Raw genomic sequence first — 287,391 nt, forward strand, 5'->3', positions numbered from 1 at the left:
CTTGTCTTTTCAGAGCAGCGAGTCCTTCAATGAGGGCTTCACTCAGATCTTTAGACACACACAGTGACTCAAGGCCTAAATTCTCCCACAGGAGATAACCTGTGAACATGGGCAGAGATTAGAGAACCGCCACCTCATCCTCATACCGTTACTTGTAACCCACCGAGCGCTCGGCCCCTGGCGTGAAGGCTGACCCACTGCAGCTGTGACCCCAGGCTGAGCTTCAGTTGCTCCAGAGCCTCGTCCATCCATTGCGCCTGGAGGCACCAGCCACGCAGCACGCCATCAGACACGTAGTGCAGTGCGGGAGCTGCTGGGGACTGTGCCGAGAGTTTGGTGTGTAGACATCCATCCGACCACTCGCTAAGGACTGGGAGGGATCGAGTAGTTGTAGAGTGAAAAAAACGACTAAAAACCAGCAGAACACACTGAAGTCAAAGCAATACTTTGACTCACTGTTCTGGAAACTTCCAGTGGCCAGACCCATGGGTGCTCTGACCTCCAGCCCAGTGAGGGTTGACAGAGAGCGGATGAGAGCGCCTCCTGAAGCTGCAGACGAGGGTGACACACAAAGAAGGGTTGGGGTCAATTACATTTTGAAATTACAATTACATCTTCAATTCAACATTATTTATATAGCGCCAATTACAACAAAAGTCATCTCAAAGCACTTTCAAAATATAAAATTCATAATAAAAAGAGAAAAAAACAAATCCACATGTTCAATTACAATAACTTTGACGAGCATTTTTTCCCCTAACAATCAAAATAACAATTATTTTCCCCTTGAAAGTCAATTACGAATATGTTCTATAATACAATTAAATCACAGTTTGATCCTTTAATAAAAAAGCCCATAAAACGTATCCTTCCTCTTGTGTTAGCATCTTTTATGATAACAGGTCAGTTTTGACACGTCTTTAATCAGCCATGAATTACATAAAAAAACATTATCTATCATATAATTTGTTTTTCATCTCTTGGTACCATTGCTTCCTCATCCATGAAAATATTGATATTAATATTTTTGGTGGGTGTCTGAGCCTTTTTTCTGTCCGTTTACTTCTCAATTTAAAAAATTTTTTATGGTAAAATGATCCTCAAGAGAACTGACAGGTGAACTTGATATGGAACATATTTAAATAATTGTTGACTCCGTAGGCCTATGGGTAAGCAATAAAACTAGGTAACACTTTATATTAAGGTGCTTGTAATAAGCTGTAATTAATAGGTAATAAGTCACTTTTAAGATAATAACACTAATAAGACTGTTAGTGTTAATAGAGGCACAATAAATACCTTTATGTCTCATAAGGCACTTATAGGCTCTTATTAGAAACTTATTAACAGTTTATATACATCCATAAATATTAATATAATGTTGAACAAATATTATATTGTGCACGTATGAAGCACTAATGAAGCTTATTTGCAGGTACTGGATCCAAAGTAGAGCAAATGATGCGTATAATCAATCATTTATCCGTGATTAATACATTATGTGAAAAATACACATTGCGTATACACAGGATTTAGAGGTAAGCTAATAAAAACAGCTCAAAAAACAAATCTTTCTTTTAACAAGCCTTTGCAAACAATTCAATCAGCATTCAATCATATTAAACATTTGTAGAAACGTAGTCGAAAATCTGAACAATGTATCAAAATGAACTTATAAAATAACAACTACAACTTAAAATTGCATATAATATGCAAAAAATGACCCCTTCCCAGAGGCAGAACCAGAGCAGCAGAAGCGGATGAGTTGTGTGTGTGTGTGTGTGTACTGTGAGGGGCTCTCCACGGCTTAGCCTTTAGCCTAGCTGATAGTCCACTGTGGCAGCCACGCTTCTGCCGCGCCGCCTCAGTCTGGCTAGAGTGGTGGTGAGTGCTGGCAGGCAAACCCGCTGCTTCGTGGGCCGATGGGTCGTCTCGGCTGCAGGCAGCATTAGTTGGCGTAGTGACTTGCGATCATAAATGATCTTACAGCTAAAATGTTGCAAGTTAATATGGTAAAATGGGTAAATCAACAATTAGCCTTGTTGTCACGAGCCAGTGCAGCAGCCATCAGAAGCTCAGCTCACTAATTCTCCTTTTGCCCAATTTTTCATTGTTAAGTTAGGTTTGATATGCTTGATTTGAATATTTGTATCATTTAGTTTTTTGTTAATATAAAAAGGTTATTTGCACTGTATGTTTTATAGTTTTATTTGTACATTTACAGTGTTTTATTTAAAACTATTTATTTTGCGTTTTCATTTATTTTGGGTGCCACATTGGTAAAAATGTTCAAAAATAAACAGATTGATGTTCATCATTTGGGTTTTTGTTTTGTTCCCTTTGATTTAAAAAAAAAAAAAAAGAGGAAGGTATCGATAAAGTACCAGATCGATAAGGAGTATCAATAAGAGTAGTAGTACCGATAAATCCTTAACGATACACATCCCTACTTATGAGTAGTGTGCCCACTTTAGATCCAGTACTTGCAAAAAAGCTTTATTAGTGCATAATATATATGTATTAATATTTGTAAGGCAATATAAATGGCTTATAAAGTGTAATTAATGTTAATGAACATCTTATTAATATTTATGGATGTATATACAGTAAATTATTAAGTTTCTAGAGCCTATAAATGCCCTATAAGACATAATAAAGGTATTAATTATGCCTCTATTAAGACTAACATAATTTTATTAGTGTTAATAAGAATCATAAGGTCCAATAACATCTCATAAGTGACTTATTACCTATTAATTACAGCTTATTACACACACCTTAATATAAAGTGTTACCATTGAACTATAAAGCCGTTCCTGAGTTTAGCATTTAATTACATTGTATATATAGTTTTTATAGAATCGCCATGCCAATTACAATTACAATCAATTATCTGAACTCAACTACAACAGCAATTTAATTCAACTATTTATATAGCTCAAATTACAACAATAGTCATCTCAAAGCTCTATCAAAATATGAAATTCTTAAGAAAAAAAAAACAAAAACAATACCAACAAATTTTTCAATTAAAATCATGACTATAATTGCGTCATTATCAATTACACAATTACAAGTATAATTGACGGCCAACCCTGACACAAAGAGTTAATGAATGGGTGTGTAGTGAGGTTTCATCTGCGTGTTCTTCACCTGACGCAGCCAGTGGGCAGAAGACGTCGATCCCTCCTCCGTCCTCGGTCGGAGACACCCATCCACAGACGTTCTCCCAGAAGTCTCGATGATCAGGTGTCATTAGAGTGGTTTCTGATAGGCTGCAGGCTGACGGGTCAAAAGCACTTAAAGGTGAATGTACATCAGCTGCATTAGCAGAAATAAAAGATCCATTTAGTGCTGTTTTTTAAGTAGAGAGTGAAATTTCTAAGGTCTAGAGCAGTGTTTTTCAATGGGGGTACGCAATGGCACTACAGGGGGAACTTGAGAGTGGAAAATGAACAAATGTGAGCAAGAAAAATATAGATTTTAGAATGTTTACTTTTAGTTTAAAATTATACTCATAATAATTATGATGGAAATGAGACTGATTAGAACATGAAATGAAAATACAAGTGTCAGTCTGGGCCCCACACCAGGCACGAGATGACCGTAAAATATAAAAACTGAAGAAATAAATCTATTTTGGAGGCAATAAATCAGTGTTTTTCAATCTTGGGGGTCGTGATCCCATCTGGGGTTGTCTGGAATTTAAATGGGGTTGCCTGAAATGACTAGTAATTGAGTAAAAATAAATAATTACTGATTAAAAATATATTAAAACAACACAATCGTAACTGTATTCTATACTTTCACTTTTTCAAAAATAAGTTTTTACAATAAAATGCACTACAAACGTATCTGAGCTGGCACAACTTGTCACTAATCCAGGCTATACTCTATAATTGTAACAGTAAAACAAACACCATCAAAAACTAATTCTAAAAGAAAAAAGTGTCTTTGGGGCCACCTGAAAATTGGCAACCACTGTGCTAAACACTGTTTAGCTCCACTTATTTACAAAATGATAATATTGAAAAATGTAATTAAATTCACTGGTATTCTGAAGAAAATGTTGTAGTTAGACAAAGGGGGGTACTTGGATTCAGAAATAAGAGAAAAGGGGGTACTTGAGCCAAAAATGTTTGAGAACAACTGGTCTAGAGTTCAAACGTGATAGCCCGGGTCCGGACGGCTTTCCGTCAGAGTTTTATAGAACATTTTGGAAGCAGTTAGCCCCTCATTTGTTAGAAATGTTTATTGAGGCTTCTGTTTTGGGTGAGCTCCCTCAAACTTTAAATCAGGCATCTATTTCGCTGCTTTTGAAGAGAGGCAAAGATCCACTACTTTGCAGCTCTTATCGTCCTATCAGCTTGCTAAATGTGGACTTTAAACTGCTCGCTAAACTTTTAGCCCTTCGTTTGGAGGGTGTCCTACCATCAATCATTTCTCAAGACCAAACAGGATTCATTCGTAACAGACACTCCCTTTTTAACCTTAGAAGGGTTTTTAATGTAGTATATAACCCTCCTTCAGAAACTGTCCCTGAAGCCTTGTTGGCACTTGATGCTGAGAAGGCTTTTGATAGAGTGGAGTGGGACTACTTGTTTTCTGTTTTGGGAAAATTTGGATTTGGGGCAAAATTTATTTCTTGGGTAAAGTTATTGTATTCATCTCCACAAGCCTCTGTTAGAACAAATAGTACAAACTCAGAATACTTCCGGTTATTTCGCTCCACCAGACAAGGTTGTCCACTAAGCCCTCTTCTGTTTGCCATGGTTATGGAGACTTTGTCAGCCACTCTAAAGTCCCATCCTGATCTCGAAGGTATAACAAGAAACGGGGTGGAGCTGAAGGTCGCCCTTTATGCAGATGACCTGTTACTGTTCTTGTCTGACTTGTCTCGCTCCATTCCCGCCGCTCTTTCAGTCCTCAAAACTTTTAGTGAGATTTCAGGATATAAACTAAATTTGGAGAAGAGTGAAATTTTTCCTGTGAATACATTAGCCAAGGATTATCCACTGGGAAAGTTTCCATTTAAGACATCAAAATCAGGGTTTACTTATCTAGGAGTATATGTGGCTGACACTTTGATTAATCTTCGCAAGAGGAACTTTGACGCCCTACTTGAACAAATTGAGCTAGATTTTGAAAAATGGTCCTTCAGCTTTCCATAGCTGCTAAAATTAATTCCATTAAGATGAATATTCTTCCAACTACTGGCTTTGTTTTGATAATATTGAGAACCCTCCATTATGGCTGGCTATCGAAGCAAATTCCGCACTTCCGGTGACATTGAAATCCTTACTTTACACTCTTATCTTCCACTTCCCCTTATTCAAAAAATGTCATCGTTGCCTCGTGCCTCAAGATTTGGAACCAATTTAGGCGCTTCTTTGGGATGCAAACCTTTTCTGTCCGTGCTCCAATCTCAGCAAACCCTGCCTTTCCCCCGTCCCTGTTAGACGGTGCGTTTTCATTGTGGGGTAGGCTCGGCATTAAAACTTTTAGGGATCTTTATATAGACTCGACGTTTGCCTCTTTTCATCAGTTGATTGAAAAATTTTCTTTACCTCAAAGTCACTTTTTCAGGTACCTTCAGGTTCGTCATTTTGTTCGTAACTTGGGTCTGAATTTTCCTATCCTCCCCTCATCATCAAATTTGGAGATTTTCTTGGTGCCTCTTCCCTCATTGAAAGGTGGAATATCTGTCATATATGCTAATATTCATAAACTCTGCTCAAATTCTTCTTTGAATACTCTTAAAACTGTCTGGGAGACTGATTTGGGACATAATATTTTGGATGGGACCTGGGAAAAATTTTTGCAGAGGGTTCACAATTCCTCAATTTGTGCTAAGCATAGCTTCACTCAGTGTAGGATTTTACATCGAGCCCACTACACTAAAGTGAGGCTGTCCAAAATATATAATACAGTTTCTTCTCTTTGTGATAGGTGCAAACATGCTCCAGCTGATTATATACATACATTCTGGCACTGCCCCTCTCTGAGTATGTACTGGTCTGAAATTTTTGATGTGTTATCCAGGGTCACTGGGAAAATTATAGTTCCAAATGCTTTAACTGCTCTTTTTGGTGTGTTGCCACCTGCACTTTGCCTTTCCTCTAACCAAAAGGACTTGGTAGCATTCTCATCCTTTTTGGCGAGGAGGGCGATTCTTCTGATGTGGAAATCGTCAGCTCCACCTACAAGTGTATATTGGATTAAAGAGGTGCTCTACTTCCTTAAATTGGAAAAAATCAGGCTGACCCTCTCTGGATCTGAGAAGTCCTTTGGAAAAACTTGGAATCCTTTCTTTTCATATATCAAAAGTACAGAATGCCATCTTGATGTTGACTGAGAACCTGTTTTAAATATTCTGTCAATTTTTTATTATATTCAATCTAGTTTTTTTTTTTTTTCCCTTTAAGAGGTGTGCTCGGGGAATGTTAGGGTAAGGATGTGGGGGTTTGAGTTTGTATATGTATGTCTTGTCCTTGTATGTCGTTTAAAAAAAAAAAAAAAAGAAGAATTTTGTATATAAAAAAAGGAAAAAAAAAAAAAAAAAATAGAGTTCAAACGTGATCATCTGAACAGTAATAACACTGTGGTGCTCTCTCACTGTAAAGTAGATTAATCTCTTCTGTTCCTCCAGGACAAAGCAGACCAAGCCTTTGTGCTGAGTGTCCACACAGAGCTCTGTCCACTAGGGCAGAGAGAGCTGAGAGCGTCCCTCTGTGGTCATAGACAACCACAGCCACTCCAGCCTTCATGCCACTCAACACCATCTGAAACAAGAGGAGAAAGTAATAATAAAGTTAGCGACCCAGATAATAGGTTGCTTTCACGTGACGTCACATTGCTGCATCACGAGAGCGTGAGATTCAGATGGAGGGCAGGAAGTGAAGTAGCTTTAGTATCTGCCGTCTGAAATAATCAAAATGCCCATGTTTTGTGTAGTTGACGGCTACTCCAATCGTTCTAACTGAGAAAATGAAAACAGATTTTATAAAGTACCGAAGATTGTCCTTCACAAAGATGAGAAATGTAAAAAGCTCACAGAACACTGCCTAAAAAACCTACGTCTGCGGTCAGGAGGAGCAGAGTCTGCTAAAGTCCGTATCTGCTGCAACCACTTCATCCGAGTTATGTTAGCGATCTCACTTTGTTTTTGTGGCTGTGTTTATTTAGGGCTATTTGCCATTTATTAGGGATGTAACGATTCACTCAACTCCCGATATGATTCGATTCACGATACGATTCTCTCACGATTTATTTTACAAAATGGGACTGTACATAAATGACTGAAAAATATATTTTTTATTTTTTTTGGGAAAATACTGCACTATTTTCCTTTTATTTGTCATTGTCAAAAGAATCCCTTGATAAACTATTAAAACAATGCAATTTAACTAAAAAATAAATCTTGAATGAAATAAATAAAGAAATAATACAAATGACAACGAAGCCTAATCATTTAAATTCTGGTTCTATAGTAAACAATACAAAACTGCATAACAGCAACTGAAAATGTATTTTGTGCCTTAACAATTGGACTTAAAAAAACAAACCAGTCATTGCATTGTATTTGCGTCAGATATTTGTTTGGCCCAGCAGAGGGCACTGGTAACCCAGTGGTCGGTTGGCATGCAGATATTATAGAAGTGAAGAGGAGATGCAACGCTAGCAGACAGAGCTAATAGAAAAACGTGACTTTTACAGATATTCACGTAATATTACAGATATTCTTTCAGTGCCAAAGGGGTAAAGAATCATTTATGAACATGTTTAAGACTATAAGGCGGCCAGAAAGAAAGTATTAGCAGATTCTGCCCGCCGCCAACACTTCTGGAAAAAAGTACTGCGATTCAATTTTCACAGCAACGATGTAAACCGTGATATTAATGAATCAATTTTTAACTGCCTTACAATTAATCGTTATATCCCTACCATTTATTCATTAAATTTTCACCCCTGCACACTGTTGTGCACAGTAAAAGCTGAACACCCAGATGCTATTTCACGACATGTCAAAGTACTATTCAATAGTAGCAGTATATATGTATGTGACAAACAGACCTCTTGTATCCTTGACTGTAAGGCTAACGCCGTCGTTAAGATGTTTGTTTACCTTATCGCCATTACTGCTAGCATCTTACATAAAATAATATAAGAACAAACACTCACCCTGGCGAGGACCAAATGATAATCATCGTGGAGCCATTTGGTACCGAGGTTATGGATCCACCCACTCACAAAAAAGTGATATGCCTCCATACTTTTATAGGCTTTCATCTGCTGTTTGCAGTAGGATGTCTGAAGGACCAAATAGTTTGCAATATCAACAGCCTCGATGGTCGGCAAATCTTATGAAGATGAGTGAGTTTTAGACAGAATCCTGAGATACGGTTCACACCCAACATATTTGTTAATTAATTCTTTGTATTTTTGTCTTGAAACTACATCTAAATCAGTACAATACGGACAGTCAGTAAATCTTTCCTTCATAAGTGTATTCTCCATTTTTACTTCCTGCCCTCCATCTGAAATCTCACCCCCTATGCGCGTCACGTGACTGAAACCCAGCTATTTTATTTCAATAAACTTTTACCTCATAAGCAGGAACTCTGTTGGATATGAGCAGTAGAGCAGAATGATGGCTTTGATATCCAGGACAGGTTTGTAATGACTGTAAAGGTCTGTGGGTGAAGGAGGTCAGCTCTCCTTTGGCTGTGGCTGATTTTTCCCTGGAAGGAGAAATAAATGTCATGATCCGGTGTGGGTGTGGACCCAAATGCAAGGAGAGAAGGAGGCAGGATAGAGGAGTAGCGTTCTTGGAACCAGTCCATGTTTAATCATCCAAAAAAATCCCAAAATCAAAACTTAAATCCAGAACAGGGGAGCAAGACCAGACACAAGGAAGGCACCAACAAACCTGATATCACACACACACACACACACACACAATCATCCCGCAGCCATACTGTGTCCAAACACTCAGCTAAATAGTGGAGGAGGCCTGATTGGGAATGGGCCACACCTGGGTGAAAACACGAGGGAGCTAATCATTCACCAGCCAAGCACACAGACATCACTGAGGGGTGGAGCCACAAACAGGAATCCCTGAAACACAGACGAGAATTAACACAAACCAAATAAACAAAGACACAACAAAAAGAGGACCCAAGGGTTAAAATAAACAGAACCTAACAATAAACCCATGTTTATAGTCTTATTTTTTTCTTTCACAACCTACAAGTTGTTAAATATGTATACAGCTACAGTATAAAACAGGGTTCCTACTTCTTCAGTCAAACTAAATTCAAGACTTTTATTGCCATTTGAAATTACATTTAAGACCAACTTCACAGTAAATACAATTGGGGGAAAAAAAAGCCACATCAATTACACAGGGTTAGGTTAGTGCAGAAGTGGAACTGGTGGCCCCCAAAGTCAACATTGACAGTAAAATACACAAAAAAAAACACACTAAAATAATCAAAATCACACCAAAAACAGACAAGATGACTAGAAAAATAGCCAGAAATCTACCAAACAAAAGCAAAAAATAAAAACCATTAAAGGTAGGGTTAGCAATTTTCAAAAGCTAGCATGATTCTGAATGTAGCCTCTCTGTTGGCTCCGCCTCTATCCCCCTCCCCCTCCCCTCTGTGCTCCATCACTCACATGCATGTGCACAGCTGCTGCAGAACAGGAGCTCAGCTCATCGCTTGTATTGTGTAGAAATGTAGTTGTCTCATTCAGCAGTAAGTAAACAATAAACTTTACCATTAAATATGTTAAAAAACATGACAAAAAACTCTATTTTAACTCTGCAGCGGTGACGAGCTTTCAGTGTGAGCTTGTGCATGCAAGTGATGTGAGAACAAGCAGGGAGACGTGATTGGTTTTGGTTTTTTCCATTGGTCGAAGTTACTACAGGTTTACAACTGCTACAGATAATAGAAATTAAGATCTTATGCGCTCTGAAAAAGGAATGAAGAAAATCTGTCAGGACATAGACAATTTTAACCAAAATATTAAAAAGTGTATCCGCAGAAAATCGCCTACCCTAGCTTTAAGAAAAATCTTTGTTGAAAAGGTTATTTTCTTTAAATTTACATTTCCCCATGTTGTTGAAAGTTGCTACAAGCATGAGTTCCGCTACAATCACGTCACTGTTTTGTAGTTGGTTCCGCTGTTGTAATTGCATGATGTTACGATAATTTCTTTTTTTCTAAATGAACGTTACCATTTATTTTGAAATGTGAGACGAATCTCAATCATAAAATCACACTGTGTTAAAATGTCAGACTTTTAAAACATTGATTCAAGAAATTTTAATGATAATTAATGTCTTATTTTTAGACAATTAATGTAATGCTTTTTAAGGATCAGCGGGAACGCTGACATATATGCATGCATAGGGCCCCCTCCACAGATCTCCTCCATACCTCCTCTCCCTTTGCCTCTGTTTTGAAGTTTTATTTATTTATATATATTTTTTCCTTCCTTTTTAGTTCTTAAGTAACACATGACTATTTATAACAACTTTTAGCCTCAAAGAAATAAAATATCCCATTACATAATGTGGATATTGCCATTTTGGATATTCAACCAATCAGCAGTCACATGGGTGGAGTCCACCTGCCACTGACGGCACGCAAAGACAGGTTGTGTTTGTATATGATTTACCTGCATTGATCAGAGGTTATAGGTCGCCCCCTGTCCTGGCTGAGAGAAGAAAAACTGGAGGAGTCAAAGGTCTGTGAATACCATGAAGGGAGGGAAGCACGTTCTGTCCCAGGGCTGAGGGTCCATGACTTGACTCCTCCCCCCCTGAGTCCCTCAGGCATTGAGCGGCTGCCCCAGGCTCTCCTTGATCTCAGAGACATTCCTGAAAATGCAGCATAAAAACAAAACTGCAACTAGAAAACATTGTAGTTTATCTCCAGTGTCCAACATCTGTATCTTCCGTGTCACTCACTCTTCTCCTCCTGCAGCTTTTCCTTGATTCTTTCCCGGGTTATTCGCTCTTTTCTCCTCTGTTCCTGCTTCTCTTCCGTCCCCACAGATGACTGGATGAGGGTGCCGTACATCTTAGCTGCTTCCCTTGGTGTGAGATAGTCCAGAGTGGACACGCAGGAGACATAGTGGTTCTTCCACGCGCCAAACTCTTTCTCTGCAGGAGAGTATGGAAGAAACCAGCCTCTTTTGATGCAGCGGCTGGCCCAGATACAATCCTAAACCCAAATAAATAAAGACGGGGGAGAAGAAATGTTCAAACTTTTCTTGTATACAATCAAACGCTCACAAACAAATCCCCCTCACCTGCTCAGAAAGGACTCTCCAGTTCCAGCTGACCTGGGCGGCACGGCTAAGGTCACGAGGAGACAGAAATGACATCACATACAGGGAGAGAAAGCGAGGCAACACTGCTGTGAAGTCCAACCGAGACACTGGAACCGTATCCATCAGCAAATCTCTGCAGAACCTGCTCACAATGTTTCGGAAAGGTCATGTGTTGTGAGTGTGTTTTTTTAACATGGTATAAACACAGAAAAACACAAACACACTAGCTTACTTTAGCTGTGGCCTGGAGCAGCGTGAGAGTAAAGAGTGAAGCAGATGTTTCCTTTGCTGATCGGTCCACAGATCAAACCAGTGCAGCACAAGGTTAACTCTCTCCTCAAACAACTGGAAGAGAACAGAGCGACGACACCAACACGTCATGTAAAAGTTACTAAGCTTTTACAATCCAAAACACACAAAAAACTGCAAAAATATACAAATCTGCTCCAAAAACAAAAAAATAAACAGAATTACATTAAGAAAAAAAAAATACACAAAAAGACTTTAGAAACAACATGACAACAAAAATGAACAAAAATATTCACAAAACACACTAAAAAAAAAGACTAAAAAAAATTACACAGACTGACAAAAACATACAAAGCAAAAACAAAAATACACAAATTGACTTTAAAGCCAACAAATTGACAAGTGATAACTAGAATATACAAAAAAGACTCCAAAAAACTTACTTAAACTAAATGTGTTTAGATTTTTATTCTTTTGCCTAACCGTTAAAAACAAATTTATAACATGGTATTGAAGAACAAAATTAAAAATGAATGAAATGTGTACAGTAGAATCCGGGATGTGAAGTCTGTGGTTAATTAAAGCAAAGTTACTGTTCTCCACAATAAGAATATTAAAAATTATTTCCATAACATAATTCCCAACTAAACTAAATAAAACTGCACTTTCAGCAGGTTTAGTTATTTCACTTTTAGTTTGATAATAAAATTCACATTTCATATACACATAAACACACAACAATCATGTAAAACTTACTTAGAGTGCAGAGAGAGCACAAAGTAGAAAAAACTAACCTGATTTTGACAAAATGTTTGATTGCTTTGTGCACGGCGGAGGGATCTGCACACCAGGTGGTGCCAACTTAGTTAATGAGCCGAATAACTACAATCCCCACGCCCCACGAGCAAACCTTATCAAAACAATTCATACCTCGTTTAATTTACACAATATTTGTTTTCAAGAGACTCTGGAGTATTTTTGTTTGTAAGTTTTTCTAAATAGACTTGTTTATTTTATTTAAAAAGAAACAAAAAATAGGCTGAGAAAGTAGATCCCTGGACTCCAAACGTCATTAGGCACCAGTTCTTGGTCAGGAATACCGTATCACGTAAATTAAAACAGTAGTGGAGTTAAGTAATGACTTTTAAACTTGTTGGTGTTATTATTAGATGTGTTACTTGTCCTTTTTTTATTACCTGCAGGTTGGCGGTGGTGTTGTGTAGAGGAGTCCAGCTGCTGAAGCGGAGGCCGTGCAACACCTGCTGTGGCTCGTAGTCTGTCCCGTTGAGTTGCCACCGCTTCACAGAGTGAGGTCTAGGTCGCACTGTGGGCTCCATTACACACAGGTTTAGGTTAAAAAAAAAAAAAAACACACAACAACAAAACACTTTAAAGTCCTGTTTCAGAGAGCAGGTTTGATGACTGCGCAGACGGACTGATCTGCTGTGAGGCGTCACCATGGAGACCCATCAACCAATGGACATTCCTTCACACGGCTAAGCCCCGCCCAAGGTTGCTTTCACGTCATCAGGGGGAATGGGGCATGTAAAGGTAAATTATTTTCTTTTTTTAATTAGGAAAAAAAGTCAATATTAAAAATTTAAAAAAAAAAGATTGAGGTCAAATATTGTACTAGTGGAACCGGCATTATTATTAAATATTACAAAATATGATCGATCTACGCAAACCTTAGTGCTGCAGAGAACGTTCATGTTTTTAAGTCACATGTTATATGTGAAGATCCTTCTTTCTTTTACAAACAAACATATTTTAACCTTTTAAATGATACAGAGGTGTTTCATTAATGCAATAAAATCATGTCAGTATGTTGTTTAGCCAGTAGAGGGTGTTGTTTACAAAAATGCCCATTACTCTAATACTGTATACCGTACATGAATTCTGTTCCTACAAACCAGAGATAATCAGAGAAACATGTGAAACACATCGATTAAACACATTAAATCAATTCAAACCTGTTGGTTAATCAATAACTTCAAAACAATTTACATAATTAATATTCATGAATTAACTGATTACGCTCCTCAATGCTATATTTGCAGGCTATGCAGATGCTGGATGCCACACTGAGCTATCGATGGATGACGTTCCGAGACAGAACACAACAGAGCTGGGAGATCTTCAGACACACAGTTCAACCAGGAGCCCTTTGAAAAAAAATAAAATAAACAAAGACAACATTCGACACAGTGCCCCAGAACTTCTTAGTTTCTTAGTTCAGATTACACATCAGTCCGACTCAAATCAAATCCATGACCAAAAGTTGACACAAACATATTTATTGATCAAATAAAAATACAATCACATATTTCAATCCCCATCCCATCAACAGTTTTCCACAAGCAGTGACAAAGTTAAAGATGATTTACAATCAAAACAGCATAAAATATATCTTCAAATCCTGTTAAAGTGACAAAAAGTTAAGTCAGATGTGGTTAAAAAAAATAATTCTACCGTATAAAAATTAAGGCATGATTGTGATGTCTATTATAGGTGTGAACACACTGATGAGAAAGTGCAGCATTTGCATGATTATGTGCAAATAATTAAATAGATTGATGTGTGAACATACAGCAATGGTTCTCTTATTAATAAAGACATTATGTTGTTATATATACAGATTATTTAGTGAACTAATTTGCCTTACTTTGACAAACTGATACAGATTTTTAATCCCACTTTATGGCAGCATGCACAATAGAAATACCTAGAATATGTAGCCTAAAGTTTAATACATTTGTCAAATTGCAATGCCTTTTCTATTAAGGGTGTTCTGATTTAATATTGACATGGGATAATGGTCCGATAGTAGCAAAAATAAATAAATAAAATGATTTATTGAGGTTATTTCCAGTGTCTTTTTATTTAAATTATAGAATATTTTTATATTTAAAGGTTAAAGGGGAACTGTATAGAAGAAGCGTAAACCAGGTGGGCGGTGCGTTCAAGGCAACTCAGAAATCTGGATTGTCCAACCTCCTACTTTAAAAAGTGCATTGAAAGGCCACAAATCACAAACAATGTGTTTATTGTAAACACTATCTCGGTCAGCCATATTTTGAGATATTTTGACACTTTGAAGATGTAGATTTGGAATTTTTTAACATGGAAATGCACATTTCCGAGTTGTTTGAATGCAACATTAGCCTGTACTGGCCAATTGTTGACATCCATCGAGGGGATTGCAAGTTGCGTCTTTAGATGGCGCAAATCTGCTCGGAACGCCATAAAATGTAAATAATCCACTGGTTAAAAATAATAAATGGCTCAGTTTTCCTCATACATATTTTTGCTGATCATTGTTCTCTGAGTAATATGACTCAATCAAGCCTTTTCTAACATTCCACACAACAAAAAAAAGCAATAAAAGTAGGTACGAGTCATGTTGATATATTAAATCAATAGCAGTATCGGACAATAGGCAAGGTTGCAATCAGGGTTGGGGTCAATTATAATTGTAAATACTAATTTATTTCAATCATAATTGTAATTGGCATTAAAATTCTATAAAAACTACTGTCATTTACAATTTAATTAATACTATAAACTTGTTTTATGTACTGTTCCCGGGTCACACTTGTAAAAGAGATCATTAATCTCAATGTTATTCTCCTGACTAAATAAAGGCTAATTAAATTATTTTACCTTTTTTTTATTATTATTATTTAAATTGAGGGGTATACTGACAGAAAAAAGGCTCAGAAGCCCACACCAGAAGTATTAAAACTATATTTTAATTGATAAATAAGTTTAACAAGGTAACCAAGAGATAAAAATAAATTTGATGATAGATAATATTTTTTTGTGTATTTTACAGCTGATTTAAGACATGGGTCAAAATTCGGCTGTTATCATAAGAGATGCTAACAGAAAACTAACACAAGAGGAAGGTTACATTTTATGGGCTTATTTATTTCAGGCTTGGAAATTGTGAATAATTAATTTTGAACTTATGTAATTGAGAATGTAATTGTAAATGACTTTCAGGGGAAAAGTTATAATTGTAATTTCAATTGGAATAAATGCCCATCATATTGCTAATGAGGGTGTAATTTAACATGGATAATAGAAGACGTAGTTGGAATTGACCACAACCCTGGTTGCAATATGGGTATCGTATCGGAAGTGAATACCCTTATTTTGAAAGCCTAAACGTCCATGAATAACAAACACCTCATGTTGTCTGAGATTCTGATAAAAGGTAGCAGCATTTCTAACTCTTTAGTATAATTTAGCCATTGGCCGTGCATACCTAGAATTACCTCCGACCCAAAAAGAAAGGCTGGTGAAGAGCTACAGTTCCCATTTTATTCTTGTTGAAAGGATAGCCACTGACTTTGTTGTTTCAGCTCCATCTCGTTCATTTCAGCTCTCACACATGGAGTTGTGATCACACGCTACTGGTCTTGGGGATCTCTTGAGTGTCGGCAAGATTCAGTTTCTGACTATGAGAGATTTGTCAAGAATAAATACCAATGATTTCATGATTCAAATATCAGGTTGTTTGTACTGTAGGTGTGCAGGTTCTTTTTCTGGATTTGATCGATCAAAAGGATACATCGAAGAACTGAGCTCTTCAAGCTGTGGATGGGAAAAAAATATGAGAGATTTTCTTGCATCACAGTTTGTGTGGTTTTATTGAGGATTATTTAAAAAAATAGGAATTTCAACAAGCTGACTAATCTGTGACTACGGTAAATCCTCTGTGGTTACATCATATGCATGAAAAGCTTGACCTGGGTTAGCATGCTACATGGAGCACCAACACAGCGTTTACGTTGATAATATCTTACATTTAAAAGCAGCTTATCCATGTTGGTGTCGCTGGCTGTCTTCTTTTGGTCCTCGGGCATTTCATCTACCTCACTGTAGAGGTCAAAGTGCAAACGGGCCAGCTTCTCCTGCATCTCCCTCACATGCTCCATCTGACCAATAGAGCGTTCATTTCCTGACAATAACAAAGCTGAGTTATAACCTCCAGCTTCACAGCATATGTCACATGTTAACACAGGAATGCCCTGATATCTCAGTCTTACCAAAAGCCTCCAGTTTCCCTGAGTGGAAGTCATTGAGAAGGCTGAGAAGGCCGTTCTCCATCTCCTGCACATCGGATACATCTGTCAGAAAAGAGTGCTGGATGGGGGCAGCCTGGCCCTGTTTCTGACTGGCTCTGCCCGGCTGAAACCTGGGTTTTACGGCCCTGGAACAAAAAAAGCAGATTTTTACAAAGTAGAATATAAACCATGACTGGTCGCAGTGATGATAGGAAGTGAAATAAATTAGTGTTTTTGGGATAAAATAAAATAGGTAATACCTTCTGGTTTTGCTCTTCTGGCTAGAGCGTGTCCCCATGTCGTGGCTGTAGCCGACGTTTCGTGCCCCGGAGGGAGCGCTGTTTTTCCGGATAGAGCTGCTGGACGGAGCCGCTGTGTTGGCGGAGGTGGTCCTGATACTCTTTCTCTTTAGCTTGCGTTCCTCCATAACTTCATGTTAAGTCTCTGTCTGAATTTTACGTATAACTACTACATAAGACACACATTAGACTGAAAACTACCGCACAGTCCCACATACACCACCAGCGTACAGAACTGTCACAAGAGTGTCAAGACCTCGGGCTAACGTTAGCTCAACTATGTTACGATTAAACGTCTGATAAAACAAGACCGTTTTAAATCACACACATTAGCCGTAAGATTAGCCTACTTACAGATGCAACGAGAATAACTTTAGTTTACCTATAGCGTAATTATAATATCCACCAAACTAAAATATGTGCCAAATAATGGCTACTTCCGTAAGAACTCCGTCGGCTAACCAACTAGCCTGCGAGTACAAACTCTGAACAGTGTTGCCAGATAGAGCCGAATACATCCCGCTATAAAGAGCCAAAAACCCACATCATTGTCCTCTTTAACACGCTGTATAGGTTTAAGACAACGTTCAAAACGAGTTTTTACCTAACATTGTTATTTTTTTCTCAGAAAGGTGTGTTTACTGCTCAGGTCGTCTCCCAAATGACATGCGTAGTGACGGCACTTTAAACAGCACAAATGACGGAAAACACACCAACTTGGCAACGCAGTCTGAACACTTCCTGCTTTAAATTGTACGAAACTTGACCTTTTCAAACTTTTATTTCCTGTCAGACAACATAGAAAAACGGTATTTTAAGCAGCTTAAGGGCCCAGAATTACTTAGAAATACTTAATTTTACTAAAATAACTGATATTATTAAAAAATATATTATAAAACACACGGTCAAAATTACATTTGTTGTGTATTCCTAGAGAGGAAAGATGCTTTATTTTGTGTGCGAAGGCAAATATTACAACTAAAATTACAATGTATCATCCTTGCACATTCGTTGCATGAAAATCCACTTCGTATGTTTGTATACGTCTGTAAAAATGCAGAATAAATTGAAAAATACATGAATCACATAATACGTTGCAGACAGAGGCACTTTAACACTGACTTAAGGACATTATTAAAAGTAAAAATTACATTCATTATAATGTAGGGGCATAGAGTACATTATCTATCACTATATGCATTCAGATTGTAGAGACTCGAACACAGAAGTAGCTTGTTCTAAAAGTGCATATGTTTGTTTAATACTGATTGACAAGTACTGTAAATAATAATTAATATTAGTTATGAATTAGTCACAAGTTAGCAAGACTTTTATAAAATCAATCAATTGAGTTTTAGTGGGTTTTTAAAATTGTATTTAAATTAAACCTTTTAATAATAAAATAAGTAAACAATCTAAATAGTCTAGTAAGGAAAATATAAATAAAGAATAAATGTGCCTCTAATTTAATTTCTAGTTTCAGAAATGAGTTAATTAAATATATACATATAATGTGATTGAATAATGCTTTTTTACTGAATCAGATGAATGTTTTTTTTTTAATTATTTTTATTTAGACTACATTTTATAATGTCAATACATATTCTGTTAAATCCTCAGTGACTATTACAGTGACTGACCACAAGGGGGCGCAAATGGCCAACAAACACTGCCCCCCCGTTTATTTCGCTTCTAATGCGCCACACACACACACACGCACACACGCACGCACGCACACGCACGCACGATTGCTTTGATTAATATAAACTCTATTAACTGACAAGCTGAATTGCAGGGAATTGTCCAGAATCTAACCTTTGAAGATTAACTCACCTGCCTTTGACTTGTTGCTGTCAACACCTTATTCACTACATTTTCATTTCTGAAATAAAAAAAATTAAAAAAAATACATTATTCATTCTCAATTTGGATAGAAATTCATAATTTAATTAATTAGTCTTTGACATATTTTTTTAATCTGTTGTCCTAAGATTTAATTCACATGAGGGAATTATAAATTATCCAAAACATAATGTCGCTTTATTACATATAAGATAACTATGTCAACTAATAATGTGTAAAAATTTGTGAATTTGAGATATAATTATTGGGATCAGAAAAACTCAAATTCAAATTCAAATTTCTTCCTAAAAATGAACTACTTATTTAACTATTTCCATATAATTCTGTTCAAAATTAAATTATTTAAAAACATTTCATCACATATTTCTGTATTAATTTTTAATTATCCTATATTTAGTCATTCTTAATTAGTCACTATTTAAAAGTAAATTAGTCTAAATAATGTGAAAAATAAATGAACAAAAACATGTTTGTTTGTGGGCCGTGTAAAAGTTTGAGTTAATTTGTTCTAATTTTCCAACTGTATAGTGAGTGTAGCGCGTACACTTCGCTGGTACTTTGGACGCTGATTCATTTCCATCCTCACTCATGAGTGCATCACTGTGTGAGCTGAACCACGATAACATGTTACAGATGAAAACATTTACAGCGTCGCTCCCAATGCAGTCATTAACTTAGTGGATCCAGGCACACGTGTGCTTATCTCTCATCAGTAATTGCAGTGTTGGTGCTGTTTGCAGAGGTAACCACGAGTTACGCTCAGTTCATCACTCTCCTCTCCTCTCCTATCCTCTCCTGGTGTGCACGGCGGCTTGAAATACGCATCACAGCGTCACTTACTGCCACTATTTCCATCGTTTTATGCCGCCTGCACTTGAAGTGGCAATAGTACGGCATTTTAACAGATATGGTGCTGCTAATGATGAATTCCTAATTTCAGATCGGTTAAAAAAACCTACATATACCTCTTCAGGGAGAGACACACCTTCTGTTGGAGGAAATGTGGATCAGATATTTAAGGCTGGGCACCATCACATTTTACATACTGTACTTTATATATCATATACTTAAGGTAGAGAGCAGCTCAGATCAGGGGAAATGTGAATAAATATTTGTGCATAATCATTTTTTGATTGATTACTAGAAAATAGCTTTGTGACAACATTCCCACTATGGATGACTGGATTTGTATTGTCCAGAATATACATGTCATGGAAACAAACTTACATATGCTGTAAGATTAGAACATGTCCGTTTTAAGATGCGACTGCACCGACGTATCCCTAAACAACTGAAAAATTGGAACAAGGTTGTTAATTTCTTGTTTGATTATTTACTTTATTATTAGAAGCAATATGGTGGAAAATGTATGCTTAATAAGTCTCTCTTCTTCCCACTCCCTTTTCAGCAGACATATTACTGCAATTATAAGTGTACATGGATTTTATCTATTATTTAAACATCTTTGATGGAGTTTCCTTCCACACAAAAATAGTTTTGTGTCCCTTTTGTTTTCTTGTCCCTGCTCAAAAAAAAAAAACAAATAAATGAAAATGAAAATTATACATATATTGTATGTTGTTTTGTACACATATTTAAAAATACATTTGAAACACATCGAATCTAGCAAAATGACTTGGCCGCCTTATTTATACAAACAAGGCCGTGAACATTCAGTTAGACATAACCAGCATCAACACAACTAGCTGATTTTAATAGCATCATAAATCCATCGTAATTTACTCGTCTTGCAAAACACCCGAAGTGCGTAAAACTCACATAGGGCAAGAGCTATCATACAAGCATTTTAAGCATCTCATACACACTGAGGTCTTGACCCCATGTTGAGCAGAAACGTGGAATTTGGATGCACCGAGGACACTCAATTGTCTCCATTCATGTGTGAGCACTGTTTACCTCTGTTACATTCTGTAAATCACCCCCCCATATGACCAGACACTCAGGAGACTTTCATAGAAGACATTGTTCACGTGTGTGTGTGTGTGTGTGGGAGCTTCTATTGGGAATTGAAGTTAAGCACAGCGTTACAAGTGCATGTTCATTTCAGCAGCTGTGACCCAGAATAAGATACATTTACACTGCCTTTATATTTCTTCATCTATACACACACACACACTTGAAGCAAGCGTTTAGTGACTTACAATGAAGAGCTCCGTGTGCCTTTCTGTAGTTCACCAATGAATGTTGTCTGTGAAGGAGCTAGAAGATCTTGTCCTTGTCTTGTATTTGTTGTCTGTGTACAAGGACAGGGATGAGGGGACGCTGTGTAAACACTCAGAGGCAGACGGAGGTATAGGTTTCAAGAAAAGCGGCAAACACTCACCGTATGTGGGAACACAAATGATTTAAACGATGGGTTTGAATGTCGTGGAAATGTATAGAACGTAGAATGTGTTTAATGTATGAAAAAAAACAAAATATGTGCACATTTAATGTATTTTTTGAACGGTTTTAAAGCTAAAACGTATCCGGATGTGATGCCAAGTCATTGATTTCATTGATTTCTACCCAAAGTTTCCTCTTTATTTAGATTTTTGTATTCCTTTTCCTCACATATTCATTAACATTGTTTCATTTATTGCTACAGACAACACAAGGATGTGTGTTGGAGCTACTTCTGATGTGTCTGAAGCTGTTATTGTGAGTTTTTGCTGGACATTGGAGCAGCCACAGCCGGCAGTCGGCTGCCTGATTTTATAAAAAATTGCGTGTGTAAAAACGTGTTATCATATGCACTAACAGCCAAGTGAGTAGGACAGGAAGTGGACTTACCGGAGGACGAGTCTGGGAGGATATTGAAGCCAATCAAAGGAGGAAAATCCACTGGAGACGGAGCCACCAGTAGCGCTAACGCAACATCGATACCTGTGTCTATGAAAAGACTTTTAAATAAAATAACACAACTAAATATCTTGTATATGATGTATTGATAGAGCTTACAGGTAACTTTAAAAATATAAAAAATAATCTCGCAACAAAGCAGAGCAAATAAAAACGTAAGAAAGAGTATTTTAACAAACTATTTCAGGACTGTTAAGTTTGCATTTCTGATAATCATCATTTTTAGGATTTTTCACTTTCTAATACAACAAGAAATATTATAAGTAAGATTTCAAAAGCATAAGAAACATGTGCAAAGCCAGGCTAATAATCCAGGTTATGGGTTGAAGTTCCTGTGTGATAAATAGATGAAATATAAATGATGAAATACACTATATTTATTAAAAAAAACACACACACACACACAAACGCACCGCTTGCCTTTCTTTTAAAAGTTGCACACAAAGGACACCAGGCTAAACTGTAATTATTGACCTCCAGTTGACGTGGGAAAAAGTTCATTTCCTTCTTTAAGAAACTGTTTATGTTGCCTTTTGATCAAAATAGAAAACAGACAAAAAAAATATTTTATATTATTGTTTAATTCAAGAATATTTCACTAACCGGAGCATATTTGAAGCATTAATGAAACATTAAAGGGAAAACAAGGAAAATTACTAATTAACAAGTTTACGTTCTCCATTGTTTTTTGTGTACTGAAAGGAAAGGCATTACCCTGGTTAATCTTGTTGAATCCCCACCCATCCCACCTCCTCACCCCACCCCCTCTTGTCCTCCACTCACCACTCTGTAGAGGGTCCAAATGACATTTGGCTGCCCCCTGCCTCGAGGGGCTCCAGGAGATGCAGACGTTTTTGGCAGGCGGGCACAGGGAAGCCTTGACGTCCTGACGGGGACTCCTGGACCAAGAAGAGAACAACAAAAAAACAACTCATACACACCGGGGCAAATGTGCATCAGCAAACAAACGCACAAACAGAAGAGCTTTAACAGACAGTGACACATTAAGACTCGAGTACTCACCAGTTAAACCAGTCACTGTGGGACGGGAAGCTGCGTCTGGAAAACTTTAGAAGACAGGAATAAATTCAAACATCCGTGTTTCACTTTAACTGTCAAGGTTTCTATGCATATAACTTACATATTTTGCACCAGAAACCATAAACTATTGTATTTGTTAACTAATACAACTAGTGCATTCAGAATCTCACTAGTAGACTGGTTTTGGTTTTCCATATGGGCTCAGTTGACCTTCCTACACAGAGTGTATCTCACTTTGCTAGTGTGGGTTTCATTTGGGTGCTTGGAAAGTCCAAAATATGTTTGTTTTGAAGTTAATAATTTGTAACAGTGAATAATGTATGTGTATGTGTGTGTGTCTGTAAGAACTGTCCCAGTGATGGACCGGTGTCAGGTCAAGGGTGTGAAACTGAATAAATAAATAATTGTTAGTTTTAATACAGTTTGATATAATGTATGTTGACTTAAAAAAAGGGGAGGGCTGTAATAATATGATTCCCACTCCTCACACTACATTTAATATTGTAAAAAAAAAAAAAATGATATTTATATTATATTAGTCCAGGGTATAACTGGCCGTTTTTGACTACTTTTGATTTTACTTTTATATCTCACCATAAAAATGGTTTAGCTTGCCTTGTTTGGTATCATTTTTTTCAGCACAACTTCAGCTATATGAATTTACATACTCAATGGACTTAAAATCACTCAAAACACCAAATTCCAGTAGAAAAATGAGTCTTTTTCCTGTGAAAACCACAACTATGCTTATCAAACTGATTTGATGAATGGGAATGCAAATATAAAGAGTAATTATCAATACCCTGTGTACAAGTTTACAAAAAAAAAACAAGTTATACTGTATGCAACAAATTACATTTAAAAAAAGCAGGAGATGCCTCTTTTTTTTTTTTTTTTTTTTTACAAATAATCTAAAACAACTGTTTACAAAACATCACAATCAGATGCTACATATTATTTATGCCACTAAAACAAACTAAGACAGAGAAACGCATCACAGGCCTGACCTAACTAGATAGAACAACTAAACAAACTTCCACCAAAGACATTCTCTGCTTGTCTCTCATTAATGTTTGCTATGATAACATCCAGTGTAGTGTGTCCGTGCACGTACATTCTGAGAAAAAGTCTCACTAAAAACTTTCCATTTAAGGTCTGAATAGAATTACACCCGACTTGTTCAAATGGCCAGTTTTTGGGTTGCATTATCCTCTTCCTTTGCCACCACTCATGTTGCTCCGAGACCACTCATCTGACTATTTTCTCTTCACTTTTTTCCGTCTCCTCTGACAGATAATACGCTGGTCATCAGGGGGGCCACAGAGTGAAGGGAGATGGAAATGCAGGGGCTAATTGCGGGGGTTTGGAGCTCGCCGGGATCGGCACTGCCCACTGTTTTGGCTCGGCTGTAATTACCTGCTAGCCACAGATGTTTCACACCATTGTTGTCCACCCAGACAGAGAGGAAGAGATGGAAGGAAGGATGGAGAGGTGGGAGGAAGAGGGCGTCAGGTTGTGACAGCCAGCTGCAAACTTCTACGTGAAAGAAACTGGAACTAGAGACGCTCGCTCGCCATTAATTCATGCATTTTTTTTTTTATTCATCTCTTTCAATCCATTATCAAAGCACCCCTTTTATATTTGCACCTTGAGTGTTGATGTCTGATGATAATTCTGTGCGTGTGTGTGCGTGTGCCTTCCCACTGAGGCAGAACAAAGTAGCGTAATAACTCAGACACTGAGCTGACCCTCTCTGCTGCTCTCAAGTATACTTAATGGAGGTGTGTGTGTGTGTGTGTGTACATGCATGTATACCGTGTGTGTCTCAGTCCGTTCACATAATCTGTGCATGTATACACGCGTGCGTGTGTGTAGGGTGAATTGTTATGGATGCTGTTCTGTTGAAATTACTGTTATTTGTTTCTCTTAAAACAAGCTAATTGCACCCTAGTTGATAATTGAGAGTGTGTTTGTTGTGCATGTGTGCATCAATTTGTTAAGGCTTCTTGTTTATTGTTTGTTTGTGTCGCATTGCAAAGCCGTACGGTTTCTTTACCAGGAACGCATTTTCGCTCCGGAGTCGAACCTCATGTGGCTGCAGCTGCTCCAATTAGACTTGTTGAATGCACTCAACAACAAAAAAGCATTAAAAAAAACTATTGAAATCAAATTCTGCATCGTTTTTATTTTATTTTTATTTTTTTAACATTATTACAGTTTCAACTACTATCAAAAATGTTCAAACTAACAAACTCAGGCTAATATCAGCTTTCATAACAGTCTTTATCAAAGACCTCAGCGACTGTAGCAACTCCTTTATCCAGTTTTTTCCACTACTTCCTGAACGTGGACGCAACTTCCTGTTTGATAGCTCAACTCCTGAAAACAAACCATCCCTAATAAATTGTATCAAATCTAAACTCCAACAAAGAAAACAAAAGAAAGGCTCATGTCAGAACTTAGAATACGCTTTGTCTCTGACTTTATTCTAAAGTTATTATATTGATGCTTACACCTCAGAATACTCTCCATTCTTTAGCTAATACATCTGACCTTCATTCCCTTTATAACAACTGATGAGTCCGTCAATAGAATGTTCTACTACTGCAGTTCTAACAGTTTTTAATTGTTATATTGACCATTCTATACAAATGTTTGGGCTGCTGATCTCTTTGACTGTCACTTTTTATAACTCATTGACATTTTTCCAAACCAAAGTGGTAAAAACACCAGCTGTGATATTAAAAATATACTAATCAGTAGTGGTGTAATGTTCAAGACCAGTCTTCACATTTTGACTCTTGATCTTGTCTCTGTCTTGGATTTTTCGTCAAGGCCAGTTCTGATCTATGATATTATTTAAAATAATCCTGGACTTATTAGTGGCTTCGAAATTCATACAAAAATAATTCATCATTTGCAAGAAATTGGTTTATCTAATTGGGCCAAGATTTGAGATTTTTGTCCATCAAATGTATTTAAAACTAAACTACAACTAAAGAAAGATGGTCTTAAACTGTTATTCTTTTCATGGTTTTAGTCTTGACTCGGTCTCGACTCCCAAAAGTTTTGGTCTCGTCTTGGTCTCGGTGAATTCTGGTCTCGTATAGTTTGGTCTTGAGAATGACATGACTAATCAGACACCGATTAGCCATCCCTCTGTCTACACAACGTGATAGAAATACACATCAGAAGTTAGAAAGTACCTTTTCATCAAAGGTAGAGTGTTAAAAGGAAGGAAAATAGGAGAATGTATGGATTCAATTCAATGTGACAATAACCAAACAGTGTTGGATGGATGCCCTGGGTCGAAACAAAAGTTAGTCTGTAAGACTCCAGAAGAAAAGTTGCTGAAGATCGAACTGCTGAGAAAATAAGTGGCAGTTCTGATTTAATAGATTATGTGTGTTAAAACGTGGAAAAAATCCCATAGAGAAATGAAAAAAGTGAGTTTTTGTGAGTACTAAATGGGTTAAGTGTGTGTGTGTGACAGTGTTAAGTGGGACATCTCAGATGGGTTTCTTTTTTTCTAACAGCTCATCGTCTCTGCCAAGCAGGTGAGCCAGTGTCTATTTTACTGTCTTTCACACACACACACCTCTGCCAGCTTCTTCACGCCCCCCTGTGCCAGGTACGTCTACGTCCCGTCTTTGTGTGCGAATGAAAGCGTGGCAGATCTGACGAGGAAGAAAACACACACACATTCTCACGGGGCGGAAAAGAAAGGGACGAGAAGAGGAGAGGGAGAAGAAGAGGCAGCCTCGCCTTTCCTCTCATCCATCAATCCAACACTTCTCCTCCTTTCGTTTGGTTCCATTCGTTCGTCAGTTCTTTCCGTTTCGAGCCTTTCCATGTGCTGCTGCTCTGTAGGTTTGTCTCGGCGCCGCTCTTCCCCTGTCCTCTCTTTCTTTGCGCTCCATCCTTTTTCTCCCCCATCGCATTGCTCCCTTTCTTTCCCATCCATCCTCTCTTTCTCCTCACCTCGTTCCAGTTTCCAAGTGCTTGGATGAGGGCTTACTGCTCCGGTCACTGCTCGGGGAGCTCGGTGAGCTAAAGTAGGCTCAGTGTAGAAGAACATCACACACAAGCACACACTTGAACAGACAGGCTTTTTTCTTTCGCTCCAATTTCAATTGTGTCTTGTTTGCTACCTGCGTACGTCTCTACCTTCTCCAGATCCCAAAAGCTTATCTGTGCTCACAGCCTAGAAAGCATTTCGAGGACTGGTCTGACATCATACGTATCCAAACACCAAGCGCTCAGAGATAAGCCTCACTGCTCATATCTCAATTGCTAGCGCTGCTACGCAGGCCAAGTTCAGCAAGTTCAGCAAAACAGAGCTGCACAGAAGTTCAGACCAACCCAGGAGAAGCACTTCTAATATTCAAATTCAACTTTTTTTCCAAAAGTTACACCAGATGGAACAAGAACTTCTGCTAGTTAGGATATTATCCAGCACGTTGGAGATGCTGAGCTCTTACCACAGCTTGTAAAGTGGAAGATTGAATTTAATTACTACAGAAACTTCATCCAAAAATCACAAGTCAATAACAGCATTCGTCAATATCAAGAAAAAAAAGAGGAATGTATTACACACTAAACATTCACAAATAGGAAGAAGTTAATTATTTAAATTTGTGTTTTTATCCCAATTATGTAATTGCCACCTTTTAATATTTCACCTACCATTATAGAGGAGGAGGATCTTGTTTTTTTAGTGTCCATATTTCTAAAGAATGACTTTCTTAAAACTCTTGTGAAAATCACTTTGTCCTACATTTTAAACTTATAAAAACTGTTATGTACAGTATATATCAAAAAAACTACTTTATAGATTGGTTGATCATATGCCACATTGTCTTGTTCGTTACCTGTACTTCACTTTCCTGAATAAATAATTTACAAATTATATAGTTATTCTATTAAATGTAGCACTTATCTGGATTCACCTGGTCTGATCGTCTGAAGCAAAAGGAAGTTGCTAGAGGCATAGTTTTTTTTTCTTTTCTTTTCAAAGTAAAAGCCCATTGACAAAGAAATACCCTAATCCTTGCATATTTGATGTGGTTTGGCCTCCACTGATTTGTAGCATGTTACTGGGCTGCAGCCGCACATTGTTCTTTCTATACTTATAATAAAGAGTTGAATATAATGTAAGGTATAGACATGGAAATAAGGTACTTTGGGCGCAAGATGTTACTACGCTAGGCTAAATGTATGTATTTTTCCTGTTTTACAAAAGTTAAACACTCAGCATGTCTGGAAAAATAGTTTTTGATCTCAAAATGTGGAACAAAAGTTAAAAAAAGAAAGTTTTTTGTTTAGTCTCATTTTTTGATAAAAAATGTCAAGTTTTTGTCAAAACGTTGTCATCAAAATTATTTTTAAGGGTAAACTAAATATAAAATAAATAAATAAGTAATTTGCTATTTACAGAAACGTGGCCCTTGTTGCAAAAGTTCTTTGCTTTCTTAGTTTTTGGCTGGTAAAAAAAACCCTTTATATTATGCTTTTCTTTGACATGACGTCTTTATTTCTTTGTACTTTAAATTCGCTTTTCTCTATTTTCATCTTCATCATCACCTTCATCACTGTGTATTGATTCGCTGTAGCTCTCCAGGTGTGTGTGCTGACCTTTTTATTGGAGCTACTTGTTCTTTAAGACTTCAAGAGGTGAAGATGATTGATGTCTAATCTTTGAAACCCTCTGAAGATGTGTGTGTGGGTGTGCCTACGTGTGTGTGTGTGTGTGTGTGTGTGTGTGTGTGTGTGTGTCAGTTGCTTAGGACCTCCTATTGCTAAGGAACTAAAGGTCCTCAGGGTATTAAAGCTGGAGATCAGGGTGTCACCATACACGCGCACACACACACCACACACACACAGTTGTGTGCACATTGTCGCGTCTTAGCGACCTCGTGGGGAGTTCAGTGGCAAGGCGTGGTGGGAGGAGCTGTTTGAACTTACAGATCACATGCACACAAACATAAAGCAATTTCCACTATGGGCGCTATCGGCCCTCGTGCCTTGCATTTGACGATTGATACTGTGCAATCCATGCAGTAAGAAAATAAGGCAACGATTATTAAGTAATGCAACAAAGAGATGCAAAAGATGAAGAAAAAGGAGGGGTGTTGGAGTCAGAAGAGGGCGAGAGAGAGGCAGAGAGAGGGCGGGAGATGAAGGAGAAGAGAGGAGTCTTTAATGTGCGCGGGTCTTGTAAGGTCAGACAGGGGCTGGGGAGGTGGGGGAAAGGTTACAGGAAAGGTTACCATGATTTATTTAATCACTGATCCATCAGAAGTAGCATCACAAACAAAAACTGCCTCACGCACACACACGCACGCGCGCGCGCACGCACACCATTATCTTTTTAAACACACTTGTCACCATTTAATCTTCTGTAAGCAGCAGAAAACAAAAGGTGGAGAGAGGCTGAAGACAAAATAGAATGAACTGGAATCAAATCAGTTGCTTGTGGTTGGTATTTAAGTTTGTTGTCTTCAGTCCAAGCTTTAAATTTACATTTCCTGGTGGGGAAAAATACATTTTTACTTGATTGCTTATTTAGGCATGAACACATGTTTAAAACTGCTTGGAATAATAATTGTTTTCCTGTGTAGGCTTCAAAGATCAATTTGTTAAAAAAAAAAAAAAAAAAACACATCCAAAAGGTTGAAATTGCCGCTCAAAAGTTAATTTTGATCTCTCCACTGTAAAAACACTGTTTATTGATATGGTTGGAAAAATGTGTGCATTGCATTGTGGGATGTGGAGTCCCATAGACAGATGCATGGAGGTGATTTTCCTTCTTTCTTATTGTTATTACTTGTGTTGCATCCGTCCATCCATCTATGGGACTCCACATCCCACAATGCAATGCGAGAAACACATCTGATAAAAAAAAAAGTTATTGTCCCAAGCAGTGTTAAATTTAGTTTTAATTTTAAATTAATTATGAGAATTATGAGAATAGAACTTCAAAAGAAGTGGATTGGAGATTAAAACAACAGAAATATATATATATATATATATATATGTAAAATTAATATACATCAAAACCAATTAGAAATAGTAATTGACTATTGCTGTCTTTGGCTAATGTTTAATGGACATTTTGTTTTTGTGCTCCCTCCAGCCAAAAGCAGCAGCTGCCTTTGTTGTCCACAAACTGGCATATTGAGGGAATAAAAGTAATCACCATCCAAAATAAATCCAATAACATTAATCTCACAAAAAACAATAGCATAGCATTATTTGCGTACTTTTGTGGCATTTAGACTCTGTACTAATCCTTCAGATGTCCACCAAACTAAAACTTGCTTTGACTTGAACTTAGTTTGACAATCACACAAAGTGCCACGAACTCCTACTGGGACGACAATGGCACATTGTCAGCCATCCAAGGTGTTTTTGGACTAATTCCCAGTTGGATTTCCAGCGCGATGGTACTGACATGAGCCCTGGGTTTCCTGGAATGAGTAAAGAGGCCCCAGAAGACTAAAGAGAATAGGAGGGTGGCACACGCAAAAAAACACTCATAAAATATGAACGACTTTGGAATCGTCAGAGTAATTAATGTTAGCGTTGAAACAAAACGCCCACCGCTGCTGTCACATTGGTTGTTTTGGACGTGCACACACACACACACACACACACACACACACACACACACACACACACACAGAAACAACAGAGGGTCGTGCGGATGGGTGGTAAAGATGAAAGTGCCCTGCTCGTTTTTTTTTTCCTCCTGTCTTTTGTGGCAGAGGATGCCCCGAGGCAAGATTTACCAGCGGGAAGAGATAGACAGAGGAAATGAAAGATAGAAAAAAAAGAGGCTTTAAAAAAAAAAAAAGGCGTGTCAGTGACAATGCCAACCACCACCGACACTGCCTCCATGCCTTCCTCTCTGTGCTCAGTTTTTAACTGCCTTGCTTGAGGCCTCGGTAGCCCTTTGCAGGGTATGACCTTGGTGGTCACTGAGCTGGTGGGACCGTACAAGAAACGAGCCATATGGGTGAGGCAGAGCGGCTAATGGATGTGGAGATTCTAGGAGAGAAGAATCTAATCCTTGATTTGTCTCCACGTCTCCTCGCTCCCCCGCTCAAGCTACTCGCCGTCTGTCCTGCATATGTGCGCTTTCACCCCTACCTCTTGGCCAGGGCCAGGGCCAGTGGTCCTGCCACCTTACCCAGGGCAAGGGCTGCATATGTTGGGAAGGTGGGCACAGCAGTGGGGGGGCGGGTGCACTGGTTGGTGTAGCAGATGGTTGAGCCCTAAGGCCTCCGCTGGTGTGGCCGGTGGCGAGAGCGTACGCGTGTGGTGGCGGCGTGGGTTGGGAGGGGGTCAGTTAGGAGTTTGGTGCTTGTGTGTTGGAGGTGTGTAATGGTAGGTGGGATGAAACAGTGTGTGTGTGTGTGTGTGTGTGTGTGTGTGTGTGTGTGTGTGTGTGTGTGTGTGTGTGTGTGTAGAGGTTTTCTGCTTGGAAGGATGGATGGAGGGGCACCAGTGCAGAAGAACTTCTTCTGGTCATGGTGAGCAGAGGGAAGAGCGCAGGAGAAATAAATGGTGAAGGATGGGAAACAACATGGAGACAATAATCCAACACCATCTCTCATAAAACAATGTAACAATATATGATTACGAATATTAATATCAATATCTTTGTCTTGATTAGGGATGTAACGATATTTAAATCTCACTATTTGGTATAATCACGGTACTAACCTCACGGTACAATAATTATTGCGATATTGTAGGAAAGCTCTCGGAATTACAAAAAGGAACAGTTTGCAATAACAAAAATGATGACCATTGAGAAATTGTCTGTTCACTATATTGACAGTATTTATTGTCATACTTTTAGATTTATAAGAATAAAAACTGAAACCACTATTATAGCTAAAGTGCAATAATTCTAATCAAGTCAGGAACACAGGTATAGAAACAGTCTCGTAACAATACATCAAATGATCATAATAAAAAATCATAGAAATGAAATCAAAGTAGTGCAAACTGCCTTGTTCTGTGTTTAGAGTAATTTTAGTTTCTTTTTTTTTTACATGCAAGACTTTTTTCTCATCCATCACCAAAAGGTTCAAGTTCAATTGTAAAACAAGCAAAATATCACAAATAAATGAATAAAAAGGCCCAAATTCAAGGTTAATGTTGGACGAGACACAGGAAAGAGTTTAGACGAGCTTGCAGACACAAATAAATAATGTACAACATGAGCTAAAGGGTATATGCGATAAGAAATAGAGGCTAAGGGGTACATGGGGCAAAAAAGTTTGGGAAACACTGCTTTAAAGTATAGAATAACCTTTTAAAACCCTCGTTGTCAACAACAGAAAACGGCTGTACCTGCAACGGCTTATTATTTTATACCGTGACATAACCACAATGATATCAAGGCACTTGTAATACTGCAGGATAGTGATATCGCCAATACAATGACATTCCTAGCTCTAATAGAATAAGGAAATGACTCAGTGATCCATGTGTGTGTCCGTGCTAGAAATGCCCTTCACATGTTTTGTCTGACTTCATGCATGTGTGTGAGTGTGTGAGTGTGTGTGTGTGTGTGTAGTTTGTGTGTATAGCCTCCGGCACCTTGTCTCCTCTCTGCCCTCTAAGGCGGCGGCAGAAACCAAAAGGAACAGAGGATATCAGTCTTGCTCTCCTTCTGCACCATTACAGATGAGAGCAAGTGTCCTGAAGATGCTCGCAGGTATGACACAGCTGTCACGCTCTGACACGCACACACACACACACAGACACGCACACGCACATGCACACACACACACACTGACGCACGCAGACACCTTGCAGGTATGGGCTTCTTGCCATGTTCAGGCTGCTGAGGGTGAAGCTCGTTAGCCGACCACAGCTGACATGCCAGGAAAGTCTGCGTATGTGGTGACAACTCAATCCAATCCACCTCTTCACCTTCCCTCTGTCTATGACTTGGATTTATTCATGTTTCCCGTCTCTTTCTCTCTCTTTCTGCATCGTGGGCCTGCTGCCACTCCAGGTATTTCCATTAAAGGCGGGCATATACGTGTCGTATACATGGGATCACGAGAAGCGATTAACACCTCACGACCAGCTCCCGATCAGCAGTCGTATGGTCGCAAGAAAATCAAACATGCTTGAAATCCTGGTCGCCCCTCGTGAGGGTATCACTGTTGAAGCAGTGCCACGAACCGGCTGACTTCAAACACTCAAAGTGCACATTCTCAAACACCGTAGGACCGCTGTAGAATTGACAGACCGCACTGTTCACGTCTGCCCAGCCAGTTCCTGGTCCACACACGTCAGCGCCTTTACTTTTCTGAAGAATGGCACAAATTTACCAAGGCAGCGCGTTTGTTTTTGCTTAGCATCACAAGTGTCTTCTATACCCTTCCAAGTTCTTCTTCTGTTTTAATGGCAACGAGTTCTTCTTCTTCTTTAAATTTTTACAGCGCATTTCCGGATACGAGACTCTGACGTGCCGTGTATGAACGTACAGTGTGAGCAGTCAGTGTCGGTCCGTAAAGTGTGAGAAGTTGAATCGTGAGCTGCGAACATTCAGATTCTGCAATTGAGTCACACAATTTGAGCAGGAGCTGAGTATGCCTGCCTTAAAACAGTCATAAAAATCTGCATCTGTTTGATAGGAAGGCAAAGTTTTTCATACGTGTGTGCTGGGACACACCCCTACGGACTCCCAGAAGGTCATCCTCTCTGAGACTGTCTGGTTTGAAGTGAACTCCTGCTTCGCTCACAGCTCTGTATTCTCATGTCCATTTACGCACCAGATTATTAATATGTGTGAATAATAATTTACAGGCTTGTGTAAATGCTATAATGTGTATTTATTGTTTCATTAGACTTCATAAGCTCAGTTTAAGCCCCACAGGATGTGGTGTGTTCATGCCTCCTGGTAATGGATACTAATGGCCCTGGGCAGGCGTCCATGGTGCACCAGGGGTAGGTTTGCGTCTTTGACCCCATCTTGCTGTCCTCTCTCTGGGAGGGGAGGGCCTAAGGGGTGGGAGCCCCTGTGGGTGTCTGGGTCACCATCAGAATGCATAATACTCAACAGACACACATGTACACACAGAGTAGGCATGTACAATCACATCACAACAGATCCTTCCTTAGGAAAGAGAGATTCATAACATCAACACAGGGGCATTTATAAATTCCCCAGAAACACATTAAAAGATAATTAAAATAAAAAAAAACGACTCTAAGACACATAAAACAAAAGCACTCGGAGAGCACAAACCTCCGCCAAGCACCAAATATCCTCTTTGCCAGATATTAGCAGTTATCTGGATCAGTGATCGTTCACAATACATTTCTATCTCCAATAATAATGATACAGTAGATCCAAATGTATGGGCAACTCCCCTTTTTCCCCCCCAGAAAATTGCACATTTCCACTCTGATCCGGATGACACTTGGTGAAGTAATTGAGAAACCAACTTGACACCACTGAGTCAAATTTCATAAACCTCATCAACCCCCAGACCTCTCCATGCGCCCTTCATTTTGCAACCACAAACAATCTCTAAGCCCAAAAACCAAGCTCTGCATTATGGGTAATCACGTGTTTTGCTCTGCAGCTCAGAGGCTGTAGGGTTAGGGTAAGGGTCACTGGTTTGAATCCAACCTGGGCCGTCATTGTGGGATGTTGAGCAAGTCCCTTAACCCTAAATGCTTGTACGTCGCTTTGGATAAATAAAATCGTAATCGTAATTGCTAAATATCTTCAATAGGTTCTTTTTTATACATTTTTTATTGTCAATAAAAAATTAAAAGTGTTGTTGCCTTTTATTATTATTATTATTATTATTATTATTATTATTATTATTATTATTATTAATAATAAGATTGATCAATTACAAACCGAGAAACTACGTTGATCCGGTTTCCCTCCAAATTTTAATGGAATTTTCCATGGCATAAGGTCTATCCTGGTTATCTCCTGGTTAACAAAAAAATAAAAATCTATTAAGTACTTTTGAGCTCATCCTGCTAACAAACAACAAAATAAATAAAAGCCAGTGAAAATATTACTTCCTCGGGGGAGGTGATGATTCCAAATCAGCCAAGAAAAATACACCAAATGAGCACAAAAACACAGAAAAAACACACCCTTTGTGCTTTCCTGCATTAATTCTCAGAATGGTCATTAATCTAAATGCTGACATGAATATTAATAATAATAAAGTCCTTTGATCTCTCTGCCCTAAAGTTTTCTAGAACTTTTATTAGTCCCTGTAGAAAACAATCCACTAAATTAATTGTTTAAAACATTTTTTAATTATTTAGATGTGTTAAAGTTAGAATTAGCATTAACATGGATTTAAGTGTTTGGTATCAAAGTGACATTTCTATCCTTGCCTGCTTTTGAAGGTTTTATAGCGAAGGTCCCTGGAGCCAAAAATGGTCTAAATTTGTTCTCTCTTTTTTCCTTCTTCTTTCTCCAAGTAGCTGAATGTCAATCGAGGGGAGCAGTTCAGGTAAACAGAGCTCTCAGGGGAAAGATGACCTTTGGGTTCACAGTCAGGGGCAGGAAAGGAAAGGAACAGGAGAGGACAAGTGGAGAAAACAAGGCTGGGAGCAGAGCGTAGATACAACATGCTACAATGATCTTAGGAAACTATCACATAGGGAAAGAAATAAAGGTTGCACTGACTTTGTTTAACACCTGCAGTGGTTGCCCATTTGTATTTGCTCCCAGTGGGAAATACAAGTGTAAACCAGTTGGTGATAGAACTCACATGACCTGTTCTTGTAACCAAGAACTAATCATTTTGGTTTGCTTGTTTAGCATATTAAAATGAGTGTAGTCGGGAATTATTTGTTTGTGTGTATTCCTTTTCTTTTCTCTTCATTAATGATGGTTTTTCATACCTTTTTTGTGACTCAATGTGGTTTTTTGTGGGGTTTGCGTCTTGCTCACCTATTCTTTGGCGCTCTGGGGAAGTTTTCTTCCTCCGTCTTTCACTTCTTCCTCCTGCCCTCTTTGCCTCTGCACCCCTGCGTCTCCCAGCGTGGCGGGCAGACATCAGTAGCCCTGGGGAAGTGCTTCGCAGTGGGAAGGAACCTTGGCTTTAAGTGGCTCTAAGTGGCTCTCGCTGATTGTCTCTTTAGTTGTTTATTTTCTCCTTCGCTCTCCCCAGCCTGGAAGGAGAGAGGGACACTTAGTGTGGAGGAAACCACAGCGTGGCCAGGCAGGGAGGTTTAATATCGCGTAGCAGCCTGCAGAGCATGCATGCGAGGGAGCCACGCACACACACACACGCACACACACACACACACACAAAGTGCAAGTTTATTCCTGTATGTCAGTTTATCATGAGAATGATTTCAAGCCGTTTGTGTGTGCCATTCCCATGTTGTTGTAATAATGTCATGTGTGTGGCTGTGTGTGTGTGGGTGTGTGTGTGTGTGTGTTTATATTGACAAAGCCAAAAGGTCCGGCTATGACCTTCTAAGGTGACATTATTTGCAATTGATTTGCCTGTATTTTCTATTTTGTCTCACTGGGACTACTGTACCAACAATTGTTCGCTATTGTTCTGGCTTTAAAGACAAACAGCTGCACTGCCTGGGAACAACTGTGCTTTTAGTCAGTGATGAAAATTAATAAATGAGTCATGTTTCTGTGCAAATTCAAACTCAAATAAAGACCAGTGCCATGGGTTTTTGACACTGGTTTCCCAAAGCAGGGTACGAGTACCCCCAGGAGATCGCAAATTGTCACAGAGGGTATGTGAATAGAAATTAAAAAGAGCGTGACAACATTGGAAACTAGAATATAAATACAGCAGTAGTCAGAAGCCTCCATGCATTGCCACAAATTACACATTAGGCTCCAGTGGGGACAGTGAAACAATCTTATATAAAAAGCGCAATATATGAGCTTGACCTTTGCCCCCATGTAGGCCCCTACCTGTGTGAAACTGGAGAGAAAAACAGAAAAAGACTTTGTGTGGAGAATGATTAAAAACTCAGACTCAACAAATGTTTGGTAGATTTCTTCCCACTAAAAATGCTAGTAGGCAAATTTATTAAATAAATGAAGTAAAAATTCTGAATAAGATGATTTCTTGTGTCCATACAGATTTTTTTGAATTAATATTATTATATATTATTCTTTCACATGATAGGTAAAATTCAGAGACAAATTTCACTGTAGGGCTACATTGTGTATGACATTACAATATTATGTTTTTTACAGACAGAAAAAAGGATCTACGTCCACACCAAAAATGTTAAAACCAATATTTTAATTGATTAGGAAGCCTAACAAGGTAACCAAGAGATGAGAAACAAATTAGATGAAAGGTATTCATATTTTTTAGGTGTATTTTACACTTGATTTAAGACATGGGTCAAAACTGACCCGTTATCATAAGAGATGCTAACAGAAAGCTAACACAAGAGGAAGACTACATTTTATGGGTTTATTTATCAAAGGCTCAGTAATTGTGATTATTTGTAATTTGAACTTTAGTAATTGAGAATGTAATTGTAAATGACAGTCAAGGGGAAAAAAGTAATTGTAATTTTTAATTGAAATTTTGGAAAATGCCAGTCAATGTAATCGTAGTTGAGTTGTATTTGAACATGGCAGCCAGCTATCTGACATAACGTTTACGGACTAAAACATGACAGGTATTTGTCAGTTTCTCTGTGTTACGTCATTTCACTTTCTACAACAGGAACACAGTGTGTGACGGACTGTCAGTATTGCACTCTGTCAGGAATGAGGCTCACACCTGTGACACAATACAGCAGTGGTTGTCAACCAAAGGCCAACGGGTCACATCTGGCCTGCAGGCAGCGGCCCCCACAGACGCATCGCTTCTTTGGATAAACAGGAAAGTGTCCCATGTGCAGCTGATCTGAGCACAGGTAATATGAAGTGAATAAGAATCCTGTTAGTGGTAAACCACAGGAAGTCGTATGTCACAAATCATTTCCTCTTTTCTTTGTCAACGCAACCAATCAACACCAAAAATCTTCAAATCGATAAACCTTTCAACTGGTGAATTAAAGTCATATATTAAATAAACAACTTGTACAAAATGGTTTTGGGTTTATTGATATTTTTAGAGTTTGAGTGTAAAATTCAAATCCATATTCATGTGTACAGGGCGGAGCATGAATAAATGATGAAAAAGGACTGTATGAAATACCAAAAATGAAATGGGAAGCAAAAAATATAAATAATAATATATATCAGCTAAAGGTGGGACAATAAATCATGCAACAATATATTGCAATAATATTTGCTATATATTTGTCCCACTGCTGCCAGAAAATGTAGGCATGCTAATATTGGTTAAAAATAACAAAATCTGTTGACGGTTCGAGTTTGAAAAAAAAAAACTTTTTACATATTTTTATTGTATTTATTCTATTTTAATAAAATTCCTATTGAGTTGAATAATCATACACAATAAGTATGTCCAGAGTCAAAGTTAAAATAGAACATGGTTATTTTCCAAACTGTATTTTTTTTCTTTTGTCGCTTTAAAAAAAAAAAATATTGTATCATATTAAGCTCAAATTATTGCCTATCGTATCAACCTGCCCCCCTACTAATAATCATTAAAACAATAATCTATATAAATTACATACATTATAAATATCATGGCAGCTGTGAAAGGAAACCTGGGATCTGTCCAGGGTGCTGAACTCTAAATGTTGACTTTAACTGAAGCAAAGGCAGAAATTTCTCTGATTAAACTCTTCTTTTATTCTGACCTGAATAAAACTTGTGCTGATTTAGTTTTTTTTCCTCAGATGTAGAAAAACATGAGCAGTGAATTCATGCACAATGCCAGAGAGCATGTGTTTACAAGTGTGTGTGTGTGTGTGTGTGTGTGTGTGTTCCCAAGAACTTGAGCGAGTGCATCTTAGTGTGTAATGCGTGTAAAGGTTGGGCAGATGTATGAGAAAATCACTTAAATACTCACCTCACCTCACACACACGCACACACACACACACACACACTTGGGCCTCATAATGAGGATTACCTGCATGAATTCACAGTGCAACACTCGCCCCTTTGCTAACAAGCACAAACACACACTTTGCTCATCCACCCTCCCCCAACACTCTTTCTTGTTCCTATCATTCTTTTTTCCACCTATGATAGACACACACACACACACACACACACACACACACACACACACACACACACACACCTCCAGTGTCCTCACTGTCTCAACTTGAGCAGCAAATGAACACAATTAGCCACGGCTGCACAAACACACACTGGGGTATTGTTCTGCTCACACTCATTCAGACCTTAATCTGGAGCTCCGGAGGGACCTTGTGTGTGACGATGTTTGCAAGTAAGTGTGTGTGTGTGCGTGTGTGTGTGTGTAAGGCAGTGAAGAGGAAGTGTGGCAGAGCCCAGCTGACAGAAGGGGCTTCCAGGCTTTTTTTTCCCCACAGAGGTTTTCCACGACGATGATCAACTCCTCGCGCCTTAGTCCTTGCTGCGCTCGCCTCAGTAAACACACACACACACACATGCATAAATGCACACACACACGCTATTAGCAATAGCCCTTCAGCTCGACTGCCTTTAAAACACACACACAGCCACAGCCTTGAGTCAGAGCCAGATGTTTCGAGGTGAACAAAGGCATTGAGTCACAAGTTTCTGTTCTCGACAGCAGGTTGAGCCTCAGGTCATTATTAGCACACACACACACACACACACACACACACACACACACACACACACACACACTGAGTGAAAGACCCATTCAATGCGATGCACATCCACCGACTGCGTCTCATTTCTTCCCCTTGGACAAGCCTGCGTATTGCCCAGCTAATTACATGGCAGGTATCTGCCTGACAAGATTTCTTGCAAGAACACCTACATGAGCGGCTGCCTAATGAGTGCACTTTAAGATGCCTTCAGGCCTCCACACAGGGAACGCTGGCCGTCCCAGCTACTGCTCATCTCATTGGCTCCAGGCCAGTCGACACAGCAGCACCAGCACCAGCAGCCTGTGGTGGACGGTGTTCTGCTAAGCTAAACGATACGTTAAATCTACTGATTTGATCATGGAAGGAAAATATTTATTAACTGACACCAAAAAGATGTTGAGTGCATGTTTCGCTGTCTTTGGCATAGTTTCATTTAAAATTCTTCAAGTTGCTCTAATACAGGGGTTCTCACCCTTGGGGTCAGGAATCAGGACCCCATTGACAGTGGGAGGGAGTCACCACATGCTTTCAAGAAACTAGGAATATTTTCTGAACAATTTGAAACTATTTTTTTTGCTAATTTTTACCTTTTTTCTGCAACTACACCAAACTTGCCATATTTAAACCTATTTTAATCACTTTTTCTTTGCTCCTTTTTATGCATTTTTGCTACATTACTCAAATTCCTGCTACTTTTCTGCACATTGTTTCCACTTTTGAGACATTTTTGGCACTTATAAAGCCTTTCCACCACTTTTTCCACCTAATGTGTTGATCCATTATTGTTACTTTTAACCTCTTTTCACCATATTTAAAGCTTGGTTTTGCCAATTAAACCACACTCACGATTTGCCATGCTCATTATTTGCCAGTTTAAACTTTTTGGCCAAATTTGATATATTGGTATATTTTATGTGACCAAAAACTCTTTCTTTTTTCTTTCTTTTTGAGGAGGAGTTCTGTGTAATTATCGTTATTGGTTGATATCAGAAATCGAAAATTTAGCTTACACGGAACATCCCTGAAATGGATCAAATTTAGCAATTTTTTTTCCAAAAAAATCTCAATGCGACTTCTGAAGAAAATAATTTTGTACATTCATAAATAGTAATTTGGTACATGAACAGGACAAAATGTGGTGTGATGTATACAGATTTGATACAGGAACATACACTTTTAATTTTGTTCTTGGTCCTTGTGTAACTTTCCACATTCCCACTGACTTTGTTGGGAACGTAAACCTGGAGGGAGAGTTCATGGTGTTTTTCTGAATTTTGTGACCAGCAGACCTCTCGTAGCCATTAGAGAAGGTGATGGTGCTGGTGTGTGTGTGTGTGTGTGTGTGTGTGTGTGTGTGTGTGTGTGTGTGTGGTGGTGGTGGTGGTGGTGGTGGGGGGTTGTTTGTAGGGAGGTGTAGCTGGTCTTCCAATTTGACTCGACTATGTTTACTATGACCTTCCCGTTGGTGTGAGATTCGGTTTGAGTGCCTCTGTCACCATGACAACTGGATATTTTTTAGAGGCCACTTCAGCTTCTGTCTGCATATCATTAGTGTTTTCGGATGTTCAGTTCAACACTCACGGACAAAGCTTTGCAGCAAAGTGACGATTAGGGGCTGATATTTGGAGTCCTTAACGTGTAAATCACTATTATGCACATCATTACTTGGCGTTAACAAGACTAATGTCCAATACTTAGTGGTATTACCCCCGTAAAAACAACCTTTATTCAGATAATACTTGAACATATAACAGTAGAAACATTAAAGCATGACAAAACTAAAGCAAAAACATCAATTTATAAAACAAAAATCTAACGCAGAGGGATTTTCATGTGAAAAAGAAGATCAGATGTTTTTGGAGGCGTGTAACTGAAAATGTAAAAATGTCAAAATATAAAATGTCTAAATGGCTCCTCTCCACTGAGTGAAAATAAGAGGCACGGCACCATGTGAAGCACCGCAGTGGCATTTGGAGTGGACTCACAAACCATCGCACACAAAGGCACGCTGTCATTAGCATAGTCGCGTCGAGCCAGCGCTGCCATCTCAAAGTGCACCAGATGTGTTCGAATTATTCCAGCAAAGACACTGGCTCGCGTGCATTTCTGTTTGTGTGTGCACATACGGTCTTGTTGGACATGTAAATGTCTTCCGTTTGAGCTGCTGGCTGACCTTCTAACTCTCGCTTTTTCGTGTTTAGCCTTTCTCTGCATTCTCACCTTTTCTTGCCAAGTCAACTGTCATTCCAACTTTTCTTTCCCTCTTTCTCTCCTCCTAGTTTCTCTGTGTGTTTGTCCGTAATCATCCGTTTGCTGGCTCTCCTAACTCTTGGCACGTTGCTATTTTTGATTAAGGTGGTCAGCAAAATTGTTAATTGAGACAAATGTAACCTTTCAAAGTCTAGGGGCGTTATCTGGTTAGGTCCCATACAGTTTGAACACTGCATACATGAGAAAAGTTATTCGATTTTCATTTTAATTTATTTTATTTGGTTTGGCTTTAAACAAAAAAGGAAGCTTGCCGTCTTCGGCTGTGTTCGAAATTGCCCACTCCGTACTATGCACTACAAACTCAATGGGTAAATACGGTTTACTACAATGGGAGAAAATACGTTTTCCCACTTCCAAAGACTGGAGAGATCAGTCATTTTCATCATAGGTACACTTTATAGCATTCGTTTTTTGTTTTTTTTTAAACCCTCCTATTCTCCATTCATTACACGTATTAACTGCACCTTTTTGAACTTGTTACCTGTATAAAAGACACATGTCCACTAATAATAAAAGTATGGTTAGGATGAGTAGGATGATGAGCGTTCCCACTGAAGTATACTTCCAAGTTTCCCAAGAAAACTGAATCACACTGAGGCTAAATATCTCTGTTGATTCTCCACCTTTGAAAGTTCTGAAAACATTTTACCAAGTAGAACATCAACATGTGCTCATTTCATCCATAGAACTCACAGAAACACGTCATTCACTTATTTCACACATTTTCAGACCCTCCATTGCGCTACTGACTAAACTTATATATATATATTCATAAAAGCTTTAAGAAAAACCAATGGAAAAAAAAGAAGAGATGCTTTTATTTTGGAAAGGTGATGTTTGATTTTTAGCTTGAAGGCGATCCCAGGGCGATTTTACGTTCCGCTCGCAATGCATCATGGGTTGGTTTGAGTGTGACTAGTGTGCCCACCGTGCATACTTAAAAAAACATCCCAATATACTATACATCTGGGTATTTCTTGCGTACTCAATCTTTGCATACTATCTAATGTGAACGCACTACATACTCATTTTGACGTCAGTATGACTTGTACGTTTATTCGATTTTGAACACTGCCATAATCTCACTTGTATCTGTTTTTTCCCCAAAAAACACAAAATAAGCAGGCAAAGGCACTTTTAGCTCATGCTACAGATTTCCCAGGATGCACACAACACAGAGGAAATATACTTTTCATACAATAACACTTCTAATATATACATATATTTTTATTTTATCACATGACCTCTCTGAGTCACTGTGATGCATCATTCACACATAAAACACGTGCAGAGATATACATGTGATTCATTGGCGGAACTGAAAACACTACTTGCCAAACTTTGCCTAAATTGCAGTTTTCAGAGTTTTCGACACCTTCTCGTTCCCCTTCCTCCGCCTGGTGCCAGCTTTGTTTTGGTAAATTGCTGCAGTAATTTTCATTTGTCTGTTCTGGGCCTGCAACTTCATGTTGTTTCTGATTTTTAAAAAAAAAAGATAATTTATTTGTCTGAGGCAGATGTGTGCATGTGTGTGTGTGTGTGTGTGTGAATGTGGTGTGTTCCTGTCATGTGGCAGGCCTGGTAATAACAGCCCAGGGTGAAGGGACAGAGGTGAGAGCATGTGTCGAATTAAAACTACCTGCTGCAATTAAGTACATTTGCATTTGTGTGAGCTAACGTGTTGCCCACGAGAGCCAATGCTCTCTGGGTATCGAGATGGACTGCCCGTATTAACTGAGCTATAGTGGCTCAGCTCCTCTTCGTGATGATGTACTGTGTCAAACTCGAGGACCGGGGGCCAAATCCGGCCCTTTGGAGCATCGAATTGAAGTAATTTCAAGTAGAAATGACACAAAACATTAATCACTGTGTAAATTAGCAAATATTTCAGTTGTAGACAATCAACCCTCTCCAAATTCACCAAAACTCCACAATATTTTTTGTGGCTCTCAATTTCCCCATGCCTATATCACACAACTGTGGTCATACACCAATACTTGACTGGTATTTCCCCGTAAAAATACATTTTATTTAGATAATACTTGAACATATGACAGTAGAAACATTAAAGCATAACAAAACTAAAGCTAAAACATAAATTCATCTCCTATTACACGATGACGGCCATTTTTAATCGCAAATTGTGGAAATAACTAAAATACTGCAATTTCTCCCAAATGTAACCACAAAATTATGCAAAAAATTGAGGATTGATATCTGTCAATTATTGCTTGGATATGGACAACGGATTTGCTATTTTTCTCAACCTTAAATCTGCAAATCAAATCAAACTGCTCCATTTTTGGCTGTGGAGCGAAAATCAGTTCAACGCCCCTGGTGTAGAGAGAGAATGGGTTTCAATCCACACAATGTGAACAATTGAAGCTTTTGCCAGATGTAACTACAGATGAGGAGTGATGAGAAGATGAGTTTTCTCCTCTCCTATGAAAAAAGTGATTTTATGTCATTTGTTGTGCGTGGGAACACAATTTACGCACGTTTTTCGTGCTGCATGACACGAATGTGCCTCGCAAACCGATGTATGTCAGTGGCATTTATCACCCTAACCCTGATTAAATGAGTTCAACACCCCTGGTGGAGAGAGAGAACGGATTTCAATCCACACACTGACAATTGAAGCTTTTGTCAGATGTAGATGAGGAGTGATTAGAAAGTGAGTTTTCTCCTCTCTTACCTCACACACACACACACACACCAAACAAGCCTAAAGTTTTACTGCAGCACACCACATGAACACCAAAGTGGGCACCAGTACAAGTAAGCATAATGGATATATGCACGTATAAATTAGTGCATGTTTGTGTGTGCATGTGCTTGTGTTGAGATCTCTTTGTTGATGTTCGCTCTGATTCTGTGCCAGCCTCACATCCATCTGTCAGAACAACAATGACACACACACACACACACACACACACTTGCATATACATAAAAAGAAGTTTGCAGGTTTCTGTCCATGTGCACAGTTCAACAGCAAGTGCAATAACGATATGAGGGCTTAAAGCAGTGTCCCTGCTGCTAAATAAACTTTTAAACTTTCGTTCTATAAGGTAAATAATAATCAAACACTTTAACACACTTTCAATTTAAATAATTTAAATAAAGACTTTTTTCCCTAGGATTGGTGGAGCCTGATGTCATCAAAACTGTGGTTTTTAATGTTGAATTCCACTTAGAAATGATTTGGTTTAAATTATTGAAATATTTTAAAAGTATTAAATTCTTTATTCAGGCACTAATTAATTGATGTTAACATTTGGCCTTCACTTCAGAGCTCTGAAAAAAGTTCACAGTCTATTGTATTCTTTACTTATCGCCAACAGGTGGCGACATAAACACTACACTTACATCCAGCATTGCTTTAAAATAGAAACAACAATTTTATTTGACCTTTTGATGCGTTTGAAAATATTAGAGAGGCATTTTTCAAACATAACAAAATAGAAAAAGCTATAGTATACTATGCAAAGAGCTCAGTTTAATTATCGTATTTATTTATTTAGTGACCTGCTATATTAGGAGATTGTGGAGTTAGGGAGATTTTTTAACAGTGTTTATTTGGTGCTCCCATACACTGTCTGCGTGACTACAGTGTGGTGCATTCATGACAGTCTCAGTGCTATTGTGACACACATACATTTTGTGTTTCCAATTCTTGTAAAAGCTGCCCTAAATTCATTCTGCATGCCTAGAAAATAAATGCTTACATAAATAAGCACCCTGGAGTCCAATTTTAAAGACACCATAAAAGAAAACACAACAGTCTTTCAAGATGATCTTATTATTTATGCAACATGAAGAAAAATAAACAGGTTTGAGAATTTAGGGCAGCTTTGCATTATCTCGACACACAAAGACTCAGCATATACCACAAAAGTAGTACCAAATAAAGACTTAAGAACTTTCTCATCTGAGATTAAAAAATGTTTCACTACAAACACTTCTCTTTAAAGCCATGGATCCTCAGTCTAATGTTGTGTGACCCCTAGACAAATAAACATATGGGCTCAAATAACACACAAAATTACAGAAAATGAGAACAAAAACACACAAAATTGTCTCAAAAAACACAAAAAAAGAGTCCAAAAACACACAAAATTATTCTTAAATACACATAAATGACATAAATGAACACAATCTGACATAAAATACACAAAAATGACTTTAAAAACACACAAAATGACTCCATAATAGACAGAAAATACATAAAACCACAACAAATACACAAAAATGACTTAAAAGCCACAACAAACAACACAATTATAACATAAAAATGTCCCTAACGAAAGAAAAACCAACAAAAACCTTTGTTAATTTTCCTTTAGATCAGACAGTCACATTATTGTGGCATGCACTGAGATAAAGTTTGCCCACCTCTGATCTAGAACCAATTATCCCAAAAATTTCAGAGATCATTTATTTTAAATAACTTTATTAAAAAGCTCTAAACTGATGTAAAATGGAGAAGTGCATATGTGTTCTTGTTATTTTGTTCAGTTTTTGGTCATTAGCATAAGTAGCTAAGTAGCAGTCATGTAACAGACAATGTTATTGTGGCGTTTACTTTTCTGTCCATCTCTCACGCCGTTTTAAAATCATCCGTCGAGTGTATACTATCATTATTTCTCTCTTTTCTCTAATGAAGGATTATTTAATTCTCACTTGTCCTGCGGCTAAGCCGAGCTCGCCCAAGGCTCTCCTGGGGTACATTTTATCCGTCCTGCCTGAGAGAGCTTATCCGATGGCATCTCTCCCTTTCTGTGTGAGCAACGTGTGTGTGTGTGTGTGTGAGGAGCGTGTGTGTGTGTGTGTGTGTGTGCGTTAGTTGGTCCTCTTTTGTTCATTCCAGTAACAGTGTGTGAGTGTGTGTTGACCTGATAATCTGTGTGCTTTATAGAGTGCTGTTCACACATCAGTCTCCACTCTGATCCCAAACCCAAACACTGCCCCCCACCACCACCACCACCACCACCACCACCCAACTCATCCTTTATCAACCCTGACACCCACACAGACATCATATGCCTCCGTCCTGTGATTATCAAACCACGTACACACACACACACACAGTTTTTTGAGTGTTTGAATGAATTCAAATCTTTTTACAATGAAATATAATACAAACAAATAGTAAATATTTTCATTTAACTTGAAAATACCTTTAGTTTTGTAATATATTTCAGCCATGTAATAATATTTCTATGTTCCTCTCCAAGGCCTCACACATCGGTTTCCCAGCGGGTCTTTGAGCCAATCGTACACCGATGCACAGATCTTTAACTCAAACACCGACTCTTTATCAGGGTGCACACTCCCTCATAATCGGCAGATGAGCACATCTGTGTCTGATTATATGAGCGGGTAACTGCAGTCAGTGTGGGACTGTTTGTAATCAAAAGGAGGGTAATGCTGAAATCACAAGATTACGTCGCATTAATGTCCGATAGCTACAATGCTAGGTGCGCTGATAGGTGTTTTAACGTGGGAAAATAATATGGAAATGTGTGATATGGTCCCAAAACATGTAAGTGAAGGTTTATTCCATTTCATATAGCTATTTTGATTTCTATTTTCTTGAGATTTTGAGCAAAATTTGACATATTTCCCCATTTTTTACACTTGCTAGACATTCCGTTACATGCTTTCCAAGGAAAAAATAGCATGTAATTACGTGACATTGATTTTTTTTTAAATTCAAACAAGGTGCAGGTTTTGGAACGTGAATTCCATGTTTTCTATAGGGATTCAATTGGAGTTCATGCTGCCTTCAAAACTAATTCTGCTATTTTACAAAAATAGCGGTCTGTTCATTACAGATGTTCGGCTCTATCCATAACTCTTATTTTTTAAAGCTAGAAGCAGAAAGCAAGGTAGATACTAATGCTAAGATTCCAGAATCTTTTAAAATCAACAGCCCCTGTCTCACGGAATTAGCAAAACTGTCACGTAAATGATTTCATGTAATTTTTTGTGCGTGGCAATACAATTTACGCATGTTTTTCGTGCTGCAGGGAATGACTTGTTTCGCAAACCAATGTATGTCAGTCTGATTTATCACTGCAGGAAATAACTTCCAATGGAAACACAAGTTTAAAAGTTGTGTCACACAGTACATAAAAAAATTAGGAGATCGTGTTGGCACAGACGAAAATAAAAATATTCCTCCTTTTTATGACGGTTTCCCCATGAGTTGGTATTGAAAATAAAGGTCCAAAATGCCATTTTCTGCCTGTAAAGTTGTAAACTATGGAAGAAGAGCACCCCAGCATTAGTTTTACTCCCACCACATGTCTAATGGCTAAATGGGTCACACTGTGTTTCCCTGTTGATGTCAATTACGTCTTTAATTAGTGCATGTGTAATGTAAATAGAGTCTGTTTTGATTGGTCCTGAGCCTCCTGTTCCACAGTAAAACAGATTTTCTCCCTCATTAGACAGTTACTTCTTCAAGTGTCTCCAAGCCTCCAGGTTGAGAGAAGACTAATAGAGAAACACACGCTGCTGCAAGTTTGGGCAAAAACAAGGGGCAGAACGAGAGGGGAGTGATGCCATGTGTTGCACACCTGAGCCCTGAGAAAAGGAGGGAGGGGGTCAGGAATTAGTGGAGGAGGAGGAGGAGGAAATGATGAGAGAGAATCAGTTCCACTACACGCTCATTAACACCTATTCATCTGGAAGACATCTCTGCACAGATCCACTGTGGCTCACTTTCCCCGTGTGTTTGTCCACTAAGTGCTAACAGTTGTGTATGAGTGCCCCTGTGTAAGGTTGCGTTAATGAAAATCTATCCACACATGTCCCATCACCAAACATAATGGGATAAATGGCAGAACAATGACCCATATTTACATTTAACCTCCCTGCTCTTTTCAAGTCTTCCTACAAGCTGCATGACTTCCTTTGTGCTACTATGAAGGTAGCCACTGCAATTAGAGCCCTTCAGCATAGGAAGCAAAAGTGTTTATATTTTGGTAGCATAATGGAAGTGGATGTACTCACATTTTATCACAAGGTCCCTCAACCGGCCCACTTGTGCCTTAAAAGCGGGAATGAATGCAGTTTTTTTAGGAACAACACGCCACTCAAGGGTACAAATGGTCAAGGCCAACTAAGGAAGGCTGAGTGATATTATGTACAGACTGGATGCTATAGGAAGATGTTCATATGGCAGCGCAGGCCTTTAGAGCTTACTGTGAGGGATGACTGTACGGCGCAGAAGAACAAAAAAATAAATAAGAGCACTGAGAGCACAAACCTCCACCAAGTCACAAGAAGCCTCCTCTTTGTCAGATATTGGCATTTATCAGTGATCCTGATCATGGAACCGTTATCATAAACACTTTAAAGGCTTGTATGGGCACTTGTAATTCAGATCCGATCTGAATGAAACTTGGTGGAATAATTGAGAAACCAAGCCAACACAACTGAGTGAAATTTCACAAAAATCTGTGATTTAGGAACTGAGGTATCAATTTCAAATTTTGCCAACAATGAGATAGAGGGATTTTCTGATTTTTTAAACAGGTCAAGAATCAATATATTGATCCGGATCCCTTCTCAAATTCAGTGGAACCATAAGTTCTATCTTTGGTCGAAAAAAAAAAATGTAAATCCTTCAAGAATTTCTGATATAAACGGATAAATAAATAAATGCCAGTGAAAATATGACCTCCATGGTGTAGATAACAAACTCTATATTGTAAAAGAAGGGGAAATCAGGGATAAACACTTCTGCGTTTAATTACAAATCTTAAAAAATAAATAAATAATGGTGGGCCAAAAATCACAACATAGTGAATTTGCCAAGCAACAAAAATTGTTTTTATTTCATGTTAAAAGATATTTCTTCCCTGCAAGACGACTGTAAGTTACAGTAAGTCCTTCAGTGTAGAATCACACTATCCTAGAATATGTTTGATTTTAGATGATCTGAAGATGATTCATTTAGGGCATTTTTACGTGTGTGCCTCTGTGAATCTGCAGCTGTTCAGTGCTCTCAGTGTTATGTATGTTGCTGATAGCATTAGTCAAAGCATAGTGAATCCTCCTCAGGCAGAGGCCTTGGTGAGTGCTATCAGTGTACGATGGTATCTGACCTGCTTAGGGGAGTCTGACCAGAACTGAGCAGGAGAAAGTTCTGTAATTTCAAATCCATCGACATTTCATAGAAGCCAGAATGGTACAGGTGTGTCCTTCTGCTGTGCAAAACACTCCTCTATCACTGACCACCACAACAATACGTGTACCGTAGTTAACAGGACACAATATGAAGGCAGCAATATCTTAAGGCTCCTTCCATTAATGTGTCCCAAAGATAAGCTTCAATAAAACAGTTTGATACCCATTTGGTTCACTTATTATTAGTCTATTTTTGTTAACAACACCTTCACTGCATCTGCGTCTTAGCAGAGGCTGATGTTTATTCTGCTTGTAAAACTTAATTATATCGCTGACAGTCCAACTCATTCAAGTATAATCTATCATGTTTAAAGCCCGCTATAACCAATAATCTGGTTTCATCCACAACAAAACATATAAAGTTTAGGAATATCATCCATCAAACATTAGTTGCTCAGGTAAATCACTTCTAAAGTATGCAGGACTGCCTCTGAATTTGTTTGTGGGTTCACACATTTGTGTGTATAATCCACCATAGGCACCTTGTATATATGTGTGTGTGTGTGTGTGTGTGTGTGTGTGTGTGTGTGTGTGTGTGTGTGTGTGTGTGTGTGTGTGTGTGTTGCAGCTGGCAGCCTTGCAGACAGGTGGGCAGGCATCACTTCAGTTCCAAAGAGTCGTAGCCTCACAAATGTTCCCTCGCGCTCCCGTCTTTCCCCCCGCGCTGCCCTCCTTCTCCTCTCATTAGCGGCTGTTTTTACGGCGCCGTCCCAATCTGGAGGCCCATATGTGGACGCACATTTCCCCCCTTCGCCCGGGCTCCTTAGAAACTCTCTCCGCATAAATATCGCAAATTGGTGAGACAAATGGCTTTTTATAAATTCTTCTGACACCCCAACAACTTCCCTTGGCAGCCTTTATTTTCTCTCTGACGTGCATCTGTTAAAGGAAATAAACAAGTCAATAACAACAACAGATTTCCACACAGGAGGACATGTTGCTTTTCAAGGGGGAAGAACCTGAACGACCTCAGTGCAGTTTAAAAAAATCCAAAATTTGTCACTTTGATGCAAAAGTCAATCCTGTTAAAAACATATGGAATCCCTGGGATTCTCTTCTCTGGATCTCCTTCAGAAACAGAGTGATTGTGTAGGATCAAGATGCACACAATGTCACCCTGCCAGCATGTGTGTGTGTGTGTGTGTGTGTGTGTGGTGTGTGTGTGTGTGTGTGTGTGTGTGCGTGCGTGCGTGCGTGCGTGCGTGCGTGCGTGTGTGCGTGCGTGCGTGTGTGTGTGTGTGTGTTGCAGAGTAATGTGCCAGAGCCCTCTGCCCCTCACTCCATCTGCTGAAGCCCCCCAGGCTGGACCAAGGTCACTACTCTCCTCTCTTTTAGCATTAGTGTGTGTGTGCGTACTGTATCAGCATGTGTGAGTCTGTTTGTGCATGTGTGTGTGTGTGTGTGTGTGTGTGTGTGTGTGTAGAACATAAAAGATGGAAAGGTATGGTCGTAATGAAGCAAAGGAAAAAGGAAGGACACATATATAGACACTACAATAAAGTTTTTGTCACCTTTATGTTCACTAACTACTGCAAACTATGTAAACTTACAAGCATTTTGTGCACATTGAAACACAAATGTAACGATGACACTAAGTTTTCAGCACATTTTCTTATTTGATTAAACAGATACAAACACAGGCAGTAATGTACTATAGCTGGGGGTGTCAAACTAAGGCCCATGGGTCGAATCTGGCCCGTCAAAGCCTCCACTGCGGCCCACGGAACAATTTTTGTCAGTTTTTTCATAAATGATGTATTTAAAAATCCAAGAAAAACATGAATAATTATGTAAAGTTTAGTTCCAGATTGCTCAGTTCCTTCAAATTGAAAAATAAAAAGTCACTCAACAATAAATACCAGAACTTGTCATTTCTCTGTTATTTTTGCTAAAATGTTTGTTTAAAAAAAAGTTATAGCAAAAAAAAAGAAAAAAAAACACCTGCAATTTATTCATTAAATTACAATAAAAAACAATGGTAAAATATTGCCTACAAATTTTGGGACTTCTGGGGTACAAGATCCTCAGTGACTTCATGTTTTGCACCTGGACTCCATATTCTAAGGGAATTTCAAGTACAGAAAAATATGAATTGCCCTTTTAGCTTTTTCCAAAAATCTGTATGAGATAAAACTAGGTTATGTGACCCTGGAAATAAAGTGAGTTTGACATCCCTGTACTACAGCTGTCTAATAAGTGTGCGTTTATTGGTGTTTTGCATTTAACTGAATATGCTGGCAACTGTTTTAGAGTAATGATGAATGTTTCAAAATTGTGAAACTGAAACACAGTGAAACTGATACACGTTTAATCAAAGAAACACATGTAACCCTCAGGAAAACAATTAGAGCGCCACATGTATTCAAATAGACACACACACACACTCAGACAGAAATAAACCAAACATTGACAGAAAGCTGCTCCTTCTCTCCATCTTAAGATGTGCTTGTTTCTGTCCAGAGGGAACTGACTGGGCACGCTGCCAGCCACGAGTCCACTTAGAAGCTAATAGCTAGCATAATCACCACACGCGCACGCACACACACACGCACACACACAAGCTCGAAAGGTTTAACAGTGCCCACTACAGACGAATACATATGTATAATCATTATTAGGGATGTAACGATTAATCGTAAGGCAGTTAAAAATCGATTCATAGGTATCACGATTGACATCGATACTTTGAAAATTGAATCGCAATACTTTTTTTTATATATTTATCCCTTCTCTTGTCCAGCAGTGTACCGGCGGGCGGAATCTGCTACTATTTTCTTTCTGGCCGCCTTCTACTCTTACATGTTAATGTTACATGTTAATAAATGATTCTTTACCCCTTTAGCATCGAAATAATATTTGTAATATTACGTGAATATCTGTAAAAGTCACGTTTTTCTATTAGCTCTGTCTGCTAGCATAGCATCTCTTCTTCACTGCTAGATTAGCTGCATGCCAACCGACCACTGGGTTACCAGCGCTCCCTGCTGGTCCAAACAAATATCTGACGTAAATCAGTGCAATGACTTTTTTTTTTTTTTTTTTTAAGTCCATCTGTTAAGGCACAAAATACATTTTCAGTTGCACTTTTAAAAAGAAAAAGAACTATTAGGCAGTTTTGCATTGTTTACTATAGAACCAGAATTTAAATTAATAAGCTTCTTCTTCATTTGTATTATTCCTTTATTTATTTCATTCAAGATTTATTTTTAGTTAAATTGCATTGTTTTGAATAGTTTATCAAGGGATTCTTTTGACAATTAAAAATAAAAGGAAAATAATACAGTATTTTCTAGTTTTTTTCCCAAAAAAATAAAGGAATATTTTTCAGTCATCATTTGACTACAGTCCCATTTTGTAAAATAAATCATGAGAGAATCGTATCGTGAACCCAGTATCGTAAATCGTATCGTATCGGGAGTTGAGTGAATCATTACATCCCTAATCATTATAGAAAAATAAATTCAATAAAACAGGTAAACTGAAGAGAATGTTTAAGCTGCTCTGAACAATTGAGTGTTGTTTTGTTATTTTTTGTAAATTGGCTGGTTTCAAAATGTCAAAACATCAGAGAGGGATATGATGCAAAGTTTTTATATTGGGAGTAAAAGAAGCAAAGACGACTGTTGCACCGTCAATGTGCTGAATTTCGTTCACAACTATGCATTTTTCAGACATATATATATATATATATATATATTTCCAAACTTTTTTCTTTATTAAAAAGACAAAAATTGTGTAACTATGAGCCGAAAGAAATAACAAGTCCCCGTATATATTTGTTAAGTAACAATAATTCTTTGAGATTAAAGGGAATGAGAAATCTAGAACTAAACCCTACGGTGAATTACATCATAATTCAACATAATGTATGAAAAGACTAACAAAAATTGTACCGCAGGCCAAAGTTGAGGCTCTGACGGGCTGAATTCGGCCCATGAGCCTTGAGTTTGACACTCTTGGTGCAATGCAAACTGACCATAATCAAAACCTTCAATGGAAGTTATTATGAAATTTAAAACATAAAATAAACAAACCACACACACCATCTATTCCCCACAGTGTCTCACTGAGGGTATTTGAATTGGTCGACCACTGACGTATTATGGTCCCTTTAATATTGTTTGGACCCTATTCAATGTCTTTTCAGAATTGTCATGAAAAACTTGAAACTTTCTACTGTGCACTTGTAATTATTACATATTGAAATAGTGAACCTGCATGCATGAACATAAACAAAGCACCGGGCACTGAGAAATGTCACCTCACTCTTGCAAGCTGTTGGCCAACCACTTCCATGCCAAACCACATTGGCCCACTGGAACATGGTGAGAAGGAGATGGTGTGTGTGTGTGTGTGTGTGTGTGTGTGTGTGTGTGTGTGTGTGTGTGTGTGTGTGTGTGTGTGTGTGTGTGTGTGTGTGTGTGTGTGTGTGTGTGTGTGTGTGTGTGTGTGTCTTTTGGACAGCTCTTTAAAGTAGCAAGTTGCCCGAGGCGGAGTGGGTTGAGCAGACGAAGACAGGCAGATAATAGAGGGGCATCTGTGTGCCAAGGACTGCACCTCAAAGTCATGCACACACACTAACGCTTGTGTGCACACACACCAAAGACACGTTACATACAAACAAGTGCACGCGCAACACGTAAAGCCCACAGTTTTGCCACACCGGATCCCTTTTTTCGTCCTTGTGTGTTTCAATTTACCAAATCTACATTTATCTGAAAGCTTTTCCAAGATGTCTCTTCCTCTCCGTCCATTTCGTCTCTCTGCCTCTTTTCCTCTTCGCCTGTTTGTTCTGATGCTTTCTGTATCCGGTTCTGTTGTTTTCATCCCAGCCTCCCACTCCCCACTCATGTCCTATCTCCCTTCAATTTCACATATCTTGAATTAGCTGCAGATAGCCTTAAGTACCCTGCAGTCCACTTCAGATAGGCCCTTATTCACCGATGGACTGATACAGTGTGTATGTAGGGTGAAGAGGGCGGTCCATTGAACGCATTGCACTCTAAAATGGCCTAATGTGGACATTAATGTGTAAAAACAAAATGGAAAGATTATGGCCACTCCAGTTTATCGCAATATCACTTTTACAGTTCATAACTACCTTTTTTTCTTCCATTGTCAGTCATTTCAAGTTTACCGTGTGCTACACACTGACTGATGACCTTGATGTGATGTTGTCGAATGTGGAAGTACGCTAGTCAGACCAAAGCTTCTCGTGCTCTACAACCTTAAAAATTTAAATCATAAAGGAGTTTATTACCCCTTTTTTCTTTTTACACTTGACATCTCCAAATATCTAAACAAGCAACTGGATGACCCTCTTTAATAAGACAACGTTTTGATTGAATTACTGTTATTCAGGCAATAAAGTGAGATTAAACCTGTCATTTATATATTCAGCATATATACATTAATTTTCATGGAGAGCTGTATGACAGTATTAAAAATGTTAGTTATCGTACCAAGCTGCTTTAAGTGTTGTGTGTTTCTATTCATTAGATTCACACATACTGTTTATATAAAGTAAATATAATAAGCTCAGTTTGTACACGCTATGACAAATTACTTGCATGTAATCTTTAATGCTAATAAATTATACAAAGTTTGTAAGAATGAAATGTCTTCTTCCCCATCCTGTCATCCAGTAGCTACCACAGATCCAAAAGTGTTGCCCACTCTTCCCAGCATGCATCATTCAGCAGACCACAGCCCACACTGTGCTGTGACAGGTGATCGCCTCAAGTCACATTAAAGAGTAAGCGTGATGACAGCATACATGCGGCTTCCGCAGGGAGCACCAAAGCTAATATTCACAGACGAGATCTTAGACATGAATGCAAAACTTATTTGTTCATTTCATCCATTAGCCTTGTGGTTTGTGGTTTGCTTTATGTTTTCAATCCTCCTTTTTCAGTTGGAAAAGATACTGCGCTCACCTCTGGCCTTGGTGCGCGTCTGCATGTGTGAACGCAGGTTTCTCTTTGTCTTTGCTAAAAAAGAACGCGCTACGTAAATTAACGACTGTTTCATGTTTGTTGCGATAGGAGTCTCTTTTATTCTTGTTGGCCATGACGGACTAATATCTGCCTGTCAAACAACTTCTATTCACTTGGCTAACACTCTGGAGAGGGATACTTAAGACACACACCTTGATTAATGGAGTGCATGTTAATGGGCGGTGAAGTATTGTGCTGTTCTTGCTACAATCAATTACATTCCATTTATTCCACAGGAGTGACCGGGATTAATACCAGTGCACCCTTCACAGTTGATTCACGTCTTTTTCAACAAAACTTCATCCAGTTTGGTTCTCCGCCCACCTCTGTCCCTTAATCACTCAATCATAGCTCCCACCGTCCACCTCCGTGCCCTCCTTTTTGTTTGAACCTTCAAGTTTCACTGATGCTACTTCCTTCTTAATCCTCCCCTCTCATCATTTGATCCAGACACCTTTTTTGCCTCCTTTTAATGAGCAATCCTATTTTCGGTTCTTTTGTGTTTTTGTGTTGGTTTGCCTACAAAAGCAACACTTTGTACATTCAAAATAAAGTGCCAGTATGTGTTTGTACGGTCATACACAAACAGAGTTTTACTACAGAGTTAAATGGTAGCCAAAATAAGTTTGAGCTTTTTTATTTGCCGTCACTGATATAAGCTTTAACAACTTAACAAATGACCTCCAAGGACTTTCTTTATCATCACAAGACTGTTTTAATACAGTTAATCATGCTACTCAGGTCATTTTAAAGCTTGTTAAATATGAACAATAAAATAAACACGGTTCAGGACATCTGAGACAAGGAGAACAAGATGCCACTACATTGAAGGATTTAGTAACTTTAGTAACTTATCTTCAAGCTAAGCCAGTAAGCTACTCATTGTACTTTAAAGACTGTTCCATGGATGGACTTGACAAAGACATTTTTTAGTAGCAGTTACGATGTGTGAACAGGATCAGAAGCAAAGCCATTTCCTATACCAACCTATATTCAAGCACAACTTGAGTTCATTTGTGCAATCAGAAGTAGGAGATGTGCAGTTTTTCTATAAAATAATCTGCATGAGACAATGCACTAATATAAATGAACATATGAAATCAATTCTAAAAAGTGAATTATGTGATTCCTTCCTGTGTCTTCTTCGATAGTCACAAGTTTACCCTAATTGAGAATCTCTCTCTTAGTGTTTCCACAACGATTTTTCTCCTTCATACATTATCTTCAAGGTTTTGTCAGCTCAAAGCTGCTTTTAATCAAAACTCGGTCTTTATAAAGTGTTGAACATTTCTCTTTATGCGGCGACCTTCCTGTCTCTGTTTCTTAGTGGCCACAGAAGACAGCCTCCCCTCTGTCTCGTGTTTACCTCTCCTCTCTCTTCCCCTCTCTGCTCCCTCTCATTGTAAGAACCAACAAGTCTGTCAAACAGAAGGAGGTCAGACTCCTTATCCCGGCTTCATAATGGTTTGTGAAAAGCGGAGCACTGTGCATTGCAATAATTAGCCAACCATCGGACAATGGGCGCTGCATAATCAGTATGGAGATGTACGCTGTCTGCCTTTCTGTCTGTGCCTTTGCCGAACAAAACTGAACACTCGCCGTATTTCTGCTTCCTTGGAGAGTGTATTCATCAGTGGGGCTTTTCATTCTCTCTGTGTGTCTTGTGTTATTCTGCACTTTTGTCCTCCTCTGCGGAACCTTGTTGTCCCCGTTCTCCTCAGCCTCTCTTTCTTGCGTCCTTCGACTTTCTTATATTTCCAAACCAACCGTGATGTCTTCAAATTGACAAAAGTCCTTCTGCCTTTTTGACTCTCCCAATTACAGATTGAAAAACTAAGCAATGGTAGCAATGTACATTTCTACTGGATGCTAGGTAAAGTCTATAGGTTCATGACGTACAGGAAGTCCTCACCGAGTCGGTCCATAGAAAGCAGAACAGACTCGGCTATGATTAATGCTTTTCTTCCAGATTTACCCTTCAGAGCTCGTTTTCATAAATAAAGTCTTTTTAAAACCTGCATAAAAGAAAAACGCTTATTTGCAAAATCTTAAAACTCTGAACTCTAAAAGGACTACTTGAACATGCAATTTTATAAATATAAGGGGAAAAACCCAGATTTATTTAGATTTATCCTCTGTGGTTCAGTGTTTGGAAGAGAGACATACTTTCCCTGTCTCTTATGATACCACAGAACCGTTGGATAAAAGATAACCTCCATAATCAAAGCGCAATTAAGAATTTGTAAAGAAAGAAATAAATAAATAAAAAAAAAAAAAAAAAGAAATATTAAAAAATGTCACATGTAGCCTTATTAAAAGGTGGACATCTTGCTTTAATTGAATCAGCAGTGAGGATAAAAAAGTTAATTAGGTTTTTTTTTTCCTCCTTCAATTGGTGACCCTTTACTAGACAGAGACAATTGGCATAAAAGCACAACTATGTCTCTTAGGACCAAACTAAGGTCAGCACCTTGCTTTTATTACAGTATTGAAATTTTTTTTGTAGTTATTCACTGTTGGGGGTTTTTTAGGCAGTGAACTTGAAGTTTCCTTGAATATGTAATCATCAGAGAAAGAAGAAAGTTTGTTCATGGATGGCAGAGGCATAAAATGAAGACGTTATCAAATAGTATGACACACACACAGACACACACACACACACAGTTGTGATTATATATAATCGTGTACAATCTTCAGCATATGCTTTAGCAAGCTTTCTCTCATCATTACCCTTTTTCGATTTGCATATTTGGTCATTAATTTTCTCAAAAAAACGTGTACTTAATGAGTGGATGGCTGGGAAGCTAAACGGGATGCAAATACTAACACGTGGAAATGCACAGCCACAAAAGAAAGGGAGAGGCTTCCCATTCACCGAGACGGGACTTGAGGTAAATATGGGCAGTAATTATATATCGGTGCACTTTAATTATGAGGCAAAGCAGGGAGTGAAAGAGAAAGACAGATGAACAGAAACACTCAGATTGACCCTTGCATCATAGAAAGCCAACATGTGAAATAAAGACACACTGATGCAGAGAAACACTAATGCAGGAATAAGTAGCAAAATGACAATCATTACATACGCTTATTGTGAACGTCAACACAAAGGTACACATGCATGCGGATCCTCAAGTGTGTGTTATTTATGTGGATATTCACTTGAGAAACCAGGTTGGTAACTAAATAAACTCTCCAGTAAAAGGCTCTTAGAGAACAAGAACCTTTAGTGAAGCACTGATCAATACCTTTGTGTAACTGCTCTTAAGTTTTTTTTACACACTTGCTGCACACAGCTTGACGAGTATGGGATAAAAACTGATCCATTTTGAAGAATTAAGAGCCCTCAGAGACCGCAAACCTCAAATATCCTCTTTGCCAGTTATTGTCAGTTATCTGGATCAGTAATTCTGATCATGGTACCATGATTCTTGACACTTTAAAGACTTAAGACAATTATTTTCCCAATATTAACAATACAGTAGGTCCAAATGTATGGGGAACCACCCTTTTTTTTAAAAATTGCGATGAAATGCACAATCCGTATCCAATCTGGGTGAATCTTAGTGGATAACGAAGGAACCAACCTTACAAAACTAAGTCAAATTTCAAAAAGTCTGGTTAATTACGAACCGAGATATGAATGATGAGAGACGGAGATTTTTATTGATCCAGAATCAGTATATTGATCTGGATCCCCTCCCAGAGTAAGGTCAATCTTTGGATAAACTATTGTCAAAGTCCATTAAGCACTTTTGCCGTAATCATACAAAAAGACAAACAAACATAAATATATGCCGGTGAAATCTTAATGCTTTACAATGCACAAACCACAGATACAGATACAGTATTTCATGGTAGTATAGACACATTTGCTACTGCTTAGAATTGAAATCCCTTTGTAGGGCATAGATCCCATCCAAAGGAATAAAGGAGAGGAAAAGAAACCTAAAAAAATGATAAAAACACGCATCGTTTAACTATAGACGCGTTTAAAACTCAGATTTTGAGAACGAAAAGCAGCTCTTCAGAAGGGGGATGAAAAGAGTGGAGAGTGGACAGATGTGCGCTAATGTCTTCTGGCTTGTTGCATGTACAGAAAAAAACTAAATGCGCACACACACACACACACCACACACACACACACACACAGTGAGGGAGAGATCCATCCTTGTACTCATCAGGAAATGCTTTATATTTACAAAATGTTCTGTTTTGAAAGTGTACATTTTAACGCAATCAGAGTTGTTAATGTGTTGTGCGTTCATACAAGTATATAAGTGCACACGCTTTGTGTTCACATGGAAAAACAGCTAATGTGTCAGCCAGCCACCTAGTGCATCCACAACTGCTGATTTCATCCAATCACACAATTAGAGAGCTGATGACCCATCTGTCCACATGATTGGCTGATGCCCGAGTGTGTGTGTGTATTTGTGTGCACATCTCAGTGTGAAAGAGTCTGACGAGCCCCCGAACGCATCTATCCAGTGACAATTTTCGTTTGTTTCCCGCGACTAGCAACATTTTCAGCGACAGACAGGGAGCTAATGCATGCCCGTGAACAACTTAATAGCACTTGAACCAGTTTGCCAACTTGGAGAAATGATTTCATTCAATTAGATAATTCTCCCCCTCTCCCTCTCTTGGTCTTTCTCTTGTTCTCTGAAATGAGTAATTTGTGATATAATAGCCACATAATGGCTTGAAAGTGGGTTCCACAGGAAAAAGACAGATGTAGGGTAAAGCAAAAGTCGAATGGGGTGGAAGCTCAGGAGTACACACTCTCTCAAACTTGTATGCATGTGTGTGTGTGTGTGTGTGTGCGTGTGTACAGAAAAGGTTGAAAAACATGCACACACACACACACCCTTCGCTCTATTTGCTGTCTATTAACAGTGTGTGGCACTGAGCGATAGGAGGACCGATAACATCTTCTCTGATGTTATCTGTTATCGAAGTACACGCGTCCTTCAGGCGTCCATCGTGCGTCCATCGTGCTATCGCTCCTCTCATCGCCTCCCTATCTCCCTTGCCATCCGTCTCCCTCGCCTCCTCTTGCCTCACCTTGCCTGTCACCCTGGGACTGTGAATTTAACTTCTTGCATGTCATCTGTTTGTTGCTTCCGTGTTCTCCAACACCGTTCTTATTCTGACTGACGTCAAACTTTGAAATATTATTTGTTCCCTTTTCTCGCCTCACTTTGCAGATAAAGATCTAGACATAAGCCCAACATGGTCAACATATTGAAATATAAAGTAGGAAGCCTCCTGACATACCAAAGATAAATAAACAATCAGACATGTGAACCTCTCAACAAGTTAAACAGAAGCCTAAACAAATACTTCACAGCTAAACTATTTTTACTTGGGGGAAAAAAAAAGACATAAATGGTTGAAATGACAAGGACAAATGCGCAGAAGCGTTTTAACTTTATTCTTACCATAATTTATTGTGTTTGTCACCAAAAATTTGCCGAAGTGACTTTCCAACACTTTTCCGGTGTTTTCATGGACTCAAAATTGCGGCAAAACCATGGCAGAAATTTAATTTGGGGCTTACAGGGAAAGCTCTGGCCGAAATTGAATGTCTAGCAGGGAATACCGAGAAAAATTAGGACAGAAATTGAGTCAAGCGAATCACATTCTTCCTTGTTTGGGGAAGAAACACAAGAAATCACAGCAAAATTGAAAAAAAAAACACTTCTAGGCATCCGTCTAAGGGACTCCACGTCCCACAATGCAATGCACAAAACTTTTCTGACAATATCAATAAACGGGTTTAAAGTGGAGATAAAAAAAACAACTTATGAGCTTAACATGTTCCAGTTTAAGACTGTAGTTTGATAAAGATATTAAAAAATATACCAAAAATAAAAGATAATTTTTCTTGACACACTTGTCAAACACGTGATCTTCTCCTCTCCTGACTTTCCAGAGAGCTCACACATTGATACTAAATTCAATTTCTAATCAATTCTGGCATTTTGCTTCAGCTGCTCTCTTCAGGTGGGAAGACCCCGATCACAGCCGCCAACGACTTCTGCTGAGCACTCGACTCGAGGGAGGACGACAAGTGGGCGAACGTGATAGAAGAAAACTTCTCTCTACCTCTCGTCTCTTTTTGTCATTCTCCCCTTCTTCCTCACCTTTGCCCTCACCCACACACAAACACACACACACACACACACATGCATAGCTACACTAATACACAACCACTCCTTCAGGAGGCAATCAAGCTCTTGTACGTAGGTTTGAGTAGTTCACTGCAAACGTGGCCTCTCTGAGAGGTTACTTAAGTCAAGAGGTCATGTCTTAGCTACTACTTCCAGCTTGCCCCTAATCATCCTCCATTACATTATATGAGTGTGTGTGTGTGTGTGTGTGTGTGTGTGTGTGTGTGTGTGTGTGTGTGTGTGTGTGTGTGTGTGTGTGTGTGTGTGTGTGTGAGGCTTCCTCCTACATGTGGTTGGATGTTGTCGTGCAAACAAAAGCTTTATATGTGTTCCCATACGTTTTTCTCATTTATGCGTTCACGTCCTGTGAATAATGTGTGTTTGCATATGAATGCTGCAGGTGCACACGCAAACGTTAGCACATGCGTGTGCCAGTGTGTTTGAATGTGTGTGTCACAAGAGCATCCTTAGAAAGCCGGCGGGGTCACACGGGTGATGGAGAAAATGAGGGGAGAGATTAAGAAGGTGATGGGTGAGGTGGCTGATGAAAAGGAAGGAGCGAGGCGAGCCGGAGAGCAAGGACAGGAGGAGAGCAGGGGTGAGGGAGGGGCGTGGAGGGCGATGGAGAGAGTGAGGAGGAAAGAGCTCTTGAGAGGAGGAGGCTGATAATTACTTTATCTCCTTCTCTTTGTACTTTGAATGAGTTTTCTGAGTCTAGGAGCAATGTTCATAAGCTCTTGTAATATGTAATATCATACATTTCTTTAATTTAAGAATATCCATCACGGAAAAGAAGCCTCTTGAGGTCTCCTTCTTTTAAACCAATGAACACACAAGAATAAACGTTTGTCTTCTGTGGAAAATAAAGGATTATTTTTTTGTTCTTTTTCAGTTTTTCCGCCTTTTTGTAACACGGTGCAACTTTCAAGTCGAGTGCTTTAGGTGCTTCTATGTGCGTCAAGTGTCAGAAATGTAAAGGTCTTAATAAAACATAATGATGTAAACCAAAGCATCATTTACAATTTTCCGATTCATGAGTCAAGAAAAGAAAAAAAATAGTCTGGTAAAAAAGGAGAGAGAATATCCATCGATCCATTCATCCATTTTCTGATGTGCTTGTTCCCTTTTTTCAGGGTGGGGGTCTGCTGGTGCCCATCTCCAGCTCTCATTAAGTGTGGAGTACACCTTGATCAGGGTGCCAGTCAGACAAAATATATTGTGCTTTTATTTTGAAGGGTATTGATAGGGTATTGAATCTTGATTCATGCAGAACAGTATATTATTTTCACAATTTAAACTAAACCGCTACCTCCTTGTATTTTGATCACAGCTCATTCAAGTAAATACACATTCTTCATGATTTGGGGCTCAACTTGTTTTTAATAAAGTGTGCTGGGCTACTTTGTAGCCAGTGTCCTGTCCTTGTCATGTGAAAAAAAACATCCACTGGACATACTGATGGATGGAGGAATGGGTAGAAAAGATGAAGACAAAAGAAAGAAGAGGATGGAGTGATGGATGGGAGCAGTGTGATGGATGATCAGATGAAACCATGTAGAAGACCAAGGATGCAGTGTGTGAACAACGTTATGAATAAAGGACAGACAAACGTTTTGCTGTGCGTTTAAGGGCCATGAATGCAAAGAAATGTTTTTTTTTTATCAGTGATTAATGGCTCTCTGATTCTCAACAGGAGGGAGAAAAACTGCTCTCATCCATCTTTCTGTTTCCTTTCTATGATCCGTTACACGGCAGGTTCCTGTTCTGTCACTACAGGCTAAAAAATGGAGTCAAAAGGTGGCACAGCCTCCAACTGGAGCAGCATCTTGCAGGATGGCAGGGAATGGCTGGCTTTTTATTCTCGTGGCCTTTGCAAAAGAGGCTAATAAAGCTACATTACAGTGCTATCAGGGTGTAGCATATGAACGCAAATCAATCGACTGCTGCTCAGTGTTCATTTTGTTGACCAAAAATACGGTTCATGTGGCATTGATCACTTTATTAATACCATCACATATCAGGTTGACCAATGGTTATTGAATCTTTAAAAAACTGCTTCAACTCTTAAACTGCTTTATCTTAGTCGACGACTACCGTACATACATACTGTGTCAGATTTAATCAACTAACGACCATGATGACACTGCTGTGTCGATGTGCATCTAACTCCGCTATGATATTAAATGCAAATAAAAACATTTGGAGGAATCAATTAGCTTGAATCAATGTTTGTATGAGCCAGTATTCTTGAGAAACGCAGACTCTGTTTCTGTTCCGTTGGCCTCCTAAGGCATCCTCCAGGCTGAGAGTCGTCTCCAAGACACACACTCCATCCTGAGGGCCCCCTCCATACACGTCTTCATCGCTCTCTTGTCTCGCATTCGTCCTTCTTCCCATTGGCCTCTTGCGGTTTCTCCGTAACCTCTTCATAAACTCGTCCCTCAGCCCTTGTTGCGTGCTTAGCATTTCATTTCAGCCCCTGTGCTTGTGTTTGCTCTGTAGGGACATCCTTTGCAGCGTCAAGAGTGTCACCTTTTAAGGAGAACGGTAATCAAACAGCGTTCCTGCCTTCTTTTCCACTCATCTCTCTCTCTTTTTCATCTCCTCTTTCCAGAGGATTAACCTGTGTATTTGTGCGTTGTGTCCTCTGGGATGTGTGCTTGTTCCCTCAGCTTTCATCATTGTTTCTGTGTCCTCTCATGCTTCCATCTTGGTGCATCATTTTATGCATTGTTGTGAGGAAAAAGTGGGTAAAATTGCATTTTGCTCACAACTTAAAATCTGAGGGGTTTTTTGGTTTTGGTTTTTACTAAATATGGACCTAAACATAATTTTTAAGCAATACCTGCCTTATTTTAACAACAAAAGCAAACGCACATGGAGGAGGGCCAATGTTGTGAGACAGAACGAAAAAATAAGATCTCCAACTCCCCATGAGGACTTTTAAAACAATACTCATTCCACCATATCCCATCCAATCCACCATCAAACAATGAGTAAAGAAACTCTCTTTTCCTTAGAAAGCCTTTTCTATTTCACTCTCCAAGTCTCTTGGAAGGTAGCTTCCCCCCCCGCCCCAACTCCAATTCCCACTGAGACGCATATTGTTCCAGCAAGTAAAAATAGAAATCAAGAACAAGTAAGTTAGACACAAACTTGTTATTTCTTTCCTTTAAAGTGAATCCATTTTTTTAAAAAAACGTCTTCGTCCATAGAGTCCAAAAAACGATGAGCCGGGGAATAAACTTCCACTAATGCGCTTCCATGTTTTCCTTCAAACGATTCTTCAGTCGCAGTAAAAAGGACTGCTGTCTTGGCTGCCACGATGCCGTATAGACAGACGGTATGGTACTAGAAAGAGTTGTGTCAGAAACCATATGCTCACTTGAAAACAATGGCCGTCACATATTCGCTCCTATCCTCAAGACGGCACCAGCAGTCACACACAGGTGAACGCAACCAAAGCACACAGTCAGAGAAGAACTTCTACAATAAGCCTGTACAAAATCTATCCACTATCTTTTCCCATTTTAATTAATTTGATTTGATTAGATTTTATTCAGTGGTACCATGTCGACCTCACCCTCCCTTCTTTCTTTCAGCTTCTTTCCCCATCTCGCCTGTTTGTCTCCTTTTCCTCTGTTTCTGTGCCATGAAGTAAAAACAGGACGCATGTGATAGACCAGGAGGCTCCTCGCCGTCCCCAGGCACCACCGGCGCGTCCGTCCGTGTGTGCGCACGTGTGCTTTTTTTGGCCATCCTCTTCGCGATAGATGGACGCAGCTGTCGCCCTGACACTTCCTGTAGCCCCTCTGTGAACCGGGTTCTAACCTGGAAGTATTTCTCAACACCACGGCTCAAGTCTTCCTGTTTGAAGCTGCTCCAGAGTTTAGCAGCTCATTACACACACGGTCACACACACGCATGTACGTGCACAAACAAAAGTGGGGATGCATTTGTCTGCAGATCCTTAGAGAAAAGGCAAAAAAAGAACAATAAGTGCATCAGAGACACGCGCCTGAATCGTACTAAAACCACCTGACCGAAGTCAAGGGCATATCTGGAACATCCCAAAAAAAGATGCAGAAACCCCTTATCTTCGCCTGTAAATTAATTAAAAAAGCAACAATAAATGAATAAGTAGCTGCAATAAAAAAAAAAAAAAGGAGTCGTGACCAGTTGTGAAGCGCTCTCTGGATATTGACAAAGTGTGCGGCATGCATACAGTATGTGAGATGGCTTTTCATACGTGTCTGTGTGTGTGTGGGGGAGAGGAAGGTAAAGTGCAGAACTCTACACCTGAGGCCTTGTTGGGCTTTGAGGCCCTGGGCTGGCCTGAAGGCACAGCCCGTCTGGAGGAGCCCTCGGTCGGGCTGCGGCTAAATAAAAGATGGGAGGAAGGCGTCGGTGTAGGAGGCCAGGAGCAGGGGGACGAGCATCGTCAAACTGATGCCAGCAAACAGATGTTGACAAAACAGGCATGAAGAAGAAAAGGCTTTACAGGCAATGATGAAAGAATGTTCCGATATTGTTCGGGAGTAAATCCTGTATCCTTGACATTACACTCAGAGAAGGAAAGATGGACAACTTTCTAATAGTTAAGGGATCTGGTTTCAGGTGGGGTTTATTTCAACAGTTTTTATGACTAATGTGGATAAAATTATGTAATTGCGTAAGAACTAAGGGTGTAAATCACTACTTTTCAATTTGATTCAGGGCCTTTGATCGATTTAAGATAATATATATATATATATAGAAAACAAATACCATGCAACTTTGAAATTTTCACAGATAAAAATCATTATTTTTAACAAAAAGAAAAATACCTGTGCTGTGTTTTACTAACAATGTTGATTGATGGTTTGAGTTTTATCGAGTTGATTGGATCGTTGCTTAACCGGATATATTTTTAGTTATTATTCTATATCTTCCCCAGCTCAAAATTTGACTTAAAAACAACAACTCAATAATGTCATATATAATAGTAAATACGCTTATTTGAATTGCTTCCGAGCTATGAATGCCATTTAATTTTACACATAAACACTAAATGGTCCCACAGCTGGACAGTCTTGGTGTTTCCTGTAAAACACAGCTGTGAGAATATGTGTGCGCTAACGACTAGTATACAGTATGTGAGCCTGGATTGTCGTGTATGTGTGTTTATCTATGTGTGTTTACTGTTTAGCATTTGAATTGAAGCTGAAGTATCTGATGTGTCTTGTTCTGCACAAACACAGCAAGTGTTACACAGACACTATCCACACCTCAAGTGTGCTCGTGTTTCTTTTACTGTAGAGGTTTACTCGAGGAAGAAGCAGGAACATTTTTTACCTGGATCTATGGTTTCTCTCCACTTTCACTGTGTACAAATTGAAAATAAGAACCTAAACCCACATAAATACAAGCACGACAGCCATTTTTCTGGGGTGCAACTTCCTCTATGATAACTTCATTAATATTAAACAAAAGGCTTTGTTGTTTTATTATGTTTTCTTTATTACCGCAAACACAGAACCCCAAATGCGGTTCAACTGTTTTGAAATTAAAGACCTGAATATAGACAAAACACCGATTATTATACCACTATAGGTCTTCTCCTAGTGGTCCAGCTTAACATATCCCATCACTGATATGTCAATATGTCATCACAGATGAAACCATTAACACTCAGCAGCTAAGAATGTTAAATTTATAATTACAGCTAGAAAAACGTAACCGCCCACCTCATAGGTCATTAAATCAAAGATATTTCTTCCAAAAAAACAAGACAGTTTACTCACAAAGGTTAAAATTGCCACTCGCAAGTCTGTTTTTGAAGTTTGGTTTTAGTTTGTTGACAAATGACCATGTGACGTGAATTTCAGAAAGATTTCTCGCATTGTATTGTGGGATTTCTTAAGGAAGTGATTTTATGTTATTCTTTCCGTTATTTCTTGTATTTTTTTGCCAGATAAATAAGACAACAATTCAATGTCATTTTTGTTCTAGTTTGGTTATCGTTTATCATCTTTTTTTAGTATGACTTCACCTCAATTTTGTTTTGCCTTATTTGGGTCGTTTTCGTGAAAAAAGATGAATATCAACATCCGCCATTGTTTTGTTTTCATTTTCAATCCCTGGGAACACCAGAAATGTCACTTTGTCAGTGTTGTTAGGTCACACATGGACATCAGTAGTGGATGTGAAGAACTTTTTAAGGAAATACAGATACAGTTTAGAAATAAATGTTAGTTATCGTCCTCGGCGGCTTTCAATATTAAACCCAACGGACACAACTAACAGGGCTCCAACACACATATAAGCATCATTAACAACCTAATATCTTCCTGTCCATTTGATGCACTGTATGTATATTCCCACTATGTAGCAGACAGTGAATGCACCACGCTATATCTGCCTCATTAAACCCCCCATTGTTACATTATGTTTCCATGCTCACAAGTTAAATCTGTAAACATTTTGGTGTCTCATGGCAATCTTACTTTAACAACAAAAGTTAGTGTTTCCAAACACTGCTACTATTATTACAACACAGTTATTGAAAATACACATTAGCAGCTGAAAAAAACAGTGTCGTTGAAGCAGAACAAGCAAGAGAAGTGACTTATTCACCACTAAATATTCAAATTCTAATTCTGAATACGTCCACTGTCAGAACAACATGAAAAACCTGTCATATTGGACTAGTCAGCATAAAAGACACACAAAAATCTATTGGAAATGTTAACCCATCATGGCCTTTGAAGTGAAATTTTGACATCTATTCACTTAATTGGATTAAAGGAACATAAGGATAATGAAGCTTTGGGAAATAGTGACAAAAACAGACAGAAAGCATCAGGGAGAGCGTTTGCTGTGTTGGTTATCTCGGCTCCTCAGTGTTAGCTGATAGAATTGAAGAGTTTAGCATGTTAATCATTCACACATGCAGGGGATTATGAGGGACTCCTGCCAAAAGTGACCCCCCCCCACCACCACCACCAGCAGCATACATCCCCTCATATCGCCTACTTTACTCTTCATATTTTCACTAATCACAAAGTAGATCCCTCGTACTTTTTAAATTCTCTTTCCTTTTTTTTTTTTCCTGCCTCCCTTTTTTTCATCGATGCGCACACTGGAGACGTGCTGTTCTGCAAGTCGAATCCCATTGACGCACATACAGCGATCAGCTCAGTGTGGCCTAATAAAAGCAAATGGCGACGTCCATTTAAACACATATCCTGGGCAAAGTTCTTCATAAGGTAAAGGATATCGAAAGGTTTTTATGAGATGATCTAAATGGGAGCTAATTCAGATATTGAAACACACAACTCAACCTGCATGGGAAGGAGGGTGTGAAGGGGGTGAAGGGAGAGAAGGGGAATTCTTAAACCCTGGCATAGAGAAGAAGAAAGCAGGCAGGAGGAATATGGAGGAATACATTTTTGTACATAAATAAATTGCAGTTAATCATGCTTTATGTGACTTTAACTCTGGACATGCTTTTTGTGGGTATGATCCTTTTTCTCCTTAATAGGAATATAAAAAAATATAATGAAAACAAAATAGTACGTTTTGATATTGCGAAATCTTGCCTTTACGTGTTAGAAAAACAACAGAGCTGAAAAGGGAGAAAAAATCTGTATTTTTCTTTGCTTTGTTTGATGGACCTGATAGATATTTCTTTGGTTTATGTACTTTTTAATGCTTTGGTTTCAACACACAACTGTGTACTGAGCTAGACTGCCCTGCGATATATGACTAAATCACATTTGTACCAGACTCTGCATTGTACGAAAGAGCCCAGAAGATAACTGTGCTTATTATTTTTGTTTTACTTCTTCCGTATCATAAATACCCTCTCCATAATTGTATACTTTTTCACAGCGTGCTCTCCTAAACTCCTACCTGTGTCTCAAACATTGGTTTCCTAAGGCTTAATTTAAAAATTGAAAATGATGAGTGCATATTAAAGTGGAAATTCTATGGTTTTAAAATACCATGCAACTTTTATGTGAATGCTTCAATAATAAACACATTTGGTCTCCTTTGTAAAAATGTAGCTAATTATTGTCTCCTATTGTCAGAAGTGTGATAAAATGGCTTCTACAGCATAAAATAACCCTGTGTCAATAAATTACAAGAAAATATAGTGCTCCTGTACTACTGTTTGAAATAGTATTACATTTGTCATCTGTCCTCTGAGCTGTTATATTAAAAGAACCGGGAAAAAGGTAGAAGAAAAACCTTACAAACAGTAGATTGTACTCTTCGCATATACTTGTCAATTCACCCCTACCTAAAATATTGTAGCATCTCTACATTTAAGTGAAAGCATGTTCAGTTCACACACTCAGATTAAATTCAAGTACATTGTTATAAATGTATAATTTGATGTATATTTACGCCAGCGTGAGTAAAGCGCAGCAGACAGCTCTGCTTTCCTCAGTCACAACACGGAATAATGGTATAGAGACAAACATGTAGGAGGACATTAAGAGAGTTTATGAATATATATGGAACTGAGAATGATGAACATGACTTTTGATTGTGAGGAATGCGCAAGTATTAGCTCAACAGCCACACACACACACACACACAGAGAGAGAGCGAGAGAGAGAGAGTAAATTTTGCTTATTATATTTCAGCCGCCTTCAGGCTATGTGCGTCTTCAGCCAGAGCGTTTCCTCAGATGTCAGCTGTAATGGCTTTAAATGATGTTCAAGCACACATGAAAACAAACCTTGACCCATTAGTGTCCGTCCACATTAAAACGGGTTCTTCCTTTGGCCGCTGATGTGCCTTTTCTCAAGGCTTTCTCACACGCAATCGTAAAAGGAGGTCGACGTGTGCTGACATACGCCGTCCACATCCAGCATCAGTGTGTAGTAAAACACTCAAAACTCACTGAGCAGGTGAATAACAACATTGCGTCGAGGGGTACATGTTTATAAAGGGAAGCTAGATTAGCACCATTGGACAGCGCTCATTAAGTAAAGCTTCACTGAGTCTTTAATAAATAACAGTATAAAGGTTTACCTTCTTGTGTTAGCCTTCTGTTAGCATCTCTAATGAAAACGGGTCCTAAATCAGCTGTAAAATATACAAAAAACTAGTATTTATCATGTAATTTATTTCCTATCTATTGGTTACCTTGTTAAGCTTCCTAATCAATGAAAATATAGGTTTTAATATTTTTGGTGTGGGCGTCTGAGCCTTTTTTTTTGTCCGTATACCCCTCGAATTCAGTCTTTTTTAATGGTAAAATGTGGGAAAGCTTCATTAATAATCGTTAACTACATACGTATAGAACTGTACATAGAACTGTAACATGGTTCCCCAGTTTTGATAAAATTAGAAATGAAGATATTTATAGAATTTTCTGTCTTATCAGTTGGTAAATACAGAAAAACTCTTAATGGGAGAACTGGGGATGTTTTTTTCTCTTGATAAGAGCCTCAAAGTGTGGCGTAATACTATTGGCCAAACCACATCAAAAGTAGGGCTGCACGATTATGGCCAAAATGATTATTTGGATAAACATTTTAATCATGATTATTCATCATGTTAAGAAAAACATCAGTATTTTATTCAACTACTTTTTAACAAACAACAGATCAATAGTTTAGAGTGCAAAAGAAAAAAATAATGATAAATACTACAAAATTTAGCCCAAAAAAGTGTAGGTGTTGGATTAGGGAAGTGTTAAAGATTGTACTCAAAACTATCAAATCTGATGAGAATAAGTTATCAAATATACATAAATAAATAGAGCACTTTAGACAAACAATAGAAAAATCTATATCATTGAATATTCTCCACTGGAATCATCATGCATTTGTAGCATGTTTTTTTTTTTTGCTTTCCTGCTTTGGTAAACATGAACATGAACATGCCACAGCGACGACCCGTGAAGCACAGACCCCGTCTCTATGTGCAGCCTCTCCACATTCAACTCTCTGCAGTTATTTCCGCAGAGAAGCGAGTGTGTGCTGGCATCCCTCGTTCACCCACCACCACATTTCATTTCTCCCTCTCAGATTCCCAGCGCAAGTCTCTGAGCCTCCTTGTGGATAGTGGCAGACCGCAGCGGGGTCCTGGTGTGAGGTCACCAACAGCCTTCTTGTGGCATATGGACACGTTTCCTTCCAAGAAGAGCCAAGCCAGATGAAGCCACACACACAAATCTCACACACACACGTCGCCCGCTGATGAAGAGAAAAAAAAAAAAAGAAAAACAAGAATTGAAGGTTCGCAGTGCAGACTTACACTCACGCTGGCGGTCTAAGTGTGTTAGATTAAAGAAAAGCAGAAGCTATCTGATCTTTACACTGACCCCAGGCTCAATCCACTGCACTTCAAGTAATCTTGGTGTTAACGTACACACACACACAAACACATACACACACACTCTCTCAGAGTTCCCCGTGTCAACACATATGACAAATAGAGAGTCGTCAGCAGAGCCGTGTAATCTTAAACATGAGTCTCAAACACAAAGCAGTTCAGCGATACCGACTAATCTCAGCGCAAGATCATGGAAATGCACACACTTGAGCATATGCAGGAGTGTACACACGCACGCGCGCACACACACACACACACACACACACACACACACGCACACGCACACACACACACTCCTGGTAATCTTCCAGTCAGCTAAAGTGTAATCAAGAAGGACACAGCCATATGTCTATGGGTGTGAAGCCTTGGTCACACACTCTTACAGTACTTCTTCTTTTAATGACAGTATTTTTTTCAATCATTTCATCATTTGGTTTTATTTTTAAAAAGTAAGACTCGACTGAATGAAAAAAAACAATTGTAATACAGTAAATAAATGTATTTGAAAATATCAAACATTCTTCCTGGTCGCTCATTTTGACTATATTTTGGAATTGTAGACAAAATATTTACTTTCGCAATTTTTGCATGTTTGTATATCTGTTTTATGTGTGTGTGTGTGTTGGGGGGGGGCAGCTGGTGAGGCACTGACCCCAGCTACAATAAAGCCCCATGCCTCCATCTGTATCCCTTCCGCCCTTTGGGTCCGCAAGGAATGCCAGAAGCAGAAATACTCTTTTTGTTGATGAATTATCAGCAACTATTCCCTGATTATTTGATTGTTGAGGTTTAGTCGTGTTTCATAGAAGCCCAGGCCTAAAATGATGAGTTCCTCTCTCCTCCTCTTCCAATCCCTGCTTCCATCTCCGTATCTTTCCTTTTTTTTTCTCCTCCCAATACTCACTCCATCTTTTCTTAATCCTCCCTGCGTCCGCTCGCCCAGTCTGATGAAATGACCATGTCTAATCCTTTGGTCCCCTTGGGAGAGATGTAACTGTATTAAGACAGCAAATCCATGTCCTTACAACTGCTACAGATGTCTTTCTTTATTATCCCCGCTTTCTGTTTCTATCACTTGTTTCTCCTGTCTGTCCCATCACATCTTGCTCTTAAATCTTTTCAATCTGCTCTTTATAATCTTCCAGCCTCCCGACTCCATCTGAGCTCCAAAAATGGTATTCAAATAATCCCAAGTTATGGTTTTGTGGATTTACAGTCTAGATTCCTCACGGTAACTCCCTCCACTGTGTTACACACACGGTTTTGGGCCAAATGAGGAAACCTTTTGCTGATTTCAACACCATTCAGAGAGTTTCTCAAATATGTGTATTCATTCAATGTTACTGTTTTCTTATTGCAGTGAAAATGACTCCCGGAACTCCCCAAAATAGTCAAAAATCTCTGCATTAATGATTGAAATAAGATTGTTTCTGAAGTTTCTCACCGATAATCCCAAAGAATTCCTGTGAATTTATAGAAACTTTGGCCATAAATTCCAGGAATTTGAATTTATTGCTTAACATTTAGGGTGCTGTGAGTGACACATAGGTGAAAACTAGTGCACAATAATAAGGTTAAAACTGCTCTTTTCTTTCTGGCTTTTCTGGTTCTAACGCGTCGTGAGACAGGTTAGTTGTACCCTACTGATGATGTGTTGTTGCAATAGTAATCCTGCTCACTTAAGCACGATAATTATTTTATTTAATAAAATTATTGCGTACGCCTCATAGATCAATGAATAGAAAAGTCACAATTGCTGCTTGAAAGTTTATTATCATCTCCACGGTAAACACTCCGTTTGTTGACGTTTTCGTGCATCGTATTGTGGAATGTGGAGTCCCGTTAAGGTGTTTTTACTTCCTTCTTACAGTGGTTTTGCATGTTTTCTTCTGTTTGATGAGAAGTTGTGCCTGTTCGTAACTCAATAAGTGTCTCTAGTTAAACAATATGTCAGTATATATATTGTAAGTGAAATTTACAGCACATTTGTTCATGCAAAAAAGAGGGAAAAAAAGAGAGAACTCAATCTAAAGGCAGGCGAGACCACCCAATATTTGTTTTTTAACATTGAGCTAAATTAATTTGATTAGATTTTTGAGCTAAGATAGGTCTAAATGCTTCTCTTGAGTTCATGATGAGGAGTAGATGGTGGCTTAATGTGTCCAGCATCCTCTACATCTGCATCAACCTGCATCGCTCCTTTTTTTCTCTCTGAGCAGATGTGTCTTTTCTTCTTCATTACACATCAGCCACTCATGCTGGTGGACACTGAGTGAGTGTGAGCGCTTCTCCTTTGGAGTCCTTCCAGGTGTCTCTGTGCCACCCCGCTGGTCAGACAAGCAGAAGAAAAGCTCAGTGTTTTTCTGCTTCGTCTGCTTCACTTATGGAAGCAGGTGACGACGGAGAATCTGGATGCAGCAAGTAATACTCGTCAGGCTCATTTCACCTGAGATTGAATCGGTCCTTATGAGCGTGTTGAGATACCAAGGATATCCTCATGGAAATGTGCCCACTTTAAATGAGGAATAGTGAACTGTGTGTGTCCATCTTATCCTGCTGGCTGGCCTGAAGCCTTTGAAAACACGCACACACACGTTTACAGGGGCGACAGAGGTTGGAGAAGAAGGAGACCAGCTGCTAGCTCTCTAAATTCTAACAGAGAAACAAAAGAATATGAGTTTATTCTTAGCAAATAAAATCAAAAGAGCAGAAATGGAAGAAGCAAAGGAACACGTTACATAAATTGAGTCAAGCATTGTTGGAAACAACAAGCGCAGAATGACTATTTTTTAAATAAAATGCTCCAATCCACACAAATCTCTATTCAGAGTGCCCAAAAAAACACCCTCACCATTTAAGTTGTTAAAACTCCAGCTCCTATTTAACAGATAAGCTACAAACACAAACAAGCATTTGTTCCTCCTGGTTGTTTCTGATGTGCAGGTACGGTAATCAGGCCTTTTCAATCAACTTAGCATGTCCTAATTCACAATGAACACAATAATCCTGTGTTCAACAGAAAGTAGAACAGACAACAAAAAGAAATCAACTCAACTCAATTCAAGGCATGGATAAGAAGGAAAGCAGGTAAATACAATAAAATCTTAAAACTTGATGTTTATGACCTTATTATTTAAAGTGATATTTTGGATTTAAGGGAAATCTTTAAGAAAAAAGTAAGTCGGACTTCTTGCTTTTTTTGAGAGTTGATGAATATATGTGCCCCTGCTAAATACAGTAAAATTTAACTGAACGACCAATTTTCAGCTTAAAAATGGACCAATTCCGTTTTAATTCACCCATTTCCATTTTTTTCAGCTTTCCCAAATAAGGTGTAATTACTTGATGTTAACTTCCAAAAACATGCTTATTACAGTAGACTGACGTAGCTATTGGTATCAATTTTATATTTCTATGCTGTAAAAATGTATCAAAACTAGACGCTGATATCACGCAAGATTATGTGTGTGTATGTATGTACACTAACATGTAGCTGATAGTCCAGATCATATAACTATAGCCATTTCCAGATTTGAAGTCCATCATATCAATATATTTTGTAGCAAGCTTTTGTGTGAAATTTGGGATTTCCGGTTCTTGCTCACCACTTTACAGAAACAAATTGCAAGTAAATGTGCAACATTGTCTCAAAGACATGCATGTGACGGTGTATTCTGTGTCATTTGGGAATTTTTAGTTTGTTAAACAAACAAAAAAGTTTTTAGTTTTGTTCATTTTTCAAGATCACGGAAAATCAGGGGCTGGACTTGTTCTCATGAATGTGTACCAGAGACAGAATAAAATATATTTTGCAAATAAAAATAAAACCAAACTGGTTTTTTGGTGTTTTGATGCCCCATCGTTAGAAAACAATGTGAACTGACACTAGTTTGGGTTAGTCAAACACTAATACTTTCTATTAAAATCTACTGCTGCTTTAAGATCTTACACCCAGACATCAAGGTGTGTCACTGCCTTCTTTTATTTTACATCTTGTGCGTCAATGCTTGATGAAGCAGGAAACTCCTGGTCAGATGCCATTCATTAGATTTTGATCCAATGCCACCATTGTTGAAGAACAAACGGTTCGTTTAGATCATATTTTTGGGTTGAACTCCAAAATGCATCAAGGTGTATTAAATATTCTTCTTTCTACATAAGAAAATGTCCTTTTGGACAGCTAACAACACTCAAGCAGCTGATTGGTGATTTCCTCACACAGAATGAGCATAATGGGTGATGTCAGATTTACTCTTCCTGGTGAACCGCAGAACAAAAGGATGCACACGCCTCGCACAATACGTGGGTGCTCACACGATCGTGCCAAACTCTACGAGTACACTTACAAGCAATGAGTCAATCGTCATGGTTTCAGCACAGGAAGCACAGGGGGGCGTCTGAGCATGTGTGGAAAGGTTGATGACCCCCATGAGTGGCATATAGCAGTGGTTTGAACAGAGCTGTTCTGTTTTTGAACGGGTCACACAAAGTTCAGAACACGCGTAGGATAAGTGTGTGTGCTCTCCTGTGACCGATGACTGATGGACGCAAAAGGAAGTGGTTTAAAGTTTACAAGAAAAAAATTACAGCCATTTTTCCACAAAAATCCGACTTTTAAAAATTCTAGCATCAAATCAAATTTTCAAACTAGAGACAACATTAATTTAATGTATAAATGTGATCACCACACTGGTAACTGGTTTATATTTTCAGATAAGATGACAGAAAAATACACGCTTCATCCACACGTGCAAGCACACATTGATTGAGGGAACTCGATATGCTCACAGACGGTGCCGAAACAGGACAGAGCCTGTGGCAAGGTGATCGAGACATCCCTGCAAGTGTGTGTGTGTGTGTGTAACACCTTTGTCTTGCTACAGGTATTGGCTATTTACCATCCATCCATTCACCCATTGATCCTTTACTGTGACTATTATTACCCCATTGTTTCTTTCTCTCTCCGATATGTCAGCGTCTTCAGCACCGCCCGCTCTTTGGGGGTTAAACACAGAAAGTAAAAATGAAATGATCAGAAAATAGAACGAAAAGGCAGCGGGGATGAAGATAGATACTGTAGGTGGGAGGGGATGGACATCGGGGAAGGAAAATATCACAGGATCTCTGACAGCAGGAAAGTAGGGCCTTGTAATTTCCACGTTAACATAATCACGGACGGAATCCCGGAATGGACCAATGAAAACGGAATTTACTGTTGAACAGAATGTGGATGAAAACACCGTCAACGTGAGGAAAAGAACATTAGGGGAAATGTTTCCATGGTTACATTGATTAATGCGTAAATTGTGCATAAACATCAAAGAAAACATTCAAAAAATGCTTAATGAAATTATGAGAGGTAATAGTGTTTGTGTCAGTGCAGCCATTTTCAAGGAACAGAACCATTCTTCAGGGGCCTCATATATATATATATATATAAAGAAGAAAAAAAAAGAGTACGCCATTTATAAGCAACTTTTAGGACTTATAGAAAAAACTGGCGAAATAATGTGCGCACCTCCACGACAGCTCTGACCCAGCCATACGCACAAAATCGTGAGAAACGGGAAACTCCATTCCCAACAGGAGAAGGATGAAATTAATGACAGCTCTGAAACAAAACTGACTTCAGTAAAAGTAAAATTACAGATTTTAGAAACTACTCAAAAAAGTAGAAGTACACAAAAAAGCTACTCAATTACAGTAACGAGAATAAATGTAATTTGTTACTTTCCACCAATGCCCTAAACACCCTCGAAACTGCCAAAAAAGACACAACTCATCACTCACACCTAAACAGAGCGACCAGTTCCTGCTTAACTTTATTGCGTCCATGACGATCCTTTAAATTAGGTTAATTTCAATCAAGTTGATCAAAACTTAATCAATAAACCTGCTCAGATTCAGTAAACCATTGATCCCTGAGGGGAAATATGGTGACATTAAAGCTGCTCTCATACATCTTTATATGACTTATAAATAACTGAAAAGGAGCAGTCAGAATAATCCATGTCAGTACAACTTTTATCTACCTTTTAATTAGCTGAGATTATTTTATACATTTTTGACTAATTATGGTTTTTAGTATTTTAGTAATATTATTATTTTTTTTTTCCACACAGGGATTAAAAACGAATATTTCCTGATAAAATTGATAAATATTTCTAAAAAAAAACAGAATTTTTAAAAATAAATGTGGAAAACATCTCAACATCTCAATAGAAATACAAAGGAACAATGACAGTTACAAGATCTCACTGATTTAAAGGATATGGGTGTAACTTGTGAAGGGAAATCTAAACTAATCGAGTGCAAAGGGCCGAGGAAAACGATGCAACATGTTCTTTAAAGGAGTTCAAGGCACGATCAATAAATAAGACTCAATATAGTGACATGAAAAAGAACATTCAGACCACAAATTGCAGTAAATAATGCAGCACACAGCCTGTTCAAGGCAATAGGGAGATTATGTGTTTTTGGTTTTCATCACCCATTAGCATTAAAAGTCTTAAAATGAATGTTTATTTTAAACACTATGCTATTTTAATTATTATTTCCAGCAAGTTCATTTTGTCTTCTTTTTAAATAATATGTTAAGGTTAAGGCAGTTGACATGTTTCGACTGTCAACTACCAGTCTTCTCCTTCTTCTTCTTCTTCTTCTTCTTCTTCTTCTTCTTCTTCTTCTTCTTCTTCTTCTTCTTAATTAGAACCTTAACACAATATTCTTTAACTTTTATTTAATCTGTAAATATGATCACAATAGCTTTCATACTTCCATCAATGAGCGTGCAGCTGATCGTTTTTAGTGTATGATCAAAGTCAAGACGCTGTAGTTGTGAGAGGTTTTGTGTGTGTGTGTGTGTGTGTGTGTGTGTGTGTGTGTGTGTGTGTGTGTGTGCGTGCGTGCGCCCCGCTGGAGTCACGGCCACAGCAAAGCTTTGGGCAAAGGGAAATGAAGGGCACTGCTCGCTAAAGGCAAGGCCCAGTAGGAAGCGCCGCCGCCGCCACCGAGTGATTGTTGTAACATTAACCTTCAAATTACTGGAGAAAACCGCAGCGACAAAAATACGATAATAAATATAATAAAATATGACACCTGACACGTAGATGAGTGCCATTAAAGTTCATTGAGTGTCATTTCAGGGAACTTTTTGTCTCTTAGTTACTGTGTATACACAAGTCGTGATTTAAGAAACAGCAGTGGGCGACATCCACTTTTGAAGTGTAAAAGCGTAAAGAACTATAAGAAAAAATAAATTAATGTCTGCAACTGAGTGACTGGATGATGATTAAATGAGGCTGATTACTTTTGTTTGTTCTGGTCACTCATTTTTATGTAGTCCTATTGTCAGTTACTTATTTGTTTTGCAGTTTAGCGAATCCCAAAGTCACCAACACAATCTCACGGAGGTCGTTAAACTGCTATGTTATTTAATCTATAGTTTTCTGCTTGCCAACATGATATCGTCAAGATTTTATTTAATTTTTAAACATTAAATAAATATTCACTGCTAGCGATAAAACTTCTATTTGAAATATCGTTTCAATTTTGTTTCAGTTTTGAAAGCACGAAACAATGAATAGATTAATTTCCTTTTCTTTCCACCATGTCTACATATGTCCTTAAAGGTTAACACTGGGGCAACCACTCGGTTCTGGGATAAAACGCTGTTGTTTGACTTTTAAAGTTAAAAACTCTGATACTTTCGGTCACACACACAAACCACAGAATAAATGGAAAGCAACGCTTTATAATATCTTACAATACATTCAAAAATTTAGCTTTAAACCTGAGGTTTTGACTGACGTGCGTCTAGGATGGAAATGTAAAAAATGCCTTGATTATGAGCAGAACTCCATGAGCAGTTTAGACACGCCCAGTCTGTACTGTAGAAACTCTAAAGAACAACCTATGCTATGCTCACCGTACCTCTCTATTTATAATTAACTCAACCTACTCACCACAGATTGTGGAGTCCACAGGTGCTAGTTGTTATTGGAGGGGCGGGGCCAATAGTGGTGGTTTGTGAGGTAGGAAGCCACAAAAATGTCACAAACCACCATTCTCAGCCAATAGCAAAATTCAATTGTAATAGCAGAGTTCCAACCCATAGAAGGCAGTCACTCTCTATACTTTGACTAAAATGACAAAAGTTGGACCAAAACCAATCAACAACACTACGTCATATCAAAACATTTGTTTACAGCAGAAAAGTGGATTTGGAGTTTAGTTACTATTTAAAGGTAACTGTTAAAAATTATTTTCCTATGTAAATAATCAACACACTTGACAATAATGCGATAAGTTAGCAATGCCACATTTTGGATTCTATAGGCTTTAATGAGATTGGTTTCATACAATAAGTTTTCTCTTTATTTTGGAAAGAAAGGCATTAAAATGAAAAAAAATACAAAGTCAAATTTAGTGGTTTGGAATTTAACACTTTATTTTGGGTGAGTAAACTTCAAGGAGAAGCTTAAAAACACTTAAAATCTTCTAAACTGCTACAAATACATACTTATTCATATTCATTACTATCTGAAAAATCCAAAACATACATTTCTAATTTTTAAATTAAAAAGTGTAATATTTTCTTATTAGGTCCTTCTTGAAAAATACACTTGCTTGTTTGAATTTTACGATGAATTAAAATGAAACCTTTTAACCTCACCTTTTAAACTGCTTTTTTTTAGTGTGTTTCTGGTCATTATTGTCATTTCATGTGTTGAATCTGCTTTTCCATGCTGGCTGATAAGGGAGATAATTATGCTAATGCTAACAGCGCTGCTAGTCCTCCCCGGTTCACGATGTCACGGTTTCTCATGTGAACCGAGACACTCTGCAAAATGTCAGCCTCCGCCTCGTGTGTGCGTGTCTGGACGTGTGTTAAAGAGAGAGATGGCTTGAGATAAAGGAGAGTTGGCCACAAGTACACACACAAACACACACACACACACACACGGAGACACTTGTGTTTGCTCATTTGCATGTTTTAGCACACACACGCACACATACACACACTTGGCTCAGGTATTAATTAAAGTTCATTGCTTCTGTAATTAGCAGGGCAGGATAATACCAATATGTGACTTATTGCCCGCCCCAGGTTTAGCTCCCCCTCGAACTTTAATTGAATGAGCGACATTAAAAAACTTCAGAGGCCATTTGGCAAGGTTGACTAAACAGTCGTAAACAACAAAAGAAACACTTCAAGCACGGGAGCAGCGGCTTCTCCAAAACCATAAATCGTGTCGACTTCCTTTAGCTCCAGGTAAGCCATCAGACTAATCTTTATAACTCCAGACCAACACTCATAAACCGTCAACAACATCGTAGTTGATTAGTCACTTTGATATTAACTTGGTGAATAGTAAGAATATTCCAGACACATGTAAAATGCTCTAAATCCAAAGGAACATAAGTTTAACTGTACAAGGGAATGTGGGAAAATATAAATATTTTGGTAAAAGGTTAAAATTATCATTGAGCAGATCATTTCCAAGCAGATAAAAATTAAACCCAAATAGTTTCTGTGAGCAATATATTCCAAAAAAAAACACTGTTACGTTAATAAAGAATGCAAATTTGTTGACCATAGTCTGCAAAGAAAATAAAAATATTGCACAAATTTGGAAAGATATTAAGAGACCTAGTGCCACCCATTGTATATATAAGATGTTAACTCTACTATATAAAAAATAACACGCATATTTATAACACATCCAGCGAGTCAAAAAACAAGTATTTGAAAACACCAAACCCAACATTGCAGTCCCAAAATCCCATGTGGAAAAACAAAACTTTCTCATTTTGTTTTAATATACGCCAAAATCTATTTTTTTTTTTCATTATATTCATTAGTTTATCTTATCTAAACATAATGTTATTTAACCTTTTGTTAAACCCTGAGATACAGTCATGCAATCTTGAAAATGAAACACGATTTGTGATAATGCTGTATTTTTTTAAGCTACAAAATTCAACAAAAATAATACTATATAAATATAATGTATTTTTAAAAAAAGATGGCTGATAGTGGCATCCAAAATGGTGCCCTCACCTCCATTTTACATGTCATCCAGTTACTACGGTGTTATGACGTTATTCCTAGGCACTAAAATGTAAGGAGAGCGGTGTACAAGGATTTTCTAAATCTGAAGGCGTAATGCTGCGTTTGAAGCAAATCTACTTCTAAAAGTGACTTGGAACGCCACCTGAAGTCAGAGCTCCTGCTCATAAAAGTCAGAAAAAAACATCTAATATTATAGCGGTCAGCCATGTTTGAGATTATTCAACTCAAATCAGAATCTTAAACTCGGAAATGACGATTTCGGAGCTGTCTTGAACACAACATTACGTGTTTCTCAGTAAGCTCGCTTCTTCTACATTCTGTTCTAGGTCACAAATCCTGGGGTCATGAGTCGAGAATCATCGTCTTTCCTTAAACACACACACAAGGAGTTTTAGTCGTGAATAATGAACACGTTTAATATGTGCGATAATTGGCCCTCGACACGTTTTGTAGTTAATTTTTGGGACAAATTCACTCTTAATACACTTCAGACCACAGGATAATCTTATAAGATCATTTTAAAACACACAAGATAATCTGGCGTTTGCCATCCTTGGTCACAAAGGGGAAAACTGGGATAAATAAAAGGAAAAATAAGGAAATAAGTCGGAGTAGTAATGTTGTAACGAGAACATGCTTTACGAATACTGATTGGCTGAAATCTCTAAAATGGCTATGCCCACATATAAAGGGATATTACATGTTTTTGACAGATAAAAATCGACTCTAAAGATATTTCTTACACAAATTAATAAAGTTATATTATTCAGCTTTATTGGTCTAAAGTGCATTGATGTGATTGATTGTGTATCCCATTAATTTGTTTGGTTTACATTATTTGTACACACTCCAAACACAACCTTTACAATCACTTCTTTATCACCACCCACCCCCTTTTGTGGCTTCACTATCTTGTCGTCAAATCGTACACACACCCTCATGTACACACACACACACACACCCGTTTTTATCACACCGTGAGGACCAATGACAGAATGGTGTCTTATGGGATCCACCCTTTCTGAAGGTCATACAGATCTGATTTTAACTTCTAAAATCAGGAAAAATTTAAGGGAACACACAAATCACTTGAAACCTTAATTTTCCCCATGCCACGGGGAAAATTAAGGTTTCAAGTGATTTTCAAGTGAAAATCGGTCCCCACGGCGTGAGTGATATTTCAGGAGGTGGACCCCACCAGGGTAGAAAAACCAACACACACACACACACACACACACACGCACACACACACACGCGCACACACACACACACGCACACACACACACACACACACACACACGGTTTCTGCTGTGCTTTTGTGCTCTTTTAACCTTGAGGTCTGTGAGCGTCCAACAGTGATAATCTCTCAGACTGCCTTCATTACTCTTATAGGACACACACACGTGCAAAACTCACACACATACACATGTGAACACATGCAGAGATGAGCATGAAGAAACCCCCCCCGAACACACACATGCAGGTAGGAGGTGCAACATTTTGGGTCTTTTTTTTTGTCCTCACTATTGACTTGAATCAGCATTAGGCTCATCGGATAGTCAGGAAAGTGCAGTGTGAGCATATGTGTGTGTGTGTGTGTGTGTGTGTTATTGGCTGTCCTCCGTCTAACTGGCTAGACGGACACAGCCTCCAGGAATGTCAAACCTCCAACCTGAATTTTGATGTGGGCACCTGCACCTGGATGTGGTCGCCCACCATGCCTTCTTGCTTGTGTGTGTGTGTGTGTAACTGTGCATGTGTGTGTGTGTGTGTGTGTGTGTGTGTGTGTGTGTGTGATTTACTCATCTGTTACATACAGTTGTCACACTGTTTTGGATAGCTACGTAAACCATGTGTGCTAAGTGTGTTTTCAAGCAGTGCACCATTAATATAAAGTCAAGGTAAAGCATGTGTAAATTTCTACGTTTTTCTTTGTCCCTCCTTTAGCAATAGCGTTAAATATATGGCATATATTCAACAGAAGCACCACTATTGATATTTTGTGAGCGAGTGCATGTCCACGTCTGCTCTTTTAGTGTCGCTGACAGCAGCTTGGCATGCGATCTGCCCTTGCCGCTCTGTCACCCTGCCGCTCTCATCTTCTCTTTCATTTACTCTTTTCCTCTCCTTTCATCCCCTCGCTCCCTCTGTGGCACAGCCTGTGGTTTTTCAGAAAGTTCTGAATGACTGATCTTTTCATCTTCATACCTGTGTGTGTTTGTGTGTGTGCCAATTGTCAATGTGTCTTGTTGCAATGTATTTCCAAACAGCAAGAAAGAATACATTTGAATGACTTTCATTGTTAAAGTTAGAAGCTATTGGACACAAGGGGAAAACGCGAACTTGTCAGTCTACTACAATTAATAGTGACTTTATGCAAATATTTGAACAACTTATTACATGCTTCACATATGAAACTTAAAGCTGCTGGAGACATTTTTTTAATCAAATAAATTCATAGTAAAGCCCTCATATGGATGAATAAATAAAAAAAGATGTAAAAGGTTGAAATTGCAGCTCCAAAGGTTTTCATCTTTAGCGTAAAAACTCTTTTACTGGTACTTTTCATACATTTTTTGTGCAGTGCATAGTGGGATGTGGATTCTCATAAACAGTGTTTTCACTTCCTTCTTCCAGTGATTTCTTGTATTTCACTCTGCCAACGTGACTTCCCCAACACATTTCTAACAAGGTCAATTAGAGTCCCTACAGTGTAGAGTGGTTATTTTGTGTGTTTTTTCTGTTGTTTTGTGTAGTTATATGTCATTTCGTGTCTTGTTTGGTGTTGTTTTGTATATTTTTCCCGCATTTTGTATGGATTTTTGTTGTTTTCTGGGGGTTTTGTGTATTTTGCAAGTAGCTTAGTGAAATTTTTCTTTCATTTTATGTTTTTGGAGTCACTTTTATTCATTTTTATTGTCATTTTGTGCATCTTTCCTGTTGTTTTCTAAATGTTTTGGTCCTTTTGTGATCTTCTAGAGTCATTTTTGCATTTACTCTAGTGGCTACACAAAATTAGACAGAGGAACATAGAACATTATACTAACAATGTAATATTGTTGATTTAAGAGAAGAATCCAAGAGTTTTCCCTTCACATAATACACACCAAGGTCTTTTGGCTTTTCAGCATGAATTAATGGAAAACAGTGGAGTCATGGAAATGTCCAAAGTATATGATATTAGAAAATAAACCTCTCTAATGGTTGGGAGCATTTTACTGCTTACATCCAAATGGGTTTGGATTCAGTCATGGAAAATTCTCCTGCTGGTTCTTTCCTGACAGTAACTCTGATGGCTAATGAAAACTCAATGTTGCACACTTGTTTTCTCAGCTTTACTGTATCTTTATAAACTCAATCAATGTAAGAGGAACAAAAAAGGTCTAATCATATTTCAATGCAAGATTTAAATAAATAATTAAAAAAAAGGTAATGGCCACGGGAATGGTATCAGGACTTGTGAAAAAGGCTCGATAGAAATAATTAAGTTTACTAATGAATTATTTTCATTTAGGTTTGGTTTTTCTTTGATGGGGACTGAGAAAACATTTAATTTCTTCAAGCTTAAAAAAAAATAAAAAATAAAACCTAATCAAGTAATTAAAAAATAAATACATCTAGTTGCTATGGCTTCTAAGTGTGTGTGTGCTCCTACAGTTAAAGCAGAATCTAAAGCATATGAATCAATCCGGCATAAACAAAAACATGTAAGAATGGAGGCTGAGTGAATCGAGCTTGTAGAGCTTACATGCATTTGGACACAAAACGCAAATCTTTTCTCAATGCCCCGACAGAATCCTTGGAGAGATTTAATTTTCCCTCAAGTGCCTCCAGTCTCTTGGAAAAGTATGTTGACGCATCTCCACAAGGTTCCTCCACTCGCAGCGTGCGACTCTCTTCAGTTTGAGTTCAAGTGTCTAATCTTCTGTGTCTCAAGGTCAGCATTTGTGTGCACTCGTAAGGGTCTTGATTCAAATAAATAAGAGAAGAAGTTTAATCGGAGGCAATGTATAAATTGTTGAGTGTCTATGTGTGTGCGAGTGAGTGAGTAAGTGTGTGTGTGTGTGTGTGTGTGTGTGTGTGTTGGCACAAATGCAAGTTGTGGCAGTTTTATCTGACTAAAGTCAGCAGAGGAAGAGCTCAGCTGCTCCAGTTCTGGCCCCGATGGGAATAAGTGACGGATAAAAAGAAAGATAAAGGAGAGGGGGATAAAAAAAAAAAAAACAGAGGGAATACCCCTCCCTGTGTAAAGAGATTCATTGTTCTATTGACCACAGTCAGAGGCAGTGGCTGACATACACTGACTTCCCTGTACTTTTACTTTTATTCCATTTAATCCTGCTATTGCAAGAAGATATTCTTGCAATATATTGTTTTTTCAGTGAAATTCAATGAGTTTGTCGATTGTGCTCTAATTCATTCCATATGTTTAAAAAAATAGAATAGCAAGAAAATCAAGACTTTTTATCATCAGGTCAAATTTGGTTTTTTTTTTACATTTATTTATGTATTTTTGGGTGGTGGACTCTGTTTTATTAAATAAAAATAACCTTGATGAGTGATTTTATCTTTATATGAAGTTTAAGGGTTGTACCCTCCAAGTACAAATCTGAAAGAAAACGTTGATGGCTAAGAGTATTACAAAATAGTTTAAAAAGTGAAGTGCCATGAGAAAAACCATGAACAATTTGAGTTATTTACAGATTCTCAAACTGTGATTTCTAAGCTTTCCAATGATGTCACACACAAAGAAATCAAATAATATTTGAAGAAGTTATGGACATATTAATGTTGACAGTCTCCAAAGAACACAAAGGAGAAAACAGTCAAACAGAAAATAAAGAAAAAAATAAATAACAATAAAAGTAAAAGAAAGGTTAAGGAAAAGCAAGTTTGAAAAGGTGGGTTTTAAGGAGTGTTTTATAGTTCTGTAATGAATGTTATTTTTCTCTCATGACGACTTGTTCCTGGTTTTGTCATTGCATGTGTCACAAATATGGTCAAAATTTCTATTACTTCTAATAACTATGTCTTAATATGTGTGTTTCTAATTTTCCACAAGTCATAAATCCAAGTATAGATAAATCTTTAAAAAGTGTTAGTTTTTAAAGGTTTTAAATGACTAACTATGACTAAAACGCCTGACTAGATAAAAATGATCTGAGTTCATGTTGTTTAATCAGTGGTTATATGTTTTGAAGCAGGGGAAAGTTTGTGTAAAGTGGTGTCCAATACACTAAGAACAAAATACCTAGGTATGGTCATTTTTTGTCATTTTGGGTTAGGGTTAGCACACAAAAACACAACAAAGAAGAAAAAAAATTGTTGCATTTTTGTATCTAACATGAGATAGGAATAAAATCTCAAAATGACCAAAAAAAACTATGTACAGTTCTGTTGTCAAGGTGACGACACTGACATATTTTAGTTGACTGTATAGGACTGAGTTGGCACAAATATTTTAAAGTATGTTGACTAAAATGAGACTAAATCTAAAATAAAATGAATTGGCTATCTGTTTGAACACAGCATTTCATTTTTACTGTATACATGAAAATCAGTGTTAAACACTAATTAAATCTTTTTTAACCATGTTCAAAATTGCATGTTTGAAAAGCATGGTTTTGCAGAGGAACAACATAATTACAAATTCTGCTTTTAGTGACATATGTAAATATAGTTTATCCATAAAAGTCCCTTGTTGTCCCTTTGTTTTCAACACTTTTTATTCTACATTTGTTTCTCTTATATGTCCAATAATGTTGCTTCAAGTGTGTATGACGTTTATTAAGTTGCTGATAATTTGACATAAGCTCATAAGTTCCTCATAGGATCGTCCTTAATAACAGGAAAGTCAGATAACTACAGAATGGAGTAGTTAAAAGAGAACAGGAGGGGCACATTTTATCCATCCATCCATCACTCCTCCCTCACATCTATTATTCACTGCATTTGGCAGCCAGGTTCGCTCCAAAATAAACCTCCAGCCAAGTTGTCTCTTCATCCCTTCATCATGCCCACCTTTTATCAACTCCACCACTCCCTCCTCCTACAGTACTAACCCTGCAGAAAAACATACAGCAGGCACAACATTTGAAAAGTGTGAGAGGAAGTGTGGAAAAACAAGGGACTCAACATGTGCAATGGCCTCGACCAGATGTTTTTAACTTGTTGGTTTATGGTCAAATGTTTCTTTTTCGGGGGATTTCTAACAACATGTTGCAAATGACATAAAAACCACAATGTTTATCATTACTAATTCTAATTAAGGTAACCTGAAGAAAAGTTAGTTTGGATTGGAACTCATGTTTTTAGCAGAAAAAAGCTCAAATTTTACAAATTGTTTATTTAATTGAGTTTCAAAGGGAATATATCTCTTACTTGTATATTTTATTTCCCGCCCCATTTTAATCTTTTGACCAAAATGCAAAATCCCTCCAAAAATGTCACCTATTCTAGGTTCAGCATAAGTTTGCGGCTCCTGTTCTGAAGCCCGACCAGTTGAGAACCATTGAGACAATGTGATTGTACTGATTATAATCAACCATGAGAAAAAACTTCAGAGGAAATAGTGTGTTTTTTATTTTATCATCTTTACTTCTTTATGTTTGAACCATTCAATCATAAATATCAACACACTTCCACAAATGTATGAATACCGTGAGGAAACGTTTTTCAGTGTAAATTTGAACCAGAATTTGCAGCTTTTCACACATATATTCCATTTTATGCAAATACGGGCAAAAAAAGAAGCTCTTTGTATGTGGCCTTTCTTGTTGATTGCTATACTAATGCAAAGTGAGACATAAAAGATATGCACGAAAACATAAAAGAACTAAATTATCATCAGTAAATTATTTGTGGTGTCTCTCGCAGCTGCTCCACTGCACTCAGTTGGAGTTGGGGCTGAAAATCACCTGTGACGGCCTTCGTTAGAAATGTGTGGGCATGTAACAGGTTTTCCCACATGTGCCGACTCCAGATGGCCTCAAAGAGACAGCGGGTGCTGCCAACATCACACGCACACTCCCACTTAGGTGTGCACAAACACTAACAAAGTGGTGACCCACCCCTGAGAACCCTCTAACCAGGTTTCATGCTGGGATCAAAAACAGAGTAGAAAAGAAGGAGGCTGAATCAAAAAAAATAAAAGAAGAGTGGATTGCAGTGAGGGCTCGGTGCGAGCGCAGGAAATGACTTTCCTCACAATAAGAGGGAAAACTGAGCAATCTGTGATGGCATCAAAGCAATGCCAGAGGTGCTGCATGTACACACAAACACACAGTACAAAGATAATACACTTAATAATAATCAACCAATCAGGAGAATTAGAAAGACATACTTTTGAAGCATAATTTAGGATAGTTGTAGGTAATGCTAAAGCTGTTCTGGATACTGATATGTAAATGTTTCCGCAAAAAACATTTTTCTAATTTGTTTTAATTGGATGGATGGATAACTGAGTACCGCATAAAGCACAGACATAATATGAGCACTTGAAATGGCTCAAATTTCTCTGATCAAACACTAAACATATGATCATGCAAGATGTTGGTGTTTGGTTGAAAATGTAGAATAAATAAAGACCTACTGTAGTTTACTGATGTAGCTACAGAAACATTAATTCACTCGATTTCATGCTAAACGTGAGAGTAAGTTCCCGGTTGATGGCAAATGAAGGTTTCACAAATAATGTTTTCGAATCATATCACGCATTTCCATGGTATTTTTCTAATAAACATGTGACTGAGGGTAGAAAGTAATAACGGTAATGTTGTGTGATTTTAGCGCAACCCTCCCATTTCTGTAAGTCTTCTGAAACATATTAAATGTTAAAGTAATAACAGTAGTTGACTGTTTTACCCCATTTAGCATGTTTGGTATGGTTTTGGAAAACTTAAAGTCATGAGTGAAAATCAGGGGCTCTAATAATGTCAATATCAGAAGTAGCAGTAAATATAGCAACTACTTTAAGGACCTGTATTTAATGTGCTCAATTGTTCTGCATTACTGTCTTGAGGAACCATTTTTGAGTACTTTGGGGAGACTATAGAGGAAGTATCTTCTGTTTAGCAGGAACACACTGACCTTTCTGGGCTGGAACGGCGAGCAGATGCTAAATGGCCGAGCTAATTGTTTCACCTCAGACTCCATTCAATCTCTCAATCCTCTTCACTGCCTTCCATCATTTCTTCTCATTTCTCTCCAATATTGTGTTATAGTGTTTGAGCGACCTTTCTGAACTGTACTGCCATTTATGGAGATTTGATGAAGTCGCCTCTTGCCGGACTCATTAACAGACATTAACTCAAGTACGACAATGACACACACATATGCAGACGTGCTTGTGCATGTATACCATCTTAAATCAGCCGTATAGGATCAAATTAGAGGTAAAAGCGCTCAGGAGTTTCTTCTTTTGAGAGACGTCTGTTTTTATTTTAAAACAAGCCATGTTCAGCATCCTGATTCAGCGCTCTAATGGATTTTTGATTTGCCCCCGCATGCAACACAATTAGCTTGTCTTTCTTTCTTATTAATGACACATTTACTATTTTCTTTCCGCTCCCAGTTGTTTATTCTTGTGGTAAATGAGGGAGCAGAGAGGTCTTGAAAGCAGAGTGACACGGTGAGCAATTTTGACCCTTAGTTTAGTTTCTACTTTTATTGGAGTGAAACGTATAAATGATTTAGTGGCTAAGTAAATATTTTTTACTAAAAGCCATAAATGGAACAAAATGGAGGAAATTTCTCTCTGAGCTCTTCACTTATGACCAAGTATTAATTTAACTTCTTTGACACTATGTGGGGACACATCTGCATCTGTTTTGAATTTGGTCTTATTTTGATATTCTAATTGGAGCAAAACACAAAGAGTTTTGTGTAAAATGAAGGGATTTGTGTTTGCTCTATCAGGAAATAGCACAATTTAATATCTCCCAAAAAATATTATTATATACAGCAATGTCCAGCGGGAAAAAAAGTAGAAAGCTTAAAAAAAAAAGTTGAAGGCTAAAAATGAACAACGTCATCGACTAAAAGTGCCGCTGACGCGCGACACGTAGATGGGTCAAGGGGGCATGCCCCCACTGGAAAATTTTGCAAAAATTATGCTACTGTATATGGTGGCTTTTAGTGCATTATATTAGTTTAATTGTGGCTGTTCTTCAATCTATTTTATAGCACTTTTCTTAGCATGATGTATTTTCTCACCTAGTTTTTGTTTGCATGAGGCATTTTACAAGTTGAAATCTGGTATTCATGATAATTATGACAAAGAATTGAGCATCATTATCATTTTACCTCTTTCCAGTTGAAAATGTACCAACTTATAGTATACCAATAGTATGGAGGCTTGGTCTTTTAGTAGTCCTCTGTAGAATGTTGTCTGGCACTGTAATCTGCATGATTAACATCCTTTTCGCACATTAATATTAATAATATACACAAGCACATTTATATTCATAATATATAATATCTTACATATACCTTTTACATTTGTGATTTTTGTAACCCAGTACCCTGGACGAACAACTTTTAATTAATGATTCATGATGATACTGATCATAAATGTTTTTAAAAAAAATACATATTCAATTCCATAGAAAAGAATTAAAAACCCCTTCAAAATCTACTTTTTTCAAATTTGGTCTGTGAATTATTCTTACCAGCAACTCTTTATTGAATCTTTCTTAAAGATATTGTTTATTTAATTTAGTTGATATCAGTAATGTTGTGAATGTTAAGATTTATTATTTATTTGGGGAAATGTTTAGCGAGAAAGATTGTTTTCCTTCAGTTGCAGCCGCTAGATATTAGTTTGGACCAGCAGAGGACGCTGGTAACCCAGTGTTCGGTTGGGATGTAGCTATTCTGCGCAGTTAAGAAGAGATGCTATGCACTAGCAGACAGAGATAATATAAAAACCTGACTTTTACAGATAATCACGTAATATTACAGATGTTCTTTCAGTGCTAAAGCTGTAAGGAATCATTTATGAACATGTTTAAGAGTGGAAGGCAGCCAGAAAGATAGTAGTAGGCTATTCCGCTCGCCGCCTACGCTTCTGGACAATTCCTGATTATATACAATTATAAAAAAGAAAACAGCAGAATGTAAAGAAAAGATTGATTTAGAAGCAGAAATTATAGCAATAGTACCTAATATATAATAACGTTTCTCAAAGAATTATATTCGGTACAACCAATGTTGAATTCCAAATTTTGCTGAAGATTCTTACTCAACAAGTGTTCAGGGACAGAAATAGGAGGAGGTTCATCATTGTTAATTGCAAGACATTTGTTGTGTTCAAGAAAGGGTTGCCAAGGTGTTTTTCTTAAATGTTCTTTGGGACCCTTTATACAAGAAAAGATGTCAAGTATCCATTTGTTGTGGGTAGGGAGAGCAGGAAGAATCAACTTGAGATTAAATTGCCTCCTAGCAAGTCAGGTTGGCAAGGCAAATACTCTCCTAAAATCATTGGAGATATTCGTAGCACTAAATAGAATGGGCAGGTTGGGGATTGAGGGTCAAGTGCGACAACCAAAGCTTCTCCTGATTAGAACATGTGTGAGCATCGCTGCCTCTCAGTGTGCAGCGATCATGGAAAAAGCAAGTATTGACAAAATGAGAACATGTGCAGGCGGTCTGCTGTCGACTGCACCTGGTACATGAGTCAAATCAGCATGAATAAATCCTGGCCAATTACGCATTGGTAAAGGGAACCCTACGTAAGGTTTTGCACTGCATGAGACCCAAGTCCAAGCATGTTTGTTCGTCATATGCTATGTCAATCCGGAAATCCCGGCCCTAAGAGGAAGACTAAATCTTTGACAAAAATGCGTGACATTTTTCTCAATTATAAAAACACTAACTAAAGAACTAAGATTAATCAAAACTAAATCCTGGGATACGGACAATTAATGCAGGATTGTTATACAAATGTGAATAACCACACGTAAACTCTGGGTAAGAAGTCCATTGAAGCTGTGAATAACCCCAGGTACATTTCTGTGTGTAAACAAGATTTAAAATGTTTTATTTTGGTGCTCATCACTATGTCTTACAAACAGTTGTAGTTAACTTCCGGTTAAATGTTTGATGCTTTTATTTTGGCGGCATCACTTCCTGTTTGGCGCTTGAGCTAACTTGATGTTGATGGAAACACACGGAGAAGTACAAGAAATCGATATGAAGCGGCTTTAAAAGTGTTTTATGTTTAGCTGCTCCCTTGAAGAGGCACAAGGTACATTTAAAATGTTTGGGAATACTGCATGAATGTTTGGTGTGGCCAGAGTTGTATGTTTGTTGGGTTTTATAATGTTTTTCTGAACTTATGCACATGTTTAGCATTTTATGCAAGGATGTAAGAGCTTAGCATTTAGCTCATACCTGTCAAGTATCCCGTTTTGGCAGGGAAACTCCCTTATTTTACCCCTCTTTCCTGCCATCTTCCCGTATTATTATTTTCCCGTAAATATCCCGTATTTTAATAATAATTCAAAGATGCCTTACTGAACTGAACGGCGTCACTAGCCTCGCGAGAACTTCCACCTGAAATGACCTGGCTTGGTTGCAGCTCTCGCGAGATTAGTGCTGACAGCGGCAAAAAACCCAGAAACAACTCAGAAGAGAGATGAATGAATGAAGACGTTCCGGCGAAAAAAACAAAGAACTGGTGTAAATACGTTGTAAAATGAGACAGAGTTTATGTTCCTAAAGAGCAGCAGGATGAGACACAGTTTCACGTTCTGTTATATTAATAACTGAGATTTTAATGTCTCCCACGGGGGAAGGAATGACGTAAGTCAGCATGAAAAATCAGCCAATCACACGCTCCACAAATATACACCGCTTTAAAAAAGTGTTAGTGTAATTTTAATGAAAAGACAACAACTAAATTAAATAAGACAAAAACTCCTATACTTGATTATGACAGTGTTGTAGGTGTTTGGTGTTTCTTAATGGAAATTCAAAAGTTATTCTACGCACTGGTTGATTTGCTTCCATCTGCACATAGCTTTTCTCAGTCTTTATCTATTTCTATTTATTTATTTTTTTACTTTAGAGCCACAATTAGGTCTCTCATTATATTCTGCAGAACGAGTAATCATTTGTTTTATTTTGTTTTGTTTTTTTGTTCAATGGGTACACCTTACTGGGGCCATGTGTGCTATAAAAATTATAGCTTCAAATCTGCATCTTTAGAGGAAACTCTGCTTACCCAATGTGTTGCTGAGCTTCACTTTGCACTGACTGTGGTTTAATACAACTGTTATACAAACTTAAGTAGTGACTTTAGAGCTCAGCAGTTTTTCCACCTGCTTGACATTTGGCTCTCGAACACAAAGCAACACTTAGCCTTCAGGTTTCCAAAGGTTCTCTTTCTGTGTAGATTTAGAATTCACCTAATCCTCCAACCAAGCCTCGCGGTAGCTTCTTTTCTCACCTCTGCCATTATTCCCAGTTTGGTTTGCACCTTTTGTCTCTTGTCCTTCAAAGTGAATCCTTTAACCAGCAGTAACACCTCTCTTGTTGTCGCTGTAAGACTGTCGAGCAGTGTAACAGAAGTCTTCAGTCAGACTCCCACTGACATGCAGACACTAAAATGAAATCAAACAGAGCCTCCCTCTGGGTTCAAGTCCTACTCCTTCAACAGGCTGTGCTTGACTATACTGCCATACTGCCGCCATGCGAGTGATGGACTTCTGGCCAAGCGGCAGACTCATCGCCTCTCTCAAGGAGCAGATGCTTGCTTCCTCCTGACATATGCCCCTGAGATGGAGGAGGGCGAATCATGGAGGCAAAGGCAGTAAAGGTAGAAGAGAAATTTATCTCGAGAAACAAGAGGGGATCGGAGATGGCAGGTCATGTTGCTTTCAAAAACGTTGACTTTCTAATAAACGGAAGCCAAGAAGGGCAGAGATCCAGGTCACAGTGTCAGAGAACGGAGGAGTGTGAGCTCCTTCTTGGCTAACGATGGACAGATGGTGAAGCAAGACATGTGATGGGAACAGTGGGATGAGCGGATTTTGGCAAATGAACAACTTACCACATTTGTATCCATTTCATGTTACCAGATCCTCTTTTTCTCTCTTTAAACATTCTCAACAGGGTCACCAAACTCACATTCTTGTGTGAATCAAGAATAGGCCACCATTTTTCTTAATACTTTTGAGGTTTTCTGGCCTGCGATGTGAAATGGATGATAAGCTATGCTGGATTTGTACATTTCTCAGATAAGATTTTTAATAGGCGAGAGATGTACAAGAAATCAGGGGTTATGATCTGTATTCACAGCCAGAATGTTTTATCAGCAGCTCTTTTCACCAGACTTCTCTCCAGCACGGAAGCTTCCATCTTGAGAAAAGAAAAAGACTGCTTTAAAAACTAAATTCATACAAGTCATGTCAGAAAGTCTGGGTCATGGTAAGTAATACATTGATTTTACTAAAATTCCTATTAAAACCAACAGATGCCATTAATTTGAGGTTATGGATGGAAACTATTATGTTGTCCTTCAATCTAAGTAAACATTAGAAATCAACATTAACCCAAAGCACATGTTTATGCATCTTAAAGACTATATTCATGTAAAAAGTCTTGTTAAATACTTTACTTTTAACTCAAGTCGACTGGTAAAATTCACGTGACATGAAAACAACACGTTTCTCTACTTGCTCACCTCTGCTCTGATGTTTTCTTCCACTAGACAAATTTGTCTCCCTCTTTAAGGCGCTTCACGCCACAACACACACACACACACACACACACACACACACACACACACACACACACACACACACACACACACACACACACACACACACACACACACACACACACACACACACACACACACACACACACACACAGGCCCGGCATCTTGCAAGGTGAATAATTTTCATTAAAGACAACAAACAAGCATAGAACCCGCACACTTGCCGAGCTTCATAAACAGCAAGTCTTTCATTAACACATACAAGAATTTAATTAGCAGCTATTGATAAGCTTTGCCTGTCTTAATGACGTGTTTGTTTGTGAACGTGTAGCCGTGTGTGTGTGCGCGCGTATGTGTATCTTAAGGACAGGCTCGTTACGCAGTCATTATACAGTTATCTTCTTGATTTGTGAAGCATGAAGAAAAGCACACATAAACACTCCGTCGGCAGAGGCTTTATGCGCGATGTGTTGACGGATTAGATGGGAGTTTTTAATCATACTAATTAAGCCTAATTGTTATTGGTTGAATATGTGGCATTTATGAAGTTCACCAGGATATAAAAACAGATTGAGTGCTAATTAAAATAAAAGACGGGAGTTTTATAACAAGAATCTGCAAGAACCAGAAGGGGTGCAGTGCCACTTTGATCCAAATTCGACAAGGACACGATGACGCGTGAACAGTTATAGCCTCGAAAATCATCCACCAACCTTCAGGTTAGAAGATGACTTCTCAACCATCCGAGCTAAAACCTCATAGCAGAAACATCACAACTACAAATAACTATAAAGACAGATCCTGAAGCAAAAACATACAAAATAACACAATCTCATGTTTCCTTGTGCATTTTTTGCATTGTTTTTGTGCTGTGGGACACAACTTTCCAACTCTTGTGTTTCGATTGGAAGGTATTTTGAGTAATTGCATCTTATTAGAACATTTAATTCAGGATTTTGGATTCTGGTTCAGGTGATGAATCCAATTGACATACATCAGTTTGAAATTCATTCCAGGCTATAAATGAAAACATTTCATGCCAAGCAGCATTAAAGAAAGTCGTTCCTCGTGACACAAAAAATAATTCCATGACAGATTCATGAGATCTGTAAGACTGGGCTGAAAATATTTACAACCGTTAAAAGAAAGTGTAAAACAATTACCAAAAAGTGAATTCAAGATGCTTGAAGCAAAAGCCAATACAACAACCCCATCCCATCGACCTCCAGAGAAGATGGAGGAACAAAACAACAAAAATGACCACAAAAATGACACAAAATGACAACAAAGTACAACAAAGAGTGAAATAAACAAAATGAAAACAAAAATTACAACAAAAACCCAAAATAAAAACACACAAAACAGAAAAAACATACAATTATTGTTACTAAATGACAAAAAACTACGAAATTCTCAAAACAAAAATCCCTTCATGCTTTTCTGTATTAATGTTCAGATTGTTCATTATTCTAAATGCTGTGATGACTGTTGGTAACGTGGCACTCGACTCAGACAAAACACATTTGTGTTGCCCCCACTGTGATAAAAGTTACCCATCTCTCTCAGTTTGTTGCCTCTTCATTTGAATCCAAAAAACAACTCTTCAAATGATGACAAAAATCAAAGGTAAAGACAATTTCCCCCTAAATGTATACGTACACGAACTGAATTGTCTGATCAGCACTTAACACAGTGACTGTAGCGCGTGTCACACATAAACACATGCCAAACAGATGTGAGGGGGATCAGGGAGGTGGGCAGGTGTGAAGAAACACACACAACAGATGACGGGAGCTGTGAGGCCATATGCAGTGCAACTGTCTCAAGAAGTAAGACGCAGCCTCATAAATTATTTACACAAACACACACATATTTAGCAGGTTGCCACCTTGCCCAGGTGGTGCGCGCACACACATTTGGCACGTTTAGCGCCTTTTAGAAAAGCCCAGAAGTAACTGAGAAGAAATCCCAGGTGGTTCAAAGATGGAGGAGGAAAAGGAGGAGGAGATGACACACCTGTTATTAGCTTTTCTCCAGGTGCTCCATCAGATGCGGTGACGGAAGAACCATGAGAAGAAAAAGGGTGGGACAGCGAGCCAGATCCTGGGAGCAAAAGAGAGACATTGTAAAGCATTAATAATGGACGACAGATCCTTAGAGACCATGTTCAGACATTAATAATTGAAAAGTCTCAGCTGGACGGGCTTAGGGAACGCCTCAGCAAAAGGTACCTGAGGAAAAAGGAGCAGCGAGAAAAGATGTGCTTCATGCTAAGCTAAGCATTTGCAACACTCTTAGTGTTGACAGCATTTTAATATAGTTTTAGTCATAGTCTTTTGACTAAAATGCAACTTAGTTTTAGTCCAAATTTAGTGATCAGGACTATTTAAGTTACACACAAATCACATATCAGTCTTGTTTTAGTCACTTACCGGCTAGTAGTTACCAAGTTATTAAGTCATTTTGAGAAACTTGGTTCTGATTGGATTTCATCCCATGTGAACATCATTGTTTAGTTATTAGTTGATGAAAATATGGATTTTTTTAAATTTAGTTTCTTTTAAATTAGTCATTGTCTCATTGTCAGTTTAAAAAATTTACTCCAGAAAAATCATCACAAACATTTTTAGTTATAATGCTGAATCAGAGATCATAAAAACAAATGTAAAAGCTCCCAACATTACTATGTTTAGCTCTTAAATAACATGTTTAAACCAATATGATACTGAGGAGTGCATGCTCTCACACACACACACACACACACACACACACACACACACACACACACACACACACACACAAAATGTACAAAAAGCAGACATACACAGCACAAAACACTTCATTTCGGGTGTTGCCAGGAGGCCTGGGTGATGTATTGAGATTCAAGATATATCAAAATTTCTAAGTTGGTGATATAGAAAATTACAGTATCGCCTATAACAATATATTTTTTATTTTACAGCTTATTTTGCAATAAAATACCATTTTAGGAGTTGCTGCTTTCAGTACTTGTCAGAACAGCATGAAAAGCTGACCATCCCTTAAACATGCCATACTACAGAACTCACTCACACGTGCTGTCCCTTTATACGAGACAAAGTCCAAAGTGGCACATATTGTGCAGCTGTTTGTGAATTGTGTTTCTGGTGAAACCTTGAGTTAAAAATGTTGAGATTTATATAGTATAGTACCATTTTGAGAAAAATATGGAGATATGGGTTTTGGTCAGAGGTGTAAAGAGTACTGATATATCTACTCAAGTAGAAGTACTGTTACTTGATTGAAATTGTGCTCAAGTACAAGTATGTCTGACACTTTTTCTTAATGCACACATACACACACTTACGTACACGTACACACAGGCAAATGAGCACCACACTTAGACTAAATGAGCGTCCTGATAGTCTCCGTCATTTAACAACAAAGCCCACAGCCTCATGTCCCTCCATCTCTCTCTGTCCTCCCTCCTCTGCCCTTTCTGCTCAATATGTATAATTGTCTTACACGGACACACAAAAACACGAACACAAATTGCCACACAAACGCCAGTGTTGAACATCCTTGTCCACTCTCAGGAACATGCATGCTGCGTGCACGCTGTATGGGTGTATAATTACAGTGAGTGAAGCGGCACTGAGGAATAATTACAGAGGCTGGTCGTTGTTGTTGTTGTTTCCAACAAATAAACCAGTATACACACATGATGGAAGGGTGGGCAGTGGGTCAGGCTTTCTCTGGGACGATGCTGTAATCAAACGCAATTTACCAAATCCAAATAGGCTTTCGTTACCCTTTTTATTGGACAAAAGTATGTGGACAAGTTAGAATTAAGAGTAAAGAGACTTGGTTTGGTAGACTTTCCACTTGTGTCCACATACTTTTAGCTTTAATTCTTTGATTCTCTTCCTTTTTCTCTGTATATCTTTTTTTTCTCAAAGTTTGAGGGTTGTTACACATACACAAACACGCACCCGGTCACCTGCACTGAAGGTAAATGGAGTGTGAGGTTTTACTAGTGCTGTGATTGCAGGGTTTGTCTCTGGAGGAAACAAGCGTTTACGCACTTTGTTTACATGCCATCAGGCAGCAGGTGGCGGGATCAGCGCGGCAACCTTTGACCGACGCCGGGTGCTGAGTCCAGGGTGGCACATTCCAAACACAAATGTGCTTTTTTTTCCCCCTCCTCACTCAAACATGTTCTTAAAATCTTTAGAAAAAAACCCCCAAAACAACAACTAGTCATGCTGATATTGTGTGTCCATTTGCATGAGTGTCTGCCCACCATGTATCTGGCACAGGCTGCATGCATGTGTGTGTGTTACATGTGAACATGTGAGTCAGTAGGGGAGGTGCGAGGTTGTGAGTGTGAGGGATGTCCCACTGTGTCAGAGGGAAAGAGGGCGTGCGTGCATGTAATAGAAATATGTAGAGATGAGAAATCAAAGATAAACGGTGGCTTTTGTTCTAATGATGGATGGAATTTTCATTGATTTAAACACTGAGTATATTCTATATTTTCCCTCAGATGTAAGAGAAACAGTGCAAAAAAAATCTAAATATTTGCGGTATATACACCGTTTTTATTTGTTTTTATCGAAGCATTTCACAAAACTAGTTTGAAATTCAGATTGACAAATTTCATTATTAAGAATCACCCATAATAATTAAACAAGCAAGGATTTAAAAACGATGAAGGGCTGAGTCTATGAGTTTTAAAAAAAAAATAAAAAATGTAAGGCCATTTTGCAAAAATTGTTTGGCCGTGGATCAGTGGTATAGTGGGTCGCCCAATACCCAAAGGGTTGAAGGTTTGATTCCTGCTCTAGGCAAGGCAAGGCAAATGTATTTGTATTGTGCATTTCATACACAAGGCAACTCAATGTGCTTTACATGACCAACAGAAAACATTTAACAGCTTAAAAACAAATAAAAACATTAAAATCAGCAGTAAAAACATTTAAAATCAGCAACATACCCATTACATCAACAGCAATACGACCAAAAATCTCCCTCTCAATCATAATATTCAGTCTATCCAAGTTATTGTCATTGTGTCCTTGGGCAAGGCACTTTACCCACATTGCCTCGTATAAATTGTGCATGAATGTTGGTGGTGGTGGTGGTCGGAGGGGCTAAAGGTAGGCACAAAATGGCAGCCACACTTCTGTATCACCACTGGTATGACTGAATAATGGTTTCTGTAACGCATTTGAGTCTCCTCCAAAAAAACGCTATATAAGTTATTACCATCTCTGATGTCAAAATCCAACAGTTTATAAACAGGTCCCTCCAAGCAGAGATTTCACTCATCTCCAAACACGCATCTGACCAGTTTTGCCAAAAACTAAATACACTCCCTTGCAAAAAAAAAAAACGAATTGTGATGTTGGTGTAATTCATCAATAAGGACATCATTGCACACAGCAGCCAACTGATTAAACACGGTAGGTCAGACAGGTCTAAGCACTGACCTGGTAAGCGGTCACAGGATTGGGAAACCCAACTGTGTCTTTGACCAACATACTTCCTTTCCGGCACGGGGAGGAGGTTTATTTACCATCTGTGTAATTTGAGATCTTACTTTAGTAGTTTTTCTATGACTGAACAGACAGTAAATTACAGTGAAGTGGAAATAGCAATGCAACACAGAATATGTGCAGGTTTTAAGACAGTGGCTCCCAAACTGTTTCTGAAGTGCCTCCTTTGAAAAATGAAATATTCTAACATAAACATAAAATGTGCAATCATAACTTTTAGAAAGTCAATCGTAAACTTGTTTGGGTCAAAGAAATAAAAATATTGTTGTTTTTTTCATGCTCAATGCTTAGTAAGGCCGTTCTGTCTATGGTTTTATGCATAGCAGAAACCGAAATGTAGACTAGCATGGAAAATCTTAATACGAACAGTCTTCCCATCATAAAAAGGAAATAGCTATGTGACATGGTCTAAACAATAATCTAGCTTATTTTAGTTCAGTGACCAAATACTAACCTATTTGATATCAAGTTGGTCACAAATTTTAGGTGAAAAAACAAGTAATTTTAACAGTACTCTGCCCTAGTTTGAACTTCCACGTATAAATTATATACAAAGTATCTAAAGCACCGACAATATCCAAGCAATAAATGACAAATATTAGTGCCTCCAGGATTGTCACATCAAAATTCTATCATTTTGTGACCTATTTTTTTTAAAAATAAGGCCAATTTTGTGGGATTGTTTGTAAAAAAAAAAAAATACAGGATTTTAGAAGAATAGAGCGTTGTTTCGACAATTGTGATTAAAAATGACGACAGTAATGTGATAAAAGCACAGGAAAAATGTGAACCTCCTTCAATTATTGTGTGACTAAACTAAATTATTTGGTAACCTCGAGTTTGACAATATTTCTGCACGTAAAATGAGTGGCTGCATGTCTAGCGAGTGAAACAAACAGATGATGGTGAATCTACAGAGTCTTGCACTGTCATTTCGATGCATGATTTCAGCACACATCTGAAGAATATAAATATAAATCCCAAAACAATAAGTAACTCAATTAACTGTATAAAGCAGATATCAGGAAGTTTAATAGCTCGATATGAGTTGTAATTCAAAAAAGCTAATGGAACAGAAATGAAATGGATTAAGTAAACTTATGCGGAAATTACATTTTAGGAAACAAATTTTAAATTTTAAATGGTAAATCAGAGGCTGTACTTTAGGGTATGCGCTTCATAAAATTGTTCATGAAGAACAAAGACACTAAAGAAAAGTACAGTGACTGAATGAGACTCAAACTGCTTAAAAATACATTAAGTTAATTTCATGCATTTAATCCCAAAGTTTCAAAGAGTAATTTATAAGAAAAAGTTAAAAAAAAAACAAAAAAACAATGTAATTAAATGCGAACTCCCAAAAGTACTTTCACTGTCCTCGCTGTCAATGATATCAGCAGACCAACATTAAGATTGATTTAACAAACTCTGTACACTTTTACACGTTTACTTCTGCTACGCTAAGCTTTGTCCTTTCATTAGCTCGTTAGCGAAACCCTGTGTGTGGATATGAGGAGGTTTTGCTGAGTGGGTTGAATACCCTAACAACCTTATTACTTGTTTTTTTTTTTAGACTACACTTGTTCCCGGGGCGTTTCCTTACGTGCTCTCAGGAGGCAACTCCGTGTAATTCAATTTTAATTAAAGAAGAGAAGAGGAGGCTTGGATTGATTGTCATTATGGGGACTCTGTGTGTGTGTTTGTGTGTGTGTGTGTGTGTGTGTGTCCTGAACTGACTGCTCACACACAAACATACAGATGTCCTACTTTCTGTTTGCTTGATTACATTTGTTTCCTTTAAATACATCATCTCCAATGACAACAGCCTCCTTTCTATAATGTGGATAACCTGGAATGAAGGGGAACAATTTAACTATAATTATCGCTTTTAAAAATATGATTAAAACCAAATCAAGCTGCTTGAGCTACTTTGTCTAAAGTGCCAGAGGCTATCATTACAATAACCCTTCCAAAAATGATGGCATGGTTTGATCCCCAAAGTGATGGCTACTCAAAAACTTTGTGAAAGTTGCTCCCTAACAATGCCCGCTCTCCACATTGTGTACATAACTGACACGGGTCAATGAGTAGATGGCAAAACACAAATAAAATCTCATTTTCTAAGTGTGTTTATGCTCTTTTTTTTTCATCCTTTGTTTGATTGCAGTATTTGTTATAGGATTTTGGTTGAGGTTTTTTTTTTTTTTTTTGGTCTTTCAGTCCCTAATGGTATTTTTATTTCTGGCTTGGCTTTGCACAATGTTAATGAAAAAGCATTATGAGTAAACATGTGGACTTTTGTTTCCATGGGGATGAAAAAAGGCCCAACAAAGTCACAAAGGCTCAGGCCAACAGACTATGGTAAACATACTTTAACTGACATTGTCTGTCACTGTTCCCAAGCTTCTCTTCAACATTTTTCTTATCGATCCCTTTTTTTTTTTTTTTTTACCTCGTCCAATTTTTTTTCAGTACCCCTTCTCTGCCACTTTTCTCTTCCACGTCGGGCCCTCTCTATTCTGCTCGCTCCCTTTTTTTCCTTTTGTTGTTGTCTATGTGTGAAGAGCTGTGATAAATAAAGCCAAACACAGCGGTCGTACGTGTGTGTGTGTGTGTGTGTGGATTAGAGAGCCTGATGCCAGCTCTCTGATAGCATTGTTAACCTATCCACCTCTCCTCACTCCACTGCACACGCAGCTACAGGCTGTCTTTCCCCTCTTCATCCCTCTCTCCAGCCGGGCCTCGAGCCAGGAGGGTGGCTTTGGGTACCGAGTCAGGACAGGAAGCGGGGCTCATTGTGGGGGAGTGGGGGGGGGGGGTGCTCATCGTTGGGGATGGAGGATGCAGACCGGAGATCCAGGCCAAGCCTCAGACCTAAGACCTTGGGCTATGGCTTGCCAGGAAACCAACAAAAGGCCCCTTGGGTGGTTTAGGCACAACATGAGGGCAGGAGGGGAGGTGGAGGCAGGAGGTCTCAGCAGCGGTAATGGCAGTGGTTAGATTAAGACCTCTTAAAATTAGCACAATGGAGTGGCTCTACAATAAAGCTTTGCACATTCATACATAAATATACAGATGTACACATGGCCTTCATTCAGCTCCATCCAGGCTGCCCATTAGAGAGGGGACAGCATGAATAAATACATGACGAGTGCAAGGCTCCATAGGACTGATAATCATAATAATAAAAAGAAAACACAAAACACACATACATAAATTACAGGAAACGAAAGACAGGATTGTACTTTGGAAAAAAAAGGAAAAGATGAATAATTTGGATGGTTTTATAAGACACTGATTGTGATGGTGGAAAAGGAAAAGGACTGAGGATGATGAATGATCATAGTCCTAAATTTCCCTGAGCTCAGACAATAGATTCGTTCTGAAAAGCAAGAAGAGCCAAATTTGAAAATGAATTGCAAAAGCAAACTTCTAAAGGATTCAGGGTTTTCGTGGTGGCATTATGGGCTTATCAAGCATCAGCTTACAGGTCTGTGATATAACAGGAAGTGCCCTGAGCTATGATGCTAAACAACTAGCACAGCTGCATAAAATCAACATCATATTTTAATATTGGAGACTGTGTTTTACTAGTAGCTTCTTTTCAAATATTTAGCCATAGCTACAATTTTCCGTACCGTCTGACCAAAGACGGGAAAAAACTGAATTTATGAGAAAACAATCTAACCCTTTCATTTTTATAGCTCTTTATTTAAAAATATTACCCATTTAGACATTATGTTTCACCGGAAAATGAGTGACTGAATGTCTAACAAATCTGACAAACAGACAAATATGTCCAATTCTGCCCATAATCCTGTTCAATAATGAGTTAGGATTCCAGTAGTTTAGCTGTTGGTGTATTAGCTGAACTGGTGATCATTTTACCTGGTGACACGTCACTGCAGAAGTATCTACAATCACAAGGCTGTGCATGATTTTGTGCAAAACGTGCAATGTGTGATTCGCTGGTCGGCAGTAATGAAAGGTTTCACAAATAATATTTTCAGACCATATCACAAATTTCTATGGTATTTCGCGCGTGATTTCAGCGTAGCTATCACATTTTTGTATTTCTTCTAACACACATAAAATGTAAAATAATTACCGTATTTGACTCTATTAACCCTATTTAGCATGTTTGGTACGATTTTGGGAAGTTTAATAACCAGTAAAGTAATTTAAACAGGGATAAATGTAACGCGATGCGGAATGGGTACACTGAAATAGGATTTTGGAAATTTTGAAAAAAAGGATAATCGGAAGCCCTACATTGTCCAGTTTAACTACTTTCAAAACAACATTCCCTTAGATTTAGTCTAATCTAGTCTAAGATTGCCATTTAATCAATAAAAATGTAGCGAGATCTATGATATGTGCCAATTAAACCCCACGTGCACATGCTAGCACTTTGGTTTCCTTCATCACTATCGAACCTAAACACAACAATATTTGTATGGATTTTAAATCTTTCATAATCAATCAATCCTTGTTTTAGACGCATTTTAGTAATATAAAAAAAAAACACACACAATTTTACTCTTTTAAATTCCAACACCTAAAGAGCAGATACAAGATTATACAAACACAGACAGAAATTTACTGATGTGGAACGCATGTGTTTGTAAATCATTATTCAGTTTAACACTTATCGCTCTCTCTCTGCAAAAGCTGGTGTTTGGTGACCTCCCAGTTTGGCTGTTTTGCAGCACAAGTTGAAATCAGTTTAGAGATGTGTTTTTTTCTCTTTGGTTTACATTTTAGTATAACACGGCGATTCTTCTTCACACCATCTTAAACATCTCTCCAAGTTCTTAATCTCGTGCTTTTTTCTCCTTTCACTCCACGTCTGTACGCAAATTCACTGAGGAAGCAGGTAAAGTAGCCGTGATGACTCTGCCAAGGGAAACGTTCGCAAGCATCAAAGTTCATATATGTGTAACTATTGATAAAACACTGCAGCCTACACTGTTTCACAGTTCTTGAGGAGGGTGTCTTTTTTTTTTCTTCTTTGTGCAAGCTAATGTCCATGTTTTTGGTCACAGAGGAGCCTACCTGGTAATGTCTGCAATAAGACCTTTTTACCACCTCTTACCTCTTCACCTCTACCATATGCTACTTCTGTAGTCAACAATTGTGTGTGTGTGTGTGTGTGTGTGTGTGTGTGTACGTGCATGTACGTGCGTCTCTGAGCTCTCAGAAAGGACCCTGGGACCCTCCTCGACAGTGAGAGCTTTTAGCTCTTCTTCGCTAATGCCCTGAATAATGGCATCATGATGGAGAGAAAGCAGACAAAAAAAGGGGGGGGAGGGGTGAGAGAGAAAGACAGACCATCTTTACCTCCGGACCCTCATCATCAGGGCTATCATTATTCCCCATCTCTGCTTGTCTATTTTCATTATTCCCTTTCTCAGCCTGATGATGATACAAAGTTGCAATAACACATCTTGTGCCGTGTCTGTGTGACTGCGTGCACGTAATATTTAAGGAGTCCTGACGTGACAGCAAGCCTTTCAGCAAAAGTGAACTTTTGATGACGAAAAGGCATCATTTGGAACAAAAAGGTGTTTTCAGCCACATTAAACCCATGACCTCAGCCATAGCCACTGCATTTAAAGAAAATCCTCAACTAAATCTGCAAGAAATCCTCCATCACAAATACATGCATCCATATGAAAATCATACAATGCTCACGCCAAACTTTTAAGTCACCTTTTCAAGCAGATCAAACACCTTTGATACTTGTATGAATTACCATTTGCATGGTTGAAACCAAAACGCAGAAGTGAGATCCAAGTGTTCAAGACGTGGAAGTTATCGGAACTAGTTCTGTAGTTAAAGACACACTATGCTCCAGAGGCAGAAAGATGACTGAACTGTTCAGACTTATTTACTCGTAGTGATAAAAAGCGCTTGAAATATGAACCAAAATGTGCACATAAATCTGAAATAGTTTGCAAGAATCAGGAAAACAGGACTGTTGTCAAAGAATATTGATAAACTTCTCAAAGTACTTTTATAAGGACACCTAACCCCTCCTCTCTGTAATATAGTGTTAAAAGTGACATATATGCAGCATGCTCTTTCTGTGTGCGTGTGTATAAAAAAATGAACATTGCATATTGAGCTGATCTGTTGCTGTTTTTGCTTATAAGGTCATTCGGGGATGATGGTGTGCAGCTGCTGGTCAGTGAACTGTAGGTTCAAAGGTGACTTGTTTTAACAGGTTCTACCTCATGTTTCTCAAGCTTTCTCTGTGTGCGACACACACAGAAGACACTGGTGAAGGGTCATCGCCACATCAGTCGAGTAAACACACACAGGTTCAGCGCAGGTAATCATTAATGCATTTATTTTCAGGAAGGAGTGGTGATGGAAATCTTCTTAGGAAAGACAAAATTTAAACTCAGAAATTTGAAAATAATTTCTTATATTGTGGCCTTTTACGTTTATGTTGGTGCACGCGGTGCGCACTGATAAAAGGGAAATCGTCGCGCTTTTAGAAGTTACCAAACTCCACATTGGCATCACCCACGGTACCGTGGCTAAAATAGGTCAGAGCTGTTCCCGTTTCATTGTTAGGCGGACAAAAAAAAAAAAAAAAAAAAAAAAAAAGGTTTGAGTGCCTTATTGTGGATAAGTTTTGCTGTCGTGTCTGCGCTGAATAATTGGCGAAGCGATGGTTGGGAGAGAAAGAAAAAACGGGCCCTGTGGAAGCTGCTGCATGCGAGAACATGCAAGTAGAGTAGCTACACCCCGGGGAATCATTTCAAATCAAGTCTTTATTATATTATTGAAATAACGGAAGGACACGGCATTGTCGCACGCAGTTTTCAACAACTGCATCATTTAAACGTCCATCATTTCCGTGCGTATTTTGGACACAGAGGAGCCATTGATTATTATTGGCTGACTCGTTTTATACAAAATTACTGGGATACATTAGTTAAAATGAGATCAATATATTCATGGCTTCACAGTTGATCTTAATCAACTACGTGTGTGCGTATATGACAGGACGGCCCGGTAGAACGCGCGCTGGCATTCCTCCACATTAATTCAGAGTTCTACATATGTTTACATCTTTTTCCCCGTCTATTAACACTGAAAAGTACAACACGGAATTCCAAATCAATCATTTGCTTTTTCTTCTTCTCCCACAATCTGGGTTTTAAAATAATCAATTCCTTTAATTCCCATGTAGAAAAATCGTAAATAAAACTGAAAATAATATCAGATTACACTGCTTCAAACAAACTGCATTAATCTATTCTACATTTCTAAAGTTTTTTTTTTTTGTGTGTGTGTTTTACTCATCCGATGTGTATTATTTAATATTTACAGCGTGTTGGCTTGGAATAAGTGAAGCGTGACACAACGCAGGAAAAATACGTTCATTAAAATGGTATACTGATCTAACGATCGTTAAAAAACAACAACAATTCATTCAAAAAGATAAACTGTCTTTCTGTATTTGATTGTTAATTTATTCAGTCGATTTTTATATCGAAGTAAAGAAAAAAAATATTTGGAAACATTTTGATTTTACTATAAATACGTTTAAATCACCAATAAAACAAGCTCTGCACTGCGTATAAGACACTTCCCCCTGTTTGACGCCTGATTTCTATATTAACGATGGGTATGGTGTGGTTTTTCCAACGTTGTTTTTGCAACTGAACAAGAGCCTCGCGCAGAAACGCGCGAATGTCTCCAATTACGCGCAGGAGGACTTTCAGGGCTAATAAGCATTGTTTGGGTTGAGAAAGAGTAAACAAAGCGCGTGTTTTATCATTTAATTTTAGAAATAGATGTGATCGTAAACACAATAAACAAATACAAAAACGCATGCGAACAAAATAAGTAATTTCATCCAAAAAAAAAAAAAAAAAAAAAAAAACTATTTTAGAATATTACAGCTAAATCCAAACGTTGGAGATTGAAATTCTTTAAAAAAGTGATTAGCAATAGAACACACACAGTTGTGGAAGTCCAGTGTAAGCTGCGCTACAAACTAAAAGGAGCCATACTCGGACTGATGCCCGTGCGCCTTGTGTCCTGTGTGTGAGGCTGCGCGCCGCTCGGAGCTCCTTATAAATCAAATCCTTCCCCGGCTTCTCTTCCTTATTGGTCAGGTGGAGCCGTTACCTCACTCAGGGGCCGGTGACGCGGCGTCTTCGCGTATCCTTCATGTGCGCCTCGTCTTGTGTCTTGGGGGGTGGGGATAGAGTCTTTGGACGTCGCTCAGGGAGAGGAAGAAGAAGCGAGATTCACGGTGAACCGAGAGTGACGGACGGAGCCGGTGCGCGCACGACTCTCGCCACTTCCCATCCCGGGAGCAGAGCGGCGCACAAGAGCAGCCTCTCCCTCGATTCAATGCATGTCTCTCCCTCTCTCTCCAACACACACACATACACACTTTCTCTCTCTGACTCCATCTCCCCTACACACACGCTCACGCACGCCCGCTGTGCGCACGTCTCCACTTTGCCGTAGTAAATTGCGGCATTGATCTCAGCAGCAACTGCGGATCTGTGTCTTGTGTTCGTCTTTTCTTCGACGGAGCGACTTGAAGACACGCTGGAGACAGAAGTAAGTGCAAATCCTCGGGATTCACTCTCTTATCGCCACTTTATGAGTTTGTTCTACGCGAGCAACTTCCACTACAGCTCCATCCGCGCACTTTTACGCATCCAGAAGGTGTTTAATTTAATCTTTTTGATTCAAACTTTCAAAGACCTCTGTAGCCTCGACGGCGTTAAGGTTAAAATCAAAGTCATGTTTTCAATGTCAAATGTCATTAACTTTATATAACCAGCTGATATAGGCCGAATTACGCAATTATTAGAACATTTTGTACACATGTTTTAGTCTAATCGACCGTGTGGGTTAACAACACTTGAATTTTCATTTAATTTTCATCTTCAACATGTACTTTACTGTACAAGCGGCCATGTGTTAAAAACTCATGACGCGCACAGCTCAAAGTGTGTTTTCTGTGCTAGTGCGCAAACATCCAGCAGGAATAATCCACTGCACCCTTGACCTGCACATGCTTTACATTTGCACAGAGTTTGTTTTTTAAGCTCATAATGTGACATGATGACCATTCGCTATGTTTTTATTTTATAATCTGTTTGCCCTCATTATATTGTGACTTTAAGAAAACTGTCCTAAAACTTATTATCCTGATAATGAATTAACATTTTGTTATTGCTAAATGACTTATAACCAGTTGATGAAATTAGTAAAACAGTTTTTTCGTGCTGTTCACATTCAGATAAACACAAACGAACCTCCCAACAAACACTCATCTCATCACACATTTCATCAGGTTTGCAATAGTAAAACTTCCAATTAGTTGAATTGAAGGGGTCTGAACAATAATGTGACTATACTAAAGGAGAAAATGACTGAGGATACATAAACTGTTTTATTTTCCACATTTTTCTCAAATGTGTGTGCACCATCATTTCCGTCCATGGTAACACGAACGCAAACACAGGGCAATGAAGTGTGTGTGTGTGTGTGCGTGTGTGTGTCTTTCTGGGTCAGCTCTGCCAAGGAAACTGTTTTTTGACCTCTCTTCTCCATCAGTCAGTTTTAAACTCATTTTTGTTGCTTGCTTTAGAAAAGCGTTTAATTTGCTGATATGAGAGAAGCTGCGTGTGCGTGTGTGTCTGCTGTCGCTGACTTGCTGAAAAAACACGAGATTGTGTCTTTATTCCAGCCTGAGTGACATGGGTTCCAAAGCATGCCCACTCAATAGAAAAAAACTGTTTTCACTTGTCTATGTTTAGTTTGGGACTTATTTCCATAGTTAATACCATGAACTGACTTGCAAAACAGATGCAAAAGTGCTACTTGAAAAATGCTGCCCGGCTGCAGGTCAAAGAGCAGAAATAGCACCCATTATTGTCTGAATAGAAAGGACGAGTGGATTTTCGGTGATGCTTATTCAAACGTCCAGTGTAACACATTAAAGGAAGTTATGAAATTAAATTGTTTCAATTCCTAAAGCGACATACCTGAACCTTGCACTAGTTGTTTTACAGAAATGTATACATAAGAGAGATCTAATTTTGACAAAAGACAATATTTTGAATCACTAATACCATTTTCAAAACCCAAAATACAAAAATTTACATAATGACAATTAGAAAATGTCTTGTACTTAGGGTGGAATAAGGAAAGCAACCTTCAGAGCTGATACACAAGAGCTTGCTGTGATGTAGATAAAGTTAAGAACTCAGGGGACGAGGAGGAAATGGGAACATTTTTTTAGTTCACACAGGCAGGTGTTACTTCTCTCTATGATTATCTCCTTGAACTATTTTTAAAGTGTGCTGGTCCTCACTCTGCTCCCTTTGGCTTTCAGTCAACAGTTGGACGATGAGCTCCCTTTGTGTGTTTGTGAGTTCTGGGAGTGATTGCTGCCGACCGGAGTGGTCAGAGGAATTTTAAAATGTCTCAAGTTATCTGAATTTCACTAATTGGGGGTGATTTCCCATTCTGTTTGATACTTCAAACAAAGAGCAAAAACAAAGGCTTCTGCTCTAACTGTGCTTTAAATCAGATATGAAAATGTCAGCTTTCAGGTAGTATTTAAATGTGTTCAACAATGCACGACCAGGATCTTTTCAGTCCAAAGAGTTCAGTTGAAAACCTTGTCTAAGTTTATCTTTCATCATGTCTAAAATATATATAAAATATGTTTTTTCTTTTTTTTTGCACAGGTAACACTAGTCATCCCGTGTCTCTTTAAGGAGCACTGCCACAGGTCATGTCTATGTAGCTGCCCTGCGTGATGCCTGATCATGACAGCACCACACTCCTAACTAGACAGACCAAACGCCGGCGTGTTGATATTGGAGTGAAAAGGACTGTGGGAAGCGCGATATTCACTCGCGCTAGGGAGAGCCTGCTCGACAGAATGAACCAATCCCATGGCCCCGATCACGATGGTGACTTCCCACTGGTCAGTCATGGACGTGGGGTGGCCAATGGCAACGGAGAGAAGTCCAATGTTCTGAGGAAGTTGCTGAAGCGGGCCAACTCGTACGAAGACACTATGATGCCTTTCCCTGGTGCTACAATCATCTCACAGCTATTAAAAAACAATATGGCAAAGAATGGAGGGAATGACTCAAGTTTTCAGGTACACAGCAACATGACACTACTGTTACTAAGAAAACATACTGTAGACATGAATCTTCCAAGATTACTGAAATTAACAGTGTGCTGAGTGAAGTGTATTAATCCAGGGTTTTATGCTGTGTAACAGGGGAATGGTGCTCTTTCCATTGAGGGCTCAGAGATCCAGGCTGAAGACATCTGCAGCACCTCCTCCCGAGATCGAGACAGTCCTTCTGACTGCCTCTCCCCTGGCCCTCCTCTCCCTCCTCCACCTTCATCCTCCTCCTTTGGCCGACCGCAACCTCCATCCAGCCTCAACTCCCAGCCGTTCCCCCTGTCCTCATTTGACTTGGACAGACTGTCAGACGAGCACCTTCGCGCAAAGCGGGCCCGTGTAGAAAACATCATCCGTGGTATGAGCCACTCTCCCCTGGTGCGCTCCAACACAAGCAACCCCATCCAAGAAAACAACCGCGACAACGAGAACGAGAGTCACAATAACGGCAACGACCACAGAAGGGACAGCACTGGCCACAGCCGGAGTGACTGCACCTCCTCCCTGCTGAGCTCTCCAGGTTCACGGGGTGGCATGTCGGGGGCTGGTGAGGTTTACAGGGAGAATAAAAGAAAGCAACGCCTGCCACAGCAGCAACACAACTTCACACAGTTGGTGTGTTCCAGACAGGAGCAAAGACAAGAAGAGAGGCGGCAGCTCAAGCTCCAGCTGGAGGATATGCAGGTTGGTAGCTGCTAGAATGGTAAATGGTAAATGGACTTGATTTATATAGCGCTTTATCCCCACACTGAAGCAGTCTCAAAGCGCTTTACATATCAGCTCATTCACCCAATCACTCTCACATTCACACACCAGTGGGACAGAACTGCCATGCAAGGCGCTAGTCGACCACTGGGAGCAACTTAGGGTTCAGTGTCTTGCCCAAGGACACTTCGACACATAGTCAGGTACTGGGATCGAACCCCCAACCTCTCGATCAGAAGACGACCCTCTACCACCTGAGCCACGGTCGCCTCACACATACTGTACATCTGCTATCCTAGATGACGCAGGTTTTGCAAGTTTTCCTGGTTCCTGATTATTCATTTAGTGTTGTTTGTTTTTTCAGAAACAGCTACGTCAACTTCAGGAGAAGTTTTACCAAATTTATGACTCAGAGACTGAGGAAGATGAAGAAAATGGGGAGAATGGCGAGGGAGATCGAGGAGGGGAGCGAGAGGAGGATGGAAACCTCTCAGAGGACAGCATTCGCTCTGACGGCTTGGAGGAAAGGCACCGAGAGCGAGGGCGGCACAGCCACGAAGACCTGTCTGAATTAGATCCAGGTTTGTTTTTGGACCGGGCCCGAGCTCTTCTCCGAGAACAGGCCCTGATAGATGGAGAGATGGAGGAGGATGTTGACAGTCGGGAAGAGGAAGACAGGCGTAGAGAGCAAGTGCTGAAGAGGAGAAGTGCAGCAGGAGGCGGGAGGCATCTCGCAGAGACTTTGAAGCAGGAGCTGAACTGTGCCGTATCGCAGGTTGTCGACACAGTAGTGAAGGGCTTCTCCTCGCCTAAGCAGGCCGTCACTCACCATCACGGCTGCCACAGCAGCACGCCAGCTGCACCTTCATCCTCATCTAACTCCTCATCCTCGTGTCCTCCACCTTTTGGTCCCCTTCCCGCTCTGACCCCAGAGTCTCGTTTCGGTGGAGGGGCTTTGGCCTTAAGTCTGAACAGCGATGGCAGCCCAACACCCAACTACCATTCCTCCAGTCAGAGGCTGCACTGTTTCGGGGACGTCATAGTCCCGAGTCCACTGGACTCCTTTGCTGGTCTGAGTGGCCGACTAAGCACTGTACCAACTCCTAACGACCAAACTGAAGCATTGCCGCTAGTAGTCCGAAAGAGTGGTGGAGGAAGTGGAAGAGAAAGCTCCAACTCATCCCTTCCACCACCGCCTCCTCCCCATCATCCCTCCCTCCACCCCTCTCCACTCACAGCTTCACTCGGGTTCAGTCCTCCTTCGTTTCGTCACCCATTCCCTCTTCCTCTCATGGGTTACCCTTTCCAGAGCACTCTGGGATCACAGGGGGGTGGAGTTGGCTACCATACAGGGTCAAAAGATCACCACCGGTCCTCCCCGGATGCAATTGACATAGCCCGAGAAACTGTCAGCCTCAGAACTAAAATGGCATCCCTTGGAGGAGGCCATCATCACCACCACAGGCAGAGTTCGCCAAACCAGCATGGTCCGGAAGGGCTGTCGTTGTCCCTCATCAAGTCTGAGTGTGGAGACCTGCAAGACATGGCTGACATATCGCCTTACTCAGGCAGCACTGTATCCTTCATCTCCTTACTCTTTTTGGCTTGTTTCAGCTTATTTCATAATACTTTTTTGAGCATTATGTTTAAGTGTGGTATAGGCTAACACTCACAATGATTCAAGGCACATAAGATACCTCAAAGAATGAAAAGTTATTTGGTGTGTACCTGAAATAAGCAGTGGGCCACAAAGGTGATGAACTGATTGTATTGGGAAAGATTTGGAGTGCCGTCTTCAATCAAAGGGGAATTCACAATATAATATTCTTTGTACGGATCTTACTTCTCTGTACCTAAGAATCCCATTCAACACATCTAAGACAGAGATGTCAGCCATATGCAGTCGGCAAAATCAATTAACTTCATTAATCGGTTCCTGGTCGGGCCCTCTTGTTTCCTCACGAGAGCTGAAGATGAAACAGGCGTGAGGTCTTGCTAGAGAGGGAAGATTAAACGGGTTTGCTCGCCTCTCTCTCAAGTTCTTTTAAGTCTGTGCAGCAGGTTGTGCCGTTTAAAGGGACTGAGAAAGGCAGAGCTCCTCTTCATCACACACGCATGCACACACACACACACACACGGGCGCAGTGTGTTCCAACAGTCTGAGACACTTTTGTGCTGTTAGCTTCTCTTTCATCACAAAGACTTTGTACATAAATGCTCAAAGCAAATGATATTTCACTATGTGCGTGCGTGCATGTGTCTAAGACCTTGTACATAGGAGCTCAAAGCTAATGATGTTTCAAAGAACAGAAGACAGGAACAGGTGAATGTTTGTCTTTATTCTCCTTTAACTTTGTTGGTCCATCTAAATAGAAATGTTGCACGTTTTCCTCCACTTCTCTTGCGTTTAGGATACTTTCATCAGTTGACATGTGCAGATGCGCTAGGCATGCACGTGTGCAGGTGTTTTGCAGGTAGCTTCTGGTCCCTGACCTTTTATATGGAGAGGGCCGGTTCGTGCGTGCGCACAAACAGCAAACAAGCATGTGCACAACCTTTGCATGTTTAAAGAACAAAATGAAAAGAGATTCAAGACTTTGAAGCGCACAAATGGGAACTCCTTGCAGCTGGAGTGAGGATTGGATCACAGCATCATCTTCAAAGCTAATTCAGAGGTTGCTTTAATGAAACAAACAGGAAAAAAAGAGAAATATTTGACAGGTCTCTTGATCCCACTGAGCCGTTTCATTCCAAAATGCTCTCCTATTCATTTGTTAAAAAATAAATAAATCTTTGAAACTGGGCATTAGTATTTCAGTGACACACCCGGGGGACCTAGCTTTTAATGTGTGTTTTTAGAAAAGATTTGATCAACATCTAGCAAACAAATACATATGTTTAGGTATTCTTTACCTCAAAATGATAATACTTTTGATTTTTTAGGCAATTTTCTTCATTCAACACGAAACTGGCATTACTCAATTAGTAAAAATCTACTAAATGTTGATAATTACAATGATTGCTTTGAGTTTTTAGCAAATAAAACAATTGTTCACCTAAAAGCATCCCCCCCCCAACACACACACAAACACAAACAAATGCACACAGGTCTGTGCATCTTTAATCCTTTGTGCAGAGAGCAGCAGATGTCCTCCATTCATTTATGAATTTAGCCCCCCCCCACCCAATCCTCTTCTCATCTACTCCCAATTCACCCCCACTGCATACACACATAGACACACACACGCACCTGGTAACAAGGTCATGTTACAGCTGATAGATGGTGCGGTGTGCGACACACACACAGATGTGTGCTGAGATGAACGTACATGCACCGCCGGGAGGAGAGCAGGAGAAAAAGAACACCACCAGTTGCATTGTATATTCACTGAGTGTCTTTAGGTACTATTACAAAGACACACGCAATTATTTGATTTTATTCATAAAGCTGTTGCCTAATGCTGTTTACTCAAAGTCGTGTGCATATGTGTGTACTTGGAAGAGACAAGCAAACGCAGAGAGTGTACACTCACAACAGGTTGGTATGAATATTAACAGAGTCATCATATGGTTGTTTGCTGACCTCTTGTACCTGGAGCATGTTTCTCAAAGTAGTTATAGTGGAAGGTCTGAGTGTGTCGGCCAGGAATGTTTAACCAAAGTGTTAGTACGGTCAGCGCATGTTTTAAAAATATTAAACTAATATCAAATATTAAAAAGTAAGTTACATTTTTACTATATTTTCATTTTAAAATTTCACCATTAAGATGGAAATTCAAGCATATTTCTTTATCGTGGTCGAGAAGGAATAAACAAAACTTGTTTCTAAAAATAAAAAATTAAATTTTAGAAGACAAGGGGGAAAAAACACATTTTTTATCATTTTCAAAGTAAGAGCGCGTATGAGGAGAGTTTTTCTGTAATGATGTCCTCTTCCCTCAGGCTAAGCCCTTTTTATTTAGAAAAACAACATTGATTCAAGTCGTCAACTTCTGTTACACAGCAGCATCAAGATTCTTCTTTCACTATTCTCAAATGCGCTCTTATTTTGAAAATAACTTCTTTTAGACATGCCGTTCACATTTTCAGTGAGTACTGTCAAACGAATCACATTTATTTGAGTTTTGATTTCCTTTGCTTCCTGACCTTTTGTACATTTTTTCAACATTGTCCTGTCCGGCTTTCCTTAATATGCTCTCCCTTTATTTTGGTCCCCTGGGGTGTGTGTGTGTGCACTAATTGACCTTGCGGGAGGTTCCATTGATTGCCTCATCTTCACTGATAGATTATAGGGTTGTTAATGTGGTGGGGAAAAGGCAGAGTGGAGGGGAACAGCTGTTGTCATGCATGTGCGCACACACACACACACACATTGGCACCCAGTGTATGGTGAGGACCTCCCTGATTATCATTTACATTGTTAGGACAGTGGGATAGCCTTCAGTGTTGTGTAGAGAGTGAGGTTAGATTGTTTACTGTGATTTTGTTGTAATACATCCCACAGATGCAGATTCTTCATTTCTTGTGAACTGACATTAGAAAACAAACAAGTAAAGCCAGGATTTAGAACCTGCGTTCAAACTGAAGTAGCTGTTGACTAAAACCTTAAAGCACCACATTACTCTGCAGTGAATGTATCGCACACAATGTTTCCTTAATGCAGTGTTCACCAGATTCAGGAAGGCTTGTCTCCAAACCACCTGAAAAAAGCCAAGCTGATGTTCTTCTACACTCGCTATCCCTCCTCCAACATGCTCAAAATGTACTTCTCCGACGTCAAGGTAAGACCCGCTCCTTTCAGTTCCACAATGTGTTCTTGCTTTTGTCTGCATGTTTCAAGAAGAAACAGATTTAAGGTTCTCTCTCTTGCGTCATGATTTATCTAAATTAAATTATAGACTCTTGAGGATTTTGACGGTTCCTCTGGATAGAAGGCAGTTAAAGCTGTTATCCTCCATTGATTTGTTTTATTTTTCATTAGATAACATCACAGTGTGTGACTCAAATATCAATGAATACAACATTATTTGCTCCAAAAAGAAAGGGAAAAAGGTTGAAATTACTACTTGAAAGTAGTTTTTTGTCTCCACACGAAATGCTCCGTTTGTTGACATTTTAACGCATTGCATTGTGGGATGTCGAATCGCGATTCATTCTGATGTCACAGAGAATACAAACAAAAACTTAAACAATCTCAAGCTAATTATTGTCCTCCAAAAAGTAATTTTGACTTTTTTCTTTGTTTTTGAAGCAGATGATTTGACTAATTAATCAAACACATTCTCTCTTATTGCAAACAATCTAAAATCATACATGTATATTGATTATTAACCATTTCAGAGCTTAGAATAGGGTTCCCACACCTTTTTTTTTACAAGGATTTTCCAAAACTTTTCCAGAATATTTAACCAAATTTCCATGACTTAATTCTGAAGCACAATCTTTTGTTTGCATTTACATTTCCTGGTTTTTAGCGTACACCAGCTGAAGTATGGAGCATTTTCACTTTGAGATAACGCTTAACATCTTTGGGGTTTAACATATTTTAAACATTAAAATAAAATAAGCTATATTTCCAACAGTTTTGAGCAGCTGATTTATGTACTATTCTCCTGAGGCAATATTTTTTAAATTGCTCGATAAACACAATTGGACAAATACTATGCTAGATCATCAATGATGCAGATAACACGTATACGTTAAGTGTTTTCTATTGCAGTTGGGCTTTTATTTCCCCTAATCAACATTGTCTATTGTGTCATTTTCCCACGTCTATATTTGTGCATTTTGCAGTCAGTTATTACTGTATGCTTGTGTGTGTGTGTGTTACCCGCTACATGTGAGACTGTGTCGTGTATGTGTGGCTAGACTCCACGGCGCAGATGGGTGCTCCAGACTGTCACGTCTTTGTGACAGAATAAGAGTTTTTGGCCTTAATCGTCCCCAGGTTGAAGGGGGGTGGGAAGGGCTGAGAAGGCCCACTTTCCCTCTCTTGCGCATACACAAACACAAACACACACACACATACATATATACTGTGCATATATATTTCCAGCACTCACGTTCACTCAGATAAGTGGAGATGTTGAACTTATCTCCTGATAACGCTGTATAAAAAGAAGTAGAAGAAGAAGACGACAACAGGACAGCAGCTTTAAAACAAAGACGCTGATTGTTTTGTGTTTACAGGCTGCTACATGTTTAGCATGAGAGCATACGGCTGCTCGACAGATTCAGGACGCTGTATTCAAATGAGCATCCACACACACACACACATGCAGGCGTACGTATGCACACACACACACACCAGCTGCCCTTTGGCTCATATCTGTGGTGATCACTTCCCTGTGGCAAAGCCACATCCTTATCCAGCGCCATGGTAACAGTGGTCACCAGGACAGTGGGTCGCTAGACAAACAAGGTTGCTAAGCCTAACTCCTCAGACGTGAGCGAGTTGGATTTTACGTTAACCCTTTCTCATTAAATGAGTTTTTTTTTTTGGCTAAATATAGAGTTTATGAAAATATATTTAAAGCTAATAAAAATAAAAGTGCCTGTGGAGTGTGAGTTCAGAGTAGTGAGTACCTTCTAAAATGTTCTGATGAGCTTAATAACATTCAGTAAAAACTGTTTAACTATTAGCCTTGTTAGCCACATTAGCCTCTGTGATTGTTAGCCTGAATGACTTTGGCACTAGCTTAATAACACAAAAGAAGTCCATCATAGCTGGTCAATGCCCGACATCAAGAGGATATATTTCCTCTACACCCGCACATTCCAGTCTTTCGTGTACCCCATGTATATAAATGTAGTTCCGCCACTGCTGAATGATCCTAAACAGAAGAGAGACAAATTCAAACTGTCGTGCACTGAGTTGACAGTGGTAATATTCTATAATCAGCTTAAACTGTCATTTCAATTATCTCAGTTAATGTGCTTAATATTTAAATCAATTCTGAGTTTTGAGTTAATTTGACAAACGATTAAATTAACACTAATGGGTTAATGCTAACACTTCATTACAATGTGCTCAGAAGTAAAGGCATTCATTGAAATTTAAACACCTACAACTTATTAGTAGTAGTTGTTTAAAGGGCCAGTGTGGCCAGGTTTATAATGATCATCATATTTGTACGATCATTTTGTCCTAAAAAAGGCTGATGTAAAATTGGAATATCAGAGAGAGAATGTAGATTATTATTTAAAGTAAATAAAATCATTTCTATAAGTCCCCCAAAAAACAGAACCTAAATTATTTTAGTTACATTATCTCATCAGGCAACATGAAGAAAAATATTGAAGTCAAAACAGCAAATGCATCGTCTAAACGGAGTAATATCAAAAACAAAAAAAACAAAAAGACGCATAAAATGTAGTTTCACATGTAGTTTTTCTGAACCTTAATATCAGAATTTGTATTTATGTTATTCATATTTTATGCAAATAATGGCTCATGGTCAAATTTGGTTTTAATTGAGCAATAATCCCAGATAATCCATTCTAATATATATCAGTGGGGGGAAATGTGCACATATTACTTTGCTGAGTAAAAAAAAAAAAAAGAATCATTGCTAATCCTATTTGTAATGAGCGAGGCTGTTCTTTTCTTTCCTGTACTTTTGTGTGTGTGCGTGCGTGTGTGTCCTTTTCCATTGTTCCGCTGCATTCATTACTTTCATCATTATCATATTTCCAAAATTCGGGTCACTGTCTCTTTCTGTTTGTTCCTCTCGCCCTTTTTCCTAATGTTCCTTCCACTCTCCCTCCGTAGCGCAACAATAAGTAGCATGTGTGAGAAGGACGGGGCCAGATTCACTGTAAGGGAATTAGGCTTCCCTTAATTGGACTTGAATGGACTTTGTCTATGGGAAACTGGTTCTTAAACATGAGCTTCTTTGGACAATGGTGGCTTCTCTCATGTGGGAAGTGGGTTGTACTGACAACTGTTTTAAGCACGGATGAACGAGCACGCACACAAACACACACACACACACACGCATACATCAGAACCTAATTGCACGTCAGCAGCACCTCTTGCCTTCTGACCAGACGATCATACATGTGAGCATGAGACGCTGGTTGATGCCGTCTCGTCTTGAGAGAGTCAGTGAGCGTAATTAAGACCTTGTTTAGGCTAGAGGAGGATTAATTAGAGACTGAAAACACACACACACGCACGCACGCACACAATCTCACTCGCTTGTATTTTCTCGGCACAGCAGCGATTTGTAACATACACTTAAATAAAAGTGACATTTATCAGCCAGAGCTCTCCAGACTCTGAATCAGTTAATATCCAGGTTTCACACCAGAATGTCACCCATATTTGCTTTATTTGTTTGTCTGTCTGTTAGCAAATGATTACGCTCTCAAAGTGATTTTATAAAAATCATTATTACAAGTATAAAAGTGTAGTTCCACCAGTGCTGAATGATCCTAAACAGAAAAGGAGACAAATTCAAACTGCTAGTAATATTCTATAATCAGCTTAAACTGTTATTTCAGTTATCTCAGTTAATAATGTGCTTAATATTTATTTGATGAAAAGGTTTGAGATTTTGTATTGGGTGCAAATTAATGTGTGCTTAACAAGTACAAATAAAAAAATTTTTTGATCTGGATCTAATTTTGTGCAAACCCCAAAGTAAAGGCAAAATATAAATCCAAAAACACACAAAATGACAACAAAAATCCACAAAGTTAGATAAAAAAAAGGCTGCAAAAAGATACAAAACAACAACAAAATTAGAAAAAAAGACTCCAAAAAACACACATTCTGGCAAGATGACAGAAAAGTACACAAAAAACAATAACAAAAATCATGAAAATGACCTCGAAAACACACAAATTGAAAACCAAAACACAAATTACGACCATAACACATAAAGTGAATCCAAAAAAAGACACATTACAGAAAAATACATCAACAAAAATTCTAAAAACTAACGAAAAACGAACACAAAAACACACAAAAACTCCTTTGAACTCTGGTCAAAAGTAGGACAGTAAGAAAGAGGCCTATTCTAAATTCAAATTATTTGCATAAATGGGAAAGGGATGCTACTAATCGATGCAGTTGTGGGTTGATCAGAAAAAAATGTACTGTCCCATTTCTACCAAGTGAACAAATTAAGTTACTTTATTATATCATATTTCTTCAATAAGGCTTGGTTTGGACTCTCACAAGTTATTGGTGAAACTACTCGACGCTAAAACTACATTTTGCAGAGTTTTTAAATCTTCTTTTCCAACATTTGACAACCTGGTTTGATTAAATGGACAGTTAAGAACGAAGGTGTTGGACTTTAAATGTGGCTTCAGGCCTTTACAGAATGTCCTCTATGAGACAAATGACCTGAAACTTCATTTTAAAAGTTACAACAGCAGCGGTTCCTCCCGGAAACCTTCAGCGGTTCAACTCCATTTCTGCCGACTGAGCACGTTACCCCGTCCGCTCTGAAATCTGCCGAGCGGTGACAAATGTGCTTGAAGTGGGCAGATTCCTTAAAGGATGTTTGTGTTTGCCCTTCCAACGTGGCCTGAGGCGAGTGACAAAACTCAGCATCAAGAGAAGAAGTGGAGGCGTCAGGCCACTCTGACACTTTCTCTGACACTCTCCCTTTGCCCGTTTTCGGAGTAAACAGAAAATGGCATTCTTCAAACTCAGCATTTGACCCCCCTCCCTCCGTCTGTCCGTCTGTCCGTCCACCCCACCTCCATTCTGTCTGTCTTTTGTCTCGTGCCTTTTGTTTTTCAGGTTTGTGCTGATTTTGATAAGTTAGACAGTAACGCGGGTGGGTGAAGGTGGTCGCACGAACGATTCATATCAAAGCGCGAAATGAAAGTTGGGATTGAGTCGTGATATTTTAAAAAAATTACTGGAGAATTCCTGTAAGGATTTGCACAAAATGTACAATGTTGATATGATGGTCAGTGTTGTTTCTATGCAAGTTAAATCCAATCCCTAATTTAGTTTTCTTTTGATTGTGAGGCAGTTTTTTTCATAACATAAGTCTGTATTTGTATTTTTAAATGTTTTATTCTACCAGTTAAAACCTTATTGTGATCTTATTTACAATGGTGACCTTGTAAATGCGCTAAAGAAAAAAGGATTTGATTTTTAGTTTTTTTTAAATGAATAAACAAATTAAAAATAGAAATAAAAATATTTAATGTATATAATCATTTTTTTAAATTACAGGATTTGAAACAAATGGGTCGTACGATTACCATTTTTTCTTCTTGTGGTGCGCAGATTTGTGTACTTAGTGATACGACGACCTAGTGATGCAAATACAGATTCCATGGTTAATATTTGCTCACATTATTCATTTTATTTCACTTCTATTGTCACTTTATCACATGCACACAGCCAACGTTGTACTTTCATGACCAAACTGCCTCATGAATAAATCAAATCAAAGTACGAGTATATGAGTACACACCTTGGTAACGGTGCCACCTTAATTATCACAGAGTCCTTTATTAGGACTGCTGATAATGCACTGCTTAGTTGTCATGTTCTTTTAGGTCAAAGCATCCCCTCCAACACTCAAAAACACATGCACACACACGCAGTTTCCCCTTCTGTCAGTGTGTTTCGGAAAACCAGCTCTCTCTCCCTTTCCTACACACACACAAACACACACACACACTAACCCCCTCAATTATGCTCCATTATGTCATCCCCTCTGACCGCTCCAGAAAAAATATCTCTTTCCCTCTGTCATCCTCTCTCGCTCCCTCTGTTCACATTCCTTTTTCCATTCTGCTTCGTTCCATTCATCTCCCCTTGTGCCCGTCTGTCTTTCTTTCCCACTATCTCTGTTGCTCATCCCTTGTTCCTGTGAGACAATGTCTTGTAACAATACAGAGCTTAATCTCCGTGTCAAAGCCGTTTTTCCTCTTCGCTGAGCGAGCGCACACAACACACTTCCACTGTACTGCCACTGAGTGTTTTTCCCAGGAAGAGATGGAAAACACCCTTACAAATAAAAAGCACACGACATACAACCACATTAACATGCTAATCAAAACTCCTACTGTGAGTTTTGGATGTGACATATTTGCTAACTCGATCACAAATTTACACATTTCACTCAAAATTAAGCCTCGCTGCCCACTGTAATCATCACTTGCATTCCTTTATTGCTTTTGTAGGGTTTTTTTCAGCATTCAAACACATTTTTCCATTAGTTTTGAGCTAAGTAAACCTATATATATATATATATATATATATATATATATATATATACACTGTATATATAAAGAAGGTTAAAGAGTTCATGCACGAACCCAGAAATATGAGGACACACACACGAGATGCAAATTTGGTCCAAAGCAAACATGAGTGACAAACTATTGTTTAAAATCCAAAAATGAATCTTGTAGCTTATTTGTATCAAATATGACGACTGCAGGTCAACACAATAATTACATGATGTTTATTTTAAATTCTTTTAACCAGAGGTGCCTTTTTGATAAAAACAATCATAAATAAATGTAAAAAAAAAAAAAAAAAAATCCAGGGCTGTAACTTGTGTTTTACATTGTAAAATTCTTTGTTTTCTATTCCAGTTTAATCGCTGCATCACCTCCCAGCTGATCAAGTGGTTCAGCAACTTTAGGGAGTTCTACTACATTCAGATGGAGAAGTTCGCTCGACAGGCCATCAACGAGGGGGTGACCACCGTCGAGGAGCTGACGGTGGGCCGCGACACTGAGCTCTTCAGGGCCCTCAACATGCACTACAACAAGGCCAATGACTTTGAGGTGAGCTGGACTAAACTCCTTAATCTGGGTTTGAAAGGACAACATGAAGCATATAAGCCGACAATGTCACGTTAGTGAATAGTTGCACAGCAGACTCCCTCGATATGGTGCACACGTAACGGCAAGGATGTCACTCAGACATGGGACACTTTTTATCACAGCAGGGGCCACAAAAACGTGATTGTTTCTGATCCGAGGGCCATTCATGTCAGCATTGATTATAATGACTAATCTGAGCATAAAGAACAAAGAGTTTGTTTTGCATATTTTCCTCTCACTTTGATACACTGTTATTGTTCTGCTTTAGTTTTTGTAGATCTTTAGGGTGTTTTTTCTGCTTTTTTGGAATCATTTTGAATATTTCTAGTCACTTTGTGTTTTTATGTTGCCATTTTCTGTGATTTTTTGCAACCTTTTGTGTGTTTTTGGAAACATTTGCTCTATTTTCTTTATTTTTCAGCCGTTTCGTGTGTTTCGGGAAAGATTTTGTGTGCAATTAGTATTTTTCTGGAGTCGTTTTGTTTATTTTTATTGTAATTTTGTGTTTTTTGTGAATTTTTCAGTCATTCTGTGTGTTTTTGGAGTAATTTTATGTATTTCTGCAATAATTTTGTGTGTTTTTGTTATCATTTTGTGTAGTTTATTTGCCATCTTGTGCGGTTTTGTGTGTTTTTGTGGCAGTTTTGTATTATTTTTTTTTAATCATTTTGTGTATTTTGTTTATTTGTTAACCATTTTGTGTATTTTTGATGTGATCTTATGTGTTTTCTAGTCATTTTGTGTGCTTGTGTTGCAATTTTTTGGCTTTTTGTTGCCGTTTGTGCGCTTTTGCAGTTTTGTTGCTAGTTTGTCTTTTTGCGAGATTTTGGAGTCCTTTTGTGCATTGCTGGAGTAGTTCTTTGTGTTTATGGAGTCATTTGTGCAATCGCTTTGGGGGCCACACAAAATCAAGTCAAACGCCGTATGTGGCCCTCGGGCTGCCAGTTGCCTATGTCTGATGTAACCCAAAACAGAATCCTTTCTTTCTGCTCACCTTTAAAACGACACATTTTGAACCCATTCCCTCACATAAATGCCCTCTACCAAGTCAGCTGTTCGGCGAGCAACAGTCACCTCCGGATTTCTGCTGAGGTGTGGATGTTGCAGAATGTGCACTTGTTTGTGCGTGTGCGTGCACGCGTGTGCGCGTGTGTTCGATGAGGCGAAAGAGGACGTTGCTCGAGGCGCGGGTGTCCTTGTCAAAGCGATTTGCAGAAGTCACATTCTCTCCCTCACTTTTTTCTCTCCCAATATTGGTCTAAGGGGACCTGAGGGCCCGAAACCATCCTGTGTATCAGCAGCATTTAGATGTCCATTAGCGCACACACACACACGAGAGAGAGATAAATGCTTGAATGCATTAAGAGAAAAATGTGCAGACAAAACACCCTGGCAGTCAGTCACATAAACTTTGAGGTCACCCATTGTCCTATTTGGAGGAGTAGATGGATCATACTTTGAATACTTTGCATAACAAGAGTCAGGTAGCTTTTCACAGGTGTGTATGTAAAGAACATGTACGGCAAACGGACACACACATGCAAATATGCCATGTGTGCTTATTTTAGCTGGTGCTCATGCTAAGTTGTGTTTAAGGCTTGAAGGGTCGGGATAAAGGTTGACAAAGGGGATTGGAGGGGAGAAGACTGTTTCCTTTTTTTTTTTTTATTTAAAGCTGTTGCCCTAAAATGATGTTTAATAAAGGCTTCAGAATACTTCACCTCAGTTCGTCACTGTGCAGTAAGCACTGTATGGAAATTAACTTGCAGACATTCGATAGCAGAAACTGAGATAGGCAAACGAGGCAAAAGGGATAAATTAATATCTTGTTTGTTTTGCACGGCTCTATATTTGCAAGGAGGAAGACGAGACATGAGATGTGTGGTCAGTGCCTCAATCTAATATGCTTTTTAACTTACGTTACACATCAAAAATCCTGAAAGACTTTCTGGGAACAATTAATGTAATATTTCTTGTCTAGCTGCTAAAAAAAAGATAAATCCTTATTAAAAGGCAGTAAATCAATTGAATAGGAATTGTGTCAAATAAACAGACAAAAGAAGGAAAGTCCAGATTAGAGTAATGGGTTGAGTTTAAATAGGGACGTGTACCTGTTCTTCCTTTACTTTGCCCCCCTCCTTCCTTCCAACTATCTGCCCTGAGGGAACAGTCCTGGCCAGGGACCATCTCTTCCTCTCCTCCTCCTCCTCTCTCCCTTTCTCCTTCTTTTCCCCTTTCTGTCAAACGCAGAGGCGTGAAACTGGAACCTCGGCCGATTCAGCAAGTCTCCTGCTGCACACGCGCGTGCACCGACGCACACACAGAAGTCTTCTCCTTTTGCCAAATTTAGCATCATCAGAGTTCCACCTTGGTTTGTCCCCATCACCTCCCTCCCCCTCCCTGTTTTTGATATTTCCTTGCTCCCTCTCTTTCTGCTGCATGTGTCCTCTATCGATATGCTCTCTCTCTCTTTGTCCTCGTTGCTTTCTCATCCTCCGTTTGCACAACCACCATCTCCCTCTTCATTAACTCGTCATCTTTACACTTAAGAAATATTCGAAGTGAAACATAACCCGACACCTGAGCATTCTTATTATTTATCTCCCAAAGTTGGCGTAAACAGGCAGTGGTAATTATTGCAGATTCATTAATTAATCTCACCCTCTCACCTTCCCTTAGCTCTCAAACTATTTGTTTCTGATTGCAGTTCTGCCCAGTAACTAATGAGGGGGCAAAGAAAGGAAGGAGGCAGGAGAAAAAAAGGCAAGTGGGGATTGTCCCATCTTCAAAAAAAAAAAAAAAAAAACAACAACAAAAAAAGTGAGGTTTCCTTTGCCAGGACACTGAGGGAAAGGTGGAAGCAAATACTTTCTGCCAAGAGCCTGAGGAACGGTTTCCCTTTCTCTCGTGTATTTCACACCCAGAACAGATTGAGGAGTCGTTGGCTATACGTCTGCCAGCAGCATTGGGCATGGAACCATTAACTTACTGTGTGTGTTTACCTTATTATGAGCACACCGACGCAACAGAGCGCGAGCACACACACTTTATCTAAATTTTACACAAGCCATGAAAAATGTGGCCTGGATGTAAATGTTTTAAAAGAAGCATGACCTATGTGTATGAGATAGAGAGATAAACTGTGTGCGTGTGGACGTACAATGAGACATTTTTATGAAGCCTTCTATAGAGGACGTTCTCATCTTTCCAGTTCAAGGATCCTCGCTGGCTCTGTCAGCACCCGAAGACACCACAGCTGCACCTCACGTGCTCATTTGTGTTGCCCAGTTTGAGCTTACTTTGAAATGTGGGTGTGGCCACCAACAAAATCTGCTCTTTGACTTTGAAACGCACGCACACACGGACAGACACACGCACACCTGGAGGCCACCGAGTGGTCACACGCTCACATTTCAGGACTATCCCGTTTCATAAGCTGCGCTGCTCATGAAAGGCTGAACTTCTCGTGTCGTTTGAGATTCTTTGTCATCCTTTCACCCTCCTTATTCATCTCTGCACTCATCCTTTCCGCTTCCTCTTCATCCGAATGAAAACGAGACCATGCTTGGCTCTCACTGGTTGATTCTCAGGGAGGGATTTCTTGAGTTGATAGATCTCTTTTTGTGTAAAGGCTCAGCTGGTTTGTCCTGTTTGAGGAATTTCCATGGAGTCCATTAATCTTCCTTGAGTGTATTAATTCTGAGTTCTCTATCTTTCAGTTGTCCTTCACATTTCTCATCCTAACCTACCCAGAAGGCACACACACATGCACTCACACACACACGCACACAGCTCTAGAAGTACCTTCCAATCGCTGGCGGATTTTTCAGACACCAAAAAAAGCATTTAAATCAAATAAAACCAACGACTGTTAGAACTTTTGAGAGACTGAAGCCTGAAGATTAAGTTTAGTAACAGGAATTTGTACTGACACAAGTAATTACTCACATTTATAAAGAAATACACACTGTAGCCTACTAGTGAAGTCACTAGTCAGAGACTTCAGATAAAGCAGTGTCTTGCACTCATTCTAATAAATGTATTTTATCTGTAAAAATGCTCATATTTATTTACAGCCACTTGCCATCACTCACTGTCCGTATGCATGTGTGCCAAGTAGCCAAGTCCTCCTCAATGCTACTGCTTAACAGAGAGCGGCAGGCTTCAGACAATGCCACCTGCCAGCTTCTGTCACTATAATTATAGATATTTGCAAGCACTGTGTGCGTGTGCGCGAGCGCGTTTGAGTGTGTGTCTTAGTATTCCAGTTGAGAAGAAGAAGGCATCATCTCTGTCACTGAGCCTGATTGGAGTCACAAGGGTGCTGGGTGTGTGTACGTGGCCTTCTGAGGAGTGTGTGTGTGTGTGTGTGTGTGTGTCTGTGTGAGATTCCCTTCCCCTGGCCCAGCTGTCTCCTTAGCTTTAACAATAGGCCTGGTAACAAAGACGTGGCCTTCAGTCTCTATCATGTGATACTAGTGGTCTGCAGCCTCTCAGTCAGATGACCCGAGCTATTGTCCTCTATGGAACACACACACGACACACTACACACACACACACACACACACAGAAGTGTGCACACACATACAAAATAACACACTCGAGCAGTGTTTCTCAAATGGGGGTATGTGTACCCCGAGGAGCAAAATTAACAAATAAAAGCATTAAAAATATGGGGTTTTATAATGTTTCTTTTTAGTTAAAAATGATAATACTAAATATTACCAGCAACTCACAAAATGACATAAATTAACCAAAAACACACACACTAAGAGAGACAAATACTCACTATTACCAGCAACACACAAAATGACAACAAAGACGCACTAAATGAGAGAAAAATACACAAGTTCACTGCAAAATACACACAAAAAAACTGAGAAACATACAAAACAACATAAGAAACGACACACAGAGAGAGAAATTAAACAATACAACAACCAATCACAAAAACACTGAAGTATATACTGAATAATAAAAAGAACAGACAAACAAAAACAAAATACAAAAAAAAAATCACAAATTGTTGATAGAAATGATTTTTGATTAGAACATGAACTGAAAATACAAGAGTCAATTTTGGGCTCACACCAGGAGGGAAATGACCAGAATTCATAAAAACCATAGAAATAAATCTATTCACGAAGCACTAAACACTATTTCATTCCACTTGTTTACAAAATGAGATTCTTTAAAATGAGTGTTATCACTCATTCATTGCATCATTATGATCGATGGGTTTTTTTTTCACAGAACTATGAGCAAATTATTCTTGTCGGACAAAGTTGGTACGTGCATTCAAAAGTGAAAGAAAGGGGGAACTTGAGTTAAAAAAGTTCGAGAACCACTGCGCGAGAGGAAACTCAAGGAAGCTCAGCACATTGGTGAACATGAAAACACGAAGACACTCACGATGGTCATACAGTGCGAGTGAGAATACACACACAGACACATACACACACACACACATATATACAGATGCAATCTCAGGACGCAGACTCTTCCTCTGGGTCACATGCAGTGCAAACAAAGACAAACTTTATTGCCATTGTTTTGGGCGACAGTGAGATCAGCGACTGATCGTCCAATGAGCAGCTGAGAAAGGAAACTGATGTCTTCACTTTTACATTCAGTCTTACATTAGAACACTTTAAAAAAACACAAGCCTGAACTGAAGGTAATCTGCAGTCGAGCTAGGTGGTTGAGCTGCTGCTGCTGCTCCAAATATGGTGCCTGCGTTAGAGCAGCTTACCAGTACCAGAGGGCTGTTATCTCTGTCGGGCTGGGAATAGGAAGACGTGTCACACACAATGTGCGAGCTGGGGGTGGGGGGGGGGTTTACACTTAGCAAATGAGAAACAGCATTAGCAAGAGATTAATTGCTGTATAGTACAAATAATAATTAGATAAAAGTGTGAGGGACATTTCATGGAGGGGAAAAATGGACAAAGCAGAAACCAGGAAGAAGCAGCATTTTCTAGTCTTGTGTGCGTTTGTGTCGCTGCCAGGGTGTGTGCGACCAACGCCAGGTCGGATAGCAGTAAAAGCTACAGAGGGGAGGAGGAAAAAGGAAGCAGATGCTTGTGTGTTGGCACAAAAATGACATGTCCACCCAGTCACCCCCCAACACACACACACACACGCACGCACGCACACACAACTCGCATAGCTTTTGCTCAGTCCACAGAAGGAGCAGCACATGAAAGTGTTCCAGTATTGTCTCAGCTAGAGGTAAATACTCAACAGACCAGCAGCAAAATGAGTCTGAATCTTAAGTCCTGCATGCAAAGAACCTCTATGTGAGGTAAACAGCACACGCACATGTCTGACAGCGACACACACTTAGAGCGACTTACATAAAACAGAAGGAACAGTGAACACACACACAGTTTTGCTCTGTTTGCACACCTTGCAAATCAGACATATGGTGTTTGCACAGTGATGTCTTAAGAGCCTGGTGTTTGAGCATGTGTGTGTGTGTGTGTTTCCCCTTTAGCACACGACACAGTGAGAGAACAGAGGAGATAGATAGGCAGAGACATATGGGAAGGTGAACAGGTAGAGTCAACTGAGGACAGGCAAACCCACCTCTGTTTATCACACAGTGATGAAGATAGTAACCCTATTGAATGTAAGGTAATGGAGACACAGGGAGGGAGAGAGAGAGAAGGATGTAGTCGTTAATATTGGAAAGAAGGGATGAAAAAGGAAAATTACATAAAGATACAAACACTGACAACTACGAACCTTTGCTAAGCTCCAAATCTCCTCTTTGCCAAATATTGGCATTTATCTGGATCAATGATCATTCGCACTTTAAAGCAGTGGTCACCAACATGGTGCCCGTGGGCACCAGGTATAGGCCGCATGGACCACAAGAGGTGCCCTCATGTCTCTTCTAACAAGAGCTCTAGTAACCAATGAGCTTTGTCTAAAATCTGATTTACTTGCTCGGCTTCAAACCCAGTAGTCAGAGCCTTAGTCAAGTATGTACTGCTTCACGTGATAAGTTTTTGTATGAAACTAACCATCTTTAAATGTTTATTTACACTGAAACATTGAGAAATGTAAGTGTTGCATATATGATTTTATTTAAGAAGTTGCAGATTTTTATAAGATATATTTTTTTAATGTAATATATATTATATAATATTATTAAATTGTTAAATTGTATAAACATTACATGTTTTACGATTAGTTAAAAAGTTGTAAGTAGGTGGCTAGTAAAATAGGGACAAAGATTTCCTATGAAATGTATTAAAAATAAACAATTTCTTGAATTAAGAAAAAAAAGTATTGTAGTGTTGTATTTAGGAAGTGTGTATCAAACTGGTAGCTCTTCGAATAATTCAGTACGTTTAAAGTAGCTCACAGTATCAAGTACTTTTCACGTAATCCTGCGAACAGACAAAAAACTATGATATTTATTACCTCCTTGGAAGAGGTAATTAACAGAATTTTATCAACTGAGAATTAAATTCATGACTACATTTAATTTTTGAGGTTTTTCCCCCAAAAAAAAAAAAACAAATTCCAAACCTAAAACAAAAATAATAAATGTAAACGCATCTAAAAAGGTTTGAGAGTTTGTCAGTAACATTGATGACCATTTTTTGATAAGCCATTTAATAAAAGCGTGGGTTGAAAGGACGAGTTAAAGAACTTTATGTAAGAGAAATTGCTGCAGGATCATAAACGTTGGCTTTTTTTTCTTACACAGTCACTTCATGTACGGTTGAAAAAGAGGAAGAGGAAGATGATGTTATTTGCATTGGTTCTGTGCTTTAAATCACGGGTAAAAGGTTTTTCAAGTAAATATGCTTGTAATTTCTTGCTTAAAAGAAGAGATTATCAGATGATGAAGATGATGGGATGATGAGAGAAAAGAATGAGCTGTGTGGGCTGAGCAGGAAGGGGGGGCGGGGGGGGTCCCTTTAGGCCCCTTTGTTGAGCAGCAATTTAGAGATTTAGTGGCTCTTGTCGTTCAGTGTGTGTGTGTGTATGAGAGAAAGTAATTGAGCCTCCCTTCATCCAATATTTACCCGCCAAACCGAAGCAATCATTCGAATTATGTTTACTGGGAAACTAGTGTCTTTCTTCCTCTTTGTTTCTCTCCGTCACTTTCTTCCTTCTTCCCTCTCTCATTCGCCTGGCAACCAGATATCATATCAAGATTTGAGCCAGGAGTGTATCACACACACCAGACCCATCTGTATTGATGATGGCCTCATTTAGATCTTTTTATTGGTCTGATTTATGATGGCCAGACAAATCTGGGCATCTGGACCCAAGTGTGTGTGTGTGTGTGTGTGTGTGTGTGTGTGTGTGTGTGTGTGTGTGTGTGTGTGTGTGTGTGTGTGTGTGTGTGTGTGTGTGTGTGTGTGTGTCCTATTGAGCCAACACACAGGCAGACACACAGTATCTTCTTCCCTGCCTCAGTTCATTATTTGTGCTCGTGCTTCCCTACCTCTCTGTCTGTCTTTGTTCATCTTAAAACATTGTTCACGGTGATGTCACAAGGAAATAAATACTGAAATCCAATTTAAAGTTAAAGTTAAAAGTGAAGCGTTATTGAAGTTGTTGATTAAGCCATGCACAGTAAGCTAAAAACACAAAGATTTAATGTGAATTACAGGAAAAAAAATCTGTCTAAACGGAGAATCCAAGTTGATTCGTCTCGTCTTTTAGCCTGAAAGCAAATGCACAACAACTGAAAGGTTGAAGGGCTGTTTTCCAGCAGCGCTAGGAGGACGCCTCAAAGGCACATTCATCTTCAAGATCAAGCTCAGGTTTCCACTTTTATTCATCCCAGTGGACACTTTCACCGCAACCATTAAACAGCATCTTGACTTTGCGGCTCTAAAAGAAAAGGGACCAGCAGCCTTTTTTTCAAAACTAAATCAATGTTTTTAGAGATCCTTGTTTCTTGTTTTATGCTCTGATTTTACAAAAACAGGAAAGCAATTGTGTTTCATAAGATATTGGCTTTGTGAACCATTAGAATTTGGAAAAATTAGTATCATATTACTAAGTTTTGTCATTGTTCTATTGTAGTAACACGATGCAAACAAAACTGGTGAGAGTGGGAACTTAGAGCAAATTGTTGCTCTAACACCTTTCAATCTCTTGCTGTATTTATTTTGAAGCTACAACCCACTATAGATTTTTACTGGATAAAATCAGTGTATGCCTCATAGATCAATGAATCAAACATAATTTACTCCAAAAAGAAAGGAAAAAGGTTGAAATTGCTGCTGGAGAGTTTGTTTTGGAAAAGTTTCCCACATTGCATTGTGGGATGTGGAGTCCCTTAATTCTTACGTGAATTCTATTATTTTTTTCATTAGACAAGGAGGAAAATTATTCACTTGACACCATTTTTATTCTAGTTTGTTCCCAGTATTCCCCCATGATATCAGAAAATAGTAAAAACACTCCTATGCATCTGTCTCCGTGACTCCACATCCCACAATGCAATGCGTAAAAATGTCAAACGGAGTGTTTTGAAAACAAACCCGGCGATTTTTAGCAAATGGTCTTCCATTTATTGCTATTGTACAGTCGTGTCTATACTGAGACTGTGGGGAGGGTCTCAGGGCACCCTAAAGAGGGAGGCTAAGTTCGGGTAGACAAACTATATGTGAGTCGAGGGGAACATTTGAGTCTGTGTGTGTGTGTGTCTGTGTGTGTGTGTGTGTGTGTGTGTGTGTGCGTGTGTGTGTGTGTGTGTGTGTGCCTGTGTGTGTGTGTGTGCGTGTGTGTGTGTGTGTGTGTGTGGGTGAATAATGTAGTCTGATGACAGCTAACCTTGGTAGGTCTGCTCACACGTAACAAGCGCACTTGGCTGTCCTTTACGTGTGTGTTTTGTTTGGTTTTTTTAACCTCAAAAGCCTCACAATGAAGGTAAATTTTGGTCTTCGGCATCAGAAAGGACTATCAGATCCTGGCAATCCCCCCTATTCATATTTGACTCCGCAAGCAAACACACAATCACACTGGCAAAGTGTGAGGTAACTGAAAAGTGCCCACCTGCCATTGTCGAGAAGCGAGTGCGTCATCTGTCATGGTCAGAAGGAGCCTCAATAGACTAAGACACACGCAGCTGGGGGCTGCTAAAGAAAGGGGAAGTCTATTTAGAGGAAGTTGTTCAGAAGCACCTGTAACGCATGACACCAGTCATATAACTGCTGACCTCAGGTTTCAGGATCCTTTTGTTGTTGTCAGGTCCTCTTATTCAAATCAATCAACTGTAAAGTATTTATTTCCTTAAAAAATAACAGTTTACTGATCCGATATCAGCAAAAACACAAGTATGGGATTATATTAGCCTGCATTTAAAATCTTATATTGTTCTTATTGAGGTTTTTTTTCAGGGTTTTCAAATGTATTTGATGTAATTGTAGAATATCTGTATGTTTGAACGTTAAATGTAAGTAATAAATGGGTCAGTTGTTCTCGTACCTATTGTTGGCTATTGTTGTCTGAGTAATATCACTTGATCAAGCCTTTTCTAACATTCCACACCACAAAATAGATATTAAAAGTGTGTATGTTGATATCCCACTGGATCGATATTGGTATTAGCTAATACTCAAGGTCGCAATATCATCATCGTATCAGAAGTGAAAGACTTGTTTCGCGACACCCCTGGTTAAAAATGTTCTGTGAAGGCTTTATTCTTTTCTTTTTGGATCAGAATAAACTCAGTATGTGAAGGTATCTGCATTAAAATACTTTTTAAAAACTACTTCAAGTTGTTAAAAGGAGAAAAACTTCAAAGTTGTCTTTTGCTAATCTTGTCCTTAATTCCTCTTCAGGTTCCTGAGCGTTTTCTAGAGGTGGCCCAGGTGACTCTCCGGGAGTTCTTCAATGCCATCGTGGCCGGAAAAGATGCAGACCCTTCCTGGAAGAAGGCCATCTATAAGGTGATCTGCAAGCTTGACGGGGACGTCCCTGAAGTTTTCAAATCCCCAAACTGTCTACAGGAGCTTCTCCATGACTGACTAAGACCATGGAGAAGGCAAGGCCAGCAGGGAAAACCTCCACAGACTGGGAAAAACCTGCTGGAAAAGGCCTTAGATGGGGACACACTCAGACCGGACTGAGGCGTTTGGTGAAATTAGGGATTTTGATGTTTACATCAGAAAGCAGAGTCTTGCAGTGGAGGCTTTTATCGTTTTTTTTTTTTTTTTGCTGTTTGCTTTAGGCCACCATCATCTCAACGTGGTTTATAAAGAAAAATAATATCCTTCTAAACTAGGCCTAGAGTTTGGACTCTAATGTTGGACTTTTATTAAAGAAAAACATAAATGAGAAACTGAATCTCCTTGCACTTATAGAAAAACTCCTTCCTCATTAAAGCTTTTCTCCTCCACCTCATTCCTACTTCCTCCTGTTCCCGTCTGGGGGAACGAACGACATGAGGACGATAAAGGACGGATCCTCATCATGTGACACGCAGTCAGGAGCAAAGTTAAAAAAAAATAAATAAAGAAGATAATATATGAAGATCTTTTTATTGTGGATGTTTTTGAAGAAAAAAAAAGTGACGTTTCTGTATTTTTTCCCCCCTTTGTATAAGCTGACACCGTCTTCTTAACTTAGCCCTCAATCTGATAAACACACACACACACACACACACAGATCTTTGCACACTTTGGATAGAAAAAGCACAGTAGCATTCCCTTGAGGTCACCCTGACTCAGACAAAAAAAAAAAAAAAAAAAAAAGTATAAACCCAAACCTACTCTAAATACCACTGTTGTTCTTTTCCACTCATTTTCCACTTTTGTACTTCACGCTTCTCTTAGTGTAATGAGACTTACTGACTGTTTGTGCTGACTGTGTGGATCATACTGACCTGTCTACATACCTGGCTGCCCCCCTCAGCTCTCATGTCATGTCAACAAAATCTAGGTTTTTCCCTTTATTGTCAAAGCAAATCATTGTTGAATAGCACAGGTTTGCCTTTGCATTGCTTCATTTTCTGAAAATTAGCATTTTACTTTTATTTTTTTCAATACAGAATTGAAGATAATATTCACATATTTCTCTGCTGGAATTGAATTGCGAAATTTTGTGTCTCTCGACAGGATCAATCACTTGCATCGTTGCATGTATAAATTTATTCCTGATTTTTATTGTGTTTGCTTCATCCCCCGAATCGTAGATGCAATATTTTGAGCCAGAATACTTTAGTGCTATTTTACTAAATGCAACAAAAACCAAGAAGGGAATTTGAAATTTGTGCACAGGAATTGACTGTGTCCCCTAAAAGCCTGTTTGTATAATCAAAAGCTCATGTCACCTACATTAGGATAAAATGGGTCAAATGTCCATTTTTCCAGATATTTCCTTTTTTGAGAATGGGGGGGGGCAGCTGCAGGCCAAGTTGAGAGCGATGGAAAAACAAAAAAATGACGGACAACAAAAATGCTGATATTTGTAGCTGTATAGATGGAACAAAGATTCTGATAACTGATATTGTTTTTATTTATAATTGAAATCGTTATTCCTGTTAATGTAATTCTGATGATGATGATTACTAATGCTTGCTACAGATTTGACCAGTGGTTTACTCATTGTTTATCTATCACACTGCTACATGAAATAAATTATTCTTGGAACAAAGCAGAGGTTGCTCGTACTTTTCTCTGGCAGAAGTGCAGAGGGCGTCGATGTTGGGATGAGCCGGCCCACACACTCAGACTCGCCATCCGCCCCAGCAGTAACTAAGCAACATGATGGCCACTTTAATGCGACCCGTGCCCTCTCTCTGTGTCTGTCCTCCCTCTGCCTCTCTCTGGATCGTGTATAGGGGACATGCGATCCCTTGTTGTTGTTGCTGATGAATTGAAAAGAGGTGCACTGTGTGATTATCGTCAGCACAAAAGCCTGAAAAAGCTGCTGACGCCTAGATTAGGCCTCACAAAAACATGGGGACGGACGCGCACAGACGCAGGTACGGACTCGCACACACGCACACACACACACAAAGGTGCAGGGATGAGGCCGGCCTGCCCTCTTTGCCCGAGCATCCTTCGTTCTCACTCGTCTCCCTGCCCCTTCATCACTGATATTACCTTCCCCCCCATCTGCCTCTCCTGCCTCCTCTTTACTTCCTATTGCTTGGATTTTATTTCATCTAGCCTCCTCGAACACCACTTACCATCCGAGCACACACGTCCACACCCCATGCCCTCTGTGTGTTGGCGCCAAACACTAACTGGCATCAATGCCGACCACCATCACCAGCATGGGATGAAGGGCCAGCACTCAAAGACTCTGCTTTTTCCACATTTCTCTCGCACACATCGCTTGTAAATAAATATTAGAAATCAGTTACAGCTTTTTAAAACACACTATGAATGAGTTTAATGCAGGAAATTAGCAAGTTTTGTCGTATTTTCTGTCAATAAATGAGTCAAAAAGGAAAAAAAATTACCAGTTTGGATGCTTTCTATGTATAGACAATAATTTAATTAGTTTTTAGCTGTAGAAAATAAAATACAGGATACTATTGCAGTTAAGACATTGCTTCAATGACGTCAAATACAGGTAATAATAATTCAAAGTAAAAAAAACTGGCACTTTTTCCAGAGTGGAACTTCACCTCGCCCCAATTGGGAGATGAAGATAGGTAAAAATATATATTTCTATAGTATTTATCATTTCTGGTCATCTCCCACTTGGTGTGGGACCAAGACTGACTATACTAGATAATGTTCAAATCAACATCATTTTCATCATTATTATTATTATGATTATTATTTTTAGCCAAAAATACACAATTTAAAATCCCTATATTTATCAGGCTTTTATTTGCACCCCCCATGGTGCCATCACGTACCCCTAGGGGTACATGCACTCCAATTTGAGAAACACTGGTCTATACAGTGTGTTATTATTGTACTGGGAATTTTATGAATTTCAATCAAACATTATCAGCGATTTGGAGCAATTTCAAGACTTTTACTTTGAAAAATAAATTATTCCTGAAGTTAAAGGAAGGAGCCAGCTCTTAGGGTTTATTCATATACTTATTAATACTAATAATATATACTTAAAAAAAGACAACATTGTTCTTGTTCTTCAGAGACAAAGACTGATTTGCTCACAATAGAAATAAAGTACACCTTATATATAACTATTATATATAATAGTTTCATTTGAAACTATGTTACAGTCATAAGTACCGTCAACAACAGCTCAATGTGATCAAGGTTTCATCGACGTTTTGGTTACAAAAATAAAGAAATATAATAAATGCAGAGATATATATGGAGGCTACAGTAGAATGAAGGGTATCTTATGCATTAGTTGATGCTGCCAAAACTATTCATTAGAAAAGGAGGGACCAAACAGGAGGTGGGGCCATTCTGTGTGCAGGCACTCACACATTTGCTGCCTGTGAAAGCACATCTGAGCAATGCAACAATAAAACAGCTGTGTTTGTGTTGGCCTGATGATTGCTTCATTGTCAATGAGCCTGTCATACGCACAAGCGCACTTGCAATGAGACAAACAGGCTTACTGCCAACAGAGCTGATATGACGGTAATGCATCTTCTGTAATAGCTACTGTTATGTAGAAGGGGCGACTTTATGATGGAGGAAATCTCCCCTCGCTGTTTTCTAATAGCTTTAAGTGTCTCATCTGTGTTTACGGCTACTGAAGTTGACAGTCGTGAGTGTAGAAGTGAGAGTATTCACACCTACCGCTTGGAGATGGGTTCAATGACAGGGGAGGGAAATTACAACTTCAGCAATTTGTCACGTAAACAAACTTCTTACTGTACTGTTTGTTACCTCATACACAAATGAATGACGTAAAGGAATGCGTATTAAATCATGCACTAAATATATAATTTGTGTGTTGCAGCGTTAACCTACAGATAAACCTACAGGACAAGTAGACGATTGACAAATTGCACAAATTGGAGTAATTTATATGAACTTTTAGCTCCAAACACACAAATTATCCAATTTGGAAATTACAGCCAATCAGAAACCACATCATGATAATTACTACTACTTATTTCCAGTCCATTACTTAATAATACTTCTTCAGTGAAATAACATTTCAGTCCTATGTTTAAGCACTTAGTTAGGTGTCACCCAGTTCCTTGGCCGTTATGACGTTATTTCCAAGAAGACAAGGAACGTTACGGGAACAGGGGGACGTTGCACTTACGAGAAAACGAGAAGCGTTGAGGAAGTTTATCTTAGCTAATAGCTGACAACAAAACAACCTCCAGAGCTTCCTTCATGTAAAATGGGATTTATTCTTTATAACACAACGATGTGTAACATAGAAAGCAGCGTAAACAATTACTCCTTGATGTAACTTTCTTGCGTAGCCTCAACCTGACCTGTTGCAAAGCTAAACCCCGGCTCAAACATTCTCTTTTGTCAAACTGGTGCTGGTTCCAACTCTTAGCGTTTTTAATCAGCCAGCTCAGCAGGCTTATTTGCATCAGTTCTTTAAGATGGCACCCAGGTGAATGAAGCCAATTGTTGTTTATGAGTGCGTCTGCTCACGTCTCCCAAAGCATTGTCCTTTGGTTTTTCCACATCAGATTGCCCTACCTTTAAACCCAAAAATCAGTCTTTAGTCTTGTGTGTAATGTTTTGGCAATTACATCAACTGTCAATTGCGTTAATGGTTTTGTTGAAACATCACTGACTTGCTGACAGTGGATTCTTTTACGAGGTAATCACAACTCTTGAAGAAACTGTCCAATCATCCATCCACACGTTCCCTTTTTACCTTCCCCTCATAACAGAAGAACATTTTCCCCTCTTTCATTTGTCCCTCCATCCTTCCTTCCATCAGCGGTCTGTTCGCTAATCAAACACCATCTGTCCTTCCATCCCCAACCTGTCAGGAACAGCTGCCAGCCGATCTCCTAACAACACTTTGAATGGCTCTGCGAATCTTCCACGGCCCGTCGCCCGACGCCTCCGCCGGGCGTCCACCGCCGATCAGGGCCACCTCCTACTTTGCGGCTACGCTCAACACAAGAGACGCATACGAGATAAGTGCCATACAGAAGCCAGCATGTGTAGTCATTGCGGTGATGAGGGGGAGAGCATGGGCGTGGGAGGCAAAGAAGTTGTAACAAATTAAATTTCGTCAGATGAAATAAATGGCGGCGTTAATCATAACAGGTAAAACGCCAGTTTACCTTTTTTTAAACTTACACAAAAGTATGAAGAAATGACATCATTCCGGGAAGAGAAAACTAATGGATAAAACAAAGGAGGGATGGCGTTCTGTAAACAAGTGCAAGTCTAAATCGCAATCAAGGGAAGAATCATCCTCCTGCGCAAAATAACTGTTTTTGCAATAATGGTAAGAAGTAAAAGCTCCCAACACTTGCACACAAGAGAACCATTTTATTCTCCATCACACACGCACAAACACATCAGCATTGTCGCACAAGCAAAAGAACACAAACTAAACTCGGTTACTGCATCACAGATATGATTACTACTATTAAAATACAAGTATGTGTGCCTCCTCGCACACACACACACACACACACACACACAATGCACAAACAGCACTGCTGTTGTCGCGAACATGCCAAGACATTTTCAAGTGTTATATCCTGAGGAACTTCCCAAACCAATCAATGGCAGATAGGCCAGATGTTCGCTGGTGCTTCAATGCAATGTTCTCCTGGCACGTACACATGCACAGTGGCTGGCATCTTTGCCTCTCCCGCTTCACACATAAAAGAAGTGTTTGATGATATTAAACTAAAAAGCCGAGACAGCACTTTTTCATCACAAAATAAAAGGGCAGAGAAAGGTTAGAATGGTTCGAGTGATTTAAATGGTGGAGATCACACAAATCATGTTGTTTCAACATAAGGCGTAGGTGCATGTGTCTTTTATTTTGTAAAATATGTGTTCCTGTCAATGTTTCATTTTGAGTATATTGGTCATTCTCTTAGTTTTTTGGAGTTTGATTTTTAAAGCGCCTCATAGGTCAATAAATCAAAGATTATTTGCTTAAAGATAAGATGTGAAAGGTTGAAATTGCCTCTCAAAAGTTTGTTTTCCCCTGTAAACACTCTCTAATTGACTGCATTGCATTGTGGGATGTGGAGTCCTGTGGACGTATACATGGATGTGTTAAGGATGTTTTATTCCTTCATTCACTTACAGGGATTTCTTGTGTTTCTTCACAGTGATTAACTTGACACAATTTCTGTTCTAGTTTGTTTCTGGTATTTCTTGTGATATAACCTCACTCCGCCATTTTCAATATAGCCATATTCTGATCTTTCTGTGTAAACCCTAAATAAACATCCGCCATTGTTTTGTCCAACTTACAGTCTGTGAAAACACCAGAAATTAATTGTGGAAAAACTTGGCAAACTTGACACTTTGGCAAATATGTAAATGCATCAGGAGTGAAAGCAAATGTAGTCTGCAAAAACATGATGAGTGGAGGTCAACTTTCTAGTTTGCAAAATGATAAAAGGCACTGAAATCAAAGCTTTTAAATGAAAAAGTTTGTTGAAAAATGTCATCAGACATCCTGGGGGCAGACAGTTCACACCCTAGGATGGAAAAATTCATCCCAACAGAGCAGAGACATCTGGGGTGGAGATCAATACTGTAGTTCTCACAGTGAGGACACCAGGCCCCACACACATACAAGCTCACTCAAACTTAAATCCAATCATTGACTTGGATACACATCCCCATGAGGGAGTGTGTCAACCACGAGTTTCATGTCCAATATGAGCATTAAGTCCGTCGATAGGAACCTTTCAAAAATACCAGGGGTTCTGTCAGCTGACACATCCACACTCATGCAGGAATGTGTGTCTAAATGTAGCTCATTGTGATTCATGGCCGAACAACATATCTCACTAAAGATTTTCACCTGCAATAAAACAGAACTTGTCAGAAAAGAAGCTGATTTGAGGCAAATGTTTTATGAAGACAAAGGATTTTTTGTCTTCTTAACGACACCGTAGGGCTGAGCAATATATCGAGATACAAGATATATCGAGTTTTCTATTTCTATATTGCGATATACCTTCTTTTTTAACTTGTTTTTATTTACACAATCACGGAGTACAAATATCACCCAATTTTTCCACATTTCTGAGATATATATTTCACAGCTTATTTTGTATTAAAATAGTCGTTTTAGGAGTCGCTGCTTTCATTACTGGTCAAAACAGCATGAAAAGCTCAGATAGATTTCTAAATTATTTGAAATCAATTTGGACAAGGCCTGAGCAATATATATAGAAAATGACAAGATCTTCTATATCAATCTATCTTAAATTTTCAGCTTATTTTTTATTAAAAGACTTGTGTTAGGAGTCGCTGTGTTCACTACTTGTCAGAACAGCATTATAATCACAGTTAGATGTAGTGCGTCCTAACCGAGACCTTCCCCTAAACAAGCCACACTACAGAACTCACTCACATGTGCTGTCTCTTAGAGTAGAAAAAGCCAAAAGTGGCACATATTGTGAAGCTGTTATTTATAAATGAGCCTGAGTAGCATTTTCCATCAGCAAAGTTAACCCTGAATTGTTTTTTTCTGGTAAGAATTTATTGAGTTAAAAATATTGAGATTAATATCATATATCGTCATTTTGAGGAAAAAACATGAACCACTTCAAACGATGGACAGGTCCAGCCATGGAACTCACAACCTCTCTATCAGACACAACTGCTCTACCACCCCATCATCATCCTGCTAGAATAAAATCTGAACTTCTTTGCTGGTAGCACAAATTAATGCAATTTCAGTAGAAAAGCTACTTGGTAATCTCTCTATTAAAGCAAGGAATCTCTGTCTGTGTGCTTGTGTGTGTGCGTGTTCCTCAAATATCTCTGCGGATCAGGATCAGACTGACCTGAGAGTTTCAACATGGCTGCTGCTTGGTTCAAGGGTGTGGGACATTGGATTTGTTTGGACTGCAATGATACCGTTAATATATTCATTCATAAATAATGATGATGTCATTAGTCCTACCTCTACAGTGAAGATGTCATCGGCATAGATGGGGTTCAACTCCCTACAGTGTCCTTGCTGGAAACCAACATATGTGAAAGCACAACAGTTTTCACTCTACACATTTCACAACAAACCTAAATGTCCCTGACGTCCCACCTTCAGACACAACCTAATTTAGCTACTGAACCTCCCACTTTTCTATAGCATTATATACTTCCTATGAGCACTGCACTATTATTCAAAAATTTTAAAAAAAGGAAGAAAAATATCCAGCAAGAAGTAAGTTTTCTTTCAATGAATTGTCTAAAAAATCTAGAAAAATAAAGTGCTATTTTGTTCTTAAAGCTGCTGGGGACCATCTTTAACATTTCTAAACTGTACCTTTACTTTGTCCAAAAGTTATTCTCATTCCCTATTAAACCAATGTCTTTGTATTTCTGTTGGATTATCTTGTTCTTGACTTTGTCCTTCGATTTTTGGTTTGTTTTTGTTGCAGGTCAAGAACTGAAACCCAAAAACAGAAACCTTGTCTTTAAATATAAATTACTCCACGCTATCATTTTTACTACATCGACCTTGAGCTGAGTAAATCTCTTCAGACTCCGTGTGAGTGTGAATGAAGACGATACATATTGTGAGTCTCTTAAGCTCTGTGTCTGCGATATGCCTCCACTAAGACCCCTCAGTGGGCCAAGGAATTTCATTTATCAAGAAACGGATAGGGCTCCTGGAAGAGCCCTCTTCAGAAACACACTCAGAGGTTATAAATACCTAGTGGCAAACTGGTCATTGTCACAGAGCAAACTCCAAAGACACCAGGGAGTGACAATCTCTCATGAACAAACTGCACGTGGATTGAAAAAAGTGATCAAATCTATCAGTGAAAAGTAACTGACTGATAATACAGTTAGATGACAGCGGGGAAGAATCTCGGGCCTCCCGTGCTCGTTCGTCCACGCACACCGACTACAAATAGGCGTGTGCGGCTCCTTTGAACATGCAGCAGTCAAGGTTCACTGGCAGGTCAGCTCAGCTCTGGGTGAACGGAGCACGGAAAATAACACACACATACAAAGACACTTGTGGACAGCTGTCAATTGGCAGCTGAGCAAGTCTAAGGTGAAACCATCGGGGCTAAAGGGGAATAGCAAACAGTCTTATTGGGTTAAAACAAGGTTAAGCTCTCACGTTTGCAAGTGTCGAGTAAATCAGGATGTGCTATGGTAAGACAACTTCGCTAAACCCTCTGGGCCCAGTTCATATTACTGTTTTTATCATAAGGTGTTCCTCATCTACAACACACACGGCCGACTGAAGGCTTTAAAAAGAAATCAGGTTACGATACACACCTGGATTCTTCTCCTTATCACAGATTTCTCTTTTTCTGGCTTTTGATCAGAGATTTACAAACTCCAATGACATTTTTCCCAACGGGTTTGACGGACTTCCTACATAATGCCCAGCGCTTTTAAGTGGTTTTCCTTCACTCCACAACTCGTTCATCTCCTTCTTAGCCGAGGGAATTAGCGGACATTAACAGAATTGCGGACGGAATCACAGAATTTAGATAAAACGCCGTCACCGTGAGGCAACAAAAGTTTTTTTTATGGGGAAATGTTTCCGTGGACCGATGATTAGGTGCACCGCCAAACACTGTCTAAATTAAATTAGGTTAATCTAAATTAAGCTGATCCAAACTTAATCAATAAACCTGCTCAGATTCAGTAAACCATTGATCACAGAGGGGGGAACTGGGTGACATTAATGCTGCTCTCATACACCTTTATATGACATACAGATAATTAAAAAGGAGCAGTCAGAATAATCCATGTCAGTACAACTTATATATACCTTTTAATTATTATTGTATTATTTTTGACATACATTTTTGTTTAATTATGGTTTTCTTTTTTATTAGTATTTATTTTGTTTCCTCACAGGAGTTAAAAACTACTATTTTCTAAAGAAATGTGGAAAACATGGGGAAAAAAGGATTTTAAAGGGCCCTCGGGAATACAGTGAGTTATTTTAAAATTTAGAGAGTACTCGACAAAAGAGGATAAAGGCAACTGAAATACATTTTTAAAATGTCAGCAACTACGGGAAAAAATTTCTGTTTTGGTCTTTATTTATTTATTTATTATTATCATTATGATCATTTTTTAATAACATTTTTAAGTTCTATTTTTTCAAAATCTTGTTTTTTTTTTTTTTTTAATTTATTTTGTATTTTTTTTTTTTTTTTTTTTGTTTAGATTTTTGTTTTTTAGTCTCGTTTATTTTTGCCTGCTAGCTCCTCCCACACTGGCTACAGGTGGAGGCATGCATTGTTCTGATTGCGCCTGGAAGAAGAAGCTGCTTTAATCTACAAACATAATACACATAATACACAATCATATAGAGTAGATGAATCTGGAAACTGTCATTTACACAAAAGCTAAAAATGTGGTCATTTTTAGCTTCTTTTGTCCTTCCTGCATCCATCTGTAGCCAGTGTGGGAGGAGTGTAACATAATAGTAACAGAATTATTTATTTAGTTATGTTTTTTAAAAAAACACAATAAACAAGAATAAAATGTGAAAATTGTGAGAAACAAAACTAAAACTAAACCCAAAAATAAAAACTGCTACAAAATAATATTTCTCCCCCTAGTGGCTCAGATTTCTATTTATTTTTTCTCAGCCTTATGACACTAATTGATACTAATACGAATAGTATCTTGCACCGTTTACGAGAGCTGCTATTTTTAAAAATGTTGTGCTCTTCTTGTACAATGACAAATGAAATTATTCTGATTCCAATGGATAATATGGTAAATAATAGATAATAGACACATGAAAGCATATTTAGTTAGAGTGTATTTAGTTGTAATTTTTCTTGAAGATAATAGTAAATGTACAATAGCCCAATTTAATGATAAAATCCTACAAACGGCAAAAAAAAAAAATAAAAATAAAAATAAAGTTAATGTGAACCACTTATTGATAATATCAAATAGACAGAAAGCAAATGTTTGGACTTTATAGTCTATGATCTAAAAGTGTCCAATTATCATGTTCAGAAGTGACAATGAACCCATTTTCTTTCTGGTGATGTATAAAGTTAAATTAAATTGTTCAGCACACTTTACTGCCCCCTGCCTATTCTACACAAAAGACATTGTTTCTGACCTTTTGATAAGGATAATAGAGGCAAATACAAGATGATAATAAAATGTAACAAATATTCCATTATAATGTTGCAGAAAAAAAGCTGCGCGTGATGGGCGAGGCTTTTAAACATAAACTAAACTTTCCAGCTTTGCTGTATATCAGAGGAAAACAAGGGAAATGGTATTATTTTCATGTTCTGAGACTGATAAGATGTAGACGGGGGACTCCACTTAAAGTAAGAACACATGGCAGGAATTACTGAAAGATGTTTTTTATGAATATAATCTGAGTTTAAGCATTCGCTGACCTAAAGGCATAATCTCCATAAAGTCTCACATTCTTCCTCTGGTGACCCCACCCTCTCTAGTCCTGACTCCTCCCCCTGTATCTGAGCACATATTCAGGCCACAAGCTTGATCTTACATGCACACACGAGATATGAGCACAAAGTCACTTTATTATTCTAATTTAATATTTACAGCAAAAATATGAGTAAAAATATATTGAAATATTGATATTTTACTAATCCTACTGTGACCAGCAATAGACGAACAAATGAAATGTATTTAAAGATGCTATCTATGATAAGCTTTATTAGATAAAATAATAATGTAGGCCTCATTGATCAATAAATTTACCTAAACATAGATTAGAAGTTTTCATTATATTTCTGTATTTTTTTTTTTTTTTTTTAATGTTTTAATGCCCTTTCTGTCATAAAAACAACTTTTTTTCAATGAGAAAAACACAAAATATGCATTTAAAAAAAAAAAAAGGTGCAAAATGGAACATTTGATATGAACTTATTATGGCCTTAAGTATAGGTCAATAATTGATACAAACATTGATTTTTATTTTATAAGTACTTATAGAGCTATGAGCATTTAAGCTCAGGTACCAAAACGGTACCTTTCATAAAAGTATCTTCAAAGTGTCATTTATTGTTATTTTTTAATACTTTTTTCACATCAGATATTTTCAAAACCTTCAGACTGAGACATAAATAAATTTCCCAATGGGAAAAACTCATATTTGGCTGAGCTACTTTTCCTTGTAGGAGCATTTATACTTTGACTCAAATAATAAGGTTGAGTACTATGTCCACCTCTGACTGTGACCCACAGGAAACCTTCATCTACTTTTACCCATGATGCACTTGCACTGAGGGTTGCACATAATCAACACTTTTAAGGTTTAATTTTTACATTTTAAATCGATTTTCTGTCGTTTGCAACGTTGAAGAAAAGATGTGCAGCCTTTCATTGAAAACAAATACATTTTCTGTGAGAAACTACAAGTAAAAACACATGCAGGTGAAGCTCCTTGTTCTTTGAAATGGTTAAAGGAGGAGAACGATAACCCAAAGTGACAAATAAAAAGGCAGCTGCAGGTCTGCGTTAAGCTCGCCTGCTCTTTACCAGCCAGAGGTTTTAAGGCCAATATTCAGTGATTGAATGAGGCCCTGCTACCCCCACCTCCCCACCCCCCCACCCCTCCACTCCTGTCATTATAAAACAGTTTCTCCTTGAGAACTAAATCTACTTATGATTGTTTTTAGATTTCTTTTTCATGCGCTCCTTATCATTTTCTTTAATTCAAAATGACAATCTGGACGCTGTAATCCATCATGGATTTAGCGATTTCCCCATACACTCTTGTTGCTCCAGCTGCAGCCAAACAATCGGAGTGATTTAGGACTGTAAGTCTGACTCAAGGGGGATGGAACAAGAGTAAGGAAAATGAAAAAGACTTGCAGAGAAGACAGAAAAAAAAAGGCAAAATGGCAAAAGAACGGATAAAGTTCCCTGTTTTGAAGCACAAGTAAAACAAGGCTTTGGATACAACCTTTGTATGTTCATACATGATGCACATGTGTACAAACTGTTCCCCGTCCCTCCCCGTCTCTCTTCAGCCTTGATAGTATTAAAAAATGAAAACAAAATCTTTAGATTAGAACGATTGGAACAATTGAATTACAAGAGCCGCTCAGGGGCCGAGTGGATGAGCCTAAGCCAAATCTTCATCTCACACAAAGCAGGAAAGGTGGTGGTGGGGGGGGAGGTGATCATGAAAAATGAAATGTGCTATTGTAGGAGGATGAGGGCAGTGAATGTGGGGGGGGGATAAGAAGTCAGGGTCATCGCCTGCTAGGTTTGCTTCACTTTTCTTTCAATCTCAAATCCAGCAATCAGTTTAAGCTCAGGGTGGGAACGCAGCGTGTCCTGGCCTTATTTCACCTGATGACCACTGACCACACCCACAATGACGACATTTAGCAGCTGCTCGTTGCGCTACTGCAGCCTCAGAAATGTATCAACAGTTTTAAAGCATATATTTCAAGATTTATCATCATATCAAGCATTTTATCAAACTTATGAAACAAAAACAAAAAATGTGGTTTTGATATTACATTTAAAAAGGTGATTTACTATCATTTATTTATTTTTATTAACTAACACCCAAAAACATTTATAACAAGGTATAATTTCCATTGAATAGAAAAATACTGTCGTTTATTAAGTTGAGGGTCAATCTTATTTTGAGAGTTGTGGCACCATCTGGTGGCCAAAATGAGACAATGCACCACGAGCCACACAGCAGGAATACAGTATTGTACATTTGTAATGCATTCACAGCATTTAAAAAAGCATGACGTCACACTTCATTCATCTAATGCACTGATTCTCAACCAGGATTACTTAAACACAAGCACAGCAGCCAGTTGTTTTCAAGTTTATTTTTAAACTTCCTGAAGGTTATGTTGAAAAAAACACCAAAAAAAAAAAAACATTTCCTACACTAAGCCAGACAAGTGAATGGGCATTAAAACATAAGAGAATACATTAGAGAATTCATTTAGATTACTACTGGCATAATTTGGAGGTCTGAACTTGAAGATGTTTTCTCTGATTAGTTTGAGACCTTTGTGATGTCATTTTCACAGCAGACTCAGTCCTTTGACATAATTAGGTCAGCTTTTTACTGTAAAACAAACTTATTTTAGTTTAGGGGCCAAATACGGACCAGACTGATCTCAAATGGGCCCAATTTAAAGGCTGGAAAATTAATGTACCCCAGTGTGCACTTCCATGTATAAATGATGTATAAAGTATGTAAGGCACTGACGATATTCAAGCAATAAATGCCAGATTTTTTTATTTTGTGAGCAATTTTTATTAATTTGTAGACATTTTGTGAAACAAATTAAGGAAAATGGCAAGATTTTGGGACAATTGAGAGTTCTTTCAACAATTTGTGATTAAAAATGATGACCATCATGTGATATAATCATGGGAAAACTGCGAACCACGCAAATATTGTAGAGTTTCACTGAGTTTGTGCATTTGGAAGGGTTGAGATATGTACGACTGAATGGTAAATTACACAATCATTCACGTTTTCTCCTGTGGGTCAAGTTGGATGCTCTAGTAAATTAAAAAAAACTTCTTTATCTGTTAATGGAAAAATGCAAATTTCAGGAACTATCTTTTGTCCTTCTTTCATCATTTTACATGTTTAAATTCAACAAATCCTGGTTATGAGCTACTAGTGCAAAGTTGCACATTTCTCCATTGCTTTAAGTTGCTTTAAGACTTTTATGGTATAACCCCTAACAAAGGGTTACTGATGGAATAATAAAAAGACTCACTGTTTCACTGCAGCTTGCTTCATTGATGTCCACGTTCAGCCCAGCATCGGCGACTTTGGGTTCAACTTCCTGTGTGACACGAGAGGTAGCAGTTAGCGAGTGAAGAAGCACATAATGACAACAGCTCTTTTTTGCATGAAGATATACACCGTATGCTGCCATCTAGCAAAACTTCTATTATATATATTTATCGCAGAGGGAGCCCAAGTATTTACATTAAAAAAAATCCATTAACATAACTTTTTTCGAGGGATTTTTTTTGCATGTTTGTTTGTTTGTTTTTAACCATGCCTCCAATTGTAATTTTAGGTTGACACCACATGTAGTGGAATTTTTTTAGCAGCATATATGCATTTTTCTTGTAAATAAATCTACATTTTCTGAAAAAAGAATCAAATTGGCTGGTGTTATTAAGTGATTAGTCCGTGTCGAATATTCAATATTAAGCTTTAAGTATAATAGATAAAAATATTAAGGATATTATATACAGTATATTCTATTCGATAACTCGATTAATCAATCAAATATTTACCAAAAAATTCATTAGGTGCTGCAGCTCTACAATATACTTTTGCAAAACCTTGAAAGAGCCGCTAGCTTTTAATGTATCTTAGTGTTGATGTGATTTTCAGTAGTAAAATGCAGCAGAGTGCACGAGAGGGTTACTTTTTTATAATTAGGATCCTTTTACTCTGAAAGGGTCAGGGTCAGAAAACCACTTCCACTCCCAAAAAATCATTGAAAATCTTCAGTGACAATAACGTTTGTAGTACTGGATAATATCCACTAGATGTCCTCACAGACCAACTTGGAAAATGACTTTAATGAATAATGATTTTTGAGTAAGCTGGCCTCTTTAATCTGTGACTATAATTCCTCTATTAAAGATCTGTGATCCACCAGGGGGCGCTAAGAGATCTAATGTGACACATCTCTGTAGCTGCCAGACACCAACCCTCTGGTTTTCTAAAATTTAAATGACCTATGAAAGCTATTTCTGTATTTTGTCATGCAATCCCTGCAGCTGCGTTCACTGCCCATGACCACCAGGGGGCAGTGTCTGCCACAGAAACATAATAGATGATTGATGATGATGTTTTTACTCCTGCCTTGTGCTGAGTGGTGGAATCAATAATAACAGAAATGTGGGTAATGCACATAAACGCTACCTGTCTTCCATCTGTATACACACACTAATGGATTTTAGTTCATACACCAAATTATATCTAAATACATAAAAGGAAACCATCCTTGGAGTGATTGTTGAGGTAGAATTATGAATAGAGGGAATGGAGAAAGTAGAGCAAACACCAGGAGGGGTGGGAAGAGAGACTGGCTCAATCCTGAAACAATAAAAAAAAAAAAGAGATTGGCAGGCAAGCATCCGTACAACCCAAAATATTTTTGTATTTATGCTGCAGTTTATGGAGCATAAAAACCATCTTTCCCCATGGCTGATTTATTACAGTTTTGGTTGTGATCATTTAAAATGGATCCGATCCTGCAGGGCGTGTTAATGTAAACCTGGATTAGTGGCTCATTAGGAATAATGCACCATTCTTTTCTCCTGCTTAAACAAATGAACCTCATTCCAGTCTCTCAGTGGAGGGGAGAACATTCCATTAACTTAATCTGAAGAATAAAATAAATACTTCATCTGAAATTGATTCTGTGTTTCATTACGTCTCTGTGTTCCAAACCTGCCTAACGTGCGGTCCATCAGTGGATGATGGATGGAGATGTTGGAGGTGTGACTGTTCTTAAGAGCATTAGCATAGAATAAATCAATGGGATGCTTGTGGTCATGGACAATGATGAGTTAGGCTGTAACAAAGAGGTGCTGTAATGATTCTATTAACTGATTAATAAATCACTAGGAAAATAACTGAATGAAGGCAGGATTAATCAAATTAAATAGCAATATGACTCCATTTTAATACTATTATAATATTTCTTGCTATTCTACAACAGACATGGGCAACTGGCACATAATGACAGAAAAACAGCAAAAGAACACAAAATGACTCAAGAAATGTAAGAGGACAGTAAAGTACACACAAATGACTGAAAAATAAAAAAAAAAACACAAAATAACAACAAAAAAACACCAAGTGACAAAACAAAATGACAGAAAAACCAACCGACCAACCAAAATATACAACGTACCAAAAAAAACACACGACAACAGAAAAATAATGGAAAATGTACAAAACAACAACAAAAATACACTAAAAAATGAACCCAAAAATACACAAAAACAACAAATCACCAAAAAACTATAATAAACTAAAAGACAACAAATGTACACACAAGGCAACACTAGAAGCACACAAAATGCCACAATAAGAGAAAAACAGAAAAGAATATTAATAGCGTCATCGAAAATACACAAAGTGACTCTAAAACACTCAAAAAGACTAAATTAATCCAAATATAGACAAGAAGATGACAAGATGACAAAAATACCCCCCAAAAAATCAACAAAGCAACAACAAAAACACAGAAATGACTCATAACACACAAATAAAAAAACAAAAATACACAAAAACCCTGCAAAAAACCACAAGAGACCACACAAAATGCTTTAATCTTTCCCTTATCAATCCTCAGATTGGTTATTATATTAAATGCTGACATGAATGTTGACAATGTTGCCCTGAGGTCAGAAAATCCACATTTTATGGCCCTTGCTGTAATAAAAGTTGCTCATCTCACTTCTACAAGATGGCAGAAAAATCCTCTGTTCATCTACACGGTGTTTTCCACATGTCGCAGTGATCAGTAGGGAACAGGGTGAGAAAGACAGTGAAAATGGAAGAAGAGGCTGGGTGATATGTAGTGCAGGGTCTGACCAACTGTGAGCGGTTGCATAACGGGATTAGACAGCAGGGATCAGGGAAACAAGTGCTATTATTTGCAGCCATGCGAGGAGAACGCTGTCTAGAAGGCATTTGACGTCAGGTTGGAGTTCATACACACCCCAATGGTTACAGAGCCGGAGGTTCCACATTTACCTTCACATTTTTTCTGCACTCGCTTTAGCCCTTGTGTCACACTTTATTCATAAAGCAATAGTTTAACCTGTTGTTTGAGAACATTATTTTTTTATTATCAGATAAAACCAATGAATCAAACATTGTTTACTCCAAAAAAGGAAAAAAGTTGAAATCTCAGCTTGAAAGTTTGTTTTTATTTCCACTCTAAACACTCCGTTTACATTTGGGTGCATTGCATTGTGGGATGTGGAGTCCTGTAAACAGATGCATAGAAGTTTACTTTATTCTTACGTCTTGTTTCTCTTCCTTCTTCCTTTTTTCTTCGAGTAAATAATATTTGATTCATTGATCATTGAGGTATAGATTATGATTGTATTTAATTAAAAGTTATACAGTAGCTCATGCCGCTAACATGCATGGTTTAAAAGTGAACCTGTAGGGCCTGCACTACGAAGCTGGATATAAATACGTTCACTTAAGCGAGGTGATTTCAGACAGAATATGTGTGCACCCCTTTGACAGACCAATCACAATCACAGAGAAATGTTTAGAGCAACTTATGTTCGTGATATGGAAAGTGTCCGACACAGGCTTCACCAGCTAACTGTAGATCAGTCCATCAGATATAAATCTAAGCCTTTCCTGAAGGATGTCATCTGTAAATGAACGAATTTCATTAATCCATTAATATTCTTTCATTCCTAAACACAGCTGTCAGATCTGCGGCCGCGTACCAACCAGATTTTTCTAACAATGGGCAGGTCATTTACCAAGAGAACTGATTGGTTGGGAGGCGGGGCTTTGTACTCGCTCAGGACTCGACCTGGTTAGGTGTTCAGCCTAAGTTGCCATGGTGATTTAGCACGGTAAGACGTTAACCTGAGTCTTAGTACAGGACACACTGAATAAATCCCCGGAAGTTACTGCGATAAGAGGAAATCCACCTTCGTAGTACAGGCCTCGAGTGTAGCGTTTCTCAAATGGAGGTACGCGATACTTGAGAGAGATGAAAATTATCAAATGAAAGCATTAAAAATATTGGGTTTCATGATGTTTATTTTTAGTTAAAAAATTCTAATCACACTAAATATTACCAGCAACACATAAAACGACAACAAAAACGCACTGAATGAGAGAAAAATACACGAGATCACTGCAAAATACACAAAAATGACAGAGAAACATACAAAATGACATAAGAAACAAAAAAACACAAACAGAGAGAATCATTTAAATAATACCAACAACACAAAAACAACAACAAAAACACACAAAATAACACAAAAAACAAACAAAGATTAGAGTAGGAGATGACCAGAAATTATACAAACTATAGAAATAAATCTATTCAGGAGGCACTAAACACAGTTTCACTTACAAAATTCTATTCTTTAAAATGTGTTTCAACACTTATTCAGTGATAATTATAATATAATTAAAATATTTTCACAGAATTCTGTGCAAAATGTTCTAGTTGGACAAAGGGGGTTCTTGAATTAAAAAGTTAGAGAAAGGGGGTACGTGAGAAGCCCCTGACTGCAGCCTGCAGTTCAATAAACCAATCACGTTCAGACTTACTCTAACTAACCCTAGCACTAACACATACCTATTTTATATACCTATAGAATTATGTAACATATACAATTATTTATATGGCACGATTTATTTATGTTGAGGTTGATTATTTTTAACTGTATAAGAATCACACAGCACAATAGCACACTGCATTGAGCTCCACCCCAAACTGCAGACTGCAGTCAGGGGTGATTCAAAAAGTTTGAGAACCACTCCCCTCGTCGACATGCTCTAGTCCATTATCCTGAAATATGTCAAGGCTTGGATGTGGGTAAAGGAAATGTGGGGGTACAGTTAGCGATTTTGGGTGAGAACAACCTGATCAGAGCCTCTTCGTCTATTAATAATTAATCAGCCAACACAGCCTGGGAGGCTGGAAGCCACACAGAATGCATGACGGGCTTCACACTGCAGTGCGGAAAGAAAGACAAAGGAGTCGCAACATAAAAGTGCAGAAAACCAACTGATGCGATAACGGTTACGAGCCACGAACCTAAAACCACATCTTCAAATTGACGCCAGTTCCACTTTGCTCCATTGGACGGACACCAAAAAGAGCATCTGGTTTCAGCCTCGGAGTATGTGATGACTCCAGCAGTCCATTTTCATTCACTTAGTGGTACAAGGAGAGAATGAGAGAGCAGCAGAGGATGAGACGTTTGTGAGTTATTGTGGGCAGAGAGGGATTTAACATCGGTTGCAAAAACAAATGGAACTCGGCTACAAATTCAGACAATGCAGTGAAAGGTGTTTTTGTGTGTGTGTGTGTGTGTGTGTGTGTGTGTGTGTGTGTGTGTGTGTGTGTGTGTGTGTGTGTGTGTGTGTGTGTGTGCTGCAGCACGCATTGCTCCAGGTCACATCCCGACAATCGGATTGATTTGGACTGAACTCGCTGGTCAAGAAAGGCTTTCCCTCTGCAGCTCAGCAGTAGCTGCTGCTGGTTTTTACTGCAGCTATAAAACTAGGACAGTGAGAGGCGGGGCCCTAAATTATGATTTCATCAATCTGCTGCAGCTCAAAGATGGAGACATCGCTCCCAGCAAAGCACTATTAGATCCCAGGCATCTCTGCTCTTACGCGGCCACACAAATCTCCCTGTTACAGAGCAGAGTGCAGCAGGAAATACGCTCAAATGAAGTGAAAAGAGATGCTACGAGAGGGGAAATGCTGGAATATCTGCCTGTAAGCACTAGATATCAGTTTAATAATTAAACACCCAATACTCATGATACCACACCTCAAAGATGGGGTTTTCTGTATGAAAATCGTTCAAGTAACACCTAATAACTGCAAAAAAAAAAATGTTTTAAATCATAATAGCAAGTGCGGTAATAGTTGCTATTTTAAATAAACTCCAAAAATACACACGACACCAAAAAATGTACAACACTACAACAAAAATACACAGAAAGGATTTCAAAAACACAACATGGCAAAAATGCACAACATAACTCATAACACAAAAACAACTAAAATACAGAAAAAACACAAAAAGGAACAAACAAATGAAAAATACACAAAGCGACAAACAAAACACACATAAATGACTCGTAACACAAAAATCAAAGATACAAATACACAAAATTACTCTAAAAGCAATCAAAGAGACAAAATAACTCCAAAAATAGACAAGATGGTGTGAAGATTACAGAAAAAAAATGTGCAAAACAACAAGAAAAATAGACAAAAATAACACAAAGCAAGAATAGAAACACACAAAATATACAGAAAAGCACACAAAGGGACAACAAATATACAACATTACACTGAAAACATATACAAATATGCAAAACGACAATAAAAATACACAGAAATGACTCATAACACACAAATCAAGAATAGAAATACACAAAATGACCCTAAAAAAACTCAAAAAGACAAAATGACTCTAAAAACACTCAAAAAGACAAAAATTCTCAAAATATTTACAATAAAATGACCAAAAATACATAGAAAGTAACAATAGAAACAAAGAAAACAACAAAAATACACACAAAGGGATAAGAAATCCAAAAAAACATACAAAAAGTGACAGTAAAAATACACAGAAATGACTCTTGAAACACACAAAAACAAGTCTGATAATAATTGCAATTCTAAACAAACAAAAATTATTGTCCGTCTCTTTTCTGATGCTGGGAAACTCACTCTGGATAAAGAGGGATTCAGGGGCACATTAGCCATCAGTAAATGGATAAGGTTTGCTTTGGGCGGAGGTATACCAACTCCCATAAAGAAATCCCAGTCAGGCAGGGCTTCCCAATGCACCACACGCCAGACTCGCACAAACCCACACAATCATTGCACTGCAGAGCAGAGTAATTGAGAGTCTGAAAGTTTCCCTGCTGATGATGGACTTTTCTTGTTTTTCCAATCAGCCGGAGCACCGCTCTCCTCCATCAATCTGTCGTCCCTTGTTGCCTGCACTCAGCGACACACCCAACAGTGAGCACCTAACAGTCTTTCAAAGCTAAGCTGATGTAAATCAGCTGAATTTACAGGAACTCATTTATATGTCTGAGTTTGACGGTGTGGCAACTTTGGAGAAAATTACCACCAACACGTGATGCATGGTGTGAGCTTAAAAGCATCCTACACTGCACTGCTCCTCACTCTTTGAGCATCTGTATGCCTGACAGGAAAGTTCCCTCTCTGCAGACCAACACTGAGAGCGACACGCCCATATGACATAACCTCCTGCAGTAACAGGAGAAGGAGAGCCTCGAGTGAAGGAACAGGTGGAAAGAAGAAAGTGAAGAGTAGAAAACATAGATAAAATCCTAAAAAAAAATGCAAGTGAGAATGCAGGAGAGACAGGTAGGAGAGGAAACCTTCAGAGAATCAGCTTTTATTTTGAAGCGACCATCTGCAACCTTGACAGATTCAGCTCTTAATGTGAAAGAATGCTCTATTTGTCTTTCAGAGCACAAACTATGATGTAGTCAGCATTTATTTTAAAGGGGCCATCTGCAATCATCACAGAATCAGCTCTTATTGTGAAAGGGCTATCTATTTGGCTTTCAGAGCACAAACTATGATGTAGTCAGCTTTTATTTTGAAGGGGCCATCTGCAACCATCACAGAATCAGCTCTTATTGTGAAAGGGCTATCTATTTGGCTTTCAGAGCACAAACTATAACGTCGTCAGCTTTTATTTTGAAGGGGCCATCTGCAACTATCACAGATTCAGCTCTTAATGTGAAAGGATGATCTTTCTGGCTTTCTGAGCACAAACTATGATGTCGTCAGCTTTTATTTTGAACGGGCCATCTGCAACCTACGCAGAATCAGCTTTTATTTTTGTGGAGCCATCTGCAACCCTCATAGAATAATTTTATTTTGATAGGATGCAATATAGGTTTGAATGGGAAAATTTCAAATTAATTTAGCCGATTAATCAATAACCGTTAAACAAAATTGTTTAGTTGAGTTTCTTGGGTAATCTGTACGCTGTGGTACCCTGATTGGTAAAACAGGACCAAATTTGGGGGACGAGTTAGCGGACTAATATTTATTCTAGAATAATAATAAAGTACACAGAAAACAAAGTGAGAATGCAATAAATACTCACCAATCAAGCACTGAGGAAGTGTCAGACAATCTGAGAGTGCAGAGGCTCACTGCAGTGTGTTGCCATCAGACTCAGAGTGACGACAACATGAGGAATGTGTACCGCTATTAAATAATTACTGCATTTGTGCACCTTTCAACGTGGCACCATTCACCAGGTTGTACTGCTGAGTACTTGTGTTTAATGGGCCCTGCCATTATGTACTTTCATTGCCTCTCTTGCACTCAACGTGTTCGCCATGGTTCTGCTCGCTCAGCTTCTTCTTGTTTTGCCAGCTCTCATTTACTGCAGGGTTTTTTTGCCGAGCATTTCACAGAAAATACTGCGGATGGTTCGGCTTCTTTAAGAAATGGCATTTATGTATGTGCTTCAAATGACATAAAAACATTTACGGCATGGGAACTTTGGCTGCCATGTTGCTCTTATATGTGTCAACTTCACTCGCTATGCTAACCTCAAGAGCTCATTTATAACTTTTGGTGGTAAAACCTCAAAACTCAAGTACTGTAGCAAATCAGAAATGTACATAATTGTATGTACTTGGAATAGATAATGAAAACAGATCATCTGAGCTCACTGCTGGTGATAAAAGTGGCTACTGTCAAACCTTTGTTATTATTATTATTATTACAAACAAAGAACAGGAGTTCAGTCAGAGCACTTTAACCTGTGTGAGATGTTGCCACTCTATGTACTCTCCTCTGCGTAAGAATCAATTATTATGAAAAAGCAGCATTCAGCGTTTATGGTTCTGGTCTCAGGAAAAGCTTCTTAAGACCTGAGTGCAGACACCATTTAGATTGTAGAGCCAGAATACGCAGATAATACTGTTTGTTTGCAGGATTATATCAAAAGTATACATGTACGGATTTTGACAAAATGTTCTTATCAAAGATAGACCTTTCGCCATGAAAGACTCCATTCAATTTTGAAGGGCATCTGGAAATCCTTATTTCTTATAAATGGCAAAATCATAAAAATTCCTACCTCGGTTCATAATTGACTGATCTTTGTGGAATTTGACTCAGTTATGGCAAATTGGTTCTTCAGTTATCCTACCGAGTATTAACCGGATCGAATCTAGATTGCACACTTCATTGTGATTTAAAAAAAATGGGGGCACCTACTGCATCATTATTAATGGAGCCTTTAAAGTGTGAATGATAATTGTACTATGATCAGGATTACTGATCCAGAAAACTGCCAATATTGGGCAAAGACGATTATTTGACACTTGGTGGATGGGAACTGGAATCTCTGGTTTGAAAATCCAGATTTTCAATGTAAACTCATTTGATAGGACAATTAGCTAATACATAATCTAGAATATGTTTGCTTGATTTCAACCAATGCTGTGCCGATACCAATACTAGTATTGGGAGTGGTCCCAATACTAACTATTGTCGTGCCGACACCATTGACAGCATCAAACTCTTCTTCAAGCTACTTTCGATACCCAGTCCGCTCAACGGAAGAAGAAGCCCCAAACACCAACAATGAAAATCCACCGAACACCAACGAAGAAGAATCCACCGAAAGTGTTTGTGTTACCGAGTAATTCGGCGCAGCTAAGAATTGGAAGAAAAACGTCATATCTTTTTTTTTAAACACCGCAGTATCAGCATGTATTGGTATCGACCGTTACTATGCAACTGGGTATTGGGTTCTGCAGGTCTCCCTTGAAAAAGAGGTTTTTAACCTCAATGGGACTTTTCCTGGATAAATAAAGGTTAAGTAAAATTTAAAAAATCAGTATCGGCATCGGGACCAAAAAAGGGTATGGGAACAGATGACACTACCTGAAGAAAATGAAACAATAAAAGATAAAAGGGCAGAAAGAAGGAAACTCTAAAATCCTTTTTAGCAGCAATTGCTACAAACTTGCGTCATTTATGAGCATCCCAGCGCTATCGTTTTAGCTTACAATGAATCTGAAAGTATGAAGAGGATTGTTCCTTCTTAGTGAATACAGCTGCCTTTCTCCACATGTCAGAAACCTGAGTACATAGACACACAATATGCTACACATAACCAGCATATATTTGCACGCATGAGACTGTTTGTGTTGGAGCTTAGCGCTTTGTGCTCTGATCAATAAGTGCTAGCAGCACCAGCAGCAGGTAATCAGAGTGATTGATCTGTCGGTGAATCATGCTGCTGAGTATTGATCAGCATTTTAAACACGTGGTTGTATATTCTCCATTGGAACCACTTGAGTTGATGCTGCACTGGCACTATAACGTATTCTTTTATGCTTTAACAGCAGTGTTTAAACATGCACACATCATATGAAAGCACTGATGACCAAACGTTGGCCATTTTTGTGGAAAAAGTGTGTCTTCTTGGAATACTTTGCACCAGTGTGTGTGACTCAGCTGCATCCTTTGCCTCCCATTAGGTTTCTCATGCATCACTAATGCTGCCAACATGCATCCAGATCATTCCTGTGCTAAGGGAGCAGGAACATGTTCCACTCCGTTATTTAGCACTGCTGAGGAAGCACCAGGAATAAAGAATGAAGACCTGTGTGGCAGAACATACCAGATTCACAAGTCTGTACTACAGAAGTACAGGGAGGCATTAGCGTTATTATTTCTACTATTACCTGGCAAAAAAAAAGTCATATACTGTTCAACTTGATGAAAATTAACAAATTATATCCTCTTAAAAAACTTGAAAAAGATATATATGTACAAATAATAGACATAACTACAATTCACACTAACGCCACTTCAGCGACTCTGGTGACTAGATTACATTCAAAATCAAGTGACCTCCCTTCAAGCGACTTAATTGCGCAATCTGAGTCGCTGGAAGTCGTTCAAAGTTGAAATTGTAGAACTTTTCAAGCGACTTCAAGTGATGCTATGTCGCGACATCCAATCAGCAACAAGTTTCTTCTCATGTCACTCCCCCCATTCATCACATCACTGAGGTAGATGAAGCAAGCAAAAAGCGCAATTATATTCAAGCGACTCATCACGGCCGATTTAGGCAACTATAGTCGCTGAAGTCGCATTCCTAAGGATGCATTCACACTGGTTTAGTCTCAGACTCTGTCCAAAAATGCGAAGGACAGTTGATAGATTTATCACCTTGGTCTGGCTCATTTTGCGTTCAGAGCGCAATTTCTGGTCCGCTCCAAACAGCCTCTAGTGCAATTACATGAGCTAACCACTCGAGAGAACCATTGATGGAGTAGGCGGGGGACCTAAAACCCAAAAAATAGTCTCTCATCTATGGGTCGAACGGAAAGAAACTTCTGCCTTCTCTGTTCTTTTACAACATTCAACAATTTAGCAGCAACAAGTTGAGTGCTTTTGGTGGCTTCAAAGCCATGTTTTGCGCCGTCGTCAGTTCTCCTGATTACCCACAATGCCATGTGCTTGACGTCATCTAATGCGCAATGTGTTCAGAGTGCACCTAATCGCTCTAGACTTTGATTGTAAAGACCCCGAGACCAGCAGAAACATCCGCTCTAGACTATTTGACCCCTATTTGATCCGCTCTAGACATTGTTTGGGGTTCACACTGTTGACTATATGAGCAAATGAATCCTCGAGCAATTTAAATGCTCTAGGGTCCATTGGTGTGAACACACCCTTAGTAAACTCTAAATGACAGTAAAAATGGACTTTCCACCTTAAAGCTACTGGAGAAGCTAATTTTTGAACTGATAAAGACTTAGCGTAGGCCTCATAGATTAGTAAAAGTTAAGATAATTTACTCACAAACAAATGTAGAGGGTAGAAATTGCCATTCAAAGGTTTCTTTGACAAATGGGTTGTTGAGATATGGTCGTGTGACTTAAACTTCTGAAAGGTTTCCTACATTGCATTGTGGGATTCGGAGTGTGCAGAGCGTGCAGACACATTTCTTTGAGAAGTGTTTTGACTTCAGTCTTTCCATGATTTTTTGAGTTTCTTTGTCAGACAAGACAGGGATTTGCTGAACATTTTGGGGCTGCTTTTTATATTTCCCAATGATATTATTTCACTCTGATTTTGGCAGTAATAGGCTGTTTCTGTGCAAAAACAAACTATTAGCATCTGTGATTGTTTCTGCTTTGGTTTTGCTTCGCTTTGTGAAAACAGCAGAAATGCCGCAGTCGTGGATGAGAACTTTTGGATGAAATACTGGTACAGTTTGTTTTTTTTAACCATTTAGCATCGCCAGCAGCTTTAATAATAGTTTTTAACACTTTCTGGCAATAATACATTGGCTGATAACAGTTTATTCCAGATTCAGATGTCTGATTTCTCAACATTTGATCTCAAAGCTTTTTACTTAATCACAACAGTTATTGGCAAGAAAAACCTAACCACATTTTGTAAACAAAGCAAAAGCTTGTTTAGGCATCTCTAAAGCTGAGCATGCATATATAGTTTCTCCATGCCTTAGTTTCTGGCATCCGCTTTCTAATTGGAAAAAAACAGGAAGGAGGTAAGATGCTGTGGTGGGAAAAAATAACAGCCATGAGAAGGTAAAATGAGTTTAATCATGACACAAAGTTCCTTTGAAAACCACATTGTAATAATTAACTGATAGTTCCAAACATAAGACAACCTCAAAATCTAATTTTTGCACCAAAATATTCCCATTTCTGAACTTTTATTCTAGCGTCATGTTTCATCTTAAGAAGACACTCCCTGACACTCACTAATTTATCCATCTGTATTGCCCTTTGGCAAAATAAGCTTTTGTCTCAAATCTTCCTACTTCAGGGAACACTTTGGATTTTTCATTTTGCAGCTCTTTGAAGTTTTGTGTTCATTAGGAGATGCCAGGTCTCGTCACTTCACCATGGCTTAGAAATTAGTGAATAGGGCATCCACATGAACACAAGTGAGTCTGACGAGAGCAAAGAAAGGTGGAAGACGGCATTGGAGTGATACTTTTGCTAATGGGAGACAGCTCAATATTCAATCAATTTATAGCTGCAAAAAAAGGAAGAAATTTGGGACATATCGAGTATGGGGTTACTGTATATCGTCTGCACTATATTTAATTGTGAAATATTCTTATGTTTAGGGTTATAATTTATGTAATCCATTGGTTGATATTAAATGGGTCAGTTTATATTAAACCTACTGTTGTTCTCTGAGTAATATCTATTGATCAAGCCTCTTTTTTAACATCCTACAGTAAAAAAATAAGTAATAAACCTAAGCGTGATTTGTGTTGATAAATCATACTGATATATATATATATATATATTGTTATCAGCCAATTCCCAAGGCAGCAATATCAGTATCGTTTCAACGAAGGGAGGGAGATATCAGTAATTTACTTAAAAACCAACCAACCAGCTTCTTCTATCTAGCTGCAGTTTATTGCAACACTTGAGGCCATTGTTGTTTTGGTTTCATAATGATTCCACTGCTGTAAAACTCATCCTCTACTGCTGCATCAACTCCTCCTTTCTCCATCTTTTCTCCAGTACCTCTTCGTCTCTTTTGCTGCCCCATCCCCCTCTCTGATCCACTTTATTTTCTCCTCTTGCACATTCTTGCCCTGCTTATTTTCACTCTACTGTAATCCCTTGTAGCTATACTGTACCATTTTTCTCACTCCCCCAGTGATCTGGTCCATCATAGTGTCAGCAATGGTCTTACGTGTCCTTTTTCCCGTCCCCTTTCATCCGTTTGATCTGTTGCTATTAATTATTCATTAAAGGTTTAGAGTGAGGGGAAAAAAAAGAATAAAGATGCATCTGCAGCTTCAAAAACGCAGCATTTCTCTGTCCGTCTCTTCTGTATTGTTCTGATTTGGAGAACTGAGGCAGTCTTCAATGGATTTCAATGCAGTGTGGTTTAAATGGGATGCAGCATTAGATGGTCAAATAACGCTAAGCAACACTCAAAACATTTTTGCAAGAAAAAAAAAAAGAAAAAAAAAAGAGGACAATAACCAGGAGGTAGTTGAAAATAGCTTTGTGTTAAATGTCAGCCATGTATTTTTGGTATTCTTCTGAAAGCCAATGGTTGGGCTGTTTGGATGTCAGGATGTTTAAAGGGTCACAGTTTCACCGTCAAGCTAACATGCATTTTTATTTAAATCATTTCAACAGAATCCCATCACCACATAAGATATATATTAGTGGTGGGAAACATATCGATTTATGATATATCGCAATTTTGTGATATTAAAATTCAACTTTTGTTTTTAGATGTAGAAACTAAACTCCTTATTGTGATTCATTACTATTGAACCACAATTGCTAAATATGCTGTAAATAAGTTTTTTTTAATCAGATAAAGAAGTGTAGATTTCATAGATCAATAAATTTGAAGATCACTGAAACTGTTTGTTTGTTTGTTTTGATCTCCATTGTAAACACTTGCCTATTGATGTTGGTGGAAAGGTTTCGCACATTGCATTGTGGGATGTGGAGTTGTTTTGCCGCAACCTTCAGTCCGTGAACGCACCGCAATGTGTTGGCAAGTCCATTTGAGTGTTTTTTTTGGGGGGGCAAACACAATAAATCAAGTTTGTCCTGATCCAACATTTATACCATTTATATATTCATAAATGTCACAGCTGCAGATGGCGAGACCATATTTAAGAAGCAAGGACTGCTGACCGATGGCTCTACCTTGATCCAGCTGTCATTATCAAGGGCCAATTGCAAGCTTTTACACATTCTGACAAAACTAGACTTAACGGCAAGATAGGTAATTTTTGAAAGCTAGCATGATCTTGAATGCAGCATCCTCCAAGGGTTTACAGCTGCTACAGATGATGGATTTTCTTTGTTCCTTTTTTAGAGCACAAAAGAGCTTAATTTCTGTCAGGACATAAAGAAAATTTCAACCAAAAACTTAAAAAGTGTATCTAGAGAAAATAACCTACCCTATCTTTAAAAATATGAGTACAAAACAAAAAAAGTGCAAGCTCAATATAAAAATTCAACTATCATCTCCGCTTTCTATTCCATTCCACTAAATTAATTGAGTTGTATTAAAAAGCTCTAAAAATGTACGAGAACAAAGATTTGGCAGGTGTGAACATTTGTCTGTCTATCCGGGACGATAAGCTTTTATAGCAAACGAGGCTTTTAGAACACCCCACCTATAAACAAGTATTGGCTCATTCATTTCTATTCGGCAGTAAGCCATTAGTCAACATGATTTGCAGTCAGAGATTTGTTTAATCAAACTGATGGAGACGCAATTAATCTGCTGAGTTTTGCTCTGATGGTTTCCTTCTGTGCTAAACTCTTCCAGGTCTTTTTAGGCTTGGTCCTATAAAAACTTTCTCTGAATGCACAGTAGTTTGCTTTTTGGATCAATCCATGCAGCTGTGTGCATGGCAGACTTCTACAAGAGAGGAAGCGTCTGCGCTCTTATCTCTTTTGAGTGGTGCATCCACTCTTGAGGCTGTTTGAGGCTGCTTCAAAGAGGCTTCAGTCGTTTCAATCCCTTTTAATGTTGGACATGAAACTGCTTTACAAAAGGACAGAAATAGATCTCCATGTCTATACATGTAAGCGTAATACTTTGATGTAGGTGACAATCGCAGGTTCACATCCCACATTTAGGTGTGTACCAGCATACACTAATAGTCTCATCTTATAATGACAATTGGCCGTGATATTTCTCACTGAATGCTAATAAATCAAGGTTTTATTGTCATATCTGAATCTACCGGTAAATGCTATGCTTTATCATATTATTATAATAATAACAATCTCTAAGCATTAATAATACATCCATTTGTGATTGGGGAGAGAAAAAGGAAGCAGATGAGTAGTGGCATAATGCTGTGAGGCAGTGATCAGCCAGATGAGACTTCCATGATGCCTCTTTGGCCCACAGCAGATAGGTGAGGCAGCTGCTATAAATAGCTTCTAGTTCACCCACTGTGCTGCTCACACACACACCCTCATGCATAAATGCATGTCAGGGCACATGCATGCCAGCAGCTGGATTCATACACGGAAACAGTGAATGGAATATCACATATGTGATGCCAATAAAATATCTTAAATATTGCATATCTCTTTAAACTCTGAAAGTCTCAGGAGGAAGGTGAAGAAAACACATTGATGGAAATATGGCACAATCGCAGCACTAGCACGGCTCAACCCAAAGCATCGACCCAGTTTCACACTTTAACAAATCCAGTTACTAGAACAAGGCTGTTCCAACCACATGTAGCTGTACGGCTTAATCCACAAACCTGAAAAAGACATCTTTACCTGCTCTCTTTCACACAGTATCTCCTGCACTCCTCAACAGAAATCAATTTAAAATAAAAATAAAAACAAAAAACAAATACTGATGCTTCAGCGTCGCTTAGTTTGGACAATTTCATGCAACCAATCTTAATGAACTGTTCGGGGATGGACTTCCTACATAAATGTGCACCAGAGCACAAAGCAAGGTGTAAAAAGACACAAAAGCACATAATTAAGTTTTCTGATTGCAAAGAAAAAATATTTTTTTTAATTTTTTAAGCTCAATTTTTCATTCTTGCACCTACCTTTGCAATGACATCATGGGAACCACTGGATTAGTTACAGCAGGATCTGTTGATCACTTCACACTGGCACCTGGGACACAAAGAAACAAGAAAGTCAAAGTTATTATACATAATATAATTCCATTTTCCTGTGTTTTATTTCGAATGTTTCCTACTCATTATTCCTTAAATGGGTTTAAGCACAAAACCATGAACAGAAACACACACACGCAAAAAAAAGGTTGAGGCCCACCGAGTTGGTGCAATGCCTTCTCATCCAACATCAGTGTCTGACTGCGCAAAAACACCAATTGGAAGAATGGTCATTAACACCCTCCCTGAGGAGTTTAAACTGTTATGATGTTATGTCTGCAAAGAGTGAGCCAGGTGAATATTTTGGCTTTGTAAAATATTTTTAGGTCAACACAAAAAAAAAAATCACCACCAGATGTATTTTGTATAATTATAGCACAAAAAGGGAGAAAACGTTTCTGCCTCCGTCTCCATTCAACAACAAGATTCAGTTGTTTACTAGGATTGGTAATATGATCCCATCAGTTGATGGAGCACAAAGCTGTCTGTGCTGTCACAATGAGAGAAGCTTTATATCTTCATTGCCCCGTGAATAATGGTTGCTGCCGGCCTTGAGGTGTTAACCTGTCCTAGAACACATTTTTCACACCTGCTCACATTTTCCTTTCTCTATTCTGCTCTTCATTAACCCCCTTGACTGTCTTCCTGCTCCCTGGAAGCAGGACAACAATTAATTAGATTATCTTTCACATTTTGGGCTAAAACAATAACGTGTCTCGGCTCACATTTGAATAAATTGACTAAATTATTTTTTTCGCCAGTTTTCCTGCAATTACAGCCTGACGTGCGTATATGGCTCTGCATGATTTTCCCGTTATACATTTTTTTTCTTTCAGCTTTTACTATTTTAAGCCCTACAACTCTGCCTCCCTCCTGCAGAATTATCACCTAAACTTTTTCTTATAATTACTGCACTCTCTCTTTCACAGAAGAGCTATATTCACACCTCTTGAGAAAAGGCAGGGATTGAATCATTATCAGAAATAGGCAACTGGCAGCCAGCGAATTAAAGATTAAATCAGGGCTTTTGCCTTTAATTCGCCATGTAATGTTGTTACATACATGGAATTGGTCCTCTGCATTTAACCCATCCCTGAGGAGCAGTGGGCAGCATTTTTTTGCGGCGCCTGGGGAGCAGTTCGGGGTTAAGGGACTTGCTCAACATCCCACAGTGATGGCCCAGGTGAGGCTTGAACCAGCAACCCTCCGATTACAAGCATCCTTAACCACTAGGCCACCAAAATACTGTATATAATAATGGGATTCAGATTCACTTTTTGTACCAAAATTATCTTTAGTACATCAGTCAATCACTGCCCTCCATCCACTGTTACCGGTACGCCTGCTCTTTGATCCCTTATCTGCTTCACTCCGGGGTTTGATATCAAAAGGACACTCAGATCTTATTTCATCTGGGCTCAACTAGTTATCAAATCATATTTTCTCATTTCCTGGTGGCCTCTAACAGAGTTGATCAGCCTACTATCAGGGGCGTGCAGACCTTCCTTAAAACCAGCCTGTTGCACAACATTGAGCAACAATTATAAATATAGCTAATCATTTAAAAGATCACGCCATCAGCCTTTACTGGAACCACATTTGACTTGTTACACGCAAAAGGAGTCGAAGACGCTGAAGAAATATTGTTTCTCTAAAACCAGTCTTCGTCTCAGCCATCTGACGGTGGGTTAATGTGTTTTCACTGAGCTCCAAGCAGAGTTCAACCTACGCTCAGAGCCACATTTACAAATGGTTCTCAAATCTTATTTCAGCCACACTGGTTGGCTGTAACTGAGTTTGGCCATGGCAGAGATGGCTGCAGGACTTCCTGGAAAGAAGTAACTACAGAGGAACAGGTACTGCTCTAATCAATGAAACATGTTGGGTTTTTTTTTTTTTGCTCACATCAATAAAGCTCTTGACTACATAGCATTTCTTTCTTATAATAATAATAATAATAATAATAAACAGGGTATGCAACAGGATTTTTCTGCATTTTAAAAGGGAAAATGTTCCTAAATAATCGCTTATCTGGAAGTTTGTCATGTCTGTTTTTGACTCAATAATAAGTTGATAGTAAATGCTTTTGTAAAACATGTTGAGTCGCCTTCTGTATGAAATGCTTCAAATTAAATTGCCTTGCCTTATGGTACAAGTTAAAAATAAATAAATAAAAAAAAACTATTAAAAAAAGCAAACAAAAAAGGCTTTGGTTTGATTGTGAAGTGATGAAAAAGGAGTTCAGAAGATGCTTATTTACTGATTAAGAAACAACAAAATGAATTGGTACTTTAGCTCATACCTTAGGATTCCTTTAGCTTAACTAACAATCTGGTTCCTCAAAGAGTAACAAAACCATGAGGTTAAATTTTAATCTATGCTATGCTAACTAGCTACGCAATATTTACTATACCTCTATTCACAATTCTCCCAATACACGGCTATGTTTGAAGTGTCTTTATAACGTACGAGTCATACTAAGTCTGATGTCAAAATGAGTATGTAGTGCGTTCACATTAGATATAGTATGGAAAAATTAGAGTACACAAGAAATACCCAGATGTATACTATATTGGGACCCATGATGCATTGTGAGCAGAATGTAAAATGGTCCTGGGACAGGCTTCAAGCTAAAAATTAAACAACCTCTTTTCAAGACAAAAGCATCTCTTCTTGTCTTCCATTAGTTTTTTAACGCTTTTATAAAAACTGCTCTTGTTTTGAAGATAACAGGAAGTTTTGTTAGTAGCACAATGGCAGGTCTCCGAAATGTTGGCATAAAATGTGTTTCCGCGAGTTTTATGGATCAAATGAGCACATGTTGATATTCTACTTGGTCACTTTCTCACTTAAAATGAATCCAGACCTTTCAAAGGTGGAGAATCAACAGAGATATTTAGCCTCAGATTCAGGTTTTTGACGTAGGTTCGAAATGCATTTTGGAAAACTTCAACCTGATCCTCCTAACCATACTTCTAGTATGTAGTAGACAGTATATACTCATTGAGTTTGTAATGCGTAGCATGGAGTGCAATTTCGAACACAGCCCAACACTCAACAAAGATTGCAGAGGTGCTAGTTTTTATAGAAATTACGACTTTGAAATGTGTTTTACTTTGAAATGCTCTTATTTCCTGTTGGTTTTGTGTCGAGTCAATGGAGGCTAATGTTTGCTCACTCACACACAGAAGCTCCACAGATAACGGATGCTAACTTTAGCTGAGGACGCTAACTTTAGCTGCGTCCATCTGTGTGTGTTTGAAAGGGGTTTTGGCGGCGCCCGCGTCGTCTAATTAGGAGACTTTGCTCGTCTGCCAGTTGCTGTGTGTTGCTCTTCGCTCTCTTTCAGTGCTTGGCTGAATACTACTTCTTTCTCAACTTGTGGGAGAAAGGAATGGTTGGCAAAGCCAGTGGAAAATGTGTGCGCCAGATACGATGACGTATGCCTAGCAAAGAACAAAGCCACTTCCTGAAAAGCTTTTCATCTGATTGAGATAGCACACTTACAAAGAGCGCCTCATGTTCTCCAGACTCATTCTTTAAATGCAGGTCCAAGCTTCTCAGGCTCATTTTAATTCTGTGTGTGACTTACTTTATGAGACACTAATAAATTGTGCCAACTTTGCTATACTGGAAAAATGAACAGGTGTATAAAATATTGTTATTTCCTCAAAAACTTCCTTTATCACGCATCTTTTTCATGTTTTTCTTCTAGCAGACGTTTCCCCTACTCACACAGTTGTAATTCAGCCACACTTACACCACTTAATAGATTTAGTCAAACCACCCAACCTCAATTTACCCCATGGATTAGCACACTGTATGTAAATAGAGAACCACACTTAATTCCCATTCATGTGTCTATTCCTCCACCTGCATTTGCTCTCACTGAATAATGATTCACAGGCATTGGATTTGCAGGAGCTCGTTATTATCTAGAATCTTTATTATTATGACTTCCCCAGTCATTCTATAAATATTAGCTTGGTACAATTTCATTAATTTCACTTCGTTTCGAATGTGGCAAATTGAAATGCAGAAAATCTATATTTATTTTCCCTTAATAGTTCATTCAGAAGACAAAAACAAAGCTCACTTTTTTGATGAGAATGAATCATAGAGGCGGAAAACTTCCAAGTCCGAGTGTCACTTTCTTTCTCTCGTATTCCTGTTTGTGTCCCGGCACGATGATGACGACAACGATGGCACATAATGAAATGGACCAAATAAATCTGAGGCCGGCAGTCCTAAAAATGGGCTGAGAAGCAAAGGAAATAAGATGAATAAGATGACGTTTTATAATATCATGTGATATCTTATCAACCCTCTTAAAGCCACTGAAACCAATATTTTATTATCAGATATTGGTTTGAAAACAGATGTAAAAAGATTGAAATTACAGCTCAAAAGTTTGTTTTGATCTCCACTGTAAACATTCTCCGATAGACATTGTTGGAGAACTTTTTCACATTGCATTGTGGGATGTGGAGTCCCGTAAAAGTGTTTTTACTTTTTTCTCTGTGTGATTTCTCGCGTTTGCCCTTAAAAACTCTGCCAAAGTGACCTCCTGTCCCAACACATTTTCACAGACAAAAATGCAGTGAAACAATGGCGGATGTTTATTTTGGGGCTCACATGGAAAGATCTGAATCCAGCTGAAACTGAATGATGATATCATGGGAGCAACTGGGAACAAACTACAACAAAAATGGAGTCAAATGCGAATCACTGCCCTCCTTGTCTGGTGAAAAAAACAAGAAATCACAGTAAAAAAAGAAGTAAAAGTACTTCTATGCATCCATCTAAGGGACTCCACATCCCACAATGCAATGCATGAAACTTTTCTGTCAATATCTCAATAAGAAAGTGGAGACGAAAACAAACTTTGGTGGGGCAATTTCAAATTATTATTATTTTTTTTTTTTTCCTTCAGCAAATTATCTTTGTCTGTATCTAATTTCAAAAAACAGCGGCTTTAAGCTTGATCCTAGAATAAGATGTGGCTGCGTGAAATAAGTGTAAAAAATTGTACACGTGATAATGTATATATATATAGAGGCACACTTGTTTAGTTCTAAGCAAGCTTCATTGTGACACAATCTCCTCATTGCACAGATTTGATTTATTCTGACAGCAGACATGAGCTATTAATACACAAAGTTTTAGCATGTGAGTGTGTGAGGAAATGCACAAAATATAAATAGCGTAATGGTATCACACGAATTAAAAAAAAAAACACTCAAACATGGCTAAAAAGTTTTTACGCTTTCATGAGGTGGAATTTCAGATGTTTTGATATTGATATGTGTCACAAAACTGCTATAGAAACACTTTTTCCGCAATTACACGTACATGGTCATGTGACCACTTCTCTCTGAGAAAACATGATGTGTGGACAGAAGAGGAGACCCAGACATTTATTAGAATTATACTTACAAATTATTAGTGCCACGTTAGATGTGAAACAACCAAGGAATACAGAGTGTTATAAGGAGGTTTGGAGAGTCCGTCTTCCTGCGGCAAAGTCTCGCGGGATGAGATTTCACGGGAGTTAATGGAAATGCGTTCAAATTGCAATTATACTTTCTCGACATTTAGAAATATCACTATTATTTTGTGAAAATCTGTAATGGAAACCCAGCTGGAGACAGAGTTATTATATCTAAAACCGAATTTAAAAACAACACAAACCTCCCCCACTTAAAAATACACATTTTTTTAGCTCTCGGACAAATTTTCTGGATCGTTGGCTCCTTTTAGAAAAAGCACAACCAATGACGTCAGGGTCCGCCTGCAGCTTAAACAGCGACGGAAGCCATAATACTTCTAAAAGTGTTTTCATCGTCCTTTCCATTTTTGCCTCATGGTCAATTATGCTTCATAAAAACTCTGTCATGTGACCCTGAGTCTTTGTTAAGCGGGGTTGTTTGCTACGAGCTGACCAAACATTAATGCGCCGCGTCATTTCTTTATAGGTTGTGACATTTTGCAGTTCTCCGGCGAGGCTGCGAGTCATTGACATGTAGCACACATGGGACACGCAGTCAGCTGTAGCTGACAGACTGACACAGAAGTCTCTGTGGGACAAAGATAATTGATGGACTTCCATATGGGTTGGTTGGTGACTACAGTTTATCTGCTTCAATGATGTTTGATGTGAAAAAAAAGCAGCTTCTTGCCATTTGTTACACACTTGCTGTAAATATTGTCCAGGGAGAAAACGCTCTGTCCGAGCCTGATATTTAAAGGAAATTATGGAAAGGCAACAGGGATTTATTTAAACACTTGTTATGCGGAAAATATGCACGACCCAATGAGATGCTGAGCTGACTTCATGAGCCTTCCCTCAAGTGAAAGTAGGAGAGATAATTATCATGAGAAAAAACTTTGCATTATTACACTCAAGGGAATATTAGAGATCTTTTCACTCCACTGAAGAAAAATCAGACACTTGGAATAATATTAAACCTCTGCAGGGACTACAATTTTATGTGAACACAAACTTTTTTTTAACTATTTAAAATCAGGCGCCAACACAACACGAAAAAACCTCACATGCTTGATTTGCTTACACACTGTTCCTACGGATATTAATAACTGAATGTATTCAGTTATTAATTTCAAATTTTGCTTAAAATCTCATTCTGTCATCACGGCTACAAGGGATTTTGAGTAAAATGAAATGGAAATAGCTAGATGACACAAAATAAACCCCTTATATACATGTTTTGGGACAATATCACGCATTTCTATTTTATTTTTACCCGAAAATGAGTCGCTGGGTGTCTAGCTTTGTAGCTAACGAACATTCTTGCGGCATCATCTTGTGAGATTTTGGCGTCAACATTCAGATTTGGCAAATTGTCTCAACTAAAGCATTTAAAAATGTAAAATGAATAACAGTAGTTGCCTTTATTAACCATATTTGGGATGTTTGGTATGATTTCAAGAAGTTTACTAGGTAAACACGGAAAGATGATGAAATGAAAATAGTTAAATTCTGATAAAGAATTTGTTAAATGGAAGATCAGTGTCCCCTAGACTAAAAAAAGCCAGTCACAGAAACTACAGTATATTTTAGTTTAGCTTCAAAACACACACTATATCAAACAATCCAAGTATTGACACAAGCTACAAGCGAGCAAAGTGTGCGTGTGTATTTCAAGCTATTGCTCCACACACACACACACACATACATGAGCGAGCGTGGCCTTGTTTGTCAGTGTCACTCGCCCACATCGCTTTATAAGGAGAGGAAACAGTTTTATCAGTGACAGTAAACTAAACTGTAAAAGTCCTGCTTGACATTAGTCCACCTGCTTATCTCCACACTATTATTATGCATCCATAGAATATACTCAGGAGTGTCTGCACTGCATTGGGTTTTCACAGGTTCACTGGAGTGGCAAACAATTCCCCATGTGGTAATCATACCTATAATAATGACATTAATCATCATTATGCGTTTAGTGAGAAAAGCTTAGGAGTTTTACACTTGTTCTTCTCCCCAGAGAAAGAGAAAACACTAGAAATCACAGAGAGAGAGAGAGAGAGAGAGAAAACAGCCAAACTATTACTATGTTACTCGCCTCAACAGTCACATGTCAGTTCGCCAAAGCAAAATAAAGCTGGATTTCATTAAAGTGCAGCACGGATTGGATGCAATCTAAATTTAGCAGCCAGAAGCTAAATGACGCAAACACTAATGTGTAGCAGAAAGACACTAAAAAGTCATTTAAACAACTCTAAAGAACCAAAGAGGAAGTAAAGATGTTCTCGACCAGTGTTTCTCAAATGGGGGTACGTGTACCCATAGGGGTACGCGATGGCACTACTTTAGAGAAAAAGAGAGACAAAGTAGAAAATTAACAAATAAAGTGTCAGACTTGGTCCCATCCCAGGCGTGAGATAAGATTAAAAACTATAGAATTATTAATTATTTTCAGGAGCCACTAAATCAATGTTTTTCAATCTTGGGATCGGGACTCCATGTGTGGTCGCCTGGAGTTTAAATGGTGTTGCCTGAAATTTCTGAAAAATGTAAATAGATTTTTGAAATTTTGTAATTACTTTTATTTTCTTTATTTTTTTTAAATTAAAACAACCCACAATCTTTAACAACTGTGTTTCTATACTTTCACTTTTGTGAATCTAGTAATCTACTAAAATGCAGTAAAATGAATAAATAAATAAATCTGAGCTCAAACACGATCGAAACCTAATTCTAGAAAAAAATGTCTTTGTGTCGCCAAAAATTCTTGATATTAAAATGGGGTCACAACCCAAAAAAGGTTGGGAACCACTGCACTAAATACTGTTTCTTTCAACTTATTTACAAAATGAGATTGTTTAAAATGTGTGTTACCACTCATTAATTCCATCATTAGGATCTATAGTTGTTTTGAAATAGTTTTATAAGCAAAACATAGTTGGATAAGGGGGTACTTGAATTCAGAAATAAGAGAAATAAGTACTTGAGCCAAAAATGTTTGAGAACCACTGTTCTAAGACCAAATGAAAGCATGCGTTCTGAGGCTTATTTTATACTTTAATAAGATTTTTTCATAAACATAAAACCATTTATGTTTATTGAGCAAATGTTTTGTTTTTGCTCATCCCCAACGGTAATCATGAGTCTCTATTTGAAATCATGATCATAAACAGATGCTTGTTTAGTACTTGTTATATCATTTGAATGGGATTTTCTGTGATCGCAGAGAAAGTGGACAGGAAATGCAAAATGTACCCACTGAAATGAAAAAATACCATCCAAACTTGTTTTTTTAAATGGTTATTTGTATAAAATCAGGCCAACCAATGCGACACTGAAGTACCTCACATGCATGTTTTGGGACAATATCACGCATTTGCATTCTAATTTCCCCTGGGAAACTGGTGAGGGAATGTCTCGCAAGTGCGGCAAATTAATTTCAACTCGTAATCTCGTTCAAAAATCTTAGGCTACGTAATCACGGCTGAGGGGGATTTCGTGCGAAATGAAATGCAAACAGCTTTATGACACAGACTTGCCCTCACTGACACGTTTATGGAGCACATCACGCATTTAGATGCTAATTATCCCTAGAAAACTGAGTGTCTGGCATTCGTAAGTCATCTGAAGCACATAAATATAAAGTTACTAACAGCAGAAAACCCCTGTTTAGCATGTTTGGTTTAATAGCATTCACTGTATCAGTGGTTCTCACACTTTATGCTTATAAAACTATTCAAAAAACACTATAGAGCATAATGATGGAATTAATGAGTGGTAACACACATTTTAAATAACCATATATTGTAAAAAAGTGGAAATAAACAGTATTTAGCGCAGTGGTTCCCAAGCTTTTTTGGATTGTGACCTAATTTTGATAAAGAGTTTCTGGCAACCCCAAATCATCATGTTTGAGCTCAGATTTATTTATTTTATTTTATTTTTTTACTGCATTTTAGTTCAACTAGATTTATATTTCACATAGGGAAATTATAGACATACAGCTGTTTAAGATTGTGTGAATAATAATAAAATATGTGGGACCAACACTGATACTTTTTTGTTAATTTGCCATTTTGTCTCTCCCAAGTGCCCCCAGTAATGCCATTGCGTACCCCCATTGAGAGATAGTGCTGCAAAAATCATAACCGCACACTTCAAAAATATCTCTAGCCTTTGTTATGTTCTTTTCCGTCACACGTCCTCCTCCTCTAACCCCGTCTGAACTCACAGCAGATCCTCAAAGTGTCAAGCTGCACTGTCAGCAACACACTAGTGTACGCCAGTGGATTCTCTCACACACACACGCGCACACACGCGCACTTTGGCCTTTGATATCAGATCAGGCAGCTCGATCTGTCATTGAGGTCAATATCGTGCAATATCTCGATCGAGTGTTTGCTGACACCGTAACATGCCATGTTGCCAGCAGTGACACTGTGGCATCCTGAATGTGTGTGTTCTGGCTTCATAAATGTGTGTGTAGTAGTGAATTTTATTAACCCAATGTTTACTGGCATGTTCTGCTGTGAAATCACGTTTTAGATCTGTGTTTTGGGTGCTGAGTGCTAAGTTTTTATGACTTAAAAACACTTCCACAGCGAAGATACTGAAAATCTACTTTTTACATTCATAAAAAATGCCTATTGTTGCCAGAAGAAATATCTAGATTAAAAGATGCGCTAAAAGAAATATTTTTTCTGATTAGATCACGATTTTGGTTGCCACGATTAAATAAATCTGATCTTCTGCAATATTTACATTTTAAATATGGGCTCTGCACAAAAGAATTTATTTCGTACATTTGAAATTTTTGGGTAATTTTTTTCAAGTACAATTCTTATTTAAAACTGCAATTTGCACTGTAAACTATACATATATTGTTGGTTTAAAAGTAATAAAAACAGATTTAACATATTTTCCCCCCAACATGATAAATAATTTTTAATATTATAACATGATTAGAACCGTGATTACAATATTGATCAAAATAATCATGATTATCATTTTGACCATAATAATGCAGCCTTACCTGTGTCTTTAAACACAATCCTTTATAGTAATCTTTTAAGAACTCTATCAAACGACAGGCAGGAAATTAATTTTAACGATAACACATTCATATATGCAACAAGCACAGTTTTAATCCTTTCATATTATAATTCACACATTTAATAAATGCAATATCACTGGGGAATTACATTTTCTGATTGAGATCACAATTACAAATACCTGCGTGATCACTCTATAATATTCATATTATTCTGGCCATGAAGTGCATAATTTATTTATTAGATTTTTTTTTTTACATATAATTTAAACTCACTATATGTCAAAATAAGAACGAGATTTTATTTATCATCAAACTGAGCGAGAATGATGCATATTTCTTTCTTTATATACCCTCATGTTCAAGAAAACTCACCCCATCTTATGAACAGTGTACACATAAGAATTGCTCAGCTTTTGCATTACTATTGACAAGATATGAAAAGCTTTTACTGATATATATAAAACCATCTTCATTGTTATTGTTGATATTTTATAGTGTATTAATTATACATCTGTTTTTATTTTTCCATTGTGATGAGATCCTGTTTATTTCCCTCTGCAGCATAGCTCTCGTAATATATATATATATATATATATACACATAGTGTTTTTATGATATGCATAAATAATGTAATATTGTATGATGATATAATCTATGCAAAACAATTTAAATAAAGTTTGGTGATGACGTAACACAAGCCAGTACGTCTACACCCCGGATGTAAAACTTTAAAGTTATTACGTAACAAATGCAAGAAATCAATATATATTTAATGAATAAATTAAATTATAAACCCAAGTTTGCATTTCAACTGTTCACCCATCTTTAAAATTTAAAGTGAAATAGTGAAATGACATTTCATGGCGATTAAATGACACATTTTATTGCGTTTATATTTATATTTACTCTATCGAAACTGCCCGTTTAGAACTATAAAAAGCCATTACTCTTTTCATTTTCACCTTTAGCTTGTGTTTAAAGACCTTTATCTTAATCACAACGGTCAAAAGTGAGCTCACCGTTTCAGCAACTTTACTCTTTATCCAGCCTTTAACGCTCCGTTTGACGCAGTTTGGGGTGCTAACAATTAGCTTAGCATACAGGTGTAACGGATTAGTTGGATTAGTTAGGATTTGGTGACTTCATGGATGCGCTTAGCCATTTTTTAATGTTTTTTTTTTTTTTTTTTTTTAATATACTTTATCTGTTCTTTTTATGTTATACTATAGATTTGTAAACTTGCAATTTGTTAAAAAAAAATACTATATATATATTGTAAATATATGTATATATTTTTTACATATACATTTTACATATGTGTCATTTTATTTACGTTTTCTATAATGAAACATTTAAAAGTTAAATTCACCAACTAAAAAAAAAAACCTGTCTCAAATTAAGTGCAGGCTATATAATACATTCAGCTGCTAAGGTTTTACTCATCTTGTAAAGAATTAGGATGAGTTTTTCTTAATTTGTGTGAAACTATCTGCTCTGATATTATTGAATATTAGATTAGACATACCAGTGAGCTAAATTTTATTCAAAATACATCAAAAATGAGGAAAAAACTACATTTTACAGTCATGTTTTTACACAAATACAAAAGGAGGTAGAGCAGGTTTAGTTCCATCACAAGCATGTGCACAGTGAGTGAGTCTTCGAGCCTGAGTAAAGACCACAGCGCTCTGATATGACCTGGATCGGATAACATTTGTGTTTCACGGCTTTAAGCGGTTTACATAGTGGAGCAGAAATGATGTGAATTGGCAGCACTGTGCTGGGAGCAGCTGGCTGATAAGACTTTCCCTTGTTGTGCTGATAAAAAGCCTGCTCACTATTTAACCCAGGGGTCATCTTCACTGTGCGGGGAGGGTTTTTTTTTTTTTTTTTTTAAATTCACGTCATAAAAACCCATTTAATCAGCTATTTATAAAAATTAATTTAGTTCGAATCCAAAGACTTTACAGGAGGAAAAGGTAAATATAAACATTGCAATTATCCCATTTGTATTGGAAAAAAATAATATGTTGATAATTCCAACAAGTTCATTTTGTCTTCTTTTTTTAAATATATGTTCAAGTTTTGTTTATTCAGACAAGTTTCTTTCAGGAAATTTTATTTCCTGACGTGTTTCGACTGTCAACTGCCAGTCTTCCTCAGATGTGATTGCTTTGATGGCCCAGAAATTGCTCATAAGGAGACATGAAAGCCATCAAAAGATGCTTTGATGGCTTTCCTCATGAGAGAACTCGTCGGGGAACAACAAAGCAAACCTTCCTTCCTAAATGAAACTTTAACATAAAAAACAAGTTTGGTTATAATTGAAAAACAGGTTGGAATTAGTCCAGGATTTAGGTGAGATTAGGCTCAGCAAACACATACAAAGCAGATTTACACTGTAATAACTTTGTAGGGCATATTAGGTCAATATGTTTAACAGTAGTAGGTTTGGCTTAAGTGTGCAAGAAGTCTCCGTCTCCAGCAGCACAGACTCGTACTAGCAACCACTCAAAAAAACAAAACAAAAAAAAAAAAAAACACGCACACTCAATAAGAGGACAGAACACACTGGTGGGACCTGACTCGAGCGCATTTTATTGAATGTTTATAACTGTTAAAAACATGTATAAAATTGGTCCTGTTTCAGAAACAAGGCACGCATAGTCATGTCATTGTTCAGTGTTCATGTCATCATTAGCATATTATCATGTATCAACATCAGCACGTTCATCTCAGTATTGGATAGTAGTATCAAGCATTCCCTAATATAAAAACACGTTCCAATTTTCTTTTCTTTTTTGTTTTTTTTTTTTCTTTCCACAGAGGCTAAAATTTTATTCCGAGCAGCAAGACAATATTCATGCAAAGACGGGAGTAGTGGTGGAGGACGAGGAGAAGACGTGAGTCGACGGGACTGATGGGTCTTTAATAGTAAGTCTCCCGTTCCACCCAGCCTGGACGCGCAGGGACAGAAAACAAACGCAGCAGGTTTAGAGGCTGAAGAAGTTATGAAATGACGAGTATGAGAAGGAAGGACTTACCTCCGGGGCTGCGTCTGAGGATCAGCTTACGGATTTCATCATAGATAAAGATGAGCAGAGAGTAGGGGAACGCACAGAACCACCAGTTGGGCCTGGAAAAAAAAAAAAGAGAAGAAATGACTCGTAGCTGGAAGAAAACAAGTTCAGATAAACTATGGCTGGGCCCACGGAACGTCTCTGCGCCGAAAAGCACATTCAGTACCACGTTTTTGAGAATTCAGTAAAATGATGACTTGGTTCCACAGAGCAAAAAAAAGTTCTCCGAGAGGCTCTTGACATCCGCTCATAGAATATCCACGTCAAATTACAGCCCGATTCAACGAGCATTAACGGAGGAGTAGTCATTTGAAAAAAGAGGCGACATATATTTGTATGTGTCAATTATTTGGTACCACCATTTGCAATATTTGACTCATTAATAAATAAGAAAATGACTTAAATGGCAATTGACAAAAAAAAAAGGGGTGGGCCCTTGGGGCCCCTAATCAAATCGTGCAAGGCATAATCATAATCTACGTTGAATTACCTTTTAAACTATATATCACACAACTACGTTCCCATAAATTTGGAAATGACCGGAAACGGGCGGGTGGGTCCCCGGGCCCCATTTAAAAAAAAAAAAAAAAAAAAAAAAGGGCTCCGAGCGTCTTATACTCATTCATACCAAAAAGAAAAATCTGTGGATGAGAATTACGTAAATACTCACTTGAGAGGATACATTCTGAGGGCGACGTCCATGCCAGGGCAGTACGAGAGGAAGGCAGCCAGGGCGGTTTCCTCAAACAACCCAAAGATCAGAATCTTGTTCCTGACGCAGACAAAAAACATCAAGTTCAGACCAAAATTCTGAGTTTCCAACACTTGGGAGTATCTTAAAGCTGCTAGAAACTTAGTGTAGGGCCTCACTAGGGTTCCCACACTTTACACAATTATTATTTTTTTATTTTTCCAGAATTTTGGAAAAATTGTACCAAATTTCCATGACTTACTTTTTTTGCATTTCCTGGTTTTTAGCATACGCCAGCTGAAGTATGCAGCACTTTAACTTTAAGATAACACTTAACATTTTTTAAACATAATAACGGAATATTTAATTCCATAACCTTTCCAGGAATTTCATGACCGTGGTGACCCCGCCTCACTGATCAATAAATCCAAGATAATTTGCTTGAATAAAAAGATGTAAACGGCTGAAATTGCCACAAAAAAGTTGGTTTTTAATCTCTCTCAATAGCTGCGTTTGAATTACCCTTGGAAATGCGCAAAATCTAAATAGCACAAAAAAAAAAAACAAAAAAAAAAATAGGTAATGGAAACACCTGAATTTCAAAAGCACTAAAATGTCGCTAAAAAGTTTTTACGCTTTCATGGGGAGATTTTTCAGTTGTTTTGATATTGAAACGTGTCGCAAGAGCGTTATGGAAACACTCTCTCCGTGATTACACATCAAAGGACGTGATGTACCTGGTCACATGACCACTTCTCTCTGAGAAAACACGGCGCAGTACGTGTGGACAGAAGAAGAGACTGATATATTTCTTAGTAAAAATCGTTACTGCCACATTAGACGTGAAACAACAAAGGAATACGGTGCGTTATAAGGAGGTTTGGAGCATCCATCTTCCTGCATCGAAGTCTCGCGGGATTTCACGAGAGAGTTACGAGGCTCCTGCCCAAAACAACCTTCAATGGAAACGCGTTCAATGAGCAAACATACTTTGCTGAAATTTTAAAATATCACAAAAAACTGGAATAGAAACAGCTATTGATTGATGTTGTCAAAAAAGTTCAGCGCACTGCATTGTGGGATGTGGAGTCCCTTGGACGGATACTGTTTTTTACTTCATTCTTACTGTGATTTCTTGCGTTTCTTCACCAGAGAAAGAGGTCAGTGATTCACTCCATTTTTGTTTTCGTTTGCTCCCACGAGATATTCAATTTTGGCTAAAATTTTAAAAATCTGCCATTGTTTTACCACGACTTCCAGTTCATGAAAACAGGAATGTGTTGGGAAGTCACTGACACAGTTTTGTGTGTACAAATCATGGTAAGAATTAAGTAAAAACTGAAAATAGTAATATTGAAATTATAAGTTAACTTAAAGCAAAACCTAAGGAACTCCACATCCCACAATACAATGCAGAAAAGCGAGTGTTTACAGTGGAGATCAAAACAAGCATTCGAGAGGCAATTTCAACCTTTCATATCTTTTTTAAATGTATTGATTAGTGAAGCCTCTACTGAGTCTGGATCTGATCAAATCACATCTTTTACTCACTTCATGCCCTGTTGGAAGACAGAGTTCCTCCTGGTCTTACAGATGATCAGATCAGCCCACTGCACGATCACGATGCTGACGAAAAACGCTGTGTGGCAGGTGAACTCCACGATCTTCCTCTGCTCGTAAGTCTGACAGTGGCAGGAAAGAAGGATGTCAGCGTGGGGCTAAAACATCTCCAACAGGAGGATTTCAACCCTGAATGTACTGACCCACTGCTGTCCATAGCTGTCCTCCAGGTCGTTGATATATTTATTATCCCAGTTCACTCTGATGCCGAGCAGCGTGTAGGGCAGGAAGCCGTTTTCAGCCAGGATCACAAAGTAGGTGAAGAATCCAGCCAGAGCCTGGATCATACCTGTAGAACCAAACCAAAAGGTTCAATCAGTGTTTAGAACAGATGTTCTTAACCTTTTTCTGGTCCTGACCCCGTTTTTATATCAGCGTTCTGGTGAAATGTTGTCTTTTTTGATCATGTTTGTTTTACAAATACAGAGTAGCCAGTATCAGTGCACAAAGTGACAATATAACCAGCTCAGATATGGATATACTGCATTTTATTTTAAGTAAAAGTATAGAATACAGTTGTCTGAGATTGTGTGTGGTGTTTTCATTTTAAAATTATTATTTAAGCTCTTTGAGCATTCTGCCTCTTCTTGCACTGTATATTTTTTCTGTGATATGTATTTTTTTTGTTGTGCAAAATAGATGAATATAATTAATTTAAAAAAAAAAATTAAACCTAAAAAAAAAAAAAAAACTTTCAAATTTTTTTAATTAATAAAATGTATTTTTTTATTTTAAATTGTATTGTCTTTTATTAAAAAAATTAAAAAACAAAAACTATATTTTTTAATTATCATTAATATTCTTTTAATTAATTTTTTTTTTTAAAAATTCAAAAAAATATAATCTTGATCAGTTTTTTTCATTTTATTATTACGAGACATTTTAGGCGACCCAATTTTATTTCCAGGCGACCCCAAGGTTGAAAAACCCTGATTTAGAAGTGGAAAGAATAAATAGCTGCAGAAAATTTGCCAATTTGAGCTGAAAGCTAAAGTGTGAAATCTTATTTCTTGTTTTAATTGAGCCGATCAATGAACTGACTAATAAGATTAGCTAATTTAAGGAGAATTACAGGCTTAGTAAACATTTAAACACTGATTCTGTGAATATATGAATGACACCCAGTTTGTTTTTTGGGGGATTTTTTGAAACTACTGTTGCAAAGGTTGATTTTCGACCCTTTTCTGGTCGTTATATCTGCTAAGAAAAGGTCAGACCTATTTCTGTCTCCATCACCAAAGAGTCAAACACACTCCAGCTCTTTATCATCAGGGGCCTATTTATGGGCCTCGTTATCCATTCAGATACTGAAGGTGTGTCTTTACCGATTTGTCCGTACGCGATGCTGATCAGCCTCTCGTTCACCAGCTTGTCTGTTTTGGGGTTTCGGGGTTGTCTCTTCATGATGTCGCTTTCAGCTGCTTCGTAAGCCAGGGAGATGGCGGGGACCTAGGACAGGACACGCATCAACAATCAAACACTAGAGCTCAATGGTTCCCAAACATTTTTAGGTTGTGACCCCATTTTGATATCAAACATTTCTGGTGACCCCACAGATACTTTTATCTTCTTAAATTAGTTTTAGATCGTGGAAGACACGTGTCAAACTCAAGGTCCGGGGCCAAATCCAGGCCTTTAGAGCATCTAATTCGATAAAAATGACAAAAAAAAAAACAAAACAAAAAAAAAAAAACATGTATTATTGTGTAAATTACAAAATAATTCAGTTGCCCCTTCAAATACACATGGATACAAATTTCCCAGGCTTGTATCACATGATTCCAGTCAAAAACAGCCAAAATCCTGCAAATGTCTTCAAATTAAATAACAATTGATCAATGAAATGTAAGTGAATTTAAGTTCACTTAATGCTCTGATATTGTCAGTCTCTTATGTACGTTATAAGTCATTTATACCTGGAAGTGCAAACTAAGGCAAATTAATGTTGAAATTGTTTTTTTTCCCTGCCTAAAGTCTCTGTACATATGTATGTATAATATATGCATATATGTTTTAATTGTGTATTTCCTTTTTGATTTTTTATTAATATTTTTGTTCAATATATCCATTGTCTTTTGACAATGATTTTTGTGTTCTTTGGTTATGTATTATTTTTACTCATAACAAAGATTAATTGTGCATTTTGTCACTTGATTTTATTCTATCAAGTATTAATTTGTTTATTTCAAATTGTATGTGTTCATTGAAACGGGTGGAACTCTAATACAAGCACCTTTCATTTTCATTTTTCTCTAACCTCGTTTACACATTCATAAATTATATTAATTTATGGCATAATTGTGACCATCACCACCTCTCCCTAAACCTAAATAAAGGGATAATAATATAAAAAGAGAGGGCAGTGTTACACCTAGGTGAGGGGGAAGGGAACATGGAAGGGGGAGTCAGGGTGGGACAATGGAAGGGGTCGACTGTTTTTGTTTTTAACGTGTGCTAAATAAATGGGAAAAAGTTGTGACAGCTCAGTTATTTTTTATAGTGCATTTGATTCTAAATAGATGTACATATTTGAGAAGTATAGGATACAGTTAAGATTGTGTGCTCTTTTAAATGTAAATGATATATTTTTAATCAGTAATTTATTTATTTTTATTAATTACTGGACATTTCAGGCGACCACATGGTTGAAAAACACTGCTATAGCTGCTTATACACATTGTGAGTTTCTATTGAATCCATCGTTACCATGTCAGTTCCCAGGTCGATGCAGAGGATGGTGACGGTTCCCAGGGGCAGAGGGATGTTAGCGCAGATGAAGAGGAGGAAGGGCGTGATCTCAGGGATGTTACTGGTCAGAGTGTAAGCGATAGACTTCTTCAAGTTATCAAAAATCAGACGACCTGATGAGACAAAGCGTTTATCAGTAACAGACTATTCATCGTGAGATAGTGCGATCCGTTACCTTCTTCCACTCCAGTAACGATGGAGGCAAAGTTGTCGTCCAGTAGAATCATGTCAGCGGCCTGCTTGGAGACGTCTGATCCTGCGATGCCCATAGCGACGCCGATGTCGGCCTTTTTCAGAGCAGGAGAGTCGTTAACACCGTCGCCTGTTACAGCTACAATGGCTCCCTGCAGGATATAAATTAAAAAAAAAAAAAAAAAAAAACTGTTTATCTACGTACAGTATGATTGACATCTTTATTATCCAAGTGTACAGTGTGATGCATTAATGTCTTGTTTAGAGTAAAGGACGCCTAAGCTTTTCACATGGTTTGACATAAGATCACAGCACTATGCAAGTGGACATTTTTACGCATATTTACAAACTTTAATTTGCATGAAAATACATAAAAGGACAACAAAAAATATACACAAAAATAACTGAAATTTTAAAAACAGCAAAATCAAACAAAATGATAAGTATACACAAAAATAACAAAAAAATATACAAAACAAAAATATACAAAACAACAAAAATATACAAAGCAACAAAAATACAAGAAAACAATAAATATACACAAAAATAACAAAAAAAATATAAAACAAAAAACTAAATTTTAAGTATGCACAAAAATAAACAAATGTACAAACTACAAAACTGAAAAATTTACAAAAATGTCAAGTATCCACAAAAAAACTGAAAAATGTACAATGTCATAAAAAACACAGGTATTCACAAAAATAACTTAAAAACATACTCAAAATATTGACTCCAAAAAATACACTAATTTACAGAAAAATACACAAAAGGACAACAAACTTCCAGTTGAAATACATACATTACAGCCTATGTCAAGGTGAGCATAATAATTTTCTCATCTTTGAATATTTTAATTAGTTACTTTAACACCTAGAAGCATTAAATTATGTTGCGTTTTCTTTTTTTCAGCAACCAGTATAAAAAAAGCGATAACATACTTGGCTGCTAGAAACTCGGCTCTCACGTTACATTTGGACATTGTGACGTATTAGGTGCAGCAGTCGGCGGTGAATAGTTTACAGTTGGATGCAAAACCGTTTTACCCATTAGATCCTAGATTTAATCTAACCGTATTCGTGCACAGACCCAAAAAGGATGATCTCAGAAGTGCTGCAGCCCCCATCCCTCTCTTTTACAGCACATTTTTTTCCAGATCACAAACTAGCGTTTTGCTTATTAACTCTGTGCTTCACCATGTACGCGTACGTCACTTCCAGCCTTCGCTTTAGTTAGAAATGGCCGCCTCCGGGCGCTGACTGTTGCCTGGCAACGGGCTGAGATTCTGATTTTGTGTTAAGTAATAAAGGCATGCGGTAAGTTTGACGTAAACATCTCAGGAGAGTTTGGTTGACTTAACAGATTTTTTTTTTTTTTTTCACGAGTTGCTTAATAACCTCAAACTCTTTTTTTTTTAATATTCAGGTTTGAGGTCTATTGACATTTTGTGCAGATGGAGGAAATAAATAACTATTTCTATAGGTATTTCATTTATTTATTATCCTTCCCCCACAGATTTTGACCTTGGGGACTCACCCATATACAGAATCATGAGAATAACTGAAAGCCAATGTTGCATAATGACTCAATCAGTCCAAAAAACCCCCTCTGAATTAATAAATAGAGCATATTGCACTGAAACGTGTTTGCTCTGCTTAGCGAACCACTGATAACTATTCATGTGATGGTGAGCTCACAGCTTGATGGATGCTGCACTTGATTGTTCTGCCAACTTAATCATCAAACCAAAAGCGATCCTCATAAATAATCATGAGGGATTTGAGTTATTCTCTCATACGTTTAGAAAGAAGGTCCCGACACATGCTGCGTTTGCAAAACTGTAAAACAGGAGTTATAAATAGCATGGCAACAGGGAGATTTTTTACCAAGGACGCCCTAAACAAAGAAAAAGAAGAAATAAAATAAGTGTCCACCTGTCGTTGGCAGCCCTCCACAATGATCAGCTTCTGCTGTGGGGAGGTCCTGGCAAACACAATCTCCGTGTGGTACTTTAAGATGTCATCCAGCTGCTCACAGGCCAGATCTTTCAGGTCACCACCGTGCACCACGCAGGCCTTGGCATCCCTGGAGAAAACAAGCATAAAAACACACTCACTTCTCCAGGATTTCACCTTTCACAGAAATTATTCCTCAGGGTTCTCAGTTTTTATTACCTTGGGTTGACTTCGTTGATGGGGATATTTAAACGTGCAGCGATGTCCTCAACAGTCTCGTTGCCCTCAGAGATGATGCCCACACCTTTAGCGATGGCCTTGGCTGTGATTGGATGATCACCTGTCACCATGATGACCTAGGAGGACAAAGATTTCCTGTTCAGATCATCATTATTATCAGTTTTTCTTTCTTAGTTGTTGTTGATCACTTTGCGACAGCTATGCATGTTTTAATCTTTCGCAAAAGACAAAATACATGATCATTTATTGCTTATTTGTAAACATTACCAGCCCTTCCCAAGGCACAGTTTGCTAAACTTTATGAGAGGGTAAGAAAACAAGGGAGGGGGATTTAATGGAGACATTTTGGTTGTGCTGAAAATATTTAAGATGTGCTGTTTTTTGAAAAATGGGACATTTTTTTAAATATATATATATATATATATATATATATATATATATAAAAAACACACACAAATAAATAAAGAAGTTAAAGATTGTAGCCAGAGGGCTAATTTCCATCCCCTGTCCCATTAGCAGGTTGGTGTAAACATAAACAAAACTTAAGTAATGGAATAAAAGGAGGATAATAAAAAGACAGGTAACATACAACAATCGTGAACAATCTACATGACATATAGTGCAGAGATAAAAGATAGATTTAGAAATGTGGGGACCATGACAACAATACATTGTTTATTGTAAAGTGCTCAAGTGCTAATTGAAAGTCAGTGATGCTTAAATGGAAAATGCTAAAGTGCGTGGTGCTAAAGCGCGTGGGGCTAAAGCGCGTGGGGCTAAAGCGCATGGGGCTAAAGTGAATGGGGCTAGCTGCCTGAAGGCTAAGCTCCTCACTATATTGCACATTTCCAGAATATTGTACAAGAATATGAGTATATCACATTGCACACTACTCTACTTTCCTGATTATGAAGTGCTAGGTTGGCTGTAATATTACACAATGCCCATAACACACAGATGCACATGCAGAAGTGTGGGTAAAAGTATAACGTGATGTTGCTATATATATATTTGAAAAACAATGTCAAACCTTGATTCCTGCACTCCTGCATTTCCCCACAGCATCAGGCACAGCAGCACGGGGAGGGTCAATCATGGACATGAGACCGACGAAGCAAAGCTTCTCAGTGGGGAAGTTCACCTCATCAGTGTCGAACGCAAAGCCTTCAGCAAACTGATCATCAGGCAGATTGTAATGACAGAAACCTGAAACACAGTCCATGGGAATGAGTTTCTTTGTCCAGTTGCTGCTGCAGCCGTTCATTCTTACCGAGAACTCTTTCGCCGAGGCCGCCCAGCTCCATGTACGCATTCTGGAAGGCATCCTTCATTTCATCGTCCAGAGGCTGCTCTTTGCCCTGAATCAAAATGGAGGAGCAACGGTCCAGGATCCTCTCTGGAGCTCCTTTCATCACCAGCAGGTGTTTGGACTCTTCAGGTGTGGCATTGTTGTGAATAGAAAGCTAAAAAACCCACAAACAAAGAAATTACACTTGAATCAACTAAAAGTGACGGGAAGGAGAAGCCATATTTACTGAGAAACTAGCACATCATCAGGATGCGTTTAAAAGGTCAACCCTCATATCCTTGCAGACTTTCATATTAAACACTGACATTTTACAATCCGCATACAGGAAGCTGGCATTTATAATAATTGGTGGGGCAAGGAAAAGTTCAGACCACTTTGAAAATGTTACCCCGAATAGTTTGAGGTAAAGCGAACAGATACCTGATATTTGTTGGTGGAGTTGAACGGGATCTCTGCTATTTTGGTGTTTTTGTCCCTCATTTCCTGGACCGCTCCGCAGCAGAGCTCGATGCACTTCAGGAGGGCTGATTCTGAGGCGTCACCTGCCACGTCTCGCTGGAGGAAACAATGGATAAAAGGCTCTTTAATGCAAGGTTCACACCATTATTGATCTCAATCTGAAATTCTTTTACCAGCATTTTCAAAACTCATTTAAAAAATAGAATTTTGACAAATGCAATACTTCATGGCTTTGAAAGCTTTTCTTTTCAACTAGGGTGAATCAAATACACAGAAGTGCATGAAGCTGGTGTCAAATTATGGTGCTTTACCTCTATTATTACAATAGCTAATCATTAAACAAAAGCCACATAATCATGAGAAGCTATCCCTGAAAGAAAAGTGTTCATTTCCATCTTTCGTTTCCTTATAATTACTAGCCCTGATCTGTGTTTACCCCCGCCCTCTCTTCTCCAACAGTGAAAGAATAATGAGTGACTGGTAATTAGACTGAGATGTTAACAAATGATCGACACACAAAGATGGACAAACAAGCCTGTTCACAGGTTATCAACAGTAACACGGGTGGAAAACAGAGGCTGGGCCCATAGGAAGAAAGACTTAGTGTCTGGGGGATGTGCGTTTATCTCAGTGTACACTGCGAGTGTGTGTGTGTGTGTTTTGGGAGGTGAGCTTGGGAACAATTACATAGTTACACAATGTGTGTGCAGTGCACTCCAGGGACAGTGACATTGGGCTGGAAAACAAGTCTGATGATGTGCTAGAAAGTGTAGAGAAGCAAGTACTTTGTTCTAGAACAAACCTCATAACATGGAATTTATTATAAGACAAGATTTAGATTTAAAAGTTCAGTATTATGCCATTTTTCACCATCTCCATTTGTTCTAAGAACTCCAAAAACATAGTATTTGAGTTTTATTTTCCCAACCACACCTGTTTTCTGGAGTTTTATCCCCCTGAAAAGTCCCTTTAATGACACTTCCAAAAACAGGCGGTATTTTGGGCATCATGTCTGGAGACGCTGATTCTACACCACAGCTGATCACAGTAGCGATTGTCGTTTGCTATGCACACACACTCTTGTTATTGTTTTCAGCCAAAAAAATGCACATTACAGTAAAACACATGGATTTTTAAGAGGCTATTGTGATTGAGAAACGACAAACACTCCACAGTGGGTGTTTATCACAGCAGCAGCGGAGTCAGTCAGCTGTTTCAAACAATCACCAGAGCTGCTACGTTGCTTTCTTGTCCTCTCCTCTACTGACCATAGAACTAGTCAATTTAAGGTAATAATCATTTGTTCTGTCCAACCGCTGCATCGGATTGGATCAGAAACGCGTCAGATCATCCCATAAAAGCAATACGCGGTGGTATAACGGCTACTAAAAATGGAAATGATTGTGAGCGGCCCCTCTGTGTCGCAGGGAAGCGAAGTCAACTATCAGCTGAGTCAGCTGTTTCAAACACTCACATGAGCCGCTACATCGCTTACTTGTCCTCCTCACCTTTTCTAATCACAGAAATACAGTAGTCAATTTAAGACAATAGTCCATTGTTTTGTCCGACTGCTGCGTTGCATTGGGTCACAAACACGTCAGATCTTCCCATAAAGGCAACACAAGATGGTATAACAGCTACTTAAAGTGGAACTGATTTGTGAGCGCTCTTCAGTTTTATCTATACTGAACATAAAGATTAACTGTAATATCAACCTGCTGTTGCTATAATTATTTTACCAGTGAGATAGTTTGAGAGGGAGGAAGTCACATTCTTATGTAGGGTGGGAGGATCCAGGATTGTCAGGAGGAGGAGTTTCCACATTGTGACGTCACAATGTGAGAAAAATCCAACTCGCCCGTTTGGAGCTGACTTTTTACAAAATTTGCAATAGCAAGGGAGGGAGGAAAAAACTTTTTCAATTTGAGCCCTCTGAATGAGGATAAAGGGATGTATATCACTGTAGCAAAACAATTAAAAGGTGAATTTTTCATAATACTGCCCTTTTAAATTTGAAGAACAGAGCTTTTAAAGCGTTTCAGTAAGGAGGAAGTTTTAAATGGTAAATGAACTTGATTTATACAGCGCTTTATAACCACACTGAAGCAGTCCCAAAGCGCTTTACATATCAGCTCATTCACCCAATCACTCTCACATTCACACACCAGTGGGACAGGACTGCCATGCAAGGCGCTAGTCGACCACTGGGAGCAACATAGGGTTCAGTGTCTTGCCCAAGGACACTTCGACACATACTCAGGTACTGGGATCGAACCCCCAACCTCTCGATCAGAAGACGACCCTCTACCACCTGAGCCACGGTCGCCCTTAGAGACCGTGGCTCAGAGAAAGATCTTACTTTCAGAATGGGAACGTTGGCCTGATCTGCCAGGAAGACGGCTCGGTTGCAAAGTCCGGCAACTCTGGCCAGTGCGGCCCAGGTGGGAGAGCTCCGGTCGAAGGAGGTGCCGCTTTGGTTCTCTGTGGTGTCGGCCTCGTGGATCTGGTTGTCAAACCACATGTGGGCCACGGTCATCCTGTTCTGGGTCAGGGTGCCCGTTTTGTCGGAGCAGATGGTGGAGGTGGAGCCAAGGGTCTCTACGGCTTCCAGGTTCTTCACCAGGCAGTTCTTCTTGGCCATACGTTTAGCGGTCAGTGTCAGACACACCTACGGTGGCAGAATCTATAGGTCACTCACACATTCATAGAGTCACAGTGGGTGAGACAGATGCTACTCACAGTGACTGTAGCCAGAAGACCTTCAGGCACGTTGGCGACGATGATACCAATGAGGAAGATGACGGCTTCCAGCCAGGTGTATCCAAGGATGATGGAGAGGATGAAAAAGGAAACGCCCAAGAAGACGGCCACGCCGGTGATGATGTGGATGAAGTGCTCGATCTCGATGGAAATAGGGGTGCGGCCGACCTCAAGTCCAGAGGCCAGGGTTGCGATACGGCCCATGACTGTACGGTCACCGGTGCTAATGACGATACCACGAGCGGTTCCTGCAGCAAACATTCATACAATTGATCAAACATTCCTTACACTCGAAGTACTTTCCGACCATACCTTCAACACAGTTGGTGGAGAAGAAAGCAATGTTCCTGGTCTCCAGTGGGTTGTCATTGGAGAAATCAGGGGTACGGGTCTGGGGCTCCGATTCACCAGTCAGGGAGGAGTTGTCCACCTGAGAAACAAGATGCTGACTTTTAGAGACGCAAATAGATGAGAAAACAACTTTTTTGTACTGATGTGTTGAGATTAAAGTTAAAGGCAGGAGACAATTCTCTAACCCAGAGATGGGCAACTTCTCATAGCAGGGGCCACAAAAATGTGATTGTTACAAGGGCAAAATTATTATAATATAATAGCATTACCAATAATGAGCAATCTGAGCATTAATACATTAAAGAACAACACTGTGTTTTGTGGCCATTTTGTATATTTCAATATTTTTATGGTGGTGTCTTTCTTAATTTGTGCTTGTTTTGTGTCATTTGGTGTCTTATGTCATTCCGAGTGTTTTTGGAGTAATTGTCTATTTTTGTTGACATCTTGTGTATTTTGCGAGTAATTTTAGGGATTTTTGTTATCAAATTGAGTTTTTTATTCATTTTTCTGTATTTGTTGTGGTTTTGCATATTTTTCTATCACTGTATTTTTTCATAATGTGTGTTTTCGGAGTGATTTTGTGTACTTTTTGCTTTTACATTGTGTATTTTTCTGTAATTTTGTTTATGTTTTTTTTTGCATTTACCTTGGGGGCTGTACAAAGTAACCCGAGACTGAGGGGGGCATGTATCCCCCGAGCCACCAGGTGCCCATGTCTGCTCTAACCCTTTCCTGTGTCTTTAAATGGTGTTGCCAGAAATAAACCCTTCATTTTTCCAAACATCATAAAAGATAAATGACAGATTTGGGTCAAAGAACGCCCTGTTGCCCCATAATGAGGCAACAGCTTAGTGAGGCCGAGGCAAATGAAAAGACATCAAACTGAGTCACGCAGACGACCACAGCTAAGGGTGCAGCTCACAATTGTCCATCCTCACCCAAAGTAGGTCAGATTTGTTCGGTTTTTTTTCAAGCACTGAAGTGAAATAACTGACAACTGCTTTTCCTCAGAGTTTGTACCTTGCAGCCATGAGCAGAGATGATTCTCAGATCAGCAGGAATTCGGTCTCCTCCTTTTACCTCCACTAAATCACCGACCACCACTTCTTCTGCGTTGAGGTTCTTTTTCTCTCCATCACGGACAACCAGGGCTTGCTGAGGAGTTGAGGAACAGAGTTATCAATTAATTTAGAGCAGAGGTGTCAAACTCATAAGTTCCAGGGCCAAATACGGAACAATTTGATCCGTTTTAGGCAGGAAAACAAATAACTTCAACATTAATGGGCCCAAGTTTGCACTTCCAGTTCAAAATTAGACGAAGTATGGAAGACTTGGAATATCTAAGCCAGGGGTCACCAACCAGTTAGAAAAGCACTTCATTTTCACAGTTTCACTTTAATTAGAGGGTAAGATAATAAGGAAGGCTAGCAGTAACTTAAAAAGGTAGGAAATGTTGAGGTTTCAATATGAAACTATTTATCCTCGTTCATGCAATTGTTTCATTTTGATTAGATTTTATTAAAAATCCACCTTGCTTTTTTCAAAACTATATCTAATATATAACTACCATATATACCAGTGACCTTACACCAGATCTTCAACACTTTAAAACACTTGTCACAATATTTTAGTGAAATTAAACATTTAACTTTATTGAGTACATGCTACATCTCTCATATGTATGCATGCATCTTTGAGAGTTTAAATCCTGGAGCGCCTGAGGGCCTCTCACATGGTCTATGCTGGAATACCAGGTCTCCGCGGACACCGTGTTGATGACCACTGATCTAAACAATAAGTGAAAAACACTTAAATGTTTGATTTTTTTTTTCACTTTTTGTTTAAGTGAAATTTTGTAAAATATTTGAGAATGATATTAAAAAAAAATTGAGTTCTTTCAACAAAAATGCACAACTTGGTAAGTAACAATGAATCATGTTTTTGCTGTCATTTTCACTTTCTCTTGTGGGCTGAATCAGATGCCCTGAAGGGCCGGATTTGGCCCCCTGGTCTTGAGTTGGCCACATGTGATTGAGAGGAAGAGTTTAATACATTGGAAAAGTCCATCCTCACCTGTGGGACCAGGTTCTTGAAGGAGTCCATGATCTTGGAGCTCTTGGCCTCTTGGTAGTAGGAGAAGCAACCAGTGATGATGACGACGGCGGAGAGCACGACACCCAGGTAGAGCTGTGGAAATCAAAGACGGGTCGAGGGATTTCTACAACTTCATCCCTAATATCGCTCTTAGAGTGTAAATATTCCGTTCTTACGTTATCATTAGCAGGCTCGTCCTCTAATGCAGCTTGGATTCCGTAGGCCAGGAAGCAGAGCATAGCACCCGTCCACAGAAGCATGGAGAAACCACCAAACATCTGTGGGAAACGTGGTTACTTCAGTGAAACTTCCGTCTATACAAAGAGATGTGACTGGTTTTTGTGGGTGAACGTTACCTGTTTACAGAACTTGACCCACTCTGGGGTTGTAGGAGGTGGAGTGAGAGCATTGGGCCCATCACGGGCAAGAACCTCAGCAGCCTTTGCACTGGTCAAGCCCTGAGAGGAGAAGAAAAAAATAAAAATATACAATCAAATTACGGAAAATTTGAACTGAATACATATCTAAATAAATGGCCTGGGTGATATATCGAGATTTAAGATATGTAGAGTTTTTTTATTTAGTTTTCTCTCAGTATATCTTTATTTTACAGCTTATTTTGTATTACAATACTCATTTTAGGAGTCACTACATTACTACAGAACTCACTCACACGTGCTGTCCCTTACAGGATAAAAAAGGTAGAAGTAGCAAATGTGCAGCTGTTTGTTAATAAATGTATTTTTCTTCCTCCTTTTGTGTATTTTTGTTGTTCATTTGTGTATTTTTTGTTAATTTTGGATGTCTTTCTGAGTCGTTTTGTGTATTTTTTCGTAAGTATGTAGGATTTGTGTTGTCCCATTGCGCATTTCTTCACTTTGCGTCCTTTTTTGTATTTTTGTTTTTCTTTTCTGTATTTCTCTGTTATTTTGTGTATCTTTTTCATGTCACTTTGAGCATTTACTTTTGGTTCCGCTAGTTGTGATGCACACAAGTTTTATTATTACCAATCTTAAAGCACTGTGACGTTATTTTAGCCTATGTGGCATTTTGCATGAGCAAATTTAACCCTTAGTTTGTCATTCTGGTAGAGATTTATATTGTATATCACCATTTTTAGAAAAAATATCTAAATATGAATTTGGTCCATATCGCCCAGCCTTATAAATAATAACTGTTTCCAGAATGTACACAACAACCCTGCTGCCACACATACAGTACATACCTAGGGGAGCAGAAATGGCAATAGTTGCTGAGCAACGCAGCATCAACAGAAAAACAGGAAGGCAGATGTGAAAAAAGGTTTAAAAAAAAAAAAAAAGAGATGATCACAATGAAGCCAATCAGAACAGCTGAAAGCATGAGCACGGGCTGATGGCAGGAGATGAATTATTCACTGCCTCAGCATGTGCACACACAGCTTCTCCTCCTGCTTGGAAGATGTCATTTAAGATTCTCCTTGATGTTGCACAAGAGTATTTCCTTTATTTGTAAAGAATGGAGGTGCTGCTGATCTCCAACAACGAGACTCTCCTGTAGCATGGAAGCAAACTTCACGCTTCCTCAGACACTGATTTTTGCTTTCAGCTCAATTGATAATCAGTATGAGCCACTTAATCTCTATAGCGTAGGTGCTGAGGAATCTTTGGGATTTCAAAATAAAGTACCACTTATTCTCATGTCGGCGATCGAGCAACACTCCGCCTCCATATGTGGCGCATCCTTCACAATACAGTGAGTATTGACATAGTTGACCCAAAGAAGAAAAAAATGGTTACTAACGTACTACTCATCCTAAGTTTGATGCCAAAATTAATATGTAGAGCGTTAGATAGTATGCAGAAAAAAAATTAAAAGTACGCAAGAAATACCCAGATGTATACTATATCGAGACATTTCTTAAGTGGGCACACAAGTCATACTCAACCGTCCCATGATGCATTGCGAACGGAACATAAAATGGTCCTGGGATCAGCTTCAAGCTAAAAGTCAAACATCCCCTCTTCAAAATAAAAGCATCTCTTGTCTTCCATTAATTTCTTGACGCTTATGCCAGTAGCACAATGGCGGACAATATGAAATCTCCAAAATGTTGGAATAAAATGCGTATACGTGAGTTTTATTAATGAAATGAGCACATGTTGATATTCTACTCGGTCACTTTCTCGCTTAAAATGTTTTCAGAACTTGAACGGAGATATTTAGCCTCTGTGCTTCAGGCTTTTGTTGTTGTAGGTCCAAAAGCATATTGGGGAACGCTCATCATACTTACAGTATATGATAGACGGTAGATACTCACTGAGTTTGTAGTGCATAGTACGGAGTGTGCCATTTCCAACACAGACCCTGTCTTTCCAATGCTGAGCGTTGAACAGTTTTTTCTTAAAGGGGACATATCATGGTTTTAAATCCTTCCTTTTTACATATAAATCATACAGTTGTGGTCTATAAAAAGCGTAACTGCAATGCTTGGGTCTGAATTCCTCATTATTATGGCTCCACAGGCCCCTTTTCTACCCCTTTTCTGATGTGCTTCTGAGAGCAACTCGTTTTGGTGTGGTCTCTTTAAATTCAAATGAGACACTTCATACCCCGCCCCCTCTCCAGGTTCAACTCCACCCTGCTCGGCCATTTTTGTAGTTTGATAGAAGAGATACGGCTATGTAGCGGCGCATAAACTTTTTATTCAGAGGTTATTTACAAAATGTCAACAACGGAAGACTTGTCCATCCAGCCTTACATGTTTGAGCCAGAGTCTGACCCAGCGGAGCGAGATGAAAATGAAGATGATGAACCTGCAGAACCCTAACAAGTGAGCTAACACAAGCACCGAGCTAACACTAGCGCCAAGCTAACGTCACGAAATGCATTTTAATACAGTCTTGTCGGAGAAAAAAACCGCAAAATGAAATGACTAATGAAAACTTTAGACTTAAATTAAATCACGTAGGCCATATCATCAAGGATCTAAAACGAGCACACAGCGCTAACATATGAAGACGGTGCAACTGCTAATGCTAACAAAACAATGACAGGGACGTCTTATCACACTTTTTAGCGTTATTTACAGCTTACCGAAGTGCTCTGTTCGTCGTCTCCAAAGATAGAAGGAATTGAACCCTCAATCAGACAAAGTCTTTCGGCAAATCCTTCTTTATACTGGCGGAGGTTGATGAAGCAGTCATCCTTGAAGTGCTGCGCGCACACAAAAATGACCTTACCCACAGATGTGGGTACATTTCCATAAAAAATAAAACTCAACCAGGCACTTCAAAAAGGTTCTGATGCCGGGAGACGAGAAGTGTGTGGGTTACTACATCCAACAACCGAACATTTTGATTTCTCCTCGCTTAACTTTGGCATCCTTGAGCTTGGACTACAAAATCGCAGCGAGAAATAAAAATGGCGGATTTCTCGAAGTGTTGGGCCTGGAGTCGATGTTCTAATTTGGCAGTTCCGCTGCAAATACTGTGACGTAATAGTTCAAAAATAGAGAATAGAAAAATCTAATCAGATTGAAAAATATGACATTTAGCATGATATGTTCCCTTTAAATCTCTTTCTTCTTCTTCTTCACAGGAGAAGTAGTGCATTCGCAGAACGCTAACGTATCAACATGCACTACTCGCTTGATTGTCAATTGCATTATCTGGGTGTGTTCATCAAGGTAAGGACTGTCCAATTTCAGCCAAGCAAACCCGTTTACACGAATTAAAAATCTAGTTAGTATCATATTATGCAACTTATTTGGGTTTCTCCGTAGAGAGGAGCCTAAGCACGGAAACCACAGAAAAATAAAAAAACAAAACAGAAACAAAAAAACAGAAAAATGAAAAAGGCTAAGGTAAAATTTGGAGAATTAATAAATTTAGATCTAAAGATATTTTGACAAAATGATCCAACTTTTATTTTAAACCATTTTCCAGAATTAATTCAGTGACACTTCACCATATTCCCATTCAATCCAAAAAGTCTCCATTTAATCTTCACAGAGAGGAGAGCGTTCACCAGCTGACCACTCCCTGAGCCCCATATCTCACCCCTCAGGACGTGCCAGAAGATTACTCTCCCCTCTTAAGATAATCGTTTTTTCTAATTCATCAAAACCCCGTGAATCATTCATCCGCTGAATGTCACCGTTGGTCCACGGCTGATATTTGATTTCCATCTAATCTCCATGACAAATGTGGACACTTCAGAAATTACATTAAAGGCTTCGAGGTAAGAGCGTTAGTGACTCTCTGCCACACGTTCTTGATCAGAAGGGGCTAGGTTTTACTCGAAACACACATCACACATCCTTCCTTAACTCACGTACATTGGTGAGGTCTGTGCCGTATTTGCGATTCAGCTCATCCAGGGTCAGCTTGTGGTCATCCTGTGGAGACAGAGAGAAAAACGCATCAGTGCGCTATACGCCAAAGGCCATTGGCATTCACAGGGTGTTGCTAGCTGACCTTTCCTTTCAACAATGACTCAACCAAAGAACGACTCGTCAAAGTAAGAAGGATGAGAAATATTTTGGCTAAAAATTTAACTCAAATCACAATGACAAGTGAAAAAAAAGTACCGATACTTCTGAAAGAGAAAAGACAGTTCCAGAGACGAAGCCACTCACCATGTCCACTTCCTTTTTCAGCTCATCCATGTCCTTCTCTTTCTTCTTACCCTTGGCCTTCTTCTTGCCGCCCTGCTCCGAGGTAGCCGCCAGTTCATACTGCTCACGTCCTTCCTGGAAAAACATCGGATCAGGAAAAGAAAAGCTTGTAAGAAGACATACCACACATTCAGATGGCTAGGTCAGGAAATGAGATCCTAGACAATTTTAAGATTTTCACAAACATTTCAAATATTATCTTAAGTTGTACAGGATATCTAAACTTTGCACAGAAAGGTTAAAAGTTTTGAAAAATGTAGGATGATTTCAAATCATCAGATATTAAGGCCTAACGTTTTACAGAACCAATAAGCAACAAGAGTTGAAATATTGAATATCATGTCAAATGTAGAAACAAAGCCTCACATCTATCTACATAGTCGGGTCAAAAAAATGTTTGTCAAAAATCCCCTAGACCAGAGGTTCTCAACCTTGTGGTGAAGACCCCATTTGGGTCACATTTTTTTTTTAACCATTTGAGCCCATTTTCACTTATTTTTACCCATTTTCTGCCACTAAACTAAACTTTTTTGCCACTTCTAGATCAAATTTCAATGCCATTTTTGGCACATAGACCCTTTTCCACCTAATGTCACATATGTTGACCCATCATTGTCACCTTTGTTCCTACTTTTAAGCCAATATTGACACTTTGAACCTATTTCACCACCTTTTCCACCATTTTTGGTCACTTCCAACCAATTTTATTTCTGATTAAAACAAAGATTTACATCTTTAAGATCACTATATATTATGGCACAAATAACAAACCTCCTGGATAACAGTGGATATTATTCAGGTGAATAAATAAATGTGGTTATGACAGATTCATAGAACAATGGACCATGATTTTGCTGATTTTATGGATGGGCCACGAAAAGCTCTCACCTTTATTTTGGGGGTCACGGGCTGAAAAGGTTGAGAACCACTGATCTAGACTATGCCTAAAATGTGTACAACAAGTAAAAATCTTTGTATATTTCACAAAAAAAATGAATTTTGTAAAGAAAGTTGAATCTTAAGTCACGTATTTCAAAGTTCACTTGAAATGATGTGAATAACCAAAGCCGAAACATAACAAATGTCCAGACGTGTTGCTTGTTTAAAGTTGAGAGCATCATCAAAGGGTCAAATACAAACTCATACTGACGTTTAAACTTCATCCTAGTGGAAAATATCAAATCTAACAAAAACACGCTGCCCCTGGACCCATGAATGTGTCAAATAAAAGGCACCGAATGAAAAGTTTGGTTCTGTTTTAGCATAGAAAGCTGTCGGTTAGCCCTTTAAAACCCTTTAGGTAGCAGCCTGGTAGACGAATGGCATTCGGATGCTGTGTGTGCAGGAGGCATTGTGTGGTTTTTTGGGTCAGGAGACAAATTAGACACTATTTCTCTTGTTCAAATGCTTTTTTCCGCATCATAGTGTCAGTGCGGCAGACTCTAGCCTCTCAGTGCACCAACAGCCCTTCCTCACGTCAACAAAACCTCTTTAAACAATGATCCAGGCAGCAGTTGTTCAACAACAGTGATAAGAAGTATATCATTAAATGCAGCACATGTGCTTAATTAAGTATAATATCTAGATATGAAGACCTGCAGCTTGTACAAAGACTAAACCAGCAGACATCTTAATGGGAGCGGCACGTGTCAGCTGTAAGCAGTGCTTTTTTTCTCTGCAGAAGCACATCCCCTCTTATCATCAGCTGCAGCTACAGAGGATGGAGCTCAGATCTTGTGTCGTCTATGGATGTGTGAGACACGGGTGACAGGGAGAGGGAGATCAACCAACGTTTGCACACAATCATATGTCAGAGTTAAGGATTTCAGCACCAATACACCAATCCTCTTATTGTGAAAGGGTTGAGGCTAAAGCCAACAGACAAAAGAGCTGCTTTCTACTCATCAACCAACATCCCCATGGGACTGTTTAGTCTAGCAGCTTTTCTTTCAATGTGACCAGATACCAACACCTAATTATAGAGGTGTAGTTTGATTTTTATAGGAGTAATTGACAAGTCAAAACCAACATTACATCTGCAACAGACATGTCTAATAGCTCTGCTATTTGTAGAATTTATGTAATGCATATTTTTTGAATACATACTATAAGTGTAAAGTGACATTTTATTTACAGATTGCTTGACCTTGTGTCAAACTCAAGGCCCGGTGGCCAAATCCAGCTCTTTAAAACATTGAGGGAAAGTAAAAATGCAATAAAAAAAAACTTTTCATGGGAATTATTTATTGTAATCAAGCAGAAATTGGGAGTAATTTAAAATCACTGCCTGTATCATATCCAAACATAAATATTGGCATCTATGCAAAATCATACACTTTAAAAACCATAACATGAGAACAGATTTATTTGGAAGTAGAACTTTACAATTATTTAAGTGGAATTTCATTGAATTTGTCCCACATTCAATGAAACTCTACAATATTAGCAGGGGTTGGCAGTTTCCCATTCTAGTATAATAACATGATGAAAGTCATTTTTTACTCAAAATGTGAAACAAAAAAACCCTAATTTTTCCAAAATCCTGCTGAATTCTCAAATTATTTGACAAGATTTCCCCAAATTAAATAAATATAGTCACTACAAGTCACCTCATGGAAATGCCAAGTAGCACTAATGTTGACATTGTTCCATTCTCCACTTGAGATCAAACTTATCTGTATTTGGCTCCTGAAATAAGTTAAATTTAAGGGGTAAGGGGTAAAAAAAAGATAATCTTTAAAAATATTGTGTGCATTTATTAAATATTTGAGAACATTCTCTGGATACCAGGTTCACACAGACATCAAGGTATCTCCTCAGGGGTGAAAAGAAGCCAATGACCACGTGAATCAGTGTGACATTTCCAAACATTCCTTTAGTTCCAACACTGGTACAAACAAACATTTGGACAATAAAAAGACCAACAAGAACCACATTTAAAAAATGGAAACTCACTACACACGCTAGCGTTAGCTTGCTAAGCCGCGCCACGTTGGCTAACATCAGGTAAAGCATGCGGGTGATTGTTTTACATCTGTTGCTTTATTTATAACACATGTAAATGATATATATCAAATTCATTCAAAACGCGTGCCACTATTAGGTATTACGTCACTAAAAAACAAATGAAAAAATGAATAGTGTTTGGTAGTCGACTAAAATGCAACATCTTAAATACGTAATCCCCACTTTTACCTAATAATCCAGATTTTAGGAACCAAACATGCGCAAGTGCGTCCTTAAACAAACTGTTAAAGTCTTTGTGGAAGTATTAGATACAGTAATGATTGTACTTCTCACTAAAACAAGATTCCGAACGGGATTACCACATGTACCAAAGGTGCATTACCCTCCAGGTGAAAAACTTATCGGTAAATACAGAGAAAGTAAAGTCTTTCAGGTGGGCAAAAGGAGAAGAAAAGGCTAGAAGCTAACATTGATTAGCGGTTAAGGCTCCTCAATAATTCAAGTGAGTACAAGTATTAGTGGTGTTAGCAGCGAGAGATGCCAAGTGAATGCTAATCTGCAGGGCCAGTTGAAAAGTCAGGACTAAAGACTGTTTGGGACACAACAATGACCAAAAATGGACATCCTGCACATGGCTCAAATCATGGAAATATAATTGTTTTCTGTTTTGTTTTTTAAAGTTTGTCCGCTAAAATGTCCCGCAAATTAAGTCCAAATTTGTCAATTATGGTATCAAAAAGTTCAGAATTTAAAAATGTATTTAAATATGGCAACCGAAACCTGGTTAGACAAAAAGGCTAAAAACCAATTGGACAATTGGAATGGTAAATTATTCCACTAAGGAAGTATTAGAGCAAGAAAAACAGGAATCACTTCTAATACCAAGACATCGATGAAAAGTCACGTATTCAACAAGTTCCATTAATTAAAGACAACAGATGGAAAATGAAGCAAAAAGAATGAGAAAACGTTGGTCCCTTCAAAATAAAAGCTGATAATGTCTTAGGTTGTGCTCAGAAGCCAAATCAATAATCCTTTCAGAATTAGAGCAGATTCTGTGAAGCTTGCAGATGGCTCCTTCAAAATAAAAGCCAACTTTGTGCAGAATTCTCTACAGTATTTTCTTCAGGAAAGGAAAATGTTCTGGTGTAGTTTCTCTACTGCTCTGGTCTTGGTCATTTCCCTGGGAATCTGGAGAGCACAGTGTGTGATCCTTGCACATGTTGTTGTTTTTGTTCAAGCTCACTGGCCGGCCAAGCTGGGAAAACATCAAGTGTGGCTCTGGATCACTGCAGGAAGATCTTATGAGGGCCTCCAGGGGCCATCTGGCACTGGGCACAAACAAGCCGAGAACTCAACCACACTTAGATCTCTACATCTGCTTCGTTTACCTTATAAAGTACATGGGCGGGGATTTATTGCCACTCTACAGGGCACATAGTCCCAGAAATCACCTACTTGATGTTTAGCGAAGCATTGCACCCTCAATCACCTCTGATTTAAATCCAACAGATCCAATAGAGCTCCAAGTTCTCCCAAATAATACACTGGGATTTCTCCATTTGCACTAAAAAGCATTTAGGATGTAAATATTTCATAAAGTTCAAGAGTCGCAACATCAAAGAACACATGTATACCAAATTAAAAGGCTGTTTATTTTGGGTCCTATGTGTGTTTTAGGTGTGATTTTCAGTATAAGAGAAAACTTCTACTCTTCTTTTTTTTGGTGGATTGATGAAGATTTGCAGACTTATTTCAAAGCATATTTTTATTCAATCTAAAATGCACATTGTCACATTTTTCCCTCTGCTACACTGTTATTTATTTCATACTGTGTTTACCTCTGAGCACATAAAGCCTCTTAGTCCTGTTCCTTTGATCTGCTGCTTGTATTTTTAGCACAAGTAGATATTTGTTTCTTAGACAGTTCACTACACACATCAACTAAACACTGGAGAAAACTACCTGGGGTTTTCTTGAGTACTTGACGAGGTTGCAACAACCGATTTTTGTGGTTTTTCCAATGCGTAGCTATGGATTTTTACACTGTTAAAAAAAAAAAAAAAAAACACAAAACGACTTCATTCTTTGACTAAAATACAAGACAACAATCAATCAACAACACTACTACCTCATAACCAAAGTATTTTGTGCGCCCCCCAAGATAAATGCAAAAAACATAATCCAAAACACACAGAATGACGGACAAATCCACAAAGGGAAAGAAAAAATACATTAAATGACCACAAAACACACATTTTGACATATATACAAAACGACAACAAAAATACAGACAAATGACTCCCAAAAACACCAAAAATGGCTCGCAAAACACAAGACAACAAAATTACTCAAAAACACACACCGACAACAAAAACACAGCATTATAGAACAATGTACAAAACCACAACAAAAATACAGACAAATGACTCCAAAAAACACAATGTGACAACAACAATGCACAAAATACATCCCAAAACACACAAGACAATGTCAAAAAAAAGAGACAAATACACAAAATGACAACCAACAAAACACAAAGTATTTTAAATACTCACAAATGTCGATTAAAAAACATTTTAAAAAAAATAAAATAAAAAAATTTGTGGTCCCTAATGTGATTAAAGTTGCCCATCTCTGGGATAAAAAGTTCTTTGGAGATTTCATAGTATAAATTATCTGCTTCAGAGGTTGGAAACGCGTATAAAAGATGGAGAACAATGAGTACACACTGATGGTCAATCCAATGAATAAATGAATGGCTTTTGTTTTCAGAAACAACAGTGAGGGATGTTGGAAGACGACCAAGCATTAATCAATGCAAATGGTTTAATAATGCGCCTCACGTACTCTGCCAGTTGAATGGCTACAGTAGTAAATAAAGGAGCAACAGTGCGACGGCCATTTGACGTGACAGCCGCAGAATGTGGAATAAATAACGCTAGGAAGGGTCAAGAGAAAGGAGACCGTAATGGAACCAAGAACTGAGCCCAACTTCAGCCCGTGACGCTCTTTAAAGTAAGAACCAATTCTCCCAACAGCTCACAAAGAACATCCTGTTGAAGATCTTAAAATACACACACACACATTTTATAGAGGCCGTCCTTCCTGCTTTAACAGATACACAAGCTGCTCATTCAACTGTGCACACAGTCTTGGGACTTTGCCCAGTTGCTAGCAGCAACTATTACCACATTGTGATATGGAAATAGGGTGGAGTCACGTGATCCACGGCCTCCTCTTCAAGATCCCTCTCTCCTCCCTCCCGCCTCCATCCCTCATCCAGGATCCGCCCACTTCCTCTAACCAGTCCTCGTTTCTCTTCTTCGCTGAAAGGAACAAGTTTGGTAACAGGCTTGTGTTTAACACACTCCGCACGTTCTGTGCTACATTCACCGTTTTCCAACAGGAACAAAAGTGAATGAATAAATGAATGAGGCTCCTTGTTGGGAACTTGGAGGATACCTCTTAACTGCCAGGCTGACGCACACAACACTGCTGGCAAGAAACAACCTGCAGCCTTTAAAACACTTTGACATCCTCTTTTGTCCTAACGGCCATTGGCTAAACCCTTGGAACTGATTCCCAACGCTAAAAAGTGCGACATCCAAAGTTTCATATTATGGAAATGGGGAAAATACAGGAAAAACACATACTAAAGGTTTAAGGTTACTACAGGCACCTTTTAAGGCATTGATTTTCATGAAAAGTTAAACATATTGTTGTGTTGCAGTCTTTTTATTATCATTTTCTGCTCTGTATCACTTTGAAATAGTTTAAAATGTAAAGTGCAATACAAATAAAAATGTATTACTATTTATTATTGTTGCCGTTTTCTGTGTTTTGGGGTCATTTTATGAAGTTTGGTTGTTTTTGGAAACTGTTCGGTCATTTTCTGTGTTTTTGGAATCATTTATTTATCATTTCCTTTAATGTATTTTTATGTTATTTTGTCGGTTTTTGGAGTCATTTTCACCATTTACTTTGGGGGTCACACAAAATGAGTTCAAGGGCCGTGTGTGGCCCCCAGGCCCTCAGTTGCCCAGGTCTGCTTTAAAGTCTCCGGTTTTCGGCGTTCATGGAAAACAGGCAAAAATGCAAACACTATAAATGTTTGGATTATTTTTTAAACAAAATATCCAACATGGAATAGACCCTCACATGCATGTTTTGGGAGAATTTCGTTAACCTACACACAGTTTTTAGCCGTAAACATGTGAGTAAAGAGACGCAAATGTCTACGCATAACAAATAAAGTCCAATCTCCAGCAAAAACCTTGCGCAACGTCTTGTGCTACATAATCAGGCGTGATTTCAGCGAGTTCTTGTTTCGTTGCTTCATGTTTGGCACGATTTCAGGGAGTTTAAAGCCAGCAATGACAGCTAATTAGGGAAAGCGGATGAAATGGAAATTATCCATTTCTATTGATGATCATACGTCAGATCGAGCCGCTAGGTCATACATGTCTCATGTAGAACATGTCGGTATTTCTCTAAGCTAAACGTGGCATCACTTCCCAATGAACACAGGTCGTGGAACGTGATCCGTCACATATTTCCAAAGAAAATCACGCTCTTGACTGTAAAAGTCACCATTTTGCTTTGGGATTCAGGTTGCTTTAGCTAAAAGATGACAAAAACAAAAGAAGTGGAACGACAGAGCGAGGGAGGAAGCAAATGAGGCCAAGGGAGATGGAAAGAGCAAGAGATAGCCTGAGAAACAACGAGCACACAAATGAGACAACAGCAGCGGCACCGGGGGGGGGAATTACAGATGCCAAAAAAGAGACGGCGTGTGTGAAAAGGAAGAGGAGAGAGAGAGGGAGGACACGGCGTTGGGAAACAGACGAGGGGCCACGTGTGACAAAAGCGTTGCTTAATACATGATGACTGCTGAGCGGAAGGAATGTTAAATCCTCCAAAAGGGAGAGAGACAGAGAGACAGCGAGAGAGAGAGAGAGAGAGAGAGGAATCACCGGAACAAACGCAGTGAACAAGGAGCAAGCGGAGTGTGAGGAATGGATGTGAGGCTCAGCCTTAAAAAGGCAACAGGCTGACCAAACAGATCGCTCCAGTCTAACTTCAATCTGATGGAACGTCAGACACATTTTATCTCACTGGCTCCTGATTATTACACCAATGTGTGTGTGTGTGTGTGTGTGTGTGTGTGTGTGTGTGTGTGTGTGTGTGTGTGTGTGTGTGATGAAGAGTCACACTTTTTCCGTTTCGTCATCTTTCCCGTTTACATGACTTCACTGGCTGTTCAACTTCATAAAATCAAATTGTACAATTCATCACTGTAACCTGACAGCATTGATTATTGCGTATATATATATATATATATATATATATATATATATATATATATATATATATATATATATATATATATATATATATATATATAGTGCTGGGCGATATATCGAATATACTCGATATATCGCAGCTTGTAGTCTGTGCGGTGTTGAAAATGACCATACCGTTAAACTCGCGGACTTTTTTTTTTTTTTTAAATATCTTAGTGGCATTATGCACAAAAGGTGCACTTAAATTTAGTGTTGTTTTGAAATGTCATCTTAATGACAACATGCACAAAAGGGCACTATTTGTTTTAAAATATTGTAGTGGCATTATGTACAAAAAGTGCACTTTAATTTTGTGTTTTGAAATGCCATGTGAGTTGCATCCTGCACTAATGTCTTGTTTTCAAATGTCTCTGTGACAATTTTGCACAGAACGTGCACTTTCTGTTGACAATTTTATGTTTGAGCCACTCACTGTTTAATAAATACAGTTATGTCAACTTTGACTTAGTTGTGATATCCCCTTTTTTGCATGAAAGTTTAAAATTGGCATATATTAATGCAGTATGATCAAGAATGTTTTAATGTAGACATATAGAATCGTCATACTGGTGTGATTTTGTGCATCAAAGTGTTAATTCAAGGGTAATGCAAAATATCGAGATATATATCGTGTATCGTGACATGGCCTAAAAATATCGCGGTATTTATAAAAGGCCATATCGCCCAGCCCTATATATATATATCTATTATATTATCACATTTGTATTATTTTTTTATACTGAAATGCAGAGGTCGTCAACTTTAATCGCATATTTTTATAGTGATTTTGTGTTTGTTTTTCTGTCATTCTGTGTATGTTTGTTGTTGTCTTGCTCGTTATGAGGCATTGTGTGCATATCAGTGGTCCTTTTTTGTAATTTTCCAGTAAAATACATGTTTTTTGGAGTCATATTGTGCATTTGTGATGTCATTTTGCGTTTCTTAGAGTAATTTTTATGCATTTCTGTTGTCGTCTTGCTTGTTTGTGAGTAGTATGGGGTTGCAAAGCCAATTTTTTGTGTTTTTATTGTCTTTTTGCGTACCTTTTTTGTCATTTTCTGTAGTTTTATATATTTTCTGAGTAAATTTGTGTATTACTGTTGTCGTTTTTTTCATTTTTGTTGTTTTTTTCCCCAGTTTTTATGTTTTCTCTTGTATTTTATTGCAATATTGTAATTCTTTGTATTTTAAATGTATTTTTACATTTATTTTGTTTATTTTTCTGTCATTTCATTTGTTTACTTTGTGAGCTGCATAAAATTAGACCAAGGGCCGCATGTGGCCCCTGGGCACTAGTTGCCTATGTCTGCTGTAAAGCATGCGCTTGTATTTAATCCTTACTTATTTAACAGTCTTTGACTTAATTATGTATGTTTTTCTTTGCCTTTCTTTGTTAAGTGTTTATTTATTCCCTCTGGGATAAACAAAATATTTCCTATTCTGAAACGGCACCAAACATTCATTTCACATTGATTGTAAACACACTTCAGATGACGCTCTGGATTAATTTTCAGTCACAGGATAACATGATCACCACTCCATCCATTACACGCAGGGCACGATATTATGTCACACTTTCTAGATGTTCAACTACCCATTTTCTGCTTTAAAAAAAAAATGTGTTAATGTGTGATATTATCCCAAAACATGAACGTGAGTAGGGCTGCGCAATATATCGAGTTTCCTATTTATAGATCTTATAGAAAATTACAATATCGCATATAATATATTGATATTTTTATAGCTAATTTTGTATCAAAATACTTGTCCCTGCTTTCACTACTTGTCAGAACAGCATGAAAAGCACATATAGATGATTGCTGACTTTCTCCTAAACGAGCCACACTACAGAACTCACTCACACGTGCTGTCCGCTATACCGAGAAAAAGCAAAAAAATAGCACATATTGTGTTAATGTTTGTAAATAAATGTGCCTACCCAGCCCTACACGCGAGACATTTGTGTCGAGTTTTCCCGATTCACAATCATGAGAAAGACATTTTAAAAATGTTTGTCTGTTTTCCTCAATCATGGAAAATCAAAGGCCCCATGCCGGAGGTTTCCAACCTTTTTCAGTTCGTGATCCAATTTTGATATCGCAAATGTCCGTCAAACTGAAAGACTTTTTCTAGAATTAGTTTTAGATCATGTTTATTAAAGTGCACCACCTCAGATATTTCTATACTGCATTTTATTTGAACCAGATTTTTCTGTTTGGATTGTTAAGAACTCATGTGAAAATGTCAAAAACTAAATAAAAAATGACAGCTTTTATGAGATCAGGTGATAAAATATGCATTGGGCTGCATCCTGCCTGGCTTTACGTGCAAACCGTCCAAAATTAAAAACATGCAGAGTGAAGCCAAGTTGTCCAATGCGGTAACTGACACCCCCACCTCCCTCTGGAGATATCGATGGGGGGGCTCTCGACCCTGTGCAGAAACAGTGGAGAGCGATGTCGGACCCTGGAATACCTTCACTCCCTCCCCTCCCCGACTCAACCAAACAAGTTCTCATCCTTCCTCGTCTCACCAGGAGATGATCTCCTCTAGGTCTGCCTGTTTGTTGGAGGAGGGTGGGGAGGAAGGTGGAGGGCAGTGGGATGGGGGCAGGGCATGGCTTTCATCACACTGAGAAAGAGGAGGAGAAGAAGAAAAACAACGGCAGCGAAGATTTTTTCACAATCGAGTGAGTCGGAGAGAAAAAAGGGACCAAATGAGGAATGATGGGAGTTTGTGCTGTGCAGGATTGTTGGGCGTGGCCAGGAAAACATGGTCTGAATTTAAAGATGTCATCTTTTTTAAACCTGTACACTAGTATCCACTGAAATATTCACACATGGAAACAACGCAGTGCAGGAAGGATGTTTTCAGTAGGATTAGAAAGGGAACCATCAGCCTAAATGCTGCACAAGTCAAAGTCAAAACTGAGGTTTTGTTTATTCAATCAAGGTATTATATATTATTATTAATTATTATTATTATTATATATCAATCAGGAATTTTTTTTTTCAAAGACTTTCTGAAAAACCTTGTTTGAAAGAAGAAAAACCTCAATTTTTAAATAAAAATTTCTTGAAAAACTTTGTTTGAATGACGAAAACCTCCATTTTTTTTTAATAAAAAATTCCTGAAAAACCTTGTTTGAGTGAACAAAACCTCAATTTTTTTCAATAAAAAATTTCTGAAAAACCTTCTTTGAATGACGAAAACCTCCATTTTTTTAAAATAAAAAATTCTTGAAAAACCTTGACTAAACAAATTTTTTTTAAAAAAAAAAAGTCCTGAAAAACCTTGTTTGAATGAACCAAACGTCAATTTTGAATGAAAAAAAAAAAATTCTGAAAAACTTGTTTGAATGAACAAAACCTCAACTTATACTATTTCAAAAAAAAATCATTCAAAATGAATCTCGCTGGAAAGTAAAAGTTCTTCTTCGGTGATGAATGTATACTAAGTTACTCCCAGTAACGGGTCACCGTTACCCCACAACTCCCAGTTTAAGACAAATGCAAACGACGCTTTACTTACATTTCCCGAAAGTTTGACAGAAAACATCGCGTTACGTAACGAGAACCGTTAGAAAAGCATCTCATCTCCACGAGCCTCGCGGACAAAAAGGACAACACGGAAGACATTTAGGGGGAGACACGCGCCGCTTGTCTTATCTTTTTAAAGCTCACGTGTTGAGCCTCACACACACCAGCTGTGTAACATCTAATCAAACACACACACAAACGACACAAAATCACTCACTCCTCTTCCCATGGCTCCGAGGACGTAGACTTCAGTCTTCTAAAAAAAAAAAAAAATGTCAAAAACTCTTCTTTAAAAATACGTACAATCAAAAATAAAACTCCTGTTTGTGCTCTTTTCTCTTTTTTTTTTTTTTTTTTGTAAATTTTTGTAATACTTCTCCCTCAACACGTGTCACTCCTCCTGAACACACATCGAGCTCTCAGGCTGTGCCGCGCGCACACACGGATACTTATAGACGGCGTTTCTTCCATTGTGACGTCGAGGCACGTTGTCATGGTTACTCCACGAAAAGGGGCGTGGCATCCTCATTTTTCCCCTCTCGCTCTTATTTGGATCTTGAAGTGATTCTCAATAAAGCAGAGGTGTACTCACGTGACTGTAAATGAGATGCTTTAATGGATACTTGTACTTTTTTTGAGTCAATTTCCAAATCAGTAATTAAATTAAATTAAATTAAATTAAATTAAATTAAATTAAATTAAATTAAATTAATTACATTTTTAAAAACAGGAGCAAGTGGGTTTGAAAATGGATGGATGGATGGATTGCATTTCTACATCCAACCTTTACTTATTAGTAAATGCGGCAAATTTAGCATTTTTTTAATTATTATTTTGAAGTGAATTCATTGGTGTTATTTTATTTATCAACGTGGAGGGGTGAAAGTAACTAGTAGTAACTTTTACTTTGAGTACTATTTAATTGAGCTACTTTTGACTTGTATTTCAGTATTTTATGTATGACTTACTTGTACTGTACGTGCACTTGAGCTCAAAAACGCTCAAAATTACAGGAAAAATACACACATTTAACAGAAAAATATACGTACAAAACAACATCAGAAATACACAAAATGACAACAAAAAAATCTAAAATGAGAGGGGAAAAAAATCACAAATTGACTCTAAACACACAAATACGTATAACAGAATATATACAACGACAAAAAAATAAACACAAATGTACAAAGGAACAACAGAAACACATAAAATGAGAAGAGGAAAAACAATGAAATGGGAGAAAAGTTCACAAATTGACTCCAAACACAGACAAATATAACAGAAAAATGTACAAGACAACATCAGAAAAATCTAAAATGAGAGGGAAAAAAAATCACAAAATGACTCCAAACACACACAAAATGACAACAAAATACGCAAATATAGCATAAAAATGTAAAAAAAAAAAACTACAATACAAATACGCAAAATGACTCAAAACACGCACACACGCAACAAAAATACACAAATATGGCAGAAAAACACATAAATTCAAGAAAATTATACAAAATGACTCCAAATACTCACAAAACAATAATAAAAAAAAACATTGGTCATTATTCTAACTGCTGACATAAATGTTGATCACATGGCCCTCGGATCGCACGATCACAGTTTTTGTTTTGTTTTTTCTTTCTTTCTTTATAACTTGGTGAAAATATTATACAACATAAATGTACAGGTACATTTAGGCCATTGAAAAGAACTTCAATTTTTCTGTATTTTTCCAAACAACAACAGATTCCACACACACACACACTGTGATTAATCAGCACCTCTCCTCGTCTCAGCTGGGTTCATACACACCTTAGGTTGCCTTGCTGCGTTGACAAGGTTGTTTGCAGGTTGATTGTAGGTGACAACTTTTGATGTAAATTCTGCAGCTGCACGTGCAGAAATAAATGCATCTGTGCATGTAATTTTACTGCTTTAACCCTCCTATTATCCTTAAATATTACTAACACATTTCACCCTTATAATAATAATTTTCAGAAAATGTATCTTGAAAAGTTTTCATGTGGTTTGGGAAAATAAAACTAGTTTTACAACAGCTAAAACAGCTTGGGGTCAAATTGACCCCGGAGGAACACCAATCCTGCATTGGTGTTCCATACATTGAAAAAAATCAGGATAATTTTATGCAATTGTACCCATCACATTAGGAAAAATTACTTTTGAATGATAAACATTGAACAGGGTCAAATTGACCTCAAGGGATAAAAGAAGTGTCAGGGCGACGCCGAAAAACTAGTCCATGCTTTTGTTACCTCTAGACTGGATTATTGTAACTCTCTTTTAGCAGGCTGCCCGAGCAAGTCGCTAAAGACACTTCAGCTGGTTCAAAATGCTGCAGCACGTGTACTGACTAAAACTAGGAGAAGAGATCACATTACTCCTGTATTAGCCTCTCTGCATTGGCTTCCCATAAAATATAGAATAGAATTCAAGATTCTTCTTCTCACTTATAAAGCCCTAAATGGACAGGCACCAGTCTATCTCAAGAAGCATGTAGTGCCATACAATCCCCCCAGAACACTACGCTCTCAAAATGCTGGACTACTCGTTGTTCCATTCATCTCTAAAAGTAGTATAGGAGGAAGAGCTTTCAGTTATCAGGCCCCACTTCTCTGGAACCATCTACCAACCACGGTTCGGGGGGCAGACACCCTCTCTACCTTTAAGGTTAGGCTCAAAACATTCCTCTTTGATAAAGCTTTTAGTTAGGAACCAGCTCATAGCTCATAATTAAGATGCAATAGGCATAGACTGCCGGGGGGGGGGGGGGGTCTGGCATGCTCGGTTGGAGAGAGGTTGGAGAGGGCGTTAAGAGAGAGGTCATTTAGGTTAGAGAGGGACCGGAGAGGGTCCCATTCCTCTCTCTAACACTCCCTCTATGTCTGCTTCTTCCCTTGTGTGTTTGCTCCTGTACTCCTTCTGGCTTTTGTCTTGCAGGTCCGTGGGATCCTCAGTGTGGAGTTACAGAGTCTCAACAACTCTGTCTCCACCCTTTCCTCTGCACACACCCAACACAGCATAACGTGGATGGCTGTTCATCATAGGAATGGGATCCACACAAGGTTCCTGCTGCTTAACAGAAGGTTTTCCTTGCCGCCATGATGAATTCATGTTGGGTGTGGGATACATATGTATGTGTATATACGTATATATGCATATGTGTGTATCCATAAAATGAAGAGTCCGTCCTTAAGACTGCTCTACTGTAAAGTGCCTTGAGATACCATTGGTTATGATTTGGCGCTATACAAATAAAGATTGATTGATTGATTGATAAAGATTGATTGAAGTGTTAATTTAAGTGTTAAAGCCATGATGTTTGTAAAAAAAGAAAAAAAAAGTCAAAAGGTGTGTATGGGCTCAATTCATCTATGTGAATATAAATAATAAAATAAATAGGTTTGAATAAGTTATAAAATACATTGATTTTATTGTATTTTTTTAGGTAATTTTTCAGGCTCTTCTATTTTATTCTATTAATTTATATAATATTCTTGTGTTTGAGGTTAAAAATGTATGTAATCCATTGGTTTTATTACTTCTGAAAAACATGTAATAAAAGTAGGTACGTTTTGGGCCGATATCGGATCAGATTGACATGTGTTCAAAAAAAAAAAAAGATAAATTAATTCACATTTAAAAGCTTTGTCCTGATGGTGGCGCTAGAGAACAGGTCAAGGTTTTATTATCAAGGGGTTATTTATGTATTCAACATGTTAAAAAAGTATCACTGGGGTCAGATTGACCCCAAGGGTAAAATGTGGGTCAAAGGAGGGTCAAATAAACTCCTTCATCCTTAGTGATTCATCAAAATCCCTCTGTCATTGAAGAAGAAGAAGAAGAAGAAGAAGAAGAAGAAGAAGAAGAAGAAGAAGAAGAAGAAGAAGAAGAAGAAGAAGAAGAAGAAGAAGAAGAAGAAGAAGAAGAAGAAGAAGAAGAAGAAGAAGAAGAAGAAGAAGAAGAAGAAGAAGAAGAAGAAGAAGAAGAAGAAGAAGAAGAAGAAGAAGAAGAGTCAACAAATGAAGAACTATCAAAAATCCAGATATGGTTAGATGTAAATAAACTAGCCCTAAACGTCAGCAAAACAAAATTCATCAATTTCGGAAAGAGAAAAATAACAAGAGATATAAGACTGAAACTAAACATGGAAATAATAGAACAAGTAAAAGTGAAGAGTTGGAGGAACGTAAACAACGACTGGAAAAGAAAGCTCGAGGAGATACGGAGAAAAAGGACAGTGAGGAGGAGTAACAACAGGAACAACGACTGCAGACGAGAACACATCACATAAAAAAAAAAAAAAAAAAAAAAAAAAACGTTAATGAAAAGATGAAATTATGGTATGAAGAAGATAAGAATGTTTGACCAGGGAAGAAACGAGGTTTGACGTAAAATTATCTGTGTTCAAATCAGGGGACGGATCTGGATAAGCAAAATGCTTTTTTTCCGTCGCCCTTTCCGGCATGAAAAAGGACAAAAAAAACCAAAAAAAAACAATGATGTGATTTTGCTCTGAATGTCAAAGTGAATTTCTGTGATTGCAACCATGTCGGAAATGAACTGAATAAATAAAAATAAATAAAATGAAGAAGAAGAAGAAGAAGAAGAAGAAGGAAGGAAGGAGGGAGCAGAAGATGAAGATGATGATGAAGATGAAGAAGATGAAGAAGAAGAAAAAGAAGGAAGGAGGGAGAAAAAGAATAAGGAAGGAGGAGGAAGAAGAAGAAAGTAAACCTGGAGCGTTCCCAGAGTTGTCCTCCTATCTGCAGCTGTATCAGCAGATCAGACTGTAATAGATTACATTGAGAAAGTGACCTTTTCAACCATGGCAGACGCTGTGGGCTGACCTGTTGTTGGAGTTGGATGGAGTGCTATTGTATCCTGATAGGATGGATGTGTCACTCACTGTCAGGATGCTCCTCTATTAGACGTTATCAGCTGCTCTGGATGTCTCTGACTCTCTCTCTCTCTCTGCAGCAGCTCACAATATACACCTAATGCAGGCCTCACACACACACACACACACACACACACACACACACACACACACACACACACACACACAATGTAAAGAGTCTTAGTCGTACAGTACACGCTACTGTTAATTGTGTTGATTTGTTTGTAAACTACATTATTTATTTAGATGACAATAACTAGACCAGAGATGTGTAGCTCTACATGGAGGGCCACAAAAATGTGATTATCAACATTCATGCAGTACTAGTACAGTTACAGTAAATACTGCTGCACGTGATAAAGTTTTAGTATTAAATTAACCATCTTTAAATGTGTATTTTCACTGAAACGCTGTAACAAATGTTGTAGATTTTGTTGTATGGTCAGCGGTACGTTATATGATGCATATATATGTGTGTATATAAGATTTTACAAATGTTACATGTTTCACGATGATCTAAGAGTTGTTTGTTGGTAAAATAGGAACATGGTGATTTTCTGTGAAATGTAGAAAATTAAACCATTGCAATAATAATCACATTTCTGACCTTTTTAAGTTGACACAAGCCGTCCTTGCTATTATCTTACCCTCTAATTAAAGTGAAACAGTGAAAATGTAGTATGAAAGAAGTGATTTTATAACTGGTGGCACTTTAAACTATACAGTACCTATGAAATAACCACAGTTTCAGAAAGTTTGGTGACCCCACATTTAAAATAATGACCAATCAGAGAATTGAGACGAGGGTTATTATATATTTGTTTTTTTGGTTTTGATGTTTTCTCAGTTTTTAGTAATTTTTTGTGTTTTGGGGGTTTATATTTATGTGTTTTTATTTTTTGTGTTCTTGTTGTAATTTTGTGTATTTTTCTGTCATTTTTGTTGTCAATTTGTGCGTTTTTGAGGTACTTTCTGTATTTTTGTCTTTGTTTTCTGTATTTTTCCGTCATTTTGTTAACAGTTTGTGTGTCTGAGGAGCTATTCGGTAACGTGTTGTTTTGTATGTTTTTGTAGTCTTTTCCAAGTTGTTGTTTTTTTACTGTTGGAAATATACTTTTATACTTGTACCTATTGATTATATGTTGTTTTCTATTTGCATGTGCTTTTGAAATGTTTTATATTATTTGTTTTTAAATATAACGCCGCAAAAAAGTGTTTGCCCCCTTTCCCTTTTCCTGGTTATTTTGCCAATACAGTATGTTACACGTAAATGTTTCGTATCATCAAACCAATTTTAACATCTCACAAAAACAACCCAAGTCAATATAAAATACATTTACTACATGAGGAATCCAAACCCAACTGACCCTATGATAAATATGCATAATAATCAGGAATCGGGAATGAGGGGAATACTTTTCTCTGGCTCTGTATATCTGCTAATTGCTAATTTCTTACTACATATCATGCATGCATATTTAACCGGCATGTTGGCAGCCACACAATTACAATCTTTATTTTTTTCAGAATATTCTTTTGATTGGTTTATTTGTCTTACCAGTAATTTAAAACTTAAGGTTAACCACAGGTGCAGGTAAAGTTGATTTGTGATTTATTTTTAGGTTGACAAATTTTTATATTGCGATTTTATTTGCTGTTATATACCGTCTGTAAGAAAATAACAATTCTTTATTTTAATATTTTTTTAAACGCTATTTGGGAGCCATTCCAAAACAGCCAAAGAGCCACATGGGGCTCCAGAGCCACAGGTTGCAGACCCCTGGCTCTATAGTCCAAATGTGACGCTTTCACACACACTAAAAACAAAACCAGGGCTCAGCAAACAAAGCCATTGGTGGACATTATTCACAGATGGACACACAGCAGAAGCCCTGGCATGGTGCACGAGGGTGTGTAAATGTGCATGTGTGTAACTGTGCATGTGTGCTAACTGTATTTCCCTTTTATGGTTACTTACTTTCATGCATGCGCATTAAGTGTTGCTCACATGTTGCCAGCATTGATCTAAAAATAGCCGAGATTTTATTTAGATGTCAGAGAGAGAGAGAGAGAGAGAGAGAGAGAGAGGGGCTCTTAAATGAGTTGCCATAGCAACAGGCACGTTCAGGGGCCCTGCTAGTGAAGGAGAGTGTGTGTGGTGGTGGGGGTAATGGTAATGTTAGTGTCTCAAGCTTTTCTTTCTTCTTCTTCTTCAAAAAAAAAGACAATAGTGGAAACAAATCTCATAATGACCATTAGTGCAGCAAAAATGCATTGTCTGTCTTTTTCTATTGACTCACAATCCATCAACCGCTAATTTTCCCTACTTTGTTTTCATTCGTTCCTAGTCCTACACCTGTCTTTCAACATCCTCTGCTTTTAAAAGAAATCACCAGGAAAATCAAAGGCAAGCCAGTGGTCTGATCGCTGATCGTTACACGTATAAAGGGAAGAAATGTAGACTTTTTCAGCAGTGATGGGATATGGTTTTCATTGGCCATGAGTGTGCTTCTCAAGTGTGAGTGGAGCTGGCCATCTGGGACCAGGTTGATATATAACACACACACACACACACACACTAGGTGAAGAAGGGGCAAAGCATCCGGAATGATCAGGGTAAACACAGAGTAGATAGCACTGGAGTGGTCTCGATTCATTTTCACAGAGGACCACTTTGCATTAGTGGTCAGCAGAGCAATCACTAGTAAACATACTGTAGCAGGCTGGCACTTCAGATCACACACACACAAAATCCCTCCCAACACACAAATCTAACAGAAAAAGGTACAAAAATACACAAAAGGACTCCAAACACACAAAACGACAACAAAAATAAAGCAAAAAAATAAACACAACTACAATAAAAATACATAGAATGACTCAAAACACACAAATATAAACAAAAATATACTATACTACAACAAAAATGCACAACATGACAACAAAAATACACAAAAAGACAAGAAACATACACAAATATAACATATATATATATGCAAAATTACAATAAAAAAATACAGAGGACACGCACGCGCACACCACATGCGGCATTGGTCTAATTTTATGCGGCCCCCAAACTAATAACAAAACTAACTAACAAAATGACAGAAAAATACATAAAACAAGAGCATTAAAACGTTACAAAAATACAAAGAATTACGATATTACAGAAAATACAGCAAAAGATTAGAGGAAAAACACAGAAAATGCTTCAAAAACACACAAAACTATGACAAAAATGAACAAAACGACAACAGTAACACAAAATTAATCAGAAAATGGCAACAAAAGTACACAAAAAGACAAGTAAAAACATAAAAAATGACTCCACAAACCCACAGTACTAACAAACAAGCAAAACGACAACAGAAATACACAATATGACTCCAAAAAACATATTTTCCAGGAAAAATATACAAAGAACTACAGAAATGCACAAAATGCCTCAGAGCAAGTAAAACAACACCAAACGTACACAAAATGACAGAAAAACACATAAAATTGCTATAAAAACACTTATTCTTAATGCTGACATGAATGTTGATAATGAGGCCTACCGCTGCTTTAAAGGCTTAGAAGAAATGTATATCCCCATTAATAATAACAATAATAATGATAAGAATAACAATAATATAGTAAGTCAAAATGAACGTTGGACATCAACGCGACAAAACTTTGTCAAATTTCAGAAAGATCAATAAATTACGAACCGTGATACAAATTTTAGAAATTTGATAAGAGACAGAGATTTAATTTATTTTTGAAACCTACAAAATGTTAATGGAATCATCCATGGTGCGAGAAATTAAAATAAAAAATTACAAAATTAAAATTCTGTCAGACAAGTGCACACATCGACCAATCAAAAACATTAATATGCTGTTCACGTAACAAATCTATGTGTGATCATGCATGAAAATATGAACCTCCCCGGATGGAATAAAATGGAAATAAATGCAGGACATTATTTAAAAAAAAAAAAATGCATAATCAACATGTAAAAGAAAATTCTGAAGAAATTGTGTTTGTGGTGTAAGATATGCTCTCAAAAATACATTTCTAAGTATGGTACATATCATATCATATCTCTGAATAATGAGTATCTCCACATGTGGGTCAGTGACTCCTCATCAGTGACACACACACACACGCACGCACGCACGCACGCACACACACAGATCACTTGTACGCAAAGGTTTTTTTAAATTTTTTTTAATTTATTGTGAATGACATTTACATCACGGGAAACTTAGTTCATCCATGTTTGGTCGAGCGTCTCCAAAAATATGTAACATGGCAGTAAATAACGATGGACACAGTTCCTTCATGTCTGTGCGGTGGACTTAATAGTACGTCTCTTGTTCCACCCAACCTAGAAACCAGAGCATACAGCGTTAGAACTCACCTTGGATTCATTTGTTTGGTATAGATTCTGATTTTCTTTCTTTCTGTATTGATGACGTATGAACACAGCATGTGTGTGGACATAACGGTGTGTGTGTGTGTGTGTGGGGCGTTGTGGTCTCATGCAGCTGAAATCATCAGTGAGGCCGTTTTTAATCCGACAGAGTAGAAATGACTAAGAGGATCAGCCTTTGTTGACGTCACCTTGCGGCTCCGAATATGGACGTTTGTGTGTCATCAGACATACTTTTATTTTTAAACACTATCTAGCGCTGCTGCTATAGCATGTTAGCATTCAGACGACGGCATGACATGAAATCAATGAAGATGATTTCAATTTGAGACTTTTTGCTTTGCTTTTTCAGAGTACGGTAGGAGTCAATTACAATTACATCTTCAGTTATCCACGTCAATGATTACTTTGACCATCATATTTCCCCACGAAAGTCAATTACAATTATGTCCTCAATTACTGAAGTTCACTTACAATTACTCACAATTACTGCGCCTTGTTTTACATGTATATATTAACTGTATAACTAATCTGCTTCCATCCTCTACTTTGTTTGTTTTTTATTTTATTTTATTATTATTATTGTATTATGGTTTTGTATTTATACTTGTATTGTTTGTCTTGCAAAAATAAATAAATTAATTAATTAAATAAAATTGATAGGAGGTACAAAAAAACAAAACAAAAATAAATAAAATAAAATAACAGGTCAGTTTTGATCCATGTCTTAAATCAGCTGTAAAAATATTAACTATTATTTACTTTGTTTTTATCTCTTGGTTTCCTTGTTATCCATTAAAATATTAGTATTAATTAATGTGGGCATCTGAGCCTTTTTTCCTGTCAGTTTACCCCTTGTTTTTTTAAATGGTAAATTAATCCTGAAAAGAACTGACAGGTAAACTTGATATGAAAAACATATTTTAATCACTGTTAACTACGTATGCCTATGTGTAAGCAATAGAACTGTAACATGGTTCACCAGTTTTGTGTTTATTTACATTGTAAATGACAGTTTGTATAGAATTTCTATGCCGATTACAATTACAAGCTCAATTACAATTTAATTACAATGAAAACAGCAACATATTTTTGCGATTAATCATCAATTGTGCGACTATATTTATAAATGACCCCAATCGTGCTACTGAGTCATGGACCATCATGTGGTGAAAGTGTGTTTGGTTTAGTGCTGGCAGCTAGTAGCTAGCATGTAGCATGTAGCATGCGTCTGCCTATTTTTTTTTAGTTGTGCCATCGTGTTCTTACCTCGAGGCTTTTGATAAATAGTTTTTAAAAACAAACGTTTCCTTTATTATGAGATTTTAGACTTAGAAATGTTTTTTTTAATCACGCTAACAACGTGGTAACATTTTTAAGGCTGTTTAAAGATGGATTTAAGACTTTTATTGCTAATTACGGCCTTGGTTTTGGATGATTGAATTCAATGCCTTTTAAAACTTACACTTACAATTCTACGCTCGCAGCAAGATCAGAAAACTAAACGATGCTCGATAAGATGATTTGGTATGCACATGCTCATTATTCTACATGAATGTATACGGTTCATCCATCTGTGCTGCAGGGCTCAGCTGCGCACGCACACACACACAGACTCTTGTGTTTAAGTTGAGTTCAGCTCGTTGGATTGAATTGAACAATGGAATGGGTTCATGGTTGAAATCCCACTGGTTTTTCCACCATCTGCACTTTTCCCAGAGGTCTGTGTAACGTTGTGGGGAACACATCTCCAAAACTACACAATGTAACGTCAATACTAGGTCTTACCGCCGGGGTTGCGTCGGAGGATGTATCTTCTGGCTTCATCATAGAGGAAGATGAGGAGGGAGTACGGGAAGGCACAGAACCACCAACACGGCCTGTGGAGACGACACACACACACACACACACACACACACACACACACACACACACACACACACACACACACACACACACACACACAGTCAGAGACGGGAAAAACTTCTCTATCATTCCGATTGGTCAAGCTTTGTGAAAAGATTTGGATGTGACTCTGCCAGAGAACTAACTGGGGCGGGAAAACTTCCAGATTGTGGCATTAAGTTAAAACTCTTTTTCACCCTAGACATATGTCAGTTTCTTATGGTTCTGCATAGGTTTCTTCTGATCTTTACACAAGAAATAACTGGCAAAAACAACATTTAGTCGACAATCTCGAAAGCCAAAGGAAATTAAAAACTGCAGGCGATTCACGGCAGGGTTGGGGTCAATTACACTTTTCAGTTACAATTACCCTTGTTCAATTACAATTCAATAATGATTACAGTGACCAGCATTTTTTCCCAATCACAATGTTTTATCCTCAGAATGTCAATTACAATCACGTTCTCAATTACTAGAGTTCAGTTAGAATTAACCACAATTACTGCGTTAACATTCCTCTATGTTAGCTTTCTGTTAGCATCCCTGATGGTAATAGGTCCTATATAAGCTGTAAAATACACTAAAAACAAATATCTATCATCTAATTTATTTCCTATCTATTGGTTACCTTGTTAGGCTTCGTAATCAATGAAAATATAGGTTTTAATATTTCTTAGCTACATATGTGTAGAGATGTACATAGGGATAGGGTGAGAAGCTCAGTCATTCGGGAGGGGCTCAAAGTAGAGTCGCTGCTCCTCCGCATCAAGAAGAGCCAGATGAGGTGGCTCGGGCACCTAATTAGGATGCCCCCTGAACGCCTCCCTAGTGCGGCGTTCAGGGCACGTCCCTCCGGAAGGAGGCCCCGGGGAAGACCCAGGACACGCTGGAGAGACTATGTCTCTCGGCTGGCCTGGGAACGTCTCGGGGTCCCCCCGGAAGAGCTGGAGGAAGTGGCCGGGGAGAGGGAAGTCTGGGCCTCCCTACTGAGGATGCTGCCCCCGCGACCCGGAAACGGCTAAGCGGGAGAAGATGGATGGATGTACATAGAACTGTAACATGGTTCCCCAGTTTAACATTAAATTATATATAATTGACCATTTTTTATAGAATTTTCATGGCAATTACAAAGTCAATTATCTAAACCCTAGGTTCCCAATGTGGGGTAAAGGTACCCCCAGAAGTACGCAAATTGTTATAAGGGGCAAGTGAATGAAAATTAAAAATAGAGCAGTTAATGTTAATGCTAGGTTAATGCCCTAATGTTAGGCTAATGTTATTGCTACATTAATGCTAATGTTAGGTCAATGTTAATGCTAGGCTAATGCTATTGCTATGTTAATGTTAATACTAGTGTATGCTAATGCTAAGCTCATAATATTTTTAGGCTAATGGTAATGCTAGGTAATGCTCATGCTAGGTCAACGTTAATGCTAAGCTAATGCTATGTTAATGTTAATGCTAGGTTCACGCTATTGCTAGGTTAATGCTAATATACACTAATACTAGGCTAATACTATTGCTAGGCTAATGCTCATGCTAGGTCAATGTTAATGCAAGGTTAATGTTAATGCGAGGCTAATGCTATTGCTAGGCTAATGTCAATGCTGGGTTAAAGCTAGTACTAGGTCAATATTAATGCTAGGCTAATGTTAAGGCTAGGCTAATGCTATTGCTATGCTAATGTTGATACAAGGTTAATGCTATTGCTATGTTAATGTGAATGCTCGGCTAATACTATTGCTAGGCTAATGTTAATGCTAGGTTAAAGCTAAGAATTGGCCAATATTAATGCTAGGCTAATGTTATTGCTATGCTAATGTTAATGCTAGGTTAATGCTATTGCTATGTTAATGTAAATGCTAGGTTAATGCTAATGCTAGGCTAATACTATTGCTAAGCTAATGTTAATGCTATGCTAATGTTTATGTTGATGCTAAGTTAATGCTGTTGCTAGGTTATTGCTATTGCTAGGCTAATACTAATGCTAGTTAATGCTAATGCTAGACTTTAAGATATAGAAGTATAGTTTAACAATGGAGAACACCAAAAACTGTTTAGTGTGATGAGAAAAATGACGAGGTACGACTATAAAAACATAAAAAGACAACGAGTTGAAAAGGAAAGGAAGAGTTTGGAGTTGCATGCACTAATAAGCTTAATGTGCACTCGCTGCTTTTCTACTTTCCTCTGCTTGGAGAAGAATCTCATTAGTAGAGTCGCTCTGGTGCTTCATTCTGCCTCTGAAGTGGAAATTACCAGCAACTCCAGATAAAAGTCGTCTTTTTTTCTTTTGCCAGAAGAATAAACCGAAAACAGTGCTGACCTAAAATTCCTCACTCATAACAACAAAGTCAGGAAAATCAACCTTTTGTGTGTGTGTGTGTGTGTGTGTGAGAGACCTAATCCTGTAGGTTCCTTCACATTGGAGGATGTAAAGGTCTCACACTCACTTCAGTGGGTACATTCTGAGGGCGACGTCCATTCCTGGGCAGTAGGACAGGAACGCAGCGAGAGCGGTCTCCTCAAAGAGGCCAAAGATAAGGATGCGGTTTCTGGAAAAGAGAAAAAATAAAAATGTGAGGTCAGAAAAAACAAAACACCAAATAAAAGCTGCAGGAGATGATCATTTTGAATCAGATAAAAACATAATTGTATTTGTGTTGAGTATAACTGTGGTAAATCTTATTTTCAAGTGTTGTATGTGTGTATATATGTTGATATATAAAACTATGTATACTTTTCTTTTTCTTTTGTTTTATGTCATTAAATTACTTTTGAAACCTACATGTAAAATGGGGTGATTGAACCTCTGTTTTTCCAGGTTTATTTAATTTAATTTACCAGTTTTTTATTTCTCTCTGAGTTTTGTTTTAAGAAAAATGACGTGTAAAGATCACAGGCATCTATTTACTTTATTATTTCATCTGTCAAATGGTGTTGTATGCCACCCTTTGTAAACTTTATATTTATATAAAAAGAAAACACTTCTACGCAATTGTCTACGGGCCTCCACATCCCACAATTGTTTCCCCATAATGTCAATACGAGAGTGTTTACAGTGGAGATCAAAACCAACTTTCTCAAGGCATCTTTTTTTCGAGCAAATTATCTCAGATTTATTGATCCATGAGGCCAACGCGACGTCTTCATCTGATTAAAAATGATCTTCTCCAGCTGCGTTAAATAAATAAAGACAGAGTTATAGTGCTGGTGTGTTTCTGGTCATACGTACTTCATTCCTTGCTGGAGGATGGAGTTCCTCCTGGTTTTACAGATGATCAGATCGGCCCACTGCACGATCACAATACTGGCAAAGAACGCTGTGTGGCACGTGAACTCTACAATCTTCCTGCGCTCATATGTCTGGGACAGAAGAGGCAAATTAGAAAAATTCAAACTCCTTTGAGACTTTTTTGGCTCACGTACCCCCTTTCTCTAACTTTTGAAACCAAGTCCCCCCTTTTTTCAACTAGAACAGTTTGCTCAGAATTTTATGACAAAACAACTGTAGATCATTAGGATGGAATGATAATTGATAACACACGTTTTAAATAATTTGACTTTGTAAATAAGTGGAATAAAACACTATTTAGTGGCTCGTGAATAGATTTATTTCTATCGTTTTTATAATTTACAGTCATCAACACTGATCCTTGTATTTTCAGGTTACTGTATGTTCTAATCAAGATCATTTCTATCATCATTTGGTGTGTGGTTTTTTTTTTGTGTCATTTTGTGTGTTTTTGGTCTCATTTTTGTGTAATTTGTTGTTTTGTTATTGTTCAGTATATTTGTCTCCTATTTTGTGTGTTTTTGATGTCGTTGTTTGAGTGTTGTTGGTATTATTTAAATCATTCTCTCTCAGTGTGTGTGTTTTTGTTGTCGTTTGGTTGTTTCTTATGTTGTTTTGTATGTTTCTCTGTTATTTTTCTGTATTTTGTTGTGATCTTGTGTGTTTTCTCTCATTTAGTGTGTCTTTGTTGTCGTTTTGTGTGTTGCTGGTAATAGTAAGTATTTTTCCCTTTCAGTGTGTGTGTTTTTGATGTCATTTTGTGTATTTTGTTGTCCATTTGTCTGTTCTTTGTATCATTTAGTATATTTTTCTCTTATTTTGTGTGTTTTTGTTGTTGTTTTGTGAGTCGTCGGTAATAATTAGTATGACTGTCAATTTAAAATGAAAATAAACATTATAAACCCTCATATTTTCAATGATTTCATTTGTTAATTTTCCACTCTCTCTATCTCAAGTCCCCCTATTTGAGAAACACTGCTGTAGTGTAACAATCACATACCCACTGCTGTCCATAACTGTCCTCCAGGTCGTTTACATATTTGTCATCCCAATTCATTCGGATTCCTAGCAGGTCCATTGGGAGGAATCCATTTTCAGCCAGGATCACAAAATATGTAAAGAAGCCAGCTGTGGCCTGCATCATTCCTGAGGAGAGCGACACGCACACGTCTTTACACCTGCTATGAATCAGCGGGATATCGTTAAAGTTAAAGGCGCGATGGTTTGTTACCGATTTGTCCGTAGGCTATACTGATCAGCCTCTCGTTCACCAGCTTGTCTGTTTTGGGGTTTCGGGGCTGTCTCTTCATGATGTCGCTTTCGGCTTCTTCGTAAGCCAGGGATATGGCGGGGACCTTAGAGGGAAAAAAGTGACAGAGTCATTTACATGAACGGCATGATGTGGCAGACGCCGAGTCCCAGATGGTAAGACGTTACCATGTCGGTTCCCAGGTCAATGCAGAGGATGGTGACGGTTCCCAGGGGCAGAGGGATGTTAGCACAGATGAAAAGGAGGAAGGGGGAGATCTCCGGGATGTTACTGGTCAGAGTGTAGGCAATGGATTTCTTCAGGTTGTCAAAGATCAGACGACCTTGGAAAGGAAGGTAGCAGTTGTTATTTAGATGGGAAATAATGCTGTCACTGAACAGTTTGTTGTATTATTTAATCTGGGAAGGTTCTTAGACATCCAGACCAACAAGTCTGAAACTGACTAGTTGTGGAGTCGATAAGACGTTCATGTGGCTCATTAAAAAAGTAAGAAGTCAAATCTATGCAGGTCATTATTATTTAATCACGTAAACTTTTAATTAAAAAAAAAAAATCACTTAAATAAAAACCTTGTCAATCAAAAAAAAATTTTTCAATCAAAGAATAAACTGTTTAAATGCAAAACAAATATTTGAGACCCAATTAATTGCATTGGAACACTTACCATACACTTTAAAGTGTTTTTTTAATGTATTTGGGCCATATTATGGGAAGTACATTTGTGTCTTTTTTATCCAATCAAAAAAAAAAATTGAGCCTCAAAAAAATTGCGAATGAACACTTTTTTTCTCATATTGAAGTGAAAAAAGTTTTTAAGCTCAATTTTTATATGAATTTTTTTTTCTTTCATTTAATTTTGTTTAATTTGATAATAAAGACACAAATGTACAACCCATATTATGGACCAATTACAAAAAAAGATGTGATCAATAAAATAATGAAAACGCTACACCAACTGTTCCCTTATCTTCGCCTGCATACCTTCTTCCACTCCAGTAACGATGGAGGCAAAGTTGTCGTCCAGTAGAATCATGTCAGCGGCCTGCTTGGAGACGTCTGATCCTGCGATGCCCATAGCGACGCCGATGTCGGCCTTTTTCAGAGCTGGAGAGTCGTTGACACCGTCGCCTGTTACAGCTACGATGGCTCCCTGCAGGAGAAACAAACGTCATACTCACGTGGACCTGCTTGAATGCAAAATCATGTCCTTTGAAACCAAACAAAAGAAATGTTGCACAATTGCTTCTAAATAGGATTGATTTCGCAAAAACTTCATGCTTTTAACAATAGGTGGCAACAAACCTTTTTTCAATGAACAATTATTTTTAGTATTCACAAAGGAAGAAGGTAGGTTTTATTATAAATTCTTAGGCTGGGTTCGAAATGTCATACTAACGTACTAATACTGAAACGTCAAAATGAGTATGTAGTGCATTCACATTAGATAGTATTGAAATATTGAGTATGAAAGAAATACCAGGATGCATACTATATCAAAATATTTTTTAAGTATGCACGGTGGGCACACGAGTCATCTCAACCGACCCATAATGCAATGCGAGCAGAATGTAAAATTGTCCTGGGACCAGCTTCAAGCTAAAAATCAAACATCCCCTTTTCAAAACAAAAGCATTTCTTCTTGTCTTCCATTACGCTTTTGTAAATAGGGCTCTTGTTTTGAAGTTAACCAAAAGTTTTGTCAGTAGCACAATGGAGGGTCTCAAAAAATCTCTGAAATGTCGACATGAAATGTGTTTCCGTGAGTTTTATGGATCAAATGAGCACATATTGATATTCTACTGAGTCACTTTCTCACCTAAAATGTTTTCAGAACTTTAAAAGGTGTAAAATCAATAGGGATATTTAGCCAAATGCATCTTGGGAAACTTGGAAGTATACTTCAGTGCGAACGGTCATCACCCTAATCATAGTTATAGTACATAGTAGACAGTATATACTCAATGAGTTTGTAGTGCATAGTACGTTAGTGGGACATTTCTAACACAGCCTTAGTAATATTTTGTATTATAGATATAGATTGAGAAGTCATTCCTGTAAGGCGCTGACCTGTCTCTGACAACCTTCCACAATGATCAGCTTCTGCTGTGGAGATGTTCTGGCGAACACGATTTCAGTGTGGTGTTGGAGCACATCATCCAACAGCTCTGTTGTCATCTCCTTCAGCTCACCACCATGGACAACACAGGCCTTGGCATCCCTAGAGGAGGAAAGCACAGCAGCAGAGGTCACAAACTATTCACAATTTTTTTTTTTTTTTTTTTTGCTCCTCTCACGTGTGTCTGTAAGGATGTTATACATACACTGACACACATACACCCACTGAATGAAGAAAAGTAAATTACCCAAATGAAAACAGTTCCCATTATTAAGTGAATGTGGCTTGTAGTTTGGTGTATTTGCAGTAGCTTAATAATTTAAGCCTTTTTGGCTGAGCAGATTGTTAGAAGATCTTAACATGTGTCAATAAAGCTGAATTTATGGTTGCTCTCCGAAGTATACTGTAGTGCTTTGCTCATGATTGAAACACCACTTTTTTTGGCTGAAAACAAATGTATTTGTGTATGAAGTAGTGTCGTTAATTGAGTCTTGTCTGACTCTTGACATTTTAGTCAAATCATTTCAATTTGGTGTATTTTGTTGTAAAAATGTAAGAGTGACTGCCCTCTATAGGTTTAAACCTGGCTATTACATACAGAATGGTGGTTTATTTTGGTGGCTTCTTACATCATGAAACACTGCTGGCTCCGCCCCTCCTATAAAAACGAGCACCTGTGGACTCTGCAATCTGTGGCGAGTAGGTTGAGTTGAGAGAATTGGGAATATCTAGTGTATTGAGGCAAGGTACATTTATTTTTGTAGCATATTTCATACCCAAGGCAACTCAAAGTGCTTTGAGTAGGTAGTTAGCATAGCATGAATTGTCCTTTGGAGATTTTATAAAATAGACTGGGCGTGTCTTAACTGTCCATAATCAAGGCCTTTTCTTAATTTCCAAAACCTCTGACTTTAGTTACTCTACTAAAGAGTACTGACCTGGGGTTGACCTCTGAGACTGGAACATTCAAGCGTGCAGCAATGTCCTCAACAGTCTCGTTGCCTTCAGAGATGATACCCACACCTTTAGCGATGGCCTTGGCAGTGATTGGATGGTCACCTGTGACCATGATGACCTGAAGGGTGGATGTGAAAGCAATCATTTATAAATCCTGTGACAATCACGCGAACAAAGCTGATTTGGTGTGTCTATACCAGATGGAAATGTGGTATTACACAATGCCCATAACACACAGATGCACATGCAGAAGTGTGGGTAAAAGTATAACGTGATGTTTCTATATTTATTTGAAGAACAATGTCAAACCTTGATTCCTGCACTCCTACATTTCCCCACAGCATCAGGCACAGCAGCACGAGGAGGGTCAATCATGGACATGAGACCGACAAAGCAAAGCTTCTCAGTGGGGAAGTTCACCTCATCAGTATCGAAAGGAAAGCCCTCAGGGAACTGATCGTCAGCCAGGCTGTAGTGGCAGAAACCTGATGAAAAAAAAGATCAATTTGCTCAGTTGGATTCCAGACTTCACCCTTTTTCCCTCTCTTAATGTCGTACCCAGCACTCTCTCTCCCAGTCCTCCCAGTTCTACGTAGGCATTCTGGAAAGCATCTTTCATCTCTTCATCCAGAGGCTGCTCTTTGCCCTGGATCAAAATACTAGAACAGCGGTCCAGAATCCTTTCTGGTGCTCCTTTCATCACCAGCAGGTGCTTTGTTTCTCCAGGTGTGGCATTCTTATGAATAGAAAGCTGTGGAGCACAAACAAATAAGCGGAGCATTATTTAGCATTTAACACTTCCTTTGACATAGCATGGAGTCTTCGTTATGTGTTTACCTGATATTTGTTTGTGGAGTTAAAGGGGATTTCAGCTACTTTGGCATATTGGTCCCTCATACCAGATACTGATCCACAGCATAACTCGATACACTTCAGCAGGGCCGCTTCGGAGGCGTCTCCAGCTACGTCTCTCTGTGGGTTGAAAAATAACAAACAGATTTTCTGAGTTGAATCGTGTTTCAAGCTACGAACATTAGCATGATAGAACTCTTTATTCAAGACAATAGACAACCTGGTAACATTTTAATGTAATAAAGCAAAAAAATCTTCCATAGGGTTCCTACAGACTTTTAAAGACTTCACAGTAAAAACAATTGGGGGGGGGGGGGGGGGGGGGGGGGACAAAAATACCACATCAAATACATACGGTTAGGGTACATTTTTTCTATTGTTTAGTGCAGACGTGCAACTGGAGGCCCACAAAGTAAACACACAAAATGACAGTAAAATACACACACAAAAAAAACAGACTAAAATAATTAAAATCACTCCAAAAACACACAAGATGACAACAAAAATAGCCAGAAATCTATAAAACAACAACAAAAATGCAAAAAATAAAAACCATTAAGAAAAATCTTTGTACTGCTGCCACCACGACACTGTTTTGTAGTTGGTTCTGCTGTCGTGATTGCGCGATATTACGGTAAACAATAAGTTACCATTTATTTTGAAATGTGAGATTAATTACAATCATAAAATCATACTTATGTGTTAAAATTTAAGAGTTTTTAAACATTGATTTCTAAAAATTTTAATGACAATTAAGGCCTTATTTTTAGATTAATCAATTTAATGCCTTTTAAGATTTTTTAAGGATTTGCGGGAACCCTGTTCCATTCACACTCGTACTGAAGATGTATAAATTTAACAGAAGCCTGTAAATTGTACAGTAGTTGTTTACAACATGATGAAACTGAAACAGTCCATCGCTCACTCTCATGATTCATTTAAAAGTAGTATCCAATTTAGCTAAATGTCATCAGGAAGACAAAGATTTCATTAGTATTCTGCTTTGTCCTTGTTTATCACAAGATGCAATTGTGCACCATGCAGCAAATGTTACCGATATGTTGCTTAATTATTCACACTCCTTTGTAGTGATCAGAAAGGGGGAACTAGAGCGATGCAGTGGTGCTCAGTGGAGTTCAGGAATCTGATTGTCTTGTTTTTTTACCTTCAGAATGGGAACGTTGACCTGATCTGCCAGGAAGACGGCTCGGTTGCAAAGTCCAGCGACCCTGGCCAGTGCGGCCCAGGTGGGGGAGCTCCGGTCGAAGGAGGTGCCGCTTTGGTTCTCTGTGGTGTCGGCCTCGTGGATCTGATTGTCAAACCACATGTGGGCCACGGTCATCCTGTTCTGGGTCAGGGTGCCCGTTTTGTCAGAGCAGATGGTGGAGGTGGAGCCAAGGGTCTCTACGGCTTCCAGGTTCTTCACCAGGCAGTTCTTCTTGGCCATACGTTTAGCGGTCAGCGTCAGACACACCTACGGTGGCAGAATCCATAGGTCACTCACACATTCATAGAGTCACAGTGGGTGAGACAGATGCTACTCACAGTGACTGTAGCCAGGAGACCTTCAGGCACGTTGGCGACGATGATACCAATAAGGAAGATGACGGCTTCCAGCCAGCCATAGCCGAGGATGAGTGAAAGGATGAAAAAAGAAACACCCAGGAAGACGGCTACACCGGTGATGATGTGGATGAAGTGCTCGATCTCAACAGCAATGGGAGTTTTTCCACCTTCCAGACTGGATGCCAGTGTGGCAATACGACCCATAACGGTGCGGTCACCAGTGTTAATGACGATTCCTCTGGCTGTGCCTGGACAGACAAAAAAAAAAAAAACAAGAATATTCCTTAGATTCATCTAAACTGTACAGTTTCCCAGTACAGGGTTCTCACACTTTTTTCACAATGATTATTCAAAACCTTTCCAAAATAATTTAGCAAATTTCCATCACTTTGGTTTTGAACCGCTAAGATCTATTCAAGACCATTAGAGCGCAAAAACAACAGAAGTCTGACAGTGTCTCCATGGTAACAAAAATGTGGCACAGGGAATGCAAGTTGTGTCCATCACGATCTATCATAAAGCATCGTACATGGCGCAACTGCCTTTGACATTAATTTTGCAATATTTTTTAAATAACAATGCATCAGCAATTGAATACAACATTAAACAACAACTAATTAAGCACTACCATGTTTAATTATGAGATTATATTTTGAGTTTTCAGACACATTTATTAAAAGCAACGTACAACACAATGCGTTAGGGTAAAGGGACTTGCTAGGCTATATTTTCAAAACTTTTCCAAAGCAGTTCAATTATTTCATGACTTTTCAAGACTGGAAAATATTTTTTTCAAATTCCATAACTTTTCCAGGAATTTCATGACCGTGGGGACCCTGTCTGTAACTGGTGCTTGCTCCGTACCTTCCACACAGTTGGTGGAGAAGAAAGCAATGTTCCTGGTTTCCAGTGGGTTGTCATTGGAGAAGTCTGGAGTACGAGTTTGAGGCTCTGATTCACCAGTCAGGGAGGAGTTGTCCACCTGAAAAATTATCAAGACAAAAGGAAAAAGGTAATGAGAGGTTTAGGACACTTGAAAAAAAAAGGTTATACCGTTAAAAATAAAAGGAACAAGCAACAACAAATACGTCAATCAAGATAAAGCAACTTGTTATGTGTGCGGAAAATACTAGTTTTCCGTCTCGGCTTTTCATTTGAATATACATTTAATATCAGTGATATGAACCAATAGTAAAGCTCTACTAGTACTCAAATTTTGAGTAAACGTAATCAATTTTGGTTAAACTAGTGCATGCGTACTAGTGAAGTAAAATGTGTCACTAGAACTAAAGATGAGCTTTTAACTTATGGAACAAATTGCCTAGGGACCTGAAAGACATGTCAACTTCACCCATATTTAAAAATCTTTAAAATCATATTTTTACCAATCTTAATGTATATATCATGTATTTTTTAATGTATTTGTTGGTGTAATGAAAATGTGTCTTGATGTACCTTTTTAGGCCGGGCTACCAAACTCAAAACGCCACTCACTTTGTTGTTGTTGTTGTTCTTGTTGTTGTGTACACTAGTTAAAATCGCTACTCCTCTGTCATTCGTAAATGGATCAGGCTGAAATTTGGTAGGTATAATCTATGGATATGTAGGCATCGACACTCAGAGCTTGATTTCCAATTTGGGGCCCAGTGGGGCGTTCCGTGGGCCCGGCTGTAGTTCATTCAAACTTGTTATGTAATTTTTCTGTCTATTTCTAACTATCTTTAATTTTCGTGTTCTTATAGCTAATGGGGATCAAATGAACAAATGAACTAAATAGACATACAAATATTGCCAAAATTACAAATAAATGGGGGCTGGATTTAAGTATAATTCCTCCTATATTAGGTCTACTAGTGCTACTAACAAATAGCTTGGCTTTACTAGTACTACTAGTAGATTAAAGACAGTCTACTAGTAGTACTAGAGAGATTTTGAGTGTACTAGTAGTACTAGTAAACACTAGTGCATGAATAGTTTTCTAGTACTACTCATAAAGCCAAAGGATTAACTAGTATTACTAGTAGACCTAATGTAAATGGGGTAGGAGGGATTATACCCAAATGCAGCACCCTGACTGGTTGTAATATATTTGAAATCCAATGGCAAGGCTGAATTAGCTTTTTCCTTATTAGGATATTAGGCTCACTCGTAAGACGTTTTGTTGCAACCAAAATTGAGTACCAGTACATCTACTCTAAATGCGAGCATGAGTACAGTTAATATTTACGATCAATATTTCTGTGCTCTTGGTTGATCTTGCCACTGTTTTAAACATTGCATTATTAAACCTTCTGAGGGTAATATTTAAGGAAGTTTTCTTTGCTCTGACCTTGCAGCCGTGGGCAGAGATGATTCTCAGATCAGCAGGAATTCTGTCTCCTCCTTTCACCTCCACTAAATCACCCGCCACCACCTCCTCTGCGTTGATGTTCTTTTTCTCGCCATCACGGACGACCAGGGCTTGCTGCAAATACAGAGAGAAAAAAAAACAGGTTATACGCAGAAACCAAGGAATAATCCCATTTTTATTCCATCAGTGGGTGGGAGGTTTGCCAGTTCCTGGTTATTGTGACAAGTATCACCTGTGGGACCAGGTTCTTGAAGGAGTCCATGATCTTGGAGCTCTTGGCCTCTTGGTAGTAGGAGAAGCAGCCGGTGATGATGACGACGGCGGAGAGCACAACACCCAGGTAGAGCTGTAGAGAGAGAGAGAGAGAGAGAGAGAGAGAGAGAGAGAGGGATAGTTACTTGTTATTCTTTGAATGAGAATGAACTTGAACCAGTGATTACGTTATCATTGGCCGGCTCGTCCTCTGAGGCCGCTTGGATTCCGTACGCCAGAAAGCAGAGGATCGCGCCGATCCACAGCAGCATGGAAAAACCACCAAACAGCTGCAGACAAGAATAAAAACATCCAAGTTGTACAACTTTGAGATTTGCGTTCTAAAAATATTTGCATGATGAGTATTTTTGCATTGGAAATGTTGGTGCAGGCAGTGAATTTTCGTCGAGACGTGCAGTTTTCTACCTGTCTACAGAATTTGACCCATTCAGGAGTTGTGGGAGGAGGCGTGAGGGCGTTCGGGCCGTCTCGATCCAGGATTTCTTTCGCCCTGGTGCTGGAAAGGCCCTGAAGTGAGACACAGTGAACAGGAACACAGATGAGTAGGGCCCTATAAAATCCATTTTATTTTTTTCTAAATTTTGTGTTTTCCACATACATATTTTTTTCTTTTTTTTTTTTGGTTTTCAACTCCTATGAGGAAATAAATTAAATAATAATTAAATCATAATCATATTAAGATGTATGAGAGCAGTATTAATTTAAAGGATACTGATGATATCATTCCAGACAGTAATGATTAGACAAAATTAAATTAATTGGTCGATTCCGTGATTCCGTCCACAATTTTGTTAACGTGGAAATTATAGGGCCCTGGATTAGCCTATGGTGTAATACTCTACACTAAAATCATTTGCTCCTGAAAAACAAAGGAGCCAATGTGTGCTATTTTACGAGTGGCTACGTCTGATACTGTAGTTGGAAGTGACGCTGGTTGGTCAAAATAAAAAATAAAAAACACCCACAACATTCTCATGGAAGGAGCCCTTTTGTTGGTGAGGCTAATAAAGCATAAAGCAGCTGTTCCTGTTTGAACTGTTTTGGGGTAAACCTGCACAGATCACATTTCCGCAGGTAATCACTGACAGCGTTTTCTCACCAGGAGGTTACACTGTCGGGTTGTGTAATGAGCCCGGGAGGGTTTTTTTCTTTGATTAAGGCGGTGAAATGTAAAGAACTGCAGCTAAGTCTCAAAATAAAACCACCAACATGACCTTAAAGAAAAGATTTGAACTAACCAACATGTTAAAGGTGGATTTCTGTCAAGCTCTCCTTTGTTTACCCCTTCCAACCATCTTTAAATTTGCATTGTGATGCAATTTGCAAAGAACACAAGCTTTATAATCGGAAAAGAAACTCAGTTGGTTTATTTTAGACATTAGACAGCGCATCTATTCCCTCTGTGAGACAGGAAGCGACGTACTGTCAAGATATCACAGTCATTTATACTGAAAAATGCCAGCATACAATATCCATCTAAATTGGATTTCAAATTCTTAAAAAACAGAATTATTCCAATAATAGAAAATGTTTTTTTGTTAACCTGATTACTAACTTTATTTTGCATATTTAAAATCTAAATCTATTCTATTCTATTGATTAAAAAGCTGAACACTGTGGCAGTGTACTTTTGACCTCTGCTTGTATTGTTTGATCCTCTAAGCTTATCTACCTGCATGCTAGTAGCACAGCGACAAGCTAACGCGCTCCCACTGGAACACGGGAGCAGTTTCAACACTCACCCTGTTCAGATCCGTTCCATATTTTCTGTGCAATTCATCCAAAGTTAACTTGTGGTCATCCTGGTGGAAGAGAAAAAGGAGATATAACACACACAGTCACACATACACATAAACATAAACAAAAAAAGCCGTTAAAATCCCTGTCATTTTAAAACCACTGTTATTATGTCTACTGAGGATTATATCTATGACATCATGTCCTCTTGAGCAGAATGATGACGCGTGAGAATTGTATTTCTGATCAAGATTATGGGTTACAAAGTTTGACGTCAGTAATGACTAGGGATGTAACGATTAATCGTAAGGCAGTTAAAAATCAATTCATAGATATCACGGTTGATATCGATTTTCTGAAAATTGAATCGCAGTACTTTTTTTAACAAGTGTAGGCGGCGGGCAGAGTCTGCTAATACTTTCTTTCTGGCCGCCTTCTACTCTTAAATATGTTAAGAAATGATTCATTACCCCTTAAGCACCGAAAGAATATCTGTAATATTACTTGAATATCTGTAAAAGTCACGTTTTTCTATTAGCGCTGTCTGCTAGCATAGCTTCTCTTCTTCACTGCAAGATATCTGCATGCCAACCGACCACTGTGTTACCAGCGCCCTCTGCTGGTCCAAACAAATATGACGTAAATCAGTGTTATCACGGTTTGTTTGTTTTTTTAAAGTCCAATTGTTAAGGCACAAAATACACTTTCAGTTGCACTTTTAAAAGAAAAAGAACTATTATGCAGTTTTGCATTGTTTATTATAGAACCAGAATTTAAATTAATAGGCTTCATTTTCATTTGTATTATTCCTTTATTTATTTCATTCAAGATTTATTTTTAGTTAAATTGCATTGTTTTGAATTGTTTATCAAGGAATTCTTTTGACAATGAAAAATAAAAGGAAAATAGTACCGTATTTTGTCTACAGTCCCATTTTGTAAAACAAATCGTGAGAGAATCGTATCGTGAACCCAGTATCGTGAATCGAATCGTATCGGGAGTTGAGTGAATCGTTACATCTCTAGTAATGACTGAATTTATTGAAACACAGTTTTTCTCTCAGTGAATTAGCTGGATTCTGCATTCAGATTAATACTGCACAATTAATCGAATTTTAGTCGTGATTACAATTTTGGGCTCCATGATTAAATTAACCTGATCGTGGAAGTTTGAGGGGTTTTTTTAGGTGGGGCGCTCGTGTTTGAACGTGTCAACATGCTCCCATGAGTTGATTGACATAACTACTGAATTAAATAGTATTAATTAATTATTTCAGCAGACACTCAAGCCAGAAAAAGTTGACAGGCTAGTCTTTCTTGCTCAAAACCTGTAACTTAAGCCTCATGTTCTTAACTTTTCTTTATACGCTGTCATTTTTTTTAAGGAGTTCCACTCTGTAACAGTGTATTTATAGTAAATTTTGCTAAATTCTTGGGTAAATTTGAGTATTTGTCAATATTCTTGTTTAAATATTTTCTTTGCACTCTAAACTGTTCACATATCGTTTGTTAAAAAGTAGTTAAATAAAAATACAGACATTTTCCCTAAAATTATAAATAATCATGCAGCCCTAATTCAGATTAATCTTTTTTATCTTACTACCTACTGTACATTAAAATGATTAATAAAAAAATATAAAATATTTCCGTATTTTATTTGAACATTTCTTGGTCCTCTTTACTCAGGACAGAAGCGAATAAAGTCATTGGGTGATGTGCTGAACCACTGTGTGACAGTTTCCCAGTATACGATTGTAGGACAAGACCACATAGAGGACAGACTTAAAGTTGAGGTGAACTCTAGAACTCAGAACTGGTGTAAATGTACCAGATAACGCGTGCATTTCTTCACTTGTGCCTTATCTTGGACAGGCAGTTGTGCGGCTATTCTGCTTTCTCAAACAAATAAGTGCAGCTGCACAGTTGCATTCTTCTCTCACCATCCCATTCAAACACATGCCACTTTCTATTCTTCAGTCTTTGGCTGGACTTTAACACCTCAGATAATTGTACGACTTGCAATAATCATTAACGTGACTGACAGCCACATTCTCCACCTACACACTCTTGCGACTAACAAAACGCTATTAATATTATCATTATTATCCGTCTTTTCATTTGATTATTGACGCACATTAGGAAATTACGGCTGGCTTTGGTTTAGTGTTTTTTTTTTTTTTTTAAAGATGCAGCAGAAAAATACATTAAAGAGAACGCGGTAAATGATATGCTTAGTTAGTGTCGCTTGATTGGAGATATGGTTGCCATGGCATTGAGATGTCCTTCGGCAGCAGCAGGACTTTGACATCTAGTTAAGACATGCCAAGGACAATATTCATTAATATGTCACTGAGATGTGGCTTTTATTACCTAATAACCTCCAGCCCTCTGTGACCTCAAAGATGACTTTCAGCGCTGAACACGCCTGATTTTCAGTATTAAAGACATATACCAAAACTGGCAACAAAGCAGCTCTGTTTTGGACTAACTTTAGTTTTTCAAGTATTACTTCGAATGCACAGATTGGACTAAACTTAAATAACTTAGTGACCTTGTCAATGTCATGCCCTGACTACATCTCTCGTCAATATTAGTGCTTAAAAACCTCAGAATCTAAACATTAATAAATAATTTAACAGGCTCAACAAGCATTTTCCAGTACAGACATTTGATACAAACTCACAGCTTAAGTTTGCCTCAATATAAGATGACCTTGACAAGAACAAGGACAGAGCCCAACACTGAAGACACTTTGTGTCACAGTACAGTCAAACACATTCAACATTTGAACGTGTTTTAAATGGACAGTAGGAACTTTTTAGAAAATCTAAAGGTCTCGTGACCTTGGGAAATGACCTCAGCAGAGTGTATAGAGTCAGCCGTGAAATGCTGACATCAGGGGGAGTGTGGGCGTGCAGTATGGGGCTATTTTCACATGTGAGCGACTTTACAACTCTGCACACTTCTGTGACTTCACCCGACTGGTTGAACAAACTCTGGCAGGAGAATGAAGGGAAACTAGAAGCAGAGTGATGAGTGTTTACCGAGGAAGTGGGACAATATATCCAATGTTTTGAGAAACTAGAGGTTGTAATGACAACAGAGGTTCTCACCAAACATTGGGAGCATTGAAGGCTGGATCTGTATAAGCAGGGCTTCAACGTTAATTATAGCTGTGAACTCCTTAATGACATGTGACGGCGACACGATGCAGCCGTGTAAGTAGTAATCTTTATAAAGATATGTGGCAAACACCCACATCTCATGTGACTGACCACGAGGTCCAAGTGGAAGTTTGTCTGAGCCGTGACTGTGTCACTACCGTGACCAATGGCAGTGACCGGGAGGACTAACATTAGGTGTGAAGCATAAACAACCCAGAAGTCATTAAGAAGCAGTTTGAGAGTTTATAATACATCACTTTCAACTCAATTCACTTGTTTTTGTTTGGGTTTTTTACATTTACTCACCAAATCGACTTCTTTCTTCAAGTCTTCCATATCCTTCTCCCCCTTCTTCTTTTTGGATTTCTTGTCCGAACGATCGGAGGTTGCTGCCAGTTTGTACTCATCCTTCCCTCTCTGGGTTAAGGAGATAGAGTCAAAACATGCTTTAGAATGACAAACCACACGTGTGAAGGCTGCACCGAGGCGTCCTTGTTTGTTGCAGAAGTTACCGCAGAAAGCATGGTGAACTTCTCTGTTCAAACAGTGTGTGAGTTTTGTGTTAATCATTGGTAGAAAACTGCAGATTGCAAACCAATATCCTGAACATTGTCACAGTTCACATATGGACTAAATTATGCCTGTAAAACTCCATCTGTCAAACTTAACAGATGTAACCTCAGACCAAAACTTTCCACTGGTTGGTACAAAAGTGTAAAAGCATCTGCAGCTTAGCTTAATACGCACACCAAAGCATGTGACAAGGTGCCAATACTTACTCCCAGCCCCATGGTTGCTGCACAAGTCTGAAGGCGGTCAATCCAATTGTTGTTTTAATTTGAAACTTGTGTACTCCGCCTCTCTCTCTCACTCTCTCTCTGAGCCCTTATTACTTCCTGTCTCTTCCTCACTCCCCTTAGCAGTGAAGACAGACTCGTTCACATTAGCATACCTCTTTATACAAACAAATACTGGTCCTACCTGCCTTTAGGAGGAGGAGGAGGAGCTTGGGGGGCGGTGAAACTGGGTAAGTAGTAGAGTTAGAGGGGGGGTTGCTCTGCTGCAGGGAAAAGGTAACACTGTAGGAGGAGTAAATGGAAAAGTAGAGGAGGGAACGTTTGCTCAACTTTCCTGTTTTGTTCTTGCTGTTTCCCGTCTTTCACTCGCGACTCTTTTCCTCCCTCTTCCGCCAATTTATTACCCAGTCTTCATGTTCTGAGACATACGGCTGGAGCTCTGGTGAATGTCTACGTGTGTTTAGTTTGACTATAAACAGAGGACAGAGCCGGAGAATGATAAATGAAACACACTGGGGAAGGTGAAACACAAGCTCTCAAAGGGAGGGTGATAATCTGATTAAAAGTGACTTGAAGAAACTGAACTAAAGTGGAATGCAAAGGGAGTAATCCACAGGTTTCTTATCTGGTTTTCTCTGTCTGAGGTCAACACGCTTTGCAATTGATCTTTGGGCTTTAAAATGATTGATTTAAGTACAAATGTGAACTCTTTCTGTGTGACAACTCCTTGATCAAAAGTGCCAAACGTGAAGACTTGATGATTTACTCATTCAGCTTACACGTTAACAGACGATTGAGCTGTTACAGCCCCCACACGGTCGGTATCCAAAGCAAAGCCATAAAGTTTATCAGAGAGAATTCTGAACTAAGCAGCGCATTGACCCTGAAGCTCCACGTATCCTTCAACAGACAGACCTGATCTCTCACTTCTCACCACACATTACAAAAACAAGAAAATGTTTTTTACTATTTCTACTATTTCTAAGAAATATGTTGACCCAAAAGGTGAATGTATTTTGAAAAACTATGAAAAGTGTTTCCTGTTCATTGATTCACAAAATGAAGGAAGAAGAGGAGGGAGTTAAAAAAGATTGTCCTTGATAAGTGGCTTGCTGGCTCGGTGGGGGTTGGCGTGACGTGTTTGTAGTAAACTTCTGACTGTTTGTCGTCACCCGACTCTGCAGGGAGGAGGGAGGAGAGCGGCAAAGGGGTGGGGTAGACTTGTAGGGAGGACAGAAAATGAGAAATTCTGAGAAGTAAAGAGCAAGCAGCTATGCTACTATAGACCTCTGAGGCTCTGAAAAGTCATTCACTAGATTTCTAATCAAGGAATTAATTTCATCCTGGAGACTGGGATGGCCACAGAAATGATAGGAAGAACATAGAAATTGTTTCTACACCACACGTGTCAAACTCAAGGCCCGGGGGCCGAATCTGACCGTTTAGCGCATGGGTGTCAAACTCATTTTAGTTCAGGGACCAAATACAAAGTAATTTGATCTTTAGTGGGCCACAGAAAACAAGCAAATTCAACATTTATTGTACTTTACGCGATGAATAAATGAGTGACAGATATCAGTGCCTGCAGGATTTTCCCTTTTAAATTTAAATGATTTTGAGAAAAAATTTTATTCAATTTTGGGAAATTATGTGAAATAATTTCAGTAAAATTGAGTTCTTTGAACATGACTGTAGTCATGTGATAAAAGCATGGGAAAACTGCAATCCTCCAAATATTGTTGCGTTTAATTGAATTTGTGTATTTAGATATCTGAGATATCTTGCTGAGATATCTACAACTGAATTATTTGGTCATTTAGAAAATAATATATGTTTTTTCTTTCTCCTAAGGGCTGGATTGGATGGTCTAAAGGACCAGATGTGGCTCCCGGGCCTCGAGTTTGACACATTAGTTTTCAAAAAACTGCAAAAAAACTCAATAGAAACCATGAATCCTTGCGTAAATGACCAACTAATTCAGATATCTCAGCTAGATATGATTAATACACATTCAATGAAGCTCCACAATATAATCAGGGCTCACATTTTCCTCCATGCTTAGATCACATAATGCCAGTCATTTATCTGAAATTATAAAAGAACTCTCAATTTTTCCTAAATCATGCAATTTTCTTCACATTTTTTCAAAAACTTTCCCCAAATTACATACAAATTGGTTCCAAAATCAAACAAATTGAATGTGAACACTGATACCAGTCACTTAAAGCTTTGATAATATCAGTACCATACGTATTTTATAATCTATCTATATGTAGAAATGCAAACTGGAGCACAATAATGATTAAATGACTAATTTACCTGCCTAAAATCTGTAGCCCAGTTAATATAAACTGCTCCATACTTGGCCCCTGAACTAAAATGAGTTTGACACCCCTGTTCTACAGCATGAAAAATACATGCATGCCCTCAAAAACAGTGTTAACACTTTTTATAACTGGATTTGAGTCTTTTTTGCAGAACAACCTCCCACTCTTGAATCCAAGAAACTCCTAATACAATAAAAAAATTAAAAAAAGTAATGCAAACACGCTCCGAGGCAGCAGCGTGTGGGCTTTTACAAAGAACACAGTGTGGCTGAAAACAATGATACCAGGTCCATCAAAGGGTTCTTGGTGACACATTTTTGGTTTTACAACATCCACAAGCTTTGTTTTTAAGACAAGGAGGCTTCTATTTGAACAAGCTGTGACAATAAAACATCCCTAGAATCCGTTCCTTTAGGCCTGGTACATTAGGAGAGAAAATTATTATATGCAGGGGTCTAGATCTCCAAGCTCAAGAGTGTGAAGTGCTGCCGTGAAGTGTAGGCTGTTGTTTAACCTCAAACAATGATGTGCTTTACATAAACAGCGTGGGACCTGAAGACGCAGACCGTGGCCTTTGGAATGTCACTGTAGTAAGAACAAGGAGTGATGCGGGTAGAGGAAACACCAGCTGCCAAGTATGAGATAACATCACTCTCACGTTGAAAAATGTAAAGTCCTTCACCTCAGAATTATACGTTCTTCTAAACTCGATCTGACTCAAACCAAGGTCAATGAGATGAAAATTACGCTTTTTTTTTTTGTTGAAATGCTTGCAAAATGTGTGTTGTAAATGTTTCACTACGCTGCCAGTTGTCCTTGTATATAATACTCAAACTGTCAGGAAACTTTGGACTTGTGACGAGTAGGGATTTAAAATGTTTAATGTTCAAACCACACCACAGTGTTACCGTTGTGCTCCTAATTGTTCCAAAAATGGGCAAACAGACAATTTCCAAACTAGTGAGTGTTAGTTTTCATTAATGGCAATGCTGTCAAACCTGTGTTTAGTCAATTATAATTATATAATTATAATCTAATTGCTGTGCAACACTAACTAATAACTAAAAAAAAACACTTCATGAACCAGGTACGTACAAAGTTAATAAACATCTGACCAGAAAACAAGAGAAAAATGTCACATTTCTAAAGCAGAGTTGGGCAACTTTAATCACAAAAATGTGATTGTGTGATTAATACATTAATATAGGGAAAAACAAAGGGCTTTGTGTATTTTTGGATTAATGTATGTATTATGTATATTTCTGTTGTCATTTTATACATTTTCTTCTTATTTTGAATGGTTTTTATGTCGATTTGTGTGTTTATGTTCTTTTAAGTATTTTTGGAGTAACTTTTGTGTGTTTTTGGATTCAATTTGTGAGTGTTGTCATTTATGTGTATTTTACTCTCAATATGCATTTTTGTTGTCATTTTGTCTTTTAGGAGTTATTTTTGTTGTCATTTTTGTATATCTTACTTTCCTTTTGCGTTTTTTTCTCTTAATTTTGTAGATGTATGTCTCATTTTGTATGTTTTTGGTGTCGTTTTGTGTGTTTTTGTTGTTTTTTTTTTTTAAGTATTTTTGTTGTCATTTTGGGTTTTTGGAGTCATTTATGTATAGTTTTGTATTCATTTTTGTGTATTTTATTCTCGATATGCATTTTTGTCATTTTGTATATCTTACTTTCATTTTGTGTATTTTTCTCTTTATTTTATAGATTTATGTCTCATTTTGTATGTTTTTGGTGTTGTTTTGTGCTTTTTTGTTATTAGGAGTCATATTTGTGTGTATTTTTGCTGTAATTTTGTGTTTTTGAGCCATTTTTGCTGTAATTTTGTGTATTTTGTTGTCATTTGTACATTTTACTCTCATGTATGTTTTTGTTGTCATTTTGTGTTTTGGGAGTTTTTTAAGTTGCCTTTGTTGTCTTTTTTTGTGTATAGTGTATAGATTTATGTCTCATTTTGTATGTTTTTGGTGTCGTTTTGTGTGTTTGTGCTATTAGGAGTCATTTTCCTGTGTTTTTGGAGTAATTTTGTGTGTTTTTGTTGTCATTTTGGGTTTTTTACTCTCATTATGCTTGCTTTTCCTGTCATTTTGTGTTTTGGGAGTTTTCTTTAGTTGGCTTTTGTTGGAATTTCTGTGTATAGTTGTTGTAATTTTGTACATTTTGTATGTTTTTCTTGCCGTTATGTGCTTTCCTGTTCCTGGAGTCAATTTGTGCGTTTACTTTGGGGGTGAGAGATGCACAAAGCTGTCCATGTCTGTTTGGATGGCTCTATGTTACGGTCAGGAGTAAGAATGTTCTTTTTTTAAATTAAGGTGTTTCAGCTGAAGCTTTAAATAAATCCAGGGAGTAACAGAGGACCATCAGCAATGTGTGCATGTCCTTCAATGCGCGAATCACTCCCACAGCAACTTTTACAGGAGCTTGAGTGAAGAGATACACAGTGAACATGTCTTATGCACTGGCGGTGCAAACTGTGAGAAACGCCTGCAGCATATTTGGAAGGAAACATGTCGACTCCGTCTGTGTGGAGCCAAATCTCTGAGCACAGCTGTCGAATTCATAAGCTGGAGGAACAGAGAACTCAACACGCTGTGAGCCTTTTTTGACCAGTGATTAATAACAGAAGAATAAACCTGACACACAGGCCTACAAAAAGTTTTCTACCAGAAGTGAAATGTACAAAGGCAAGGACAAGTTTAGAGAGCGATGCATCAGTATAAATTAGTCACACCAGCAGAGGAGACAACAACCTGTACGGTAATAGGAGCGGAGAGGAACTGGTGGAATGAGACTTAACACAACTGCTTGATATTTCACACTTGGGTCAGTGTTTTTCAGTGGAGCATGTGCACGCAAAAAACTTTACGTTACTGCTTATTTTTGACGCACAACAAAAGATGTAACTCTTGGAAAATAAACACATCCATCAGTCGCAGGCTTCTTTATTGTATATTATTAAATAATATTTTATTCTATATTATATTTATTTATGAACACTCATGGTCCCCTTTTGGATTTTTTAAAATCACAATCTCTAACATTATCAACATTTATGTCAGTACTGAGAATAATGACAAATCTGAGAATTAATACAGGAAAAAACAATGGGCTTTGTGTATTTTTGATTAATTTGTGTATTTCTGCTGTCATTTTATACATTTTCTTCTTATTTTGAATGGTTTTTATGTCAATTTGTGTGTTTATGTTCTTTTTTGTAATTTTGGGAGTAACTTTTATGAGTTGCTAGAGTCATTTCATACATTTTATTTGATTTATTTTAGTTTTTTCTGATTTTTGAAAATAAAGTTACTTATTCCGATTTGTTAGACTGGCATCAGAATCTCTGACATTATCAACACTCAAGTCTGCATCGAGATAATGACCAATCTGAGCATTAATACAGGAAAAAAAATGGTTTTATGTTTTTTTGGATTATATTGTGTATTTCTGTTGTCATTTTACATATTTTCTTTTCATTTTTGAATGGTTTTTATGTCGATTTGTGTGTTTGTGTTCTTTTTTGTATTTTCTGAGTGACTTTTATATGTTTGTGTGAGGCGGAAATAAGCAGCTGTAGTTTATTCCAAATACAGCTGAAAATTAAAAATAAATCAATAAATATGATAATGTATTTTTGTTTGCTTGTGTGTAAACATTTTAAATACCTTCCTATATGTTGTTGTTGATTATTATTATAAATTGTTTTATTATAATAGTATATAGTATGTTTATTTATGTTTCCTTTATCTATTACCAATGTGTGAAGTGCTAAAAAAACAAACCAAATTTCCACGCTTTTAGCCTGTTAAGAAAAATATGTCAACAATGTTGTAACAAGATGTAGAAAAAAGAACTGTACTCTTCCTCTGGCTGGTGTGACTGATAAGAAAGAAAGTCTGCCTTCTCCTACTTCTTCATCTGCATCAGCAAAAACAGCCGAGGTCACGTACGTGTATGCCCTCAAGTTTTACACCTGACAGTTACGCTAAATCACTAAAAAAAAAAGGTTATAATGAACCACCTGTAAAGGTCTGTATGAAACTACTTTATACATACACCTGTTAACGGCGTGTTAAAAGAGGACTAGTCTAACTAGTAATTCTTGTTTACAATTAAACGAAAGGGGAAAACATATTACACAGGTGAATAATGTTAAACATTAAAAAAAAAAAAAAAAAAGGTTTCCTGAATGCTGGAGAAACAAAAATGTTTTTTTTTTTTTTTTTTAACAAAATAGGATCACAGTGTCCCTAATCTCTGTCAGATGTCCAGATTAAATGTTTTAGTGGCAAGTGTAATACCAAGGCACAAGCAAGGGTATTTCGTCATTTCAAAACCACTTCGAGACAAAATTTCAAATTTCAAAATATTAAATAACAGGCACAGTTTTGTAACAGAATGTAGCTGTTCTGTGTCTGCAAAACTACACAGAACAGCTGTGTTGTCTTATCAGTTGATATTTCTATTTACTTTATAAGTATCAACCTTGAACAGTATCTGTACTAGCCATGTCTATATACATTTAATCAATCAAGAAAAACTAAAATCAGGTGTTTTATTAAAAGGTCAATAAAAGCACGTTTCTGCATAAAAATATTCTTTAGATAAAAAAACACTAACATTTAAAGTAATTTTTTTAAAACAATTTTAAACCTTAAAATACGAACCAATAATGAATTAATGAACATCTTTGATTATTTTCTCTGTTGGGTTTTCTACACATAGACAAAGAGGTTTTTGTTCCTTTTTGTTTTCATTTCTTGTACCTGATGAAAACAAACAAATAAATTAAATTAATTAATTTTTTATCTGCAGTAAGGTACATTTATTTGAACAAAAAAACGAGACTTTTGCTGCGCTCACATCACATCAGACTAAAGGTGGGATGATACATCATATGACAAGATGTATCATCACAGATATTAGTGGCATCTCAACAGTGAGGGTGGCGTTTAATAATATATAATCTACATTGTCTACTACACACCAGTAAGTATGTAAGTATATCCAGAGTTAAAGTCAAATAAAAGCATGGTTATCTTTCCAAATGCAACAAAAACATCATAAGGTATTGTATCGTGAGCTTATTATCGTCTATAGCAGTGTTTCTCAAATGGGGGTACGTGCACCCCTAAGGGTACGGAATGGCACTCCAGGGGGGTACATGAAAGAGATTGGGAAATTAACAAAAGAAAGCATTAAAAATAAGGGGTTTCATAATGTTTATTTTTGAGTTAACATTATAATATTAATACTAAATATTACCAGCAACACACAAAACGACAACAAAGACACAATAAATGAGAGAAAAAAACAAGAGATCACTCAAAATAAAAGAAAAATAACAGAAAAATACACAAAACAACACAAGAAACAACCAAAAACACACACACTGAGAGAATAATTTAAATAATACCAACAACACACACAAACGACAGCAGAAACACACAAAAAAAGAGAAAAATATACTTAACAATTAAAAGAACAGACGGACAACAACAAAATATACAAAATGACAAAAAATACACAAAATGACGATAGAAATGATCACGATTAGAACATGAACTGAAAATACAAGGGCCAGTTTTGGTCCCACATCAGGAGGGAGTGACAGGAAATGATAAAAACATAAACATGAATCTATTCAGGTGGCACTAAATACTGTTTCATTCCACGTGGTTACAAAATGAGATGCTTTCAAATGTGTGTTATCACTCATTCATTCCATCCTCATGCTCTATAGTGGTTTTTCCACGGAATTCTGAGCAAAATATGGTAGTCGGATAGAGGGGGTACTTGGAGTCAAAAGTTGCTTGAGCCAAAAAAGCTTAAGAACCATTGGTCTATCGTATGGTGAACTCATGTGTATCATCCCACCCCTAGTATTATTTATAGTGTGGGAGTCAGGTGCACACACCTCCATGTCATCACCAGCCTCTGTAGGAGGTAAAGTGGTGCTGACTGAGTCTCCCTGACGACCAGGGACCAGGTTATTTTCATCTTCCTGCGGCTGCTTTACAAAGACGTTCACGGAAAGTTACCCGACTAAACCTCTAATATCAGATATGATCTTTGAAAGCTCACTGCTGATACCCTCTGATATGATTTCCTTATATCAAATAAACCTGAGAAAAGCCATGTGACAGGCACACGCATCCTCTGCTTCAGTGGACATACTTCACACGCGACGTGATCACGTTCATCTGACACGTCAACGGAGCGAAAATTAGATTTGGATTCTTCTTGGTGTAAACCCATGTGGATGATGACAGAGATGGAGTAATCTGAGGCAGATCTACACAGATACACACTAACATGGACTCTGTGCATCCCTATAATCTGTCAAGGATTAGCGGCTGCAATTAGAGGAATGAGGCCGATAGATGGAGAGAGGAAGATGCTGGAGGAGGGATGTCTCTTGCTTTCTGAATAACGTTCACTTTAAATTAGCATCACATTACAAATAGAATAGTTTTTTGGTGTCCATCCATAAAGTCAGCAAAATGATGGTCCATTGTTCTATGAATCTGTGATAACCACATTAATTTAGTCATCTGAATAATATCCACTGTTATCCAGGAAGTTTATTATTGTTTTTACCATAGTATATAGTCATCCTAAAGATGGAAATCCTTGTTTTAATCAGAAATAAAATGAGTATAAAGTGACCAAAAATGGTGGAAAAGGTGGTGAAATGGAATTTTAAAAACAACAGAAATTAGTTAAAAGTTGAAAAGTGGTAAAAAAAAAAAGGTTTAAAGTGTCAATATCGGCTTAAAAGGGGCAGAACAATTAATTTAAACTGGCAAATAATGGGCATGACAAATCGTGAATGTGGTTAAATTGGCAAAAATAAGCATTAAATATGGTGAAAAAAGGTTAAAAGTGACAATAATGGGTCAACATGTGCAACATTAGGTGGGAAAAGTGGTGGAAGGGGTTTAAAAGTGCCAAAAATGTCTTGAAAGTGGAAAAATGTGTAGAAAAGGCATTGAAATTGGAGTAATGCAGCAAAAATGCATTAAAAGGAGCAAAAATATGGCAAGAAAAAGTGATGAAAATAGGTTAAGCGAGGCAAGACCTGTATTCGCAAGGTGAATACATATTTGGCAAATAAAAATTGGGAAATAGAATTGTTCATGTGACAGACATTTTATTGTGTGTATTTTGTTGTTGAGTAATGTGTTCTTTTTACTAATTAAATTGATAATAATAATGTTCCAAGACAAAGGAGTTGCGGAAGTAAAATAATAGGAACTCCTACAATAGCAATGTATTTGGCAATTTTCAATTGCCAAAAACAAATGTGGAAAGTTTGCTGTAGTAAGGGTAAAACATGGGCTCAAAGTGTCCTAAAGTCCAAGATTGAGAACTCCTGTTACAGTGTGTTGGGGATATTGTTCTCAGAATAGATCTGAATACGTTCAAACCTAAGCAGCAAAACTTTTTCTGGACTACACGCGTCACTGAATCATACACCAGCCTGTGACAGAGTGGAGGTACAAATACATGGAACTAGTGAAAGGATGGAGGGGAGTCAATGCAGGCACTGCCAGCCTGGCTGATCCAAAGCCTTGGCAACAGCAACAAAGAGCCAGTGTCTGTGCTCGCTGCGTCTCACGCGCTCATGAACACAGAACGTAATGTCTGAACCAGAGTTGAGATTGAATTTTTCCTGCAGATCACACAGTGGAAAAGCCCCAAAACGTGACTACGCTGTTTGTTTTGTTGGTTTCTGTCTTAATGAATGCTACATCAAGAAATAATTAGAAGAGCTAGTAACAAGTGTATTTAACAAACTACAGTAATGCCTGACGGAGCGAGTGAGTTAAAAAATATACTTTTGTTGTCTGCACTTGAAGTAGTACAAATAGTTAACACAGATGGCGGAAGAACGTGGGCGAAAACTGGTATAATGATTATACACAACCATGTGGTACACCTTTAACCATTTATTATGGAAAAATAATTTTAATAAATGTGAATCTTAAAAAAAAATCCTACTTCTAATTGACTTAAGTGAAACATATTAATCTATACTGTTGAATAATCTATTTGAGTTCTAGAAAATGAATGAAAATGTACGATTGTGTGTTTTAAACCAAATCAAACCATTAATTAACAGGTAAAACAAACAGAAGACATGAGAACATGGATATCAATCTGCGTTCCAATGGAAGTTGGAGTTTGATTGAGTATCTTGTCTGAGATGGTTAGAAGGACAACAAATGGAAACAATGTAACATCAAACAGAGATAAAACACATCTATTATGTGTTCAGGGTTGAATATTCAGTGTCAGTCCGGACATCCTCATTTTATTACCAAGGACAGAACACAGTGTGAACATACCATAACTTATCAGTGAGTCACTTCACTCCTGTCAGCTGCATTAGTCATGCAGTGCAGTGCTCTGCTCTGCCTGTAGGATAGCGTTGCTGTGCCAATTGAAGAAGTTTTTTTCCAAAAGCTCTGCTTGTTAATGCCACTCACACTGGCGATGTTTTTCGCTTCACTGAGAGAGCGATGGCAGCGGGACTTTAGCGCACCAACTAGGTCACAGGTCATTGATTCTACAGAGGAATGTCAACGGAGCGCCTAGACGCAAAACTGGATATGGAATATAATATCCATCTTAGGGGGAAATGTAAGACACGTATGGAATCAGAACAGTATCATAATGAATGAACTCTTGCAGGGTTTTCCACGAATGCACATGCTTTGTTTCATAGTTCTTTTTCAGATTCACAAATGCACACAATCTGTTTCGCAAATACATATTTTATGCAAACTTGTAATATAAATTCTGAAAAGCACACGCTCTACTTCACAAATATTATTTTGAGGCACACTTGTAATATAAATCCACAGATAATGCAAATTGCGGAATGTGCATTTACAAACTGCTTCTGTGCTGTTAAACATCTGCGCATTTGTGGGAGAAACGTGTGTGGTGAATTTTGAGACTGCCCTGACGTTGCGGGTCAACGAACGTCACCAGTGGCTGATAAAAGTGATTGACAGATTCATCAGCCAATCAGGTGTGTTTGCTTTCAGCCAATCATATGCTTCTTACAGTTTCTCCACACTTGTGAACGAATAGCAGAGCTATTGATATGTGCGCATGGGCAGTGTTCAAACAAGAGTGTGGAAAATGAAAGTGAGGATGCAGGTGCTGGCCCGCGTTGCACCGCATTAGCTTATCATTGGCATTAGCATTAACTACCATTAGTATTAGCCTTGCAATAGCAATAACCTAGCAATAGCGTTAACCTAGCATCAACATTAACACAGCAATAGCATTAGCCTAACATTAACATTGACCTAGCATGAGCTTTAACCTAGCACTACCATTAGCCAAGCAATAGTATTAGCCTAGCATTAGCATATACTAGCATTAACCTAGCAATAGCGAGAACCTAGCATTAACATTATCATAGCAATAGCATTAGCCTAGCATTAACATTGACCTAGCATGAGCTTTAACCTAGCATTACCATTAGCCTAACATACAATAGCATTAGCATAGCATTAGCTTTACCTTAGCATTAGCATTAACCTAGCAACAGCATTAGCCTAGCATTAGGGCATTAACCTAGCATTAACTGCTCTATTTATATTCTAGTTTCCAATGTTGTCAGTGCTTTTAATTTTCATTCACGTACCCCATGACAATTTGCGTACCCCACTTTGGGAACCTAGGTTCTAGATCATTTACTCAAGAAAAAGATGTAAAGTTTATAATTGCAGCTCGAAACTTTGTTTTCATCTGCATGATAAACACTTTGACATTGTTGTAAAAGTGATATGCATTGCATTGTGGGATGTGAAGTCCTGTAGACGAATGCAAAGTGTTTTTTTTTTAAACTTCATTCTTACAGTGATTTCTTGTGTTTCTTCACCAGAAAAGGAGGACAGTATTTCGCTTGACTCCATTTTTGTTCTAGTTTGTTCCCACTATTCCCCGTGATATCGCCTTACTTCATAAGACATTCCATTTCGGCCAGATTACTGATCTTTCCGTGTAAGCCCCGAAAAAACACCCGCCATTTGTGGGTGCATTCACACCGTTTTAGTCCCGAACTCGGTTTGCGTTCAGAGCCCAACTTCGTATCTGTACCAAACAGCCTCTGGTGCAGTTGCAGGGGCTAACCACTTGAGGGTGCCGTTACTGGAGTAGAGACTTCTCTAGGCAGAGAAACTGAAACCTGAAGAAGAGGCTGTCAACAATGGGTCAAAGTGAGCGTTTGTGAGTGCTCAAAAACTTCTGACTTCATCGTTTGTTCTTTCACAACATTCAACAATGTTTTGAAACAAGTTGCCGTGCTTTTGGTGGTTTTAAAGCCCTGTTTTGCACCATCCTAGGCTCTCCTGACCACCCACAATGCCATGCGCTCTACGTCATCGCCGATACTCCTGTGTTTGAACCGTAATTGCTCTAGTCTTCGATTGGAAATGCTCCGATACCATCAGAAACAATCACTCACACACAATCCGCTCTAGACTTTGTTTGCGATTTCACACCGCCCAAACGACGCAGACTATCCAAGCAAACAAATCCTAGAGCAATTTAAACACTCTCAGATCTAAGACTGGCAAAACACCAGAAACGTGTTGGGAAGTCACTTTGGCTTGGAGTTTGTGGGGGAAACACAAGAAATTAATGCACAAGATTCGGTGCATCCATCTACAGGACTCCAGTTTTTACAGTGGGCATTCGAACGGCAAATTCAACTGTTAACATCTTTTTTCAAGCAAATGATCTATAAGGTCAACACAATTTCTTCATCTGATTCGAAAAAAAATCATCTTCAGCATCTTTAAATTGACGACAGTATGAATTTGCATGGTGTCCACGCAATACAGATGAAAAAACCTAATATTTTCACTGCTCCATACTACATCCAGGATCAAAATCAGCAAGAAAAGTATTGATCAAGGACTTTTGAGACTAGTTTTCACCTTGTCGTTCACCTCTGCTTCACTACACAGAACAGACGGGGGTAGACTGTTGAGGGAAACTTAACAGAAGGAGGGGAAAGTCAAAGGACTTAGATGAGGAAGACAAAGAGGGAGGAGTCAGAGGAGGAGCCTCCTCACATGACAGTAATGGCATGTTTGCTTGTCCTTGGAAAGGACACAAACGCTGTTCTCCTTCTTCCTCTTTTTCCACACTCGAGCCCACTTCCTGACACCACACACACACACACACACACACACACACACACACACACACACACACACACACACACACACACACGCACACACGCACACACACACACACACACACACACACACACACACACACACACACACACACACGCACACACACACACACACACACACACACACACACACACACACACACACACACACACACACACATACACACACACACACATTAACACATACACACACACACTCAGCACTTTTGTACTTTGGAGTTTCTCTCCATTGAAGTTGCTGCACAGTAGGAATTTAATCAAACAGCTGAGCCTGAAAACCTCCCTCACGATTCTCTCTCTACCTTTACAATATCATATTCACGCTAACACACACCGACACCCACGCACACACACACACAGACTCCCACACACACAGAATTCCTTTGTAGGCTCCACCTCTTTGTAAAGACTTTCCCCTGAGGTCCTCACAACTTACCCTCATGGAAAACTACCAGTGCACACACACGCACAATGGGATCTGTGTTATTAGACGGCCGAACATTACCAGGAGAGTGTGTGTGTGTGTGTGTGTGTGTGCGTGCGTGTGTGTGTGATGGGAAAAGGCAAGAAGGAAGGCTTTGATGATACAAATATTCATAAAATCTGTTGAAAACTTGCATTTTACTTTGAAAACTAATCTTCTCTTTCCCTCGTACACACATCATAGCTTTACTATTGACACTAAAGGCTTCCTGAAAGGGCAGCTGGTGGATATATTGACATAGAGCAGAGATGCAGCTTCTTTCATTGTATAAAGTGTAAAAAAAACCAGCACAGCCAGTCCCATACAAAGCAACACCACCTGCCAATGGACTGGTCCTTCACTCACTATGTTACAGCAACGAGTCTATTTCACATCTGTGGTGGAAATGTTGACCAAATTATAACAAAAAGCAAATATTATTGCTTGGTTTTGTTTTTTTGTAAATATTGTTAAATTCTAAAAAAGTTCTAAAAAAAAAAAAAATCACCAATTTTTTATAGTGCACAAATGTTTTTTTAAGTGTAACTGTAGACCTTTCACTTAAAAGAGTTACCAATTGTGATTTTACAGTGAAAATAAAATAACTCAATGGTAAACAATCGTTAACATGTGTCGAAGTGTCAACCCAAAAAGTGTATTATCATTTTTACACCTTTGTGACTCATTTGAACTTAATTTTGAATCATTAGAAACAGTAATGAATAAAATGATCGTGATAAGATTTAACTGTGTGTTCTACCGTGGCTATGTGTCTCGTTACGGTGTAAAATCCAGATGGCATGTAGTGCTTTGAGCTTCACTGGGGAGCTTAATACAAGGATTAAACACAATGATTTCATTGTCATAAACACATAGGCTTGTGTCCATCCACTCCAGCCTCCCCTTATGTAACTATGTCTCCTGTCCACTGAATAATACATCTATTGCTTTGTCATTAGAAGTCTCCCTTTTTACCATAACAGTGACGGAAAATGGTAGACAGACAGACTTATTGGCAATCATCTGCATGACATTAGTTCTGATGATAAATGACATTAAAACAAAAACATGTAAATCCTTAAGGTGTTATTTCACAAGGACATTAAAGGCATTGGAATCAATGATATATTTAAAAAGAAGGAAATTTGGTTTCTTTGCCTATATACAAAACACAAACATTAAGACGCCATATGTTCTCAGCTTTTGTTAAAATGTTCATAAAATTTTGTATTTTTATGTATTTTTTTCAAAAGTAATACTATTCTAGCTTTTTTTTTAAATAATAATAATTCAGGTCATTTACTTCCTAATTGCTTGGTTTACTTTGAGTGCTTATTTAAAAATTAAACCTAACCATTTTGAAACGTCTCTTTTCTAAAAAAAAAAAAAAAACCCCAAATATTTACAACAATAATATTTTTTAACATCATGATGAAAAGTGTAATCATTTAACACAAGTCTCTGTAAAGTCCAGTTCTATTAAAGTAGAAATGCTTGGATAAACCTCGTTTTGAGTAAAAAGCTCAGTGAAGACATTCCACTATATCTGCACAACACACTGAGCTGACCTGTAAAATATCAATAATGGCAGAATGTGGCAGAAGAAACATTGACTGTCTGGGACAAACTTGTTTAAAACACACTTGTCAACAAAGTCAGTTTGCATGACCTGACCTCTGCAACCAGGGAATTTTTGTTGTTTTGTTTTGTTCTGTTCTCGTAACGTTCAGATCAGAAAAACGTTCAACTTGAATCCAACATACTCAATTTCTAGCCAGTGAAAAAAAAAAAGTCCTCAAGTAACCTGACATTTTTAAATAAGGTTAATGTCACAAAAGGCCAAGAAGAGTTTTTGTAGCTAAACAGCTAAACATTAGGTAACACACCATATAGTTCACACATAGGTATCCCTTTATTTACCGAGGAAACCGTTTTATTAAAAAGAAAAACGGAGAAAAGATGGTGGTCAGTTTGTGTTTGAAACCGTTCTATAAGGGTTTCAACTCCACACATGGGAGGAATCACTGAGCAATTATAGGGAATTCAGTTCTCTGCACGGAGGCTTTGGTAAACAGTTTTATTTGATGTATTTTACCTTTGCATTGGATTTGTGGATGCAACATCACGTCTAATCCTGTAGCTACTCCTTTCAACATCGGCGGGAATGGAAAGGGTTACAGAGAGTTTTCCCTGATGTCTGGTAAAGGGATGAAAGTAGAAGCGGATTTGTGATGAAGGGGCCCTTGTGGGGTGATCTTAACAAGGAAGGAGCAGATGGATTTCTTGAACACACACACACGCACACACACACGCACACAGTGAAATAGATGTGCGATGGGAGCCTCTAGGGGTCAAAGTGCTGCTGTGTGTAAAGTTAAATTATTCCAATTCCTCACCGAGCTCCTACCCAAGCAACATAAATTTGAATTGTGCCTTTGAATATTTAAACAGCAACATTTAACCAGCTGCGCACGCGGGATATGATGAGAGAAACCCTGCATGCACAGTGCAGAGGCGAAGACGGATTTGTGTCCAGGGCCTCAGAGACAGTTGTTTCCTTCTAAATTATGGTAGAGCCAATGAGATTGATTCCCTTTTGTTAGAAGGGAAGTGAAGCTGTAGCTGTGCACACACGCACAGGGTCAGCACAAATGATGGAATCAATACCTGTCTTGTTCTGGGCGACATATCAAGATTTCCGTTTCACACGATACTGAAAATGACAATATTCTCATCTTTCTCTTTTTCATTCAAGAAATTGGAATATGAAGCCCAACATAATACATAAAATAACTCCCAAAATGCACAAAGTACACAAACAATTCCCAAAATACACAAAATGATAACAAAGACAGACAACAACCATTTAAACAAACAAAATGACAACAAAAACACACAAAACAACAACACGTTACAGAATAGCTCCTAAAGACACACAAACTGTTAACAAAATGACACAAAATGACAGGAAAATACAGAAAAATTACAACAAAAATACAAAAAGTTACCCCAAAGAAGGCACAAATTGACAAAAAAAAAAAAAAAAAAAAAAATGCAGAAAATGACAGAAAAATACATAAAATTAAAACAAGAACATAAAAAATAACAAAAACACACGTCATGACTAAAAACTGAGAAAAAAAATCTAAACCACAGACAAAGACAAAAAAAGGACAAAACCCTTTTTCCCCTTGTGTTAATGCTCTGATTGGTCATCCACCTATAAAAGCAAGGAATGTCTGTGTGTGTGTATGTGTGTGTGTGTGTGTGTGTGTGTGTGTGTGTGTGTGTGTGTGCGTGTGTGTGTGTGTGTGTGTGTGTACACGTGAGTGTGTGTGGAGCAAATATCTTAAAAGTGGCAGAACAATTAGTTTAAACTGGCAAATAATGGGCATGACAAATTGCTAATGTGGTTAAATTGGCAAACATAAGCATTAAATATGGTGAAAAAAGTGACAATAATGGGTCAACATGTGTAACATTAGGTGGAAAAAGGGGAAGGAGTTTAAAAGTGCCAAAAATGTCTTGAAAGTGAAAAACTGTGCAGAAAAGGCATTGAAATTAGAGTACTACGAGACTAGAACAACTAGAATACTTTAATTTACTTACTCACTCATGTAGTTTGGAGCTTTACGTTTTGTTTTGCACAGTTTTGTTACTTTTCTGATTGGCGCCACAATGTCTATGGAGTTTGGTTATCAGCGTCTCAAACATTTCACGGGAACACACACACAAGGTATTTATTTATTTATAATAAAAATATACTAAACAATATTTATACAAAAAACACACAAAATGACTCCAAAAAACATACATTACAGAAAAATAAACCAAACAACAAAAACATAAAAATGACTAAATACACAAAATAAATATTTATACAAAACATACACAAAATGACAACAAAATCACACTCCAATGGCAACAAAAAACTATAATTATACAAAAACACAACAGAAAGATACAAAAATACACATAATGACTCCAAAAAACATACATGACAGAAAAATACAACAAAAATATGAAAATGAGTAAAAAAAAAAAACAACAAACACATTTATCATGTTACTGTCCCATAGAATTAAACCAGGGAAATCACACAAGCTGTAATTAATAATATATCCCTATGTACACCTCTTTGTACATCCAACTTTCAAACACATACTCATTTGGCCATAATTAATAATTAATCTACTTAAACTCCCACATGAATGCATACTTCCGACGGGCACTGTACTAGTTATTCTAAATGCTGACATGAAAGTTGATCATGTGACCCTTGGATCAGATACCATCACATTTTTATGGCCCTCACTATGATAAAGTGGCCCATCCCTGTTACATACTCATTGAGTGTGTAGTGTACAGTACGTTAGTGTGCCATTTCTAACACAGCTGATGTGTCTTGTGCCTGAAATTGTGAAGTTAAGCCTCAACTGATGTAAAATACACATTACAACGCCACCATTTTTCATATTTCTACCCACTGCTTATTGCTCACAATGGCCTAATGCTGCCTAAAAATAAAAAGCTGTGCAGCAGCTATATGTTTCAAGCTTATTCTGCATTAAAATAATAGTTCTTGGAGTCGCTCTGCACCAGTGCCTCGCCCTCACTCACTCACTCTCACAGGAGGAAAAGCCACCGGTGGCACAACTACATATTGATATTGTGCAGCTGCTACTCATTAATAAAAAAGCCCCTGGCTTGTTGAAAACCAAATACAGTGGAAGATACATGATTCACAAATCTGGATATGCACAGGGAGGAATTGGCAAGACTAACGCCTTCCCAAAAGAGACGTGTCTGTTACAAAGTGCCAAACACAAACACCAACAACAGTTATGCAATCGCTATCTAAACCCAACTTCTTAGTTGCCATGGCAACAGTCCCCACCCGCTCTATTGAGATAACCATCAGAGGGCATGCTGGGACACAAGTACACAAAGACAGACAATATGGGGTGCGCACACACACACACACACACACACACACAGTGTGAACACAATCACATCCATGTGACGGTGAGTTTAGTGAAGTCGTCTAAATAATTTGATTAGTCATCATCATGTTCTCGTTTCCTCCTCTGCATCTTTACATATCTGAGTTGGCGCAAAGGAAGAGGAAATAACTGAAGCACTCAGTTTAATTTTACACCCTTCGGTGAAGACTTCACATTCACAATAAACCACGCACAATTTAAAAATAGAGAAAGCTTTGAATGAGATGTAAAATATTTAACACTGTGCAACAAAACAAGAATCAACATGACAATCCAAAGAGCGCAGTTTATTCGTGTGCACGCTAATCTGATTACTTTCCATTAACCCTAGACTATCCATTTCAATTATACTACTTTATGCAGCATGGTGTTGTCACAAGTTCACTTAAACAATACATAATGCCTGACACACACTGTATTAACCTCACAGATAAAGTAAGGACATTTGTGCTTGCATTAATAAAAAATCTTATACTGTTGGAAAGCCTGTGTATTTCTCATTTGAATGTGTAATATGAGCCAAACTTAACCACGGTAACTGCGGTAACTTAAAAAATAGCTTATATACTTAAAAACAACATCAAAAAACAGTGGGTACATTGCTAATATATTATTATATATAATTTAAACATTAAAAGAATGATGGTTGTGCAAAGCCACAGTTATATTTACCTTCAATAATAAATAAAGTCCTGCTTAAATAGGCTTATTTTAATAGTAGTTTTGTTGTTGAACGCCACATAAAAAGATTTTATCTTCCTATTTGTTATATCTTTTGATTGATAAAGTATTGCAATGTAAATGTCTTTAAAATTTAAGATTAAAGGTCCAGTATTATGCTATTTTTCACCCATCTCCATTTGTTCTAAAACCCCCAACAACATAGTGTTTTGGTTTATTTTCCCAAACCCACCTGTCTTCTGGAGTTTTAGCCCTCTGAAAAGTGACTTTCTGAGCAGTTCTAAAACCGGGCTGCTTTTTGCGGGCCTACTTATGCATATTCATGAGTGGGTGTGTCTATAAACACTGACTCCACACAACAGTTGGCTATCCACACACTTGTTATTGTTTTCAGCCAAAAAAACTGCACATTACAGTAAAACACATGGCTATTTAAGTGGCTATTGTGATTGTGAGTCAGACACACACTGCTCCACGGTGTGTGTGAGTATGTGTGTGGCTGCAGCAGCGTAGTTAGTGAGTTAGTCAGCTGCTGCTGCTGTCTCAAACACTCCCCGGAGCTGCTACGTTGCTTTCTTGTCATCCTCTCCACTACTGAGTACGATTACAGGAATAGTCCATTCAAGGTGATTGTTCCACTGTTTTGTCTAACCGCTGCGTCGCATTGGGTCACAAACACGTCAAATCAAGTCAAAAGCGATACGAGGCAATATAACGGCTACTGAAAATGAAACTGCTCCGGGTGCTACAAGGTGGCTGCCCACTGCTCCTCAGGGAGGGGTTAAATGCAGGGAAGACATTTCCATACCTGTCAAGTATAGTGTTTTGGCCGGGAAACTCCCGTATTTTACCCCTCTTTCCAGCCATCCTCCCGTATTATTATTTTCCCGTAAATATCCCGTATTTTAATGTAATAATAATGAAACGATGCCTTACTAAACTGAACGCCGTCACTGGCCTCGCGAGAACTGCAACCTGAAATGGCCTGGCTTGGTGGCAGCTCTCGCGAGATTAGTGTGGCAACAAACCCGGAAACAACTCAGAACAGAGATGAATGAATGAAGACATTCCGGCAAAAAAAACTAAGAACTGGTGAGCAGGTCTCTCAGATCTATGGACACAGATCAGATAGTGGAGCCCAGAGTTCACAGTAAACATGGTGATGCTGCTTTTAGTTGTTATGCTGCAAAGAAGTGGAACAAACTGCCAGCAGAGCTGAAGTCAGCATCCAATGTGAACATTTTTAAATCAAAGTTAAAGGCACTTTTTTTCTCTACTGCATATGATTGAGAGAGATTTTTTGTCATGTTGTTGATGTAATGATGATTTTACTGATGATTTTAATTGATTTTACTGATGATTTTAAATGTTCTTATTGATTTAAATGTTCTTATTGATTTTAAACAATTGAATGTTTTATCATGTAAAGCACATTGAGTTGCCTTGAGTATGAAATGCGCTATATAAATAAATTTGCCTTGCCTTGCCTTGCCTTGTAAATACGTTGTAAAATGTGAGAGTTTACCTTCCTAAAGAGCAGCAGGTTAGGACACAGTTACACGTTCTGTTATATTAATAACTGAGATTTTAACGTCTACCACAGCAGAAGGAACAACGTAAATCACCATGAAAAATCAACCAATCACAAGCTCCACAAATATACACTGCTTTAAAAAAGTGATAAAGAATGTAAAGTCTGCAATAAATGTGTCTAATAAGTTATTAGTGAATACCAGAGAACCACATGAGTGTAGCAATAAAAGAAAATATCTAATGAAAATAAAATGTTAATCTTTAACCCAAAGACAAGCAATGTGAAATTAACAGTAAATATTCAATGCATTGACTTGTATATAAACTGTAAGGATTAAAAATAAACACGTGCTTCATATACACATTTATGTTTTTATTTAGGCTGTTTTTTTTAATTTAGGAATTAGGGCTGGGCGATATATCGAGATTCAAGATGAATCGAGCTTTCTATTTTGGCGATATAGAAAACTATAATATTTCATATATCATATGAAACAAAATACTAGTTTCAGGAGTCACTGCTATTACTTCTCAGAACAACATGTAAAGATCAGTTAGATTAATTTCTGAGTGCACATATTGTGCAGCTGTTTGTTAATAAATGTCTCTTTGTGGCATTTTGCATGAGCAAATTTAACCCAGAATTGTCTTTCTGGTCAGACTTTATTTGATAAAATTATCTAGATTTATATCATATATCACCATTTTGAGAAAATATATTGAGATACGAGTTTTAGTACATATTGCCCAGCCCTAGTAGGAACGTTCACAGGATTTCAATGTTAATAAAGGTCGACCTACCAGATTCTAATCCCATATTTGTATTTAGTAAGTGGTTGACAAGTGGGTATTTTAGATTTATTATACACCTATCTTATAATATAAGGGATACTGGAGCTTGGTTGAGCGGGTGGGACGGCTCGTAGTGGGTGCCAGAAAATTTCCCTTATTTTCAAATCCAGAACTTGACAGGTATGCATTTCATGTATGTACCTTTACATATATGACAATAAAGTATGATATTTTGTTTGCTTTACCTGTGAGGTAGTTGGAGAGGGAGGAACTCACATTCTTATATGGGGAAGAAGGAGCCGGAATTGTCAGGAGGAGTTTCCACTTTGGCCCTCTGAATGAGGCTAAAGGAATGTAAATCACTGTAGCAAAACCATTATAAAGAGAATTTTTCATAAAACCGCCCCTTTAAAGTCAAAATATCAAGATAAAAGTCAAAATGTAAAAAACAAACTCAAAATACAATATGGTGATAAAAGTCTGTAAGTTTCCATACAGCACCTTTGCCACCTCTTCCAAACTTTCCTCTCCAAAATCCTTAAAGAGATTAAATCATGTTTATGAGCTAAAAGAAAAACAATCTCTTTGATATTAAACCCAACTTTGAAGTTTAGTTTAACGCATTCATCGATACACGGCCAGGATCTGGTGTTTGTTGCCATATAGTGAATTGGCCCTCGTCAGCTTCCGTAGATTTGCCTTCATTAGCAGATCTTTGGCTTTCATCACAACATTTCCACTTTATTCTTGATTTGCCCAACATTATTTTCTCCATCAAAATTGTTCCCTAATTCGTATTCTTAAACATGAATGTGTTTAAAATGAGTGTTTTATTCTATATTTTGTGTTTATTATGTGATAAAAAAATAATGGAGAACTTTACTAAAGATCATTTCTTGTATGCATTTGTCTTAATCCCAAAGCAGCTTTAAATATGAGGAAAGCATCATGCAAATATTAGTGGATTAGCAGCAGGTCTGAGCCTCACATTGGGTGAACTCACACACTATGTTCATAGCAGGATTTACTGAGGGCGCTGGCACATGTTCAAGCACTCAGTCTTTACGTGAATGTTTATGAAAAAATAGACAGTTTAAAGCCATGTTTAAAATGAACATCTTGTGACATTATGTCTTGATCCACCTCACTGCTCTGCATCATCATCATCACACGCTCTTGTGACTAAACACACAAACATTCATGGACGCACTCACAGCTAATGTTTGACATGTGGACAGTGTGGGCACCGCCGCTGAAATTTCACTGTGTGCAATCTGCCAGTCAGTGTCGGATTCACTCATGTATTCCTTAACACACACACACACACACACACTCACACATGCGTTCAAATCTCGCTTGCCTGGTTAACTCAATTGAGAACATATGTGTGCTGAATTCCCATTACGTAACCCTTCATTCCTTGCTCTGACTTTCTGCCATTTAGTGATCCTCCATGTGGGCAGTGAATCACAGAGCAGATATAGCACACACGTGCACGGTATTACATAAGGGTTGATTCATCATGTAAACTGACAGTGATGGCCCAAACATGCAAATACACTAAAAAAAATTGGACGTAATTCTACACTGCGTTATATCAAAGAATAATAATTTGTGAGCACTTGGTAGCACAATTAGGTTTTAATAGTACTGATCGTTTAATATGATATGAATAATGGGCCGATTTAGAAGCTGCTCGCGCTAAGTATAGATTTTTTTTTTTTCCCCAAAACCTTTTCTGCTTTTTCACTAAAATGTGCAGGTAGGTCTTCACAGAAATGTTGTCACTGTTTGTTGAAGGGACCAATATATTGTTTACTAGAATATTGTACTATAATGGTGTCACTGGTAAGAAAGACCCTATTTTTTGTTTAAAGAAAGCGCTATTGGAGATACCTATTCATTTACATTGGTATGTTGACACTTCTTAACAGAAATGTTGCACTAAAATAGTGTCACTGTTTATAGGAAACTTTTTCAATTTGTTGTCTTTCAGAGATATGAAATAAAAATTGTATTTTTTCACTTAATCTTTTTTTTTTCTTATGTCAGATTAATGTAGATTGATTTCTGACCATTATATTGATAATCGCAGTATCGTCATATCGTGAGATAATTGTTATCGTGAACTTTGTATCGCGTATCGTATTGTATTGTGAGGTACACAGAGGTTCCCACCCCTATTAAAATAATTGTAATAGGGTTTGCCTGAAAGCCATTTACCTGTGATGTTGTTATTCCAAAAACAGCTGTTCTGAAATCAGCGGCTAGATCTTTACCACAACTACAAGACATTTTCTGTTATTTACGTGTAATTTGTAGTGATTGTGTGTATTTTCCTGTCTTTTAGTGTGTTTTTGGAGTCATTTTGTGTGTTGCTGGTAATGTTAAGTGTTTTTTTCTCTTAGTGTGTTTGTTTTTGGTGTCATTTTGTGTATTTCGTTGTCGTTTGTTCTTTTTATTATTCAGTAAATGTACTCTCTTACTTTGTGTATTTGTTGTCGATTTCTGAGATGCCGTTAGTCATTATTAATAAAAAACAAACATAAATCCCCATATTGTTAATGCTTTGATTAGTTATTTTTCTTTCCTCTCTCTCGCTCATTCTCGTTTGCCTGTAACCTCCTGACACAAATCCCAGTTGTTCATTTAAATTGCTAACAGCTTAATTCAAGTTAAAAAGGGCGCAGAGTGCACATGAATGAAGGGAAAAATCTGACATGAATGAACACAGGCAGCTTTGAATCATTACTTTAAAACTGCAAACTGAAGGATTTGGGCCCTGCCGTTGTTTAATCTGCTTGTGGTGGAGTGTGGGATTAAGATATTTAATGGGGGGTTTAGCCATAGTTCAGTCAGGAGGAGTTCTTTATTCAGGCTCCATCAGGGTTTCATTCATCCTTACATCATAGCCACTTCTCGCCATTCACAACTACACAGACACCACTTACCAGGTTAGATGATGATGAGCTAGCATTACATACATAGCATTATTTCACATAGCGTCTTATCTACGGCTGGACTAAAACTCATAACTCGATATCTTTTCTCAAAATGGCGATATACGATATTAATCTCGATATTTCAATAAAGACTTACCAGAAAGACAATTCTGGGTACAATTTTAAACGGTTTAAAAAAAAAACCAAAAAAACAAACATAAAAACAAGTTAAAAGTTGCTAAAAATCAGGGAAAGCTCTCAGTGATTTGAAAATTGTCACAGAGTCAGCAGACCTGACTATTCTCCTGTAAGGGACAGCACGTGTGAGTGAGTTCTGTGAGACATGTGGCTTGTTTAGGACACACTCAGTGATCCATCTAACTGTTTTGAATGCTGTTCTGAGAAGTAACTAAAGCAGCGACACCTAAAACAAGTATTTCAATACAAAATAAGCTATATTATATATATATATATATATATATATATATATATATATATCTCAGAAATACGAAAAAATTATTGTATAAATATAAACAAATACTCGATATAGGCAATATTGTCATTTTCTATATTTATAAAATAAAAAACTTGATTTATCTTGAATCTCGATATATTGGCCAGCCCTCGTCTCACCTCTATTTTCCCATTTACTTCCTTACCCAGCCTGGAATAAATGCTGTTGCTGGTGCTTGAGAGAAAAAACATGAAACATTCACAGCAAGTAAGGCGCTAATTTTAGACTTTGTGTTTGTACGTGACAGGTGTCGAAGTACCGTAACTATGGCGATCTGAACGTGGAAGCACCAGAAGACGATTTATGTATGACCAGGTCCATGTAAAAACAGGAAATGTTGCGCAATACTTTTAATTAAACACTGTTTTATATTTCAGTTTTAATTTCTTAAACATTTTTTTTCTCTCAAATACTTATTTGTAGCCGTGATAATGAGCAAACAAGCTAGAGGACGCATTGTTGTGCACCAATCAGTCTTCTTATTAGAAGCGACAGTATCGGAGACAAGTTCACGGGGTGGACAAACCTGCACAAAATGTTGCCATGGTAACAGCAGCTTGAGCATCTGCTTTTGTGACTGTAACAACCCCCTATACCGACATATTCTATATATATATATCTGTCTGCAAATTATGAATGAAGTCTTCAATGACAATGACTTGAGAGCAAAAATAGGAATCATAAGGTCAGAAAGCAAAAAATAGAGCTAAACTATAGCAGTCTAGCACTGACACCAGCTAATTATTATGGGATTTGACATCCGAGCAATGCAGTAATTAATCTGTCTATTATGAGTGTAACATGTCACTTATGTGGCATAACTAGTGCGCAAAACATGAATCACATTTCTGAAAATAAAATAAATAGACCATGGATAACAAAAGCAACCCCACAAAAACATTGTTCAATCCCATTAATACAATTATTACCGTTAAAGGAGCATAAAGCAGGATGTATAAATCATACTCCATAGTGACACCACGGTGGTTAGGGTAACTGCAGTAATCAGCCAAGCCGCCGCGGGGGCGTGCATCAACTGTTTATCACCGGAGCTGATTTTGTGACTCGAGGATGGATACCCGATCGAACCCGGACGGGTCGGGTTCGGACAAAAACTTAGAACTTGTGTTCGGGTTCGGTCACATAGTGTTGTTTGCGCGCAGCGTTCTTCTTCCCCAGCTGATGGAGCAGCTGTGATGGAGCAGAGGACAGTTATAAAGGAATACACAGTTGAAACATTCATTTTTCTGCACAATGACATGGATCATCCTCATCTTTGATACATGGATTATGTAAATAAATTCAATGAGTATCTTGCGTGCACTGCACTCCTGTTTGTGCTTGACGTTCGCTTGTTACCCATGCGCTGATCTGGTATTGACATTAACAGTTGTTTGTTAATAAAATCCGTGTTCACCACTATAACAAATGTAAATATGTGATTTCTTTGAGAAAAAAAATTAAATTTTGACTGTTGGGTTGGATTTGGATGAGAAAATACGTCCGATCCACACTCCAACCGGGACATGGTTATTTAATTACTCGTTCATGAGCCAAACAGTAGTTTAGTCCACTGGGCTTGTGTTTTTTCAGTCTCCAAGGCGTCAAAAATGTGCACTAGCGTCATTTGACGTCACCATCAGCGCCATTTGACTTCACGTCCGCAGAACTGCGCGGGGAAATCGGACCCAGAACAGCAGTACAAAATGTATTACACAATCTTGTCAAAGCAATAGGTAGAAATGTGTGTGGGCTCATTCTCTTTGGTTCAGAGCGCTTCATCACTCATTAGCATTAAAAAAACTTAAAATGAATATTTATTTTTTCTCAAATCCTGCCCTATGCTCCTTTCATGGTGTCATTGCAAAAATAATAAATTCCATCCACTAGGTGGTATATTTAATTTTTTTATTTGCACCATAAACATTTAAATTGATGCAATGTTTTGTGTTTTCTCCCCATACTTTATCAGTCATTATGAGGTTTGGTCCTTCTGAGAAAAACCCGAGTGAGAGAGAGAGAGAGTTACACCTGGTGAGATGAGCACAACAAATCACCCCGACTTCCTTTCAATTATCTGCTCTTTCTCACAAGCCTTTGTTAGAAAACCTGCCACTAATTACACACGGCGGTTCATTAGGGCCCACTAACAATGTGAGCTCCACAACAAGCAGCTGTGTTGTGAGTTTGCCACTGCATGATTGACATAATGTGGGGGATATGATGGAAGAATGAACCCTCCTTCGTGAAAGCGCCGTACGCCGCTGTATAAGCTCTAGAACGACGTTACGTAATCAGGCTCTATCTCTGAGGAGACTGTGAAATAAAGGAGCTGAAGTGAAGGACTGGTTGATGCTCTGCTCACATCTGTCCCTCTCTGACTGCAGGCATTTGTATATGTGTGTGTGTGTGTGTGTGTGTGTGTGTGTGTGTGTGTGTGTGTGTGTGTGCGTGTGTGTGTGTGTGTGTGTGTGTGCTTGAGTGCAAATATCAGCAGAACTTGCATTATTCACTAAACTGGTGGAAAAAGTCAATCAGCTCTGTTCAGGATGGCCAAACGACGGTCAAAGGAGGGGAACATTCGTAGGATTACAGCTTAAACCGACAATAACAACAATTTCAACACAAATTCAATATATGCGATTACATAGATCACCTCAATAGATTATACCGTGACTGCCAGTTTGCTGCAGTGGTGGGCATACTGTAAATACAGATTATGAATGGTCCAATGCTTTTATTGTGTACTGTAATGTATTGAAAAATTCACCTTTCACATGTTTGATTACATTTGTTTCCAGCAATACCATTATATCATATTAAAAATATATACTGTATATATATATTTATGTGTGTCTGGGTTTGTTGCTCATCCTAGTGAAAATAAACTTAACAACTCAGGCAAATACATGTAGATTTTATCACAGCGGGAGCCACAAAAATGTGATTGTCTGATCCTAATATTAATAATTTAGAATAATGACCAATCTGAGCATTAGTACAGGAAAGAACAAAGGGTTTATATATTTTTGTTGTCATTTCAGTATAGTTTTGTCGTCATTTTGAATATTTTTCTGTTATTTTTATTGTTATTTTATGTGTTTTTGTTGTTGTTTTGTATATTTTTTGTTGTTGTTTTGCATATTTTTGGAGTTGATTTGTGTATTTTTGCAGTTTTGTTTATATATCTGTAATTTTGTATGTTTTTAAGAGTAATTTTGTGCATTTGCCAGTACTTTTGGGGGCCAGAAAAAATTAAACAGGGGGTTGCAAGTGGTCCCCAGGCCGCCAATTGCCCATGTCTGTAATAGACACACTATATTCAATGATGACATGACATTGGAATAAGAAATCCTCAAACTGTGTTCACAAAGTTGGATGCATGTAATTGTCCAAAGCTTGTGGATGTAAAGCATTATTGTCCCTTACACTGGCCACCAATTAATTTCGAAGCATGTGATGAAGATATTTTAAAAGTGCAAACTAGCTGCATTCAATACCAGTTATTTTAACAGTAAAAACATCCATCAGATGTTTCTAAAAAATAAAAATTAAGTTGAGAAAAGAAGAAATAACGTGTGAATGGGAACCTCAACTTGTCTACACCGTGAGCTCAATTCTGAGAAACTCAATTAAAAATGTGACTTCTTTATGACATTAGCAGGCCTAGCTATGAAATGTGAGACAAATGTTGAATCAACACCAGAAGTTCGTCTTGAGGGTCAATATCTAATATTAACACACTCACTCACTCACTCACACACACACAGATGTTGTTTATATATATTTTTTTAAATCTTCCCGTCGTTCCCAGAATCCCTTGTTGTCCTTAACAGCATGCTTTGCCCGAAAAAGGAGGAGGAGCTTAAAAAGTCAACGGGTCACCAGTCTAAACTGTTTGATCTTTTCATCTCCCTGGCTGCTACATCTTCGACCTCTCTTTTTTAGAAATACAATTTGCTTAAAGCATCTTTCTATTATTTTTTTTTTTTCAATAAGCTAATAATTATGGATTGATAGACAATTTTCCTCCCATATTTGTGACTACAGGCAATTATAAATATAGGCTAAAACCCTGACAAGATGTTGCTAAAAAACAAAATTTTATTGAGATTTGATGACTTCCTTTTTCCACTTTCAGGTCTGCTGTTAGGTTGATGACGTTTCAAGGGAAAATCTATCTAAATGAATCTTCAGCCCCATCTAAAGGACATTTTTGAAATGCAAAAACTTTATCGCTCTTTTTTTTTCAAAAAAACATTATTTTAAAGCTCACAACAGAGTGCACAGAAAACATAAAACAAAAAATAAATTATTAAAAAATGTCCCTCTAAGTCATAAGAAGTAGAGAAAAATAGCGTTTTTAGACTTAGATTTGAAAATGTATTTTAAAACATACCTGTAGACCAGGTCTGGTACTTGAAAGCCAATATCCAAAATGCTACTCTGGTCCACCACACCTGAAATGGAGTGTTAAAACAAACAAGAAATTTAGACCGACAGAGTCAATGAATAAACTGAATAAATTAAGAATGAAGTGACCCAAAAACACAAGAACAATACAAAAAAACAACAAATATTGCCAAACAAACTTATTTAACTTAACCACATGTGCCACTGAACCAACTGAATAGAGCCCACGATAAATAGTCTCAAAAAAGCAGTTCAATCTTACATTTTCCTTTCAATTCAGTTTTGCCTGGATAATTAAGGTGACCGTACTATACTAGTCTATTAGACAGTATTGTGGAGTGTTAGAAAAAAAAGAAAACAGCTCCTTTAGTGTACTGACATACTGTTACAAGGATCGTAGTAGAAGTCAACCCTCTTTAACTTTTAATATTGAAATACAATCCAAGGACAAAGAGCGGCAGCATGTTTTTGATTCCTGATGCAGTTATCACATCTAACAGCTGCTGAGATGACTGCATAGATGAGAATGTTAGAAGTAAAGTAAGGGATTTAAGTGGAGCTGTATGTTCTGATGACTCTGAAAATCTAGCAAAGACCATTTTCAGTAAGACAACTCAAATTTGCGTTAAAATCTAAATGCATCACACTATATTTTGAGAGATCCAAGTGTGGCCTGTATTGAAGGTTAAATATCTATAATGACAGTATATAGCGTGTGCCAAATTTCTCCGCTTTCCGTGACACTAGATTTAAAGAGATAGCTTAGAGAGCTATTGTCTGAGAATGTAGGTTAGGCCTGTCAATGCCAGATTCAGACTTGGCAGGCCACTGATAACGGCAGGGAATTCTTTTCAAAAATAACTGGGGCCATTTTCATCACAAGCTATTATAGTTTAATCCTGTCAGTTCTTATTGATGTGACATTAAATTGTTAGTTAAAATTTCACCATTTCTGAATTAGTAATGTAATTTTGTTTTCTGTAATCTGTAAAAATACACTGTTATCACTACTGTACCTTTGAATCTATCAAGACAAATAATGCCTAGAAACACAAAAATAGGTGAGGAATTATATAATTGAATTTTCAAATGCTTTTAGCAGACTTTTATTTGGATTTAGTCCCTGTCTTGTATAAACCATTTACTAACACGTGGGGTGTCGTTTCTCTTGTGCGGTTTAACCAGAGATATTTGCGCAGCTGATTGATCCATGGCAAAGCTTGTCCTGTCCTTTATCTGTAGTGTGCAACAGTCTGTGAATGGAAAGCCTAACTTTATCTGTGCCTCCGTCATTCAAGCTGCTGGTATTTTTAGGGGGTGGCTTGCTTTGGAAGCAGCTGCGAAAGTATTAAATGCTCTTATCCTGTTTTCAAACTCCCTCTCTTTCACCCCTACACTTGTGGACAATGACCGTGTCAGACCTGATGCAAGAACCAAGCACAAAAACCCTTCTGGACTTTTCTTTTTTCGACACTTCTAACTTTACTTTTAAATTGAGGAACCATAACAACGTGACACCTGCTGGTGCTGGTCACCAAATGAAAATGGAGGATTGTATTTGTTCAATGGGGTTCGACCAGCAGTAACCAGGATGTGTGTCAACACATGTACATGTGGGGCTAGTATGTGCTGACAACAATCCACAAAGACGAGACAAGACTACAGGAGAGAAACTGAATGATACCATCTATCGAAGTCATTCGTTATTCCTAACAAACACAAAAGCTCATCTGGATTAGTTAATGAAACTTTAAATTTTTACTTTAAAAACTACTTTTATCAAGTAACTAATAGGAGTGACAGAGAGTTCTAAAAGGAGAGTGGTAAGTTCTGTTTTGACTTTTGAGTTTGTTTGGCTCTAAACTATGCTATACCATTTATGTAAGCTCATTTCTTGCCTTTATGATGAAGGTTCTTAGCGAGGGGGCTCCTCAATCTATCAGCTAGCTAAATTAACCATACAAGTTTTCTGCCTTTAGACACTAAGAGTTTAGTGCCATTTTATTATCAACAAATAGCACAAAGCTGTACAATCTGGCTGCTTAGCTAATTGTAAGTGTGTCTTATTGATGAATGAAAAAAAAAATGATTGGAACAATCAAAAAGGTAACAGTTTTCAGTTAGAATAATTTTGTCAACTTGGTGTATGATGTGTTCATTTAACATCACAGTTGGGAACAGCAGAGAGACGAGTTAACATATTGATACAGCTCATGTATAGGCAACAACTATATGTGAACTAATGGGTCTGTTTGATCCCTCTTGGTAAATGCAGGTGTTACCATAGATTTTGCTATGTGACGCCTGGTGTCCAGCTTCTTTTTTTGGATGGTATACTTTATAAATACACTCTTCAATGAGCTACAGCACCAGCTGTGGGACAACCAAGAGTCACTAAAGTCCTCTAATCTTACTCATTATATATACTTAGATCTTCAGACTGAAACATTTTACTAGATGATGTTCATCTTTAATTCTCAGTCAAAGCTGTAGTAATTCTGTTGGTTCACAGACAACTGCAAAGGGTCATTAATACTGTACTGTGATATTATGTATATATCATAATATATGTATATATATGTAACCCAAACAATTTTGGAAAAAAAAATGTCTGATTTGAGTCATTCTGGGTTTTATTTTTACCAAAAAGTCTGTTTCCTTTGTGTTATAGTGCCGGTTTGAAAGTTTTAACTTGTAAGAAGCTTCTTCATTCAAGCCAGACAAGAGTAAAATCGTCATGGATATTCTTGGCGGTGCTCCTCGTGTTGTGGGCTATCCGCGCCCAGTCGTGGTGCAGTGTGGAACAGACGCAACACTCAAATGCCAGATAGTTGGCGATCCTCGACCTGATGTCATCTGGGAGCGTAAAAATGTCCGGATCATTTCTGAGGGGCGATACAAGCTCTCAGAGGACAAGAATGTGTACTTCCTGACTATTTGTGGAGTGACACAGCAGGATGTGGGCCAGTACATCTGCAAGGCTAAAAACAGTATAGGTGAAACTTATGCAGCAGCCTCACTTAAAGTAGAAGATGACACCCAGCCACAAAATGGGACACTAAAGCCATCAGAGATCAATGGTATGAAGCAACCAGTGCCAGTAAATGGAAATTATATTGCCCAGGGAAACTGCACAGAGCAAAATGGAGAACACATGAGGTGTAATCAAGAAGAGATGAATGGAACGCTCAAGTGGAACAGCAACTTAAATGAAAAACAAGATGAGTTACCATCCGATGATAAACCTCGTTTCCTGATCAAACCCCTGTCCCTGCGAGTGGATCGAGGAGAAGATGCTGCATTCTCTTGTAAAATCTGGGGCACTCCTTTGCCCGAGGTGACTTGGGAGAAAGATGGCAAGAAGCTGAATGACATCTTTGAGAGTTCACACTTCAGTGTTAGTATGCAAGATGGAGGCTGGTTTCAGCTCAAAATCTACAGGACACGCATGTCGGACAAAGGGATTTACACTTGCAAAGCCTTCAACCCCCATGGCGAAGCCTTGGCTGGAGCAGTCCTTCTTGTGGAGCCAGTACCTGAGCGGGAGAGTAAAAAGTCTTCCAGTGGAAACACTCACAACCAATGGTCATCCAAGCACAAAGGTGGTGGACGCCTTAGTTTGGCAAAACTCACGGAAGAACCGCCCGTCAATGCATCAAAAGTTAAAAAGTTTGCAGTTGCAGAGGGAAAGCATGCAAAGTTTCGCTGCTTTGTGACGGGGAAGCCAAAGCCGGAGATCATCTGGAAGAAGGACGGGGTTCCACTCGAGCCAGGTCGACGTCATTTAATATTTGAGGACAGAGAGGGTTACTACACCCTCAAAGTTCAGTACTGCAAAGTGCAAGATACAGGCCTGTATGTGTGTGCAGCTTCAAACACGCTTGGAAACACTCTGAGTGCTGTTCACCTGTCAGTCAAAGGTACGCCATCATCCATAAATCAGAGGTTCGAATTCAAACAAAGCCAAATGCCAGTTTTTCAGTCTCCCACACAAGTTCAGAATCTCTGACTATTTATTTAGCAAATTATTTAGTAATACTTTTTATGTGAAACATAAGTATATATATTGGTATATTCAATTTGTTTTTTAATTTATTATTATTATTTATTTTTTATTCAATGTATTGCGATGCGAGCATCGCAAAAGACCAAGTAAATGCGGTAAAGATATATTTCTGAGAAACTCCATAATATTCATTGATGCAAACTCACATTCATGCATTATTACTGTGAGGTAATTAGTAAGTGTGGAGAGCAAAAATTGAATGCAATCACCTCCTTAAGTGGGTAATAAATCAATCCTAAGTCTTTATTCTAATCCTTTTCTAATGGTCAGTGTGCTGTCTCAGCTGCCTATGTCATATGCCAATTAAGTCTCAGAGGAAACATGCCTTAATGTGCAGATTATTAAAGTCATGGTAATGCCATTAACAGTGCTTTGCATTCGCAGAATAATGAACTACATTGCTCAAACAACACTGTAGAAAAAGTGGCAATGACCAATCAACTGTGCAAAATCTTATGAAAAAAATTAGATTACCCAAAAACAGGCTCTTGGACATTTAAAATACTGATGAAGCTTTACACCTTCTCTAATAAATCATGTGACTCATGCACACTTTTAAGGTCAACAATGTAACTGATCATTCCTTGCTCTTCAGGCCCAGGTGTAAGGTTCAGGTGTCCCTTGAAAGATGTGGAGGTAAAAGAGAGGGATGTTGCAGTGCTGGAGTGCGAGGTTCCTGATGAAACGCTCCAAGCTGCTTGGTATCTTGAGGACCAAAGGCTGATGCCAAGCACTAAGTATGGAATGGAGCAAAAAGGCAGAAAACGGAGATTGACAATCCAAGACGTTGGAACTGATGACGATGGCGTTTACCTCTGTGAGATGCCTGATGGCGCAAAAAGCATTGCTGAGCTATCAATCAAAGGTAAACTATGCAGGTATTTCTTTCTGTAGATAAGCTGCGACAGTGTGAAGATTCTTTCCACATTGTGAAAAAAAACCCAATGCTTTTACGCACAGGTGCAATAGTTCGCAAACTTCCTCGAAAGCTGGAAGTCCTGGAAGGAGAGAACGCAGCATTCTATGTAGAAGTGGAGAATGAGGACATGGAGATCAACTGGTTCAAGGATGGTCTGAAGCTGCATGAGACACACCAGACAATTATCAAGTCTTTCGGCAAAACACACATTCTGGTCTTTGTCAATGTGGCGTATCATGATTCGGGGGTGGTGACATTTATAACTGGACGATCGACAAGTGCTTCACGTCTCAAGGTCAAAGGTACAACCACAACATTTTCAACATAGTTTCTATTTAATTTACATAAAGAACAGACTATATGCTCTTCCACACCCATGTTTTCTCACACTCATTTTAAAATGTTCTCCTCCATTGTCCACAAGCCATGAGACATTGCCCTCCTATCTGTCCTGTGGGAATCACAATGGACGTCGACAGACCCAACAGTGCTCTACTCACCTGGGTTCCTGCTGCCAACAGTATCACGTCCACCCGCTCCATCTTTGTGCTTGAAAGGCAGGAGGTGGGTTCTCAGGAGTGGCAGAAGTGTTTCACATCAGAGACTGCCACTTCAGCAGAGGTGACTGGTGACAGTGTTCCCTGTGAGGGCGACTACCGCTTCCGTGTCTGCTGCATCAACAAGTACGGGCGAAGTGGACATGTGGAGTTTCCAAAAGTCGTCCATCTAGGTACCAAACAAGAAAATAAAACATTGCAAGCTTTCTTTGGTTGTTTTTTTGACAATCATGTGAGTATAGGTTGCTTTCAACGGTCAGTTATAATTTTTTTTTAACTGCTTTTAGCCCCTGGACCCAAGATTTACAGACACCTCGAAAATGGTGTGGTTGAAGAAGGTGAAGACGCTCGATTCTCCATCGAACTGTCTACAAAAATGGTTGGAACCTGGTTTCTGAATAGCGCTCAGTTGCAGCATGGTGGACGATATTCAATACACCAAGTCCAAAAAGAGCACTCACTAGTAATTCATGAAACCTGCGCAACAGAGGACGCCGCAGAGGTCACATTCATTGCAAACGGTGTCCGAGATTCAGCTGTACTGAATGTCAAACGTAAGTTCTACAATGGATTACATAATTGTTTATTTTTCCATGCTTGTTTTTAGAGCCAACTGACTTGTGTTTATCTGTCTTTCCAGCTGTTGTGATCAATTTCAGTCCTTTATCAGAGTCGGATAGCAAAAAGACAGTGGAAACAGGCAATGCTATTGTACTTTATTGTGAGGTCTCCCACGCTTGCGCCAAAGTATCATGGTTTAAAGACGGCAAGGAATTACAGATGACAGAAGGCCTCAACATCCAATCAGATGGAAAAATGAGAAGGATTGTGATCGAGTCTGCGGATGAATCTCACTCTGGAACCTATACATGTGAAACCTCAGGAGATAACATCAAATTCAATGTAGATGTTGAAGGTAAAATGTTACCAAAATATTTATAGACTTAATTATTAATTATTTGCCTAATTTATCTAATTCCATGGACACATTTATTTAAAAAATAATCACAGCAAATGTGAGTAATCAAGCTACAAAGGCTGATATCATCTTATATATCTTACTGTGTTTCAGGTACTCCAGTGGAGTTCAGCTCTGTTTCAGAGGAAGAGCTGCATAAAAGCAGCATGGAGCTGGATCCCATCGTGCTGCTCTGCTACGTCTCCAGGGATGACGCTCAAGTTGTGTGGTGAGACAGCAAAAAGTTAATCGTTTCAAAACAAATATAATATATTCCCAAGTAATTCTTTTCCAAATAAATCAGTGTGAACATATTAGGTTCTAGTATAAAAACTAAGATAAACCATTTACTTCTAGGTTTAAAGATGGCTGTGAGATTCAGCCTAGTGAAAACATCACTTTGCAGGCAGAGGGAACCATGAGGCGGTTGATCGTCCGCTCTGCAGAGACATCAGACGCAGGAAAATACACATGTCAGGCAGGAAACGATAGCATGGAGTTCACCGTTGATGTCAGAGGTACCTGAGACACAAAAAGTAAAAAATAATTTTCTTAAAATGTATTTCATTTTATAGTATATTACATGGTCTTACTTCTGCCTCAGAGCCTCCAGCCATGATTGTCGAACCTAAGGGCGATGTGGCGATAGAAAGTTTCATCTCAGAGGAAATTAATTTGCAGTGCGAGCTGTCTCGCTCCAAAGGCAAGGTGAGCTGGTTCAAAGATGGCCAGCAGTTGGAAGAAAACAAAAACATCCGACTTACATCAGAGGGCCCTTACAGGAGGCTAACAATCCTATGTGGGTCAATGGATGATGCTGGCGAGTACATCTGTGAAACTGATGGAGACTCAGTTTTTTTCCAGCTGGCAGTCAAGGGTATGATCTCAAGGAACATTAATTCAGTTTATAAACTATTTCAAAAGTGAATGGTTTTAAAATGACATGTCATTATCTCCACATAGAATCTTCAGTGCAAATCCTTTTCCCCAGTGAATCTGAGGTAGAAATGTTGCATTTGGCCCCAGAAAGACTGGAGCTCAACTGTGAGATCTCCCAGGCAGACGCTCTTGTTCGGTGGTACAAAGACAATTTGGAGGTGGAGGAGAGTCCTAACCTAATCCTGGAGGTAGATGGGGCCCATCGCCGGCTAGTTATACCCATGACGACTGTGGACGATGGTGGGGAGTATATATGTGACACGGAGGATGATTCTGTGGCTTTTATGATCACAATTACAGGTAAATAGGTGAATGCACAAAGGAGCTATATTATCTTTAAAAACAGGCACTAAAGGAATAAACCACTTACACTTATTTCTCCAGAGCAACCAGTGTGTCTATCTCGTCCACATAACACACCTGACAAATTGGAGAGTTTTGCTGGCAAACCAATCGTTCTAGAGATCGAAGTGTCCCGGCTAACAGCAGAGGTCAAGTGGTGGTTGAATGACAGAGAAGTACAGCCAAGCAATAACGTCACGATCACTGAGGAGGCGCTCATTCGCCGTCTAACTATACATTCCCCTACTCCTGAAGATTCTGGAAAATACATCTGTGATGCTGTTGATGATAAAATTGACTTCCAGGTCAAGGTTTTAGGTAAAGGGGTCAAGTTTGTGTTAAAAAATGTTCTCTAAAAATCCACTAAGACTAAATTTCATTTCTACATCCTTAGACTTACCAGTTAGGATAATGAAGAAGTCCGAGATCAACACAAACCAGAAGTTCCTGGTTTCAGACGACATTGTGCTGGAGTGCGAGCTCTCCAGAGCTAACGCTGACGCCAAGTGGTACAAGAATTGCTGTCGTGTGGATGGGGAAAGGTTTTGTGAAGAGTATGAAGGAGCATTCCGCTCACTGGTCATCCTCAATGCTGAACTTGGAGACTCTGGGGAATACTTTCTAGATGTTGGGGATGACAGTATCACTTTCAATGTTACAGTAGAAGGTAAAGCTCATTTAACAGACTATACTACAATGTGGAAAGATATTTATACTTAAATAAACCACTGGTTTTATCGGACACCTTTAGAGTCTCCAGTGACCATCGTTGGAAACTCAGCTGAAACAGACTACCAGGAATTGGTAGAGGGTGATGAACTGATCCTAGCATGTGAAATGTCCCGGCCCACTGCTTCTGTCCAGTGGTACTGCAATGACAAACTGCTAAGCACTGACCACCGTACATGCATAGAGAGCTGTGGGACTCTGAGAAAAATTACCATCTCATGTGTCAAGCCTTCAGATTCTGGAAAGTATGTGTGTGATGCTGTGAATGATAAGATGATCACCATGATCCGGATTCAAGGTACAAACTTAAAGTATGGGTCTGCAGTCTAAGGAAAAAAATGTATCTAATTAAAAGAGAAATCTTATTTCTTCTCTCTCACTCTTTCTGAACAGAGTCCCCAGTAACCTTTATGAACAAAGAAGATAACATCATTATAACAGGGTATGAAGCAGAAGGCATTACTATGACAAGCTATGTGTCCAAGGAAAGCACTCTTGTCCGCTGGCTCAAAGACTGGGCGCCTGTCGAAGGTGAACGTTTCCAAGCACTGATGGAGGGCCATAAACGCACTCTTACCATCGACCCTCTGAGGCGCTCTGATGCTGGCGAATACACTTGTGATGTCAACACGGACCAGATCCATTTCAGCCTGCTGGTGAAAGGTTCAACTTTTAATTTGCTCATGCAACAATGTCACTTCCACAGTAATAAACTTTAGGTCACTGCCAATTTTTCTCTGCATTACAGAAATGAGAATCAAATTCACAAGTTTGCTCAGAGACACTGTTGCTCACGCTGATGGTATGGTTACGCTCCGATGTGAGGTTTGCAAGCCAAAAGCTGATGTCCAGTGGATAAAGAATGGAATAGAGGTTATACCAAGCAGAAGGTTTACCATCAGGGCTGATGGAGTAGAGCGAAGCTTGACCATTCATCGTTTAACTCGCGAGGACACAGGAGAATACGTCTGCGAGTCTAGAGATGATCAAACCGTTGCAAAACTACGAGTAGAGAGTAAGTGCTTCTAAATTATGTTTATCTTACCACAAGAGAGCAGAAAACTAATCTTTGTTTCATCTTTTCAGTGCCTCGAGTGGTGGAGTTCCTTACTGAGCTCCACAACACCACTGTTCTAGAAGGGGAAGATGCCATCTTTAAGTGTGTAGTTTCTCCTGATGATGTCCAGTTGCTCTGGCTCATGGACAACGAGCCCATCGCGTTGGGTGATCGATTCCAGGCTACCCAGAATGGGTTGTGCCACACCTTAGCCATCAAAAAGTGCCAGATGTTGGACTGTTCAAGAATTACGGCAGAAGCTGAAGGGAAAATCAGCAAAGCAAGCCTCAAAGTTCAGGGTGAGATATAAACATATAGCGCAGGATTGCACGCAGGAGCCTGTAATATACAGTACCTCTCCTTAATGTGTTCAGAGGCCCAGGTTATGTTTACAAAGAAGATGGACACTGTTATGGCAGAAGAGCTTGGTGATGCCACCTTGGAGACTGAGATAAGCATAGAGATGGGAGAGGTGCAGTGGATGAGGCAGGGAGTGGTCATCCAGTCCGGCCCTCGGCACACACTGGGCCAGAACGGTTGCAAACGCACACTCACCATCCACAGCTTGACTCTGGCTGACAGGGGTACATACCGCTGTGAGACTCTGCATGATCGCACACAGGTCAAGCTCAACGTAGAACGTAAGTGTCGAAGCATGGCTGATAGACACTATTTCCAAAAATATAAGATTATGAGTGACTTCTATTGAACATGCAAATAAGGTTCTGTTTACTTCACTGCCTTTACACATATTAGAAGTGTGTTTCACTGTCTGCCATAGGGCTAAGAATAACTGAGCAAGACCCAGAAGTGTGAAAAGGTTATGAAACAGCTCTGCAAGTTATTCACTGAAGTGACACCATGAAAAACCCTGTAAAGATATATTTTGCAGTGTTGTCCACCTAGCAGTGTCATATACTAGAATAGAATCCCCTTATACTGCAGAATAATATGCTAAAGCTCTAAAATCTATGGAAAGCCATATGAGTAAAGTTTATATATCGGTGATATCAGCCATAGTTAAGCTGTACTTATACTCAAATTTGAGATAAATGTACTCAATTTTGGTTTACTAATGCCCAAGTACACTTTATTAGTGAAGCAAAACTTACAATATTAGTACGATTAACATGTTTTGCTATACTAGTAAAGTGCACTCACACACCAAAATTGAGTACATGTACACTTACGTATGAATAGAGCTTATAAGGCTAGGTATCACTAATATCACATTTATATAAAAATCAGTCAATCTTTAAGTAGTGAAACTTCAATGTTCTCTTTTTCAGCCCGAAAAATCACCTTCTGTAAAGGCCTAACGGACCAAGAGACCTTTGAACGAGAGACTGCCTCCTTTGAAGTGGAGCTCTCGCACACGGACGTGGAAGGGATTTGGCAAAAGGATGGCATCCGGGTGAAGCCGAACAACCAGTGGCGGGTAAGCAACAATGGGCGGGTCCATAGCCTCACTTTGTCCAACCTCACCTTAGAGGACACGAGCACCATCGTCTTCTCAGCTGAAGGGGTGCGCACCACAGCGAGGCTAACAGTCAAAGGTAAATACAAGCTTTCCAAGATCATTGCTCTACAGCTTTGAGACCCACAAATGTTGCAAAAATGGAAACTTAACCATTGAATGAATCGATAGAAACACCTGTAAGCATCCTCAAACCTCTTGTTGACATCCGTGTGGAGGAGGAATTGCCTGTCACTCTAGAGTGTGAGTTCTCTCGGCAAAATGTTGAAGCCCGGTGGTTAAAGGTAACTAACCAAATATAATATGCTTGTGTTTTGGAGAAAAATAAAATAAGCACCCTGCGTTGATATTAGTATGTTTGTGTACTTGTTTATTATGATTCAGAATGGGACAGAGCTGAAGCCTGGGAAGAATTGTCGTATCTATTCTATGGGCCGCAAGCGTTTCTGTCAGATTCTGCAGTGCTCCAGAGCCAACTCTGGCACCTACACATGTGACACAGGGGAAATCAACACCTTCTGTTCACTGGAGGTTTATGGTAACTCCCTAATATGTCTGTTACATTTACACATGAAGTGTTTAACACACAAAAGCATTTTATACATCACCATGAACAATTAACGCCTAGTGATATTCAACCAATCCGATTCACAAAACAGTTTGATAACTGATCAGTTGATAACTTTTGAGCTGTTTAACTGTCTTTTCTCACTCCATAGAGCATGATTTGGAGATTGTACAGGAGCTGGAAGATCTTTACATCCAGGAGGATCAAAATGCCGTCTTCATGTGTGAGGTTTCTCTGGAGGATGTGACTGGGGAATGGTACAAGGACGGCCACAAGATCCGACCCACAAACACAGTAAAGATACGCACCGAAGGTCAGAATGACAGGAAAGGGAAGATGGAGGTTTTTTTTTTTTAGGTGACATGGATCAATAAGTTGAAGAACATATGCTTGAAAAAAAGGTAAAATTGTTTTTGATCTCCACTGTAAACCTTAACTTTATTGACATAGTCAAAAAAGATCGGCACATTGCATTATGGGATGTGGAGTCCCATAGACGGATGCTTAGAAGTCATTTCACTTCAGTCTTACTGTGATTTCTTGTGTTTGCCCCCAAAACTCTGCCTGAGTGACTTCCCAACACATTTCTGTTGTTTTAATGACAAAGAAACACGAGAAATCACAGTAAGTAAAACACTTCTATGCATCTGCCTACGGGACTCCACATCCCAGAATGCAAAGTGTGAAACTTTTCCAAAAATGTCATTAAGAGTGTTTGTGGTGGAGATGAAAACAAACTTTTGCATGGCGAGTTCAACCTTTCTCTTGAGCAAATTATCTTTGATTTACTGATCTGAGGCCTATGTTTTCATCTATATATATATAAAATTAATTGTCTCCAGCAGCTTTAGGCATGCATTTTAATAAGCCTCAATTGTGAGTGTCTGTCACAGTAACAGATTTGGGAAACGTGATAAAAGTAGTTTCTTAAGGAAAGTAAGAGCCTCTGGTGAACAGATTATAAACTACAAAAGAGTATTATAGCTAAAAACAAAAGATACATAGATTGGGCCATTTTCTTTTAACATTTGTAACATGTCTACTCCTGCAGGGACCAAACATTTCCTCCTGATATGTAATGTCAAAGCTGACGATGCTGGAGAAATTCAGTTTGTTGCCAGAGACGTTAAGTCCAAAGCCTATCTGGAGGTAGAAGGTAAATCTAATACATTTTTTTAGCTGCACAGTCAAATTATTATGCCAATAATCTTAACTTAATATCTTCACTACATCTGAAAACTCTGGCAGAGCTTCCAGTTTCCATTGTAAAACCTCTACGGGATCGAACAGCCCTGGAAAAGCACCGAGTGATTCTTGAATGTTCAGTTTCGTCACCTCACTACAGTGCGATGTGGTTCAAAGACGGAGAGGAGTTACTGTCGTCTGATCGGGTGGAGATTTTAGCAGACGGCTGCACCCACAAACTTGTGATCCAGCATGTGGCGGTGGAGGATGAAGGCACATACAGCATTGAAGTCGGAGAGCACTCATCTACAGCCAAGCTGCTGGTGGAGGGTACGTTTTCAAGAATTAAAGACGCCACTAAGTGTGAAAGGCTTTTACAGGGAATTAGTTTGTCTTTTGTCTTTTGTTTCTGCAGCCCAGGCCCTGGTGATGGTGAAAGAGCTTGAGGATATGGAGGTGACAGAGTCAGACCAAGTGGCTTTCCAGTGCGAGGTGTCAGTGGCCATTAACAAGCCTCCTGTTTGGACTTTGAACGAAAAAACCCTTCAGCACGGGCAGTCTGTGCGCTTGGAGAGTCACGGAACGGTCCACAAGCTGGTCCTGAAGAACAGCAGCCTGGACATGAGCGGGACGGTCAAGTTTAACATGGGCAAAGCAAAAAGCAGCGCCACGCTCACAGTGATAGCCAAGTAGACCTAAACAGAGACTCATGGGAGAAAAAAGAAGGGGAGTAAACAAATAAATGTTCTTTCAGTTTCTAAAACTCTTATTTTTTCTTAATTAAAAATTAAGATAGGATAAAGATATCCTGTATTTGTCCCAGAAAGGAGAAATTTGCAGTTTCAGCAGCAAATAAATAGGAATAGAAATACGGCCTGTACACAGTACAGATAGAAAGATGGAAGACATGTTGCAAGAAAGGCAATTGCACATAAAAACAATAAAACAGAGTATATACATATACAAAAACAATTAAAAATAAATTAAAATAAAACATTTTCATTACATTTCATAGGGAATGTTAATGTTCCTATTTTATTAATCACTAACAACTTTTTAACAAATCATGAAACACGTAACCTTTGTACAATTTAACAATTTTTTTTTTTTTTCAAATATCTTATCACAATCTGCAGCTTCTTAAACAAATTTGTCCCAATGACTCAGTGAAAATAAACATTTAAAAACATTTGATTAATTTATGACAAAAACTTATACTAAGTGCAGCATATACTGCCTGAGGGCCCCTCTTATGGTCCATGCGGGCTATTTGGTGTCCACGTACACCATGTTGGTGACCACTGCATTATGGGTGAACAATTTAAAGAATGGTTAACATTTTGACAGTGAAGATATTTAATTAAAAAAAATTGGGATGACATTTATCACAGACATGGGTAACAAGTGGTCTGAGGGCCACATCAGGCCTTAAATGTGATGTGTATGGCCAACACACACATGCACAAAATGACTCCAAAAACCCATTAAACAAAAACAAAGAAACAAAATAAGAGAAAAACGTACAAAATACATTTAAAAACACAAAAAATACCAACATAGTTTACATGGCATGATGGGAATGTAGTCAAATGTCATGTTTCTTTTCCACAAAAAGGCAAACTTTTATCTCGGGTGCATCAAACCAGTTCAATAATACCAATACAAGTACATTTATGTTCAACACGATAATGTTAATACAAACGTGTTATTACCATGTATTTCATAAAAACCGCTTAAAAAAGTTAAAATATATAAAATTATGTAACGAAATTAAAAAAAATAGTCATCAAAACAAAATAAAATATGGTGGAACACTTTACAGTTCTATATTTCTTATAGTTTCCCACTTTTTTATGACTAAGTTTATCTTTCAGGGCGATTTGACTCGTTGCTATGCACACCTGAACCTAATAAAATCACTAATAATGTACAACAGTGGCGTTAAATGAAGCCAAGAAGGACTAAAATGAGACTTTCACCTACCGTAGTTTCTTCAAAAAGCTTTCCAGTAAATTTTTTGTTCCATTATCTTGACAAAATCTACAGTATTCCAGTTCTCCAAACACGTTTAAATTGGTTCTTAAAAATTAAGCTAGCGCGGCCCCCAGTGGCTAACAACAGCTAATGCGTGGAAAACAACTCACTGGCAAGATCTCGCAAAATCTCGCGTTGCTTTACTACAGGAAGTGAATTAAATTTTCAAAATATCCACAAAAACCTGAATTAACTACTTTTAATTGCACACAAATATACATTATACATAACGCATGCAAAGATTAGCAATACATTTCCTAGTAAGTAAAGTGATTATAAAATAGTTCATCATCTTGTAACAATTTATATTCTTATAAATTATATATGCTTATGATAAATAATGTTAACGTCATTTTCACCACATTCCTGTATTGTCTTTTTACCAATTACACATTAATTCTGTTATGAGAACTAATAGTCATTACATTAGGTTTCAATAAAAGCTTTTGTGATAAATACCTTTTTGTTTTTTAATTTTCAAATAGTCTCTCCCCTCCCCGCAGAATAGAAGAAAAGAATG

General features: G+C 38.2%; 6 protein-coding genes and 1 long non-coding RNA gene across 12 annotated transcripts; 2 read left to right on the forward strand and 5 right to left on the reverse strand.

Moving 5' to 3' along the window:
* Positions 1 to 4,049: 4,049 nt before the first annotated feature.
* LOC114477303 (epithelial cell-transforming sequence 2 oncogene-like) lies at positions 4,050 to 15,350 on the reverse strand. 2 transcript variants are annotated; one of them, XM_028469568.1, is made up of 8 exons: positions 12,792 to 15,350; positions 11,579 to 11,691; positions 11,326 to 11,488; positions 10,982 to 11,237; positions 10,690 to 10,891; positions 8,606 to 8,741; positions 6,581 to 6,782; positions 4,050 to 4,172 (listed from the first exon to the last, which is right to left on the reverse strand). In XM_028469568.1, the coding sequence occupies exons 1-8, from the start codon at positions 13,053 to 13,055 to the stop codon at positions 4,162 to 4,164; spliced, it is 1,347 nt and encodes a 448-aa protein (XP_028325369.1). In that variant the 5' UTR covers positions 13,056 to 15,350; the 3' UTR covers positions 4,050 to 4,161. The 2 variants fall into 2 exon arrangements, with proteins under 2 accessions (XP_028325369.1, XP_028325380.1); XM_028469579.1 differs by lacking the exons at positions 4,050 to 4,172; positions 6,581 to 6,782 and adding an exon at positions 9,035 to 9,117.
* A 62-nt stretch (positions 15,351 to 15,412) lies between these two features.
* ccdc28a (coiled-coil domain containing 28A) lies at positions 15,413 to 17,752 on the reverse strand. Its single transcript, XM_028469876.1, has 5 exons — positions 16,928 to 17,752; positions 16,650 to 16,813; positions 16,407 to 16,561; positions 16,172 to 16,194; positions 15,413 to 16,058 (listed from the first exon to the last, which is right to left on the reverse strand). Exons 1-5 carry the CDS (start codon positions 17,092 to 17,094, stop codon positions 16,004 to 16,006), a joined length of 564 nt encoding a protein of 187 aa, XP_028325677.1. The 5' UTR covers positions 17,095 to 17,752; the 3' UTR covers positions 15,413 to 16,003.
* Positions 17,753 to 20,722: 2,970 nt separating this feature from the next.
* On the reverse strand, positions 20,723 to 179,621 carry LOC114477617 (uncharacterized). 2 transcript variants are annotated; one of them, XR_003675738.1, is made up of 10 exons: positions 179,537 to 179,621; positions 172,070 to 172,231; positions 167,902 to 167,971; positions 151,276 to 151,344; positions 98,253 to 98,339; positions 35,691 to 35,911; positions 22,715 to 22,758; positions 22,475 to 22,590; positions 21,623 to 21,732; positions 20,723 to 21,083 (listed from the first exon to the last, which is right to left on the reverse strand). It is a non-coding gene; the product is annotated as an uncharacterized LOC114477617 (long non-coding RNA). The 2 variants fall into 2 exon arrangements; XR_003675735.1 differs by having other exon boundaries at positions 20,723 to 21,732.
* On the forward strand, positions 109,881 to 137,209 carry LOC114477207 (prospero homeobox protein 1-like). The gene is made up of 7 exons (XM_028469405.1): positions 109,881 to 110,365; positions 112,510 to 112,931; positions 113,058 to 113,648; positions 114,034 to 115,245; positions 118,343 to 118,450; positions 125,247 to 125,441; positions 136,298 to 137,209. Exons 2-7 carry the CDS (start codon positions 112,581 to 112,583, stop codon positions 136,481 to 136,483), a joined length of 2,643 nt encoding a protein of 880 aa, XP_028325206.1. The 5' UTR covers positions 109,881 to 110,365; positions 112,510 to 112,580; the 3' UTR covers positions 136,484 to 137,209.
* Positions 179,622 to 181,092: 1,471 nt separating the features above from the next.
* Positions 181,093 to 217,605, reverse strand: LOC114477187 (sodium/potassium-transporting ATPase subunit alpha-1). 3 transcript variants are annotated; one of them, XM_028469379.1, is made up of 23 exons: positions 217,449 to 217,605; positions 200,638 to 200,751; positions 200,338 to 200,397; positions 196,376 to 196,477; positions 196,196 to 196,297; positions 195,999 to 196,112; positions 194,946 to 195,080; positions 193,884 to 194,001; positions 193,551 to 193,819; positions 193,171 to 193,479; positions 190,773 to 190,907; positions 190,314 to 190,506; positions 190,074 to 190,249; positions 189,023 to 189,159; positions 188,783 to 188,933; positions 186,832 to 187,000; positions 186,615 to 186,769; positions 185,234 to 185,357; positions 184,052 to 184,197; positions 183,840 to 183,970; positions 182,268 to 182,369; positions 181,562 to 181,653; positions 181,093 to 181,474 (listed from the first exon to the last, which is right to left on the reverse strand). In XM_028469379.1, the coding sequence occupies exons 2-23, from the start codon at positions 200,665 to 200,667 to the stop codon at positions 181,446 to 181,448; spliced, it is 2,979 nt and encodes a 992-aa protein (XP_028325180.1). In that variant the 5' UTR covers positions 200,668 to 200,751; positions 217,449 to 217,605; the 3' UTR covers positions 181,093 to 181,445. The 3 variants fall into 3 exon arrangements, with proteins under 3 accessions (XP_028325180.1, XP_028325172.1, XP_028325162.1); XM_028469371.1 differs by lacking the exon at positions 217,449 to 217,605 and adding an exon at positions 212,745 to 212,952; XM_028469361.1 differs by lacking the exon at positions 217,449 to 217,605 and adding an exon at positions 212,520 to 212,646.
* A 4,030-nt stretch (positions 217,606 to 221,635) lies between these two features.
* LOC114477202 (sodium/potassium-transporting ATPase subunit alpha-1) lies at positions 221,636 to 242,312 on the reverse strand. The gene is made up of 23 exons (XM_028469392.1): positions 242,120 to 242,312; positions 241,647 to 241,757; positions 238,183 to 238,242; positions 236,846 to 236,947; positions 236,608 to 236,709; positions 236,400 to 236,513; positions 236,147 to 236,281; positions 234,682 to 234,799; positions 233,797 to 234,065; positions 233,417 to 233,725; positions 232,237 to 232,371; positions 231,958 to 232,150; positions 231,709 to 231,884; positions 231,381 to 231,517; positions 230,394 to 230,544; positions 229,308 to 229,476; positions 228,494 to 228,648; positions 228,288 to 228,411; positions 228,057 to 228,202; positions 226,997 to 227,127; positions 226,215 to 226,316; positions 223,645 to 223,736; positions 221,636 to 221,811 (listed from the first exon to the last, which is right to left on the reverse strand). The coding sequence occupies exons 1-23, from the start codon at positions 242,129 to 242,131 to the stop codon at positions 221,783 to 221,785; spliced, it is 3,072 nt and encodes a 1,023-aa protein (XP_028325193.1). The 5' UTR covers positions 242,132 to 242,312; the 3' UTR covers positions 221,636 to 221,782.
* A 31,055-nt stretch (positions 242,313 to 273,367) lies between these two features.
* On the forward strand, positions 273,368 to 285,595 carry obsl1a (obscurin like cytoskeletal adaptor 1a). Of its 2 annotated transcripts, XM_028469253.1 has the most exons (25): positions 273,368 to 273,863; positions 274,712 to 275,960; positions 276,702 to 276,971; positions 277,067 to 277,327; positions 277,450 to 277,755; positions 277,870 to 278,136; positions 278,223 to 278,498; positions 278,655 to 278,769; positions 278,898 to 279,058; positions 279,145 to 279,417; positions 279,504 to 279,779; positions 279,864 to 280,139; positions 280,216 to 280,488; positions 280,573 to 280,848; positions 280,944 to 281,213; positions 281,299 to 281,565; positions 281,637 to 281,906; positions 281,982 to 282,248; positions 282,897 to 283,163; positions 283,256 to 283,368; positions 283,469 to 283,622; positions 283,804 to 283,965; positions 284,704 to 284,808; positions 284,901 to 285,167; positions 285,253 to 285,595. In XM_028469253.1, the coding sequence occupies exons 2-25, from the start codon at positions 274,778 to 274,780 to the stop codon at positions 285,528 to 285,530; spliced, it is 6,633 nt and encodes a 2,210-aa protein (XP_028325054.1). In that variant the 5' UTR covers positions 273,368 to 273,863; positions 274,712 to 274,777; the 3' UTR covers positions 285,531 to 285,595. The 2 variants fall into 2 exon arrangements, 1 of the variants encoding a protein (XP_028325054.1); XR_003675670.1 differs by lacking the exon at positions 285,253 to 285,595 and having other exon boundaries at positions 283,804 to 284,053; positions 284,901 to 284,924.
* Positions 285,596 to 287,391: the final 1,796 nt, after the last annotated feature.

This window comes from Gouania willdenowi, chromosome 2, assembly GCF_900634775.1.
Source record: "Gouania willdenowi chromosome 2, fGouWil2.1, whole genome shotgun sequence".
Lineage (NCBI taxonomy): Eukaryota > Metazoa > Chordata > Actinopteri > Blenniiformes > Gobiesocidae > Gouania > Gouania willdenowi.

Excerpts from the sequence above, each read along its gene's own strand:
- LOC114477303 (XM_028469568.1), bottom strand. The coding sequence starts at position 13,055 with ATGGTGACGCCTCACAGCAGATCAGTCCGTCTGCGCAGTCATCAAACC. Across the intron at positions 11,692-12,791 it reads ACACCACCGCCAACCTGCAG|TTGTTTGAGGAGAGAGTTAA; the intron begins GTAATAAAAAAA and ends GTTCTCTTCCAG. Across the intron at positions 8,742-10,689 it reads ATAACCTCTGATCAATGCAG|GGAAAAATCAGCCACAGCCA; the intron begins GTAAATCATATA and ends TTCTCCTTCCAG.
- LOC114477202 (XM_028469392.1), bottom strand. Across the intron at positions 236,514-236,607 it reads ACGAGCCGGCCAATGATAAC|CTCTACCTGGGTGTTGTGCT; the intron begins GTAATCACTGGT and ends CTCTCTCTACAG. Across the intron at positions 230,545-231,380 it reads GTCTCAGAGGTCAACCCCAG|GGATGCCAAGGCCTGTGTTG; the intron begins GTCAGTACTCTT and ends TTCCTCCTCTAG.
- ccdc28a (XM_028469876.1), bottom strand. The coding sequence starts at position 17,094 with ATGGAGGAACGCAAGCTAAAGAGAAAGAGTATCAGGACCACCTCCGCC. Across the intron at positions 16,562-16,649 it reads AGGGAAACTGGAGGCTTTTG|GAAATGAACGCTCTATTGGT; the intron begins GTAAGACTGAGA and ends TGTTATTGTCAG. Across the intron at positions 16,195-16,406 it reads TGGATAAGCTGCTTTTAAAT|CTTGAAGAGCTCAGTTCTTC; the intron begins GTAAGATATTAT and ends TCCCATCCACAG.
- LOC114477207 (XM_028469405.1), top strand. The coding sequence starts at position 112,581 with ATGCCTGATCATGACAGCACCACACTCCTAACTAGACAGACCAAACGC. Across the intron at positions 118,451-125,246 it reads TGTACTTCTCCGACGTCAAG|TTTAATCGCTGCATCACCTC; the intron begins GTAAGACCCGCT and ends TTTCTATTCCAG. Across the intron at positions 125,442-136,297 it reads ACAAGGCCAATGACTTTGAG|GTTCCTGAGCGTTTTCTAGA; the intron begins GTGAGCTGGACT and ends ATTCCTCTTCAG.
- LOC114477187 (XM_028469361.1), bottom strand. The coding sequence starts at position 212,546 with ATGTTTTCTGTCAAACTTTCGGGAAAT. Across the intron at positions 200,398-200,637 it reads TGAAAAAGGAAGTGGACATG|GATGACCACAAGCTGACCCT; the intron begins GTGAGTGGCTTC and ends CTGTCTCCACAG. Across the intron at positions 181,654-182,267 it reads CTCAGAATGTATCCTCTCAA|GCCCAACTGGTGGTTCTGTG; the intron begins GTGAGTATTTAC and ends TTTTTTTTCCAG.
- obsl1a (XM_028469253.1), top strand. The coding sequence starts at position 274,778 with ATGGATATTCTTGGCGGTGCTCCTCGTGTTGTGGGCTATCCGCGCCCA. Across the intron at positions 278,499-278,654 it reads ATTCAATGTAGATGTTGAAG|GTACTCCAGTGGAGTTCAGC; the intron begins GTAAAATGTTAC and ends ACTGTGTTTCAG. Across the intron at positions 284,809-284,900 it reads AGCCTATCTGGAGGTAGAAG|AGCTTCCAGTTTCCATTGTA; the intron begins GTAAATCTAATA and ends AAACTCTGGCAG.